The 238,020-nt window shown below is 41.1% G+C and overlaps 2 protein-coding genes and 1 long non-coding RNA gene across 5 annotated transcripts; all 3 read right to left on the bottom strand.

The window, feature by feature from the left end:
• Positions 1-5,119: 5,119 nt before the first annotated feature.
• On the bottom strand, positions 5,120-82,258 carry CUNH4orf19 (chromosome unknown C4orf19 homolog). Of its 2 annotated transcripts, XM_054688192.1 has the most exons (5): positions 82,206-82,258; positions 78,992-79,056; positions 15,627-15,676; positions 7,833-7,886; positions 5,120-6,742 (listed from the first exon to the last, which is right to left on the bottom strand). In XM_054688192.1, exons 4-5 carry the CDS (start codon positions 7,862-7,864, stop codon positions 5,788-5,790), a joined length of 987 nt encoding a protein of 328 aa, XP_054544167.1. In that variant the 5' UTR covers positions 7,865-7,886; positions 15,627-15,676; positions 78,992-79,056; positions 82,206-82,258; the 3' UTR covers positions 5,120-5,787. The 2 variants fall into 2 exon arrangements, with proteins under 2 accessions (XP_054544167.1, XP_037386159.1); XM_037530262.2 differs by lacking the exon at positions 78,992-79,056.
• Positions 82,259-87,661: 5,403 nt separating this feature from the next.
• On the bottom strand, positions 87,662-204,786 carry NWD2 (NACHT and WD repeat domain containing 2). 2 transcript variants are annotated; one of them, XM_037530390.2, is made up of 7 exons: positions 204,605-204,786; positions 163,795-163,883; positions 148,385-148,501; positions 103,029-103,232; positions 100,469-100,613; positions 96,869-97,458; positions 87,662-93,877 (listed from the first exon to the last, which is right to left on the bottom strand). In XM_037530390.2, the coding sequence occupies exons 1-7, from the start codon at positions 204,753-204,755 to the stop codon at positions 89,948-89,950; spliced, it is 5,226 nt and encodes a 1,741-aa protein (XP_037386287.1). In that variant the 5' UTR covers positions 204,756-204,786; the 3' UTR covers positions 87,662-89,947. The 2 variants fall into 2 exon arrangements, with proteins under 2 accessions (XP_037386287.1, XP_054544332.1); XM_054688357.1 differs by lacking the exons at positions 163,795-163,883; positions 204,605-204,786 and having other exon boundaries at positions 148,399-148,439.
• An 8,712-nt stretch (positions 204,787-213,498) lies between these two features.
• LOC119260902 (uncharacterized) lies at positions 213,499-225,765 on the bottom strand. The gene is made up of 5 exons (XR_005128849.2): positions 225,722-225,765; positions 220,967-221,014; positions 219,587-219,644; positions 215,410-215,481; positions 213,499-213,889 (listed from the first exon to the last, which is right to left on the bottom strand). It is a non-coding gene; the product is annotated as an uncharacterized LOC119260902 (long non-coding RNA).
• Positions 225,766-238,020: the final 12,255 nt, after the last annotated feature.

The following is a 238,020-nucleotide window of genomic DNA, read 5'->3' as shown; positions in this document are numbered from 1 at the left end:
CCATATCCTGGTTGAAATGTTAAAAATCTCTATAGCATAAACTTCACTCTGTGGTTCCTCACTGCACTTGGACTTTGAATTTTTGTGGGTTTTGTTTTCTTTGCCATGAAAGCAAGAGAACTGGTCACAGCATATGCCAGTGAAGTGGAAAATCTGATTTTTATCACTTTCTGCTCAGGTAAACTAAGAAACCGGGAATATACACACCAGGGAGAATGTGAAACATCCCCCCAAATCCCTCATTTCATGGTTAAGAAGGGTGACTTGGGTGACTGGTTTCCTTCTTAGTCTTTTTGGGTCTCTCAGACGGTCAGTGCAGGGCAACACAGAACACCAGCATTGCAACGCCAGCCTGGATGTTGGCTCAGCCCGGATACCAGCAGGGCGGAGTAAATTTGCCAGGGGCCCGCTGTGGCCTTGTCTCTCTCAAGACTACCTGGGTGTGGCAGCCTCCTCTACCTCCACCTGGCAGACTGAAAGGTAGGGAGCCCCTTCTACCCTTCCACGGAAGACAGCAGTGGGAGCTTGGAAGTAGGCCCCCAAGACTCAGAACTGGTCACCTAGGGCTTGGCCGAGGCCAAAGGGGGTTGGGGTTTGCCAGCACTCACACCCTCTGACCTGTGGTCTGGAGGCAGGTGTTTCTCCCAAGCCTGCTCTTGGGAGACTGTTCTTTCCTGGACTGTTCCTCCAGACTGGAGTGGGGCAACCAGGCGCAGGTGGGGGGCACCGGGAGGCTGGCAGCAACCAACCCCCCCAGTTCCCAGCAAATCTTTACTCTTTCTCTGGGCTCTCTGGCTTTCTGTCTGGCCTCACCTCTCCTGTAGTCACTCGTCATCCTGTAGCAGTCCTCTGTCTCTGAGTGATGCCACCCTTGTACGGAACCCTGGCCTCCAGGCTCAGGTGTGCACAATTGCGCATGCTCACACCCATGCTCCAGGTGCCCACAATCAGGCACACGTGCCCCGCGTCCACCAGCCCAGGCCCTTCTGCATGAACACCATGAGGCCCAGGTGAAAGCCACAGAGGATAGAGATGTAAAAAGCCTGGTTAATTCCATTTACCCTACGCAGAGCATTCTCAGATCTCGCCTTGGGCCTCTCATCATAGCTCCAAATACCTGAAAGGACACCTGAGACATCTCTGTCCCTGCAGTTTGGTGGCCAGTGTCGCTGCCAGCCTGGCATAGAGCGGCCACTGGCCCCCTCTTCTGGCCGAGTCGGGGAACTGCAGGAAGTGGGATTCGGGGCCACGTGTTGCGCGGTAGCTTCATTCTGGACGGATTCCCAGAAAGCACACGTGATTGTCGAATGAATAAAAAAAAGTCGACCTTTCAAAAAATGAATGCATATAATAAAATATTTTACGAGAGTGAACATTTAATTTTAAGTTTTTCCTAACCCATTTTCTGACCCTGCCTATTTGTCGTCTTTCTCATCAGAAACCCGGGTTTCTTACCTGGATGCAAGTGTCCAGCAGGTGTTAGCTTGGATGCTGGTAGGAATGATTGAGTTCCATTCTGGAGGAAAACCCATGCCTGGGGTCCTTTGTGGAAGTGGTGTGACTGAATAGCTGTGAGGTCTTGGAGAAGTGGCTCACTGAGACTTTGTGGGTGAGTTGGAATCCAGGCTCCGCCACTCACTCTTGTGTGATGTTGGGGAAATTGCCTAACCTTTCTGAACTGCAATTTTCTTATCTGTAAAAAAAACTTATTTCGTAGGTGTAGGGTAAAGAAATGTCAGGCTTTTCTGCCCTTCCGCCATCAGGATAGATGATGGATCCTTGTCCTGAATGCATGCCTGATGGCGGGCACCTGGAGTAGGGTGTGGGCACAGGTAGATGGGATTCACCTGGGCTAAGACTGGGCTTTTAAGGGCAGCGTCACGGGGACGCCAGCAGAAGCCAAGAAGCCAAAAAAGAAGCCGAGAGAGAAGCAAGAGAAGCAGACGCTGAGAGAAGGCCGGAGAGCCCAGATAGAGGGAAGACTTGCTGGGGGCTGGGAGGCCTGCCAGTCTCCCGGCCCCCCAGCACTCCTGCCTGCCAATAAAAATCCCAATAAAAAGACCTGCAAAAAGCCACTAAGGACTCTGACTCCTCCTTTACCGGGTCTGCTGGATCAGAAAACCTGCTCAGTGGCCTTTCCTGTCCCTACAGAGGGGTTCATTTTGAGGAGGCAGAGATGCAGAGGTAGAAAAAGAGCTGAGGATGAAGATGCAGTAAGTACAGGAGACAGCTGAGATGACATCAGCCTAGCATCTTTCACCTGGGAATCCTGCCTATGGAGACGTCTCCTCCCTTCTGGAAGCCAGTCATGCGCCTGCTCCCCTGACCGCTGCAGGGCATGAGGTGGGCACATGACCCTTCTGGTCCAATGGATTCCCTCTCTGGGATGTTTGCCAGCTCAGGCTGGAGAAGTGTTTGGTTTCTCTGGTGGCTAATGCTGTGGCCTCGGGGCTGGGGGGAGGCCTTGTCTCCTGGCATGTGGCGGAAGCTGGTCAGGGGAAAGAGGGGAACATGGGGGTGGGGGGAAGAGAGGTGATCCTGGCTGCTGACAGGCCCTCGACTCAGTTGTTCTTGAGACCCAACTGCCTTTATTTCATTTTATTTTTTAATTTTTTTTTTTTAAGAAGTGGGGTACAGGCTGGAGTCATGGGGGGGGGGGTTGTGTGAGAAGATTTACCAGAGACAGAGCAGGGAGCAGAACAAGCAGATGTACCAAAACACACTGCCGAGGGGAGCATCAGGCGGAACAGGAGAGGTCTGCCATGCCATGTGGGTTGCTCCCAGCCAGCCAGGGATCAAACTCATGTCGCAAAGGGGGCAGACGGCTTCACAGCGCTGTGCTCAAACCCTGCACCACCAGGGAGGCCCCCAACTGCCTTTTTATGAACATTCCAAGGACATTCCTCTTTTGTCTTACCTAGTTTGGACCAAGTCTCTATCATTTACAGCACCAACACCATGCCTGTGATTACTGCAATTATTCACAAACCGTAGACATATGTGCAGTTACCCCTCAACCATCACACCTCTGGCCTACACCCCAGTTCTTGTATGCATAAACAAAATAAAATCTTTAAAAAAAATTAAAAAAATAGATCCAATTATCTCACTTTGGGTATTTTAACCTAAGTATTTACTTGAAGAATAGAAAAATCCTAATCCAAACAGATGTATGTACCCCTATATTCATTGCAGTATTAGTCACAATGCTAAGAGTTGGAAACAACCTAAGTGCCCATCAGCAGATAACTGGATAAAGAAGGTGTGGTACACATACACAAGGGAATACTACTCAGCTATAAAAAAGATGAAATCCTGCCACTTGCAGCCATATGAGGGGATTATGCTAAGTAAAATCAGTCCGAAAGAGAAAGAAAAACAATGACTTCAGTCATGTGGGGAAGACAAAGCAACAAAACCAATGAATAAATAAAAATAAACTTAGACTATAAGAACAAAATAGTGGTTACCAGAGGGAATAATCAGGTAAAAGAGGTCAATTTGTATGATGAGGGATGGAACATAAAGGTGTGGATATATCACTGAAACCTATGTTATAAGTCAATGCTACTTCAATAAAAAATAAAAATAGAAAACAGAAAACTTTCCCAAAATTGAATCATCCCTCTAGGTTCTCCTATCACTTTGTTTTAAAGTCCACTCACCTTTTAATCTCAGAAATCACTTTATGGTAGTGATTGTTTTGTTCCCTGAAATAATGGAGACCAAAGTCTTTCTCTGCTGGAAACTTCATCTGTAGCAAAATCTCACCTATTGATTCAGCCCTGTTTTTGTTCTGATGAGGACACAGCTATCTTCAGAGAGGGCGTATTGAGTGTTCCTTAAAAGAACTAGTGAGTGTTTAATCCAGACTATGTGAGATCCTGTCATTGACTGGCTGTGTGACTGAGGGTGAGTTACAGTTTTTTTGAGCCTCCATTTCTGCATTTGTGAAATGGGGCTACTCACAGGGCTGCTGCGGTGGACATGAGATGAAGCATATGCAGCACCTAGAACACTGGTTATATACTAAACACTTAACAAACAGTAGCTTTTCAAAAGTTAAGTTCACTTTTCACCTATAAAAATCCAAAAATGATAGCTTGATGGCTCCCAGAAATTATTATTAAGATTTCTATATCACTAATTTTATTTGGCAAACTATTTTTGAAAGTGTCTTTGCAGATGGTTTCCTTTTTTTTTTCCCTCCGATGCACTTTTCATTTAAATACCCTAACAGGCCTTGCTGGTTTGTCTCCTGGCTAATTGCTGAGGTCATGAAAATCTTAGCACCTATGATCTTATGACTTCATAAATGGGTAATGCAAAGCTTTTGATTCCTTTCCATGCATCAAATCTGAGACAGGGAGGGCATGTCAGTCAATGAGCAGAGACCAGCCACCCTATTGACCTGTGACATCTTCCTTGTTCATGTAACTACCAAGGGTTATATGCACCATTTTCCATAGTTTTAGCACTATTTTGGAGAATTGAAAAAGATGAATGGGATCCAGAAATAAAATTATTTTTCTAGCCTTTTTTTTTTAAAGGTTGGTAACTGTTGTCAAGAGCATTTTATGGTTTTGCTTTCAAAATAGCAAGATCCCAACTAAACAAATGTTTTAATCAGTTTGTCTCCCAACTGTCATACTCAGGTTAGTTTGGAATGTGTAGCTTTGACACGCAGATGAGTAAAATTCTCTGTCGACCTCTGGTCTCCAGGCCAAATTTTGCCCTAGTTTTATATTAATCTTCTAAAATGCTTCAAAGCAGAAGCACCTGCAAAGGATAAGGCAGGGAACAGCAGCAGAGGAGTATCAGGTGTGCATGGCACTCTTGCTTATATTCTAAGGTATGGCTCACCTGGCACTTGACTGCCCTTGACTTTATACAGTAGGAGGCTAAAAGCCAGGGAGGGCCTGTGCGTCCATAAGGTAAGTCGGCACATGCAGTCATGACGTCTGGAGCTCGGCCGCCAGAGACAGAGCCAAAGTGAGGCTGTCTCCTCCTCAACTGTATTTTAGTAGCTTAGTTCTTTAAACGGAAAGAAACTCAAGAATCAATAATACTCTGGGAAAATTAGAACCACCTATGAGTTAAAACAGACAGACACATATGTTGTTATATTTTAATCAGAATCAGATAGATAGTAAATGGAAAAAAATACTCCACATATTCTTTAGCTGTTTCAAATCTCATGACTGTAAAACCCCGATCAGTTTTAAGAGTTATTTTGACTGGCCTCCCGGGTCCTAAAGCAGATTAAAAAGTAATGTAAAAAAGTTAAGGTCAAGGTGTCTTAATAATGCAGCTAATGACTAACCATTTGTTGACTGGCAGTTTCGGCTCCTTCCTGAAAGCTGACTCGAACTCGCTGTCAAACAAGTGGTTAGTTATTAGTTCCCTGGGTGCTTGTCCCTGAAGGGAAGCCATGCTCTGGGGACACATCAGGCACTTTAAAGTAGGAATAGGTAACTGTACCAGGTGGGGCAGGACATTTGGCTCTCAAAACCAAGATAAGAAATTTACAGTCGAACAGAATGTTGAGTCTGTGCCCTTGGGATTCAATGCTGGGATTTCAGAGCCTTCTTGAAATATCCATAGCAGATGGGAAAAAAGGGGGCGGGGGAGGCTTTGTGGGTTGACAAGTAGACACCCTGTAGGACAAGGGGCCTGATGATCCACTGATTTAAATTCAGCATCCAGAAGAGCCAGCCACACAGTGACGCGCTCAGTATTCAGTATGGCTTACGGCACAGACAGCGAGAAAAGGATGCTGGATGTAAACTATTGGCAAGGTTGCACCGGCACAGCCTGCGGCAACTCTTCACTGCCTCTACGGAACAAAAGTACCCCCTCACACGTAGAGAGCCGCTCATTTATGTGCCCCCCAGACTCTCCCCAATCTGCCTCATCCACATCTTCTCCTGCCGTAGCTGCTTCTAAAGCTGCAAGGGCTTCAGCCACTGCCGCGTCCTCATCTGCCACCTCCCCACAACTGTCACCAGGGGGGCTATGGGTATCCCCCCACCCATTTCTCGAATCAACCACAGGCGTGACATGAGTGGGAGCCTCTTCTTTAAAGTAGATACTGAGAAGGTCTGTGGCCACAGCTTCGTTTAAGGAATCCCAGCTTCTCTTCAGGGAGAAGGGCAAATCCAGGTAGTGGTCTCCCTTCTCCAGGTGAATTCCCTCCACGAGTCCATGACCCATGTTGTCTACAGTTGGGCCCCAAGGTTGAGGGTAATCCGGGGGGGGTATCTGGAGGACATGGTCTTGTGCTTCCAAGACTGTGGTGGGAGCTCTGGAGTCTCCGTTCAGGATGACCTGGCCCTCTTCCGAGAATGGTTGTTCACAGTCCTGTTCCCTGGCATTCCCTGCTTCAAGGAAGGCCTCAGTGGGGTGAACACTGTTTTCTGTACTGGCCCAGGAGCCCTTGTCATCTTGGTGGGGACCCGGGTCCCCAGTGGGCTGCGGAGTAGGACCAATGCCATTGAGGGCACCACCAGTCTTGCCAGCACCGAGTCCCCATTCCGTGTCCCCCTGAGAGGGGGCTCCAGTAGCGGTTCTGTTTTGGCTGCAAATCCTCTGTAAGTGCTCACTCGGAAGGTCGTTTTGATGCACCGAGGCTTGGCTGGTCTGCCTGCCTTTTAATTTACCAGTATCATCTTCGTCTAATTTGCCACCGTTCACTTCGTTGACATAGCCAGGAGAGGACACTTGAACAGGATCAAAGAGATAGCTGGGGGTGACAACAATGGAGATTAGTCACGTTAATTATTAATTAACTACATTTATCAATAACTAAATTTCACTACCAATACTTTCTACCAAAGTCTGGTTTTCCCCCTACTATTTCTGTTAACTTAATTTCTGTGAACAATCATTCTTTAAGCCTACCTGGGGGTCTAAATAAAATAGTTGCTATAAAAATGTTCTATCACTGGAAATAGGATTTAAGAAGAGATGCCAAGAGGATGGGGAAGAAGGTAGAATACAAAGTGATTTATAGAATTTAAAAACAAGAAAAAGTAGGAAGTGTGGGGTGAAAAAAATAAAAGCAAGAAAAAGTAAATGAAAAGTAAAACAAATGTCCAAAACCAGGGAAATGAGTGGTTAAGTATTGATGGCATAGCCTCTCAATGGAATATTATGCAGTCATCAAAATGATAAATATGAAGTCTGGAGTAGCATGAATGATTCTTATGTTGTTTTTAATAAAACCCAATATCACATTAGGATTACAATGGAGTAAAACTTCTGTCTGTCTGTCTATCTATCTATCTATCTATCTATCTATCTATCTATCTATCTATCTGAATAAATAGGCTTATAGGTTTATAGATACAGGTTTGTAGATATAGTTTTGCAATGGAACTAGAATAACATAGTTTTATTTGTTAAGGAAGCAAAATCATCAGTTAATTTTTTTCTCTTTATTTGATATAAAATTCTATTCATGATGCCCAAATATTTATGAAAGAGAATATAGAAAAATTAACACATATATGTAAATGAGGTGATTTATATTCAGTAATATCATTTCAGGAATCCCTGAAACTTAAGGATTTTTTTTGTGCTGATGCTCTCTGGAGAAAAGCAAATTCAATCCAAACCAAATTCTGTTTTAGAAAATTGCAGTGCTCATAACATGCTCTGAGCAAAAATACAATAAAAAAAGTCTCAAAGTATCTAAGCAGCTCCAAACTCTTAACTTCTTGGCATTGCTGGTCATGCCCCAGCAGGAGGAAAGCCCCAAATCCAAGTGGTTCTATACACCTGCCCTCACGTAAACCAAAGATCCCTCCATTCGATTTATTTTTCAGCTTTACCTTTGTATCATTTTACAGCACCTGCACCCCATCTGGATGATTTTTTGTTACCATCTGCAAAAGAAATTGTAGAAAGGAGAGCACAGAGTGAATGACATTTGAATTAAATTTGCTTTTTCTTTCCTAGATACTCAAAGTCAGTAGAGTCACCGTGGGTAACGTAGGTCAGGGGGGAGGGACACTGGTTACTGGGAACCCCTTTGTGGCTCTAAAATCAGTGGTTCAGACTTCTCTAACATTTGTTGACTCTTGTCTCTGTGCTGGACCTATTCCCATCTGTAGGAGTCTTGTCATGTCTTGGCCATATTGCAAGTAAGGAAATACAGGTGTAAGAATGCTAAGGAGGAAAAGCTGGGTTGAAAAGGCTCTGCCTGTTTTTATTTCATTGCCTTCCATGCTGACAAGGTCACGGCCACGGAGCTGCAGTAGAGTAAGTGAGCAGGGAGGATTCCTTGCCTCTGTAGCTACTCTTTTTTTTTTTTTTTTAAAGATTTATTTATTTATACAAGAACTGGGGTACAGGCCAGAGTCACGGAGGGTGAGAGGATTCACCAGAGACAGAGCGGAGAGCAGAATAGACAGACAAACCGAAAACACTGCTGAGGGGAGCAGTGGGCCAGACAGGAGGGGTCTGCCGCGCCATATGGGTAGCTCCCAGACTGGCCAGGAATCGAACCTACGCTGCAGAGGCTGTGGACAGTTTCACAGCGCTGTGCTCAACCCGCTGTGCCACCGGAGAGGCCCTGTAGTTACTCAAGTCTTAAAGGGTGCCAGGACAGTGGTGGATGTGTGTGCCACCTCACAGGGGTTACAGCTCGAGTCATCACCACGAGCTGGATAAACAGGGTAGGTAAAAAGTGCGGCATGCACCTCTGGCCCCCATTTACCTTTTTCCTCCCCCTTTCCTGTCGCCCTAGAATCCTGCCCCTTTCTGCACTTGCAGTCCCTTTGTTTATCTTGGACACTGTTAAAAAAAACAGTCAGTGAATAGTGACAAAAAATGTCAGAGGAAAGGAAAAATGGGCTTTGAAGTGCTTGACATGGGACGGACCGTGGCTCATAACCACACAGAGGAAGCAACTGTGAAATATTAATCATTGGAAAATAGCAGGTAGGTCAGCCTAGGTGAGGAGTTCAGGAACTTTATGTGGGGCAAGTTTTCTTTCCTTTTTTTAAAAAGATTTATTTATTTATTTACACAAGCACTGGGTACAGTCAGAAGTGCGGGAGGGTGAGAGAATTCACCAGAGCCAGAGCGGGGAGCAGAGCAGGCAGAAGGACCGAAGTACACTGCTGAGGGGAGCAGCGGGCGGCAGGAGAGGTCTGCGGGCCAAGTGGGACCCTCCTCCGGTGGCCTGGGAGCAGCCGGGGATCGAACTGGTGCCGCAGAGGCTGCGGGCAGCTTTGCAACCCAGCGCTCAACCGCTGCGCCACCGGGGAGGCCCTGGGGCAGGTATTCCTCTGAAAGAAGGGCAGAGGCAGGTCCTGAGTGGCCCCTTGCATTGCCACGCCTGACCAAGGATGACCTGGGGCCACCGCTCCAGGCGGGAGCTGGGCGTTGGTCCCCACACTGTGCTGCTGTGGCTGCGGCCGCACATGAGCACCGTGAACCAGAAGTGATGACGCAGAGATTCGGGAGCTCAACCAGGAACCGCCACTTCCCGGTTCTGACAGAATCCACACGGCATCTGTGACTGGTAGGCTCCACTCTGCCCCCCACCCCCCCATCACAGGGGCCACACATTTCTTCAAAGTCATGTAATGAGAAAGGATGTTTTGAATGGCTTCCCCTTTAGGGTCACATTTCTGGCCTGGCTGCCCCAGATCCCCCACCCACTTCAGGCTCACCTTTTGGGTACCTGCACCCAGCTCCTGCCTCTCCCCCAGCTTCAGCCTCCTCCTGGGGGGAGGTTCTACCCTCCCCTCTCTGCCTCCCTCCATGTTTTCCTCCCCCAGCGACATTCCTTTTCTCAATGACACAGGCCCTACTGTCCAGGGTTGTGTGACCGAGGGGAGGGGACCCCTGGGTTTCCACCCAAGCCCTGCCTGCCTTGCCCCTGGGGCCCACGGATGATTCTCCCTTGGATGATGGTTCTTAGAATCAAATTCAGTTTCTGTTTCCACATGTCACTCCCAGCCACAGCTGGCTAGTAGCAAGGTCTCCCATTTCCAGGTACAAAAGAGGGAAATAACGGTGGCCCAGTGCAGCAAGTAGAAATGGGGGTACGTGCTCTTTGCAAGCGAGACTGTGTTCCAGAGGGACACTCATCTCCTTCCACCCCCTGCTCTCTCTGACGACAGCTGGCTTAAGGGGGAGAACTCAGTGCCCTGTGTCACTGGGCAGAATCAAAATTCACTTTCTCTTTGGAGCAAAAAAAAGCCACAGAGAAGCAAAGGGCAAATCCTTCGCCACCATCATCTGGTTTACTCAGGGGAAAAGCAAACACCATTAGTCTGGTGTGTCTGTTCTCCACTGGCGCCCGCCTGCTCCTGGAACTCGGCGGTCAGGGCTGACTCTGTCTGCGTTTGTGTAGAACTTAAACAGTCGGTGTTTGAAGATGGGCCTGCTAATGCCCCATCGGTGACTAGTCAAATCTCGTTGCTGGGAAATCCTGTTTCACAAAGAGGGTAGGGGTGGGGCTAGGGCAAAGCCAGGCATTTTCTAACCAGGCAGAGAAATGGAGGACCAGCGTTCATCAGAAGTCCTGGCAAACGAGAAATGGCTCAACCCAGCCCCAAAGGGCTGCCTTTGAATACTGCTGGTCTTAAAGAATGGCAGGCACAGGAACCAGCGGCTTCCATTGGTCAAACCTGGAACATCAACATAAATACCAACAAAAAGGATGGTAATCCATTGAATAAGACAAGGATCTGTGAATCCACATGGATATACATTAACAAAAAGGAAAGCTCTGCAGTACACATAGCGTGCCAGCTAACAAATGTGTGAGGGTATAATGGAGCTAGAAAAATCACAGACCAAGGCATCATCACAGCCGATGCAAACAAAAATCATCAATGGATGCTGAGATTTGTGGGTGACAGCTCGTGGAGAATGAGATATTTAGCTTCAAAATAACTTCCCACCATATGTTAGTGAGCAAAACAAGCACCACCTTGGAGATAGTGCAAGTTTGGCTTCAGGCCATGCCCACAAAGAAAATATTGTCATAAAGAGAGTGTCTAGAATTTTTTTGGTTTCCCAGTGCAAATAAAGCTGTGCTTACACCATAATGTCACCCATTAAGTGTGTACTTGTATTATGGTAAAAACACAATACACACACCTTAAACATGACGCAGAGGGAGTGAGCAAAAGGCAAAATGGCACTGACAGGCTTGCCGGACACAGGGTTGCCAGATGCAGGGTTGCCACAAGCCTGAAATTGGCAAAATATGCAATTACTGTGAAGTGCAATAAAATGAGGTGTGCCTGTATCTCTAGAGTGGAGGAGCCTGGCACACAGCACCTTGACCAAATAATACAGGTAATGTTGCCAGCAAGGAGACTAACCTGCAGCGTGTGCTTCTGGGAGGGGCCTGGATTTCCTGCCAAAGGAACATCACCTGGAGGCAGCAGGCACCTGCCAGGCAAACCCATCCAGAGGGGGTTTCTGCAGACCTAGGGGTCTGCACTCTAAGAAAATGCAATGTTACAAAACACAAAGACAGACTGAGGAACTAGCCCAGATTAAAGGAGACTTAAAGAGAAGTGACAACAACCCAAGGCATGAACTTTTTACTAAAAAAAGTATTTTTGACACAACTGGTGGCATCTGAATAAGGTCTGTAATTAGGTAATCATATTAAATCAATGCTAATTCCCTGAGTTTTGATCATTGTATAGAGGTGTAGAAAGGAGTGCCCTTGTTCTTGGGAAATACACAGTGCACTGCTTATGCATAAAGGGGCATGTATCTGTAACTTATTAAAATTATTCAGGGAAAAAAACTGGAGAAAGAAGAAAGCAAATGTGGTAAATGTTAACATTTGGGGCCTGCGGGTAGAAGGTATATGGGGATTTTTTGTATTTTTCTTGCAACTGTTCTGAGAGTCTGTCAAAAAGTGAAAAGAGAAAAAAAAAAAGGGAAATAAAAAAGCATGAATGGTAGTTCTGGGTCTGCTGGGCAGTGGTTTCAGGTTATAGAAGCTGAACTACTTGCAAGGGACACAATAAAATTAAATACTTAGATTTCAGCTCCATTTTGAAAAACCAACCTGCCAATGTTTAGAACAGTCCAGGATTTCACATCATTCTGGCCAGTGGGTAAGGTACTTAGTGAGCTTCTAGACTCAAGAGGAATGAATGAAAATAAATATCAGACACTGGAGAAATGTCAGGTGCTTCAGAAATACAAGGTTGCCTGCTGACTTCACCGATGGTCCTGAATGAATCTACAACCGAGGAAGAGCAAGAAGTGAAATCCTTGACCACCCAATCCATTTCCTCAGCAGAACAATTTTCTCCTTTCTAGGCAAGCTTTGAAAACCCTCTTGGACAAATTTCTTTTTCTCCCAAAGAGGCTGAGATTTTAGCCTGCTGTCTGGAAGGCAGATGTTTCATGAATGATCATAGTTAGATCGTTTATCTTCATTGATTCCAGTTTCCCATTGGTGCCTGGCACGCAGGAGCAGAGTGCATTGGACCACAATGCTTCTGAGCTGATTCCCGAGAGCTCGTGTGTGTGTGTGTGTGTGTGTGTGTGTATGGTGGTGGTGGTATATACATATGGAGTAGGATGGAATTTATATAAACATTTGAGAAGACTCATCACACCAGCAGCTCAGCATTGGGGTTAAATGAGCAATTTAGATCTAGACTTGTAGGTTTTTCCAGTTCCACTTCTACCATTAACTAGATTTGGTATCTGCAAGCAAATTTCTTAGCCTCTGTGAATTTCAGTGTCTAATCTATCTAATCTGATAATAGTTCTTGCTTGGCAGGCTTGTTCTGAAAATGACCTAGAGGGCCTCCCTGGTGACATAAGGGGTTAAGACACAACCTATGAAGCTATCCTCAGCCACTGCAGCACGAGTTAGATCCCTGGCCAGGGAGCTACCCACATGGTGCAGCAGACCTCTCCTGACTTGCCCACTGCTCCCCTCAGCAGTGTATTTCAGTCAATCCTCCTGTTCCCCACCATCTCTGGTGAATCCTCTTACCCCCCACACCTCTGGCCTGTACCCCAGCTCTTGTATGCAAAAATAAATAAATCTTTAAAAAAAAAAAGAAAATGACCTAGAAGTATGGGAGACATGTACTAAAAAGTCTGGCATGCTGACAGTACTTATTATTAGAAGCTAAAATTTGAGCATATACTACGCATCAAGTACTATTTTAGAAACTTTCATGTATTCATGGATTTCAATCTTACAACAATCCTTGAATGTTGTATTTTACAGAGAAGTAGATGGATATAAAAGTTTAAAAATGGTACAGTATAGCTGTTACTAATGTTTCCATTGTTTTAATATCTCTTGGATATATTACACATATAGAATACTTATAATAATTATATAATACTTCCTATTCACATAGTAGCCTCTATTATGTTAGTATAATGCATCTTGGTAGGTTCTGTTGTTTCTGAGGGCACTAATTACACATTAAGTGGCTTGTGATCCAGTTTTTGCAAAAGGGAACTGGACCCTCCTGATAGAAAGTCATAGGTGTAGTTTCATCTCATTACCACCAGGTGGCAGTCCATAGCAGGTCCAGAATCTAATTTCGTGGGACTTGGTACAGAAAGGCCTGAGAAATATGAGAATTAGGGAACAAATAGTGCAGGTGCTTTGCCACGTGGCAACGTTAGGAGTAGGTAATTTGAACGTGGTAAATCGTTCAATGACTGTCATCTTTATATCTTGGTGACCATGGTACCAGCATATGGCAGGGCTTCCTCCAGCTCTGGCTGGGCATGAGATTTATTCTGTAGCCCTGGAATCTGGTGCCGTGTCTCACTCTAGGGGGTAGTCTTCCTGCCTGGACCATCTCTCTGTGCTTGCTTTCCTGCCTGATTTGGTTTCCCAGCTCTTCCAAAACCTGCATAGCCAACTGATTCTATAATTTCCCCCTGTTTGAAAGAAGGGGTTCCCTTTTCTGATTGGATCTTGCTTAATACAAACTTCCATGTATCCAGTGTTCATCTACGGACTTTATATGCTGATCAATTCTCGTTATTTGCAAAATCACCTACTTGCTAAGATTTCTTTGTAGCCCCAATAATACTCAGGTGCTCTGCAGTCATTCATAGCCATGTACAGGGTGACAAAAAATGTGCAGTGTCTGATGCATGAATTTCTAGCTAAGTTCAAAGACTTCTTGTTTCAGTTCTCCTATAGCAAACAAGTGCCTTTTCTGCTATTTACTGCCACATTTTTTACGTTTTTGTGACTTTTTTGTTGGCAATTTCCCTGTTTAAAATGGCCCTAAAACATAGTGCTCAAGCTCTATCTAGTGTTCTCAAGAGTGAAAAGGCTCAGAGCTAGATGCTTAGAATGAAGTAGTTTTGGGTAATTCTCAGAGTCCTGGAGTGCAGAAGCCATAAAGAAGTTAGAGAATCCAGCCCACAACAAACTACTTTACAGAAAACACATGAATATGAATAATGCAGGAATTACGGTGCTGTTAGCTCACAAGAGATTTATATTTCTATGTATATAAGTATATATGTAGGCCTGTATGGATGCATGCATGCATGCTTCCATCCATCCATCCATCCATCCATCCATCCATCCATCCATCCATCCATCTAAAAAGATACCCTTAAGGGGTCTCTCTGGTGGTGCAAGGGGTTAAGTGTCAGCACTATGAAGCAATGCACAACTTCTGCAGCATGAGTTCAATCCCCGGCCAGGGAGCTGACCCACATGGTGCAGCAGACTTCTCCTGTCTCACCCGCAGCTCCCCTCAGCAGTGTATTTCAGCAGATCCTCCTGTTCGGTTCCCCACTGTCTCTGGCTAATCCGCTCACCCCCCACACCTCTGGCCTATACCCCAGTTCTTGTATGCATAAATAAAAAAAAACTTTTAAAAAATAAAAATAAAAAGATACCCTTAAACAGAAACACACATACAATAAGGTCATGTATTGACTGATAAAAATACTGTGACCAGGGCCTCCCCTGGTGGCGCAGGTGGTTGAGTGCAGCGCTGTGAAGCTGTCCACAGCCTCTGCAGCGCTGGTTCAATCCCAGCCAGCCTGCGAGGGTCCCACATGGCGCGCAGACCTCTCCGGTCGGTCCCGCTGCTCCCCTCAGCAGTGTCTTCCGTCTGTCTGCCTGTTCTGTTCCCCGCTCTGGCTCTGGTGAATTCTCTCACCCTCCCGTACATCTAGCCTGTACCCTGGTTCTTGTATAAATAAACAATAAATCTTAAAAAAAATAAAAATAAAAAAAATAAAAATACTGTGACCAGGTTGGGCTGCTAGTCCTGAGACCCTACTTGGAGAGTCACTATCTGGGAGGGTTAGTCTTTTTTGCAGGAAGCACAAATTACCCAGGGGAACAGAATGACTGAATATCTTTCAGTGTGAAGACTGAGTTGGGTCCTGCTTCATCGCACACTTTTTGAATTGTATCCTCAAACAACAGAAGTGAAAAGGAAATAACAGAATTCAACTCAAACCCAAATGAGCCAGAAAGAAATAGACCTTGGGGATCACTCTGACTCCTGCTTTAATGTTTTAGGTAATAAAAACTAGTGAAGACGAAGTAAAAGAAAATTTAATGGAGAACAGGAAGAATAGACATTTTTTTCCCCCAAAGCATTATGAAAGGAAAGAAAATAGCTCACCGGTTGTGGAGATCACCCATTAAGTTTCTCCAGAAGTTTAACTTCTCTTTCTGCAATGACAAGAAATTGAAAATTGAGGTCTGCAAGTGGCTTTCTCTCATGATCAAGTTACATTTTGCAAGTGACTTTTTTTTCATAAAAAGTTGCTTTGAAAATGAAAACAGGAAGTTTTCCCTGAGGGGTGCAGGTCATGGGGTAGGGGGTTGGGGGTGGAAGGTTCTCCTGCCTGAAACACTGAGTCAGGCAGATGAGTACTTTGAAATTTAGAGGCTTGGTTTGCAACCAGTTCCTTCAGCAACTAATTGAACAAAATACTCAATTTCCATGTTTCACCTATAAAATAAGACTGTAGTGAGAGTTAAAAATTTGTGTTACTGAAGTAGCATTGGTTAAAATAGTGAGATTTAAATGTTCTACCATGTAATTTTATCATATGTTGGGCATGTTGGAATTATTCAATAACCAAAAGCTACTGTTGTTGTTCATTACTGTTGACAAACATCACACAACAATACACCACTTCTCTGATGGTTAAAATTTCAAATGAGCAGAAAAACATTCAAGAAAAATTGCTTTAAGACAGCTCAGAAAATCTTAAGTTTCAATGAATACTAGTACAATATTTCAATAAAATACATAATCTAGTAAGTAGCTTTTCTTACAATGAAAATAATGACATACAGAACTTGAGAAAGGAAAACAAATGTTCATATTTTTTACCAATTTCTGAGATTATTAGACTAGTTCCTGATAAGTAAGCACAACTTTTAGGAATGCTTTTATCTGATGCCCAAGTAAATTAAATGAGTGTGTTTCTTGGGCACAATTATTATTATTTTTTAAGATTTATTTCTTTATGCATACAAGAGCTGTGGTACAGGCCAGAGATTAGGGGGTGCAGTGAGAGGATTCACCAGAGACAGAGCGGGGAGCAGAACAGGCAAATCTATTGAAATACACTGCTGAGGGGAGCAGCGGGTGAGACAGGAAAGGTCTGCTGTGCCATGTGGGTAGCTCCTTGGCTGGCTGGGGATCGAACTTGTGCTACAGTGGCTATGGATAGCTTCACAGTGCTGTGCTTAACCCCATGTGCCACCAGGAAGGCCCCTCCTTGGGCACAATTACAAAGAAGTGTAAGACATGGTCTAGTTACCCATGAACCCCCTAAAATGAAAACTATTGATAATAATATCCAGAGATAGAGTAGCAATTTCACAAACTCTAATTACTATAAAGATCATGTATCAAAATTAAAAAAAAGAAAAGAAAATATTTAAAAGAAATTCTATTTTTTCCCAGGATTTTTTTTTTTTTTTTAAGATTTATTTATTTTTATACAAGAACCAGGGTACAGGCCAAATGCGCAGGAGGGTGAGAGGATTCACTGGAGACAGAGCAGGGAACAGAACAGGCAGACTGACTAAATATAAATACATTGCTGAGGGAGCAGCGGGCGAGACAGGAGAGGTCTGCTTGGCCATGTGGGATTCTCGCCGGCCGGCCAGGATTGAACCCATGCTGCAGAGGCTGCAGACAGCTCCACAGTGTGGCACTCAACCGCCTGCACCATCAGGGAGTCCCTCTCAGGATGCTATTTTGATAGAATAATAAGTTTCAAAAGAAAATATTTTTGGTACACTTGCTTTACCAGCGCCTTAGGTATGTGAACAATTTTTCTGTTGGGCAAGATGGCACTGATAGTACATTGGGTTGTACAGGGTGAGGCCCACGGACTGGTATAATCAGTCAGTAGTAGAGATCATGGGAATTAAGGGAAAGAAGCAATCCCATGTGGTGCAGCTGCTAGGGAAGGCTTTATGGGGGATGGAGCCTGAGTGTCAAGGAGACACTCAGCAGAGGTAAGCAGAGAGGACAGTTTTTGTAAAAGCAAAAATGGCAGGAAAGAATGATTTGGGTAAAAGTCATGCAATTTTGGGGGTGTGTATGGCATAGATTACCAGGTTATTGAGACCCTTGAAAGTAGGTGCAAAAGACCAAATGTGACTTGATTGGCTAAGGGAGTAGCTTCCACAGCATGGTGGCAGCGTATTGGAAAGCCACACCTGTTAGTAGTCAGCAAGGGAAATGAAAAGGATTAAGTACAAATTTAAGAGTTGATTCTTTAATGCAGCAGACCTCTCCTGTCTTGCACACTGCTCCCCTCAGCAGTGTATTTCAGTAGATTTGCCTGCTCTGTTCTTCATTCTCTCTGGTGAATCCTCTCACCCCTCCACCCCACACCTCTAGCCTACACCCCAGCTCTTGTACACATAAATAAATATTTTTTTAAAAAGAGTTGATCCTTTGGGATGAAAAGAACCTGGCATACAGTAGCATCAAAGGAAATCCTAAGAGAACAAATTTGGAAATCTGTTTTTTCAAGTTTTCCTTAATTTTCAAGTTAATTAGGCATTACTTCTACTGTCCCTGGTTTCTCTTATCACTTTGGTTTCTCCACGTGTCTTGGGAAAGTTATTTTGTCTAAAGACTGTTTCCTTAGATGTAAAATGACAAGTATAATATTCGGGAGCTAGGATTAAGTCATTGGAAATAAGTGAAAAAACACAGCAGAGTATTGAGTGCAGGGGCCGGCACCAACTACGATCTCCACAACAAAGACTATGATTTCTCATTTAGCATCATCATCGTCATTTATTAAGTCAGTTTTCTGCCACTCATTGGAAGTTCCCCAAAAATCCAATGATTGCATCTCATTGTCATTATTTCTTTAAAAAGGAAGGTCACGTAGGACTTTTGCAAATGCAGAATGTGTAGAATTTTAAGAAGAAAAACAAAGTCAACTCTTGATAAGAGAAGGGATTTGTGCGACAAAAGAGGAAATCATTAAAACTATTCTTGGACGCTGACAAATGTTAAGAATGGTAGGGTGGTTGGAAGGAGAGCCAAGCACAATGTTGGAGAGAATCAAAATTCAATATTTAGCCTATTGAGCTGATAAAATGATATGATGCATCCAGTCACATTCCATTAGAAATAAAAAAAAAAAAACACCAATCTATCCACAGAGAACAACAGAGGAGATAAAAACAGGAAGTTCATGAATGTGAAGTAACAGGCCTGGTACCCCACAGTGAGGAGAGCCTAAAACTAACTCAATAGAGATGATAGGATTCCTTTTTTTTCATAGTAAATATATTATTTTATTGTTTTATATATATATTTATTACATCACCCTTCATTTTTGTACAATGCATGATTTCCCATGAAATTCCCACTACCAACTCACCCCTGCACCATCACCATAGTCCCTTGTGCTCCTCCCCCCTACAGAATGTCTCTGGTCTATGGCTGCCTGTTGATTTTGATTTTTACTTTATTATAGTTATTTTTTTCCCCTGATCCTTTATTTGGTTCCTCTGCATTCCTTCTTGTATAAGTGAAACCATCCGATCTTTAGGAGAACAGGAATTAACCGGGAGGGCTGAAATCAGGACAATGTGAAAGTGTTTAAGAAGCTGGTAGGTTCCTAAACCCCTTTCTGCACTCCTGGTCTCAGGATGGTTTCTACTCTCCATGTCAATCAAAGAATGTCAGGTTAGTGCTTGAAAAGGTTAAAAATAGGGTTTCTGGACCAGGAACATAGTAAAGAACTCATAGCCGAGAACAGGGGTTCTGAACCCCAAACCAAGAGGTAAAGTGAATGCTAAGACAAAATGCTAAGACCTCAGCTGTTCCCCTGCTTGGCTCTGGGAGTGCTACCTTCTGCAGATGTCCCCAGACATCATCTAACATGAAAAACAGAAACTGAAACTAGCAACCAAAGGTACTTAAAACAGAGATTAGGAAGAAAATAAAAACAAAACCATTGACCACAAAAAATCTTCACATCACTTTCATTCAAAAAGTACAGAAAGTTATTTAAAAAAAATCAGAGAATGATAACCTCAACAAGTTCCTGGAAATTAAAACAAGACAACAAAAATGAATATTTAAGTAGAGAACCTAGAAGAAAAAGATGAGGAAATCCCAGATAAGGCAGCCAAAGAAATACAAATGTAGAAAATCTAATAGGAAAGATTAAAAACAACAACAACAACAACAACACTGGAGGATCATTGAGGAAGGCCAGTATACATCTCACAGGAATTCTGTTAGGGGAAAAAGGATGTCCTAAAGCTAATCCCATACAGGCTTTGTGGACTCCACCCCCACCCCAGGCCAAAGCCAAAGACACTGGGAACTCCAAATCCCATCACCACCAAAGGGAAGGTGGCTGGGACCTGAGGGTGGGGTTAAGCAGCCAGGTGGATATAAAAGGCAGACACGTGGGCTTTGGGGGATCCCCATTTTGGCTCTCCGCCAGCTTGCAGCGTCCGGACAGCTCTGAGAGTGACTTTGGGTTTTCAGGTCGGTGGATCTGGTAGGATGCATTAAAGACTTTATTTCCCGAATTTGTCAATAAATAATTTGAGAAAACTTACAGAGCCGAAAGATATGAGTTTCTAAAGAAAAACACTCTAAAGTGTCCAACATAATGGATAAAAAGAGACTCAACTAAATCATCTTCTTCCCTAGTGGAAGATAGCTATCTAAATCTGAAAAAAAAAAAAAAAAAAAAAAAAAAAAAAATCAAGAAATGGTAAGAGGAGCATTCATTCAGAGAAATAGAGACAACCAGCCAACCAGCCAAAACAGGCAGCTAAAACTGTGCCTTGAGTTAAGGAAAATGAGTCACAAGTGCCTTGATGATTTGGGAACCAAAATGGTCTCATAAGAACAAAGCCATAGGAAAAGATAAACTATATGATAGTGAGCAGTAACAAAGGCAGTGTTGAAAGAGCCCACTCACATCTGTTTATTTAACCTCCATTAATGGTTAACATGCAGTACTGTGGGCCAGGTCACATGCTGGCCTGGCGGATGACCAGGACAGGATGGAGAAGATCGAAAATTACAACCTAGTGAGGTGGGCAAACATCAACAATGAATTATAACCTCAAGTCACAACAGAACTCATGGACACAGCATGAAAATCAGGGAACCAACACTTAACCTTTCAGAACATTCTAGAACTGTTCAGTTCAATGCAGTAAATCCTAGGTACAAAGGACCATTTAAATTTCATTTACCTACATACATTAAATGTTCAGCTCATTGGTTATAACAGTCACATTTCGAGTGCTCAAAAGACACCTATGGCATGTAAGACTGTTGAACAATATAACTGAGGCATATTAAAAATGTTAAGAGTTTATTTTATCAAAAGTTGTTTTAAATTTGTAACAGGGTGGTGCCCAGGAAAAAAGGGAAGGTTCCAGGTTTCCTGTCCCACCCAAAGGAGGGTTGAGCTGCGCAGGGAGGAGAGATGAAGCTGCAGAGAATGGAGAAGGAAGCAGGATGGAAAGCAAGAAGGAGACCTGGAGGAGGCAGGTAGAGCAGAGAGACATGAGAAGAAACTGCGCTTGCTTCTGTTACAGGGCAGGAAAAGGGGCAGCCCAGAATCCCCAATCCTGCCTGCTCTAAATAGGTTCTGCCATCCCATCCACTGCATCAAGACAATTAGTGTGAACTTTAATACAATTAGTGTGCAATACAGACGAGACAAAGAATAGAGCTTCTGTTAGAGGGAAAAGGATGTCCTAAAGCTAATTCCATAGAGGCTTTGTGGACTCCACCCCCACCCCAGGCCAAAGCCAAAGACACTGCGAACTCCAAATCCCATCCCCACCAAAGGGAAGGTGGCTGGGACCTGAGGGTGGGGTTAAGCAGCCAGGTTGGTATAAAGCCAGACACGTGGGCATTGGAGGGGTCCCCCATTTTGGCTCTCCGCCAGCTCACAGCATCCGGCCAGCTCGGAGAGTGCTTTTTGGGTTTCCAGGTCATCGGATCTGGTAGGATGCATTAAAGACTTTATTTCCCTATTTTCTCCCTGAGTTGTACATTTTCCTTATTTCCTTTTCCCTTGTAAATAAACCTTGTATTAACTTTTTGTGTGTGCCTGTAGTGGAGTATTAATAAGTCCCTTGTAAGTGCGCGGGCGAGGACCCACAGCCAGGCAACCCGTTCGATATTGGGGCTGCCCTATAACACTTCCAAATCTAGCACCCCAAGTTACTCATCCCCTCCTGGGTAAAAGGGATTGGCCCAAAGCAAGGCCCAAAAGCCTGCCACAAGTCTCAAGCACCTTCTGGCAGGGAACATTTTACATGGCTCAGAAACAGACAACTCTGGGGAAAAAAAGAGCAACATCAAAATCAAGATAAAAGCTGCCATCGTTAACCTCCCCACGGGTCTCTCACCCACATCTGTTTCACCTAGTCCAGGACCAAGAAGCAAGCACAGCTTCTTCCCATGTCTCTCTGCTCCACATGCCTCCTCCAGGTCTCCTTCTGGCTCTCCATCCTGCTTCCTTCCTTCTTCAGTCTCCTCTGTAGCTTTTTTCTAACTCCTGCTCAGCTCCACCCTTCTTAAGAGTGAAGCACTCCCCTTGCTCTTGGGCACCACCCTGTCACAAAATTGCTTAGTATCACAGGAAGTGGTTATGACCATGACCCACAAGACTCAGAGGAGAAACTCTATCTAGATAAAGTTCAGGAGAAAAGGAAGGTGACTGTGGGACTGGCTACAGCCATTAACCTAGCTGGTTGTATGGGCTTAGCTGTTCTGAATGTTCTGGTGACACCTTCAAGCATTTACAGGTTTCGTTGTGGGTTACCTTAAATGTTCACATCAGTCTCACGGTCTCTGGATAATTGAACACCACAGCAGTTGACAGTGTGGATACTGCACATTTTCCTTACTGCAGACTGTTTCATTGGATAGTGCTGGTTGAAAATGGTGATTTTCATTATAAAATTTTTTAATGATTTATTTACATACATATATTACATCATTGTTCAATTATTTCTATGTTTTCTTTGTTTTCTCAGGTGTAGTCTCCACAGAATTTCCACCAGTTCACCTGTGCCCCATCACCAGAGTCCCTTGTGCTCTTCCTCACTCATTTTTATCTCTATCCCTTCCCTACAGAATGTCCCGAAATATAGTTGTCTGTTTATTTTTGTTGTGTTTTTTATTGTTATTATTTTTTCCCCGGATCCCTTTTTGGTTCCCCTATATTCCTTCTATAAGTGAAACCATCCAATATTTTTCTTTTCCCTTCTGACTTATTTAACTGAGCATAATCCCTTCTAGCTCCATCCATGTTGCCGCAAATGGCATGAGTTTATCTTTTTTGATTGCTGAATAGTATTCCATTGTGTATATGTACCACATTTTCTTGATCTATTTTTGGGCATTTAGGTTGCTTCCAAGTCTTACCTATTATAACTAGTGCTGCAATAAACACAGGGCTGCAGGTATCCTTTTGAATTAATGTTTTTGTGTCCTTTGAGGAGATCTCTAGGAGTGGAATTGCTGGGTCACATGGTAGCTCCATTTTTAGCAGTCTGAGGAACCATAGTAGTTGGATCAATTTGCATTCCCACCTGCAGTGCCCGAGAGTTCCCATTCACAATATCCTCGCCAACATTTGTTGCTGTTAATTTAATATGTGCCGTTCTTATTGGTGTAAGGTGATATCTCATTGTGGTTTGACTTGCATTTCCCTGATTATGAGGGACGTTGAAGGAAAATGGTGATTTTTATTTATTTATTTTTTTTAGTGGGACCCTCGCCGGTGGCCGGGGAACAAACCGGCGCTGCAGAGGCTGTGGGCAGCCTCGCGGCCCAGCGCTCAACCGCTGCACCATCAGGGGAGGCCCGAAAATGGTGATTTTTAAATGGTGACTTTTGCAGCTCACGCCAATTAACCCCCTGGAGGGATCACATTCCATGGGTCCATTAGTAAATAACAGGGTCTGACAGAGCTTGGTGTTTAAGAAGCTCAGGTTGTCTGCATGGAAGGGAATTCTCACTCCTTAGAAATTCAGTTGTCAGGTAGAGCTGCACCCCCACGCACCGCCCCCGCCCCCCTAGCTAGGACTGGGTATTTCTCACATCTCAGATCCTATCTGACCACTCACAGATGCTGGAGAAATCGCTGCGGGTGATGGGAAGCCTGTCACTGAGCAATCTTCTCCCAGAGCCGAAAAGGGAGAGGAAAGGGTAGCTCATGCCTTCCCAGTGTGACTTTCAGCTCCATTACTTATTAACTGTGTGGTCTTAAGCAACTCTCTCAACCTCGTTAGGCCTTTTTGTTTCTTTTAAATGTGAGGTGTTCAGATAATCCATGAAATCAGGATAAGCAGGTGGCAGAAGCACAGAAAATGGCAACTGCCATTCCTACTGTTCTTAATCGCCCACATTCCAGAGGGGCCCCTCAATGGAGCAGGGGCAGTGCTCCCCAGGCCTCCCAGCTCTTCTCATTACTACCCCGGCTTTTTTAAATGAACGGATTTATCATGGACCAGAAACTTAAGTACCTATAACAGGAAAGGGAATTTCTGTTCAAAGAAGGGAGGGAAGCGGAGCGCTCTGACATGGACATGCCAGAACCCCCTGCAGGTAGGTTATATTGGGATATGTCATTCTATAAATCCCCCAAAATGAGGCATAGTCGAGGGCGTGAGGGAGGTGACTGACTTTAGAGGAGGGTGGCCGTGGAACAGAAACTACACGGATGGTTGTGTGTTGGGTGGGGAGGGGCTGTGAACACCAAGCCAAGGGCCTATCTAGATGAGATCTGCAATTCACAATAGCAACTGGGGGCAACGTGTAGGGCATACTGGGCCGGGACTAGGTAATTTAGGAAAATTTGCACCAACCTGTGACTTATCCCCAGGCGGGTTTTTATCAAGTTTAGTTCACAGAGTAGACAGTGCATCACAACCTTCCTTCATGTCCATGAGAAGAAAAAGTTTCTTTCCTAGTGAAGTTGAATTCTAAATATAAATCCCAGCTGGTAACACCACTAGTTGCAAGAATCAACTTTTCCCCCTCATTTGTAAATGCATCGGGACTTGTTTGCAGGTTTTCTTTTAGCAGTTTCTCCCAGCCGCCCCCCGCCCCCCTCCCCCAACAGGGCCAATATCTGAATAGAAAGAAAAGATCTCCAGCTGGGCTCCTTTCTTGGAACAAGCTTTGCAAGCTTTGCAACATCTTCCTTGGATACGATTCAGCTGGGGGCCTTCCCCAGATTCCAAGAGGAATTCCTGCATCCTCACAAAGGAGCCCCTTTGTTGCCTGAGGTTATGAGAAGTTAGCCACTATTTCGCACAAGGAAATATCTTTTCCTCGTGTGAAGTAATGATCAAAGAGAACTGCTATTTAGACCAAGGAAAACAAAACTGTGATTTATATCTAGAACCACTACAGGAAAAAGATCCTCGTTACTTGAGTGAAGAGCAATCATCGGAAGTATAGAGGGAAATTTACTCTGTCGATGTATAATAAAGTTTCTTCCTTGGTAGATGCCAAATTCTAAGTACTTTTTAAAAAAGCAATAAAACCTTTTTTTCTTTTGCATGTGTTCTGCTCACAAATATCTCTGATCTTATAAATGCTTAAAGATCTTTTTCATTAAACGATACACTAGGTATGTTTGTCTTTACATGTACTTATATACAACATACATACAACTATAAAAAAAGAATTATGCACATTTTAGGGTTAAGTCTGCAGACTGACATGACAAGGCAGGGAGGCTGGGAGGAGGGCAGCACAGTGAATCTTTAACACTTTCTTATTCTGGGCTCTCGTGTTCTCTGGTGGTCTCGCCTCTGTAGTCATGTGTCCCCCTGCAGCCGTGTTCCCACAGGTGTTCCTCTCCTGTATCCCTGACCTCTGGGCTCAGGGGTGCACACTTACACATACGGGCACACCCATGCTCCAGGTGTCCACCCTCAGGTACACGTGCCCCGTGCCCACGCTCCCAGGCACCTTCTGCGTTAACATGATCAAGGCTGCAGGTGATAGCCACAGAAGCTATGACGTAAAAGCCTGACCAATTCACTTACCCTACAACATGCATGTACGTAAACATATATGTTTACAAAGTTTGGGAAAGGAGCTAGGAAAGGTTAGACACAATCATAGCACCCTAACTCTGTGTCAGGTATTAAAATTCCCCCAGTTTTTACTTTAGGTCCATGTGCATATCAATTTTACACAATGTACAAGCATTTTCAAGTCTTGCTTTTTTTCACTTATGTTACTCGTGTTTTCCGTGACAACACACAATGCACACAGTGACAGTTTTATTTCATTTATTTATTTATTTTGTGGGACCCTCGCCGGTGGCCGGGGAACAAACCGGGCTACAGAGGCTGCAGGCAGCCTCGCAGCCCAGCGCTCAACTGCTGAGCCACCAGGGGAGGCCCCACAGTGACAGTTTTAAATGGCTGTAAATAATTGCAAGACTGACCCTCTGCCAGTGAATGAACCACTCACTCCTCCTTATCTCTTACCACTGTTTGAATTTTCCATTCTTGGTAAACTACCCTCCCTGGAGCCATACTGCTGACTATAAACATTGTGTGATTGTATCGTGTGGGACGATTAGATTTTCCTTGCATTTCCACTTTTTAATTGTCTTGTAACACGAAGTAAAGATGACCTACAGAACTGGTACTTACAGTCAGGATGCTGAGCTTCTCCATCACAAACCAGGCAATGCTGGGCCACAAAGAGAGTAAGGGAAACCTGGCCAGCTATTAACATTCCCAAGAGCAATTCTTTCCTGAACAGTTGAAGATCCCATATAACAGACCTCAGGGAACCAGACCCCAATTCTTAACTCTTACTAAGTGGATCTTTTTGTCCCTCTGCAGCACGAGGTCTTCCCAGGCGGAGGAGGCCAGAGTGTGTCTTAGCAGCGCGGGCCCAGGAGCCAAGGCTCACGGTCATCCTGTATATCTGTAGGTGCACCAATGCCTTTGGGTATTTTTTTATATTTATAAAGTCATTGTTCTGCATTGGTTTTGTCAGATATGAGGTATAAGAAATTTGTCTAGGGTGTGCAAACCATCTCTCACATGCTCACTGACCACAGGCAGGTGAGGGCTATGGGGAGAGAATGGACAGAGGGAGAGAGACCAAAGGTAGGGGCCATATCACCCCAGCCCTAGTGCTGTTCGCTTGATGTCTGCATGGGAGCTTAACTGGACCCAGGCAGACTGTGTAGTTACACCCACAGAGTCTCAAAACCACAATCTGGATCTACTGCAGCAGCTTGTTTGTGGGGTGAGGGAAGTGGGGGTGGGGAATGACAGTAGCGAATGCTGATATTGTCTGCCACTTGAGAATTTACTGATACTTTTTGCTCACTATTTCATTTTCTTGTAAGCAACTCAGGGAAAAACTATTACTAACTTTATTTTATGAATACGGAAATTGGCTTAGCAAATTTAAGTACCTCACATTAAGTTACATAGCTAGTAAATGGTGAAGCAAGGATTCAGAGTTCAAGCATTTTCATTTATACCACGGAATCTTCAACAGGAATTTATGCAACTAAGCCTACCAGGAACAGGCTTAGTGGCAAGGAACATAATATGGCCTATAGCAAGTCAATTATCTGGATTTCCCATTTGCAAAGGGTTTCAGAGCTACATCCAAGATACTTCTGATATGTATCTCCAGATACTGCTCAGTGCTACATTGACACAGCTAGAAAAGATGTTCATCACCCAGTTTTGAACTTTGGCCTCATTTTTCCATAATAATTTACCTGAAGTTTCCTATGAACCAGTACTTTATCTTGAGAATAGAAAAATTTTACCACCTTTATACAGGTGTGCAATATTTGCACATTTAGAATATTCTCCAATTCTTATAATCCTATTTTGACAGTACTTTATTTATATTTTCATATACCAAGAACCTCAAACAACACAAAAGTAATCCAGGCCTCTTTCAACCTCTGAGAGACTTTATCTGACACTACAGTTGTAGGAAAAGCAGGTTGTATGTTTACCATGAGTGTAATGCAAAAGGAAATATTTGGGGCAGATTTCCATGCAATCACTTGAAGGGAAATTCTGAGGGAGGGCTGTGTTCTACTCACATGTACCTATGTAGAGTCTCCACTATTTGCTTCTTAAGTATCTGTATCTTAAGATTTGAAGAGCTGATATTTTATGGATTATAGACTCTGTACTGGCACAGGTAAGCAATCAAGCCCCACTAGCTGTTATCAAGATGCCACTGTCATCCAGCTTCCAGGCCTCTCCATTGTCATTGAAGGGAACATGGAGTTAACTCAAGCTCTCTTATGCACCCCCGTTTCCACCACCACTAGCCTCTATGGATGCCACCTGTGGTTTTGCTTTCCTCCCAGGGTTCATCACCCACAAGTGATATCATGTTATTGCAAAAAGCACTTTGGGGTGCAAGCACAGGGCACACACACCTACGATTATGGCCACTGGGCTGAGAAGCTGGAGAGCACAGGGCGTGAGCACCTGTAATCACAGACACCTGGGCCAAGAAGGGGGTGATCATGAGAGAGGCCAAAGATCACAGGGAAGGTCATAAGAGAACTGGGAAGATTGTGGGAGCTGGGAGGCTCGGTTGCTGCCTACCTGCCTCCCTGCCTGCTGGTCTGTGTATCCGGTCCCTGCCTCAGCATTAAAGGCCTGTCAGATATACCTAAAGCTCCAAGATTCCTTTTCCATTTGCCCAAATCAACCATGAGCCTGCCCGGCCTGGGATAGCTGCACTACAGTCATGCAGGCTGCAGGGGTCCAGCTGCCATGCCCCCTCCTCTCTCCGCCCCAAACTGGCCAGTTACCCATGAGTAACTAAAATTACGTGTATTAACAGGAGGGACTTAAACATGGCAGCTACGTGGGTCCTGTCTAAATTTCTCCCATTTCACAGTGAGACTAACGTGTTTTGACATCCTGGCTAAGTCCTTATTTTTAACAGAGAGATGTCAGAATAGATCAGTGCTATTAAGCTGCCATAAGAAAAAGATTAAAGTTAGAATCACAGCATTTGTGGGATGAAAAGTCCCTGAGGACTATCATTACAACCTGCATGTATCACAGAAGTCCTGAGACGCTAAGGGACCAGCAGTATAATTTGCTAAATGTGCTCTATTCTTGTAGAGATCTGGAATTGGGGTCAAGACCCCCAGTTTTGCAACTGGTTTTATCAGAACACAGCTGTGCCCATTCACGTATGTTTTCTTTGACTGCTTTTGCACTACACAGCAGAGAAGAGTAGTTGTGATAGACAATGTATGACCCACAAAGCCTCAAATATTTACTACCTGGCTCTCTACAGAAGTGCTGACTCCAGGTCCAGAGAAAAAACAAAGCACACGAGGAGCAAGCAAGTGCGATTGGAGTGGCTCCTTGGAGGCCCGCCAACGGGCACCCGAGTGAGCATGGGGGCAATTCTCCTGCCCTGTCCAGCTGGAGGTGACTGGCCTCAGGCCTGCTGACAGCTTGACTACTACCTCCCAAGACACCTTGAGTCAGAAGCACCCCTTGAAGCCGTGGCTCCTGATCCACAGAAACTGTGACAAAACAAATGTTTCATGCTGTTAAATTCTGGGGTAATTTGTTATGCAGCAACAGATAACTAGAACAGTTGCATCTCTTTGGGCTCATCTTGTCAAAGCAAGTGAAATTCTACCTCCCAGGTTAAAGTCCCACTGTGACCTGGTCTGTGGCGCCCTTTGGACCCCTGCTCCCCAACTTGAAATGGAATCATCAGAGGATTGTGCCAACTGCTTACTCAGAGTATATCCACGCCCAGGTGGTCAGTCACGTAGATGTCTCTCTTCTGGGTTGCTGCTGTGTCTTATTCAGTAGCTACAGAATTTAGTATAGGGCCTCATCCCCAATAGCATAATTGTACATCTTTGGTGAGTGTTTACTACCTCTCAGGCACCTTATGTGTATTACCTCATTTCACACTCACAATCACCTTAGGAGATAAGTACTAATTTTAAGTCTATTTAGTAGGGAAGGAAGCAAAGGTCAAAGAGGTTAAGGAGGGCCTCCCTGGTGGCGCAAGGGGTTAAGACACAGCCTATGGAGTTGTCCGCAGCCACTGCAGCACGAGTTCGATCCCCGGCCAGCCAGGGAGCAACCCACATGGCGCAGCAGACCTCTCCTGACTTACCTGCTGCTCCCCTCAACAGTGTATTTCACAATCTGCCTGTTCTGTTCCCTACTCTGTCTCTGGTGAATTCTCTCACCCCCCCTCACCTCTGGACTGTACCCCAGTTCTTGTGTGCATAAATAAATCTTTAAAAAAAAAAAAAGGTTAAGGAACGTGTTCACATCTTCTAGCCAGCAAGTGCTGGAGTTAAGATTTTGGCTCTGATGCTGAAGTTCGTGATTACGTAGTTCTGTTGTGGCAGAATCCGTCAGGGAAACAGGCATCACTCAGCGAGGAGGAAGTTAGTTCTTTATTTACGCCAGCGGGCTTTACATGGCCTGCTAAGAGGAGCCAGCCAAGTTGCTCCAAAGCTAGGGTGCAGTCATCTGGGAATGCATGAATCAGGGTGCATGTGGCCTTGGCTTATCAGTTGTTCCCTAAAACTTTTGGTCTACAGGCTATGTCGCTATGTCCCAACTTCAGCTAATCAACAGGTCAGCTTGACATGTTCCACTTCAGTTCTAGTTTTAGTGCTGCTGAATTTTACAGTGGATTTCTTATCAAGTCACTCATATAGAGGAAAGCAATTTCCTTAATCATAGAGTGGTAATAATGTTCTCCTTTCTTATTTCTCGTTTAACCAAATTTAGTTGTATAAAGGAAAGAATTTCCCCCCACTTCTGGGTGTTCTATGCCAGAATGTAAATTCCATTGTTTTCAACCCAGTGCCAAGCATTAGTAGGTAGTCAATTAGTATTTGTTAACTAGCTGCTCCTAAAAATCTGGCCTCATATTGTTAGATTCAGGGCAGGACATATCATCTGATGAGAAAAAGTAGATTCATAGGATGGCTTCAAGGTTAAGAAGACACCAGACTCTAGTGAGCATCCCATCGTGGCCTTGCCAGAACTCCCAGGGCCTTCTTGGACATGGGTTCTCATTACTCCAATTCCCTGACGCCATGAATCATAGCATAGGTGCTGTCCATTCACCCTCTAGGAAAAGTATCTATTCTGATCAGGCTGTAGTCAGTGACTATGGATTTACATTGTATATTTCCTCGGGCAGTGATTTTCAAAATTAAAAAATAAAAATGCTATTTCTGTACAGATTTTCTATTTCATTTTGCTTCCTTAAATGCCACTTTTGCCAAGTAAAAAAAAAATCACTTTCCTCCCAGCAACAACAAAACCTCAAGAGAGCGAAACCTTTTTCAGGATTTCCTTTTAGCATAATTTCTGATGAATTAAGTAAAATGGACATCCTAAGAAAATAAAAGAACCTGACATAGTCTTAATATTAAAACTCCCCCAAAATATTGCCCTAATAATCATCAGGAAAATGTTCATTGTATTTCCATCATCACCTAGCAATCCATCTTTTCGAAGGAAACCAAAAACTCTGCAGACATTATCTGGCTCCATTAGATGACAGTTCAAACCTGAGTGAAATATATCTATCCAATGATTATTTTTATCCCTTCCACTTAAGCATTTCTAAAATCCTACATCAATAATTTTCCAAACAATTCTGGAAGGGTTCCCAATTGTGTCCTCTCTCTCTTTCACTCATTTCATTAATAAGTATCAGATATCCACCTAAGAGCAAAATGGAGAGGACAGGTCTCAAAATTTTGCATGTTAAAAGTTTGCTCAAAGAAAGTCAAAGTTGAGTCAAAGAAAGTTTACTTATTTATAAGCTAAAACCAACAGGACAACCACCTTCTGCAGCATGGAAGTAATGCGAAACTTAGTTTGTGGAAAGAGTCCAAAGCCAATTAAAGCAGATTTAAATAACTGGGCATGTAAAAAAACATGCATGACAACCCATAGATCACAGGAGCATTTCTACAGAGTGGTACAGTACAAGTAAAATAAAACCAGAAATTGATAAGGTCTTAACCTACTCTTAATTCCCTCAATTAAGTAAATATGAAACTGACTTAGATATCCAATTTTCCATACTTTCTTTGCTTGATATAGTAATGTATAAAGTGTATTAACTTACTGTTCTTTGTGGGGGGGACTCTTACTGCTTAAGCCAGAGACATATGGAAATGGATCCTTTAATCTTCATTAGAAAGAAGGGGTACATGCAAAACTCCAACAAAATGGAGGACATTTCAGGAGAAGCTGTACACGGTTTTTGAGTAATTTGAAGACTCCTTGACAGTATTCTCTCTTGCTGGTAGGTAACTGCAGAAAATTCAATACCCCGAGTAGTCGGCATGCTTTTTAACTTCCCTTTTAAAAGATGGGGTTAAAAGCTGTGCTCTTACTTCAACTGTATTCAAAATGGCGCCAATGTTTTGGGGAAGGCATGAATTTTGCTGTGCAGTTCTGGCAGGTGGACAATTTGCAGGCCAACTACGCTTCCCAGATAGTGGTGTGCTAGCAAATGTTTAACAACTTTCCATGGGAGGGGGAGGGGATAAAGTTTATTATAAATAATGTATAGCATATAGTTTTAAAATAATAATAAAATTCACGGCACATTTTTAAATTATAAATTCCACATAGGCAGTTGATTTTCCCAGAATGCCCTGAGTTTTGCCAACTCTTCTGTCTATCGTCAACCTGCTGTTACAACTGAAACAAGCATACTTTCCACATAATGTTAGCTGGTATTTTCAATTATATTAACATGTTAGTGGAGGGGGCCCACAGGACTAAGTTGCAGGACTATGGGTGCCTTGGTGTTGGGTGTGGTGTGGTAACATAAATCTGAAGGAATGAGATCCTATACCTCTGAATCACATACAGTGTTACAAACAATTGTTACCTTGCTAATTAAAAAAAAGTCAGACAAGGGCCTCCCTGGTGGCGCAAGGGGCTAAGCACTGCACTATGAAGCAATCCACAGCCTCTGCATCATGAGTTCGATCCCCGGCTGGCCATGGAGCAACCCACATGTCGTAGCAGACCTCTCCTGACTCGCCCTCTGCTCCCCTCAGCAGTGTACTTTGGTCAATCTGCCTGTTCTGTTCCCCACTCTGTCTCTAGTGAATCCTCTCACACACACCCCTCCCCCGCATCTCTGGCCTGTACCCCAAGTCTTGTATGCACAAATAAATAAATCTTTAAAAAAAAAATCAGACAAATGACATAAAGACAGAACATGGTTGTAGGTAGTAAGTGCTATTGGAGGGACTTACAAGAACCCTCCAAGCTGACCCTTCATTTGTATGTCCAGGGCTGATCTTGGTCCTGTTATTTCCAAGGGAGATTTCTTGAATTCTGTGAGCTACCCTAGAACCTCCCAGTAAATTTATTTTTTCTTTCCCCCAAAATAAGTTAGCAAGTTAGATGAAAGTGTAAAAATGGACATCTACGTTGGAATTTCACGTGTTCGTTAATGCCATAAGGAAATTCTTTGCTGAATCAGATAACAGTTTTTGAATACTGGAAGAAAAATTTCCTCAGGATTCTTTTGTGTTACTTTCATGTCATAGTTACAGACTCAGCAATCTTTTACATTTAGTTCATGTTAACATTTTCTTCATCATATTCTTAAGCATAGTCAAGCAACAGAACATTAAGTTGGGTCCAGATTTATAGTATTTGCCCATTTCAATGGTGTAAATGCTCCTGTTATGGCTGATTTTAAGCAAGTGATATGAAGTCACTGAACACAAAGTTGAAAAGCGAAGTCAGTCACACACCATTAAACAGAGTTTCTAAGGTTGTGGGGGTACAGTTCAGGGGCAGAGCATTTGACAGCAAGATTCCTACCATGCAGATATGACAGCTGTAAATACCCTCAAGAACATAAAAGATAGTAATATGATTAGGAAGGTGATGGCTTTTGAGTACTTATTCACTTCGCTTTCAACATAATTATAGTTCAATAGAATTTAATTTTTTATGTTAGCTTAAAAAATTTCTGAAATCCCCAAATTCTGCATCCAGTCCTGACTGGCTCCAGCACAAAACTTTAAGGTTCTGAGCCAGCAGGGGCAAATGCATTACTCAATCTTCCCTTAGCCACACACCACTAACCTCAATTAACAGTGACTCCAAAGCCCAGCTTGCCTTGCTGTGATCAATCTCAAGAGATGAGATGTCTGGCTCAAATTCTCAGTAAATTATTAACATTTAGTGAGGGAGAAAAGCACCTCAGCTCAGTCACCTGACTCTCAGTTTCCTCATCTATAGTATGGAGACAGTGCAGTCCCTAGGGGTGTTGTAAGGATTAGAAGTCATGTACGCAACACCAGAACAATGTCTTAAAGAACAAAGATGCTAATAAGAGGGGCTATCATTAAGCTAATAGAAGAATCACCAGCAAAGGTTCCTTGCCTGAACACACACAGGTCAGTCATGTAACTTCCTCTTTGATGGAGAAGCAATTTCAGTGTGATTGACTGGGGAAGTATCCCAGGGTACAATCAGATTTCTTGAATATTCCTGGCCAATGCACTAAAAAAAAAAAAAAGATTTCTTGAATATATGAAAGATGGTTACCTGGCACCCCAGGACCACTATTTTTAGCTTCTCAGTGGAAGAACTAAAAAACAAGTCAGGTAAATTTTTAATTGGAGAGTTTTAGTACAGATCCAAAGGGTAACTTCGAACTGTAAATATTTTATGTTGGAATCATGGGCTAGGAGCTAGGAAGTTCAATTGCTTCTTGTGAAATCAGCAAAGATAACAGCTATTTTGGGAGCATCTTGTTCAATACTTTAAAAAATATGCTGCTTAGAACATTTATCATTATTTTGGGGATTCCAGATCACTTTTAAAAAATATGCTGCTTAGAACATTTATCATTATTTTGGGGATTCCAGATCACTTTAGTCCCTTTCTTTATCTCCTTTTAAAATTGTCAGCAGACATTTAAGAAACAAACTGTATTTGTACAGTACAAATACAAAGGCTTTCATTATTTTTAAAAGAGATTTTCCTTGACTTATAGCAAAGTTACATCTTGATAAATCCATCATACATTAAAAATATCAGAGTCAAAGATGCATTTAATCCACTAACCTACTGATCAGCATAGCTGAGCCAAGCCTACTTTAAAGGTGCTCAGAATATTTACATTAGTTCACAGGTAAGTGAAATCACTTCACACAAAGTCTGTTTTATATATAATAAGGTCTCGAGCCGCTCATGTGACTTACAGAACATTGTACTGAAAGTGGGTCTATAGAATTTTTTTTTTTAAGATTTATTTATTTTTATACAAGAGCTGGGGTACAGTCCAGAGGTATGGGAGGGTGAAAGGATTCACCAGAGACAGAGTGGGGAGCAGAACAGGCAGAAGGACAGAAATACTGCTGAGGGGAGCAGCGGGTGCGACAGGAGAGGTCCGCTGCGTCATGTGGGAATCTCCCTGGCTGGCCAGGAATCGAACCCATGCTGCAGAGGCTGCAGACAGCTTCACAGCACTGCGCTCAACCCGCTGCGCCACCAGGGGAGGCTCTAGAAAGTCTGTTATTTACTCTTGTGTTCATGCGGCTGCCTGGGAGCTGTTCTCACAGCCACTACCCAGCATCACAGGAGGATGGTGTACATACATCACACGAGATATGTACAGACATATCACCAGTCTGGAAAAAGATCGTAATTCAAAATTTCAAGTTTGCTTTCTACCAAGTGTGTATCACTCTCACACCATTGTGAAATGGAAACACTGTTAAGTTAAAATATAAATCAGGGACCATCTGGATGTGGAGAAGGGTAACAAACCTACATTACAGGCTTGCATATTAAGTAAATGCTTGCATATTAAATAAATGCTTGCATATTAAATAAATGCATTTATTTAATGCATCTGGCGCACTACCTGGATGGCACACTAGTGCATGGTGCTGGTGTATGGAGCACATTACATTCCTCCCTTCTTTCAAATCAACAAGTTAAAGGGTCAGAGGGGGACAAGGAGTCACAGACAAAAAAAGAAAAAAAGAAAAAAAGAGAATAGCTTCTCCTGCCTTTAAATGGGCAGATAATAAACTGAATTATTTCACTTTCCCCCTTTAGAAAGCAGTATTTTCTTCCAATAATAAAAAGAATGGTCCATTTGTGATTGTTATTAATCAGATCAAATCTCAAGGAAGTCAAAAATTCTAAGACCTTACCTGTCTTATTGTTTTATATGCATGTATAAACCCTATTTTTTTTTAAATCTTCTCATATGTTTATTAACCATTTGGATTTTTTAAAAATTAAAGTTAACATTAGTTTATAATATTGTATAGGTTCCAAGATTACATCAAATTCCTAGCCAGGCCCATGTCCAACCAACTGGCCCCTTTTTAAACATTCCCACCTCTCTTCTCCTCATTGGTAACCACCATTCTACTGTCAAGAGTCTAAAGGTTTGGTTTGGTTTTCTTGTATTCCAAAACAAGTGAAATCTTATCTTTCTCATTTAGTCCATTTAGCATAATGTCCTTAATCTCTATCCAAATTATGACAAATGGCAATATTTCATTATTTTTGATGGCTCAGTAGTATTCCACCACACAGATTATGCTACATCTTGTCTATTTGTTCCTCCATTGTTGGGCACTTGGTAAACCTTATGCTTTATTCTTTATTTTAGGGACACCAAGTGTTAGCTGAAAGACCACTAGCAACTTGACCATATACTATGTATTTCAAGCACAGACAGGATAAAAGAGACACTAGAAACCAGTCTAACCTTAAGATATAATATATTTATAATATCAATAACACACAATCATGTAGTTAAGGAAGAAATACATATAAGTCTCAATGCCAGGAATATTAAAAGAAAAGAATTAATGGCTACAATCCAAAGTATCTAGCTCTATAATAAACATATTATATTTAATATAAACATTTATTATATATAATAAATTTATTATGTATAAATAATATAAATATATTTTGGCACATGATTGAAGAAAATTTGATGTGTGTTTCTGAGGAATCACAAAATTTAGCTTAGGAATATTTTAAGGCATAAGAACTTAGCATTTAGCATCACTCTAATTTAGAGGTTTAAGTTTTAGCTTCTACATTTTTTTTATAAAAAAATGAGTTTTATAAAAACTCAAGCTAGATTCCCTTTAGCAAGGCAAGGTATACAGCTTTGTCTATTACTATGTAATCACTTCACTGAGAGTACAGAACATTCTAAATAGAAAAAAGCATTAAATGGGACAAACCAAACATGGCTAGTTGTCAGAATTAAAATCTCAAACCATGACCCCCTGCACCAGATTACCTAAATTGAATATTAAAAATTAATAATAATAAAATGTGTGGATATTCATATGTGCATATTCATATGGAATGAAATAATGAAGTAGGACATTTTCCTCCTCTGGTAGAATTATATAATTTATATTAGGCGAGAACAGCTCATGAGAACAATTCCTAAAGCTGTAATACTTAAGATTTAAATGCATACTGCGATACAACTTTATGTGAATTTGAAAGGAATCCAAAGTCAATTTATGGGATCAGTGTTTCTAAAACACTTCCTTCCTTTGACTCTAGGGGGCAGATTTCTTGCTGAGGACAACACTCACGGCTGACTTCTCCCAGGCTGCGTCTCTGGGTTATTTGCAGGAGGAACTGGGTTTGTTCATTTGTCTTGTTTCTGAAGCATTTTATTACCTCATCAGGCTTTTGAACTCATCAGACCTACACTGGAGTTGTTTTGTTAGTTATTTTCCTTTCTTTCTGCCAGAGAGATGCCCCAGATGCTTGTATCCCAAGATTAAATCCTAATATATTCTTAGAACTTACACAGTTGTGCAATGGTTAAATGGCAAACAGAAAACCCAGCCTTGGTCTGTCTTGGCAGGCCATTGCTTAACCAAGCACTCAGAGGCATTGGCTGCTCAGGGATTACAAAGTAAATAGAAGGTGCTGTTATACCTGCTTTGCTGAGGGTGCAGTGAAAACATAAAGCCCCTTTTAGTCAAAGCACTGCAGGGTCAAATATCAGAATTTTCAGCCATTGTTATTCAAACAGTACCTGGAATAAAAACAAACTTACTGCTAACTCTTGTCTTAAAAAGTTGCTGGTCAAAATAATTAAATTTGGTCAATTAAAAAAATTCTGAAATGAAGCCAAAATCATAATTTATATTTGTGTTTTATGATTCAATTTTATGATTAGTCCCAGATAAAGCTTAATATATACCTTGGAACTAAAACAGTCGATTGCTATTAAAAAAAATACATACACATAATATGTATCCTATTTCTATCACCGCAACCCTAAATTGCACTGAATTAGATGAAGTGGATGAAACTATGTTTTAATATCATTAGTTTTTCAGTTCATTGAGGCACTTTAGACTTTCAAAGCAAATATTGAATCCTAAGGCCCAAATATTTTGTGAGATACTGCCATAAGCTTTAATAACAAAATGGTATTTATTCTATACCTATACCTACCTGCACTGCACTAGCCATTATGGAAGAATAAAAAAGTATTTGACTCAATCTTTCCAAGACTTTTATAATCTGAAGCCAAATCCAACACATAAAGCAAAGTGGTGATAACGGAACATAAAACATGGTGCTGAATGCCAGTGATGGCAGCTGTCAGTTCTCAAATTAGCTGAGACATTTTTGATGTGTCTAATTTCCTTCACCATTAACAGAATGATATAAAAAAACACACACACCTAAAAAGGTTACTAAATGCAGCCTCCCTTGTAGTGCAAGTGTTAAGCACAGCGCTGTGAAGCTATCCGAAGCCTCTGCAGCATGTTTGACCTCCTGGCGGGCCAGGGAGTTACCCACATGGCACAGCAGACCTTTCCTGTCTTGCCCACTGCTCCCCTCAGCAGTGTGTTTCACTCAGTGTGCCTGTTCTGTTCCCCACTCTGTCTCTGATGAATCCTCTCACCTCTCCCCCGCCCCTGCACCTCTGGCCTGTTCCATAGTTCTTGTATGCATAAATCAATCTTTCAAAAAAATGTCACTAAATCCAACTGCAGCTGCCCGTTGATTGAGATATGAATGCATGGCATAAGTGGATTTTCATGGGTGAAATCAGCTTTTATTCAGAAAAATAAAAGCTGGAATCAGATACTATCTGTGAGACGCCAGGTAAGCAGAGGGGCTTCCCTGGCCCTTGTGGACAAGAATAAGGATCCAGTCTCTGGTCGAGAGCACTGGGTGTGTTTCCTGAAACTGGATTCCTGGTCCTGTGACCTGCACTGGGTTATACTTTCTGCTGCCTGATGATGTCTGAAGAACAGAAGCCTTTACCTGGGATATTGTTAAGTCTGACTCAACTGTCTTTTCTGTTGGGGAATGTAGAAGACCAGAGGATTGGGATTTAGAATTTACAGAACAGACGAATGCATTGCTTTTGCCTCCTTGCTGGTCAGTGAGATTGGGTCTGAGTTTTACTTTCATTACAACTTGGCAGGGATGATATTGGACAGTGGCTAATTCTCACCACCAAAACCTTTCCTGTGGCTACTGTTATTTATACTTGATTCAATTTAGTTTGATTCTTAGATGCTGGGAAGACCAATTTTCAAGTTAAGTGCAAATTTGGGCTGTTACTGACGGGTTATGTGGCTAACCATAAATCCCCTAAATTCAATTTTATTCCCATTGAATGAGGATAACACCACCTACCTGCTGGGATTACTACAAAAATTTAAGACAATTTCCTACATAGCCCAGTTAGCTTTTTCACTATTAGTTTCACTCCTCTGCCTTGCCAGCTTGTTGTTACCCTTTTCCTGTCCCAGAGGAAACATACAAATTTTGCAGAATTTAAATAAATAACCTCTTGCCCTTTACTCTTCAACCTCAGTTTCTTTGGAAATGAACACCTACATCTTGGAACGATAAATTCAGTGCCTGTCATTACTCCATCTTAAATCTGAATAACTTGAAACAGAAGAGGCTGAAGTCCTCTGGCTTTTTCCCTTCCTTCCACTTTAGCACCTGCAGGCTCACTATCTTCTGGAACCCACTGTACCCATTCACACTTCCTGGCTCTCCATGGGTGGCCACTAATTTGGCCTCAGTCAGTATCTCAGTTACTTGCCCTACATACACTTAGGAAGAGGGTATCTATTTAACCTCCACTTCATTAAAAAACAAAACACCCTTTCTTCACTAAGTAGTAAAAGATGAGCAACTGGCAAGATGTTTATTAGGAGAGGTCCCCCAAGGATTCCTCCTGCCTCCTATATCACAGCTTCCTGTAGTCCCCTCCCACACCGAATCAGGGCTGGCCCGTTGGGACCAAGAGAATGTGGCAGAAATGATGTCTATTGTTGGGGAAAGTGGTCAAGAGAAGGTGATGGTGACTGCCTGTTGAGCCAAGAGTTGGGCCTGGACAATCTGAGCTTCTCCCACTCTTCCCCTTGAGATGTGTTTCCAGGAACTGTTCCAAAGATAAAACTTCGAAAGTGTTGTTGAGATTGACTGCACTTACGTACATGACTGGACACAGTTAATGTCTCTATATAAACTTTTGTGATTTGGTGATGATGGTGGGTGTGAGGATTCAGACAATGATTCCTCTGGCAGCCACCCAAGTCTTGAAAGTAAGTTCCCTTGCTCATTGGCCTGCCATCTCTGATCTGGAGTGGAGTGAGTGGTCAGCCTCTCCTTGTCCTCAGTGTAGAAGGAGTTGGTTTCGGATTATACCTGGGGAGCTCCAAGGTTACAACCCAACTGTGATGAAGTAAAGGTGAGCTTAGGAAAGGCACAACCGTGTCTGTGGTGATACCTCAGGTTGTTCACTCTGGGAGAAGCCAAGCTGTTATGTCGTGAAGACGTTATGAAGGGAGAGACCCTGGGGGAAGGAACCAATGTGTCCCACCTGGGAAGTTCACCCTCCAGTCCCAGTCAGGCCTCAGTGGCTAGTGCCACAGCTGAACTCTGACTGCAACCAATGAGTGACCTCAAGCCAGAAGAACCCACTGCGCCCCTTTCAAGTTCCTGCCTGACCCACACAAATTGTCGGAGACCATCAGTGTTTATTGCTGTTGATTGAAACCATTGAATTTGAGGGGAACTTGTCATGCAACTAGTCACATTATCTACTAATACATTAAGAATGCATTTCCTGTTCTCAAATGGACACATGATGAGGCATAATCTAAAGGAAGAAAAGTATTTTAGAGCAACCTGCTTTATGCATCACTTGCTGCTCTACCATTTTTGCTTTTTTTTTTTAAGATTTATTTATGCATACAAGAACTGGGGTACAGGCCCTTAGCAGTGTATTTCTACCACATTTTCTTTTTGAAATGTAAATACTAATGTAGCTGTGGGCAAAATGCTATGGGCAGACAGTGGCCCCCCAATGTCACATGCTGAAACCTTAACTCCCAATTGTGGAACCAAGCATAAGTATTCATAGACATTGCTTTGTGTAACTGCCATTTTACAATTTAAGGTTTTGCTGGGTAAAGACTGCATTCCAGGGATAGTTTGGACCCTCACTCCACCCTTACTCTCTGGTCACCAATGAGGGCGAACTAGCTGTAATTGGAGCTGCAGGTTGGAGCTGCATCTTGGCCTAGCCAGTCAGCTTAGAATGATAGCCGGGCAAAGTTGGAGAACGCATCCTTGTAGCCAATGAGTAACTGCCAGCATAATTTAACCTTATTAAAAGACCCCTGCTTCTTTTGTTCAGGGCTCTCGGTATCTGCCACTGCGTTGGTAGGTGCCATGAACCCAGACTCGAGTCTGAAATAAACTCCCTTTTGTGTTTGCATCAGCTGTCTTTGGGTTCTTGGAGGCTATGCTCGCCGAGTCTGCTGACCTTGGGCACAACACCAATGGGATGGCGTCTGGAGGTGGGGTCTTTGGGAGAAGATTAGGTTTAGATGAGGTCATAAGGGAGAAGCCCCTTGATGGGATGGATGCTCTCACAAGAGGTCAGAGTTCTTCTCTCATTCTTAGTGGAAGGTCTTGTGGGCACACAACCAGGAAGAGGGCCTCACCAAGAACCTGACCCAGCTATGACCCTGATATTGAACTTTCAGTCTGCAGAACCATGAAAATTGTTAATTGCTTAAACCCAGTTGTTATATTTGTTATAGCAAATGGGACTGTGACAGGAATGTTTCTACATGTATGTAGCACACAGAGGATGTAATTTATAGGGGGAAACAAGTAGTATATGACCCTTCTTTTGGTCTTTGCTATTCAGCAAATCTCTTCACCTCCCACCCCCAACTCATATGTTGAAATGTAAACCCTAATGTAACAGTGTTTGGAGGTGAGGCCTGTGGGAGGTGACTAAGTCCGAAGATGGAGTCGTCACGTGTGGAACCAGCGCCCTTATGAAAGAGGCTCCTGGGTGCTCCCTTGTTCCTTCCTCCAGGTGAAGACATAGGCAAAAGGTAAATGTCTATGAATCTGGAGGTGGGTTCTCACCAGAGACTGAACCTGCCGGCACCTTAATCTCAGTTTTCAGAACTGTGAGAAATAAAAGTGTGTTGTTTATAAGCTACTCGGTTTATGGGATTGCATTATAGTATCCAAGCTAAGACAGTCTTGTATGAAAACTGAATAGTCAAGTCTAATAAATCTGTGAAGAATGGATTTGTGTCCTTTTAATAAAGGTGTGTCAGTGAAGTCACTGTTAGTGATTGTTTTATTACATAAATAATACATGGTCACTGGAGGAGAATGAGAAAATACAGATCAAGTAAAAATGTAAGGAATGCCACTCAGAGATAGTCATCATTAAGTTGTGGTTACCTCCAGCCTTTTTCCTACTTCACTTAAGAGAATATTATGAATATTTTCCATATCAAACATATATAGAGGCACTTCATAATTTTTAGCAGCTGGATTATAATCCTTAGAATTAAAAACCTGGAAACTCTGCATCATTTAAAAACTATCCTATTAAAAGTTTATGCCAATTATCATCTTTTTGTTTTTTTTAAAGATTTATTTTTATTTACATAAGAATCGGGGTATAGGCCATTTGTGGGGGAGTAAGAAGATTCACCAGAGACAGAGCGGGGAGCAGAACAGGCAGACTGACTGAAATACACTGCTGAGGGCAGCAGTGGGCGAGACAGGAGAGGTCTGCTGCACCATGTGGGTTGCTCCGAGGCCGGCGGGGATCGAACCGGCACCGTTCCACATATTGTTCTTACTATATGACTTGACATAAGTGGCATCTGTCTCCTGCCCACAAACCTGGGTGGAACATTGTGACTGTCTCAGTCCACAAAATACGGCAAAAGTGACACTGTGTATTCTGAGGTTGGATCATAAACATGCTGACACTTCTACGTTCTTCTTCTTCTTTTTTTTTTTTTTTTTGTGGGACCCTCGTAGGCGGCCTGGGAACGAACCGGTGCTGCAGAGGCTGCGGGCAGCCTCGCTGCCCAGCACTTAACCGCTGCGCCACCAGGGGAGGCCCCCATGTTCTTCTTTTTAGAACACTTGCTCTTAAAACTCAGTGGTTCAAGAGGACCCTTGGGAATACCCAGGCCCAGAGCTTTGGCTGAGCATTCAACTGACAGTCAGCACCAAGCTATCAGCTATGTGACTGTGCCATCTTGACAAAAGATCGTCTATTCTGCTGAGCTGCCTCTGCTAATGTCATGTGAGCACAGAGCAGGTGTCCCCAGAATCCCACCTGAACTGTAGATGTGTCAGTGATTTTTTGTTTTAAAACCACCAACTTTAATTCAGTCCATCAATTTAGCATTCACAATATGTAATTTCATAAATCTTGTTTTGTGTGCACGTGTGTACTACAGTGGTGATGTAAAATGTATTTTTTTTTTTAATGGTGGGTCTCAGTCAAAATAATGGGGTGAGGAGGATCACAGAATGAAATTTCAGAAATACCACTTTCCCTAGGTCTGGTTAATGCTAATTTGCTGCTAAAATGAAAATAAATTCTGATCTCTCAAGTTAGAAAATTTCCACTTAAAAGGATATGATGAGTATTGGTTGCTAAAATATAGTTTTGTGGTTATCACTTTTCAACTCTGAATGTTGCTCCGCGCCCTGTCTCATCTCTTTCCATTTTCACTGCCTTAGGTACAGATTACATGTTACTCCTCAGTCCATCCCCATATGGTTTCTGGCCCTAGTTTTCTACAAAGGCCACCTGTGATCTCAACCACCAACTAATGATTTGTTTTCAGTTCTTAATCTCTCTTACAACCATCACAGTTTGCATGTTGAAATCCTAACTCTCAGCTGACTATATTTGTAGTTAGATCTTCTAAGAAAAGAGCTAAGTTTCAGTAAGGTCATACGAGTGGAACACTGATTAGACAGGAACACTAAAGAGCTCATATTCTTAAATGGCTTTGTCTGTGATTATGCACTGAGGAAGCCACAACAGCACAGAGCAGCAGGGCAGCCATCTGCTAGAAATGGAGGTCTGCTGTGACCTTGATTGTGCACTTTCCAGCCTCTAGAACTGTAAGAAAATAAGTGACTCCTTTTCAAGTCACCCAGTCTGATATTTTCTTCTAGCCCAAGTTGACTAGGACAACTTTCTTTCTTTCTTTTTTTTTTTAATATTAGATTTATTTATTTATTTATTTATTTATACAAGCACTGGGTACAGTCGGAAGCATGGGAGGGTGAGGGAATTCACCAGAGCCAGAGTGGGGAACAGAACAGGCAGGCTGATGAAGTACACTGCTGAGGGGAGCAGCGGGCGGCAAGAGACGTCTGCACGCCATGTGGGACCCTCCCCCAGTGGTCGGGAAGCAGCCGGGGATTGAACCGGCGCTGCAGAGACTGCGGGCAGCTTCGCAACACAGCACTCAACCGCTGCGCCACCGGGGAGGCCCTAGGACAACTTTCTTGAACTCTTGTAGTAACTGGGAGCAGACAGGTAGAATAGACATTGGGGTTTGATTTAAATTTCAAATCAGGTGCTACCTGCATTGACCAGTTTATGGAGAGCATAAGGAATGAGTCTCTGATTTGTTGTAAAATGAAAATGAGCTCCATTTCAAAATATTGTATGAGAAATCAGTAGTTTTTTGAGGAGCTCATTACTGTTCCATTGGTGGCCCTTGGAAAAGTGGGAAGTAAGTCAAGGCCAGGAGACCACGAGTGGCATTTAAATGCTCATATGCTAGCCAGACTGTAAAACTGGGACTCGTCTAGCACAACACAAAAATCCCCTTGCTCAAAATGCCAGGGGCTTGGGTTATTTGTATTGTTGTGTATGAGTTCTTTATACATCTTGGATATTAACCCCTCAGATGTAATGACTCCTGTGCTCACTGCTGCACTATTTACAGTAGCCAAGTTATGGAAACAACCTAAATGTCCAACAACAACTGATTGGATTAGGAAGATGTGGTGTATACAGACACAAAGGAATACTACTCAGCTGAAAATAAAGATGAAATCTTATAATTTGTGATAACATGGATGGAACTGGGGGGAATTATAAGTGAATAAGCCAGGAGAGAAGAAATTTTGAATAACACGCATGCGCAATATAAAGAAACAAAGCAAAGGAACAAACAAAGACAAAACAAACCCTTATATTCTGACATCAGAACTGAGGGCACCAGAGGGAAGGAGGGAGTGGGGGCGAAGGGGACAGGGGACTCAAAGGATTGTGGTGGAGGGTTATTTGGTGGCAGGTATGGTGTGGTAAAACACACCTGAAGAGGTGTGAACTGGTACTTCTAAAACATATGTCATAAACCAAAGTTGTCTCAATAAAACAATTCAAAAATTAAAAAATAAAACCATGGGTTGCCTTTGTCTCAGAGCAGCGGCAGAAGCTTGGGTGGCCAAGGTTGCAGAGACCTTCATAGCAAAGAAGGGGCTGCTGGCACGCTGCTGACCTGCAGGTGGGGCCTGTAGGCTGTGTGGCTCTAAACTCTCCAAGTTGTCAGTTGTTTGCAAATCTACTGCCTGTGGTTTCACCTTTATCAACCTCAGAACACAGAAACAGAACCTCAGAAAATTCCCCAGGGGTAAGAGTACAAGGCCCCGGATCTGTGGGTCATGAAAACGTGTGCCATGCACAGGAAAACATGAAACACGAGAGGAAGCGGAGGGGGAACGGCTGTGCCCACTGGGGAGGTGTCCAGTCAAGGCTGGAGAATCTCAGCCTCAATAAAACACAGTCTGGCTGGCAATTGAAAAAAAAAAGGGGGGGGCCAGTTGTACTGACTGAGGACACAGCAGAAAAAACTATAAACCGTATGGCAGATAGCAATGTTAGTGTTCACTTTCTTGATATTATCAGTAGTTTAGGGAATGTTTCCATCTGAAAGATGTCTAAGTCATTTGATAAATGAAATATAGTCTTATATTTTAATCATACATGACACAGCATAGATCTCCCGTGGAGTGAAAGGGAAAAGAGGATTCAGGGCCATGGACACAGCTGATGCTCAGTACGTGTTTGCTGAGTAAGTCTCGAATGATCCTTAAACTGATAGGCTAGGAGGTGAGAGGAGCAAAATTTAAGTTCCTTGGTGAAATAGATTTTTTTAATTAATATTTTTTAAGATTTATTTATTTATGCATACAAGAGCTGGGGTACAGGCCAGAGGTGTGGGGTTGAGAGGATTCACCAGAGACAGAATGGGGAGCAGAACAGGCAGACTGACTGAAATACACTGCTGAGGGGAGCAGCGGGCGAGACAGGTCTGCTGCGCCATGCAGGTTGCTCCCTGGCTGGGACTGAACTCGTGCAGCAGTGGCTGCAGATAGCTTCATAGTGCTGAGACTTAACCCCTTGTGCCACCAGGGAGGCCCCTTGGTGAAATAGATTTTCTTGAGAGGCAGTTTTAAAACTCTTATCACAGTATCCTGTACTTCATCACTAACAAGGAGCAGCACATGTTCCTGGGCCTCTGTGCGTCACATTGGTGAATACCACCTTTGTTTAAGCACAGATTGGTAGAACCCCAGGTAAAGACAGTGGGTTGGACATACTTATCAATTCTGGCCTCCTCTTAGATCTTATTGAAACTAAAATAATCATGCACGCATGCATATCTAGCATACAGATAATCTTTTTAATGACAGAACTGGGAGTAGTGATAAATAACAGCATTTTGGAAGCTAGAAATAGGTGGATGAAGGGTCACTCGCTGTGTGCACCCGGGAAACTGAGCCAGAAGTTGGAAGGGAGACAGGTGAGCACTCCCAGTTTATTCTGCAGGGTCCTCAAAAGGTTCTGAATGGGCAGCGGCAGGTGCCTTGGCAGAGGGGGTGTGGCCAGGACAGGAGTGACTGAACTGTGTTTAAAAGCAAGTACCCCTCTCCCTTGGAAGGAGCCTGGAAGTTTGTGCTGTGTTCAGTCTCTGAAAATCAGAGTCTGTTTAATGGGGGCTGTACAGGCATGCAGCACAAGAGATTCCTCCAGTCTATTCCTGCTCTTAGTCTCCCAAACACTGGCAGCCAGGCCCTCACACTCCAGGCAAGAGTGTGGGAGTTTTCATAGGACACTTGACCAACACCTGGTAAGGAAAGCACAAGATAATGACGAGGGAAGGTCCCTAACAACTGCTTCAGTCAGCTTATTACAGCAGAAGTCACCCCCATCTCTTGCCTTATCCCCAGCCCCTCTGTTCATGTTTTGAATTTCAGTTTTTAGTCCTTCTACATATGAGTAGGATGCCAACATCACCAAGTAACTGAGGAAACCAGAAACAATGTTTAGGGATGAGGATCTACAGGAAGAAAAAGAAAATCTTAAAAATTATTTAAAAAACTCACACAGGTAGAAGAAATACAATGTATGGTGAAGTAGTAAATGATACTGTAAACAAAAGGGGCATTCAGGGAACAAAAAAACATATCTCAGAATTAAAAAAAAAGAAAGATAGGACAAATAAAAACCTCAGTGGAAGTAATCTAAGTTCAAATTGAAATTAAATGAAAAGACAGATAACAGGAGAATAAAAGAAAAGCAGATAAATGATCCAGGAATTCAGGAGAGCTAGAAAGTGAAATCAAGCACCCACAGAAACATCAGACAGTAACTCAAGAAAATTCTTTTAAACTGTAGGGTAGATTGAAAGGGCCCACTAAGTGCAAAGTACAAAGATGAGAAAAAAAAAAGCCCTGCCTGAGGCAAGTCACTGTGAAATTCATGCACTAGGATAAAGAATTTCCTATCAACTTCCAGAGAAGAAAGTCATATACACAGTTCCAGGAATTGGACTGGTGATAAACTTTTCAATAGTCAGCCATACTATGGATGAGGAGGCAAAGGAGCAAAGCCTTCAGAATTCTGAAGAAAAAAAAAATTGCATGAGAATAATTTCCAATAGAACCTTTGTGCAATCACTCAATCAGGAGGGGAGACATTTTTGACAGGCAGAGTTATTGCAAAATTTTTACTTCCTCTACTTATTCTTAGGAGGTTATTGGTGTTCTAAAAAATGAGGTCATTACACAAGAAAAAGGGGAGCCACGAGGTCTAAGAAACAGAAGCTTCACACAGGAAAAAGTACAGAAACCCTCCAGGATGGTGCGGACAAGAAATCTTAGTGGAACCAGACAAGAGGGAGCCAGTCCAGAAGAGCAGGTCAAAAGTCTCTGAAGGAGACTTCTGCAGAAGTAGGAGACTGACATAACGCCTGATAGGGGACTGACAGGATCACAGCAAGTCTCGAGAGAATATTTAGACAACTGGAAAATTTCAGTATTGAATGGTAAGCATTTAAAAAAATACACACACACAAGAAAAACAAGACAAACATAAATAAGCCAGTAAAAAGAAAATTATTAACTCCAAGGACGAGTTGTGTTGGTAAGAAAAAAACAAGTTAGTCTATGCCCCACTTCTGAATAGCACCTGGAGTCATAACATAAACCTTGAATATTTTTCTAATCAAAACAGGTATGACTATATCCTGAGGGTGGGAACTGACAGCGTGTGGAGTGGACACACAAAATAAAGAACTTTTTCTTCATCTTCCAAGGCAGAAAATCAATGTACAATATGCCAGAATTAAAAAAAAAAATCAGGAGGTGGCAATAGTTACTTGTCATTACAGCAGATAGTAAATACCAGGTGGGGGATTTCTTCTCCATTTCTTTGAGCAAAGTGAAATGAAAAACAGTGGAGGTGGAGCCTGCTTTTTTCCTTAAGAAACCTTGTAGGACTAGCAGGTCCTTTAAATTGTACCCTACTATAGAACTTTGATGAAAAATTTAAAGATGATTTACTTATTTTTTTAACAACAATTTAGTGTGTAATTAAACAGACAATTAAGATGTGACTGTTTTTCTCAAAACAACATTGATGTGATTTGGGAAATAATATTTTGTGTGTTCATTTTCTTTTTCTTATAAATTGAGAGGCTTAGATGAAATAATTTCTCAGATTTCTTCACCAAAACATGTGTTTATTTTTTGCTTTTCTTTGTACCTATGTCTGGACTCATGAACACACACACACAGAGATCTGATAATTGGAGTGGAATTCCCTTGATTACTCTGGTCAATACAACTTAATACGTATTACCCACGTATCTACAAAGACACAACCTAGCCCTAGAGAGTGAAGTAGATTAAGTGGCACAACCTTTACTGACTTGCAGAGAAACACTAGAGGCTGCATGTCTGCCTGCCTCTGTCCAGGTGAGAGGAGACACAGAAAGAGACTAAAGTTCCTGCTGTTTAGACTCTGGCCCGTGACGCACAGTGTTGCTGACCTAAAAGTTAATATTTATCCATCTCAGTGAGTTGAGCTCTGCTTGAGAACTTGGTGGGGGAAAAAGAAAAGCATTATAAACTACTAGAGATTTAAAGTCAGCGTTAACTTTGGTAGCACAGTCAAGTCACTTGCTTTCTCTGCAGCACTTGCCAAGGAAGACGTGGCCTTTAATAAAACCAACACGAATAGGAGGAAGAGTGGGTTTGGAGCTCTGAACTACAGAGAAAAATGAAGCTTGTCCAGTTTAAACCTTCCATTACTTGCCAGCTTTGTGACAATAGGTCAGTCACTTAATCTCTCTGTGCCTTGGGTTCTTTGTCCAAAAGTTGAGAATAATACAGATTTCATGGGGTTGTTTGGAGAATTATATGTGCTAACAAATATAGAGCACGGAAAATGGTGTCTTGATATACCTTCTCTGAAAATAGATTTGTAGGGATTCATGGTATTCTCTCTCTCTCTCTCTCTCTCTCTCTCTCAACCCTTTCCCAACCCCCTCCAAATGTAACCTGATCTTCAAAATAACGGATCTAACAGGAGAGAATTTCCCATGACAAATTTAGTGAAGTCAATCTTAAAAAGTCAAGCAACATATTCTTCTTTGAATTGTTTGGTCAAATCTCCGGTTACGTTCATTTGTGCTAACATTTTATATCTGACGCTAAGGCTTTCTTTTTGTTGCCAGATGTACTTGGCACTTGGGATGTGCTGGACTAATTCTGTGATAGGGCTAAGTGAAGGAGTCTTTGGTCTGGGACACTCTCATTATTTTTTTAATCCTGGGTACCCAACAATATCTGACACACAGAGGGTGTTCAATAAAGGTTTGTTGAATTAAAAATGGGAAAATGCATTGATGCATCTCTCATAGTCAAAAAAGTACATGACTATAGTCATCTACAACATCTTATCTCAGATGTAGTCTTATTTTTCTCATTTAATATTCCTTGGGAATTTATAGGGCAAAAAGTGGTTTGCCACTAATGAGTACTGCTTCCCAAGGATTACAGCCTTAATAAATCTTTTAAAATACAAATAAGGGTATCCCCTGGTGGCGCAGCAGTTGAGTGCTGGGCTGCTGGGCTGCCCGCAGCCTCTGCAGTGCCAGTTCATTCCCCGGCCACCTGCAAGGGTCCCACAAAAATAAATAAATAAAAAAATAAAATAAAATACAAATAACACACCAAAAAATATATGTTAATCCAATTAATAGAGTGATTTTTGTCCAAACTGGGTCAGTTTTTTTTTAAACCATGAAGTATATGTATTGACAGTTTCTCCGTAGTTATTTTGTTTTAGACCTCAATGATTTGCCACATAAGGAGAACAAGGATCATACTATTCTGGACTGGAATATTCTTCTAAAGCACATTTGGGAAAGAATAAGCTTGATTTTAAAAAGACATGTCTATCCTGCAGATTAAGCAATATCTTGGGATAATGGGAGGCCTGTATTTAATTATCCCTTTATAGTTGCCCTTTTCTGATTTCTATTTCTACTTTATTACCTTTACTGGCATGTATTTTTTGAAGTGGAATTATTTGACATATACAGAATTATAATTTTATTTTTTGTTGAAAACTATACCCTTGATCAAAAATTCAAAGATCATATTACTGTGTTTTTTCATTGAATGTATTTCTTCTAATAGGAATATGCAGCTCCTTATTTCTCTCTGCTATACGGCCATGCGATTGAATATGGACACTCAATATTCTTATGCAGCAAATATGTCAAATTATAGAGAATAAACCCCAAAGAATACTGCTTAATGTTAAAAAAAAATAAAATGGAGATTAATAAATGGCAACTAGAGAAGCAGGACAATAAAATAGACCTGACTCCATTCCTTCCCATGTCTTCTCACAAATCTTTCTGGAACAAGAGTTTTCTGGCTAAGAAACAACAGAGTTGTCCTGTTCCCACAAAATATTCAAATGAAAACTGGTAATAAAATCAGGTCCAGTTCTAAGAGGAGAACCTGGAGAAGAATCCAGGTGGACTTGTAAGGAAGAGCATGTGAGATACTATGCCTATTTCAGCTGTATCAAGGTCACCAGCATTATTCCACATTAAACTAAAAATATTAGCACTATCTGGACAGTTGGACAAATCTTACTGGAAAATGATTTTTCTCTGTTTCTAAACTTCCATGCTTCTGCACAAATAGGTTGGCTCAGTTGTTAGTTTGGGGAAAAATGTAAAAACGAAGAGATGACCATGGCAGTGGAAGCAGGTGCATTGCTTCAGGGGGAAGGCTTGGCCGGCACTGCTAAAGCACAAAGTAAGGCAAGGACTGAAAATGCCTTTTAGATTAGCACCCAGGAGTAATTGGTGACTTTGGCAAAGATGGCTTTGGTGACGTAGTGACTCTGGAGGTTAGATTGCTATGGGTTAACCGTTAGTAGGCACTGAGGAAGTGGAACCACTAAGCAAACATAACTCTTAGGCAAAAATTAGCTGTGAATGGAAGGTGAGATAATGAGAAAGAAGGAAGTACAATTACGGGACGTTTGTTCAGGTTGGGAGTTTTCAGGTTGTCAAGATATGTTGACAGGAGACAGATGGAAGAAAGAGAGGGTATGAGGATGGAGCAAAGAATAATCAAGAGTAAAATCAATAGCAGGTAGGAGGAGGAAGTCAAGGACTAAAATGAGTGAGGAATAAGGTTGACTGGGGAGTAGTTTCTTCATCCTGTTCTGCAAAGGCTAGAAAAGGCAGCTTCCAGACTCTGGCAGTAGGGTCCCCATGCAGGTTTAGATGAGACAATCCTATCCAAGGTCAGGAAAGTACAAGAAAGTAAGATATAGTTAGTTGTACTTTGGCTACTTCTGCCTTTTCTGCTGGCAAGCTTGGTGTGGACCCCTGGGTTTCAATGGCCAGGTGCTTTGTGGATGTCAAGAGGAGAACAGATGACATTTCTGTTAGTTTGTTTTGCAAAACTCTTAGGTAAGGTATGAGCCTAAAGGCCTGCATCTGCAGCAGCTTACCAGCTAAGCCCTGCTAAGGCAGTGTTCCTGGAGTTGAAAGTTCCACGGATCATTTCCAATTCCCCTCCTTTTTGATTGTGTAAGAGGATGCAGCTCTCTGGAAGGTTAGTTCTGTGGTGGTATTTCGGTGTTATTGAACTTGTTCATCCACTTCTTCCAGGGACATTGCAAGCATTGAATTCCCAGTACCAAATTTCATTTTGCCCTAAATAGGTATGTAATTTGTTTTCTGCAAATGAGCTCTGACAGAGAGAGATATTTATTTTCTATCAGGAAGGAAGGTAGGATGAATGGGAGTAGATAAAGATATATTAGGATTTTGGTGATTGCAATCTCCTGGAATAAGAAAGTTTTAAAGCTGGGGGCCTCCCTGGCGGTGCAAGGGGTTAAGATGCAGTACTATGAAGCTATCCATAGCCACTGCAGCAGGCGTTCAATCCCTGGTCAGGGAGCTACTCACATGACACATCAGACCTCTCCTGTCTTGCCCCACTGCTCCCCTTGGCAGTGTAGTTCTGTCAATCCACCTGTTCTGTTCCCCACTCTGTCTCTGGTGAGTTCGCCTACACCCCATAACCCTGGCCTGTACCCCAGTTCTTGTATGCATAAATAAATAAATCTTGAAAAAAAATAGGGCCTCCCTGGTGGTGCAAGGGGTTAAGACACACCTATGAAGATATCTGCAGCCACTGCAGCATGAGTTCAATCCCCAGCCAGGGAGCTACCCACATGGTGCAGCAGACCTCTCCTGTCTCCCTGCTGCTCCCCTCAGCAGTGTATTTCACTCAGTCTGCCTGTTCTGTTCCCCACTCTGTCTCTGGTGAATTCTCTCACCCCCCCACACCTCTGGCCTGTACCCCAGTTCTTGTATGCATAAATAAATCTTTTAAAAAATAAATAAAAAAAAGCTGGGGTGTGCAGAGTCCAAAGGAGTTCATGGATAGAATTCAAGGAATGGAGAAAATGAAAAGAGAATCCTAGAGAACAACTGAATTTAGTTGATGAAATACATGCTGAAATGTTTGAAGTGAGCAGGCATATTCAACACCCTGAACTGCAACTAAAAATAGTTAAATAAGAAGATAGACTGATGGATAGCAAGATAGCTAGATACCGGATAAAGATAAGAAATATCAACTTTAGGTTTTAGATGGTGCGTGTAGTTCATGTGCAATTCTTTCAATTCTTCTTTCCTAATTTGAAAATTTTCACATTAAAAAACATGATTGGGTGGGTGAATCTCTTTCTGCCTTGTTTTGAAGTATTTCACTAACCTTTGGGGAAATAAAACTACTTCAAAACAAGTACAGCATTCATACAGTTCTTGCCTATTTTATTTTATTTTTTTAAAGAGTTATTTATTGGTGCATACAAGAACTGGGGTACAGGCCAGAGGTGCGGGGGTAGGGGATGGTGAGAGGATTCACCAGAGACAGAGTGGGGAGCAGAACAGGCAGACTGACTGAAATACACTGCTGAGGGGAGCAGCGGGCGAGACAGGAGAGGTCTGCCATGCCATGTGGGTAGATCCCTGGCTGGCCAAGGATCAAACTCATGCTGCAGAGGCTGTGGATTCCTTCATAGCGTGGTGCTTAACCCCTTGTGCCACCAGGGAAGCCCTCTTGCCCTATTTTAATAAATGGATCTTAAAATGTCACATGTCATCTCTGTTCTAGTACTAGCAACTGTCAATCACTCCTACCCTTGCCACCTCCATTTCTGGATAACTGAGGCTGTTTCAGCCATTGTACTAATTACTTTACACATTATACATTACTTCACAGAGAGAAATTAATGGCTTTTTTTCCCTGTTTAATAAAAAGCTCTGGGCTGAGACATATCTTTAAAAGTTGTAGAAACCCAGGAACTAGAACAAGCAGATGTCCCAGATGAAGATAACATCAATGATGGTATTTTCAGCAGAATGTATTATCTCACTATGTAAGAAAGGTATGTGTGCGTGTGTGTGTGTGTGTGTGTATGTGTTGACACTAGTGAGCTAAAATGGGAGAAGGAAAATGCATTTCAGAAAGATACACACTGTAAATCAAAATAAGGAACAATAACTTTAATCCAATTTCTATAGAGAGGGAAACTCAATTCCTTTTCTCTTTTTTCCTTAAACTTACATTCAACGCCATATGATACTGTCCCTGGCAAAGGGGTGTGACAAAGATCTCCCAGATCTGGCACCTCCAACCCTTTTGTGGCTTTCCTTTCTCAATAAACCTTTGACAAAGTTTGGGGTATTTAAAAGGTCAGCTTTTCCGTGTTTGGCCTAAGTGTTTCTCACTCAGCAGAACAATTAAGTACCTCTGAATGTCAATAAATAAATGGTTTCAGTGAGGCTTTTGGGAATGTATTTCCGTAATGGCTGGTTAGTGGCATGCCTGGGTTTGGTTTGGTTTTGTGTGAAACTAGTAAATAAACAATGTAATTACCAGGCGGCCTAGTCCCTGTGACTTCTGATACCACCAGAGTCACACAGGTGAGAAGAAAGCAGGGATAAATAGTTTCACCTAAAACCAGGAGTCAGAGGCTTTGCACTTCAACTGAGACTCACCGAATGCCAAGGCGTGAGAGTGGCAGAAACTGGATTTGAACTAAAGAGATCTCAGGAGCACTGGTATGCTGTGGCAGCACTAGAAAGAATACATGAGTTATGTAAATATTCTACTAGGGAAAAAAAGGCAGGAAGCCAGCCCTGAACAAAGACAGATCAGTCTCTGATTAACTTTATTCCAAGGTCTGTATGGATAGAGGCAATGATTCAAAACAAGTTCATGAAACAGTGCCTAATAGTACTGACTGTGGATACAGAGAAGGTATCAGAACTGGATTAGCTGTTGCATCAAGCAAGTTCAGGGAGATTTGATTTTCATGGACCCTGTGCTGTCATTAGGGACAGGGGAGTGTTTTCTTATAAATTCAAGCCAAACAATTTCTTTTTGAGGTATTAGCTCACTGTGGTGCAAACGCAGCATCTTTTGCCTGTTGTGCTGGAATGACACCATGGGTGCATTTCACAAAAGGACCCAATGGTGCCCAGGTATCCACTTGGTACAGTGGTACCCAGGTCCCAAGATGCAACAGAAAGACTTAAGAGGATTGAAGACAAAAAGAAGTCCTGGCTCCTGCCTTAACTTTAATTGCATATAACCAGCAGCTAAACAGTCGGTTTTTATTGGTTTATGATTTATTTGGAGCTAAATTCCAACACAGATCATGTGATGACATTTAAAAGACTTGGCAAAAACTAGAAACTTAGGAGAACTGAAGGTGACATTGGGAGAGGATACAAACTATAGAAATAGCATGCAATCAAATAAAAATTTACTTCTTGGGTGGGTTTGATGAGTTACTGATTCAACACATCCATACTATTTCGACCATCTGACTGTTTTCCCGGTCTGAGGGCATGGGAGGAATGGCAGTCATTCTTTTCCATGAAGAGAGGTTTTCTCTTTTAGCTTTTTAAAAAGACAGTCTCATCACCTAACAGGAGCATCTCTTCAGCTCTTCACCCGAGGTAAGGAACATGCTTTCTGAGCAGAGTGAAGAATCTGAACCTCAGTTCCCAAGCACCCTACAAACTCCTTGTGCCCTCACCCCACATAGAAAACAGTTGGCTACAAGGGACAGCTGCAATGCGGAGCAGAGCAGACCCATATTCAGCCAAGTTTAGATGTTTTACTGCTTCAAGGGAAATGTTGGTATCAACCCTGTTAGAGGAAAAATCCAGAAACATTCTCTCTTTCCCATTAACATCATCATCTTTGATATCTGGGTATGGGATTGATCAGAGGACTATGGTTTGTTGCATTTTGCTTAGCCTTTGTTGACATTTTATAGGGTTACTAATAAGAAATCTGAGCTACAAAAAATCTTGCCACAGCATATATCGGGGCTTCACTCTGGAAAGTACTGATGGAGACATTTTAGGATGACTCCTTATGACATGGGACCACCGGATTGTGCAGGTGGCATAGAGTGAAGGTGCTCAATGGTGGCACCAGTTCTAGAAGAGCTTACACTTCTGGGGTTATTATGAGCTTAATCATGTGCCCCTTTATTCCCCATTAATATGTTGAAGTTCTAACCCATCATACCTCAGAACACGACTGTTTTGGAGAGAAGACCTTTAGAGAGGTAATGAAGTTAAAATGAGAGTCTTAAGGTGGGCCCTAATCCAACCTGCTTGTCTCTATTAGAAAAAGAGATTAGGACACAAGACAACACACAGACCAAGGGACAAAATTGTGAGGAGGCAGCAAGAGGGTGGCTGTCTGAAGGCCAGGGAAAGAGGCTCAGCAGAGAGCAACCTGGTGGTGCCTGTAGCGGTGGGACATCTCTAGACCCTGGAACTGTGAGAAAATAAATGACTGTTGCTTCAGCCATCTGGTCAGGCATTTTGTTATGCCCGACCTAGTGGTCTAACACAGGGGCTTCAAAAAATGTGAAGAATATTTGGAATTGTTCAAAATCTTAGAGGCCACTTAGACTAACACCCAGTCGTCTGAAGTATGTTCCCAGGAAGTTAGTAACTGTTATCCGAGAAAGAAAAGGGGAATCCTGCACCCTGGAAATTTGGGAAATGCTAGATGAGAGTCAGGCTTCTCTGCTGTAGAATCTCTCAGAACTTTCCCCTGTGCTTGCACATATTGCTAATGAGTCATGTGATCTGTGCATCCTCCCAGTCACCTCTCTTATCCTCACTTTTCATGTCCACCATCTGAAGTCTGATGACAATCTTCTAAATATTTCCTCCACTAAGTCACTTCTATTTGAACGCTCCCTGAGATCTGCCAACTTCACCTGACAAATATTTCTTGAATTAGCTCACTTTTCTCTACTGAGCTGCCTTTAAAAACCTGGACCAAATTTCCTTTTTTTTTTTTTTAAGATTTATTTTTATTTATTTATGCATACAAGAATTGGGGTGCAGGCCAGAGGTGCAGGGGTAAGAGGATTCACAAGAGACAGAGTGGAGGGCAGAACAGGCGGATCTACCGAAATACACTGCTGAGGGGAGCAGTGGGCAAGACAGGAGAGGTCTGCTATGCCAGGTGGGTCAGCTCCCTCTGGCCTGCTGGGGATCGAACACATGCTGCATTGGTGGGTGATAGCTCGATAGCGCTGAGACTTAACCCCCCAAGCCAACAGGGAGGCCCCTGGGCCAAATTTCTTGTTCTTGTTTGATCTACTGCAAAACTTTTCTGACAGTTCTGCCCACACCCTCTGGGTGTTCACCAGTTCTCTGACACATGGCTGGAGTAAACTTCTCCAAGCACAGATTGAGTTGTGCCAATTCCCTGATTATAGAGATTGCAGTAGTTTTCTCACCCTAAGATGAGAAGACAAATTTCCTCCCCATTTCTACAAGCTGGTTTTAAGCCATCTTCCTCCAGGGGTCCATTTTCATGTATCCTCTTTTATTTTTATTCAGTGCAGTCCTGGGTTTAATTTTAGTTCCTCATTTTGCCGCTGCCACCAAAATAGGCCTCTGCTCTGCTAGACCTTCCTCCGGCATCACTTACTCTGTCTTTCTTAGAGAAGTGTTTCTTAGTTAACTCCCCCAATAGGTCAAATCCCTCTTCTGTTGCACTGTCAATACCAAAAATTTATATTTCCAACCTTATTGTTTAAAACTTGAATCTCCCTTTTCTACACTGAAATCTCCATGTCTGTAGAACATCTTCTATGACATTCATTTTCAATAAATCATAATGTTTTGGTTGAGGTTTGGAGAAGACACATCTGAAACATAATCGGAAGGATTTTTTGAAGAAAGAAAATGAACACGGTTAGAGAGAAAGGTTTGGGGTCCTTAGAAACATGTAGTTATTTGCTGTAATCTACCATTCTTTGAAATAAATAGTAATCTGAGAAGCTGAATATGGAAGGGAGATGATCAGGAATGAACAATCTGGAGATACAGGGGAATGTTTAATATTTTTTTTTTTCTAGACTTGGTTTTGAAAGTGCACAAACCTACGTGAAAGACTAGTGGATGATCAGGTGCATGCCTGTAGCAATCTGCTCAACGTTTTGATTTTGCTCCCCAAAAGCTGTTCTTTTCTGCTTTATAGGGGACAGTGAAGTTCTGGTGGTGGCTTTAGGATCTAATATTATGTAATTAGATCACAAAAGTCCACACTTCAGGAAGGCTAGTCACTCCTACTGGCAAATAAATTGATTCATAATGATGCACCTGAAACTTAAATAATGTTAAAATGCAATGTTACCTCAATAAAGAAAAATAACAACAATAACAAAAAGAGAACTACTTAGGACTCAACTTTAAATGCACTACTACAGGAGATAAAGACATTTATGGATTATACTTAAAAAACGGACCACCATTAGAAAAAATAAAACACTTTCACATGAAAGAATAACCAGCAATAAAAATAATAGATAAACATTGGTGGATAAGGAGGCAGAGAATGCTGAGTTAAAAGGATGAAACTTTATAGTTCATTTCTTCATAGAAATGGATTCCCTGCATATCCTTTTATCAATTAATTATCTTGGAAGGAGGTGTGATTTGATAAAGCAAATTATAAACATTTCTATTTATTATTACACCTCCATTTACAGAGATGTGAGAGGTCTGAGTTCTTATCTAAGCAGTCTTTACAATTATTTTAGTTCTTTACTGGGAGGACAACCCAAAGCTAGAGGAAGTATTTGTTTCCTTAAGGGTCAGACTTAGTTTGGTGGACTTAAGCCAAACAATACATTATTTTTCCCTAACAAAGAATAGGCTACTATATTCACCTGTTAAATCAGACCCAAACGAGAACTGGTCTGGGGAAGGCCTGATTCCTAGTGAGTTGCTTCTATGCCTGGAGATGTCTTTTCCCATTATTTCCAGAATTCTGATCTGGGATTAGAGAAAGCAGAACCAGGTTAATACTGAATAAGATCACAATGTGGCATAAATGTTAATAATACAGGAAGAACAATCATGTAAATAGGGGGGTAGGATAGGGGACACCACTCAAGGAGGTGCTAAGTAAGTGGGGGTGTGCTTTTAAATGTGTACAAACTGCTACTGAATTTGGGCACTGTCTAACCTAGACTGGATTGGAAGATCTTCAGGGCAGAGTGATAATTTTAGAGTAGGTTCTGTCAAAATGCAGTTGACATATGTATGGGGCTTGAGAACTTGGTTCTGTAAAATTGAAGTTTTAGATTAGATTTTCCAACTTGGAAAGCAGCCAGGCAGATATTGCTCCCAGGATCACAGAATTACTTGTGCTTTTTAATTGAGACTTTAACTTTTTAAACTCATACCTTTCTGTGTTTCTGCTCAATGTGTCTGTATTAATTTTACAATCAGGAAAAAATAACAAAAGCATTATACAAAGATTAGAGTGAACTTCCTCATTTTTACATACAGGAGAATTGCTGCTAAAGGTGAGGACGATTTTCAAACGAAAGCTACTGAAAGTCAGAGTCCAAGGATTTGCTACTCCACTGGGATGGGTAGATTAACAGAAGTCTAAACCTCTTCAAAATTTTTAAGCTTCAAAGATTACTAAAGTTTCTTACAAATTTTAGTCAGATATAATCCATACACTTTTCCACTTATCCATTTAAAAGGCACAATCCAGTGGTTGTTAGTATCTTCACAGAGCTGAGAAGTCATTGCTACAATCACTTTCAGAATATTTTCACAACTCCTCAAAGCATCCTCTTTCAGCTCAGAACTCCCAACTCTCCATCTTCCTCAGGCCTAGGTGACCACCAATCCACTTGCTCTCTCTGCATCTGTCCTTTCTGGGCCTTTCATATCAATGGAATTGTATAATATGTGGCCTTTGTTGCTGCGGACCAGCACAGCAGTAGACGATGAGGCTACCTCAGGGTTGAAAGAAGCGTGCAGGGTGGTCAGGGCGGGTCACTGCAGGGGGAGGTGTAGCACTTTGTGTCTGGTTTCTTTCACTTAGCACGGTATTTTCAAGATACATCCATGTCTCAGTACTTTTTTCCTGCCTATGACTATACAAGAGCCTATCATATGAATATCACACATTAATTCATCAATCAACGGGCATTTGGATTATTCCTACTATTTAGCTATTGTGAACAACAATGCTGCTTTTGTTCATCTATAAGTGCTTTTTTAAAGATTTATTTATTTATGCACACAAGAACTGGGGTAAAGGCCAGAGGTGTGGGGGGGGTGAGAGGATTCTCCAGAGACAGAGTGGGGAACAGAACAGGCAGACTGACTGAAATACACTGCTGAGGGGAGGAGCGGGCGAGACAGGAAAGGTCTGCAGTGCCATGTGGGTAGCTCCCTGGCCGGCTGGGGGATCGAACTCGTGCTATAGAGGCTGAGGATATCTTGACAGTGCTGTGCTTAATTAACCCTTTGTGCCACCAGGGAGGCCCTCATGTATAAGTTTTTATGTGGACATGTTTTCATTCTTTGGGGTTATTTTCCTAAAAAGAGGATTATCAGGTAATACCTTTGAAGGAACAGCCAGACTTCTAAAGTGGATATGCCATTGTGCATTTGTACCAGCCACGTGTGAGGATCCAACTGTACCCTCATTCACACTTGTTATGGCCCATCTTTTTATGACACCCACTTTCATGGGTGGCTAGCATGAAGCAGTACACTGCATTATTTGTCACATGTATTTTTAAAAAATTGCTTCCAGTTACATAAATGAACAAGTTAACATACAAATTTTTTTCACATGTATATTTTTATTCCTAGCTGCCAGGCCAAAAATCAGCACATCTGTGTACCAGCACAATGATCATTATTATTATTTTTTTTTTTTTACAAAGAAATGGAAGTTCTGAGCCCAATGTGAGACTCAGTTTAAAAACTCATTTGCTGGGATTTGAACCCAGATGTGTCTAAAAGCTTGTTTCTCACAACAGGCTGTTCCTGTTTCAGTGGCTACTTTGTACAGATGTAAACACATGAGGATCAAAAGGGATGATGAAGCAATTGAACTTTATGAATTTATAGCATCTGTAATGCATAAAATGCTGAAGGGATTTTACTTCTGGCTTCAGCAACAGGCAACATGTTATCTGTTGAGATTAAGGAACAGAGAAGTGTTTTCTGTGAACATAGAGCTACGGAAAGGAAGATGTGAGATTAAGCAGACCCACATCACTTTGGGTAAATTATTGTCTTTATCACCCCACCTGGAAAAGGAGAACATTAATCATCCCAGGGTTATGGTGATAAATAGCAGTGAAACATGTGCTGAATGTATTTACCTTTTGGTCTGTACACTTGGGAGAACAAAGCCAGTTTCTCTTGAATTACTACATTCTCTGAATGTAGACAGCTACCTTCAGTTTTTGTGGTTATTTTCGACGTTATGTAAAAACAGTTCCTTTTCTTTAACTTCTTGTATTTACGAAACATTATTTTGAGATACTAAAAATTATGATGAATTTGGGAGACAATCATAAGCAATTCTGGAATTAAAATTCCTCAAGCTCTAGTTCAGCATTGCTAATAAAAAGTTCCTGGGACTGCAACTTCTCTCTGGACATCTTTGGCACTGCAAGTTCAATGACTTCATCTAGGCTCTTTCCAATGTTCAAATTTAAATATGTGACCTAACTGAATACAAAAGCTCCAGTGAACTGATCTAAATAATTCATACACACTGCTAAAGGTGGTATAATTTTATGTAATTTCTTGAAGAAAAAAAGAAAAGTTTCTCCAACTTGAAGAATCTTAGCAAATTAAGCATACTGGTTTTGGGTGGGACAGTGTTAATTTGGGACTAAAGAATATAAATTAGAATGCTCATTATTTTTGAATGTTTATTTTGAGCAAAAGATCCTTTCTATCTCAATCTTAACCTTCTAGTTGACAGCCGATAATACTTAAAGGGTTTATTGGCCCTGGGGGTGACGGGGTAAGGCCTTGGGGAGAGTGGATTTGGATAAGATAGCAATTCCAGTCTTACCACTCTTATTAATTTTGTGCTAGGGTTGAAAGCCTCAGCAGAGAAAAGAAGCATTGTTTCTACGAACTATGTAAAAGAGAGGGAAGGAGGAAATGTTAGAAGGATGATTTCTCAACTTTATTTCTTCTAAGGTGCTCTTCTGGCTATTTCCTCTTAATGCTATGCTTTGTTGGATTGAAGTCCATTTTTCTTGGTCTGGCAGCACAAGGAAAGAGTGAAAAGGACCCTACCCAAATCAACAGGAGGCCAAATAGAAAAGTTGGGAGAACTGGCTCTGCTGGTATCTTCAGTAAGGGATAGGGTCACTTTTTGAAAGAATAAAGACTGGGTCCTTTGATCAGTCTTAAAAAGAGGAAGTCGTTTCTACAGGAAATGAAAAAAATCGATTAAATTTATACAGTAGTTTCTGAGTTCCAAGTACCTCTGAATTTTCCTAGTTGCCTCAGTAACACCACTGCATAATGACCAGCCAGGAACACTAACCTAATGTGACAGCAGCTGCTCTCAGGTGAGTCAGTAACAGGGAAGAAAGAGGCTAAGTGGGTGGTCCTGGGGTCACACCGACCTTGACTGAGTCCTAGCTGTCACTGGTTTTGTCATCTGAAATAGCTTGTTAAGCTCTCTGAACCCCTCCCTCTAATTTATCAGATACTGTATACAAGCTAATTAGAGTACCTGGCACATAACAGTTGCTCAATAAATGTTAGCTAATCCCAACATGATTTTAACTGCCACCAACATAATATGGGGCTTTCCTCTTCTGTTTGTCCTCAAACATATATTGTGGTCATTCTGGATTTATTTGACCTTCATATTCATAATTGAGTTTCTTATTGCCTAGTTTAGTCAGGTAGCAGGTACACAGAAGTCAAAGATGTCCAAGTCATAGACGCCCTTGAAAGGATGTCCAAGTTGTACATGACCTAGAAGATGTCATCAGCTGAATGGCAACAGGAGGGGGAGCAAATCCCTGGGCACTGGGCAGTGATGCATTCAGCTTCAGGTGGGTTAAGTTTAAATTACTAGTTACCTATTTCTCAAGTTCTCTTTGAATCCTTGACCTCCCACACAAGCTGCTGTGCCAAATGACCAAATCAAGGCATCTAGTCCTGGTTTAATCCTGCTCTGAATTCTGTGCACACCCTTCCTTGATGACAGACAAAAGATACTTATCAGACCTGTGGTTGGATTCTAGATCATCCAAACCCCAGGGTCAGACATGATAATATAATAAATGGTGGATGAATAGGGAGTGGACATAGAAGTAGGAGAACCATGAGTGACAAAATTAATAGTAAAATCAAAGGGAATAAGGCAATGCCATAGTCAAAGGAAAGAATTTCGAAAAGGAAGGCATCACCAAAATCAGTAGTTTGAAATGCAGCAGGGAAATTTATAAGGTAAGGAGATGAAGTAATGATACTGCAGGGGGCAGGAAGGGGGAATTGAACAATTTTATGGAGAGATTTCAGGGAAAGATTGAAGGGCTGTGAGGGATGGGGTCCAATGTTTTCAAATCAGTGGGGTCTCCCCAGATTTACAGTCATGGAAAAACAATATGATCATATTCTAGGAGCCAAGCTACAAATGCAGCCCTGCCCCCCAATTTAATACCAACTGCAGTTTCAACCTCCTTCAAAAGTGTAGACATAAACCAATCAATCTGGAGTCTCTTAATAAGCACTAGAGGGGTCATCTGCATAAGACCCCCCACCCCAGCAATGCCTTACCTGAACGGAAGACTTTCACCAGAAATAATCTTTTCTTTTGCTAACAACTTCGTCTCACCCTCTTTCTCTTTTTATTTTGTGAAATCCATGGTGGTGTCTAGATGAGATATTGCCCCATTCATGAATCATTTCATAAAGCCAATTAGATCTTTAAATTTGTGAATTTTTGGCATTTAACAATGGTCCTATTTAATTAGTGAACTTCCAAGTCAGGATGTGGATAGGAAACAAATGGCTATATATTAAGAGTGAACTGAAAGAAACTGGGAATTACATTTCAAGATGGAAATGACTTAAAAATCTTTTAAGATTTTTTTTTTTTAAAAGATTTATTTATTTATTTATACAAGCACTGGGTACAGTCAGAAGCGCGGCGGGGTGAGAGAATTCACCAGAGCCAGAGCGGGGAGCAGAACAGGCAGACTGACGAAATACACTGCTGAGGGGAGCAGCGGGCGGCAGGAGAGGTCTGCGCGCCATGTGGGACCCTCCTTCGGAGGTGGCCGGGGAGCAGCCGGGGATTGAACCGGCGCTGCAGAGGCTGCGGGCAGCTTCGCAACCCAGCGCTCAACCGCTGCGCCACCGGGGAGGCCCTCTTTTAAGATTTTTTTTTTAATTTAATGTTTTAATAAGGGCACGTGAAGAAGGAGGGAGGAAGGGGATGGTAGACAAAAAAGCAGGAGAATGAAATTCTAAGGAAGAGATATTCATGCTGTATTTTATTTGAGAGATTTGCAAGTGTTTACTACCGAAAGAGTTGACTCCATTTTGGGGGTGGGGGTTGCTATGACTCAGAAGATCAGGGAGAGAGGATGAAGTTAGGACTAAAAGAGAAGGGGTCCATGTGCAAAGGTTGACCTTGAACAGGAAAAGGAACACCTGAACCTCTGAGAACGGAGGGAATGAGGAAAGGAGTGATACAGAGGTAGATAGCTGTGTGGATGCAGGTGGGGCAGGAAGCTGGGTAGCTCAGCCTGACTGCCTGAATCTGGCCCGCCCTGGCCAACTTGGCAGGGACTCAGCACCCAGTTTCTGGGAACAGACCAAATCTGGGCTGGGATGACACTCTAGAAATGGCCCAAAGGGAGTCAGTCCCCAGAACTTCCTGCTAAGGGAGCAGCTTTCATGCAACTCTGATTGCTCAGTTTCAGAAAATGAACTCAGAGGTGAAGATATGTTCAAGGGGAGTGAATAGCATCTCCAACTAGAAACTAGGTTTCCTGGTCCCCAAAAGCATTCCCTGCCTCCTTTCAAAAAATACATGTAACTAATTTCCTCCACTTTTTCCCTGGCTATCTTTTTCTTGACCTTTTTTTTTTTTTTTTAAAGATTTATTTATTTATTTATACAAGCACTGGGTACAGTCAGAAGCGTGGGAGGGTGAAAGAATTCACCAGAGTGGGGAACAGAATAGGCAGACTGAGAAAGACACTGCTGAGGGGAGCAGCGGGCGAGGCAGGAGAGGTCTGCGCGCCATGTGGGACCCTCGCCAGAGGCTGGGGATCGAACCGGCGCTGCAGAGGCTGCTGGCAGCTTTGCAGCCCAGCGCTCAACTGCTGTGCCACCAGGGGAGGCCCCTTTTTCTTGTCCTTCTGTTGTTGCAGACCACTGTCTCTGAAAAGCTGCCCATCCTCTCTCCTCTCCTGTCTAAATCACATGGACAAAGGCTGTTATACAACCATTTTACTGCGTCTTTGTTGCACTGCAATTTGAAATTGTATTTGTACTTATATGATTATTTAAGTTCCTCTTTCCCAGGAGATGGTGAGCCATGAGGTCAGGGACTCTAGTTGTTCACTTTTGTATCCCGGTCAGCCATGACTCAATGCCCAGCATGTGGTTACTACTCAGTAAATACAAAGAATGAATGTATATTCTAAGTGTCTGGTGTGCGCATGCAGCATTCAAGAATTTCATTTGCAAATTAAAGTCCTGCACTTGTGAAAAATGCCCACTGACTTATACTTTCTCTGTAGTTTGGGAATGTCTACTGGGAATGTCTCTTACAGATTTATCGAGTAAATAAAAATCTCTGAACTATTGGAATTTTCATTTCCTTGAGAAAAAATATGCCTTGCCTCAAGGCCACTCAAAATAATTTAGAGATAAAGAAACATTCTTAAAAGTCTATTTAAATAAACAAATTAAGAATTTCCCAAACAATGTTATTTAGAATATTAGTCTGTGTGTATTGTTAATAACTGACTTATAGTGAAAATACTGATCAATGAATAAGGTAGCTTTCTGGGATAACAGAAAACTAAAAAACTCAGTGTTTAATTCTGAAGTTTTGCTTTTTCTTAAAGGGGAGGATTTTTAATTTTCAATTTTTTCATTTTTGCATAGAAGAACTGGAGTGTAGGCCATAGGTGTGGGGTGAAAGGATTCACCAGAGACAAAATGGGGAGCAGAACAGGAGCATCCACTCAAATACACTGCTGAAGGGAACAGCGGGTGAGATAGGAAAGGTCTGCTGAGCCATATGTGGGTCAGCTCCCTGGCCAGGGATCCAACTCAGGCTGTTGAGTTGATAACGCTGAGACTTAACCCTTATGCCACCAGGAAGGCCCTAAGGTTTCATGTGTTTGAAATGGCTCAGAGATATTTTTTTCTTAGGCCTGCCTCTCAGGTACTAAATAAACTCAACAATTTTTAGTACAGAAATTCATGTATTTGCAAATATTTTCAAAGAGAAAGCATCTCCAAAGAATTGTCTACCACTTTTCTCAGGAAATTCATGAGCACATGCATTAAGATTAGTATCATCCAGTAGGCAAATATTTTTTCATGTTCCACCCAAAGCAAACAAATGAAAATAGAAACTTCAAGGACCATTATAAAATATCTCCAAATTTAAAGACACAGCATCCTATTATCCTTTGGCTCTCCTGTATACGTCCATCAGAAATAAATTCCTAGTCAGTCCCAACTGAGAACATCTAGCAGGGAAAGGTTTCTGCTCTTTTGATTGCGAGGGAATTAATTTTCTTCTTACATTTCTTTGCTTTCCAAACTTTATGAAGAAGAAAAAAAGGACAGAAGTCACTCAAATATTTGCTAGCTATGGAGATTAAGAAATATCAGTGAGCCCACTTGGTCTAGACCTGAATTCTGCTTACAGACCCCTACATGTTAATTCTTTCATGAGAATTATGTTTCCAATAGGGGTTATTCTCCCTGCCAACAACCAAAATGCCCCAATGTGTAGATTTACAAGCTCTATTTGCCAAGTGTCACAGTGTCAGCGCAGAAGTGCTGACACACTCATTTGGATGAATAACCGGGAACATCAGCCTTTGTTTTGAGGGCAGACTAATGTAAATAGTCTCCCTGTTGTCCATTTGTGTTTTGCATTTTACTAAAAAACTGGTGTAACTACACCTGATAGCAAGATTACTATCAGTCAGATAGACTGCTGCTTTGTTTGGCTGTAGCTGAAAGAACAATGTGAAACATAACCTCTTCTAGACACTTCTGAAGCCACACACAGTTCAGGGCTGGGTTATAGAGAGATCCTACTAGCTCTCTAATTGCCCCTCTAGGGTTCCAGAGTCCTGTCAGCTTGGAATTTTCTGACTCTAAGATGTGTTGAGTTGTGATTCACGCACATTCCTTCCTGTTCCATTTGCGATGAAGGTGTTCTGGTTAGTTCCTATACGACTCTCCCCTTGACTACTCTCAGCTGCTACGTGAGGCTAGTTTTCAAGAAGCTTATTGAGAACTAGATTTCTGCATTTGAGAAAAGCACAAAATGAGCTTATTGAAAGGCAGACGTATAGCTGGTGAAGGGAAAATAATTAGTACTTTAACCTTATTTTCATTACATCAAAATACTAGTTTGTTTAATATAATCATATCACAGTTTTGCTACTGAGCTGTTTACTCCTCCACAATTTTACAATGAAAAATACAAATATGTTTATATATTTGTGTGGCTGTGAAGCCATACATGACTAGCAATAGGAGAAAGGAAAACCAGTTTGAAAGAGTTTAAAACTAAACTTTATATAAATGTGTGCATGACATGTGCGTATATAGAGTGTGAAAATCAAACAGATGGTCATTTAGAAAATGGGTATGTTTAAGATAGGGGAAATGTGGAGTTGAGATAGATTAATAACTGGAAACAAGTTCACCAAACTTGCAAAATGGGAGAAGAGTTTCCAAAGGACAGCAGCCCGTTTAGGTGATGAGGAGCAGATGCCTAGCGTAGTTCAGTGTAGACAAAAGTACCCTGATCACCTCCAGGGGCAGGGAGAGAGATATCAGGCACCAAAAGTGGGAAAGACAAACACTGCGCCAAGCAACCTGGCACACACAGCCCCCTGACCACCCCTGGATAATTCCTGGTCTCAGGACAAGTCAGTTCTCAATTCTCATTACTGTCAGCTCATCAAGATCAGAAGCCCCCAGCTCTCTGTGCCACCACCAGCCACCACCAGCTACTACATGTGGCTTGACAATCGGAAACACTGCTTGGGGCCCACCCCCAGGCCAGGGTTGGCTGTGTTTCTGTTAGATTTGAAATGGCCCCCCAAAACACACTCTGTAAAAATGGCCAGTCACATTATCAACTCATTAAAAGTATTCTTGTAGCAATACCATTTAGGAAGTTCAGGGTCTTGCGGGATGGTGAGACGGGTACTCACTGTCCTGCCTTTAAATGAGACAGAGAGAGTGAAAGAGAGAGACAGTGAGCTAGTTCTGTGTGAGTAAAAGCCAGGCCAAGTGTGGGAGCCTCCTACTCCCTCAATTTTAGTTTTGCCTCTTGGTCCTGAAGTCAAAGTCAACTAAGTCTATCGATTGCACTAATGTGCCCTTTCCAGTGTGTTCAGCAGGATGCTGGACATTGATTATCCAAGTCTGAGCATGTAATTTATTGGAGGAGAAAGACAGATTTATTTACTTGACAGTCTAATAAAAGCCAAGTTATTCATAGATACAAGGGGCACTAGAGGACACTCAGCTTGGGGCAGAAGCAAAATTCTAGAGTCGGAGTTAGCACATCTCTGATGGGTTCCACTTGGCCCTGCAATAAATTTAGGATTATGAGACTTTGGCTAAGCTCCTCTCTGGATCTCAGTTTCTTTATCTGGAAAGGAGACATTGAACTAAATGACCTCTAACACTCTGGAGTGAAGGTGGTCTTTGTGTTTAGAAGAGGAAACAATCATTTTGGGATAGAATGGTCAAGAATTCTCATGCTAGAAATGGTGAGTTTGCTTTTTTCCAACAAAGTCCGACTTCAGTTGCAAAACATCCAGGGTACAGAAATGTGAAATGTAGATTGCAAATGTCCCTGGCAATCTCTGCCTTATAGATAACCACTGTTAACCTTTCAAATTGTAAATCTGAATTAACTGTTTGCAATGTTTTCTTCCAGATATTTTAGTTGTAAGCGTTAATGATGATCATTGCTATGGCTAAGTTAAGCATTAATTACAATCATTATCATTTATATTAAAATGAAACACTAAGTGAATTCTTGTTCAACACATTTTTAAACATTTAAGACTATATACTTGAAATCCTTCTATCATGCCATTACAGATACATCTCATTATTTTTCATCAATATTGCTTATATAAATTGTGCTTCATTTAACCTATGTATATTGACAACATATGAATTTTTTTGATCACAAAAAACACTTTAATAAAATTCCTTTTAGATCTATATTCTAAAATTCAGTCTTCACACCTCCTCCTTCACTTCCCTTTTCTTTTTAAGATTTATTTATTTATGCATACAAGAACTGGGGTAGAGGTCAGAGTTGCGGGGGAGGGGTGAGAGGAATCAACAGAGACAGAGTGGGGAACAGAACAGGCAGATTGACTGAAATACACTGCAAAGGGGAGCAGCGGGCGAGACAGGAGAGCTCTGCTGTGCCATGTGGGTCAGCTCCCTGGCCAGCTGGGGATGGTACTTGTGCCGCAGTGGCTGCCTTTACAGTGCTGTGGTTAAGCCCTTGCGTCATCAGGGAGGCCCCCACTTCCTTTTCAGTTCATCCAGGTTCTGCTGATTTCACCTAACAGCTCAGGAGCCTAGCAACTCCTCTGCAACTAATTACCTCCATTTCACTGAAGTGCAGACTCAACAACTGGTCTCCCTACACTGGTCTCCCAAGTCTTGCCTTCCAGCTTCCCAAACTGCTGTCACATGCAAATCTGCTTCCCAGTCCAAAGCCTTCAGTAGCTTCTCAGTTAAGACCACTGACTTCTGATTATATTGTCTGTAATTCGCTTTAAGGTACTTCAGCACAGACAGCCTGGGATTTATAAGGATGTTTTTAATCTGTACTCTAGAATGAAGATTAAACCATTTGTCAAGAATAGACACTCCAGAGACGGTTACTAAGAATGTTATCAAAAGCCTTCAATCTAGAGGTGGTTTTTACAAGTATGTGGCTTCTTTATCTCCAATCAACACAGAGGGCTTTATTCAATAGCAAACAGAGGTTACTCGTCATTTTTTTCTCGGTGAGAAGAGTTTCGTGTAAAATGTGTGGGCTGGCCAGAATAGTGTGGAGCCATCCTTGCCCTTGAATTCACACAGCCCGGTCACCTGCATCCTGCCCCATGGATCCCAATGCTTATTTCTGAAAAATCCCATCCCAGTGTCTGGTTCCGAGGAGTCTTGCTGCTTAAATTAAGCTCCTAGGAACTCAACCCCACCTCTTACAGGAGTGTCACATTTGCCTCTAATGAACTTTCCATGAAATTTATAGCTGGAGAGAATAAAAGAACAGAAGGAAAGACTTTACCAAGCTTACAAAACAGGTTGCATGACTGTTTTGATTCTTGCTTACTAATCAATGTTGCCATGTGGGGCTGAATTGAGCTTGAGGTTTGCTTTCTGGACAAAGGTTGTGAGGAGGGAGATCTTTACCCTCACCTGCCTCTCTAAATATTGGAGGTTTCTACATCCACCAATAAAAGCTAAATAAATAAGGAGGACCAGATTGGCTGATGTCAGATTATAGCACGTGGCTACAAATTCCTGCCCAATATAGCTTCCACCTACTTTTCTTGGTGCTCCCTGTGCTTAAGGTATTTCCTTTGCCTAATTTCATCACACTCATCCTTGGGCTCTCAGCTGGAATCCCTTCCACCGGGAAATCACAGTGCCTGCCTCTCAGTCCAAGTCACAGACCCCTCCCTCCTCAGTGGGTCCAGGGGTTTCCTCCTGTGTGTGTCCAGGAAGGGAGAGTGGTCTATATGGCTCCTACATAGACTCCCTCAAGGCTGTAGCCAGGGCCATTTTCTCCACCACTTGGCATGGCCTCTGTAGACCTTTGTTCAACAGAGGAACATTTAGATTTTAGGCTACACAGCATTTCCAGGGGAAAAGCTTTTTATGTCACTAGGTTCACAAAGTAGTGTGAAAATACAATATTTTAAAATTTCCAACTGACCTCACAAAGTGAAGGGTATGTAAAATATAAAGGTGTTGATTTTTGTGCATGATGAAAGGTAGTGGTCTAGTTTCATTTTTTTTGCATGTGGTGGTCCAGTTTTCCCAGCACCATTTATTGAACAAACTGTGTTCCACTGCATATTCTTTGCTCTTTTGTCAAAGATCGGTTGTCCAGAGTGGTGTGGTTTTATTTCTGGGCTCTCTATTTGGTTCCATTGGTCGGTGTGTCTGTTTTTGTTCCAATACCAAACTGTTTTAATTATTATGGCTTTGTAGTATAGCTTGAAGTTTGGAAGTGTGATACCTCCTTTCTCCTTTGTTTTCATCAGTAGGACTTTGGCTATTGGTGTTTTTTTTTTTTTTTTTTTTGTGGATGGAACTAGAAGGAATTATGCTCAGTGAAATAAGCCAGAAAGAAAAAGAAAAATATTGCATGGTTTCACTTATAGCAGGAATATAGGGAAACCAAGTAAGACATCAGTGTAAAAAAATAACAGTACAAAACACAACAAAGCAAAACCGGACAATTATAAACTAGAGACATCCTGCAGGGGAGGAGGAGGGAGAGGGATGAGAGGGAGGGAGGGAGAAGCACGGGGGACTGAGATGATGGTGCACGGGTGCATTGGTGAAGGAAACTCCATGGGGACTACACCTGAGGCGGTGGGGGGAAGCAACAATTGTTTAAAAATGAACAATGATGTAAAAAAATAAGTTAAAGAAGCAAAAGAAAAAAAAAGGTGAGGGACAGCCCACTTTTAAATACTATATGTACTGGCTTAGTTATTTTGAAAATCCTTCACAGAAAATTAGGACCAGGAAAAAGTCACCTTTCTCATCCTATTTTATAGTTTCCTATTTTATTGTTTCTTTTAGCCTCAACCCTCACAGAATGACCATTTCAATATAAATAAGTTCGATTTCTCAAAGGACTCCACTTTTACTTTGTTCTCTCAAAATTAAGGCCTTGGTAGCCCCTGCTACTCCCCATTAATACAAATATGTAATAATCACTACATTTCACCCTAAAGTTCTTTATATGTTTGAGATATAGGAAGCATTTAAAACTACCCCTGGACAGATAAGTAAACAATTTCATAATAAGGAAAGTTCCATATCTCAGTAGAAATTCAGGGGAAATCCCATGTGTTTAAGTGTGATGTTTCCTCGTGAAGTGTTATTTTTACCTCAGGTAGAGAAGAGACCATGGGCTGTGAGGAAAACCCCTCTCCCGCCCTATCCCTTGTGTCCATCCTGTACCCTAAGGCTCTGCTCTGGCCCAAACCTCTCATCTTATAGTCAACAAAACTGGAGGCTGCAAAGGCCGAGAACCAGATTTATGAAGTACATACTAAGTTCAGACAGTTGCTAAAGGCAACACTTAGTCAGCATGCCAGTTTTACAGATAAGGAAATGAAAACCCGGAGATTAAGCAAAATTCCAGAGGTCCTCACCACAAAGGGCAGAGGTGCCCTCACTCCCTCTCTCCTGGGGGAGCCAATCCTGACTCCTCCTCCTCTGAGGCTCACTCAGGATGATCAACTGACCCCATGGGCTTAGTGATGGAGGGAAGCAAGACCCTGCCCAGTTCTTTTCAAAGGGAGCACAAACACACGGAAAGCAACTGCCAACAGGAGTAAAGAGATTTAATGGGCCCAAACACCATATGATGCTGTCATCTGTGTAAGAGGAGGCAGCTGATGCCAGCTGATTTTCCGGGTGTCTGTGGGCCAGCTCTGTCGCACCTGCCACTGGGGGCCCTGCAAGGTGCCAGGGTGGAAATTCTTGGGTTTGTGCTTATTTGCTTGTTTTGTTGTTTGTCTAACTCTTACTGGACAATTGCCTGTCAAAGTTTGCAATTTCAGTAATTTTACTTTCTCTACAGCTATTTTAGCCCCCCCACCCCATTTTATTACATAAAAGGCATACTCCTGTTGCCACATTAAATCCTTGAATCTAGGCGGGACACTGGAAAAATAGCCTTGTCCTTCTGTCCACACCAGTGGGCTGTGACTGCTCTACCCTCGGTCCTTTGTTTCAGCCTCACCTCCCCAGAACCACTGCGGAGTCCTGTGCCCCAGCCCGAGAAACACATGCCTTTCAGCCTTGAAAGGAGAAAGTGCTGCATCAGTAAAGAGAGTGAACTCATTTTTTTATGGCTGGGGATGGGGCCTCACGAATGCGTGGATTGCGGGCGTATCTTTGAAGCTCTTCTATGCACACTGCTAGAGCACTTGGCTTCCTTTACCAAAACCAAATCCCAGGGAGGATCATAAAACCTGTCCTGTCACGTTGAAAAGAGAATGCAGATAAATTGCACTTTGTAAGCTAAATCTTGACTGTCTAGCCAATTAACTCTGTTTTATGATTCTCTTTAGAAATAACTATATTAGTGAGTACATTTTGTTACATGCTAGCTAGCAAACCAGGATTCAAACCCAGATCATTTGACTTCAAAATATGAACTTTTACTACTTCCCCGAACTGCCCAACTGAGGCTAATAGGACTATGGAGAAAGGAACTGTTTTTTTTTTTTTTTTAATGTAATGTTGATTTTGTTTTTTGTTTGTTTGTTTTTTTCAAAGATTTATTTATTTTTATTTATACAAGCACTGGGTACACTCAGAAGCGCAGGAGGGTGAGAGAATTCACCGGAGCCAGAGCGGGGAGCAGAGCAGGCAGAAGGACCGAAGTACACTGCTGAGGGGAGCAGCGGGCGGCAGGAGAGGTCTGCGCGCCATGTGGGACTCTCGCCCGTGGCCGGGGAGCAGCCGGGGATCGAACCTGTGCCGCAGAGGCTGCGGGCAGCTTCTCAACCCAGCGCTCAACTGCTGCACCACCGGGGAGGCCCGATAAAAGGTACTGTTTTGAAGTTGGTTAGTCACAGAGTGCATGGTTAGGGGGTTAGAGAAAAGGGTTTCAACTCAAAGTTGTGCCTCTGTCTTTTGGGGAGTCTTGAAACAAAGTCCTCCGCTTTGGTTATCCATAAAATGAGATGTTTTGATCAACTATAATCTATAGGCATTTCTAAACATTTTGCTTTGTTGCTTAAGAAACTGCTTAAAAATTTATTTAGAAAACATCAAAATCTTTTTTATCACTCAAAGAATCAAAGGAAAAGGCTGCAAAAATAACACATCTCTTGAAGTAGTCAATGAAATAAGAAAATCAGACAAGGGAGACAACCGGTTTGCTGGAGACATTTTCAAGTTTCTATGAAATAACTACTTCAAAATCGCTAATACAAACTTTTAAGCATCTTTCTGAGTTTGGCACAGAGTATATGGGAAAAAAGAAAACAACAAATCAAAAACTGATCTGTTTGATCATTTCCTCCAAAGACTAAATACAAAAATCTACAGACTGCTGAGCCAGCAGGTCTGGTCCAAACCTCAGCTAAGTGACACCTTGAAGTCTCAGGATCCCTAACTGTGAAAAAAGCATCAAAATTCCCTCCTATATCTATGTTACCGAGCACTTGGAAATAAGAAATAAATGGAGGGGGGCCTCCCTGGTGGTGCAAAGGGTTAAGACACAACCTATGAAGCTTCCTGCAGCCACTGCAGCGCGAGTTTGATCCCCGGCCAAGGAGAAACCCACATGGCACAGCAGACCTCTCCTGTCGTGCCCGCTGCTCCCCTCAGCAGTGTATTTTGGTCGGTCTGCCTGTTCTGTTCCCCATTCTCTCTGGTGAATCCTCTTACCCACCCCAACACCTCCGGCCTGTACCCCAGCTCTTGTATGCATAAATATATAAATCTTTAAAAAAATAAATAAATGGAGGAACTACATGTAGCACTGTTTCACTGTAAAGAATTGCCTGCCAAGAAAGTAGTCCCACAATATGGAAACTGACAAGGGCATACAGATGTAGAATTTTAGTGTTTGAACTGCTTCTTAGTCACAGCTGAAGAACCACTGCAATCCAATGACAGAAGCTGCCTTAAAACAAACAAAACAAACCAAACCACCGCTACCAACAGAAAGGAAATTCTTTTTCACTAGTAAAGAACACAAAGACACCACAATAGCTCAAAGAGGATTCAAAACTTGGCTGTCCCGAATCATCCTCACTTCTTCCTCCCTCTTTTCTTAGAATCCAATTTGGCATCCAGTCCTGTGGGATGTGCTTTGAAAAGTTTCCCAGATTGGATGCTTCTCTATTTCCATTGTCCCTATTTCAGGCTGCACTCTGCTTACAGCACACCCTCAAGGCAGCAAGACCTGGTGCCTGAGGTCACTGCCACTGGCAACTCTTCTTCCAGGCCAGGCTCAGTGATGCCTCATTAACCTTCCTAAAAAGCAGCTGAGTCTCTCAGTCTCACACTATTTACCTCTATTCCCCAAACATGCCCCTGCTGGTCTAGCTCAGGAATTCCTTCACTTGCAGGCATACTGCAGCCCCCAGGCCTTTCTCTTGCTGTTCTCCATGTCTGGAATGCTCTTCCACCAGCCAATATTGACACAGTCATTTTCCCAAGCCCCCTTTAGAGGAGGGGTCTAAGGTTCCCGGCCTTAGGAAACACCTGGGTATCTTGTTAACATTCAGATTCTGATTCAAAAGCTCTGATGTGGAGTCAAGACTCTTATTCTTTGAAGTCTCATTGCACTATAACAACTTACACATATTGGGTGTGCATCATTAAAATAGTAACATGGACTCTGCATTTCGAACCAGTCCCTTCCCAGGTGGCCACCATGGTGTTGGTCCATGGCTCCTACTTTGAGTCACAAAGCTTACTGACTTGGTGGGGAAAAAATACTGGGGTTAGTTTTGGGGTTTGAATGCCATCTGTTTCAGATTTTAGCTGTGTTACTTTAGGAAAATAACTTCATTTAATAGTGGGAAGATTACTTATTTTATATAAATGATACGAGGATCTTTTGAGATATTAATAAAGTAGTCTTTTCAAAACTGTCTTTCCTTGGTTCCCATAAGCACCTCATCTTGTCCCCTACTATGCTCACTTCTCTTTATTCTAAATCTTATTGTTTATTTATTTTTTAAAATATTTATTTATTTATTTATACAAGCACTGGGTACAGTCAGAAGAACAGGAGGGTGAGAGAATTCACCAGAGCCAGAGCGGGGAGTAGAACAGGCAGACTGATGAAGTACACTGCTTAGGGGAGCAGCGGGCGGCAGGAGAGGTCTGCATGCCATGTGGGACCCTCGCCTGTGGCGGGGATTGAACCAGTGCTGCAGAGGCTGCGGGCAGCTTCGCAGCCCAGCGCTCAACTGCTGCGCCACCGGGGAGGCCCCTGAACCTTATTGTTTAAATGGCTTGTCTACATACATATAAATTAGAACAAGGTCTTGAGGGCACACTCAAATCTGCCTATCTTTCCACACATAAATCAAGAAAAAGTGATCTTCAGGTCAAATTTTGTTCATATAAAACTTTGAGCTGATAGAAATTTAGTAACACCATCCTTCCCTCAGCACCAGGCAGGGAGGCAGAGCTGCACTGAGGTTACAAACACAGGCACGGAGTCAGCGATACCCTAGTTGTGGGTCCTTCTCACCGGTTGCATGTCCTCACTAAGAATACTGTGGCTGTGTTGCAATTTCTTCATCTCCAAAATAGGAATTCTGCCTTAACTGCCAGCACTGCTGTGAGAATTAAGTAAGGTTCTAAATCATGTCAAGTGCTCAACCAATGTGGTAGATTGCAAGATTGGTCACGATTCTCCGCCCTCCCTGAAGCCACACCATTCGTTAATGGGGCTGCACAACTCCTCCCATCAAAGGTGGGGCTGACTTCTCTACTTTTCAAATGTGGGTTACCCCTGCCTCTTGCTTTTTGAAATAAATTAGAGGTGAAGCAATATGTGTCCATTTCAGCCTAGGCCTCAAGCGACCTTGCTTCTAGCTCCCTCCTGCAACCACTCTGAGCCCAGGTGAGCCTGCCCAAGTCTCAGCTGAGTCAGCCCATGGTTAGCGCGGGCTCAAAGGCAGAGTCACCTTGGTGACTACAGATGCATAAGGCAGGAGATTTGCCCAAACTGCTGATCCATAGAGTCATAAACTCAGTAAATAGTGGTTGTTTTAAGCCAGTATGTTTTAGGGTGGTTTGTTAAACAACAATAGGTAGCATATATAAGAAATTTCTCCATAAATAAGTGTTATTATAATGTTTTTTGGAAAAGGATCTTGACAGGGAATAAATTCTCCATACTCCTGAAATGTATACCTTTGGTCAGGAGCAGGATGATAACTGTAGTAGGAATTGGGGTTCTTAGATTCTGGTCCCAGTAGCTTTTTCAGTGAGCAATCATGTGACCTGGGACATCATTTAACCTCTTTGAGGCTTAGTTTCCTCATCTGTAAATTAAGTAAGTTAGATCAATTTATTTTTAAGGTTCTTTGCTAGCTCTAAACAGCACTAAGAATCATTTTTCCAAAATGCAATATATTAACAATAGCCCTTTTCTCCATACTTACCTGTCTACCGAGGTCTAAAAATATTCATACAAGAAGATATTTTGAGGGGAGAAAGCACATTCACATAACTTTTGTTGTTTTAGTTTTTTTTCCTTTTTTGTATAAATGGGTTTTCTTAAAATTGAAAATTTTTTTAAATTAAAAAAACACATTTATTCTGCATCATGATCAGGCTATTAATTACAATCAACATCCTGGGTGCAAAAAACCAAAACTGGCATTAAAATCCTTTGTTGAATAGATTACACTTTCCAAAGAACAGAAACTAAAATAACCTGTTGTGCAGTTATTCACAAGTCCAGTCCTTGAGTGTTTTCCCCATACACATAAGTATTGTCTAAAACGTTTTCTTTTTGGCAGCTAAGCCAGTCCACCATTTCATGTAACTTTCATTATAACACATTATCCTAACTCTTGTATTTTTTACTGTTGTTCATCTCTTACTGTGCCTAATTTATATATTAATCTTTAACTTAAGTATGTATGCATATGAAGAAACACAGTATATACAGAGATTGGAATTATGGTGGTTCCAGGCATCCACAGAGGGGCTTGAAAGTATCCTTTGTATGTGTGTTTGGGGGAGGAAGGGTTCTTTTCCCTGCAAATGGATTTTATTCTTGTACACTTAGAATTTAATCACAGCCAGCCTTCACTGGCTTAGTAGCTGGTTATGATATTTCACAATTATCTTAATAGCCATACACTGAACCTATAAGGTATGCCTCTTGCCTGGGGACCAGGAGCTCAGATTGCCAAACTTATTAGGAATCAAAAGTAATTAAGGCCCTGTGAGTTCTAGTGAGAATCTAAGTAGATGTGATCCTTAACAACTATTTGCAGGTACAGTCAGTTCTAGACAGCAATATACATTCTGGAGGATCAAGGTTTGGGCTGTGGGAACACCAAGTAAGAGAGATACTATTTTACAGCCATAAAGTATGAATCAAATCTTTGCATTTACCACACAGAAAAGACCCAAGATATGTTCTTAATTATTAAATGGGAGGAGGAGGGATGGCAGAGAGATTTAACACCAAAAACAAAATAAAATAAATTCCAATTTCTTTTTCTTTCTCATGTGTGTAGAGATTGACTCTGAGACTAACAAATGGATTGCAAATATATCTAGACACATGTAGTAAAAAGCTATCCATGTGGCAGTGAGTCAAAAACTAAGCTGACTTTCCTTTTTTCCCAAGTCTCTCTCTTACCTGTACTCTAACACTGTAAATTTAACACAGTCTTGTCTGTGACAGGCAGGCCATGTTGTGGTCAACTTGAAAAAAAACAAAAACAAAAACAAACCTGTTTTCAGTCCACTTCTACTAGCTACACAATCAAAAATTAGGACTTTTTATCGCTAAAAGAAGTTGAGCGAAATCAGTAAATACATATATATATCTATATCTCAATCATATGAGGGTCACAATTTATCTTCACCTTCAGATGGATGTATTTAAATCTACCTAAAGAAGCTCTTAGTTGTGGAGAATGTGAAATATATTTGGTTCATTCTCTTGACCAAAAACTTTTTGTTTGATGGGGAGAAATTATATGGGGCTCTAGGATAACTTCACTCAGCAGGGAAAACATTGCAAGGAAATAGTTTATGGTTTTCTCCCTGGAACCAAGGTATATTTGAAATGACATGTAAATCAATTTCAGAAACTTGAGTCACCTAATATTTTTCTTTCAGCTCATATCCTAAATACTTTTATCTTTCTTCATGTCTTTGGGAATCAATTCCCTTTTCTCTTCTCGACTGTATGGATTTTTACATCATTGTCCTGCTTATGTCTTCCCCATTTCATTTCCTCATGGCAGCAGGTGCAAACTTCGTAAAATACAGTTCTGCTCTGTTTGAAATCCTCCAGTGGCTTCCCTGAAGACTGTTAGTTCCCTACCTGCTAAGACTGTATCCCAGCACCCCATAGAATGTCTGGCAGTTCTTCACACATGTCTCTAAGGCCAGGTCAGAATTTCATTTGGTTTTGGGAGGCACTTGAACACTGAAGGGAGTTCACTGACTATGGTAAAATTTGAGACATATTTTTGTCTTAGGTTTTTATATTTACTGCAGCCCAAGCTCATTTTTTCTAAGCTGCTTGACAACAGTGAGGCAGTATTTTGAGTTCTTTTAATTATCTGCTTCATGACATATATTATCTGAGTGGTGTGTTTTAAGTATGTTTTAGGGTAGTATCATTTTCATGATAATCTACATTCGTCCTTCTAAAGATCTCAACCACTGTGGAACTATGATATTCTCAAGTGTGAAAAGTTCAAGAAGACGGATTTCAGTTTCACTGTGTTCTGTCAAATAACATTTCAAGTGGTGACCAGATTAAGAAACACTTTTACTGCACCTGGTGATCTGTTTGGCTGATGTCTCCAGATGTGCCCTTCCCTAGAGGAGCCTATTGAGTCCTCTTTTCTAGGTAAGTAGAAAGTCTATTTGCAACCAGATAATCAATCTGATGACAAAATGGGGAAAACAAACAAAAGACTGGCAGGAGCTAGGTACTATTTAACCAAGACCCCAGGAGTTCAGGATTCAGGCTCATTGGAAAAATTGTGGACCTAGGGGAATCTGAACTAATGCAAGTGGAGGACCCCAGCTACTGTAATTGTTGATCAATTACAGTCCATTCCAAGAAGGAAGGTCAATGGAGTTGGGGGCACCACGTCAAGGCAGTTCCAGGAACATGAGGGCAGCCCCTGCTCTGCTCCAGGGCTGGTGATCCACCCAGGTGGTACTTCCAGGCTCAGCTGAGCCATCAGGGGAATCATTCCAATTTTAGGATAAGGGAACACATTTAGTTGCTATCAAGTGTTTTTTTTTTTTTTTTTTTTTGCCTTAAATTCCAGACACGCAAAAGCTATTAGAACATAAGGTTGGTCACATTAATCTTTAGATGACATCAGACAGATATTTAAATCTTTAAAACAGTTAAGGCCAGTTCCTGGGGCTAGGTGCCTGAGGTAAGCACTTAATCACCTATTTGATAAAATGAAAAGACCTGGAGCAGGATGGACAGACATCAGGCAAAAAAGAGAATAGGTCACACCCTGTCTTCCCTTAAATGAAACACTGATATCTAATTGCTGTTTTTTGCTTCTGCTATCCAGGCAGCTTCCTATAGCTGACACTTCATACAAATAATCCCAGAACTCAGCTCAGAAGATGAGCTCTGTGACTGGGATTAGGTGGTTAAGGTATTCTAACGGCTCAGGTGCTTAACCTCTAGCAGCCTTACCATCTGTCTCCTCAAAGTAGCATTAACTGAAAGATTCATTATGGGAACAATGACTAATAGAGAATCCATCGCCTTTAAAAGCAGTAACCACTTCACACTTCTTTCAACTCTCAAATACTTCTCATTTTTGACTCCTTACAGTAGCTTGGTTACAAGATGCCAGGACAGGATATGGGTGAGCCATGTGAGTCGTGCCATAGTAATTTGCATAGTGACAAGAAGAAAATAAATAAACATCCTATTCTTTAATTATTTGAACCACCTCATGGAACACTGACTTCTTCCAAATTCACTGGGCAAACATCACTACCACAATGGAAAAGAGAATGTACTAAGTTACTAAAGGGAGTTTTAGGATTTTTTTTTTTTTGAAGTTAATGATAGTGGGGGGTGGGTGGGAGATTGATTTCTTCTTAAATCATTCGAAAAATTCTTCAAGGGTGGTTTGTGGAAAGCTCACCTCATCGGGCTGCCAAGGTCAACGAGACTCGAGCTATCGACCTGGGAGATGCTTGTCTCATTATTAAATAAGCAGCAGCTCAGACCATTTGCACTTGGCACCCTCTTTCAACAAGTGCTATTTCCTAGCGGCACCCTCTTCTTCCACCCCTACCCACCGCCACCCAGAGCGCCGGCATCCCCAGGGGAGGCAACTCCTCGGACCCAAAGGGCATTTCAAAGAAACGCTTGGGTCACATTCCATTTCCATTTTATTCAAACGCACTCAGATGCTTAATCATGGTGGGGGTGGGGGGAAGGGAGGAACTTCAAAATAAGAAAAAACCTCCCTCGGGTTTTCCAATTCAAGTTCTTAGGCACAGCAGAAAGTTCATTAATTAAGGATTTAAAACCAAAAGTGTTTCATACACCAACGAGATGCCAAGTTTTATAAACTGTGCAGGTCTTTACTTTGGGGAATTTGCAAAAGTCCCCCCGCCCTTGCTTGGGTTTTGCCTCTTCCCGTGCCTTTGTGCACGGACGTGACTGTCCCGCAGACATCCAGCGAAGGCGGGCCCCCCGCACCCCGTGATTTCTTCTCTTGAAGGTAAAAGCAGATCAAGAAAGAAATAAAAAGGACCCGCCAGGAGAAGTCGGGGAGACACTGTCCCAGAACCGGGGTGCGCAGGGGTCACGCCTTGGCCTCCCGCAGGCGACAGGTGCGTCCTACCTGGGCTGGCGCAGCAGCGGCGTCGGAGGCGCAGGGGTCGCGGCGTCCATGGCTTCGCCGGCCGGGGACAGCCGCGCGGGGAGACGCCGGGGCTCAGCGCCGCCCGGAGCCCGCCGCCCTGGCCGCGGCCGCCCCGGCGCTGTCATTGGGCCCGCGCGTCACGTGGCCCGGCCGGCCGGCGAGCCTCCTCGGCACGCGTAACCCTTTACCTGCGCGCCCCCGGCGCCCTGCAGCCGGGGTGCGGCCCCCCGCCTCCTCTCCCCGCGCGGCTGGACGTCCCAGGCTCGCGCCAGCCGAGAAGCTGGGGCTCGGCCTCTGGGCACCCGCGCCCGGGTTGCACCCCGAGCGCCTGTGCGCGCTGGAAACTTTGGCGCCGGCTTCCTTGGCGCGCAGTGGGAGAGGCGAGGTTCCCGTGACTTGGAGCTTAAGCGGGGAGAGCTATAAATGCACCCCCTGGACACTAGATGTGGGCCCCGCAGCCCCGGTTGTTGGCCGTTTTCTGTTTCCTGGGCAGTTCTGGCCCCGGTCACTGAGCCACTGCGCGCACGCTCTGCCCTTCTGGGCCAGACTGAGGAGCAGCGCCGCGCCGCCGCGATGCCAGCTCCCGGCCACTGCGCGCACCCGCCTGCACCCCTGAGGCCTCTGGCGTTCAGCAGAATCTTGCTGCCCTTCCTCTCTCATCCCCGGGTCTCTTAGGACCTCGGGAGAACATTCGGCTGCGACCCTCGAATCAACCTACTGAGCCACGCCAGTAGGTGCTGCAACCCTCGCACCCAAGATGGGTGGGGATGGTTGCTCCCCCCCCCGCGCCCCGCCCCTCAAATGCTACTTAAATATTGGAAATTCTTTTCACCTGCGCTCCAAAGTCAATGCAAGGCTTGAAAGGAAAATGTCTTGAGCAAGCGCGCCACCTAGCTTTCCTCTTGTCCTCGCGGCGCATCCGCCAGAGTCGGGAAAAACTGGGTGCTGGCTTGGTTTTCCACGGGCCAGTTTTAGTGAGTCGAGCGCCATTTACACGAACTGTGCCATGCTTAATGGAGGGGGACTCAATTTTTTTTTTAAATAATAAATTTTATTTTTATATTCCCCATACAATTGCAACCCCCCCATTCTGACCCCAATCCCTCCCCTCCCGCCCCTCACCCCCCAAAAAGTGTCTCTGGTTCACAGTTTTTTGTTGATTTTGATTTTCGCTTTCTTATAGTTATTCATTTTTCTGGTCCCTTATTTAAGTTTTCTAGATCCCTGCTATGAGTGAGACCATCCGGTATTTTTCTTTTTCTTTTTGGCTTATTTCGCTGAGCATGATCCCTTCCAGCGCCATCCATGTTGCTGCAAATTGCATGTGTTTATCTTTTTGGAATGCTGAGTAATATTCCATGGTATATATGTACCAGTCCCCCTTGATGTGTAGTAGCTGCAGTATGTTAAAATGTTGTTTTTTTGTTCCTTTGCATTTGTAATTTTATTTTGATAGATACATGTATAAGTCACGTGGTACATCTGCTGTGCAAGTGAAGGAGGGTTGTTAATTCAACTTTTGGAATGGTTAATTATTGATTTTTATTGAAGTAACATTGCATTATAGTATGTAAGGTTCAGGTGTGCATCATTAAAAATCAACACATGTATTCTGCAATAAATTCACTGTAAGTCCAATTCAACACTTCAGCATAAAATTGACCCATTTTACCAGATTTACTCTCTGCCCATTCTCTGCCCACTCCCCTTCTGGTAACCATTAATAGGTCTGATAGTTTAAATGTTTTGTTTTCTTTAGTTCATCCATTTGTTTATTCTATATACCACATATGAATGAACTCATTTGGTGTTTGAGTTATATGTGGTTTTCATCACTTTCTGATAAAAACCTTTGTTACAATAAAGGATGCTTGTGTCCAACTCTTAGCTGATAGTTACGCAATGTCCACAGCATACTGGTACACTTACCAGTTAGGTTATTCTGACCAAAAAGACTGACATTTTGGGGGTGGGGGTTAAAGCGTGCTTCCTATACTAGTGAAATTGGCAACAACTGGGGGAATTTAGCGAAAGTACAAAATACAATTGTTGGACCCCACCCTAGACATATGGGTTCAGAACTTGTGGCGGCCAGGGAGGGGGACGAAGTTATATTTTTAACAAGTGATACACACCCTGTTTGAGAACCATTGCCCTCTGCTCCAGCAGCTGACTAAGTCACCAGCTCCTATTGAAGGCTGGGATTCCAGAAAGCCTGAGGAGGTGGTGCTATTGTAACCACCAATTTTGTTTATATAATTTGTCATGTTGATACATGAAACTGCACCTTCTGATGTGCCTATGCAAGGTGTAATCTATGTACTTCATGCAGATCGCCTGTAATGCCAAATGGAGCTATGAGGGAGCCCTTGGAAAAGATCTGGAAGGAAAACCTAGAAAGGAAACACTATGATTTACTTAGTTTTTGTCGGATTGTTTTTGGTGTGGTTCTGTTTTCTTTGGCATGTAAATTGTTCCTAACTTGATAATTCATGGAAGATAGGAGAGCTAATATGGCTGAGTGCATTTGTCAATAAAGTTCTAAAAGAAAGAAAATTAACTTTATGGTATTGGTTTACATTATAAATGAAAAAGTACCGGGCCTCCCCGGTGGCACAGTGGTTGAGCGCTGGGCTGTGAAGCTGCCCACAGCCTCTGCAGCACGGGTTCGATTCCCGGCCACCGGCGAGGGTCCCACATGGCGCACAGATCTCTCCTGCCACACTTGCTGCTTCCCTAAGCAGTGACTTCATCAGTCTGCCTGTTCTGCTCCCCGCTCTGGCTCTGGTGAATTCTCTCACCCTCCCATGCTTTTGACTGTATCCAGTGCTTGTATAAATAAATAAATAAATCTTAAAAAAAAAAAAATAAATGAAAAAGTACCATATTAGGCGTTTCAGCTACATATAGACTTCATGCATATAGAGTTACATATAGACTTCTCTAGGCTATATAGAAGTCTATATTCTGAAAAAGAGATAACTGGCTAGATTTTTTATCTTTAGTTTCGATTTCTCCATTGGATGCATTTTTCCAATAGTCTCCATGGATGTCTTAACTTTAAACTCTCCATGTCCAAATTTATTTTATTATCTCCTCTACTTTCATCTCCTAACCTAATCATTTCACATTTGTAACACTGCTATCTGCATCACCTACCTCTTAGTTAAGCCCTCCTCTTAGCTTTTTCACATCCATTGTTCTAAATCAAATTCTTCTTTCCATCTCAGGCTATTTATTGCATAGTCTCTACTGAGCTCCCAAATTCTGGTCTCTTCCAATTCGAATCCGTCTGACACTTGTACCACCTAAGTTATTCTAAAATACTATTCCAACCAGAGACAATTCCCATTCTCAAAAATTCTTTATTTCTCATTCATTACACAATAAAATCTAAAATGCCAAAATAGCATCTGAAGTCTTCGAAAATGTATTTCAGCTCTCCCTGTTTTTGCATAGATTCCTTCACCCAAAATCACTTTCTGATTTTCTAGCAATTGCATCCTAATATATCTTTCAAGCTTCACCTGTCACCTCCTCTTGGCCATCCTTTTTGATTCCCAAAGTTCATTGCTCCTCTGAGTGTATCACCAGCACTTGGTTTTCACTCCTATAACAGCCTCTTATCACAGTCTGTATTATGTCTAATTCAGTTATGCTTCCTTTAAATTGTTAGGATTCTGGAGGGCAGGAGCTGTGCCTGGCCGATTACCAAGTCATCGAGTGTAACGCATAATGCCTTGAACTTAGCAGGCATGCAGTATCAGTTGCGTTCTTGGCTGTAGGACAGAAGATAGTTAAAAAACAAACTGTATTTGTGAAATGCTTTTATGCAAATATGATAATCAGCTCCTTTACATTTTATCCAAGAACCAAAAGACAAGAGAATTTAACCTAAAGGATTTATTTTTTTTTTAACCTAAAGGATTTAGATTGGACTCCTCAGCATGGGTGATGGTTTGCAATGGGGGTAACTTTATACAGAAGTCAGTCTCAGTCACAGCAAGATGAAGGCAATAAACCCTCTAGATATTTTTTTCTTAACACCTTATTTTAAGTTTCTCTGAGAATGATGGTTTCAAGAGATACTAAAACCAGGGCCTCCCCGGTGGCGCAGCGGTTGAGCACTGGGTTGCGAAGCTGCCCGCGGCCTCTGCGGTGCTGGTTCGATCCCCGGCTGCTCCCCGGCCACCAGAGGAGGGTCCCACATGGCGCGCAGACCTCTCCTGCTGCCCGCTGCTGCCCTCAGCAGTGTACTTCGGTCCTTCTGCCTGCTCTGCTCCCCGCTCTGGCTCTGGTGAATTCTCTCACCCTCCCGTGCTTCTGACTGTACCCAGTGCATGTATAAACAAACAAATAAATGAATAAAATACATGCCTCTAAAAAAAAAAAAAAAAAAAAAAAAAAAAAAAAAAGAGATACTAAAACCAGATACAATGTTTTACCTGATTACTTCTTAGTTAAGCTCTCCATTGCTGTCTTGTTTATTTTTTTTTAATTTTTATTTTGATGTGTGCAGGGAGTCTTAGATTCAAGAGACAAGAAATGGTGGGAAAATGTACATGAAGAGGTTCCTTGGTTCTGCACTCTCACCTGGAGGGAATTTATGAGGACAATGCCTTGGTTAGCACTCCCCAACACCCACCCATCCCAGAGTACTATCCTTGTACTTATACATAGAATTGTTTCCCATCTGTTTTGCTGTTATGATGATAAAAGCCTAGAAGGTACAAGCTGTTTTATTTACCTATGTGTTGCTAGCAAAATATGTATTTGCTGGATGGATACGTCAACTGTTTCCTTATACCAGTGACTTTGAGTCTAGCCTGGTCTCTATTCTGCAAGTTAGACTGTATCTCATAAGTCATTATTGGTAAGTGCCTGTGGGATAATCAACACTGTAATTTTTATGTGCTTTGAGAAAGAAGAAAAAGATATTGATGGTGCATGCAATCCTACTCAGCTGTTCCTGGACCTTTGCTTCTAGCTTTCCTCATCTGTAAGTCTGAATAGTACCTAGCTCATAACATGTGGTGAGGATTCCATAAAGGTTGGAAAAGGGTGCCTCCTGGTGTACAGTAAGCACTCAGCAGCATCAAGAATTATTACAGGGCCTCCCTGGTGGCGGAGGCGGTTGAGCTCTGCGTTGTGAAGCTGTCTGCAGCCTCTGCAGCGAGGGTTCGATCCCAGCCGGCTGCCGGGGAGAATCCCACATGGCCAGGCAGACCTCTCCTGTCTCGCCCGCTGCTCCCCTCAGCAGTGTACTTAGGTCACTCTGCCTGTTCTGTTCCCCACTCTGTTTCTGGTGAAGCCTCTCACCCTCCCATGCATCTGGCCTGTACCCCAGTTCTTGTATAAAAATAAATAAATCTTTAAAAAAAAAGAATTATTACACCATCTGTCACAGTTCGGGAGGTGGGGGTGGTGGAAAGCAAACATCACACAAATCTAAGTAGTTTATCTTTTATTCATACAAACAATACATCCACAAGACTGTACATTGCTTTAAGACTGCATAATTGTCTAGTGTAACAACTCTGTAACAAAATTTAACTAAATGTAACATTTATGAAAATATAAATCTCTGATTGGGTAATTCTTCCCAACAATACAAAGTTTACATAAAAACATTCAATATGAGCTATCAGTTGCAAACAATTTAGGAAAAAAATCATTCAAGTCACTTGTTAAATTCTATTGGCTTTTACATAGAACATTCACACACTACATTTAATTCATCTAGGCATTTAATTCTTAGAAATGTGTGGCATGGAGATTCCACTGATAATGACAGGAATAAGAATGGGTTGCCTCTGAAGAGTTGACAAAGCATTGACTTGTACGATCAACTTTAGCTGATCTGTAGTGGCCTGGGCCAGGAGGAAGTTAGTGGAAAAGTCTTTCATCATGGAGTACAGTGTTTTTACATCTGAATTATATCTTTGAATGCTTCCATGTCAAACTGTATCTAAAGTATAATTAACATGGATTTCCTATGAGTGAGATCACTGTTTCTCCCATTAGCATCACCAATTCCAATTAAAAGGTTGTATTTTTTCTCACATTGCTCCTCCATGTCCCTACAAAGGCTATAGCAGATGCTATCACTACCTTTATTTTGTAATTTACAAAAACAATACACTGGGGAGGATAAAGATCTATCTATGGATTTGTGATGGGTTCATGGCAGAGCTGGACCAAAAGCAAATCATTTCCTTGTTCATTATTTTGCCTACTCAAGTCACGACTGCCACTTTCAAATAAAGCCAAACTAACCACTACTGACAACCTTTGGAGAGTTATCCAATGACTTGCCATATGGAGGATACAGAAGGAAGAAGATCACTTTTCTTTCTCAGGATGTAATTTTTTTTTTTAATAGGTGAAGTAGTTTTAAAAAAATGGTTACTACCATTTCATAGCTTCTGCTTTGAAACAGATAAGACCGTAAGAGGCTCCAAAGAGTCTTTAACCAGGAACTGTAACAGAGACAGAAGCATACGGACAGTGTATAGAAGTAAGAAAGTGATTACAAACGGGGACGGTAAAGAACCTTTGGACACCCTTAAGATTTATGGAATATTTTAGCACAAAGACAGGCATATTTAGTTTGTCCCAGAGTATTTGGTCAGCTATCTGCGTTTTGCACAGGAGAGGACAAATGAGAGTAAGGCAAATGTCATCAGTATTTCTTAGATGGCATCTCAAGAAAGCTTTCTTTCTATTAAGATTTACTGAAGGAATTTTGGAATAATTTATGCTTCCATACCACTGACTGAATAGCACAGACTTCTGTTAGTACAATGATGGAAATGAACAGGTGTTTTGACCAAAATTGTAATGCCCTTTCTGTAATTATTCTTTACACCAGCACAAATAGGCATTTTGGAAAGACATGAATAGATTATGGTTTTTTATTAAATGTGTTCTTTTGCAGCCCAGGAAATAGTGTAGAAATCATACGTTCTGTTATACAGAAAACCTTGCATGCAATTGTCACACTGGATGTTAATGAAGACTGACTGTGTGTTCAGTAGCCCTAAGATGGGGGTAGGTAGTCCTTGGCCCAGTCCAGTGCATGGCCTCACATTTCATGTCCTTTCTCTTGGGAAACCAGGAGGACATCTGGGCATTTTTGTCACATTATTATGCACCTTTAGACCTTCAATGTGCAGACTGGGTTTACACAGTTGTCAGGATTGTAAAATGTAAGAAGAGATTAAGGCTGTGTTTACTTATGGCCACACAATCATCTGAAGTCAAGCAGCTCTTTGTGTTCACAATTTCAATAGAATTAATTCCAGTCCAAACGGTCTGAACATAACTCTAGCCATGCTTCCCTGAACCAATGGGATGAGTTATGTTGCTTCTTCCCACACAGCTAATATTAAAACTATCCTTTTACTTCCAGGTGAAGTAACTACCTAAATACAGTTTCTAGAAATTCCCAGTCAAGACTTCATTACCAGATAAACTTCAACAAAAAGACCAAACTCAAAACTAGTTTCACATTTCTGTACATTTTATGAGCAAGCATGTCAATAATTAACATCAGAACTTCAACAGCTTTCCTGTCTTTTAAGAAATAGTTTATCATTTGGGATACAGATGTGTCTCTGTGTGTGTGTGTGTGTGTGTGCGCGCGCGCGCGCGTGCGCGTGTGCATATGTCCGTGTGTTTTCATTGAGCCCACAATGATGTTCAGGTGGATAAATATTTTGTCAATTGTCAGGGGCGTAGCTGTGGCTCCTGGACTCTAGGGCCGAGCACATTCGGTCATAGCAAGAATTGTGTTTCTTGGAGGGCGCAGCTTCACTGGGCTCAGTGGAGTCACTTACTGTGATAGGACTATCTCTTGCAAAGACCTCCGTGGACTCCCTCCATAAACAGTCTACAGACACCTTAAAATTATAACTACTGCACTTTGGCCTGGATGACTGTGTCGCATTGTTGAAAATTTGTCTGCTGTTTGAGGTGGCGATTTTAATTTTCAGTGCAGCATCTACACGGTCCACCACTGTGTATATCCCTATACTCCCATCATCAAAGCCCACAATGATGTTCAGGTGCCTCTGTGAGAGAGCCAGAAAAGTTGGTGTTTTATAAAGGGAACAAGCACCGATATTTTTGCCATCGGCCAGTCTCATGACAATTAAACTAGATGTGACTCCATTTTCATCCTCTTCTCCGTTCCGGAAGCAAATGTACACCAGGTAGCGACCATCTCGAGACAGCCTCTGCCGCCAGATGACCCCAGAGGCATGGACTACCCGTAATTTACCACTGTGTAAGTCCAGCACGTTGATATTTTCATCTCCCCTGGATATAATGCCAAGCTTTCCATTGGGAGAAATTTCAAAATCCTCTAGATTTTTCAAGAAGTTGCTTGGAAGCTGCACACGGCGACAGATGACTTCATCTGTCAGACTCCAGATATTCACTGTCTCAGCCGACGTGATAAACACGATGATGTCAGGACAGTCAGGGATCAGTTTGAAATTCACGATGGTGGTGCCATCTTCACAGCAAAATTTCTTGGTGATGCTTCCTGTCCAAAGGCTGACTGCCAGCACTTTGCTTTTGGTCATTCCCACCACGAAGGTATTTGCAGAGGTGATGAAGGCGTTCTGCAAAGTGGTCAGAATGTTGCAGACCCGGTGGCCGGTGGCCAGTCTCCAAACCCTGGAGGCATTTTCCTCACAGAGAGAGACCACAAACTGGTCGTTGTGTGTGATCAGCAGCTGAGATATTCTCTGCCCATTAATTCGGAAGAGGTTTTCACCGCTGTTGGTGTGCCAGACGTACTGGCTGCTTTTGTCATCTGATGTCACCATTATGTCTCCAGAGGATGTCAGCACACAGTGCTCGACTATCCCTTCATGCTTAAATACCGCTTCGATGAACCCACTGCTGAAGTTCCATTTATGAACGCAATCAGAGCCATCGAGGGAGTAAATGATTTCCCCTCTGGCGGGTAACACCAGACTCTGGATGGGTTTTCCAGTCTTATCTATGTTGGACATGGCTGTGATGATATCGATGTCCCAGATAGAAAGAACACCACTGGTTGATAAAGACAGGAGCATATTGTGGTGACTGGATCTCACCAACTTAACTATGGAACCTGAGATTTCCTGTAAACTTGCCATACATTGTCCTGTGTCCCGTCTCCAAAAAAACACGGCTGAGGTATTTTCCATGGTTGCAATGATGCAGTCTCCATTTTTGGACAGCACGGCAGATATAAAGCGTTCATTGTGCTTAGCTCTGAACTTTTCAGCCACCTTCCACAGCCCAGTGTCCAGGAGCTCGATGCCAAGGGCTTTACAGATCAGAATGGCACTTTGGTCCTCTGAAAGTTCAATGCTGACCACCTCACTGTCTTCTCTGCGGCAGTCGAAGTCATCCGTCAGCTGGGGGCTGGCTATGTCCTCGGTATTCCAAACAGAGAGACTTCCCTCACTGTCTACCATCACCATTTCTTGAGCTGTGTCCAAGATGAGAAGAAACTTCACAAACCCCCCTGAAAATTCGGATGTCACCGTACATATCTTTTCTCCACTCCCCAAGTGGAATATGGTGGTGGTGTTCAGGTACTGGCCACAGAAAGCATACGCGCCATCCAGAGAGCACTGGACACAGGTCACTTCATACCAGCAGTGGAACTGGTAAAGGGGCCAGCCGTACAGCAGGTCAATGACAGTGACGTCTTTGCTGGCTTCCAGCCAGGCCAGGGCGTGGTTGACAGACAGTGTAAACCCATTGATGTAGGTGGAGCTGCTTCCATGCTTGGTTCCTTTGATTTCCACTTCGGATAGGAGACAAGAATTGACATTGTCATAAATCAACAAGGTGTTATTTGTCGTAGCCACTACAAGATACTTTTCGTCACTGCTGAGTTTCATGCCCAGGATGACAGACTGGGCTGTGGTGATTTGCCTGAGTAGTTGACGGGTTTCCACATCCCATGTGCTGATGGAGCCGTTTTCTAAAGCAGTGAGAACAGTACTGGGGTTACAGGTGGGCAGAATCTCAGTGACGTGCAGGTGGCTAGATGACAAGGGAAGGCGCTCCGGGCTGTACGTGACGTCCATGGATGAATGTAATGGCACGATAGAGCAATATTTGGGCCCGTCTTTGTCACATTCTAAAAGAAGATGCCTCAGTTTGGGCAGCGAACTCACAACGGGCAGCAGTCTTTGCTGAAGCTCTGCCGAAAGAGAGCCAGGAAATTCAATGACCTTGTTTTTGATGCTGCGGAGGGTGCTCCCCAGGAACTTCAGCTCCTTCTCTTGCGAGTAGTTGTAAGCCAGCTCGATGTCTGAGATTACCTTGTCGAACTGGCCAATTTTGATCATGGTGTAAAGCCAGCTGAAGTTCATGATGATGCCATAAAGCAGGTCATCAGTTTTCCCACACCTGGTCAGGTGATGCAAGAGCTCAGACATTTTCCGATGATTGACGAAAAAGATATCAGGCTCCAGGGGATTACACTGGAATACCCAGGGCTGGTCTGGAGACTGCCTGTCAAAGGAAGCCTGTTCCATGAAATGCTTTTCTTCATCAAGCAAGCTTCTGTTCTCCAAGTCCAGACAGCCATTCAAGAAGGGGTCTTCAAGACAGAAAGCTTTCCTCCGACCACCCGACCAGACACCCAGAAAATAGTCTGCCAGGATGGTATGCATTTCACGCAGGGCTTTCTCATCCTGCAGATACAGCTTCTGGGCTATAAGATGCAGGTGTCTGTTGGCCCAAACCAGCAGCGTGACATTCTTCACATGTCTTTCTATTAAGTATCCACTGAGCCCCTCCTTGAGCCTTGCCATGTACAAATAAGGTACTCTCAGGGGGTTGCTGGGCCTGGCGTGCTCATGGAGCTCATTCATAACACTGTTGTCTAGGGCTAGCACGTCCTCCAGTTCCATTTCACTTAAGCCCATTTTGGCCATGGTGATGTAACCAAGAGCCCTGGACACCAGTTTCTGACCACACTTCTTCTCCAAGGACCAGAAGAGCTGCTCTATGCTTTCATGAACAGTGACACAGAGGGACGATTCATCCACGTCTTTGTGAGATCGCCAGTGTCTCACCTCCCTGAAGGTCAGGTTCACAAACATCGGTAGTGTGCACTTGGAGAATGCATTGTTTACATAAATCTGCTGGCCCGAGGTGACCTTCCTTTTGACCCGCAGCAGCTGGTGTTTGAGCACCTGGCTGCACATCTTCCTGTCCCGGGGAATCAACTCGATGTAGTTGTCTTCCTCATGGATAAGGCACCTGAGTTTCTGCAGGATTCCATATTTGTTGGGCAGTGTGGAGAGGACTATCCGAACGCAGCGGGGAAGGTGAGCCGGGAGCCACCAGAGCTTCCTGGCCTCATCGTTCTCTGAGAGTTGTTCCAGAGAGTCGAATATTATTACTAGAGGTCTCTGCAATGAAGACTCGTTCAAAAGGTTTATAAATAAGTCACGGAGGTCATGGATCTTCTTAGGGTAGCTCTGAACCAGACACCGGTAGTTAACTGCCAATTGTTCGCATACACTTAGAAGGAGGGTCCTGAGGTCAGTGCTCATGTCTGTGGTCCCTAGAAATCTCACCACGATGACGGGGTCTGATTCTGGCCCTGTGTCTTCCTGTAGCCAGCCATAAGCCTGAAACATAAAGGCTACATTTAGAATGGTAATCAATATTCACATGGTGGGATACAATAACGTTTCCTCTTCCAGAGTTAGGCTCCTGATAACCCTGACCATGTAGATAATGACCTGGAGCTAGGAAATGGAAGACCCCAGTCAAAGAGCTGTCATGAAGTTCACGCATTAAAATCTACAGGTAAGACCCTCAGCATCATCCTACTAAAGGTAATAAAGTTTTGGATACTATTTTTTGACCACCAGGTTGCTTATCCCACGTGACTGTCCCCCCAGGCATGCGAGGGATGTGGCATTGCAGCATTAACTGAGTCAAGTTCAACAACTCTACCCTCCGGCCATCTTGCCCCTTCTTCCTCCCCAAGGATAAAATCCTGAGCATGAGTGTGAAATTGCGCATGCGTTTTCTCATTTGATTTCAGTTCCCATGTGACCCTCACAGTGTTACTATCTTGCAAATTTGCAATAATTCTGTAGTTTGAAAGGTCACTTACAAATTGTTCAGAGACACACACATGTGCACACACTTATGTACACAGACACTTTTCATTTCGATGCAATGTGGCTCCTAAATGTAAGCCTGCTATTTCATCTGGTGCTCAACTAAGGGAAGAGTTGTATCTTCTAACACAAGTAGAAATAGCAGCGGCTGGACTTGGCACATTAAGTAGCGCTAAGCTGGCTTTTCCAAGGACTTACTAAGGGTAAGTTTGATGTGCCTGACTTTTTGACAGTGAGCTTACTTTGGGACTTAATCCCCACATAAGGTGCAACACAGCTTGCACCTATGCTTGTCTTCAGGATGACCAGCATGTGACAGATTAATTGTTCCTGAAGTTGAAGAAAGCTGTTAGTAAGACAATAATCAAAAGAAGAATAACACAGAGATTCTGCGGTAACACTGGCTAATATAGCCATTATACTTTGATATCAAGTATGACAGGAGATTAAATGTGGAACTAGTTTAGTTCAACTTAGACAGAGGTGTGAGGACAAAGGACCTAACAGGACAGAGTGAGTTTCCATCATGCAGAAGACAATCATGCAGGAATTGAAAGGAAGTTGTGAAAACCAGTTTTGCTACTTTTAGTGGACAACCCACCTTTTTCCTAGTAAAGAGATTCCAGAGACCAAGAAAAAAGTTGGAGATTAGGGTATGTGTCTGTCACCACCCTGCTCCCCAATGGCAGGGCTGAAAGATACCTTCCCCTCACTGCTAGCCCAGGGAAAGGATGACAATGGAGCACTTACAAGGTGTCCCTAAGGGCTCAGGGCACAAGGCCATCTGGTGTCTGGTGACATCTGAGAAATATGGAAGTAGAGTGAGGCTGGTTACTTCTCTGATGGAGGAGTGATGAAGACCTATATTCCAGAACTGGTTAAAACAGCATGCCTAGAGTTTCTCATGGAAAATACCCCCCCCCCCGCCCCCTTGTAATCCTCCGCCCAAACCTGAGTGTATTCTGTGTACCAGAGGCAGAAAGCAGACAAGAGTGAGCTGACAAGGGTCTTTGTATTGTTTCCCCAGGTCCTGTCTGGGAGTTTGCAAGGCTGTGAAGAGGATTTTGGCAGAAAGATCCTAGCAGTGTGTTGCAGGATGTCTAGGAGCTAAGGATGTGCCAGCTAGAAAAGAGATGCGCCCCTGTGTCTAGGGAACTGTAGCAGAGAGGAGCTCATCAAGGACAGGCAGGATGCAAGAGGAAAAGGACCTTTAGGAAACCATGAAAAGGTCTCAGAAGAGACAGGAGGCAACTTAAAATACCTGCCCAAGGCTGCAGAGTGCAGATCCCAGCTCAGAACAGTACTGATCATGTCAGAACTTTCTGGCCATCTCATCTTCCTACATCCCTTAAACGGCAACTCTGCAGGGGTCATGCATGTGGTTGGGGATGGGGGTGGCGGGAAGAAGAGCAATGTGAAATGAAGAAAAAAAAGGAGAAGATGTGGCCATCCTTATTTCCCACGGTAGTGCCTTGCTTACGGTAGCTCCCGTCTGGGGGAAAGAAATGTGGGGGCCTCCCCGGTGGCGCAGCGGTTGAGCGCTGGGTTGCGAACCTGCCCGCGGCCTCTGCGGCACCGGTTCGATCCCCGGCTGCTCCCCAGCCACCGGAGGAGGGTCCCACATGGCGCGCAGACCTCTCCTGCCGCCCGCTGCTCCCCTCAGCAGTGTACTTCGGTCCTTCTGCCTGCTCTGTGTTCTCCGCTCTGGCTCTGGTGAATTCTCTCACCCTCCCGCGCTTCTGACTGTACCCAGTGCATGTATAAACAAAAACAAAGAAAGAAAGAAAGAAAGAAAACATGCCTCTATATATAAAAAAAAAAAAAAAAAAAAAAAAAAGAAATGTGGACTGAAGTTTAATTGTCATCTTTAGACTCAACACCTTCATTGTGGAAATGAGACTGATTTAGTGTCCAGAAGTGGTTGGAGGGTCTGTCTTTGCTAAGAAGGGTAAGTTGTGAGATCTTCACTAGCTTCCATCCAAATGGGAACTAGGGGGCCTCCCTGGTGGTGCAAGGAGTTAAGCACAGCACTGTGAAGCTGTTCGCAGCCTCTGCAGCACAAGTTTGACCCACATGGTGCAGCAGACCTCTCCTGTCTAGCCCACTGCTCCCCTCAGCAGTGTATTTCAGTAGATCTGCCTGTTCTGTTCCCCACTGTGTCTCTAGTGACTCCTCTCACCCCCCACACCTGTGGCCTGTACCCCAGTTCTTGTATGCATAAATAAATAAATCTTTAAAAAAGGGAACTAGTTCCACAACATGACTTTGAACAGAGAAAATTAAGTCCTTCTATAACTGCACCCCATGTGTCTTATTCTTTCAATATCACTGTTGTCTCAGCCAAAGGGAAACACTAAAATATCCATTCCAAAAAGTCTAATTATAATTCAAAGAGTAAACACAGAAAATGGAAATGAATTTGATCAACTTATCTTTTCCCTAAAGTAAAAGTTTTTACAAATACATGTAAGAAAAAGAAAAGACTGTTACCTTCTTTGCTACTTCAGCAAGCAAAAGGGTCTTCCCAGTGCATGGTCCACCATATATAACAAGAGGGTTGATGTGTCCAGTTTTGCTCGGAAGAATGTATTTATGCACTATGTTTAGAGATTCGCATTTGTACTCATAGAAGGAAGCATATGTTTTACATAATGACGAATGCTGAAGGATCTCGTCGTAGAGTGTATCAGTTTCAGTGTCAAAATTCTGCTGTACTGTTGCCTGAATTATATCAATCATGTCCTCATAAAACTGTTTACCGAGTCCTTCTATGTAATGATTTTCTATTTCTTGGGAATAGCCCAATTTCATGTCACAATGAGTAACTGATGTGTATACTCTCAGATTAGATGAAGCAACAATAGTAGGAATAAATTCATCCCTGAGTTTTATCAGCTTCTCTTGGGCTTCTGGGTCCCGAATAATCCTCGGTTCTGTTCCGGTTATATCCATGTATTTTCCCATCTCTGGGATTTTCACAAATCGCTCAATGTTAGCAATTTTCCGAATGTAGCACACACACTTCTTTAGGAATGCTGGAGTCTGTTTTCCTAGAGCGAAGTCAAACTCATCCTCTATAGCTGAAAGAAGACACGACAAAAAGGTTTACTACCTAGAACAAAGAAGCAATGTACCCACACTCCCAGGCCTTCACGCTCAGTTACTTGTGGTAGATTGTTTTGCTGATAGTATGTAAAAAGTTGTCCATAGAATAATTTCTTAGCTTCTTCATTTCCTCTTTGTATTTTCCTAAGCAACCTTGAACCCAGAACAATGAGTTTTAAGTAAATTACCTCATTTCCTCCCCACTCAGACCCCAGAGGCTGAGCATAAGCATAATAAAGAAAGCAGGGGGCCTCCCCGGTGGCGCAGCGGTAGAGCGCTGGGTTGCGAAGCTGCCTGCAGCCTCTGCGGCGCCGGTTCGATTCCCGGCTGCTCCCCGGCCACCGGAGGAGGGTCCCACATGGTGCGCAGACCTCTCCTGCCACCCGCTGCTCCCCTCAGCAGTGTACTTCGGTCTTTCTGCCTGTTCTGCTCCCCGCTCTGGCTCTGGTGAATTCTCTCACCCTCCCGCGCTTCTGACTGTACCCAGTGCATGTATAAACAAAAACAAATGAACAAAAAAAAAAAAACAAATAAATAAATAAATAAAAAAACATGCCTCTAAAAAAAAAAAAAAAAAAAAAAAAAACTTGCAAAAAAAAAAAAAAAAAAAAAAGAAAGCAGGGCCTCCCTGATGGCACAAGGGTTTAAGTTGTAGTGCTATGAAGCTATCCGCAGTCACTGCAGCAGGAGTTGATCTCCGGGCCAGGGAGCTAACCCACATGGCACAGCAGACCTCTCCTGTCTCGCCCGCTGCTCCCCTCAGCAGTGTATTTCAGTCAGTCTGCCTGTTCTGTTCCCCACTCTGTCTCTGGTGAATCCTCTCACCCTCCCCTCCCCACTCCTCTGGCCTGCACCCCAGCTCTTGTATGCATAAATAAAAAATAAAAATAAATCTTTTAAAAAAGAAGCAAGCAAACTGAGTTTACAATGATTCTATAAGTGTCTGCTTAGATTCCCTGTGAGACTCCAATAGTTCTGAGAGTGACAGTGAGTGATGAGCAGGCCCAGTCAGGGCCAGGAGAGAATGAGGAGGGAGAAGGAGACATCTACTTTGTTTTTTCCTTGTCAGTCCTTTACCATGTGACTCCTTTACCATGGGACTTCCAATACATGGAAATGCAAATATAAAATCATTTTTAAAATAAAACATACTCATGGTGAGATTATTGAGCAATCTGAGTTATCCATTCACTGTTAAATTCCATTCTACCATAAGAACAGACACAGAAAAATTACTTAGTAACTTGATGTCTTCAAAGATAAGCTGGAATATGGCTTACGATACATATGCTGATACACAAGAAGACATGTACATGAATTGAGGCTCTGTAAGAACATGTATGACTGGATCAACAGTTAAAAAATATGGCTGGTACATGATTTTAGGGAAGAAAAATAAAAATAAAGAACATCTGGTGAATTCTCTCACCCTCCCGCGCTTCTGACTGTACCCAGTGCTTGTATAAACAAAACAAACAAACAAACCAGCAAACAAATAAATAAAGCATGCCTCTAAAAAAAAAAAAAAAAAAAAAAAAGAAAAAGAAAAATAAAGAACAAAGCAATTTTTAGGGCAAGCAGTCTTTTGAAAGTGATTGTTCCACATATTTTTCTTCCCTACCTGTGGTCCTTCATTTAGTTATTAAAAATGTTAAAAAAATATTTGATTACTTTTACCCTGAAATGTTTGCCCCTGGAAACTATAACTGACATACTCCTTCAAGGTATATGGCTTTTTCTGCAACTTCTAAAATAAAGCCTTCTTTCTAGAGTTGAGAAAGGGCAGCAAAAAAGTCTCTGCCACTAGCTGGGGTGATTTTTATTTTCAGGTTAAATTAGATCCTACCAGCATCAACAAATGTTGGCGAGGATGTGGAGAAAAAGGAACTCTCCTGCACTGCTGGTGGGAGTGCAAACTGGTCCAACCACTATGGAGAGCTGTGTGGAGATTTCTGGACCTACTAAACATAGAGCTTCCATAGGATCCAGCAATTCCACTCCTAGGAATTTACCCAAAGGACACAGAAACATAAATTCCAAAGAACACCTGCACCCCTGTTTATAGCAGCACTGTTTACAATAGCTAAGCTTTGGAAACAGCCCAAATGCCCAAAAATAGATGACTGGATCAAGAAGATGTGGTACATATATACCATGGAATATTACTCAGCATTCAAAAAAGATAAACACATGCAGTTTGCAGCAACATGGATGGCGCTGGAAGGGATCATGCTCAGCGAAATAAGCCAGAAAGAAAAAGAAAAATACCGGATGGTCTCACTCATAGCAGGAATCTAGAAAACTTAAATAAGGGACCAGGAAAATGAATTAACTATAAGAAAGTGAAAATCAAAATCAACAAACACCTATGAACCAGAGACACTCTATGGGTGGTGGTGGTGGGGGAGGAGAGGGATTGGGGTCAAAATAAGGGGATTGCAATTGTATGGGGAATATAAAAATAAAATTTATTTTAAAAAATAAATTAGATCCTACCACTCCCTTTATTTTTATTTGAAAATTCCAACGGCTTCCCATCTTACCCGGAATAAGACATAAGGTTGCTATGGGTCTGTGTCTGCCTTCGGACCTCAGCTCTCCCCCCGTGGGGCTGGCTACCTTCTTCCTGTTCCCCGGGATAGGCACAGAGCAGGTGCTCCGTACATTTTTGTGGAGTAAGTGAGTAGATGTGTGAATAAACAGCTAAGCTGAGAAACACTGACAGAGTCTGGTTTACCATATCCAGCCTTCTATGACTCTTAAATTACACTTTCTGGAGAAGTCCTCAAGTTAAGTAAAGGCTTCTCTATGAGCTAAGAACAAAAAAAAAAAAACCTGCCTCTTTAGGAGACGGAAACATTTAGAAAAATGCCATTTTACCAGGCAGTAAATGAAATTAAATTTGCAAAAACTGTAAAAGGGAAGCAGCAAATGTACCCTTCATTTACCTACTCCTTAGAGTACTGAGGGTGAGTGAAGTATTACCTGAGAACAGGTACCTCTTAGCTTGACTGTGTTTCATTTTCCCCTTTTCATGTAACAGTTTTACAGAAGCCTTAAAAATCTTCTTGATCTCATCTGATATCTCTTGCCAGTTCTTTTCATTCTCAGCATTGGCAGAAGACTGCATCTATGGAAATGTAAAAGTGAGATATTAGTATATTTTTAAAGATTTATTTTTATTTGTGCATATAAGAACTGTGGTGTAGGCCAGAGGTATGGGGGTGGTGAGAGAATTCACAAGAGACAGAGTATGGAGCACAACAGGTGGATCTAGTGAAATACACTGCTGAGGGGAGCAGTGGGTGAGATAGGAGAAGTCTGCTGTGCCATATGTGGGTTAGCTCCCTGGCCTGGTATTGAACTCAGGTTATTGCACTGATAGCATGATAGCTCCCTAGGTCAAGATCCTAGTCTTAAAATCATCAAAGAAGTTCAACCTTTAAGAGCAAGAAAACTATGATTATTTGAAGGTCTACTATGTGCCAGTGCTATAAGTGCTTAATAGAGCAGTGTTTTATTTAACCTTATAACCCTGAAAGTTAGAAATTATATCCATGTTATACATGAACTTGACCAAGTTATACAAGGGTGTGAATCAAGCAGGATTTGTGTGTTGGGCTTTCTTATATTTCTTTTATTCCTGGCATTTCACTCAAGTGATATAAATGTAAGAAAATCATGTCTTCATTATCTTCTAAAGAGGAGAGAAAGTTAAAGGCAGGGAGGCCTGCCTACCAAGGAAGTAATATTTATAGAAGCTTGAGGATAATCTTTTTCATACACTCATTTAACAACACATGCAGAATAATTTAAATTTCCCTAGAGGATAATAGAAACAAATTTGCTTAGAGGATCATAGGGAGGAACAATTAAAGTCAATTAAATAGTAATACAGAGCAAGTGCTCCCAAGATACTTGGTTTCTTAAATTGTGATGTTAAGAAAATTTTTTTATTGAAACAAGATCATGTTTTTTGATATCTATGTTTACCAGTTACTACATTTACTACCTGCATATATAACTGGGAGTGATTTGGGGGTACTCCAAATGCCTCTTTTTTGAAGCAATATTTTTGCAGATGATTACTTTAAATAATGTATATGGTAGGGGAGAAAAATCAAGGATTCTACTATAATTTCATGGTACATGCAGAAAATATTTTTTAAATTTAATTTTATTATTATTTTTTAAAATATTTATTTATTTATTTATACATGAACCGGGGTACAGGCCAGATGCGCGGGAGAAGATTCACCACAGAGCGGGAAACAGAACAGGCAGACTAGTGAAATACACTGCTGAGGGGAGCAGCAGGCGAGACAAGAGAGGTCTGCTGTGCCATGTGGGATTCTCGCCGGCCGGTTGGCCGGGATCGAACCGGCGCTGCAGATGCTGTGGACAGCTTCACAGTGCATTGCTCAACCGCCTGCGCCACCAGGGGAGGACCGCAGAAATACTTTATGCTAAATATCAGAATGATAACTATACCAGGTCCTTAACTAGAAGAAGTATCTTGACCCTGAGCTCGCCTCCTCTTGCTGCCTGTGTACTGAATGTATCATGGATGTTCTCATTGGAAGAGGGTGGCATCTAAACCTCCGTTTCCATTTCTCTAAACATTCTACTCAATGAATAGCGCCCCCCATTTTCTCTTCCTGTTTCATTTAATTTCAGGGGACACTCAGATACATTTGGGGACCAATGTAAGGAGGAGACAACAATGTTTCCATAACACTTATGCATGAATCCACCTCACTTCAAGATTCTACATAAGACACTGAATTCAGATGAATTATGTGAAATTTTAGAGGAAAAAATTAAAAAAGAGTGAGACTAAAAAAATGGCATGTTTTTAAAAGCTTTCAAAAATAACAAAGGACCGTTGAACTTGAAAACTCAATGCCTAGACAGGGTGGACATGGCTGAAGACAAAAATGGTGAAATGGAAAATATCTGAAGTGTTCTGGAAATAAGTACAGAGATAAGGAAATTGTTCATGTGAATCAGAGTTAAGAGGTATAGAAGATAGAGATGTCACATGTAAGTCTAAATAAAGAGCAAAAAGGAAAGAACAGAAGGGATAGAGGTGAGCTTATCTGATGAGAGGATCGCTGGGAATGTTCCAGAACTGGTAAAATACATGAATTCACAAACATAGGAGCATAATATATAACCATCATTTGCAGATAAGCAAACACTAAGTTTAGTAGACTACAGTTTATGGAACTTATTGAAAATATACTTCAGGAAGGAGGAGCAAATAACCCAGATGGAAAGAGTCTGAGTTGCCAAGAAAAAGAAAAGGTGAATCAAAAATGGAAGGTATTTTAGCTTTAGATTTAGTTTTTAAAAATAAATGTAGAGCTCAGAGCTTAGTAACTTGCTGTGCCTTCTTTTTGTGGACAAAATCACTCTGGGATGCCAGAAGTAGTTTACACTTGATCTTCACTTGCTCTTTGTCAGAAATAGTTTAAAGTGATCTTTGCAAGTAGTAGTTTAAAATAGTGGACAGATAGGTACTTTGGAGAGAGAAGTAACTTACTGCATTTTTATTGCTTTTCAGCAGTTCTGACTTGGGTCTGAGGTAATAAGCTGCTGGCACCGAGTTCTCATCTCGACAGTACCACTCTTCCAGTAATTTGGTCTCCAGCTTTGCCTCGATGGCAGCATCCAAAATCATTTCAAACTCCGAGGCTTCAACTTCTCCAGGGATTCGGATGTTTCCGTATTTTTCACCTAACAGTCCCTGTGTATCAATAAGAAGGCTCAGTTTAGTGTATCATCAAGAAAGTGCAGCTTAATTGTCATATCACGTGGCTTCTCACTAAATATGAATGACAGACAGAATGTTCCATGCATTTTCTCTTTTAATCACAGCAAGTACTTTTTCTGCCATGAATTATCTCATAAGTAAAATTAGATCAGTTATATTGTAATTATAATAAATTCATCTATTGAGAATTGAGTTTACATAGCAGAGAAATTTAAATTACAAAATTTTGCAGCAAATTTATTTTGCAAAGTTTACATGATACAACAAAAGTTGCTCTACTAAGATTTTTTGTTCATTTATGACAAAGAAAAATAACACACAGGGCCCTGTGACATAGCAATCATGTAAACTTTCAATTAGAAAAAAATGTTTTGTAAAGTGCTTATAGCATGATTCTAAGTCCTGGATTTACACAGCTACAAATGAAACAAGTTTGAAATCACTGTACAGCTGCTATTAACTGTAACAATTAGTAATATAAGCAAGATATCATTTTATCCCTAAAACTTGGCAAAGAAAGACATGTGCTCATTGTTAAATGAAGGTGTTAGAAAATATCTAAATAGTGCTGATGAATGTGTAATTGATCCAATATTTCTTTCAAGGATATTCTGGCAATCTGTATTAAAGTCCTTAAAATATAATTTTTGACCTGGCAATTTTTCTTCTTTAATAGGAAAGAGTTGACAAGGCAACATAAATCTTTAGCAAATGGGAACAGTTATATATACAATTTAATATAATAAATATAATATATAAAATGGCATCTCTATTTAAAGGATGTACCAAGTATGTTCCAGAACTGTATTGACAAAGAAAGGTGTTTATAATATACTATTAGGTGAGAAGGTAACTTACAGCAGCATGTGTAAAATAATTCTGATGTGTTATATATCAACATCACTATATATCAGAACATATTTATGAGAGAGATGTCTATGTATATATGCATAAGAAAGATGTCCTAAGAATATACAGCAAGGTTATCAATGGCTATCTTTGTGTGGGAGCTCTAAATTTACTTTGTTTTTATGGCTTTTTTATTAAAAACCCTTTCTCCAACACATTTGTACTACTTTGTAGTGAGAACAATGACAGAGGAGACTCTTTGTAAGGGCAGCCAGTCTGGTGATTCACCCATTCCTCTTGGCTAGTTCTGAGTAAGGATGGTCAGCATGCTCAGTCAGGATCATCTACTGTAGGGAATCCCAGTCTTAGGGCTGGGATGAGGCATTCAGCAAACCCACATGTGCAAGGAAAGAAAGAGGACTTCTAAGCAGTAGCCACTGGGGAATTAAAAAAAAAAAAAGGTAGTAGAATCTAGACAAGGCTAGAGGATGTGGTGGGCAGGGAGCTATTTTTTTTTTTTTAAAGATTTATTTATTTATTTATACAAGCACTGGGTACAGTCAGAAGCGCGGGAGGGTGAGAGAATTCACCAGAGCCAGAGCGGGGAGCAGAGCAGGCAGAAGGACCGAAGTACACTGCTGAGGGGAGCAGCAGGCGGCAGGAGAGGTCTGCGCGCCATGTGGGACCCTCCTCCGGTGGCCGGGGAGCAGCCGGGGATCGAACCGGCGCCGCAGAGGCTGCGGGCAGCTTTGCAACCCAGCGCTCAACCGCTCTGCCACTGGGGAGGCCCAGGGAGCTATTTTTTAATATGAGATTTAGTATTCAAAGTTCTCTAGCAATGAAGCTCAGGGATGTTTTGGCACAGCTACTAAGCTCCACACCAAGACTGGCTAGTTTTGGGGCATGAAGCAGAGTGGAAGGGAGGTAGGAGGGAGAGTATCATGATTAGTGAAACAAGATCATGTCCTAGATGTCTCAAGATGATCCTCCTCATCACACACTAGCGATTAACTGTTGGTTCTTTATCTTCTTTCTGCTTTAAATCAGGCTGGACCCTCAGTTTAGGGTAAGGTCAACTCTATGGATCACATTCTAAAATGTGCTCCCTGGATTATCTTTATACACATCCCCAGGGTGCTTGTTAAAATGCAGGTTCCAAGTTCCCTTCTCAAACCAAAAGAACACTGTGGTTGAGGGGCCCAGGAATCTGCATTTTAAAACAAGGTTATAAAATAAACCTGGAATTTAAGGACCACTACTATAGGCAGTACATATGGGGTCTCATGAGTAATGGTTATGAAGCACCGAAGAGGCAGAATGGGAAACACAGTTCATTACAAAAATCGAAGGCTATTTAAAGATAATTATTTATTAGAGTTGAACAGCTGGCATCAAATACTATAATTATGCAATCAATGCAGTAAGGTAAAATGTTCCTCAGAGTAGAGATTATTAAAGAAGAAAAAAATATCCTGATCCAATTCAAATAAATATATATCGAGCGCCTATTATATATAAAGTGGTAATATGAAATTTCAGAAAAGTAATAATGCATTATAGGCTTAAAGTTACTTATTGGATTGTTCTCCCCAAATCTTTTCCTTCTATTGATTCTTCCCTTGAGTGGAAAGCTCATAAATCATGAAGCAGTTACTTTTCATGAATCCAAGACAGAGTCTTGGCTCAGTCTTATCTTGCTATTTGAGAAATAGCAAAAAAGGAAATAGCGAAAGAGAAGTTTGTTACCACATTTTTTATTTTTTTAAGAAAATTTTTTTTTTCAAAGATTTATTTATTTATTTATACAAGCACTGGGTACAGTCAGAAGCGCGGGAGGGTGAGAAAATTCATCAGAGCCAGAGCAGGGAGCAGAGCAGGCAGAAGGACCGAAGTACACTGCTGAGGGGAGCAGCGGGCGGCAGGAGAGGTCTGCGCACCATGTGGGACCCTCCTCCGGTGGCTGGGGAGCAGCCGGGGATCGAACCGGCGCTGCAGAAGCTGCTGGCAGCTTTGCAACCCAGCGCTCAACCACTGTGCCACCGGGGAGTCCCTGTTACCACATTTTTTAAAAAAAGATTTATTTATTCATGCATACAAGAACCAGTGTACAGGCCAGATGTGCGAGAAGGTGAGAGGATTCACCAGAGACAGAGTGGGGAGCAGAACAGGCAGACTGACTGAAATACACTGCTGAGGGGAGCAGCAGGCCAGGCAGGGGAAGACTGCCATGCCATGTGGGTATCTCTCTGGCTGGCTGGGATTGAACCTGTGCTTCAGAGGCTGCAGACAGCTTCACAGCGCTGCGCTCAACCGCCTGCACCACCAGGGAGGCCCTGCTACCACATTTTTCAGGAGACTTGATGTGGTTCTATGTGGTTGTAGTTCTGAGGTAACAAAGTATGTTTTCATCTACCAGGGCCAGAGAGAGTCAATTTAGAGAGTCAGTCCAACTCAGCTGCAGAGTCCAGTTTGTGTGGTCAATGAACCAGAGCAGGGTAGAGATACAGAACCAAGTCTAAGGGGCTGGCCGTGAGTGGAGGAGTGGCAAGCCATGATACACTGTGGGTTCTCAATCAGACTGTAACCATCAGTGACCCCAGGGCAGCTACAGAAATTGTGAACGAGAAGGCATTCTTCTCTGTGAAATTGTAGCAGGATATTTACTCCTGCCAGTGGAGGAGAAATATTTTCCACGCCAGTGCTCAAGAAGTTGATTTTTTGCTTAGTTAAATCCACATTCCCAGTGTGTAGAAGAAATCCAGTGGAGAGTTGAGGAACTACGTTTGGATTTTGTATTACAGTCCATGTGTATTATTTACGCCATTGATTAATCTCTGTGTAACCCTTCTGGAAGCAATGCATATGTCTGAACTAAGTTCTAACTTTTTACTGAGATGTTTAAACACTCTGTTAATATACACATGAACATACGGGATTTCAACCATCTGCAGAAATCCATAATTACCTTTTCCACCCACCTAATCAAAAGTGAAAATATTTAAATTGACCCTAGGCAGGAAGCAACAAACCATCAAGTGCCTAAACACAATCTGGGGCTTAAGTCTAAATGGCTGGAAAATCTAAGAAAATGTTTTAATAACTTAACTGTTGTTTCTGCATGTAAAATTCCAGCATAGAAAGAAATACTTCAAGATGCTTTGGATTAGATAGAGCCCTGTGGCAAAGCACTGTAAATCTATTAAATGACACTGAATTATTCGCTGGAAAATGGTTCATTTTTATGTTTTATGGATTTCGCCTCAAATTTTTTTAAAGAAAAAGTGAACTACTGAGTGAACTGGGAACTTCAACACATAAAAGGACTCTTCCTGCCCCACCCCCCAAAAAAAAATGACTTCCTTTTCCTCTTTATATGTGACAATTTCTCTATATGCCATTGCTTTGAAGGGCTCAGAAATAACATTTTCATCCTCAACTGAATTTTCTCTGCCATGGTAAACCCTGACTCCCTGTCTTTCTCCTTGCTCTTTGTGAGCAGTTAGTTCTGCCTAGATTTGCAACTGAAAATGTTTGGGATCTGTGCTTGAAGGTTTGTAGTTTTTATTGTAGCAAACAGAACAGGGCTCCTTTGAGGTAGCCCTGAAGGTATAGGTGAGCTCTTTATGCAATTCTAGCCACCTCTGCCTGCTGATATGTACATTTTGACTCCTGTGAGAAGCTTGGGACCCACTATCTGCCATCTATTCCTTCCAGTTTTTCAATTCCACTGTACATGTTAAGCAGTGTCAGAATTAACTTCCTCCCCTGTGGGAAATAATTTTATTGACAAGAGTATGGTCCTGAAGGGCAGCTCCTTTTGTCCTTAGTATTACAAGTCCATTCATTGCCAACAGATATTTTTTAAATAAAAGGAACATTGCAGATGAAGCTGAATTCCCTTTGATGTGCAAAGACAGGCTGATTCCCCACTTCTTTTCAAGATGTGCATATTATAAATTTGTCATATACTCTTTTGGTCTCTTTATATTTTATATATACAAATACACATATGTGGGCTATTAAACATTTTATATACATCCTATGTGGGACATATTCTATACCTTTTTTCATTTTGTTTTTTGTGATGGCTCTTAATAAATTTAGATGCCATTCACTACCTTGACCGTTATCACAGCATTGTAAATTACTGCTTCCCCATTAAAGCTGAGAAATCAGAGGATCAGAGAGGTTAAGTAACTTGTTTAAGATCCAACAACTGGTTAAAGAGGGAGCTGGGGTCTTCACCCAGGTCTCTCTTACTTTGAAGCCCACGCTTTTTCTACTTTGCTTCCTTCAGGGAGACATCTGAACAGCCAGCTTATCCTTTCAGACATTGTTAGAACTCTGAAAATTATTTTTTGTTGAAGTAACATTAAATTGTTTTAGGTGCTCATAGTTGAGTGTATACACATATGTATACACTACATTAAGTTCACTGTTGAAAGTTCACTTTGAAAAAAATTTCAATAGGAAAAAATACCTGAATTTTCATTTCATCCTGATACCTGCCTATAGTGAAACTTTTGTTGATGACAGTATTTAAGAACACAGGCTACATGCTGTGTGACCCCAGGCAAGTTACTCAACCTCTCCATGCTCCTCTTTCCTTGCAGATTACAAGAGTGCCAGTGTCAGTGGTTGGTCATTTGGATAAGAGATTAAATAAATAAAGAAGTTAGAATGGTAACAGACAGATAGATAAAGGTTAACATTTTAATTTTTGATGAATTAGTCAATCTATTGCTGTATTATGCATTGAGCTATTCTTTTATCCATTTTCCCTTAGTCAGTATGTGAACTGTCATTTTTCCTGCTGTCTCTTCCTTTATTAGATCTAATGTGGAATAAGAAACCAGACAACCATCTTTTAGAGAATTACATGTTAAATAAGTCTGAATGGCATCTGAAGTGATAAGAGGCTACAGTATAGGTTTGCTACTGCTACTTCTGGAACAAAAAGGTAATTTATATTTCTAAGCATCAGGTTTTTTATTTGAGGTGCTGAAGCCACTGAAAGGCTAATCTCTAGACAAGGAAGATGTAATTCTCTATAGTGTGAAGAGGTCTTATATTGACTATGGTCAAAAACTTTTTATCATGAAAACTTTCAGACACCCCAAAGTACAGAGACAACCATAGTAAGTCCCCAGATATCTATTAATCCAGTTTCTACAACTACTTATATTTTAGTAGTTTTGAATCATTCATCCTTAGGATTCCTGTCATTTTGCCAAAACAACAAAACCAAAACAATATTAAAATATTTGAGGATGCATCTGTGACTTAAAAATCTTCTAGTCATGCTGTTATTATGTTCAAAAGAATTAAGTGCAATTTCTTAAACTGAGTTCATATTTAAAAATCCCCAGTTGCTTCAAAAATTTTTTTTGCAAGCTTTGCACATTGTCAGTATCATAGCCAATGAGGTCTATCTGAGGTGTAATGATTGTTTTTTTTTTTATTTTTTGGCAGTTGCAGTTTTTTTTTTTTTAATTAAGATCCAGATAAAGTCCATACATTGCATTGATTTGCATGCCTTTTAAGTTAATTTTATTCTATAACATAGCTACTCTTTCTCATGGAACTCACTGGTTGAATAAGTAAGGTATTTATCCTGTACCTGCATTAGCATCATTGGCAACTCCTAGAAACATGCTAGAAATGCAAATCTTCTTTTCAGGTCCCACCTAGTCCTACTGAAACAGAAACTCTGGGTGTGGCTCAGCCATTTGGGTTTTAACAAGCTCCCAGGGTCTTGATGGATGCCCTTTTATCTATGCACGGAAGACTTGGCTGACTGCCCTGTCTTCGCCATTTATCTTTAATTCATTTAGCTTCCATATTTCCTATAAATTGACAATTAGATTTACAGCCTTGATTGTATTCAGGCTCTATCTTTGGTTATTTTTAGGCAACAACACTTCATGGATAAAGCACCCTCCTGGTGCACCCATCCTGAGCCGTGCAGGTCTGCTCCACTGGGCGCTGGGAACACTGAGGCTGACCAGGGCATCCGTTGTACTTGTCTGAGGTTCCTTTATTGTATGTATGACCAGGTACTGATGACTTTTTAGATGTTCTATTTCCTTTGCCACATCAAGATGATTTCTCATATCATCCAATCTGCATTTGTTAATCATTTTCAGCCTTTATTATTGTTGCTTATTTGAGTGCAGGGCAATCTACATGGTGCATTTACAGTGTAAAAGCAGCATGGATAACTGTGACTTCTTGCTTACAAATTTACAAAAATCTCCAAGAGATTTTTTTTTTGATAACCTCACAATTACTACAGACTTTTGATTTATCATTTTGCCATTGGCTGAAGAATGACTCATTTAATGAGTGAAGATATTCAATTTAACCATTTTGAATCTAGGTTCCAGTTCTGAATCAATTACTTTCTGAATCAATAACTATCAGTGTGACTGTGTTAAGCCAAAAGGCTGAGCAACCAAGATCTGTGTCTAAATGCCTGAGCCTCCTAGACTTTACTGAGACATTAATATCACATACCTGGCCGGACAAGGATGCTGAAGTGTTCAAATATGTTAGAGCTCTTTGGTGAAATTATAAAAACATGTAGCTTTTAGTCCTGATTCTTGAATATGTGTAATAGAACAAAGCTTCTCACAGTAGTTAAGAGTCCAGGGCCTTCCTGGTGGCACAAGGGGTTAAAATGCAACCTATGAAGCTATCCGCAGCCATGACAGCACCAGTTTGATCCCCCACCAGGGAGCTACCCATATGGCGCGGCAGACCTCTCCTGACTCGCCCACTGCTCCCTTCAGCAGTGTATTTCAGTCAATCTGCCTGTTCTGTTCCACTTTCTGTCTCTGATGAATCCTCTCAACCCCCAACACCTCTGGCCTGTACCCCAGTTCTTATATGCATAAATAAATAAATCTTAAAAAAAAAAAAAGAAAATGGCACTAAATTAGCAATAGCCACCAATTAAAAAAAAAAAAAAAGAGTCCAGGTGAGAGAAGACATCAAGGAGGTATTCAAAGTGATGGGATGAAAAGGGCAGGTGGGAGAGACACAGAGTTTGCAAACCATATAGAGGCACGAGGAAGCAGGGAGGAATTGAAGAAAACTGGCAGGCAAGATCCTGGGCAACTCAGGCTGAGGTGGAGACTTTGGAGAGCAGCTTCTTCACTGAGACAGCCCAGTGAAACTAGGTTTCATGGCAAACTAGGTTAAACGGAGGTGAAGAGATACTCTGAGGTGGGAGTGAGTAGGGCAGTTGGGGGTCATGGTGGATGTCCTCTGTTTCTCAGCAAGGAGGGAAAAGAGATTGCTGGCTAAGAGGGAGAGAGAACAGATAGGTTTTGTGATTGGATAAGTGAAAAAGCGTTACATAAAATACACATTATGGGCTCTTTCAGGAGGCATTGTCCTTAATTTTATGAATGGTTTATTGATACTTAAAAATGACTGTTATTCTCACACATTCTGCTTGGCAAACCTCAGTGCCTTGTACAAAAAGACTACAGACCATCAATTGATGATAGCACCTGTCCCCGAATCTTTAATGCTCCTTCTTGCCAAATAAATTTCAAGTTCACATTTAAGCAAAACTGCAGAACTATAAAAAAGTATATAAAACCGATGATTTTCAGGGAAAAGCTATCTGGCTTTTAAAAATCTCATTCCTGAAATGCCAGTTGGTTGAAATGAAAACTATGCACTTTTTCACTTTGTTTATAATACATTCATAGTCACAATCAAAGCAAAACACTCCATCACAGCTTCCATAAAATGCCCATTTGTCAGTCATTCAAGAAGGCAAAGTGCAAAAACAATTAGTCACAGTTGAAATGATGTGTCAGAGAATTTTTAGTCGATTTTCCAAGCCTTGGCAAGAATCAGGGCTATTTTTACTTTAAAAATGGCCCTTCTAGGTGAATTGATGATGAATGGGAACTTGGTCTCCTGCACAGGGGAAATAAATGCCATCACTTCCATTTTCTGACTAAGGCTGGGCAATTCTTCTTTGCTGCAGTTTGGTTAACAGCCACAGGCGAATGGACAAATTTGTGCTGAACAGCAAGTGGATGCCCCAACACACAATTTGGGAAGGTAATTTCTCTCTATTTTCTCACTGGAAGGATTGCCAGGAGAAATTGAGCTGTTAGCGCTGTGTTTCTTCATTGCTTAAGATTTAGAGGACAGAGAGGAACACACTTAGAGACTAACACCAGGGATATAGAGTGGATGGGGCGGCGAACTAATGAGAAGGGATTGTAAAAGCAGCAATTTATTCATGTGTATCTGTTTAAATCCAGTCAATCTCCAAGGTGGCAGAAGGTCTCAAATTTTGAGATGTCTGGGGATAGAGATTGTAAAATCTGGCTTAGCTCTAGTTAGTTACCTGCTATTTACTGCTTTAGAAAATATAGGAGGCAGGAAAGAAGGGCTGAAAGCTTGGCAAATGAAACCCCTGGTCCCTGGGGATCCAACTTAAGCGAGTATCCCAATTCCTGGGAGGACTTTTTTTTTTTTTTTTTAAATAAATTTTATTTTTATATTCCCCATACAATTGCAATCCCCTTATTTTGACCCCATTCCCTCCCCTCCCCATGCCCCACCCTCCATAGAGTGTCTCTTGTTCATAGTTTTTTGTTGATTTTGATATTTCCTTTCTTATAGTTATTCTTTTTCCTGGTCTCTTATTTAGGTTTTCTAGATTCCTGCTATGAGTGAGACCATCCGGTATTTTTCCTTTTCTTTCTGGCTTATTTCGCTGAGCATGATCCCTTCCAGCGCCATGGGAGGATTTTTTTTTACCTCAGATTGCTGGGCCCACCCAGAGTGACTGATTTTGCAGGTCTGGGTGCCAGGGAATCAGTATTTTTAAGTCACACCCAGGTGACAGATGGTGCTGATATGGACTAGACCTAAAGAAATCATAGTAAAGTCCCATCGCGAGCAAAAGCATAGTGACTGGACTAGTTGGATGATGTTTATTCTGGGGAGAGAAAACTAACCATCAGAAGTTTTGGATTAAAAATTCAGTTCATATTCTCTAATAGGCAGATTAGAGAAACTGGTCTTACGTGGCAGGTAGGTATCTTGCAAGGTTAGGTATGAAGACAAATTTAGCCAGCAAGGTTAAATACTGGATTCTCTGAGTGAGTGGCTTAAAAGGGAAATCCTTCAATTTAATTAAAAAATAAGAACTTTAAGATTTGTGGCTGATGATAAAAGTGGGTAAGAAAGAAGAAATAGGGCCTTCCTGGTGGCACAGGGGTTAAAGTCTCAGTGCTATCAAGCTATAAAGTCACTGCAGCATGAGTTAGATCCCCAGCCAGGGAGCTACCCACATGGCACAGCAGACCTCTCCTTTCTCGCCCATTGCTCCCCTCAGCAGTGTATTTCAGTAGATCCACCTGTTCTGCTCCCCACTCTGTCTCTGGTAAATCCTCTCACTCCCCTGCCCACTATACCCCAGTTTTTGTATGCATAAATAAATAAAAATAAATCTTTTAAAAAAAAAGAAAGTAGAAATAAATACAAATTATCTTAAAACACTTAAATTAACCAAAATGTTTGGAATTTAAAAGAATCTGGCAAAAGGAGCTCATGTTGGCTGGACCAGGTCTCCTTCTACTGTGTTCCTGGAGCCAGATGACAGAGAGTTTTCACAAGAGTCCCACAGCCAGGGCCACCCATTAAATGAAAATGTGCTTGGTCTTGCTAGTGATAGAAACTCTTTATTTCAACTTTTCTTGAGGGGGTTGGGTGGGAAAATTACAAACACATAAATTCTCGTTGACCTTCAGAGGTGACCAATATCTTAAAATTGCAATTGAAGACACAAGCAACATAAGATTCATTCCTTGCACAATTCAGGGTTATAAAATCTACGTCTTTCTCCATGAACTGTCTGCCATGCTTCCTTTTTAATCATGTGATGAAAGATGTGAAATTCACCATGTTCCTCTTTTGTTCACAGCAGCCAGGAACTCCCACAGCTAACTTTTCTGTTCCAGTCTGGTAGCTCCCCTTGGAGTGCTTCTCTGATATAGCTGTCTCTCCTTAGCATCTTATTTCTTAGCCAGTAATTTTTGGGCCTCTTTTTTGTACAAAAAAAAAGAATGAAACCTTCATACAAGTTTCTCTTCATATGAAATCCTGTCAAAACATTTTTTTTTTTGGTGTATACACACACACACACACACACACACACATGGTTACATATAATGAATTAAAAATAGATAATCCCCATTTAGTCACAAATGACTATTTGTAAAATGTATAAATATCTCTCTGTCCTCAGGCAGAATATTCTTTTCGGGGGCTGAAACACAATGGTCAAGAACATGAACTTGAAGTCAGACTGCTGAGATTTGAAACCTGTTCAGCCATGTTGGCTGTGTGACTCAAGACAGATATTTAACTTCCTTGGGTCTCTGGTCTCATCTGTAAGACGACCTTACAGTACCAAGCTCCAAAGATTCTTGTGAGGCTTGATTAGTGCTTCACAGAGTGTCCAGACCACAGTTAAGTAGTTAGTAAATGTTAGCTATTTTAACTAGAAATAGTGATAACAAGATTGCACACTTCACTCAATTTAGGGTCAAATGATACCATTTCTATCAGCTTCATGTTTCAGAACCACAGGAGTTTTGTTTTTAATTTGGAAGATCATCTTCTGCCAAACAAGTGCCCCTGTGAGGCCCTTGTAGAACTAGTGTGGCCAGAACTCAGAAGCAGTGGACAGAGAGAAACAGAAAGATGCAGAAAGAGGAGAGACTGTTCCCAGGGAAATAGGTTGCTAGGGATAAGTATTTGGCAAAGAGCCTGGAGAAATTTCCTTGAGCTACATCTAATTGTACTTACTTAGATGTACTTAACAGTATTTAACGGTAATCTTTGAGTGGAGTAAGGGCTCTGAAATTCTCCTCACTCATCCTGGGCTACTTTATGGGAAGAATGATGTTGCACACAAGAGAAGACAGTGAGGTCTGGGTGGCATATAAGGAAATTTGGAATTGAGCTTGATAGATTTAATTCCCTGTTTGGGAGAGACGGTTTGGAAACTATGATCCGTCACAATCGGATGGCTCGTGTATATGGCCATATAAAATCAAATGCCAGACAATGATATAATGTTCTTATTTCATCACTTTCATCATCCTCAGGAAGACTTCATAAAATTCTGAGCTGAAGAACTGCTCCAGGTAATGGTACACAGATAGAGACAGTGGGCAAAATCCACTGACCTCTGAAATAAGATAATGGCATCCAGAGTGAGCCAAACATGATAGGCATGAGTCTTTAGAGAACTATGTAAAACGTGACATAAGGCTGAATAAGTCGGGTTTCTCTAGAGAGACAGAACCTATGGGGTGGGGGTGGGGGAGTGTGTGTGTGCGTAAACCTCTCTGTATTTTTAGGAATTGGATTATGGGATTTTGGGGGCTGGCAATTCCCCAGTCTGCATGGCAGGTAGGATGGAGACCCAGGGGACAGTTAATGTTACAGCTTGAGTGTGAAGGCAGTCTGCATGCAAAATCTCTCCTTCCTTGGAAAGCCTGTCATTTTCTTTTATGACCTTTAACTGATTAGGTAAGGCCTACCCACATTATGGAGAGTAGTCTGCTTTAGTCAAAGGCTACTGGTTTAAGTATTAGTCTCATCTTAAAATACTTTCACAGTGACATCTAGACTGGTGTTTGGCCAAATATCTGGGCATTGACCCTAGTCAGTTTAACATGGAAATTTAATCATGAAAGGGCTTTCCTGATAGTTCAGAATTTTCACTGAAACATAAAGCAAGGCCAATAGGTTATTGCACCACTATAAACAGGAGCTGCTAGATAAATCTGGGCTAAATATCAGTCATTCTGTTTCTATAACCACCTCTTTTCCATCATCCACCTCAATCTACATAATAGATGATAGGAAAGTAGAAAAAGATTCATTGGAGGAAGCTACAGTAGTGGAGTATACTTCTTCCCTTTCTTCAGAGTAAATGCTCTATCTCTATCCCCAGAAAGGGAGGAAAATTTTAACCATAGAGATTGCTGAGACCAAGTCCCTGATTTCATTCCTTGAAAGAGACCTGCTGAGCTCAAAAGCCCATAGAATCTATTCCAGTAAACACTGAGAGTGGGAAACATCTGGAAATTTCCTGAGAGAATCCAAGATGTGCTTCACATCTTGCAAATATGGAGACTGGTTCCTGCTTTTCTCATAGAGAACTGTGGAGACAACTGAATAAGAGTTGTCCATGGAAACAGAAGAGGCACAGGGCAGCCCGTGCTTCCAGAGACCAGCACAGTAATGTGTGGAAGTGTGAGTTTCCCATGGAAACCCTATAATTGGATATCATGACAAAGAGCCTCTTAATTAGACTTCATCCAAGAAGGCTACTTGGCAGCAGGGGGAATCCCATCTTAAGAAAAAAGGAGGTAGACTGCAGGGCTGGAAATGCTAAGAGGACAATGGGATATTCTAACTCGCGTCAGGGAGGGGTTCCCACTGAGGGCTTCCACAAACAAGCTCTATGAAGAATCAGCATTTGGACACCAGACATGGGGAGGTTGCCAGAATACAGACAGGTTGGACAGGTTTTACCCAGTTTTTGCTCCATTTCCTCCATTCCTTCTCCCCACTTCCCCATCCCTACCTTTGATAAAACGGAAGGAGCTAGAAGCAACATTTTGGGGGCTAGAAGATTGGGTTTGGGATGAAGGGAGAACAAAGAGGAATCGTGCAAGAACTGACCGGACCCCTCCCCCCATGACAGACACGAGACCCTGAACCAAGGAGAGGCAGACACTGTGGGATGGGTATGAAGTGGACACCTTGCTTTAGATATTTTTTAATCTTTTTATTTTTTAAATTTATTATTATTTTTTAAATTTTATATATTTTTTACATCATTTTTCATTTTTGCACAATGTATGCATTTTTGTCTTGGTTATAGTCCCCATATAATTCCCACCTCCCCTTGTTTTGATCCTGCTCCCTCCTCCCCCCCTGCTGGTGGGAGTGCAAACTGTTCCAACCACTATGGAGAGCTGTGTGGAGATTCCTCAACCTGCTAAAGATGGAGCTTCCATATGATCCAGCAATTCCACTCCTAGGTATTTACCCAAAGGACATAGAATCATTAATTCCAAAGAGCACCTGCACCCCTGTTTATAGCAGCACTATTTACAATAGCTAAGCTATGGAAACAACCCAAATGCCCAAAAATAGATGACTGGATCAAGAAGATGTGGTACATATATACCATGGAATATTACTCAGCATTCAAAAAAGATAAACTCATGCAACTTGCAGCAACATGGATGGTGCTGGAAGGGATCATGCTCAGCGAAATAAGACAGAAAGAAAAAGGAAATACCAGATGGTCTCACACATAGCAGGAATTTAGAAAACCTAAATAAGGGACCAGGAAAAAGATTAATTATCATAAAGTAAAAATCAAAATCAACAAGCAACTATAAATCTTGCTTTAGATTTGCCTGAATTTTTTAATACTTGAAAGTGAGTCTGGACTGTCTATGACTGAGACAGTGCTTGTGGTGAGGAAGGAATCCACAAAGCACGTCTGAAAGCAGTGAAGCAAGACAATTAATTCTTTCCCCATATGTTTCCTTAATTGAAATCTGTTCAGCCCTCTCAGTATGCTGGCTGTACAAATTTAAAAAGACTCAATCCCATGGGAGGTCTGGGTCAAGAATGAAAGCAAAGGCTCCCAATAGAGGAACATGCATCAATTTGTACAGAGCCAACTAAATAGCCCAATGAGCAACACGTAAATGGGCCGGTGAGGGACAGAGGGAAACCCTATGTGTGTGGCTGTGTCTCCATTGCAAACAGCAGGTTATGTAATCTTCTATGCCTCTAGGGTGAGACTGGCTTCCAGACAGAAGAATTAGTGATGACTGCAAAACAAAACAGTACTGCTTTGGCTCATACGTAGCTCTTCATTTAGTGCAATGAGGGGAGTCTGTTCCCTCCCACCTTAATATCCTAAATTGATAGGATTATCAATAAGTACTTAAATGCCTATTTCTGGGGATCACTGTCACTTGCTGTGCTAGACACTCAAAGAAACAGGTTGATTTTCAACTGGTATGCATTGATCATTATTATTTACGTCTGGTTTCTTTCTGCGTTATCCTATATTCACTTTACTATATTTCCTGAAAAGTCTTGGTCTCCCCCTCCTGCCTCCTCCAGTGCACTTCTCGTTTAGTCACAGGAGAGTAAAACATATAAAAATAGAAGGAAATATTGACAATGAAAGATCTCAGAATAAAAACATGCCAGAGAGATAACAATGAAGTGAGATTATACCTTTGCCTAACTGCTTAGTGCGTTATGTTAAGGGATGGGAGACACAGGCAAGTTGCAGCTGTAAAACCACCCATAGGGCCTCCCCTGGTGGTGCAGGCGGTTGAGCGATGCGCTGTGAAGCAAGCCTGCCCGCAGCCTCTGCAGCGTCAGTTCGATCCTGGCCGGTCGGGTAGGGTCCCACATGGCGCGGCAGACCTCTCCTGTCTCGCCTGCTGCTCCTCTCAGCGGTGTATTTCGTCAGTCTTCCTGTTCTGCTCCCCACTCTGTCTGGTGAATCCTCTCACCCTCCCGCACATCTGGCTTGAACCCGGTTCTTGTATAAAATAAACAAATAAATCTTAAAAAAAAAAAAAACACCCATATTTCCGTCAAATGTCTCTTTTTCCCACTTCATTTTATTTCTTAGAAGATTTCTCAAAAGAACAATATTCTTGTTTGGAGGGATCATTCTTTTTGTAATTTTTTACCAATGTTAATTATTTTTTGAAAGGTTACCCTTGCAGCCCCAGCCTAGAGACTAAGGGAATCAGACCACATGAAGTGGCCCAAGGAGAAGAAAATTCTGACAGGAGAGAGGGATGATGGTTATGAGGAAAACCCTAGAAGGAATAGGAACTAATAAAGACCATGGTGTAGCATGAGTGTGAAGGGAAGTTAGGAAGCCAGTAACCCCAAATTTGAGCCCAAAGCCTAACTTCTGTGCTCCCCAATGCATTTAGGAAAAAAGATTAAACTAGTAAATCCCTACAAAGAGACACTAGGGTTTAAATAGTACTTGCATTCATTTTGCATTTTAAAAATCTGCCTGGACTATCTTCTTTACAAATATTCATGTTACACTCACACTGGTAATGATAAAGTTTCTCCACTCTTTATCATGTTCAGATACTTCTTATGACAGCAGAAAACTTAGTAAATTAAAAGGGCCTTGATCAAAAAAACTATTACATTTTTGGAGAACCTCTTCCAAAACTGTGCTTCTAGGATCAACTGTTTCTCTCATAAATTAGGTAATGTGGATGGTTCTGACAGAAATGCTATGATAAAATGTTCAACAAGATGAGGATTATTCTTAGCATGAAAGACAGTGTTCTCTGAATCCCATCTTTTATTGGATTATAATCAAGGTCAGAGCTTTTTCCGGATGTTTCCTGCTAGCCTAAAGTGGATTCTTTGTTTTCTAAGAAAAAGGCCCAACATTCACGGCCTGGCCTCACTGCCTGCTGCTTCCCACTTCCTGTGGCTCTGGGGTCAGAGCCAAGGCATCCGAGAGGGGAGCGGACGGCAGTCTGCTCCCTCGGCTGTTCACTTGAGGATGGACGGAAGTGATTTTCTATCAGACTGAGACTGAGGTCAGGAGGATTCTGAAGCTGTTTCAATGTTCACAGACATCCCAGTGTGAAGGAGAGAACTCCTTGGTATTTGGACAGTCTCCAAGAAGGAGACCAGTTCATGTAGTTTTAAAGACTGGAAGGGTCAGCGACAGGGACTGGTGGAGACAATATGAAGGTGAATAAATCGCCAACTGCTGAGTCAGTCATGCCTCATGGCCGCGTTAATTGAGCGCCCTGCAGAGACAGAGCTCTGCAGAAGCAGCTAGTAAAAGTGGAGCTCAAGCTGTATGAAATGGAGACAGCACAGTTCATGAATCCTAGTTGAACTGCTCTCCAATCTCCCCTCCTCTACATGGATGGTTCTCAGTGGGGATGGCCAGAGATTCTGCCCCCAGGAGACCTTTTTTGGTTGTCACAAGTGGAGGTTGGCAGTGGAAGGCTTGCAGCTGGCATCAAACAGAGCCTTGGAATGTTGCTCTATAACCTTGACTGCACCCAGACATTAGTGTAGCCAAGATCCAGAGCCCTTACCTGGATGGTCTGGTTTAGCTTTCAACAGGAGCTAATTAGGCTCAAGCTATGCAATATACCTTAGACATTGATTTAAGAGGTAGTTTTTGCCTTCATCAAAGGAGTGGACACCTATGTATGTACTGACTTTTAATCATCTGTCAAATTTGGTGAGGTGAGGCTGCCTACAACAGCCAAGGGAAAACCCAGGAGCAGGAGGAAGGGAGAGTTGGGGTGTGTGGAGGTGCCACCTTGGTGAGGTCTCCATGTCTTTCCTCCCTCCTCTGGACAACAAGGAGTATGGGCTTTATCTTTCATATCTTTTGGGGCTCGGACAGTCTATCACTAAAAACTCCTGGCCATGGAAACCTATATATCCATTTCACCTATTCACGTCTTCTCCAGTATTTCTCTTTCTCCCATGTCTACTAAAATCCTTTCTCAAAGATTCTTCTTTTCTATTATGAAATTTTTTCTTACATTAAACAAAATGATTACCAACTTTTTTCAAGCCTCTACTTAAATCTAAATTCTTCTCTTTCTTCCACTTAAAAATCACCTTCTCTAAGCCTGAGCCACCACTGCTGCAGTACAAGCAGCATTGTCCTATGAGCAATGGAATTGTACAGATAACCTACATGCTCAAACTCTCCAACTTTGTTTTCTCTTTCATCTCCTTTTAACCTGAAAAATCTATGTGTGTCTACCATGTCCACAGGCCTCAGGATTCTTTTTTTTTTTTTTTAAAGATTTATTTATTTATGCATACAAGAACTGGGGTACAGGCCAGAGGCATGGGGCATGAGAGGATTCACCAGAGACAGAGTGGGGAGCAGAACAGGCAGACTGACTGAAATATACTGCTGAGGGGAGCAGCGGGCAAGATAGTGGGTAGCTCCCTGGCCGGGGATCAAACTCGTGCTGCAGAGGCTGCGGATAGCCTCATAGGTTGTGTCTTAACCCCTTGCGCCACCAGAGAGGTCCCACAGGATTCTTGAACGAGTATCACGACATTTATACTTTATAAAATATGGAGTTTTTTATGGACAGTCACAGAGCTTTTCCAGTTGTTTGTGAAAGACCCACAGACATAATTTGAGAGAAAAATAAACAGAAAGATAAAATTAGCTTATTCTATTCAGAGCTATAGGTAGTAAGTGCCCTCAAACAGGATGCTTGTGAAAACAAACACAACCAAAGATTGTGTAGACACAGCAGAATGTAATGATCATTAACTTAAATGAGATTTTTCACAGGTAATTTCCACAAATACTCTATTGTAATCTAAAGATCAATTTATAATTTAGAAACTAGATGAATGTTATATGGTCTCCATTTTAGCTCCTCCTGCACTTTAAAAGGCCCTCCAAAAAAATAAAATGAAAACTTTCCTGAACTTTTGACAATACCTAACATATCCAAAAAGGCCATCATGAAACTTCTTTACAATCAGTGTATGAATTTTGACAAATCATTTAAATTCTCCAGATAACAGTGTTCTCATGCACATAGCAGAGAGGGTGGCCCATCATTTCTAAAGTTTTTCCCAGCTCTGATTTTCCATGCAGCTAACACTGAGAGTCCCAACCTTGAGTAGGTTTTAAAAATCCTCATGCCCAGGTGACACCTCCAGACAAATAAATCAGAACCTCTACAGGTGGGACAAAACAACAATATTTTTTCCCTAAGCTCTTGGGTAATTCTAATGTGCAAAACAGGTTATACCCAATGTTTGCCTTGATTTAAGATAAACCAAGTATCCTAGACTAGTGACTTTTTAAATGTTTTTCAAAAACTGTCAGAAAAATGCATTTTATATTGTACTGAAGCACACGCATGAGTTTTACTATTTCAAGAAAATAACTGGAATCTGTTAAATCTATCTTTTAAAAAGATATATTTATTTATATGTACAAGAAATGGTCAGAGGTGCAGGGTGAGAGGACTCACCAAGACAGAGTGGGGAGCAGAACAGGCGGATCTACTGAAATACACTGCTGAGGGGAGCCCCGGGTGAGACAGGAGAGGTCTGCTGTGTCACCCACATGGCACTTCCATGGCTGGGGATTGAACTTGTGCTGCAGTGGCTGCCCATAGATTGACAGAGCTGAGGCTGAGACTTTAACCCCTGTGCCACTAGGGAGGCCCTCTGTTAAATCTAAAACAAATATCATGCACTCTGATATTTTAATATTATTTCATTGTATAAATTTAAAAAACACCTGTCCTAGCCACCGGCTGTGTTTGACAATGTGGCCACTAGAGGGAGCCTCACATTTAAGGAATGCAAAGCAGGCTCGGGGGTTCTGAACTCTGCAAATTAAAAAAAAAAAGCGTATGATTAATTTTACACCCAGATAAAAGTTACTTATTTTATAAGAAAAGGCATGTGGCTACTGGTAGAATGTTATATTAACGGTAGTTGCCATGATGAAAGATGAGACCTGTGCTGAGTGCTTTGCTTGGCTCCTCAGCACCAGCCCACCTGATGAGGTGGGGGTTTCACCCGTTTCCTGGTGGAAGAAACTAAGGGCCAGAACTTAGTGACACGATCACCATGGAGAGATTGCAGTCCTGTCACTGCAGAGCCAGTAGAGGGGGAAGAAAGATTTGGAATCTGGTCACAAATTTAGAAGAGACAAAAGCAGAATTTACCTCCAAATGTGTAGGGCCTGTGCCTCTAAAGAGGATAAAATGTTTGAGGTTTAAGGCTCATAATATTAGTACAGATTAACTTCATACAAAATGGAAACACACTGGATTTTCGCCCCTATGAATGAATTTAGGTTTCAAAGTACATATATTTTAAACAACGGGTGTAGGTGGCACCATAGGGAGCAGCAGTGGGTCTGAAGCAGAGGTCCCAATGGCAGCCTTCTGGTTTCTGGCTTCATTCAAAGTGCAGGGGGTGCCCCTGAAGGACTTTCACCAGGGGAAGGCTGTAGTGGGGTTCTTGTACTGGAAATGTCAAATGACAAAATGGGCTCTCACTTTATTTCTATCAGGTAATGCTGACCTAGGTTAGCGTCCTGGATTCTTGCTTGAATGTGTCATTAATGGTGGTACATTTACTGAAAGGGAAAAGATCGGGAGAGGGAAGTTTTGGATACACATAAAACATTTCTGCTCCGGATATATGAAGCCTGCAGGGTTTTAAGATTTCCAAGGGGAGGTGGGGAGCCCAAGCTGGGAGCAGGGGTGACAGCTGTCACTGCACACGTGGGTGTCATCAGCCTGCAGAGGCCACGGAGAGCTGCGTTAGCATCTGAGACACCTTCCTGAGAGTCTGCACGTAGGGGAGCCCAGGCGACACCCACACCAAGTCCAGAGACACCTCAGCAATTAGGGGTTAGGTAGAAATAGGTGGCCAGAGATTGCAGAAAGGACACTCATTTCAACATTCAATTTTCTAGCTTAGAAAATAGCAATACATTTATGACAGTTTCATGTTGATGTATATTTGCTTGGAATTCATGTTTCCTTTTTTTTTTTTTTTGTGAACTGCAGTTAACTCCAATACACTATTAGGATTGCTTTGTTTTTGCAGACAATACAAAAACATTGTTTCACTGTAGAAATCCCTGGACAGCTTCCTTTATACAGGACTAACAAAACTCAATATGATAAATCTCACAAAATCCCTAACTATCTAACATCAAAGGAGGAATTAATACTGCTTGAGCTCTCAAGTGAGATCTTGGTGCCCTGGTGGGGTAACTTGCTTGCCAAGAGAGGGACATGTTTTTAGAGATTGAAAATTTTTCATTCAATCCCCAAATTAAATGTTACTTCAGAGAACTCAGCTTTCAACAGCTATGAATGGGCAAGTTAGTGACGAGTTCTGTGGTTAGCACTGACATCTGAGCAACATCTAAATTCATCAACTCACAGCAGAGTTCCTGGCCTTCTGTGAAGCACTAGTCAATGTTATTCTTGTTCTTGTGAATACCAGAAATTCCCACCTGCTCATTGATTTCTATCATACAAATATGCGTGTGGTGTATGCATCATATGGGACACATACTCCATATGTGAAACATATACTGCATCATATTGTGTTCTGAGGTAATATCATATGAAATCAGGTTCCCCTCATGGATGTGTTCCTCAGCTTGATATTAAGGTGGAACTTCCTTTGTGCTCCTGACATTTCCATGTGGAGGGACCCTCAATACAGTGACACTTCCTATTTTTGTTTTTTTTTCCCCCTCACTGCTAGCTGTTACACGGTGTGGTGGAGCAGACTGCAGGCTTTGGCAAGAGTGGGCATTGTGGGATTTCTCCTCTGGCTCAGGATGGCTTTATCAACAGGTGAACAGTGGTTTCTATATGGGTAATAACTGTTTCTATGCAGGCAGGACTGCAGTTGCCAGTCCTGGAAAACAATTATGGAGGCCAAAATGGGTACAATGATCCCTATGTTCATTGCAGCACTATTTATAATAGGTAAGATATGGAAACAACCCAAATGCCCAAAAACAGATGGCTGGCTCAAGAAGGGTGGTAGATATACACAATGAAATACTATTCAGCAATCAAAAAAGTAAACTCATGCTATTTGCTGCAACTCCGATGGAGCTAGAAGGGATTATGCTCAGTAAAATAAGTCAGATGGAAAAAGAAAAATATTGTATGGTTTCACTTATAGAAGGAATAGAGGGGAAACCAAATAAGGGTTCAGGACAACAACAACAACAATAATAATAATAATAATAATAATAATAAACCAAAATTAACAGGCAACTATAAATCAGAGACATTCTGCAGGGAAGGGGAGGGATCAAAATAGGGGAGGGAAACAAATCCCCTAGGAGGCACTGGAATCCAGAAATTTTTGTAAATACCCTCTTAAAAGCCAGCAATGTCCACATAGTAAAAGCCATCAAAGACACACATCCTGATGATTGGGTCACTGTGGAAAGTAGTTTCATGTGTGGACATATGTGACATGAAAAGGCCAGGTAAGGCAGCAAAGAAGTTCTTGGTGAGTTTTCAGGTGAGGCAGCCATGGATGGAGGCTTGCAGGTGGTTCCCACGATGGGGCATACTCCAGAAATTCATGAGACTAGAACTCAAGACAGAGGCAGGATGAGACGGACTCATGTGACCGGGCAGAATGATAATGGAGCAAGAGCAGGTGCAAGTTCCCTGCTGGGACAGGGTGAAATTCTCCAACATGGGAGGGGTAGACAGTCTTGGTTTGCTGGAAAAGTAGAAGATCTCTGGCATATCAAAAACTAAGAGTTTCACATTTCTCACTACTGGAGATGCCTCACAATGCAATCTAATGAGATAAATGTTTTGACTATAAATCAAAGGGTTAAAGGCCCTCATGTTCAGAAAGCAGGGCTAGCCCATGTGTGTCAGAAAAGGGAAGAGACCAGTTCAAGGACTAAACTATGGGGATTTCACTGGAGTTTTCCTAAAAGATTAGGTGATGCTACCATAGAGAATGACTACACAGAAAAATACTCTTAATATTCAATCAAAAACTGAGGGAGACAGTGTTTTAATAGGAGAACACAGCTGAGCAAATGGTTCTCAGAAGGCTCCTGAGATACCAGCAGTGTTTTCAGTTCAGGAATCTTCTTAGGGCGACTCTCCCATTGGAACAGATTTGTGGATTCAGTGAAAATCTTCCACAGGAGTCACATTTCAGACTAAATGATGACACAGTAAGAGATTGCAACAAATATTTACTGTTGCATATTCATCCTCTCTGCATCCTCTCCAATACTTGTTGGGGGTCTTATTGTGCTCCGTTCTTGAGGGCATGAGATGGTACCTCACTATGATTTTAACTTGCATCTAGAGTGTTCTATTTGGAGGTGCTCTGTTACAGTAACGCCCCTGCTCCTTCTCTACCTTCACTCATCCTGATGGGAAAGAAGTCCCTTTTCTCATATTGGTGACAGAAAACAGGATGAGATCTGAGTGACCTGGCCTTCTCTGAGGACCTGTCTGCTCACAGAAAGCCTTCACTCAGCTCTCATCCTCGACAGGGAGGGCTTGGTGGGTGTCAGACTTGCTAGCGGGTAGGTCATTCTGATTTATGAAGGATTAATGAGTTTGCATGGCATCAAGTCTAAGCCATGTTCTTCAACAGCTTAATCATGAAAGGTGATGCTTTATTTCCCATCGACTGGATTCCTGCAACCACCTCAGTTATTTCTCTGGATTTAGTCAAGGAAAATGAAGAGCAAGTTGCTGATCTGCTAAGTCCCTCACCCCTGGGCTCCACCACACCTGGGGAAAGTCTGGGTTAAATAGTAAATAGTTTGTTGGAGTTGACGCAGCATGACAATGAGGGTTCAGGACTCCACCTTGCCTGGGTTCACATTCCAACCTCATGAACATTTGAGGAAAATTATAAACTCTCAAAATACCATTTGTAAGACTGGCATAATGTAGCACCCACTTCGTAAAAGTTTTCGTGAAAACAAGTGAGATAATGTTGGCTACTTAGAAAATCTGCTTTGTTGGGTCTCCAGTCCCTCATTCTTTAGCATCACAGTTCTAGGGATAACTATAGCTAGCATTTAATGCACACTAGAGTAAGGCCCTGTACTAAGAAAAATAGCATTTGAGCATCACAAAAGCTGTCTTGTAGGCGCTAATATTATCCCAATTTTATAAATAAGGTAATTGAAGCCTAGAAAGAGGAAAACACTGTCCCTGGTTATATATTATGTGAATATATTTGAATCCAACAGTCTGAGTTCAGAGTCTATACACGGAAATGAATATGCTGTCTCTTTAAGACATTTATTGACTGCCTACTATGTACCTGCGACATGTTAAGAGCTTTATCTTGAATCCTATGTAGCTTTTTTTTTTTTTTAAGATTTATTTATTTATTTATACAAGAACCAGGGTACAGGCCAGATGTGAGGGAGGGTGAGAGAATTCACCAGAGACAGAGCAGGGAGCAGAACTGGCAGATTTATGAAATACACTGCTGAGGGGAGCAGCGGGCGTGACAGGAGAGGTCTGCCACACCATGTGGGACCCTTGCTGGGATCGAACAGGTGCTACAGAGGCTATGGACTGCTTCACAGCGCAGCGGTCAACCGCCTGCACCACCAGGGGAGGCCCTAATCCTATGTAGCTTAAGGGGACTTTATAGTCAAACAGATGTGGTTTTGAATTCCAACTCTATAATTTTCTGGTCTAATAACACTGGTAAAGCTAGCTAATCTCTGGAGCCTTAATTATTCATTTATAAATTGGGGATAGCAATACCCACATAAATTTGCTTAAGAATTACATGAAAGAATGCTTAGTATTCAGTCTATGAGAAGCACTTGATGAGATGCATCAATTATTTTTTGTAGAAAATATTTTTCTCCTTCAATGTCACACATATGTATACATGTATGTACTGAGGTAGCATTGGTTTACAACACTGTATAAGTCACTGTGTAAGTTTTAATTATTTTTTCCCAATGAATTTTTTAAAAGACTTATTTATTTATGCATAAAATAACTGGAGTTTTAGGCCAGAAGTGTGGGGGTGAGAGGATTCACCAGAGACAGTGGGGAGCATTACAGGTGGACTGACTGAAACACACTACTGAGGGGAGCAGTGGGCTAGTCAGGAGAGGTCTGCTGTGCCATGTGGGTTGCTCCTTGGCCGGCCAGGGATAGAATTCATGCTGCAGAGGCTGTGGATAGCTAATAGTGCTGTGCTTAATCCATGTGCAACCAGGGAGACACCCCCCCAATGAATTCTTTACAGTATTTTACAAATGAGCCACAGGATGAAGCCCACAGGTCAAGAAACAAGTTTGAATCCTGAATTAACCAACTGAAGAAGAGCTTGCCTCTCTGTCCATGCTCAGCCTCTGGTAATTTTTGCCCTCTCTATTGCTAATTTCTCCTCTATCACCCAGTTTTTCTAGGGGAGAACAAGACTATTCTTGACATTTTGGGGAAGATAACATTGGGTAAAGCCATGCATTCCCACTGTGTTCCCTGGAGTTGTTTTAGAAGCCCCTTGGGGTGAATGGAAATGTGTGAGGGCAGAAGTCTAAGCATTCAGTACACACTGCTTTATCGAGGAACATCCTGCCTTTCATTTGTCTTATAGCTTAAGTTTTCACTTAATGAAGATGTTCCTTGGCAAAACAACAATCAAACCTCCCTGAGGCACTGTATGAAAGGCAAGTCAGAGGCAGGCAGTCAGCAGGCTGGGCCTAAGGCAACTTTGTCATTTACACCTGCCTGGCTTGGTCAGTTCTGTTTCATGATTCTGTCTCCATTTACTAAAGTGAAGAAACAGGGCCTCCCTGTTGAGCGAGTTGAGCACAGCGCTGTGAAGCTGCCCACAGCCTCTGTACAAGGGTTTGATTTCCAGCCAGCCAGGGAGAATCCCACATGGCACGGTAGAACTCTCCTGTCTCGCCCGCTACTCCCCTCAGCAGTGTATTTAGGTCGTCTGCCTGTTCTGCTCCCTGTTCTGTCTCTGGTGAGTCCTCTCATCCTCCTTCGCCTCTGGCCTGTACCCCAGCTCTTGTATAAAAATAAATAAATCTTAAAAAAAAATAAAGTGAAGAAACAGAATAACACTAAATATCTCCTGGAGATATTTAGTGGACTGAATGATAACATAGGCTGTGAAACAGGCTTTGTATGACACAGTTCATGGCTCAAGAGATATTGGACCCAGAGCCAAACTCATCAGGGTTTTGTGTCCTGGCTCCTTCTCTTACTGTGTTACTCTGGGCAATCCATTCAATGCCCCTGTGCTTTGGAGTTTACAAAACACCTTCTTCATCATGCTATTGGTAGGACAAAATGGTTTAAAATATGGAAATAGTGCTCCCCAAATAATTTCTTATATTTATTGCTATTCTTGGGATTCACTGATTGCATTAACTGTGTCCATCACAGTTGCTGAAAACCCTGCAAAAAGACCAAAAAGTACTGTCCTTCCCAAACCTTAAGTACAACAAAAACATAAGGCAAATTCATGAACCTTGCCATGTGATTTTTCCACTGAATTGTGAAGACAACGAGAGAAAAGAAGATCTTGGTGGGGGGGGGGAACAGGGAAGAGCCCAAATTATTCAGCCTTTGGCAAGCTTTGGTTTGCCTTTATATGATGATGTGAAAGTTTAGTTATAAAACGGGTATTGAAACAGTAGTCAGTTTTATGACCTCAACACCAATGAAATCAAGCTATGCCATTAATTTTATAGTTTCTAATTGTAAAACTATAAAAACAAATGTCCTTTCCCTCAGCAGTTTTGAAACGACAAATAAGTCCTTGTGAATTGCAGCAAAATGCCCAATTCTATAAACTTCTCAATTTTTAAAGAAAGCAGTCGTTGAGCCCAGCATTACAGAGAAACTAGTTTTTTGAAAAATAATTTATAAAATAACATTTAGAGAGGACACATGGGGGTGTATTGAAAAACACTTTTTATAACAGTCACTAAATTATAAGTCCCTCTGACTCAAAGGTCACTCAAATAAAAAAAGATTCAAGGAAATAAGGCAAAACACTAGAGGCAGCAGAAAGGTAATTGCATAACAGGGCAAGGAATTGTCCTACGATTTTGGCAAAAGCAGGTTTGAGCCTGGTTGGTATCAACCTTGGCTGCAAAAGAAAAATGGAGTTTCTTCCTGACTTTCTGGAAATTGTAGATCATCGCACCAAATGATAGCTAAGTGAATTAAATGACACCCTGTCACATCCGTGTATTTCCTTAACGAAGAGCTCATTATACTCTTATTTGGCCTTTTTTTTTTTTTTTTTTGAGAAAGCTTAGATAATAAAATGGAAACTGTTCATAATGACTGTTGTGTATTTCATTTCAGACAGCAGTCTAGGGAAGTATAATAATAGAACACTTAAAGTGCTCCAGATCAAACCCATCATTGTGCTTTGTAAAGTGGTTGTGAGCAAGGATGTGGTGAATACACAGGCCCATAAGTTGGGGAGGGGGCTGGATAAAGGTACAAAAGACAATACCAAGTTATTTTCTTAATCATCATCATCCAAACCATGTATTTTTATGATTAAAAAATTACATTTTTCCTGTAGAGTTCTCACATAAAATGCTTTATGTGAATTTATTCTGAGAATATTTTCCCCAAATCTCTGTAATAACTTTGTTTTGACAATGAAAATAATTTTTAAAAACGATGTTTGGCAGGTCTTTACCAAAACTTGTCAGTGAATTTCATTTTTTTGTGTTTCACCATACTGAATATCGAGAGTCTTCTGAAAAATATTTCTCTTTCAATGGCAAGAAATGGAAGGGGGTGAGCCCTTCTTCATTTGCTGGGGTTCACATTGTGGTTCACTACATCTCGTTCATCAAGCTCATTGTAACTGGGGAGGTCACTACTTTTTCATCTGCCCTTGAATTTGGCCTCTGTGATGCTGGCATGTAACTTTCCTAAAGAGAGCTGTTAGTTGGGCCTCCCTGGTGACGCAGCGGTTGAGACTGCAGCGCCAGTTCGATCCCAGGCCACAGGGCGAGGGTCCCACGTGGCGCGTGGACCTCTCCTGCCGTGCCCGCTGCTCCCCTCAGCGGTGCATTTCATCAGTCTGCCTGTTCTCCACTCTGGCTCTGGTGAGTTCTGTCGCCCTCCCATGCTTCTGACTGTACCCAGTGCTTGTATAAATGAATAAATCTTTAAAAAAAAAAAAAGCTGATAGCAATAGTTAAAACTCTCAAAGCTCCCTCGGGGAACCTGAATTTGTGGATTTTTATTTTGAAAAATTCTGAATAGGAAAATGATAAAATGTTCTAGAGTATAGTTAGATGGACTCTTGACATCTAATCACAAAATGTCCTTTGGAAGGAGATTTTATCTTCAGCCTAGCACATAGATGGGTATTGCTAATACATGGCAGGCTTTATGTGAAGTATTGGAGACAAAATTGAAAACTCCTTCTGAGAATTCATAATCTATTGACAAATATATAGAAAACTTTAAGTTGAAATAGAGCTCCTAGTAATGTCATGAAGGCATGGAGCAATATTTTAAAATAGCTACTATTCAGAGGCTATTTGTGCACAAAATCCTTGTGTGTATTATATTAATATTTACAATAAAGTGTTATCACTTTCACCACTTTAAAGAAAGAGAAACTAGGGCTTCCCCAGTGGTGCAGAGGGCTGAGTGCCATGCTGTGAAGCTATCCGCAGCCTCTGCAGCACAGGTTTGATTCCCGGCCAGCCAGGGAGAAAACCACATGATGCGGCAGACCTCTCCTGTCTCACCCGCTGCTCCCCTCAGCAGTGTCTTTGGTCCATCTGCCTGTTCTTCTTCCCGCTTTGTCTCTGGTGAATTCTCTCACCCTCCTGCACCTCTGACCTGTACCCCAGCTCTTGAATAAATAAATAAATCTTAAAAAAACCCCAAAATACACACTCCTATTTAACAAAAAAAGATTAAAAAAAATAAAGAAGGGGAAACTAGAGGTAAGATTAAGGATCAACCTAGATTTCTAGGAGTAATTAATAACTTCCCATATCAGCCTTTGTATGAGAACAATATATTTAGTATAGTGATTTCAATTTTTTTTTCTTAAAAGTTGAAGGCCTTGATCTTGGTCTAGAGCCTCCGACAAAAATAAACTGTGTTCTGAATAATTTGCTACTTTCTCAGAGGTAGGAATTAACAGGTGAACCACTCCAATATTCCTATGGCTAATAAAGACATTAAACATTACTAGTAGCCAAAGATGTGAAATAAGACAGCCTTTGTTTTTCACTCTCAAATATATAAAAGTTGTAAAGAGTGGCAATGTTCAGGGCTGATGGGGTTGCTGTGAGGTGTGCACCTTCATCTTCTCTGGGCAAAATCACAAATTGCAGAATCTTTCCAGAAACCAAGTAGAAAACCAGGATGGTTCACAAACATTCATGACTTTGGACCTAGTGATTCCGCCTCTTGGAGTTTGTCCTCAAAGAAAACAATCAGGCCAACACAATATTCAGGAAGATGTTAAATATATTAATCTTAATAATAAACAGGAGTGACCTACATGTTTAAAAATAGGCAATGTTTAAACACGTAACAGTTTGTTCATATGTTAGGATACTATATATAATATACACTTATTAAAATAATTTAAAAATATATCTCATGGGGCAATATGATAAAAAATTTGCATAAAGTTCTTTAACACAGTGCCTTAAAGTAATGAATTTTAGAATAACAATATCTGGATTTATACCTCACCTCAGCAACCACGAGCAAGAGGTTGTTGGCAATATCTATGCCAGATTATGATGAACTGCCTAATCTCCATCATGTTCCTTGTTTAATGGTGATTTGCAGCCCCTGATTTTTTACTGAATGAACCTGAAATCTTTTGGAAAGCCTTCTGTGCAAATCTCCATCATTTTCCTTGTTTAATGGTGATTTGCAGCCCCCCAATTTTTACTGAATGAACCTTAAGTATTTTGGAAAGCCTTCCGTGCTCAGTCAAGGACGACTGCCCATTACTCTTCATGGAACTGACCTGGATTTTGAAGTAGAGTATGTCGTAAGGTCAGAACAAAGCATCTCCTACCAAGTGACAGGAGAAATGCTTACAGTGGTTGAGACCCTAAGGTCTTAGGGTTAAGACCCTAACCCTCAGTCAGTCTGCCAGGCTTCAAATCCTAATCCTGTGTACCTGTTTCCTTATGCGTAAAATGGGAATAGCACCTGTATTATTACTACTATCACGAAGTTACACAAGTGTAACGTGGAATAACACCTGGCAGGTAAATAATACCAAGGAAATGTTTGCTAGTAACATTATTTATCAGTTTATGTTTATGTATCTCAATTAGCTCTACATGTCTTACAGCAAGTTGAATTTCTTCCTAATTTTCTCTTGGTTTTAGCATTGTAAATTTGTTTCTTTGCCTTGTATTTTCACAGTTCATCATAAAGCTGTGATAGCCAAGGGTAATTATAGTATAAATCTGTATTCTTGTATTCACTTCCTCCCCAAGGATTAGAGGAGTGAGGGATTTTTATGGGAGACAAAGAAATGAAGTAATCCTTCCCAGAAATGCACAGTGTTCTGTACTACACTGCACCAGCCTGTAAGTGTGCTCAACATAGGATGGAAAATATTGATTGGAACTGGGGGAAGTGTGAAGTCTGGCATGCTATACTTTGACCTTGATATATATGAGATGAAGACATTCTAAAAAGGCGATTTATAGACAGGCACTTATGCTCCAAGGGGAATTTAAGACCTGTTGATTAAAAGGAATTTGTAGGTTGAATTGAATTCAGAGGAAACAAAATCTGAGCAAAGAGAAACTGCGACACAGCACCAGGGAATGGTTAACATGGAAGCTTCGGCCAGACCGCTTGGGTTCATGCCTTGCGTTCCCCTCCCCAGATCAGAGCTGCCCAGAGTCCAGAGCCAGGACCCCTTCTTTCCCTCAGTGACCTCATCTGTACAATGATGGTAACAACAGCTACTTCCTCATAAGTAAGCGGGAAGAGCAAATGAATTAATCCACATAAAGTACTTGTGATATATCCCAAATAAGCATCCTACTGTTGGATTAGTTTACAGAGATCCTTAAATCTCCAAAATGAAGAGCTGGCCTTTTTCTTGGAAATGAAGATGTCAAATGTGTATTTAGTTTGGTAAAATGGGATACAAATAAAAATTGCTTCAATTTATACAGCGTGTACAATTACTACTCAGATGAAACATTTTAGTTTCACCTAATGATGATTTAAGAGGATTCTGTAGTAGTGTGTTTTCTATATACAAATATGAATGGGGTACTACTAATTGCCTTATTAAAATACATGAGATTTCAAGAAGTGAGATGGCTTTTTGAGCTCCTAAAATTTGTTGCATTCTTTTCACAAACTTTATGGATGTCTTCGCCATGAATACAGTTCTGCTTCATTCAAGGACACTGCTAAAATACATTAAAGGTTTGCCATTGTAAGAATTCATTTCTTTGCATCAGAATAAATTTCAAGAAAAGAAGAATTATTCTGCACTACAGGGAAGAATTAGATAGGAGATGAGTACATATTTTAACATTTTCTCCAGGGCGATAATTCAGTTGATGGGCTTATAATGTCAAAGACTAGCAGTGAGACACTCGGCACCCTCAAGCAAACATGAGCCAGTTCATGTCAACCATAATTATCAATTGTACATGCCAAATTGAGAAAAGTCAATTCTCTTTTCTCCTTATCCTCCTGAGAAACTTCAACAGATTTAATTAAAATAATAGCAGAAATAATGATCACATCATTGATAAAATTAACAGGAGCAATTTTCCACTCTGAACTTTATTAAAGAAACAGTTTAATAGTCTATTCTGATAATCTATGAAGAGGAAATTAGAGAAAAAAATGAGTATGACTAATAAGAAGTAAAGGAAATGTGTCGGTGCATGTGGTGCTACCCAGGCCCTCGGCTCACACTGTCTAAGTTTCCACAGGTAGGCTGAAAAGCAGTGCTTAATTTAATCTGTATGTGTGTTCATGTCAGATAACATAGTTACAAGATGTTCTACAAAGCGCAAAAGCAAAGGTGAGGCTGAACATCTTGTAATTAAACGTTTAGCCTCATTATTCTTTCTCTCTTGAAGAAACGAAGACTAGAAATGGATATAATGTGATTAATCTAGATTCTTTTTACGTTTATTTTCATCTGCTGGATTTGTAAAGTTGAGTCTAGGACCTCACCAGTTCAAACAGAGCTATAGGCAATTAAGATACAATTGCTTTCCTGTTGTTGGTTAATCAGGGTCACCTTTATATTTATAACTGATTCAAGTTGGAGACCAATTAATATCCATTTTCACAAGGACATAATTCAAAGCCTCTTCCAAAGGCTTACTCAGCTGTCTCTCCCAAGACTGGATAAAAATACAAGCCTGCTCCCATCTGGGGGCAAAAAAAGAATTTTATATTTAAAGGAAAGCACCATGGCCATCCACTGCATGAAGAGTTATGTCTTAAGTTATGTATAGTATTGTTTACGGTATATGTGTATTTGAGTCTAGTGCAGAAACACTAATCATAATGATTGGTTTGGAAAACTTGAAACACTTATTAAAAATAATTCATGTTGGGCCTCCCCGGTGGCGCAGCGGTTGAGCGCTGGGTTGTGAAGCTGCCCGCAGCCTCTGCAGTGCTGGTTCGATCCCCGGCTGCTCCCCGGCCCCTGGAGGAGGGTCCCACATGGCGCGCAGACCTCTCCTGCCGCCTGCTGCTCCCCTCAGCAGTGTACTTCGGTCCTTCTGCCTGCTCTGCTCCCTGCTCTGGCTCTGGTGAATTCTCTCACCCTCCCGTGCTTCTGACTGTACCTAGTACTTGTTTAAATAAATAAATAAATCTTTTAGGAAAAAAAAAGAAAAAAAATTCATGTTTTTGCATAACAATGTGCAAATGTTATATTAACTAAAAATAAGATCCCGCCTTCCCAATTTAAAATTAAACTATTACCCCTTCTATAATCAGAGATCTCCTGTATAAATTAAAATGCTGACATATTTAACAAACTGTTCACTTCTGCAGACTGCTGGGGAAATGATTTCGGCAAAAGCAGAGCAGGAAAGCAGGGAGGAGCAAAGGTAGACCCACAAATGCACCTGCATGTCCTCCAGCATTGCAGGTGCTAAATAAAGAAAGGGAAGACCAGAAAGCAGTGAAGGACCTCCTGCTGCTTTGGGGGCTGCTGTGGACAGTTGAGAATACAGAGGGGCCATCAAACAGAAGTCCTCCAAGACCGTGTCCGTACCCACTTATTTCCAAGCTGGGAGAATATTACTTTGATCTCCATACTTAATGCTTTGACTCACAACAGACATTTGCAAAATTTCTTCTTCCCTGATACTTTGAAAAGGAAAAGCAAAAAGCAACAAGAGAAGTAGTCATAGAATTTTCATGGTGCATACTGATTGCACATTTACACTTCCTTCTTGCATACTCTGGGTTACCAGCTTCACTCTCCTCCTGTACTGTGCAGACAGAAAAGAATCAGGAAGAAAACAGAGGTTGTGAGTACTGAAGACTATTATACATTCTTTTTTTTTTTTTTTTTTTGCATTGAAGAACTGGGGTGCAGGCCAGAGATGCAAGGGGTGTGGGGATTCACCAGAGACAAAATGGAGAGAAGAACAGGTGGACTGACTGAAATACACTGCTGAGGGGAGCAGCTGGCGAGATAGGAGAGTCTGCTGCGCCCTGTGGGTAGCTCCCTGGCCAGGATGGAACTTAGGCCATAGCAGTGCTAGAGCTGAGACTTAACCTCTCGGCCACCAGGGAGACCCCTGATTGTATACACATTCTTGATAGTTAACATTTTATTTTCCACAAACAATTACCTTTTGTAAATTTTGGGTTGTAGGCTATTCTATAGGTATGTTTTCGTGTGTCTATTTAAGCATCTATGACTATGGGATGGATATAAGCAATCATACCCTAGGAATTGGCATACACACGTTCATTCATTCTTCTCCTGCACCTCTACATTTAAATAGTCACTATCAACCCTACTGCTTATTACACTTGATCTTAGGCAAAAGAATGAGAAGCGATCAATCCTATTTCTTACATGCCTTTAATCCATGACCATCTCTCTTTTTTACTTCTCTACATTTAGAGATGGAAAGCTCTTAGTCCTCGTGCTTCAGCGCAAACATCACTTTCTCTGGAGCTCCTTTCTCAGCCACAGAGTCACTTTCTCCATTTGTCTCCTGTGGTACTGGTCTAACCCCAAATTAACACATTTTTCAAACTATATTTAACTGGGTATACCCCCCTCCTCTCTGTAGGTGGGAACTTAACAGGACAGATCATATGTTACTTTCATTCCTCTGAGCACAGAGTACTCAGGAATTGCTCAGAGAACTTCACTGCCTTATATATGATAGGCACTGTACACATTTGCAGGTTGTTTTACTGAACAACAGTGTGAAACATGCATTTCCAGAACTGCATGCAGAATTTCGAGGGGTTTGATACAGCAGACTTGTACTTTTTATTGTGAGTGGATGTTGGGTAAGTATAAGGGAGCGGTGGGAGGGGGGAATCTAAAATCTTTATTTTCATATTTGCACTTAAGGCATTTTCAAGCACAGGTTTTGGCAGCTTCAAGTTTCTCTGTCCAGGGAAGTTCAATTAAAATGTCCAAGTGTACTACAGTTAATGGTTGGCTAAAGTAATCTTAATAAAGCCTTGGCCAACAGTACTTCATTCCCCATCAGAGAAGAGTACATTGCACCCAAGGCCAGTGATTATTTTATCTGACTCATTCAATTGCATGTGAAAGAATTCCACAGAACTGGAACAGGGTGTTTGGTACCATAACTGTATTTTTTTAAGTAGAAGAAAAGAAATAAACTGGCAGAAAGAGACTTTGACTCTGTGTATTTTGTCTTATCATCTGCAAATAATAGTTTTAATTCTTCCTTTCTGATTTGATACATTTTATATTTTTTCTGATCTTATTGAATACTATGCAGAGTAACAGTAGTGATAGTGGACATCCTTGTCTTGTTCATGATCTTGGAGGAAAATTTTTGTTTTTCACCAAGTGAGTATGTTGGCTGATGGTTTGTCACAAATGGCCTTAATGTACCACAGCTGTGGTACATTTCTGCAAGTGCTGAATCTGTTAGTTTCAATTTCTACCTTCTGTTCATTGTTTTCCTGTATCTGAATTTCTTAATTATAGCTAGTTTGAATTAATTATCCATTAGTATTTTATATTCTTCCATGCTTCGTTTCTGAAGAGCTGTTCTCTCCTGTGATGTCACATCACCTGAAGTCTCAGGTGATGTACTTTCCTGCTTGTCCATTGGGAATTGGATGGGCAACTTACAAATGAGCTGCTTATCTCGTACATTTCCAGCAGGTGGTGCTATGGCTTTAGCTTCTTCGTTCCTCGTGGGTTCTGGAGGTACTTAAGCCAGAAAGTAGTAGTTAATGTATCAGCAGGATGGAGAAGGGATTTGGAGGGGACCAGTCGCTATCCTGTACACAGACATGTTTAGTACTGCTGTCAACCCCCTGGGGACCCAGATCTGAAGCTCCGTGGTCCACCCACCACTGGTGCACTTCACAGCACCAGTCAAATCTGAAGGAAAGAAGAGGCGTGAGTGTAGCCAAGAGCAGTTTCTCTGTCATCCTCCTTGGTGGGGTCTATGTTGCTGGGGAATGTCTTGGCTCCTCCACCTGTGCTTCATCTGGGCCACTGGCTATGTCTCAACAGTCTTTACTCTCCCTACTCCAAAGTCTCCGGCTGGACCATCAGCCCTGCAATCTGCTCCCCGCCAACCCCAGAGCCCACTGTCTCTACAGATCTCTCTCCACTTACTTTCTCTCATGCTGATGTGTACATTTTCATGGCATCTCTTCTAAGGTGATCTGTGTTGGTCTTTGGGGTGCAGGGGTGCTTCAGCTGCCCCGCTACTCTGTGGGAGTCTTTCATTGGTGTCCAGTTCCTGGCTAATTGTTAGTTGTTCCTGGGAGTGAAGCTGGGATAGTGTCATCCTCTGTCACTGTCTTAGTGACATGGCACTCAGACTCAGGATTCTCTCAAGAGTAGTATTTCCTGTGTAATTCTTACTGATCTACTGTGTATGAATTTTTAAAAAAGATTTATTTATGCATACAAGAACTGGGGTACAGGCCAGAGATGTGGGGTGGGGAGAGGATTCACCAGAGGCAGAGTGGGGAGCAGAACATGCAGATTGACTGAAATACACTGCTGAGGGGAGCAGTGGGCGAGGCAGGAGAGGTCTGCTGCACCCTGTGGGTAGCAACCTGGCTGGGGATTGAACTCATACTGCAGTAGCTGCAGACAGCTTCATAGGTTGCATCTTAACCCCCTGAGCCACCAGGGAGGCCCTGTGTATGAATTTTGGTGAAAAATTCTGATGCATTCTTTCACCTCACATCACATTCACAACAGCTATTTTTTTAGAATAGAATCTCCTTGGATGTTATAGCAAAAACCCACCAAAAATTTTAACTATTTGTCTAAGGAAAAGTCAAATACTCAAAATAATCCTAGACTCTAGGGTAAAATTATTAAGAATTAAACATTAAGTAGTGTTTATCTGTGGACTTCTAGTGAGTCCGAGACCTGGGACACGACGGTGAGAGAAATCAGACATGTGGGACTCTCATGTCTAGCATGCAGTAAATCTTTATTGTCTTAGTGCTCATTATATACTATTTTAATTGCAGCAGGTGTAACATCAAAGCATACCATATAATGATAACATGTATGAGTGATTAGTCTATTTTCTTGCTATTATCTATTTACTTCAGACAGTAGGGTACCAGGTGGTTAGTTCTCACGCACATAATCTTATCGCCCCCTAGCCAGAGCCTGGGAAGTTCGCTCATTATTTTTGTTATTCTCAAACTGTGGAGATGTACGCAGGTCACTTCCAGGCTCTCAACACCAAGTCCTGTCACCCAGAGGTTTTCCTCCGAGACGCATGTGTTTTCCCATGCCTTAGGGACTCGGGTCAAGGCCCTTCTGCTCACTACGTGGGGTGGCCGCCTCCAACATTTATCATTAAGATTCTGATTTCCCCATTCTGCCACCTTTATCTTTTTCCCTGAGGCTAAAATGTCATTGCTTTCCTCCTCTTACAACCTTATTCTGAAATAACCACACCACTTGTATCAAAATATTTTCATGACTCACATATTAAATAGACAAAGAAGTGCCATTGTTATAGGTCACCAATGTCTTTTTTTTTTTAAATAATAAATTTTATTTTTATATTCCCCATACAATTGCAACCCCCCCTTTCTGATCCCAATCCCTCCCCTCCCGCTCCCCACCCCCCCAAAAGTGTCTCTGTTTCATAGTTTTTTGTTGATTCTGATTTTCACTTTCTTATAGTTATTCATTTTCCTGGTCCCTTATTTAAGTTTTCTAGATTCCTGCTATGAGTGAGACCATCTGGTATTTTTCTTTTTCTTTCTGGCTTATTTCGCTGAGCATGATCCCTTCCAGCGCCATCCATGTTGCTGCAAATTGCATGTGCTTATCTTTTTTGAATGCTGAGTAATATTCCATGGTGTATATGTACCACATCTTCTTGATCCAGTCATCTATTTTTGGGCATTTGGGTTGTTTCCAAAGCTTAGCTATTGTAAACAGTGCTGCTATAAACATAGGGGTGCAGGTGCTCTTTGGAATTGATGTTTCTGAGGTCACCAATGTCTTAAGCAAAACTTTCATTAATCACATGGAGAAAGAACAATTTATTTTTGTTTTGAGTTTATTTTGTGGAATTTTAAGTTATGAAAAATGAGAGGTTTTAGTTTTTTTACTTTAAATTTTATAGAAGGGTCTCCTTGGTGGCGCAGCGGGTTGAGCGCAGCGCTGTGAAGCTGTCCGCAGCCTCTGCAGTGTGGGTTCGATTCTTGGCCAGCCAGGGAGATTCCCACGTGGCGTGGCAGACCTCTCCTGTCTCGTCCGCTGCTCCCCTCAGCAGTGCTTTCACTCTGTCTGCCTGTTCTGCTCCCTACTCTGTCTCTGGCGAATCCTCTCACCCTCCCATGCCTCTGGCCTGTAATCCAGCTATTGTATAAATAAAAAAAATAAATAAATTTTATAGAAAAGACTAGGAAAATTTGATTTAGTTCACTTTTCAGTTGATTCAATGACTTATTTTCTCATTTTAGTACATCTTGCTAAACGTGTGAAGTCATACAAACTATCTGTACATTCTGTTAAAGTACAAAACCAAGATTAAGCACTTTTTCATATGTGCATTTTACTTAGTATACTTTGAATAGTAACTTCAATTTTATATTAGAATGTAGGTAAAATGTTTTCCAAAGCTAGAAAGTTTTAAAAACATGAATTCCTTCAAATTCAATGATTTAAGAATTCTCAATCTATAATTTTCTCTAACTGAAAATATTGAAAAAAAAATAACCAAACAAACCAAACTTGAGTCTGACCATCCAGTAGGCATCCAGATGAAGGAGAGTGGTGACACAGGTGGTAACTAACCTACACACTGTAAGTCAAGTTTAATTGAATGTCACTCAGTGATTTGCAATATGGATGTTTTAAGTTTTTAACCAGTTAACATCTATGTTGTGTATTTACTCTTCTACGTAGTGGAAAAACAAATTTGCTTAACATAAATTTCTCAGTCCAGTCCCTTAAGTTTTAATATTTCTTGTTTGAAATCTGGCCCGGTGCAGAATATAGGTACCTGGGTTTCTGCTTTCTGTGTTGTGAAAGCTGGTCTCAATAGCAGCTGTGAACAGCTGCTTGTGGAAGGTGAAGTAATGGCCATGTGTGCCACTGATGGCTCTGTGTGTGTGTGTGTGTGTGTGTGTGTGTGTGTGTCTGTGGAGAGGGTCTGCTTTGGCATCTGCTGTTTATACTCAGGTAAGAATGATGACAGCTGTCCCATTCTTTGGGCTTTGGCTGCTTCTCTGTTCAATGTTGAGCATTACATATGTTTGTATCTGCAATCTGGAGAGTTTTGCATACTGCAGGGAGCACTCTCCCTGTTCTGAGTCTATGATATAGGAAATGCCACTCTGAAAATGAAGTCATGGAATGTCCTCTTACCTGCCTCCATCATCGGTAACTAGTGCTCCCTGATGCTGCAGTTACTGGGTGCATGTGCCTGCCTAGCCTCCCCAGGGCAGACTTCCACCCCCCTCCCCCCACACACAGTGATCCTCCACTTCACCCATACTGAAGATTGCAGGAATGCAGTGAGACACTGCCTGCACCCCTCCGGGTTCCCACACACTTAGAGGCTATTACCCTAATGTATACAGTTAAGCTTTTCCAAACTCTAGTCCTTCAAGTGAGCAGAGTACCTGCTTTTATCAATTTCTGCCAAGAAAGAGGCCCCCCTACTACAGGTTCCAGGTCAGTTCTCAAACTGCATTCATAATTCTTTCTTAATCATGGCGAATGCCATAGCAATTCTCTTGGGGGTGTCCCAGAATTGGAGGAATAACAAGAAGAAAAGTCCCTCTCCCATAAATACACAAGAGGAGGTATGGGGATGAATGTATTTACATGGATCCTAATGTCTCCAAAAGGCATATTCCCTCTGTCCCTTCATAAAGATTTAAAAAAAATTATTTTTAAAAATTTGTTCATTATTTACACATCTATATCATTTTTGGGTATATTTTCACATCTCCATGTGTGCACGCACTCTACTCATCCTCCATTAATATGCCCCTGCCCATGACCTTTCTCTTCTTATCCCCACCTCCCTCTCCCTATTCCCTCTGATAACCAGTTTATTTTTCACAGAGTCCAAGATTACTTTTGAGGTGCTTTGCCAGTATGTGTTCTTGGTTATTTATATTCCACAACAAGTGGAACTATCTGATATCTGTTTTTCACTTGACTGAGGCAGGATCAACTCCACCTGCATGGTGCCATGGGGAAGTTTCCTGCTTTTGTCTGAAACTTTCTTTCTCTTTTTTTTTTAGATTTATTTATTTATGCATACAAGAGCTGGGGCATAGGCCAGAGGCGGTGGGGGCGGGGGGGCAGTGAGAGGATTCACCAGACACAGAGTGGGGAACAGAACAGGCAGATTGACCGAAGTACACTGCTGAGGGGAGCAGCGGGTGAGTTGGGCGAGGTCTGCTGCGCCATGTGTTTTGCTCCCAGCTGGGGATTGAACTCGGGAGAGGCTGGGAGAAGCTACAGATTGCTTCATAGGTTGCGTCCTAACCCCTTGAACCACCAGGGAGGCCCCTTATCTGAAACTTTCAAGAAGAGGAAAGGACCTTCCCTTATTCCTGCCACTGGCCATGAGCTCCCAGGGATTGCACGTGTGTGTGCCACTGACCTGCACAGCACCTTTTCTAGAACGTTTCTCTGGTCATATTCCCTGTGCCTGCTGGGAGCAGTGACTACTTCCAGCCTATTCTGAGCGGGCCATGACCACCCGTGCCTCTTCACTCACGGTCCCCACAGCAAATTACCAACATCAGTGGAAAAGTTACAGGAAAGCCCTATGTCTGCCAAAGAATCTCCAGATCTCCCTTTGAGCCACTCTTTCATTCTAGCTTTATTTTCCTTCTAGTTGGATTTAGGGAAGTGATTCAAACCTGTCTATTCTGCCATATTGTGGCAAAAAGAATTTTTTTATGGACAAATTGGGTGGGACAGACTGTACAGATGATGCTGAACCTCCCACATGGTGAAGCTTCAGGCAATTTTCTCCACTTAAAATAGTGCAGATAAGTGACTTTGGATGCAATTGTGACCTCTCTCTGTCAACTGCAATCCTGGTCAAAATTCCTACTTGGGAACAGGTAAAGGTCTCACTCAGTAAATCCCTATCTAGCAAGTTAATATGTACTCTGCATAATTTATAGTCTTTGTTAAGAATGAACTAAAGATCTCTACTATTTAGCTGTCTTAATCAAGCCTTAATATTTTCTACTATCAACATTTTTTTAAAAAGATTTATTTATTTATTTGTACAAGCACTGGGTACAGTCAGAAGCACAGGAGGGTGAGAGAATTCACCAGAGCCAGAACAGAGAGCAGAACAGGCAGACAGAGGAAGTACATGCTGAGGGGAGCAGCGGGTGGCAGGAGAGGTCTGTGCCCCATGTGAGACCCTTGCCTGGTGGCTGGGGATTGAACTGGTGCTGTAGAGGCTGCAGGCAGCTTTGTAGCCCAGCGCTCAACTGCTGTACCACCGGGGAGGCCCTCTACTATCAACATTTTTAAAGGAAAAAATTTCCAGTAGCACATAAATGTCCAGTATAATTGAAAATAAGTCACATTTGGAAATAATTTAAGTTATAATATAAAAATAACTAATCATTGTTTAGCCCTTTACAGTTCATGAAAAACGCTTACGTTCATCATCCCATTTGATTCCCACAAAACACCTTTGCTAGATTTATTCAACATTTGATTTTTCTTATGTTTTCTAATTTTATTTTATTTTATATATTTTTTACATCATTTTTCATTTTTACACAATAACATTTGCTTTTAGTTTACTGTTATTTATGGAGGGATCATTAAGGCATGGTGAAATTAGTGATTTGCCCCATCAGAATCAGGGTTTTGGCTATAGTTGTAAAATAACAACTCTGGGCTGCTTTTTCCCTATTGTTAATGTCTTTCTCCACATACACTGCTTTTCCTTGGTAGAGATGACATATTCTTAGTATGGAAAGTCTCCTGTGTTAATCCTCTGAAAGTAGAACTGGATACATATCCAGGTGCCCTTACTTTATCACCCTGTCTTCTTTGTGATCAAAGCATGTGTACAAACATCTGTTCAGCCTGTCTCTAGGACCACAGGCCATATACCTCAGGACTTTAAGGAAATAAAGTTGAAAAGTGCCAAGCACATACATCACATAAGTACAAGTTCACTTTGGGTGTCAATTACCTGGGTACTTAAAATGAAGGCTTGGTTTAGTCCTGAATTTCTGTACTGAACATAAAAACTGTATCTCTGAAGTCTTTGATGATATAAAAACATCTCTTTCATTTAGCAATGGTACAATTTTCCTTCCATAGTCTTTAGCAGTAGGGGAAGTAATAGCATGTTTAGCAACCCACAGGGGTCATCATGACTTCTAGAAATATCACAAGGAAGTGCTGGGCAAGGAAACTGGAGCTCAAAAGCATCACAAACATGCTTGCTATTACCATAGTTACAACTGGAAAGGCCATAAGCAGTAAGATAAGCCATGTGTGATTTAGGATCACCGGAGTGAATAATCCTACTTCCATCCACAGGGCTTCATCATGGTGGCCCTGAGTTTCAACATGCAAGAGAGCTGGAGGAGGAACGAATGATTTGTTTACACTCAATAAAGATGTTACTGATGTTCTATCAGTTAACCTTTACTCTCAGAACCTGCACCAACTTGCAAAGTCTTTAAATTATTCATTACCTGACCAGCATCTGTTGGAATTAATGGCCATGACTACATTTTAGTTAGTTTGGGTATGAACCTATGGTTATTAAAGTAGGAGAACATTTCTTTCTTTCTTGGGTGCTGCAGGAGGCCTTGTTGCTCCAGCCAGATAGGATACTGACATGCAGCTAAGAAAAAGGGCCTCAAACCATTGGGCTGAAGATCTGGCATCCTTTGCTTTTTGTTCTTGGTCATAGAAAAAAATTTATCAGAAAGTATATTAGGCAATAAATTATATGTATCAGCATACTGTAAGTAAATAGCACAAAAAATTGTTTGTTTAAAAATTAGTTGTTGGGCAGTTTGGCCCACTTGACAATGGGAGACAACTTATTGAACATGCCTGACAAGCATTACAATACAATAATTATAATAGGTCCTTCTTTTGCCTTCTCTTGAAGTTTCTTGGGAAAGTTTTTAAATGTAGCTATTTGAGTTAGGAGTTTCTAAATAGAAAAAGTTCTGATAGCTAAGCAGCACCTGGTCTCCGGCTGAAGGCCATGTGAATAGAATAGTCTCTTGATGCTTAGGTTTTAGCTGATAGGGATGTACTGGCGGCTATCCACTGTCTTAGGTTATTGTTTGGTTGAAACAATGAGTTCTAGTGTAAGGCTTACTTTTTTATTAGCCTTGAAGGTTGCCTTCTTGCTGAGAGCACGTAGTGGCCAAAAGCCCATAAAAAAGAGATGCACTGATTGTTTCTGCTTTGTTTCTATGCACATGATAATGTAATCTCACTGCTTGCAAAAAATGTATAAATAAAGAACCTGCTGAGTCTCTCGGCAGAAGATACTAGCACCTCACCAAGTGTCAGTGTCTCCTCATTCTACCTCATTTCCCTTCCCCTCAGCCCCTGAGTTTCAGTCGCTTAACAAGTCGCCGAGGCCGTCTCATCCTTTCAGGAACCCCTGACACTACATTTTGCCGGAGGCTGGTCCCCGGCACTTGGGTTTCTAAGACTGGATCAAGATAGAGCAGTTGAGAAGACAGCAATTGAGATCCCTAACTCCTAACTCATCTTCCCATCTTTGAATCTCTTCTACAGCCCCTCCCTGAGCGCTCTGTAGTCTCTATTCTAGTGACAGCTTTGTTGGTGATGCACTCATTGCAGTTTGAGCCAGGTCATTACATCTTTAAAAGACCTTGATGGATGTTAATAATGGTAGCACTTATGTTAATAATGGGTTACTTTATGTGAGAAACCATAAGGTGCTACAGTTTCATTTTATCCTCACAATGACTGCTGGAGGTACTTAACTGTTTCCTTCCCTTTTACAGATAAGTAAACTAAGTCTTAGAGCAGTAAGACAATGCTCCAATGTCACACAGCTAAGAAGTGCCAGTCTGAACCCGGCGGGGACGCGTGACCCCAGAATCTGAAAGCTACACACTCCAGTTTCACTTGGAGCTGAAATCTACCTTGTCATTTTCTTCTCCTGAGAACCCATGATAAAAGTCTTAATTCCTCTCCCACTACCAGATCTTTGGCTTTTTAGTGTGGCTTTCAGGATTCCCTGATTCTGCTCAAACCACAGGGTAGTACTTTTAGACATCTAGTGTATACTTTTAGTGCATCTTCAAAGCTCCTAACCATGTATTCTTCTTGTCTGATTGTAGTACTTTTCTAATAGATGTCTCTGCTCTTCCCTCTATTCTATACCCATCAGCCAAGGAAAAGCCTTAGGATGTGTCAGATTACTTCAAGAAACCTATTACTTTCATTGAGCAGTCCTCTGCGAACACTCTGTGGCTTCTCTTGACACTTGGAGTACCAGGGAAATCTTTATAGCCAACTCCAAGTTGATGGAACCCATGATCTGGCCTCCTCTTGTCCCCCTCTCTTGCTCACATTGCTCCTATAGTTGTTCTCTGAACATGCCAAGTATGTCTTCAAGTTCTCTTCCTGGAAAACCATGATCTCAAATATCCACTTGGTTCTTTTCTGTTCTTCTTCTGTCCAAAGCTATCTTATCAGTGAGATCTCCACCAAGTACTCTACTGAAAATAACAAATCTTTCCCTTCATTGGTATTCCCTCTCCTTCTTTCCTGTATTTCTCTCCATAGCACTCTTTTCTACCACCTGCCATATTTTACTGAATTTTTTGCCATCTCTCTCCATTTCCTCTAACCCCTCACATAAGAATATAAGCTCCACAGAAAATGTTCTATTTTTCATTCAATTCATAGGTTAAATCAATTTCATAGGAGGACCCCATCATACTCCCAGTACTATGACCAGCCTCTGGCCCAGAGTGGCAATTAGTAAGTACTTGGTATATAAATAATTTATTCATATACTACAAGATTATATTAGAGCTTTAATGCATGCTATTGTCCTCTGTAAGAACTTGACTATCAGCTAGTCATATTTCGGATGTCATTTCTGCCTGTTTTCCTAATCCTATGCAGAAGTGAATACAGATGACTATGCAAATATTAAAGACTTTTTGTTGCTATAGTGAATGTAGCTTTTAATTGTACATCTTCTCACAATATTCACAGGTCTGTCAGTGTTGGAAAGGGGCAACATCCCTATCAATGGGTAAGATCTATGTGGACTCAAATAAGGCTTTCTTAAACTAAATTAAGGCAGTGATGCTCCATAATCCATTGACACACAGTTACAAGTAAATCTTACTACCATTGCCTCTACAGTGCACTTAGAAAATGAACAAATAATAATGTTCTACTTGAAAAATTTGTTGTTCAGAATAAATGTCTAGCTGAAAAATCACTTTAAAAACAATTATCTTCATAGGATACCGTTTTCTGGCAGATTTGACATATATATTTGGTTTGCTTTAATGCTTCAGTCATTTTAAAAAATGCCAGAGATTCTGTATTGAGAGAGACTCTAGGATGTTATTCATTAAACAATATAAGCAAATTTAAGATAACTACCATAGGGCTGCCACAGAGATTCTTAGTACTGATCACAAGGTAGTACAGAAATTGTTCTCAAACCCAAGTCATGGCTTTGATTACTACTTCAAATTATTTACTGTTGGTTTGCAGAACTTCTTATGGAAAGCTGAGGGTTTTATATTCTCATACATTGAGGGTAAGAAGGCAGTTTAAAAAATTTAAATAGCTATAGAAAAGGAGGTGTTATTTTCCCCCCACAGAATTAACAAATCAGCAAGAATTCTCAAATTCATCTACCATTAATATAAAGCATTAATTTTTTTTATACCCACAACAAAACATGGACCTGCAGAAGTTTTCAAACAATCCTCCAGCAGCTTCATGCGGGTCTTCTGGAGCTCTGGGCTGTCCCATTCCGCTTCATCGACTCCCCAGTACAGATCTATGACCTGTGGACCAACACACGAGGAAACATTAATTCACCTGTAGACTCTGTACTTGTTCACAACATCAAGCGAATGTGACCTTTCTCTTTGTAGCGTGTTTTTCCTTAGAAATTTTCAGAATCATCTAAAGAGAGAAATACCTTTTCCCCCATGGTGGGTGTGGATGAACATTGTATCTTCTTTTGTTACTGATTATAATGTTGACATGGACCCAGAGAAAATGAAAATGTTAATGTCAGTTGCTTGCAGTATAGGCTTTTATTATGGAAATGGTAATGGACTTCAAAAAAAAATGTGTGAAAGCAGCTGGGAAAGGTTATCACATCAAGACAATTAAGAGTGTGTAATGCTATGGTATGTCTGCACAGGAGAAGGGAAAACCACAATGTACATTAACTGTTACCGACCTTGACCTAAGCAACTCTATTTCTTAAAAGAAATAGTAACCCAAGAACTGGCTATTATCATACTTTATCCAGGGACAGACACTGTGGTCATGTCTATTTTGTCTGCAAGCAGTTTGGCTTTCATCAATATTTAGTTGAACAACATGTATTGGCAAACAATGAGGAATGCACTACAGAGAAGTGAGGATAATGGGATCCTCTATCTCTCTACTTCAAAGACTCCTAGGAACATTCTGAGAGCCTGTTAAAACTTTTACAAGCACACTCTGAAAAAATTTGCTAAGGAGAGCGGTATGGTTTTCATTTCCTTACTCAACTGCTATCTGTGTAAGGTGAATGTTTCCAATCGTGCCTTTGAAGATTTCCTCACTTCCCTGTTTCCCATTAGCAGAAAAAAGAACCTCCCTTTCTTAATGGCGGTCTGCATGGCATTCAGTGAGACCAAAGCAGAGTGCGGGGTCCCTTACTGTGTCCCAAGCAGATCCCAAGACTGTATTTCCCATCTTGTGGTCACTGCCCTATATGAGTGTGTCTGTACCAGAATGGTGCCTACCAATTCTCTAAAGACTCTAAAGCAGATTGAGATGTAACAGCTTCTTTCAAAAATATTTCTATGACCCAGTCCATTATAACAAACAAAACTATCAGCACTGATTTTCAGGAGTTTCTTCCTATGAATCTACTTTATAAAGTTTAACTACAAAATATTAAGGAAGGGGACAGCTGAGATTATGAATTCACTGTTCAGTATGAGAGCTGCCAGCTTTGTTATTAGAAATTGAATATAAAATTCAATTCTTCAAGGTGCTCATTGCCACATGTGGCTACTGACTTCCATGTTGGAGAGCGCAGACTTAGAATATTTTACCATCACAACATTTAAATGGACAAAACCATACCTACTAAATATCATTAGGATAAGAACATTTTTGGCTATTTGCTAATATACTATCAAAACAAGAACATACTAATCTACTGTGATGTGAGTGATAACTTTTAGTTGTGTCATGTATAATTTAGAAACCATACACAGAGCCTGGTCTCCATCCTTTTGGCTGAAACTGTTTGGATGTATCTGAGGAAGGTCTGGTTTAGACAAATGAAGAGAAGCAGAAATTGTAAATATGAAGATTAATAAAACAAAAGCTATATACTTGTTCTTCCCTCAGCTTTCTATTTTTTATTTATTTAATTTTTAAAAAAGATTTATTTATTTATGCATATAAGAGCTGGGGTACAGGCCAGAGATGTAAGGGATGAGAGGATCCACCAGGGACAGAGTGGGGAACAGAACAGGCAGATTGATTGAAAATATACTGCAGAGGGGAGCAGCGGGCGAGACAGGAGAGGTCTGCCTCACCATGTGGGTTTTTCCCTGGCCATCCAAGGATCAAAATCGTGCTGCAGAGGCTGTGGATTGCTTCATAGTGCGGTACTTAACCCCTTGGCCACCAGGGAGGCCCTCCCTCAGCTTTTTAAATGGCAAAATTATATAAATTATGACAATATACAATGTGAAAACAGATGACATATGTGTAACAATAGCACAAAAAGAAAAGGAAATAGGAGTAATGTTTGTATAGCTTGCTGGAATTAAAGTATTATAAGAGGGTTCTGATAAATTTTAAGCATGTGCTTTAACATAATTACGACACAGAAAACAATGTAATGAAAAAAATCATTAAAGAAACTAAAATATTACATCACTAGAAAATGTTCACACAAAGCAAAGAGGAGGAATAGAGAATACAAAAACAGGAGTTGCTGTGGGGTATAGTTAAAGGCAGAAAGATAGATTGTCAGACTATAAGAATATGATGCAACTAATTGGCTACAGATACTTTATATACTCAAACAGGGTGAAAGTAAACTTATGTAAAAGGAAGTAAAATTATGTATAATGGTATCATATAAACAGCAACTATAAGATATCAAAAGACCAGAAATGAGTGTTGGCAAATATGTAGAATAAAAGAGCTCTCATAAACTGTTCTTGGGAATGTAGATTAGTTCAATCTCATTGGAAAACAGTATGGAGATTTCTCAAAATATTAAAAAGAGGAGATCCAGCAATTCCACTCCTATGTATTTACCCTAAGAATACAAAAGCATTAATTCAAAGGGATATATGCACTCCTGTGTTCACTGTGGCACTATTTACAACAGCCAAGTTTTGGCAACAACCTAAGTCCCCAGGGACAGAAGAGTAGATTAGGAAGATATGGTAATACACATAATGGAATACTACTCAACTACAAAAGATGAAATCTTGCCATTTTTGACAACATGGATGGAACCAGAGGGGATCATATTAAGCAAAGTAAGTTAGGAGGCGAAAGACAAATACTGGATAATTTTACTCATATACAATATGATCCAAAACAAATCCTAGAAATCTGACTGTAGAACTGAGGCTACCAGAGTGGGGTCAGGAGATAGATGGACTATGGCAAAAGACTATGGGTGTTTTGGTGGCAGGTATGCTGTGGTAACACATTTGAAAAAATACAACAAAAAAGGAAAGAAAATTGAATTAGCTAAGAAAAAAGTACATCCAGATAAAGTTCATCTATATTTAAAGATAATGTATATCTAAGAAATCTTCTAAAAGACCAATGAGTTGAGCAGTAAATAGGATACAAGATAATACATGAAAATCAACAGTACTTCTATATACGAGAATGAACAATCGCCAATGAAATCTGGCAATTCTATTTTAAAATCATCAGAAAGAATAAAAACTCTTGGGGATAAATTAAACAAAGGAAATGCAAAAGTTATACTCTGAAGAATATAAACGCTGTTTTGAAAGAAACTAAAGATCTGAATATTAAAGCAGAAACACCTTGGGACCAATGAAAACGAGGATAAAAGCACCAGAATTTATGGGATACAGCAAAAGGAATCTTAAAAGTGAAGATAACTGCACTACAGGTTCATATTAAAAAAAAAATTTCAAAGAACTTAATATTATACCAAAACAATCTTGTAAAAGAACAACAATGAGGACTCATACTTCATGATTTCAAACTTACTACAAAGATAATAATTAAGACAGTGTGGTTCTGGCATAGGATATTCAGGGAAATAAAACTGAGATATATGCAATAGCTCCTCACACTATGTTCAACTAATTGTGACATGAGTGCCAAGGCAATTCAATGGAGGAATGTTTAAGTCATTTCAATAAATGGTATTGGGACAACAACATATCAATGTCAAATACCATGGTATTTGACAATGGTTTCTTAGACGCGACAGCATAAATACATATCTCCAAAGAGGAAATAGATAATTTAGACTTCCTCAAAAATTAAAAAGTTGTGGACTTCAAAAAGATACTATCAGAAAAGTTAAAAGAATACCCTCAAAATGGAAGAAAATATTTTGCGAATCATATATTTGATAATGGGTTGGTATCTATCATACATAAGGGACTCCTACAACTAAATGATAAAAAGACAATGTAATTAAAAATGTAGAAAAGCTATGAGGATAAATTTCTTCATAGACTATGAAGAAATTGCCAATGAACGTAAGAAAAGATGCTGAATACCACTGTCATCAGGGGAGTTCAAATCAAAACCACAATAACATTTTACACCCACATTAATGGCTGCAATTAAAAAAATGGTAATAACAATATTGAGGATGTGGAGCAACTGGAGAGCTCATACAATGCTGGGGAGAATATAAAATGGGGCAGCCACTTTGTAAACAGTTTGGCAGTTTCTCAGATGAGTAAAACAGAGTTACTATACGATCCAGCAATTTTACTCCTAGTTACATATTGAATAGAAATAAGAAAATTACACATAAAAACTGGTACATCAACATTCATCATAGCCTTATTCTTAATGTCCTCAAAGTGAGAACAATCCAAATGTTCATCAAGTCATCAATGGATATAAAATGTAGTGTATCCACATAGTAGGTGGATGTAGAATATCCACATAGCAGAATATTACCAATAAAAAGCAGTGAATCTCATATATGCTACTGTTAGGGGGAAATGATGTCCTGAGCTAATCCCATACAGGCTTTGTGGACTCCACTCCCAGTCCAGACTAAAGCCATCAAGACATTGGGAAAGACAAATCCCATCACCACCAAAGGGAAGGTGGCTGGGACCGGACCTGAGAGTGGAGTTAAGCAGCCAGGTTGGATATAAAAACCAAACACGTGGGCCTTGGGCTGGCTTGCTATCGCTTGCCTCCTGGCTTCACGGCTCCTGGCTTGCAGCCAGCTCTCAGAGTGCCATTTGGGATTCCAGATCGGCGGATCGGGTAGGACTCATTTAAAACTTTGTCTCCCACTTTACTCCCTGAGTTGTACATTTCCTCATTTCCCCTCCCCTTGTAAATAAACCTTTTATTAACCTTTCGTGTGTGCCTGCAGTAGACCATTGATAAGTCCTTTTAAATGCGCGGGTGAGGACCCACAGTCAGGCACCCCGTTTTGCATTGGGGCTGCCCTATAATAGTACAACATGGATGAGCCTTGAAAATGTTACAAAAAGGCCACCTCTTACACGATTTCATTTATATGAAATGTCCAGAACAGACAAATCTACAGAGACCAAGAGTAGATTAGTGGTGGCCTGAGGCTGGGAGGTTGGAGGTGGAATAAGATAATTAGGGGGTGAGAGCTAAAGAGCATAGGATTTCTTTTTGCGTAGATAAAAATGTCCCCAAAGTGATTTTGGTAACCATTCCACAACTGTGAATAAAGGGTGAATCATACTCTGCAAATGGTTTGCAAATTATTTTCAATAAATATTTTTTCAATATTTGAAAAATGATGCTTTGCATATCTACTTTGTACTGTGATTTTCTACAGGTCTTATATTCCCTACTCATAGAATTGAATGCAAGGATGGTAAATGGTTATTTAAATCAAGGGCCTAGCATATTAAGAGCTAAACATGTGATCTTACTAAATATATTGTGGACCAAATGACCAAGGGAACAGCTAAAGGATTTTTAAATATAAGCCTCAGTGTCACAGGATTTCTTTGGGCCTGTAATGATTTTTGCATCTGTTATTTCCTTCAAGTTTGGCCACTGCTTTGCTTATCCAGGCCTTTATAACTGTTCTTCTGTTTCCAGCTTTTCTCTCAAGTGGTCCTTTCTCAAATGTCTTTATGGGCAGAGAATGATGAGAAAAGATAAAATCAAGTAATTGTGAAGAGAGGAAGGAAATAAATAAACAGAATATCTAACTTATGTAACACAAAACACTATTTTAGGCAAGCACATTTGCCACATATCCACATGATCAATAATTGGCAAAAAAACAGTTGGAAGCCAAACTGCTCAACAAGACAAGATTTATTGCATACTTAAAAAAATTAAGTTTAGCTTTTAACCTAATGTCCAGGCACTGCAGACGCTGGAATCTAATTTACTATTTATTGGAATACTAACTTGTTGACAGCAGATTTTATGTGCCTTCACTTATTTCAGCATTAAGTATAAAAGCTCAGGAAAGTAATTTGATTTTATCTCTTTTTACTTAAAACCATCTAACTTGTCTTAAAATATATTTAGGGAAACTAATTTATCATACTTATTATAATGTGCTGAATTGGTCTGAAAACAAAAAGCCAGCAAATAAAAGTGCTAACAAATTCTACCACTTGAAACCAGACACAGTCATTTAAACACCAAGATTACCAAACCAACGATAAAAGCAACCTGTAAGAAGGTAATAATAACCTCATGCTTTATTTTAAAAAAAAAGTCCATTCTGAATTCATAATAACTGTATTATCCTTTTTTTCAGATGGAGCCTCTGAATTTAAATATTTGTTAAAACATATTCTTTCCCAATTTCCCCATACTATATGATACTATCTAAATGCAAAACCAAAAATGGAACTACAGGGACAATGTGACTGATTTTGTTTTGTGCAAACACAGTAATGAAATGAAGGTTGTCCTCAGAGTTATTACAATGGGTGCTACACGCTCATTCCAATGATCTGCCTTTGCCGAGGGCATTTCCTCTGGAAGAATCACCTCATTTCATTGAGGAAAAAAATCTTGTCACTTTATAGTGGAAGCTTATTTTTATTAAAAATGGTATTTTGCCAGCCTTACAGGTCTTTACATTTATAAGACATGGCGCTGAAAGGTCCTTTAGCTCTTTCTAAAAATCAAATCTATTCCTAAAGGGCTTAACATCTGCCACTGCTAAAAATACTCAAAAGAACACAACAGGAACAATATCACTGTGCTGTGGACATACGTTTCCAAGGACATAACTTTCTAAAATGAAGGCAGGGATCATTTGAATGTTTTAGCAACTATGTCCCTTTACTAGAATGTTCATCCCACTGAAGAAGGTAAGCAGGAAACAGTCTTAACTCAGACTAGGTTTGACAGAAACTGTTTACCATGATGGTTATGGTGTATTGATATGGTAACTCTTGCTCTAGTTAGAATGACTTTCCACAAATGCATACATAGGATTCAGGAAAAAAAAAAAAAAAGCCTTTCTATTCAGGAAAAAAAAAAAAAAAGCTTCTCCATGGATATATCATTCATGGCCACACTTTTATTAGAGCTATTGTGAATACTGACCTGTAATTATTCCCTTGTTCATGCGATATATGACTAAGATACCTAGGACCATGACAAAGAAAGGGATCTGTAAAAACCAAGTCCTATATGAAACCCAGGAAGGACAGGCTGGTCCCCGTGGTCATACATAATCACCAGAGAGAAAGAGGGTTCAACAGTGAGAGAGACAATGCTTTGTCCAAAGTCTTATGAAGACATACTAATGGCTCAGACCTTAAGTCCTTGTGTTTTGGGATATTTAGTTTCCACACAGCCCTAATAATGATAACACGATGGCAAGGAAGAACAAGACCATGAATTAAGGAGGAGCATTGGAGTATTCATGCTTACGGAACATGGGGACAGAGAAAAGGTACCAGTTGTTGGAAGCAGAGAAGCTGTCACAAGACAGAAGCCATCGTGTATCCAAGCTGGAGAAGCTCGCCGCAGAGAGAAATTTTAGCCAACCTGCAACTAGTCACCAGCCCCCTGTAGTGGCAACTGACCACAGAGAATGCACCTAAGTGCATTCTTTGTTTTTTTTTTTTAAGATTTATTTACTTATGCATACAAGAACTGGGGCACAGGCCAGAGGTGTGGGAGGTGGGTGAGAGAATTCACCAGAGACAGAGTGGGGAACAGAACAGGCATATTGACAGAAGTACACTACTGAGGGGAGCAGTGGACGAGTTAGGAGTGGTCTGCTGCACCATATGGGTTGCTCCCTGGCCAGCTGGGGGATCAAACTCGTGCTGCAGAGACTGTGCTACCAGGGAGGCCCCTTAAGTGCATTTTTTTTTTTGGTAAAGTGATTAAGAGGTTCTTTGGTGCAATGATTAAGTCATTGCATGAATGCTGGAGTCAAACTGCCTTGGTTCCAATCCTGACTCTGGCACTTAATAGCTGTGGCTCCTCAGCACTTATTGAGTTCTGTATTTCTAAGTGTCTTAACCTAACAAAATGGGACAGCTGAAATTTACCAGCTAGGCTCACAGCAAGGGTTAAACAAGTTAATATATCCAGGCACACATACCACTTAGCATAAGTGTCTGGCAGGCAGTGAATACTACATAACATTAAAGTTCTTACCCAGATTTGCCCATGATAGTTTTAACTCTGCCTGGAATATTCTTTTAAACCTGAACATCTCCATCTACCCAGCCTTCAGGGTGGACATCGGTTCCTCAGAAGGCCTTTCTGATGCCTCCAGATACAACCAGGACTCCACCATGCATGCCCAGAGCACCCTGTATTTCCTTAACAGCAAGCATCACTCTAGCCTGTTTTTCACAACTGGATTCTCTGTGAGACTTAAGCTCCACAAAGGCAGGAATCATGTCCCCAACTTTATGGTATGAGCTGCACCCTCCCCCGTCCCTGATCCAGAACAGAGGCTCAATAAATGTCTACAAAGAAATGAATGAAGACTTTGGAACAAGTATCTTAATCTGCCCTTGGGGGCTGTGGCGGACATCAGTGAGGAAACACAGGGCAGTCTGGATTGGAAGGAGACTCTACTTCAGAGAGGGTTCTTGAGGGGGGCCTTCTGGATCCAACAGGGCTACAGAGAGAAATGTGACATGGACTGCCCATATAAAGACAAGGCCACTGAATCATATATTTTGGGAGCCAAGAGGCAAACTAAGATCAGGAAGAAGAAGACTTTGTTTTATAGATAAGAATACTGGGTTTAAGTTACTTTTTTCCAATGGTTTATAACTCATTGACAAAGCAGACCTCGTAATTGGTGCTATTTTTCCCTGTCTTACTCGTTAAAAGACTTCCTCTCCCTCCTTTAAGAAGCAGAGAATGAGGATGGAGATAAATAGCTACCTGTCTTCAGAATTTGAGAAAGGCTTTGTGGTGATGGTACCCAATTGGAAGACTTAAATGTCACCTACAATTGGGATCTCTCATTCTGTTTACCAAAGGATTAATCCTCTTGGGCGACTTCCAATGTTGGGAGGATGGTAATCAGACAGCTACAATTTAGCAGAATTAAATGTTTGGCAGAGTATAGCTCCTCCAGTTAATTCTGGTGCTCCCACAATGCCAGTGCTCTATATTTAGGGAAATATTAGGCAGAAGGTCACATGCACACAAAGTAGAGGACAAGTGTAATGTTGTCTTGTAAAGTCAGGCAGGAGAATTTCTCGACATTGTGCTGTCGAGATGGTGTGCAATACTTAAGTTCAACAGGGGTGATGAAGGTCAATAACGACATAATGTTTCCTTCCTTTTTATCTTTTCTATTAAGCTTTCTTTCCTTTTTTTATGAACTGGCTGGTGGCTGGGAGGAAGAGGATGTAAGATGCCTATACTATTTTTTGGCCAAGATCAACTCGGGAAGACCTGTCCAGGTTTTGACAGACAGTGCCCAAGTGTGGCGCCTGAGTGAAATGATGTGGATCCAGTAGGGGGAGAGGAGCATTTCATTTAGAAACAGGCAAACCTTTGATGGATAGAAAATGGAAATGGGATGACCTGCTGACAATAGAGAAAATACTAAGGCATCACCACACAGCCCGTCAATTATAAAGACAGCGACGTATTCTGGCAACTCAGAATAAAATAATTTTTTTTGAGATTCCTAAGCTGGCAGATGAGAGGAAAAACTGTGCACAGAGAAGACTGGCTAGCGCAGAGGACTGTGGAGGAAGAAGTAAAACGTGGTGGAGGAAAAGGAGATGACTCCAGCTGATAATGGACCATTGGTGTGAGACTCAGTAATTGTTCAATTCCCCAGTTATTAGTAAGGTCAAGCTAACATAAGACTCACAATTTACCCTACAACCTAATGTGCATAGGGAATGTAGTTATTTTGTCTAAAAGTAGTCTGGGCTTCCTATCCAATATCTATCTTCTGGGTGTCACAATTAAGGGAACTTGCAACAATCCAGTTTAAACCTTAATTTGAACTGATGTTTCTAAAGACTCTTGTCAGGTGCATATTCTCTCGTGGATCAAGATTCTGAGTCTCTCAAAGGGGCTGATTTCCCCATGCACCTGCTTCTTTGCTTCGAGGATGATGCCCAGGTGATCTCATATCCAAATGGAGAGAATTGGAGTTCTTGGGCACAGCCTCAGATGATCCTCATTCTCCCTGGTTCCTGGCAGTCATGGCTTGCCACCAGCATACCAGGTGTACACTGGTATATCTGATATGTGGGTCTTTTCTGCTCAGCTTGGTCGAACCTAGTGTCGCTCTGCAGTGGATTCAGGTCAACCTTCCCTGCTGTGGATGGGGAGCCCCACGCTCTGGGCTCATGTCCAGCCAGTTATTCATCCCAGGCTCTTTTGCAGTCACCTCTCCCTGCCACAGAGAACAACAGTGGCTGTTAACTCAGTATTTGTCACACAAAGTCACTGAGGGCAGCTTGGGAAAATCAAACCTCGTGGTCCCTGGCTGCCAAGACCATGACATGTCAGTGTCTGTGTATGCTGGTGGCAATGGGTTGATTGTTGTAAAGTGATCTCTTTCCAGAGTCCTAAGTAGACAGCAGAGATAAGTTGCCATCAGTGTTACTGATAAATCAATTATTTTCCCCATCTAATCCAATTCTCCATTTCCAAGCCAAAACCCAGAAAAAAGCAATGGGAAGCTCCTTCATAGATCTATTCCCTTTCCTCTCTCTTCTCCCTCTCTCCTTCTGTTCTCATCTCTCTTCACACTCCGTATCCTTTTTTTTTTTTCTCCTCCCCTTTTCTTTCTTTTCTGGCAGCATTCTCCCAGACACAACATGGGATAGGGCTGCTTTTGCCTTATTGACAAACGTGGCCCCTTTCTTTGCATATTAAATCTCTAGGTTAGAGTCCTATGGGATTGCCTGCTATATTAAAGAAGTGATTTAAAAATTAGAGAAATTTTCTCTCCAGCTGATAGACTCATCGGCAAGATTTTTGTCCTGCTGCGTAATTCTTTCTTATGTGTTACAATGAGTGTTTCCTAAATACTTTTCCCACTCCTTCTGCACATACACTAAGCATCTCTCAGACAGGTGCCGTTGGTCAAAGGTTTCTGTTGTACTCAGAAAGGCAAAAAAAAAAATTGCACACGAATAATTTCATTACGTGGGGTTCATGACTAGGAAAAAGAATTTAACAGGTGGAAGACAGAGGGAAATTAACACTAGTTGAGGGGCTTCCATTTTGTCTCACTGAATTTTCCTGAGTCCTAAAACATAAACATTATCCCATTCATTTTGCAGAATTGTCAACCACAGTAAGCAATTTGCAGAGAGCAGCAAGACTGGTAGTGTGCAGACACAGAATTTGAGTCCTAATCCTTCTAATAGAAAAATTTATACTATTTCTAATATATCCCATAAACCACATAACATGCTGCATATTACTGAATATCTATAATATTATCAGTTGCAGGCTGCTCGGATAGTGTAGGTTTTACTAAAAAGGAAATGCACTGCCAATTGCATGATGACACACCATTCATTTGGAAGACAGACCCTGATTTTTGAGACATAAAAATGAGAAAAAACACGCATCTTAGAATGAATGAAATCTGGTATTGTTCAAGGAAGATTACTTGAGCAGCTGTGTACAGTCTGGACCAGAACCCACAAAACACCCAGGATGGGGTGTCACTCAGCATTAAGAAAAGGGAGCTTGAACAAAGAAATGGGAAGCTGAGCAATGATGTCACTTGTGAAAAGGAAAGAAAGTAGAAATGCAAGTAAAAGGAGAACTTCTAAGAAACACTGTGGCAGTGAATCAATGAGAAGAGCAGCAGCTTTGGTGCCTGGTTGGAAGAATAAAGAACGAGCCAAGATTTTAAATTCCAGAATCCTAGAAAATAACAGTTGAGAAACTCGGAAAAGGGAAGAATGATTGGTTCTATGTTAGCCATACCAACATCTTTATTAGACAGTTAAAATCACGCAACTATGGAGTGGAAGAGCTGGAGATGATATCCGGGTCACTCACACACAGGCACTGACCTCAGGTAGAGATAACTAGTTGGGGTCTACAGAGTAAAAAACAGGTGGACAGGTCTGGGACTGCACTACCAAAGAAAGCATGAAGAGGCAGAACCCCAACTGGAGAAAAGAGCAAATTCCAGATGAAAGGGGACTCAGGAGGCACCCTTGCCAAGGATGAGCTTCTGTCCCTTGTCATTGTGAGGAAGAAAGCAGGTAGGACAAGGTCTTCCTGCTGGCAGAATTCAGGCTTCAGCCTCACACTTCTCTACACATCCAGGGACCCACACCTGCCAGTCAGAGAGAAGGGTGGGCCCAGTACCTGGGATTTCCAGCTCTGCTGCCCACTTACTACACTGAAATGCAAGGACATATGGTGAAAATATTTAACCTGTATTTTAGCAATGCTCAAAAGATAGCAAATGGTACCATTAAGACAAGGGCTGCTTATTTAAGATTGGAAAGTAAGAGGGGCTTTTGTTTCCAGCAATGTCTCTATTGTTTGCAAATAAAGCCCAAATCTTAAGACATGTTAACTGAAAATAGTCTCAAAGATAGTTAGACAAAGAGTTTATATTAGATAATCAAAGTGAGGACTCAAACTCAGAAACAGTCTGATACAGGCAATGCAAAGAACTGAAATGGGGTGAGTTTAAAAAAGAGCATTTATATGATTATTTTTAAAAAAGATTTATTTATGCATATAAGAACTGGGGTACAGGCCAGAGATGGGTGGAGGAGGGGGTGAGAGGATTCACCAGAGACAGAGTGGGGGAACAGAACAGGCAGAATGACTGAAATACACTGCTGAGGGGAGCAGTGGGTGAGTCAGGAAATGTCTGCTGCACCATGTGGGTTGCTCCCTGGCTGGCCAGGGATTGAACTTGCGTTGCAGAGGCTGTTGATTGCTTCATAGTGCAGTGCTTAACCCCTTGCGCCACTAGGGAGGCCCATTATGTGATTAAACTGGGTGGATAAGAAAGCCTCTCTAGTCTTTTTGGAGATCTGGAGGGCAGTAAGCAATAAGCCATAGGAAGATGAGGGGCTGAGCTTTCCTGATGAACACATGGAAGAGCCAAGACAAGAAATTCTTAGATGGGATGGGCTGCGTGTGTGCAAGGCCATAGATGCACAACAGCAACAAGGAGGTGAGAGCCGTAACATCAGAGTAGATAGGCAGAGTCTTAAGAATGGGTAAGACCTAGAGGTAAGGCAGGGAAGAACCAGACTGGGAAACACTGTAGGAAACACCATTAGCAAAGGCAAGGCAGCATGAAATAGACTGGAATATTTAAGTAACTCTAGTAATTCATTTCTCCAAGGTTCAATGCACAACCAAAGAAAGAATCCAGAATACTCCATGGTAAATAGGGTTTTTCATGAAGTTGCTGGCACCATATTTTGTTGCCATCAAGAAAAGAGAATTGTCTCTCTAGAATACATATCCTCAGGGAGCGTTATAATCCACCTGCCAGAAAAGACAACACTAGAAAGTATTTTCTTTCAGATTCAGATATTATAATTTGAGTTCTTGTTAGAAGCTGGGAAGCAAACAGAACCTTGCATATTTTATTTTGTCCACAACTTGAGACATGTAAGCTGTCATCACCCCCATTTCAGACACTGAAATAAAGTACTAGCAGGTTAAGTAACTCAGTAGAGAGCTAGGACTCAGTCCCTTGTCTTCTTTGCTCCGTGCTATTTCCACTGCTATCCAGCTTCTCATCAGCTGACTCAATGCCCCTGTCTAGAATGATCTCTGCTTCCATTTATTTTATGGTTCTTGCCTTTGCAATTCTCCTTTGGCTTTATCTGTCTTCCTGTGCCTACCTATAATTTAGAAAATAAACATTTATCTTTTCCCTTCAGCTAATTCTAATCAATATCATGTTTAACAGAGATTATTCCATAGCTTCCTTACTTCTTCACTAGACTGGCGAAAATGGTGCAAACCCAAAGTTAATCAGAGATGGGGTTCATACACCTGGGCATGTTCTTCCTCTCTGGTCACTGGGTGCCCAAGGGAGGCGTAAGTCTTTGGGACTCTTGATGGATTGGATGTTCTGTAACAACTGAGACCCTGCTATCAGTAGGAACACATTTCTGAAGGTATCTTCAGAAAGTTACTCATGACAAAGAATTTAATTTAGGTTCACAATTTATGAAGTGAATGGTGACCTGTAACTGACTATTCAGTATGTGTGTCTAATAGCCTGTTGCTGACTGACACTATGTAATGAGGGTCACTTTGAGATTATTATTTTACACATATTTGAAGACATCATGAGCTATACCAAGTGAAATAGTTATCCAGGGGGAAAAAACAAAGGGTGAAGTTTCCTTCCACTGGCAGCAGTGCATTTGCACTTATACCATGAGTCTCCAGGACAGTGCCATGTAAGTAACATAGTTAAGAGGCACTGAAGAGTTACGGTTTCCATTGTAAATGAAATTAATACTGAATAAATAATGTTACCTGTTGCAAGAACCATTTGTTTTTTCAATTTTTGGATGTCCAAGATATCACAACGTTTCGAAAACTTTTGTTAGGTGGCAAAAATCAGTGGTGTCTACAAATGCCAGGGTGTTGACGAACTTTAGCAATGACACAGTCACTCTCTCCTGAAACACTTATATAATTTTTTGGAAGTAAATGGTAAATCCCTAAAATGCTTAGGAAAAAGAACATTCTATAATGCAAATAAAAAGAAAAAGGTAAAGATTTGGCAGGGCTGCTGAAAGGGAATATTTTAAGAAAGCTGGTCCCAATTTTTAGATGCCAAACATTTTCAGAGACAATTACTTAAAGACAGGTGCTCATCAGCCTTCACTCCCCCCCTTTTTAAATAACAGTAGAGAATGTTAAAAGAACAAATAATGATTTAAAGAAAAATATGAGCCAGGGCCTCCCTGGTGGTGCAGGCGGTTGAGCATTGCACTGTGAAGCTGTCCGCAGCCTCTGCAGCGTGGGTTTGATTCCGGCTGGCCAGCTGGTGAGAATCCCACATGGCACGGCAGACCTCTCCTGTCTCTCCCGCTGCTCCCCTCAGCAGTGTATTTCGTCACTCTGCCTGTTCTGTTCCTCGTTCTGTCTCTGGTGAATCCTCTCACCCTCCCGCGCATCTGGCCTGTACCCCGGTTCTTGGATAAATAAATAAATCTTAAAAAAAAAAAAGGAAAATATGAGCCAATATTATACAGAGTCCAAGAAGCTGGGTATAAGCGTATAAAACCCCAAAGATGATTAAATATTTCATTTCCATTTTCCAATGTTCTTTTTAACCCACGTTTAAATAAATGAAAATTGTAACTGTCTTATAATACCTGCGTTGTGACAAGAAATAAACACGAACAGTAGTTAGAAGACATAAATTAAAAAGATTATCAGTTACCTGGAATTCTAATCCATAGTTTTCTCTGCAGAATTCTCGCAATTTAGGATACACATTTTCTTTCAGTGCCTGTCTTTCTGCTCCTGTGTCTGTAGTAGAAAAACAAACACATAGGAAGTGAGTTATGTCCACATGTCCATGTTGATGGAAACATGAAAGCTCACAAATAAAATCAACATGGGGAGTGGCGTAGTGTTAGGGAGAAATGATGTCCTGAGCTAATCCCATACAGGCTTTGTGGACTCCACTCCCAGTCCAGACTAAAGCCATCAAGACTTTAAGCACGTGGGTGAGGACCCACAGTCAGGCACCCCGTTTTGTATCGGGGTTGCTTTACAACAGTAGGATATTTGACTGCGTGCGCACGTGTATGTGCGTGTGCGTGCGTGTGTGTGTGTGTGCGTGCATGTGTGTGTGTGTGTATGAGAAAGGGGAGAGAGAGAGAGAAGACCAGAAATCAGCCCAGTAGTCAGGAAAGACAAATTGCAGGAGCAACCATCCTAAACCAGTAATTCCACACACCACAGACTTGTCTGACTTGCGGTTTCAGAGTCAAGTCTCTCACCCTGGGCTTCAGGACTTGCCATTACATCAGAGAAGGGAGTTGCCTTACATGTGCCACACCACATAAAAGCTTCAACATAAAATATTTTTTCTATTATTCATGTCATTAAAAAATACAAAGAGAAACACAGAACCGTGAACCAGAAGAACTGCAGGATATATGCTAAAGAACATTTTGTGGGATCCCTTGCCCTCCTTATTCTCAGGGCTATTGTCTTAGTGCCCAGAGCTCCTGCCTGTCAGCCAAGCTCAGGGTCATGCAGGGGCCTCTCACCAAGGCCAAAAGTCCTGGAGTGTGGAACATGCTGGGAAACCAGTATCTGCTGGTAACAAGAGGCAGATATTAGAATAGAGATAATATGCTTAGACTGGCAGGAATAATGGCGCCCCCCAGGCAATAGCCCCAGGTCACTCCACCCTAGCTTCCAACCCTAATCCCATCACCCATGGACATTATGTCCTTGCCCCACCTTTGCACTCAATGCTAATAAATACCAGACTGCCTGTGGATGGGGCTGCATGTTACTCCCGGTGTAGCCCCTCTAGACTTCTCTCACTGCTTCACAAACACTTTGAATAATCTTTCCCTCACCCCACGCTGCTTCCAATGCTGCTGCCCCACGAGGCGACAATATTCTGCAGAGAATGGATTCCAAAGTCACCTGTGCTGAGCGACACGCCACTTCAATGGTGACCCTGGAAGAATCTTATGACTAACGGCTATTCCTTGCTCAACTAACTTGAGTGAAAGATGAGAAATGGTTTAAAACATTAGGTTGTGAATAAAAAGGTCAACTTGGTAGTGTACCAGAATCGCAGCTAGAACTATAAAACATTTACATCCTACATTTATAGGGAAGGAACCAACTTAAAAGACTTTCCTTATTATCCTTACGCACATCTGTCTATGCAAACACAACCATATGCTGCGTTGACCTACTCTACTTTCCTGGTGTTCTCAAGACTATTTTGAGATGCAAATAATCAAACTTGAGAGTGTGAAATGCAGCTGCAGCCTGGCAGAATGACAGGAAGCAGTGTTTACATGGGAACCAAAGAGTCAGTGCAACATCTTCTAGACTACCCTGTGATCCAAATGAGTAGGGTGTTCTCCAACATTGAACCTATGGCAGAGGGAAAAGCAGGAGGAGCAAGATGAGGAGCGATACATTTGACAACATCCATGGATGTTATGACACCGGTGGACAAAGTGTGTTCAGCTTTTATGTGATTTATATAATCTTGGGATCTGATGACCATGCTCCCTTGCTGCACTTTAAGGTCCCAAGATACTAAACTCAAAATAAAGTGGATGACAGTCAATCTCTTTATATCCTTGTAAAATCACAGAGGTTTAAAACTTCAGTAACAAAAAAGTTAACTTTTAAAATAAACAAATATTGCCAGATGTGGACACTGTGTGGACACTGTGTGTTTTAGACGAGGACTGTTAGAAAATTTTGAAGAAATACTATTAAACTGATAAATGAAAAATTATGAGAGACTATAAGGAGAATTTTTTTGTTTCCTTAAAAATGTTACTGTGACTCATTACTAGGTTCTGAGGAGAAAGCAGAGAAATAGTATCTAACGACTAACATTTACTGAGTGCTTACTACAGTCAAATAGTGTGCTAAGTATTTAGTTACATCTGGCAAGAACATTAAGAAATAGGTAAAATAACTATTCAACTTTTTATAAGGGGGCAATGAAACACAGAGGGGCTAAGAAACTTGACAGGGTCCTATGGCCACTAAGTTGGAGAATGCAATTTGAATCCAGAGTGTTGTGTGCTTTAGTTGGCACAAACCATAGAAAATACACAACTGTGTAAAGAATCAATCATTGAAAATTATCATTAGATAACTTTATGGAATGGCTAAGGGACACTGTCATCTCAACATTTATGAAATTAACATACTTAAGTTATCCACGGTGGATTCTTGCCTTTCTATACTATGCCCTTCGACAGCCAATCCATCCAAAGTTCTCGTGCTCTGCCTAAATTAATCATGAGTTTGTCTGCTTCTTTCCCCTCTGCTGCTGGATGCAAACCAAATCCTCTTTTATTTATTTATTTATCTATCTATCTATTTATTTATTTATTTTTGGGTGAATACCTAAGTTTTTATTAGCTTCTGTACTGTACATTGCTTTTTATACTCCTTTTTTTAAAAATAAATTTTATTTTTATATTCCCCATACAATTGCAACCCCCTATTTTGACCCCAATCCCTCCCCTCCAACCAAATCCTCTTTCATCCCAACTTCTATCTCCCAGTCTCCATACTGTCCACTTTAATCCTTCCCCACAGAGCAGCAAACTGATCTTTTAAAAATGCAAATCAGGGGCCTCCCTGGTGGCACAAGGGGTTAAGACACAACCTATGAAGCTATTCACAGCCTCTGCAGCACAAATTCGATCCCCAGCCAGGGAGCTACCCACTTGGCACAGCAGACCTCTCCTGACTCATCCGCTGCTTCCCTCAGCAGTGTATTTCAGTCAGTCTGCCTGTTCTGTTCCCTACTCTGTCTCTGGTGAATCCTCTCACCCCCCACACCTCTGGCCTGTACCCAGTTCTTGTATGCATAAATAAATCTTTAAAAAATGCAAATCAGATCACATTAATATCTTGTTTAAAATGCTCCAATTGCTCTTCATTGGGATTGAATGAAATTGGTACTTCTTACATTGAATGAATGTTTTCACTCTCCCACTAAGTGCATCTCTTACCACGTCACTGTTAATGTCATTCCAGTAGTGCTGGACTGCACTTGGTTCTTGGATTACATCCCACTAGTGCCTTTTACTCCAGCTGTGACTTCTAGGATGCTTAGTTCTGTTATCATCTCAAGACATCTCCTGTCATTCAAGTGTCCCTTCAAGGCCTCCTCAGAGTGGCCTCCTCTCAGGCCTCCCTCTACAAAGGCTACCAAACCACCCTTCATCACATCACCAGCTGTAAATTTTCATAACTATTGTTGAAATTTGTTTATTGTTGCCTCCATTACCATGTGAGTTAATAGGGAGTAAGGACCTCTTTTGTCTCATTCACTGTTGTATCTCCAGTGATTAGTCATGCTTAATTAAGGAATGAATGAATGAAAAAACTCACACATGCAGAGTGACAAACATGGGCTGACAGGCAGTGCTTCCTGGCAATTACCTCCAGAGAAAAGTTTCCCTACGTTACAATTTGTCAGTGGATCAATATAGAATCAAGACTGTGGAATTCTGGAATATAAATAATAGAGTTTAGAAAGTTGGTGTCATGAGGGAGTGAATGAACTGAAACTGATTTCTGGTTTCTGGCAGAATATTAATATATTTTATTAAGTTACAATGCATCTTTCTAAAAAATGAGAAGGAAGCATAGACACATATCTGCCAGGCATTCTGTGCTACTTATCATAAAAATGACTCAAATTTTGCTATATTTGTGTTAGTATATGATGATTGGCCCTGGAAATGGAAAAGTAATTAAGATAGAATGGATTAATTATGATGGATGACAGATAAGCTGGCTTAATTAAATCAAAAAACCTGATTCATGCTGACAACAAATCCGGAGAGCTGGAAATTTTAAAACATCAGAATGTCATGGATAGGAAAAAATAAGTCACAGAATGTCACACATAAAAAGGGACCTCTTGGAAAATTGTAGATCAGAGACAAGGCACATCATCATTTATCCTTTATACATAATCATTCCCTCCATTTGTATCTATCCAGCTTTTCAATGCTTTGAAAAGCTGCATTAACACTCTGACAACACTATTAGGTTTTTAAGGAGCTTTCTAAATAATTCATTGATGATTTCAGAGTTAATGAAGGGTCTCTGCATAATACCTGAGTTATCAACAGAAGGAATATTAGTTGGAGGAGAATTACTAATCAATATTCTCCTAGAAAAATCTTGATTTTATTTCAAGAGGGTTTAGATTAATTCTAAATTTTCATTAAAAATCAATGAGTGCCAAAATGAGCTTGTTGGACTGGAATCTTTTACTATGTTGACCTCACTCAAACCTGAAGTGATATGGCCAGCAGATGAAGATACTTTCCTCTCAGCAGCTCAGAAAATTTATTTAAGGTCCACCACATATTTTCTGCTAAAACTGTCCTTCTCATCTGGTTTCCCAGGGTTCTGCATGATTGCTTTTGCCTGAATTCTCCCTCTTTACCTGGCTCCTTAGCCGGTGATTCACCTGGACATCCTATCTGGTTTTTGTTATTGTTGTTTGGGTTGATTCCCTTTAGCTGGCTTCTGCTCCTTTAACTCCCGTGTGCCCAACCAGCCACACACTCTTTCCTTATTTCAGTGTCACCAAATCTTGTTATTTGTCACAAACTTTTTTTTTCTTCAGTTTGGCCACTCTCTATTTTTGCATTAATCATCTCTCAATTTTGAGAGTCCAAGTCTATTTGACCTTGTATCTGTCTCTTCTCATCAAAGTCTTATGCTCCATGGAACTGAGAAGATAAACCCAAAGACAAAACAACAGTGAAAACCAATCTGATTATTAAAGGTCTTGGTTGGCAATTGGTGGCCCAAAGGATAAAGGTTGATCAGATGTAAATATATTTTCTAATTAAGTTCCATCTTCTGTTCTTCATCATGTACCATTCAGAGCATAAATTTTCAGATATTACTTGAACCCAAACCTTATTTTTATAAAAACTACTTTCCAAGCTCAATTGCATCTCCTTTGCTTAGTTGCATCTGACCTTTCTGAGTCCCAACTGAATACAGACACATTGCAAACTCTCAGTCACCCAACAATATTCTGCTCACCCTAAAAAGCATCATGCATTGTACTTTATTGCAATAATTTATTTTTAGGTTATCACTACATTAGACTTGTGAATTCACAGAGGGTAGGGACTTTCCTATTCTCTTTACATCAGAGAATTAGAGCAGACCCCAGCACACAGTACTCAATAAATGAATAAACAATAGATGCTATTATATTGAAAATATTAAATAAATTCAACTAAAGAAAAATATATCTCCATAAAGCTACCTAACATAAATCAAAATCCAATGTAATTTTAAGTAATAGTTGATTATGCTGACAGCATTATTAGTCATGTATGAATTTGTAGTGACATTAGAAAAAATATATCTATTTTACCACCTGACTTCCCTTCTGAGTTCTATACATCATTTGAGTTCTAGAAGGATGTACAAGTGAGATCAGAGAGGGGCAATACATGAATAAATAATAGCTAAATATTTCCAGATTTGCTGAAAGATACAAGTCTTCACCTTTAGGAAGGTGAACAAATTCCAGACAGGATTAACAAAGAATTCATGTGAACATCGAAACTTCCACTACTTCATAATGGAAGTGAAGGACAACAATAGCAAGAAAAGACCTCAAAAACAGCCAGAGAGAAAAGAGAGATTACCTATAACATAATTACTATTATATTTTCAGTTAACTTTCTATCAGCAACAATAGAAGCCAAGAGACTGTGAAATATTATCTTCACTATGCTGAGAAAAAAATCAACTATCATTCTAGATTAATCAAAATTATCTTTCAATAAAAGGGCCAAGATGATATTTTTAGGAAAACCAAGAGTGAATTTTATGACATCTGACTTTTGAGGGGAAACTATAAGAGTCATATATATCTACATCTATATATCTATATATATCAGATGAAAAACTGTCCCAAATGTAACATCTGAGATGCAAGAAATGCTGAAGTGCTAAGAAAATTGGAAAACTATATAGCTCAGTTAAAAAGATATGTTGCAGGGCCTCCCCGGTGGCGCAGTGGTTGAGCGCTGGGTTGCAAAGCTGCCCGCAGCCTCTGCAGCGCCAATTCAATCCCCGGCTGCTCCCCCGGCCACCGGAGGAGGGTCCCACATGGGGCACAGACCTCTCCTGCCGCCCGCTGCTCCCCTCAGCAGTGTACTTCGGTCCTCCTGCTTGCTCTGCTCCCCACTCTGGCTCTGGTGAATTCTCTCACCCTCCCGCGCTTCTGACTGTACCCAGTGCTTGTATAAATAAATAAATAAATCTTTAAAAAAAAAAGATATGTTGCAAAAAATTCTCTAATTTTGGGGTTAAAAAGTAAAATTAAAATCATAAATAGAACTAGCATATAAATCAGGGATGATCAGAAGTAAAACCTAAGTCTTTATGTTTTTCAGGAAGATAATGTTTTCAATATCTTTGTTCTTTTGTTTGAGTGTATTTTTAAAAATTTTATTGATTTGCCAATAGTTAACTATATAATTTTGGGAGTCAACCTCACATGCAAATGTGTGCACATTTCACTCACCCTCCACCAACGCTCCAATGTCAATACCCGACCACAATATGAGGGGATGCAACAGTGCCCTTAATACTCCTCCAGTCTTCTTGCTTAAATTTCTAAGGTAGCCATTAAGTTAAGTCTAAATTTCACAAGGAGGTATGCTATTGAAGAAATTGACTTATTTGTGCTTTACTATGATAAAGATTTTTCTTTTCAAAAATATTCATATTATAAAATGATTCATGAAGTTACTGCAAAATTGGTAACTTCAGAGTTTTCAGGGGTTTTTTTTTTGGTTTGTAATTTTGAGAAGAAAAAAGGGCTTCAGGCTAGCATAATTCACCTCGAACTATTTTTCCTGTAGGTTAAAGTCTACTGAAGAACACCCAGTAAGAACTGTGTGTGGCATCTCTGATCTAGTCAAATAATAGGGAATCTGAAATTTACACTCCACTAATATGACTTCACTTACATACAGTTCTCAACAAGGACTTGCCATATTAAAGTGCATTGATTGCTGTAATATATTTTGCAAAACAGAAGACACATAAGGCATAGCCCTGCTCTTAATCACTCACAGTGAATTGGGGCTTGACAGCAGGTAGCGAAGAATAAGGTTACCAATAACACACAGTAAGTTCTAGAACAGAGACAAGCAAAATGCTACTGAAGCACAGAGAAAGGATTTTTTTAGCCCAATGACCAGGTAGAGTGGACCAGAAATAAAGTTTTTCCCAGGTAGAAAGGAGGAAATAATTTCAAAAACAGGTAGCAGCCTGAGTAAAGTGAGGAAGGTATAAAACATGCATGATTTGTTGAGGAACATGAAATAGAGCTATTTTCAGTAATATAAGGCATTGGGATTATATTACAATTAGTGTATCAGTTGTAAGCATCTTGCAGTTCTGTGTGCAGGAATTTGGAGGTGTAAAAGCAATTTCTTCCTCATAATCAAACAGGAAAGAAAAAAATCCATATAGAGAATATCAAACAAAAGTAATTCATCATTCACATTTCAGTTAACTATTGGAAAAACATCTTCACACCAGGTCTAGAATGCAGCTGTACCTTTGCTGACAGGGTCTGCTTGTACCTGGCTGACCTGTCAGCTCTAGACTAACTCATAAATCAGGTCATCCTTCATTTGTCCAATTTCCATCATGTTCCTAGCACTCTGATGCGTGTTAGTGAATCAAAGGAAATACCACATGGTTCCTTCAAAGGAACTTGTATTTTACAGAGTCAAAACCAAATACCTCAAATTCCAGATGGCAGCACATGGTCTAAGGGAATATGGGCCATGGGAGATGTCATCAAATGAACTAATGTACCTCAGATGTACAAATGCACTATGACAGATCTGTAGATCATGAAGTCTGGCCTTCAGCAAACATTGTGTGTGTGTGTGTATGTGTGTGTGTAATTCTAAAAATCTAATTATCCTTTTTGGATAATTAACTGAGTCAAACTGATGGTCAAGTTGAGGTATAACTAACTGTCTAAGGAGTCAGTTCATATTCATATTCAGACATTATTTCCCATTTTAAAAAGAAAATGACAATTCTGGAAAGTTGTAAGCATTTTGTAAAATGACAATTCTGGAAAGAGTTTAAGGTGCTACCTATGCCAAAGGTACATGACAGGTAGTGCTTTAACCTTAATGTTTTGAGATAAGCTGATCTCTATGTATTTATGAATATGCCTATCCGGTCTTATCAATGAAGAGTTGAACTATCTGAGTCACGTCACACCATAGGTAACTATAACACAGTTTTACACAGAAAAAAAAAATAGCAAAACATAGAAAGTTTTGGTCAAGTTATCCTCTTGTTCTAGTGCATTTATGAATATTATTTACTGTGAACTTCTGAATACTATGCACAGCTAAAGGTTGTAATGGTTTTCTTTTAATCCATTAAAGGATGTTTTCACTTTACTTTTCCCAAAATATCAATATTGAATGTTATAAAAATACTTTTAGCATTTGCTTTCAAATAAAATATTCAACACTCAATGCTTTCATGGAACATTTTCCCTTAAAAATCCATTATACTAAAAGTAAATATCTGCATGGAGCCCACTAGACTGATGTAATTAAAATTAAATATACAAAAAGGTAATGGAGATTTTATCAGCAATAGTATGCAATTCAATGCAGCAGCTGAATTACTGAGGAATTTTTCCTATATAATCTGGATGAATAAAATGTTGCATTTAAAGAGTTTTTAAAAGTCTCACAGCAATCCTTAGATTGGACTATTCTTTTTGTTATAGCAACTAACAGTTTTATTATATGGTATTAAGAAATGCAAGAAAACCAAAGTGTCATAAAAGTAAGAACTTGGCCACATTAAGTTATTTTTAAAATGCTGTGCTAACTATTTAGGGAGGGCCTGCTGATGAGGTTGGTTATCACTGTAGTGTATACATGGGGCTCTGAAGGAGGCCAAATTCAGGCCTTTGGTGAAATGAGCCTTTCAGATTTACTCTCAGGATTCATGGCATTTCTTTAAAGACAAATCTAAAGCCTATATGGAAAAAAATTTATTAAAACTGGGTGGGACATTTATTGCATGTTATAGAAGAAGTTGATAAACTACAATGGCATGCACTTAGGGGAGAAGGGAGGGAAACATAACAGGAAAATGCAACTATAAAAATAATAACATATCTCCTAAACAAATTCCTTTTTTAAAATTTATTTTAGTGAACACTATAAGCTTCAGATATATTGAAAATCAATATATCTATATACTACATCTAGTTTTTACTGCTAAAAGTTCAATCTGTCCTTCACCATGCCATTGGAACCACTTTCCCTCTGTCCCAATTTATCCTCTGATAACTACTACTTGATTGGTCTTACAATCCAAAAGTTTATTTTTGTGTTATTTAGTTCATTTGTGTTTTCCCTATATACTACATATGAGTCATATCACATGGTATTTGACTTTATTTGACTTACTTCATTAAGCAAAACACCCTCTAATGTCCACCACATGTTATTGCAAATGGAGGGATTTCGCCTTTTGTTTAGTTTTTTTTTTTTTTTTAAAGATTTAGTTATTTATTTATACAAGCACTGGGTATAGTCAGAAGCATGGGAGGGTAAGATAATTCACCAGAGCCAGAACGGGGAACAGAACAGGCAGATTGATGAAGTACACTGCTCAGGGGAGCAGCGGGCACGGCACGAGAGGTCTGCGTGCCATGTGGGATCCTCACCTGGCAGCCGGGGATTGAACCGGCACTGTAGAGGCTTCGGGCAGCTTTGCCGCCCAGTGCTCAACTACTGAGCCACCAGGGGAGGCCCTTAAAATTGTTTTTTACAGCTGAATAGTATTCTATTGTGTATATTTACCTCATCTTTATTTGTCAAAAAACTATCTTTATTAATATAGCTACAAAAGTTTTCTTTTATATGAAACAATGTGTTGGAAAAATTGGAAGAAATGAACTGATTTATTCAGAAATAATACTCACTGGTATTGCAATTACTGACATAAATACTTCAATTTAATCAGTTTGTTAGTAAATTATTTTTCAAAAATGTTGCTTCTGTGCAAATATGTAATGTAAGCAAATGACAATGCTTATGATGAGTAAGGAAAAAACACAGAAGTTACATGGAAATTTCCAATTGATATCACCGAGAGCCAGGTTATCGTTTGGGGCAATAAAACTGAAATATTGTGAACAGTACTGGAGGTACTTGTTAAAAATCCCACTAATGTATAGTGACCATGTTAAGTTGTAGGTCAAGAGAATCATTATGAAAAGTCATGGAAACCTCAGGACTAAAAAGAAAATAAGGCAAAGCTAAAAAACCATATGGAGAGCATAAACATAACATAAAAAATCAATTACTAATAATGCAGCACTAATTTATAAACTTGTTCTAGGGCTCAGTTTTCATTAAATAATAAATGATTCATCCAGTATTAATTCCATTCCTTTCTGTTTCTAAAACAACTGGGTGCAGTTAATCCTGTGAAAACTGACCAGCTACCACTGATTTAAGCAATAGATGTCTAGCATTGTGGAACAGAGACAAGTGGAAGCTCACAGCAATTTCCACTTTTCTGCAAAACCAGCCCTGTGCATATGGGTTCTTCCAGAGGAGGCAGGAGAGGCTCGATGCTAATACTTGAATTTTATCCCAGAATATAACCACTAAACCTCCATGGAAATAATGGGTTGCTGATTAAATTTCTGCTCATACTGTCTTGAAAAATTAATATATAAATTAGGTTGACAATTAGAAACACTATATATAACATGTTTAATTTGATAGCTTGGCTATTGTAATAAATTTAACAACTGTTTCTCCCTCTTGCTTTATTCATTTTCACCTTGGGGTTAAGTGATACTGGCTAACGTGATCCTGGAACAGAAGGCATTTGCAGAAGGCTAACATGTGAAATTAATTTTCCTTGCACTGGCTTTATTCCTATTGACATAAGGGATCCACATAAAACAATTCTCACTAGAAAATATCCCATCATTTTTTTATTCTGATTTTTTTCTCCTTCAGTGTCATTAAGTTATGCTTTGTGAGAACACAAGCAGCAAAGATTCATATTCAACTGATATTTATTAACAACTCCTTATTAAGAACTGCTCAGTAGCTTTTGTAGATGCTAACATACAGTGTTTCACTAAATCTCACAATAACCGTATGCTGTAGGTATCATAATCTCTATTTTATGCACAAGGAAACTCTAAGTTGCTAAGTAACTTGCCCAAGTGCTCATGGGTTGTACTGGTGCCTTCATGGTTATTACTGCTGGGCTACACCACCCAGAATGCATGTTCTTCCTACTGCCCCTCAACACTGATTGAATTCCTTACCCTTCCATAACTCAGAAGGAGAAAGATAAATACAGGATGGCTTCACTTAGATGTGGCATACAGAGAGACCAAACAAAAGCTCAGACAAAGACAAATCTCGAAAGCTGACTACAGATCTGAGGACTCTGGGGGGTGGGCAGGGGTGAGGAAGAGCACAGTGGATGATGATTAAAGCTACCAGAAGGGGAGGGTGGTGGGGTGGAGCTAAGGGGAGAGGGGACCCAATGGAGGATGACTGGAGATTTGGTGGGTAGGTTTGGTGAAATAACGTACGTATTAAATAAGCATTATGTATGAAATAATACACTGGGATGCTATATTCTATTTGTTCAGTCAAGCAAATACAGGAAATTGTTCTCAGTAGATTTCATTCGGCAATACCTTTAAGTGTCCATCTACTAAGCCCAGTTGAGATCAGGATTCCAAAGCCAAGTTGCTTCAAAATGCTCACATGTAGTCAGAAACGTCTTCAAAAATATCACAGTGAAGTTCTTTTCAGGGTAAGTTTGATACTAAAGTAATGTTTTAAAAATTGCTAGCATTTGAATGGCATAAATAATGACACTATTAAACAAGATACCCTATATGGTGAGCATCAGGAGAAAACTTTCTGTGCATAAAATTTTTGATAAAGGATTCAAGTCGTTGTAAAAACTTTCACCAGGATGTGGAGATAAACTACATAGACATATTAGAATCCCAAATGAAGTAAACATATGCTGTTAACCGAAGATAAATTAGAAAGTATTATCCAATTTAAATGAAACCAAAACAGTTTTCCAAAGAATGTCAATTGTTAGGAAATAGCATCCTTCCTGTAGACAGCATCAGCTAATTTAATAAAAGTTAATTTGTGAAAACAATTCCTAATTATCTTTTTCATTTGATTATTGGGTACTCAGAAAATTGTAAATCCAGATTATTTTATTGTTCTTTTCTATAATATTTATTATTATAATATGCATTACCAGAAGGTCCTAGAGATCAGCCAATATAATCATATTTCAAAATATAGGAGAAATATTTAGAATATCAATAATTATGTACAAATCTATTTTAGTGACCCTCGAGCTTCTCCACTAATACTAGAGCTACGGAAAAATAAACAAATGTTACTGGACTATAGAGAACATATATTAATGTATTAATGTCATTAAAACCCACCCATCCACCCACTGAAAAGTCTACTTCATTAAAGATTACATAGCATGCTGTAAAGCTGGCTGGAAGGGACATACATGGGGTAAACTCAGAGTCTGCCAATAATTACTGTTTTTTGATGTCGAACTCCATTTCACTGCTGAAATGTATGGTGGCGGGGTATGGAGGAAAGTATTAAATTATATAGTAGCAAAGTTCATTTATAGCTCCATGATTCTTTTTAAAATCAGTCCTACCCATTGTTAGACATGGAAGTAAATGTCTAACTGTGGAACCAGACAAGAGGTACTTCACTACTAAAACAACCACTGAGGGTGTCACCCCTGCAGAGTGGGCATATGTCCCTCATTTACCTTTCACTCTCCCCAAATGAGCTATGATTGCCTTCACTCCAGGATTTCATGATGCAAGCTAAGGGGAACTTTTCTGTAAGTAGGTTGTAGACATGGGGCTGTCAGATACATAGGGTTGCTCTGGCTGAAGGAGAAAATGGAGGTCTGGGGCTTGGTGAGGCAGTCCACTGGGTACTAGTGAAGCCAAGAAATTGGAAGCCCCTCGAGATGAGCTGAGCTGTGAAGTCCCAAGGCTGGCGGAGCACTGGATGGGAGGGGCATATTGACTTAAAACAGCTCAGTGCTCATGACCTTCCAGAGGGTATCATGAAAATATATTTTAAAAAGGAATTTGAAAATATTTGCAGTATTCCTTTCCCTCATAGATTGTATATAGTAATATGGTCGAGTTAACACCTTATTTTAAATGATGAGAAAATGAGAGAGCTTTGGATTCACTCACCAGTTTCTCCATGTCTAGACCCCAATCTAGAACATATACCACCATAGCACATATTAGGGTTCGAAGTTAGTTCCCCAACATGACACTTTCTCCATCACTTTTTATTTGTCAGATGCTATTGAGATGTCAGGAAAAATCTTGGTCAACTTATTAGACTCTTACCACTACACATACATTGCCATTAATAAAATTGAAGTTCCAGTTCTTTAGAAAGATTACACTAATCCTAAGAATTCTGTATTGATGATTCTGATTCTGTTATGTGTTGAATCACTCTGCTAAAGCACATGGATTTTAGAAAGATGTAGTACCCTTAAGGTCAGGAAGCTTAGGATTTTGGTAAACTGTGGTAATATGAGTAATTTAATGAAACATTAACGACTTTAACTGTGAGAATGAAAATATTTTATTGTCATTAAGAAGTCTTAGATGATACATATGACATGCTGAATTAAAAAATTCAGCAAACATTAAAGAGAACATAAGTGTTATCTTTTAGAAATTACTTTATCCAAAGAGCTGGTCAGTCCTCCTAGAAAATTTTTCCTAAAGACACACGTACTGAGCTTAAGAGTCCACCATAGTTGGATAAAAGAGATTACTGCATATTAAAAAGTTACCAGTAATGCACTGCCCATTTTTTGGTGGTGGAAAGTTTTTCAAGTTTGCAGAAAGCATTTACAGTTAAGTTCAGCAGAAGAACACCAGTGGATGATTCTACAGTGACTGCAATGTAGCAAGTGACCTGAAAATTCAGAATGATGAGGTGGAGATGTGAGGGCCACTTCCATCACACACCTTGGGCAAGTTCCTAAACCTTCCTGAGTTTTGGTTTCTCATCAGTAAAACAGGGATGACAGGAGCACCTTCCTAATAATCTGTAAATAATCTGGCAATGATGAAAGGCCCTAGGTTTAAGTGTTAATTAGAGGTCACTGATTAGAATTACAGTATTGACATCTGTCAGTTAACTTCTCACAACAACCCAGAAGGAAGGAACTGCTATAACTTCTACAGATATGGAAATGGGAGCACTGTGAGGTTAAGCCATTTCTGCAAGGATACTCGTGGGGTAACGCTAGCCACAATATTCAGGAAATGTTATATAAGCAGGATCCAGGGAGGAAGTTAATGCTTCAAAATAAAAGATAGAGATATGTTGTGCAAACAAACCTAGCATAATAGCTAGAGTCAAATCCGCATCCAATAAGTAGTAAACAGAAGTGATGGATCTGCTCCTGCATATTTCTACAACTCAAATTATGCAAGGATTCCGATTCACTGGAGGTCAATGGGTCTGACTTGATGAATTATTGATGCTTAATTGGGAGAGGGTTGATTATTTTTACAGTCACAAATTGCGTTCACTGTGCAAGAAACAGTATTGGAATGGACTAACAGTCTTTACATGCTTTCCTAAGCACCTAAATTACTTCAGGACCAGGAAATAAAGCAGGCACAGGGGAGAACAATCATTGTTATTCTGCATTCCCCATCTCCAAAATAGAATATGGCAATAGTGGAATCAGTTTACAAAAGCAATAATTTTTTTTCCCCTATCTGAGCAATGGATTATACACATTGTGCTTAAGGTCTTGGGCTATTGTATTTTTCATGTTTAACAGCCTTCCATTGAAAGAAGTGTGGCTTCTATAAGAAATATGCCAGTGATGTGAAATGGAAAGATGATTATCGAATACTAAAAAATCCATGGGTAGTTGTTCTTTAAAACATTGCCTGAGGTAAGTGGTTACACTCACTACAGTAGACACAGTGTATGTACAGAAAAGACAAATCCTTCCATTTCTCTTCAGGGAATCACATGTTGTGGAGATCATATAAGGTCATGTTTGGCCAGACTACTTTGACTTAACTGTTAGTGTTACCGTGTTTATGTAAAGGAGAGAATTATAACTTTTACATCCATAAATTAGTGTAAAATAAAAACATTTTCCATATGAGCTATGATGATGACCAAAGCAGCATATAATAGAATGGAGTAAAATCATATCAGGGAATTGCAGCAGGCATCTCAACAACAGGGGAAGGTGCCATATTCCCTGCCCCATTTACAGCAGCCTCCCTGGGAGGCTACTGGCAACCAGAGGCGGAACTAAAGGGCCAGGCGAAGCTCTGTAACACAGATGCAGGTGGGCTCTGAGGGACATGTGGAGAAGGGGGGCTCGATTACTTTTGGGCTTTAGACTTGCATTAGGGACTTGGGGCACTTGGAGGAGAGACATACAGAAACATGTGGAAGAGACGAAGAACTTGTGGGGCAGTTGATAATGGCAGCTGCTATCTCGATTTGTACTTTGATTCTGCCCCTTTCCTATGATTCTCTGCCAGAAGGTGCCTTAGACTTGTGGCAAGCTTTTGGGTGTCAGTAGTCCTGCTTCCGGTTGATTCTTTGGCTGGGCCTTTACCCATGAGGGGATGGGTAATTTGGGCTGTTTTACTGGGATATTAAGATCCTTCTTCTCTCTCTATGCACACTCAAAATTCTTTTACTCTGAGTATGCTCTGTCTTTGTGAGCACAAATGGTCAGACCCCTTTAGAACATGCACGTTTGGGGGTCCTGGGGTACCCCTTGGTTGCCCACTAGCAAAAGTTTTACTGTTGATCTCACTATTTTACTACTAACATTTCTTCTCTTTTTAAACAGTGATGGATCTCATTGTGTCATCCTAGATGATGGATATAAGCTACTCACAGGAAAAGAATTTTTAGAGATTTTATGTGAGGTTTGAGAGGACTGTCACGCCATGCTTTTAATTGGGTTTTAGTACAGGTAGTTTGATAAGATTAAACATTAATTGATTATGTAGCACTGAAAGATCTGGGAGGGTTAAAGAGATGTAAAGTGTTTTTTTTTTCTCTCTCTTTTTTTTTTTTTACGTTTTTTATTTGCAGTAACATTGGTTTACATCGTTGTTTGTACTTTGGAAGTGCAGGATCCCCCCTTGCTGAGCTGTTACTCCAGGGGTCCCACCACCAAAGCACTCACAGTCCATTGAGGCCCCCCCACTTCCAGCTGGTCTTTCCCCCTCTAAATGCTTTAGTTCTACTGCCAGTTTTCAAGGTCAGTTTTTTGTTTTCTTTTTTAATTCATTCATTCATATGTATATTTTACATCATTGTTCATTTTTTTTTTACACCCTTTATTTTGGTACAATGTTTGCTTTCTCCTCTCAGGTATAGTCCCCACGAAATTCCCACACCTATTCACCCCTGCACCATCACCACAGTCCCTTGTGCTCTTCCCTTCCCTGTTTTGATATCCCTCTCCCTCCCCCTCCCCTGCAGAATGTCTCTAATTTACATTTGCCTGTTAATTTTATTTATTTTTTTCTTGATCCTTTATTTGGTTCACCTATATGCCTCCTCTAAGTGAAACCATCCAATATTTTTCTTTTTTCCTTCTGGTTTATTTCACTGACTATCATCTCAAGGGCCAGGTTTTTAGTTTGGTTTCACCCGATGCTATGTGTGTCTGTATTCCACATATAACCGATAGATTCTCTCTGTTTCTTTCTGAATAACAGAGTGCTGGATGCAGTGGTTCCACCTCAGATGATGGCTGTTATTATGAAAATGCTTCCTCCTGCCAATCTTCCTCTTTTTCTGTCTTTTTCTGAGTTGGAGAGTTGGTGGGTGAGGACACGGTGATGGTTACATGTGGGAGGGGCTGGAGCAATACCGCCTACATCAAACCCACTTGAATTGCCTGCTCACTGTGTGACCTCGGGCATAATATTTACACATCTTATGCCTCAGTTTTCTCATGCATCAAAAGGGAATGATTACAAAACGAGTTCCATAGATTTAGTCAGGCAGGATGATTCACTACACAGAAAGTGGGCCTCAGGCCTCCTTCCCCTTGTGAGTCTGCTCCCATGTCCCTTGGCAGATTCATCCAATGTTTCAGATCTTTGCCCTCGCCCCATGAGGCCCTTGAAGGCTGGAACTGAGTATGTTACTAACTTCATCTAATCAATGCTAACAAAATATTTGTCACATAGATATTCTGAAATGATTTTTCCAGAAAAAGTCGTATTCTATTGAATTCATCAAGGGGTTCCAGTTGTGTGGTACAAGAGAGGTCACAGCCTGGCTCATAAGGACACCTTTTGGGCAGTTTATCTGACAGGAGAAAGCTTTCATTAAAATGCCTGGAACTGAGTCCTGCAAGTGACATTTATGCCTTTCCCTTTGGTGTTCATCTCTTATTTGGTTGTAGTTGTTTTTAATCAAATCTCTTCACTGGACTCTAAATGCCAAGAGAGCAGCATTTTAAAGTAGCACAGGATCTGTTTTCTCCCACACGCCCTCTGATCCACCTCCCACCTTCACCTGTTCTCTCTCCCCCAGTCAGGAGGGGGAGCTATAGAAACTCATCAGTGCCCTGGTCCTCCAGCTTCCTGCCATATGTAGACAGTGGGGTTATGGGGTGAGGCCAGAGGACGCAAGGACAGAGAAGGCAGGACAGAGAAGGCAGGGTCTTCATTCTCCAGGATCCCTCCTGAAGGCTCCACTCAGGAGGGCCTTTTCTTCCAGACCATCTCCTGAGTCCTCTATAATTACCACCAGGGTGTACACTCTTCCTGTAATTCTCCCTATTCTCCCCAGAGCTTTGCTCAAAGTTCCTTTTTAAACCCCGAGAAATCATCTAGTTTGAGTTGCCCTTTTAAATCAATATTTAAGCTGGAACCCTGATCGATACCACACTGGATATACAGAGATCCATGAACGAGCGTCATATTTCCTCTGGCTGCACAGACACACAGGGGCTCCTTCTGTGCCCAGCTGGGATGCAAATGCTTTCCTCGGTGCTCACAGAGACTCTGATACCTCTCCCTGTGAATTCTGAAGTGATAGACTTTATTCTTCTGCTTCAGGGAATTCTTCTAAGAGAGAAGATCTCTGCCATCTCTAAGAGATTATCTTAAATTCTTGCTTTTATCATTTTTGCATTCTTTTTCTATTTTTTCAGAGGTATCATACTTGATTATATTCTGCTGTCCATGTTTAAATTTAGCTACAGGTGATAACATAATCTGAATATAAAACAGTAAACTTTTCACAAGAAATTTTGCTCTCAATAACTGAATTTTCTAATGAATAGAACTTTAAATAAACCTCCCCAAACATGCCATTCCCAAGAAATATAAGGTAACTAATGATTTTTGAGATCATACAAATATAACAAAGATATTTCTGTTTTTTTCCTATATATCTCTTGCAAACCAGTTCATATAGTCTTGCAATTTAAAACACTTTTGAGAATAAGGAATTGATAATCATTTACTATGAACTTCTGCCACTACATATTAATACTGGAGATTACAATGGATTATGAAAACAAACAACAAATTACTATGTAAATTTTTTTCTTCTGTAGGTGTAGTTTTATTGTTGCACAACTCTTTCTTGTTTGTAAATCAAACCTTCCATTTTCACCAAAAAGAGTTTTCCACCAGAAACTATGTTCTCTTTCTATTTATTCTGGCTTCCAAAGGGACCAATATTAGAAGGGAAGGCTTACAATAGGAACATGGAGCTGTAAATCTACAAAACAAAGCAACAATAAAGCCCTTTGGCACAAAACAGACCAGGTTTGATCTCTATTTGTTCATTCATTATTGTCAAACATTTCTATTAATTCATTAAATATGATTTCCTTTACTTTTAGGGATATATTTAATTTCATTTTTTTATTTAAGTAAGATTAGTTTAAAACATAGGTTTCAGGTGTGCAGCTATATAATCAATAGCAGATGAACATAACGGTCCTGGCTTTATCTTTATAAGGTTAAAAAGAAATTAAGGAAGCGGGTATAGACATTGGATAAAATAAAACAAAAAAAAATGAAAGATCTATGATTAAAAATCAATATTTAAGCAATAATTTCCCAATGAGTTCATTCAGAAGGACTTGTAAGAATCAGACCTTAAAAAAGAACCACAAGGTTTTCCTGGGGACAGGAAGAAACCAGCTACTTGGTAGGGGGATACCAAACTATGGGAAGTTTGACAGAATAGGGTTTTGAGTGTAGACTTTATTTCACGGGTGGCGAGGGGTAGCTGTCTGGGTTGAGTGTGTAAATTTCTTTTTGCTTATGGATCTACCATCTTTGTATGTAGGACTCCTGTAGGAAATAAGAGAGGCCACAGCAGCAGGCAAGGGGAGATGCCAATTAAACAGAATGGGCAATGTTCGAGGAATCAGCACTGCAGGCAGGAGTGCGACAGCCCCCCTAACAACCCAGTCAAGCGCTTTCACAGTTTCCACTGCATCCACTTCTTGTTTTCTATTTCTGTGCTTCTCTCCCTCATTAGACATGAAACTCTCAGGAAGAGATAATTTATTATTAATTGTTATAACTATCACTTATTCTTAATGACATTGTAGTAATTTTAATTCCTGGCACATAGTAAGGACTCCCATCTTTGAAGAACACATGAAATCTGAGAGATACTTCAGGATTCTGATGTCAGAATTTTTATTACTCTAAATTTACAACCCTAGCTTCCTATAGCAGAGCTATAGATTGTGGCTGGATGAGTCTGGGGTAAGGTCCTTCATTCAAAGGCCATGGCCATGTCTGCCTGGGCGCTAATTTCCTAGAGAAGAAATACACCAAAGAAGGCAGAGTCCTTTTGTCCTGCTGCCCTCTCAGGAATTCTTACTAGTGGCAGGTGCTGATGTTGTTGACAAAGCCAGCAGATCACTGCTTTCTTCAGTTCCTGCTCAGTTCTCTCTGCAGGGCGGCTCTTTATCTACCTGTTTAGACTGACAGGCTCCTTGATGTGAAAGAGAGCCCTTGGTATGCATAAATAATCACAGCAAACCCCCAATTAGTAATTAACTGACTAACTGAATGAAGACAAGATATGGAATACTGCTGTTCTGCAAGCGACAACTTCTAATTAATATAAACATGAAATATTTATGGTTTATAACAAGTCATAGAAGGGAGTTCCAGAACTAGGAAATGGTTTTCATGTAAAATTGAGTTTTCTGTTTCTTTATCTTTCCATTACAGTAACGTTCTTTTTGCAACCACCCCACATTCTGGTAGAAGTCTTTCTTTTTTGTACCTAATTTCTGTTCATCTCTCAAGTCCTAGTTTAAACGAGACTTTTTTTTCTAGTCATTGAAACCCACAGTGTGCTAATTTCTCTGAGTTTTTGGCACCTATTTACTTATTTTAATTAACCTTGAGCTGCCTCAAGATCTCTCATCTTCTAAAGTGTTATTTTCAACCCAATTTAACACATCTACTGTACATTTACTATCAGTATTGCACAGTACTGGGTGTTAGGTGGGAGGAGTAGGGTGAAAATGAGCAAGATTCATAAGCACTTCTTTTAAGGATTCAGTATGTGGATATAATGATCCAAGGCAGAGTAGAGATCCAAAAATAGAAGATAAAGGTGGTGCAATTAACAATGATATAATTTAAGGTGACAATAAATAAAGTATGAATTTGGAGAAGTCACCAGATTGGTGACTCCAGCAAGGAATTGTTTCTAACACCTTTAGCATTCCTTCTATCTGTAAAAAAGTTCTCCCCATTTCTGCTCTCCAGTTTCCACACATGAAGATCCACTCAGTGGTTGGCCCAAGGGTTGGTGACCTAAGCCCAAGCAATTCAAGTGCTTCTCCCAAAAGTTTCTTCAAACTCTAGCTGAGGGAGAGATTCTTCCTTGCTTTCTGGCTACCAGCTGTGTGAGACTGGGCTGACTATGAGCTGTGGGCCACGTGTACCTTTGCTAACATGAAATCTGGTCTGAGGGAATTTGGTGGGCACATGGAGAGAAGCAAAAGCAACGAGCAGCAGACAGTGCTGATCATGTTCAAGCTCTTGATTGCTATGGACCATTTGTGTCTTCCCCAAATCCATCTGCAAAAGCCCTAAAGAATTCCCAGCGTGATGTTATTTGTAAGTGGGGTGTTTGGGAGGTAGTTAGGTCTCGATAAGGTCATGAAGGTGGATGATGGAGTTAGAGGACTTGTAAGAAGAGAGACCACAGAACCCTTCCCACCCTGTGAGGACACAGCAAGGAGGATTCCATATGTAAGCTATGGCGAGGGCTCTCACCTGGAACTGAATTTCCTGGCACCTTGACGTTGGACTTTCCACCTCCAGAATTTTGAAAAATGAATGTGCATTGTTTAAACCTAGTCTCTGATATTTTGTTACAGCAGTGCAATAAGACTGAGACACTGATCCTAGATGTTTGAGATCAGACCCACCTCTGCACCTTGTTCTTACACAATTTGATCGAGTTAATAAATTTGCCAGTTCTTGCTTAAATGAGGTTGAGCAAGGTTGAGTTAGGTTTCTCTCATCTGCAAACAAAATGTTCTAACTAATTTGGGAAAATCAGAAATACCAAATGGAAGGCATAGCATTTGAAATTGGTATTGAAAGATGGGTAGAATGCCTGAGCAGGGAACAGGATACAGAATACATGAGGATTCACAAACAAAAGCAGTGAGGAGGGGAAGAGCAGGACTAAGAAAGGATGCACTTACAGGACTGGTGGGGAATGAAGATGAAAAACTGTCACCAGAGAATCTTGACATTGTGGCTGCAAAGCTATCTTCTTCTTGTTTCCTAAAGTTGGGGTAGCTAAATAATGGCCGCACAAAATGTCTACATTCCTTTCCCTGGGACCTGTGAATGTCATATCACTTGGCAAAGGGGACTTTGCAAAGGGAAGTTTGCAAGATGAAATTAATCTAAGGATCTTGAAAAGGAGAGTCTATTTTGGATTATTTGGGAGGGCCCAAGATAATCACAAGGGAGATCCAAGGGAGAGGCAGAGGGTCTGAAAGGCAGAATGTGACTCAGAGCCCAATCAGAGAAGGAGCTATGACAATGGGCACGGGAGTCAGAGAGAGACATGGGGGAGACACTATACTACTGACTTTGGAGATGGATGAGGCTGTGGGCTGGAAAATGCAGGCAGATTCAAGAAGCCGGAAAAGACAAGGCAACAGATGTGTCCATGGAGCCGCTGGAATGAATGCAAGGCCTGTTAACACCTTGCCTTTAGCTCAATGAAATGGAATTCAGACTTCTGATGTCTGCAAGTATAAGATAATAAATCTGTGCTGTTTTAAAGGCACTATATTTGTGATAATTTGTCACAGAGCAGTAAGAAATGAATGCAAGTGGTTTTTGTTGCACTGCGTACTAACTTTTCAGATGTCAATGTTAGCAACCATATTTTAAGATCCTGGGTGCAAATCCCACATCTCATATTTTTGTGTCTTTACAAAGAGATTGTGCTGAGTAGGATCAATTAAACCTTACTAGCTCTAAAAAATAAATAAATAAATAAATAAACCTTACTAGCTCTTATAGTTCACTGATAGTCACTACTAGAAGCGTATCATTTTATGTCCAGAGCTTGAAGTCTTACCTACATTGACACTTCTCAAAAAATTATTTAGTCATGTCATTAGTATCGCATAGTATTCCTTCTTTTCCTTTCACAACCCAACTTTTTTGGAGAGGTGGGACAAGTTATCAAGTCACAGAATAAGCTGGACTTGAGAAATATGTGTTTTTATCTGATTTTAATATTGTTGAAATTTGTGTCAATTTAAGCATTTAAATGACCTATTTTGGGGTTCATACTACTCAATAAATATTTTTATCTTCCATCATATTTTGGTAGTGTAAATATCATGGTCAGAAAAGTTATGACCAAAACAGTTCCACGGTTTACATTGTAGCTTGCAGTGGTTACAGTTACTAGAAAATGGTATTAAATGACCTAAAAATTAAAAAAAATTAAATATATCTACATGTAGCCAGTCTTTGATGAAACTTAAATGTGGAAGTAAATATTTACACATGCCCATACACTATAACTGTATTAATGCAAAGAGTTAGAACTGATAATTTTGCTTCTGATTTTATTTCTTCTAGAACAAAGTCTCATTTTTATACTACTGAATATTTGAAAATGTCATGTTATATGTTAACAGCATGTGTTTTTATTTTAATTTATGGAGCAGGGAACTTTATAGTACTATAACCTCAACAGCTTTCAAACGCAGACTGAAATATCTGTTTGACATATGGACACATTCAGCTATAAATACATTCAAACTCGTCGAGCAAAAATCTGCAAAACACCAAGTTTATTGGGTGTACAACAAAAATGACCCTATTTACGGCTGCTCTGGTGTCTTGGGGGTTAAGTCTCAGTGACATCACCTCTATGGCTTGAGTTCGATCCCTGGCCAGGGAGCTGACCCACATGGCACAGCAGACCTCTCCTGTCTCACCCGCTGCTCCTGTCAGCAGTGTATTTCAGTAGATCTGCCTGTTCTGCTTCCCACTCTGTCTCTGGTGAATCCTTTCACCCCCCGCACCTCTGGACTATACCCCAGTTCTTTTATGCAAAAATAAATAATTTAAAAAAAAATGACCCTATTTAGGAAAAAGTACAGTTAATTATTAAGAAAAATCAAAGTGATGAAACAGCTCAAGGATGAAGGGGGATAGAGAAGTATCATTTTACCTAAGTGAGGGAAACTACCCAAATTACACATCCACCAGAAATAAAATAAGTTCTTTGGAAAAGCTAAGGACACCTAAAGCTTTTGCCAGTTATTTAACCTTCAGAGTTGAACTCCAATTCTCCATGTCTTCCTACTCTATTGGAAGGGACTGACAAAAAGTAATCACCTATCACATCTGAATTTAGCCAGGCACCAAATTAAGCTGACAGTTACCTGTTCGAATCTGGAGTGGATCAATAGTTTGAATGGCTTGGTTAGTTCATTTTGAAATGAATGGAATGGCTGTTAATTGCCTGGTTGCACCACTCTAGAATTTTCTTGTTAATAACCATCAGATATAACTCTAGTTAACAAACCTACCAGAACATATACAACCAAGTCAAATGCTGAATTATTCACTTTTGCAAACTCTTCTTAGAATCACTCCTAAAAATAAGTTGAATCAATGAATGTACTCCCCCAAATATTGATAATCCATAATCTAGAAATTGCATCTGTTCTGGTTTCTTAGTGTCCACCATATAGAGGTGTTAAATTTTGTGAAAATTACCCTGTCTCCAATTATTCTCCACCACACTGGTCTTATTGCTCCTTAGACACATGCTCTACCACAGGGCCTTTGCATTTACTGTTGCTTCTTTGCATTTACTTCTTGGCAGAAATGCTGTTTCCTTCCATACTACCATCTTATCTTTGTTTAAATACTCTCTCATCAGACAGATCTCTGAAAACTCATTACTGGGAGAGAATAACTGTCTCTTAATTCTTTCTCCTAATCTTGCTTCATTTTTCTTCAGAGCACATTTTATCACTTCCCCAAATTTAACATAGTTTACTTGCTTTTTTATATTATGGTCCCTCCAGGAGAATGTGACAGTCATAAGGGTAGGGGTGATATATATGTTAAATAAACATAGTTATTTAACACTTTAAATTTGATCTCCTCAGGGCTTAGGAAGGGTTGAATATGTAGAAAGCCCTCAATAAACATTTGTTAATGACTGCTGTACATTTCTGATTAAGAATGGTGTCTGACTGCAAAGTAAGAAAGCACACTTATTCTTGTGGCTTTAAACTGACTTCTGATGGTAATTCCATGAAAGATCTTTAAAAATGTTTATAACAACTGTGACCTCGTAAGATTTCAACCTTGACAGTTGTAAATAAACAGTGTGGCTTAATAGAAATGCACTGAAACTAAGTATTTTCTAACTGTAGCAGCATGTCACACATCTTTCCTCTCCTATTGAGTGGGCAACAAAGATCCTGCTGACAGATGAGTTTTTGTCGTTGGATTAATGACTGTCAGGTACTTGAGCCAGGCTTGAGTTGTCAGCATCTCTTACGTGTGGCACTAATAAAAATGGTAATAATCCTAGTTAACATTTAATGAGAGCTTATGGTGTGTGAGGCATGTGATAATCATTTCACACGTTTTGAAATGAAGCCTCATAAGAATCCTGTGTTATTTTCAATTTCAGAGATAAGCAAATCTAGGATTAGAGAAATTACCATACTTAAGGTCACTAAGTCAGAAAATGACCCAGCAAGGCTTCAAACCCAAAGGTTTTTAACTCTTGATTCTGAACCTTTAACCTCTATTTAATCACCAGCCCAGATATATCATGCGTGCTGTGTGTACATATGTACACACACACACACACACATACACAGACATGATTCCACTACATAATTCAGGGTAGAGACCTAACTAACTGCTTCTATCCAGGAGTCCATAATTCAGCCACCTTACCAAAACACCTAGGATTTTATCAACCTAAAGTATCATTTGTAGACCTAACAAAGAGGTCTTTCTTGCTTACTTCATCCTATTTATATTTTCCAGGATTTTTATATTGAAATCTTTTTTTTTAATTTCTATTCTCATTTAAAAATGGAAGTAGGCATGTGTTTGAACATGAGCAGATCAAACTATGAATTTTACTTTCAGTACCGTTTTAACTGCAGCCCATATATTTTATGTTGAGTTTCACTGTTGTCCAATTGTATGTATTTTCTGATATCTCCTGTGATTTATTCCTTGACTGGGTTATTTGGAAATGTGTTAATTCATTTCAAAATTTTTGGGGATTTTCTAGATATTTTTATTATTGAAGCCTTAACATTTTCATTATAGGCAGAGGATATTCTCTATGTTCCACTGCTTTACATTTTAGACTTGGTATTTACTCAACATATGGTCGTCTTACATAATGACTATTCATGGTTCTTGAAAGTGTAATCGGCATATATGGCATGTAGGTTCTTTACTAGGCTGAACTTTTGAAAGTGTTCAAATCTTCCGTATCTTTTCTACTTCCCTTTGTCTGCTTTACTATCAATTACTTTACTCCAGTTTTAATGCTGAACATTCGGGTAACCAACAGTGTAGTTTATGTCGTATACTGCAGTTTCAAAAGTGCGTCTCCATCCATTTTCATGAAAAGCTTCTGAGGCAAGAAGGAGAGATGATATTAATACTATTTTTCAGAAGACAAAGTAGATTGGTTCACAAAGCTATAATACAGAGCTAGAGATCACTCTCTCTCAACATGACATAAAGCAAAATGGCCAGTGAACCAACTTGATGACAGAGGAGGTGCCTTGCTTCATTCGTGACGAACATCTAACAGTTAACTAGAGGGATTTACATTCCAAGTTCTGCTGCTTGTGGTGAAAATGAAGTGTACTTTATTTTTTTTAAGATTTAGTTTTTATTCATTTATGCATAGTTTGGGGTGTAGGCCAGAGGTGTGGGGTATGAGAGGATTCACTAGAGATAGAGTGGGGAGCAGAACAGGTGGATCTACTAAAATACACTGCTCAGGGGAGCAGTGGGCGAGATAGGAGAGGTCTGCTGCGCCATGTGGGTCAGTTCCCTGGCTGGGGATAGATCTTATGCTGTAGTGGCTGTTGATAGGTTCACAGTGCTGAGACTTAGCCCCTTGTGCCACCTGGGAAGCCCTAGAAATCTTGCTTTCCACCCATCTCGTTCTATGGTTAAGGAAAATCCCAGGAGAAATGCCCAAGGTTACAGAGCTGCCGTCTACAACTGGAGTAGAAGCCAAGAAGTTTCAGTGTGTTTTATGTCCCCTTGCCATGTCATGATGTTCCAAGGACAAGAATGCCACACTATACACACACACTCTCTCTCTCTCTCTCTCTCTTAGAAAACAAGGAGAAAACTATGAAAAATGCTCAAAGCTCTCCCACTTCTAAATGGCTTTTACTTAGGCCTTACTGCTCATGATATAATGGAACACTAAATGAGACTTACCATAAAAATAATGTTACAGAAAGTGGCAAGGTTCCTAACTGGTCCCCAAAGCCACAATGCAGCTAGACCATAATACTGACAGTATTTAATTGCTTTTGTGAGAAGTGCACAGGAATTTCAAAAGGGCCCTGCCGTTGACTAGTTTTACTGCAGGAATGTCTCTCACCCCAGCCCTCAGTCCCTGCTTTCCCAGTGAGTGAGCTTCTTTCCCTCCCATTTTCTGTTCCCTTGTGCGTGGCTACTGCAGAAAGAGGAGGAGTTTTATTCATGGAATGCTGCTTACTGGGAACTCTGGCCTCAGGGGTGGGGTCTCTGGGGCTGGTCTCTACAACCATCTCTTGGGGATCTAGTTGGTCTCTGGGTGAGGCCCTGTCACTCTGGGAGGAAGAAGCAGGGCTGCTATGTAGCCATGAGGAGTTAGGGTGTACTGACAGAGCTCTCCTGGTGGTGGACCTGGGAGGCAGCATGGAGGGGGTGCACTGGCACATGGAGGGGGTGGTAGTGGTGGAGGAGCTGATGAACCAAATCTTCTGCTGGTACTGGCAGGAGCTGCAGGGACCCCAGGAAGGGGGTTGGGAGGAAGAACACCCTTCCTCCTCACCACATGCATGTCTGGTCTTTACAGTCAACAAGTATTCCTTGAGTGAGTACCTACTCTCTGTGAGCACTAAGTGTTCACTATTTTATGATACTATACCATAATGCCTTAATATTGGCTGAAGAGTCAGTGTAAGTCTCTCATGTTAGGAATGAGTTTTAAGAATAATGTTTTGTTTCTATGTAGGGCTCATTCTATTCTACCTCAGAATTTAAACTCCCTAAGAGACCCAATGTAGGTTGTTCGGGTTTGGTGTGACAGCAGGGACGATGGTGACTCAAGAGTCCAAGTTGCACAGATGGAGGCATTGGGCAGTGCTCAATCTAGGATTCTGGTGCTAGGATTCTTGGGTCCTCTGATATCAAATGCAATTCATGCCCTAGAAATCTGCACTATCGCTGTGGCACAGGCAGAGGGGAAATTCACATCCACATTTGGAATCAGCACAGTGTTTCTTTTTTTTTTCTCTGTGTTCCAAGGGGAACCCTCCCTCATTTCTTACGCCCACCTTGCTGTGGCTGCCCCAGAGCCAGGGGTCTGCTTTGGTCCTACTTATGATATCAGCAAAAGGGAAACCATTTTTTCTTCTTTGACACAATTGAGATGGACTATAATTTTCCAAAAGGAAAAAGGAAAAACAAAAAGATTATAGAGAAGCCAAAGAATGAATTTCAAATATTTTTTTTGAGATCTCAGTGAAAGACCTAAGCATTTGGCTAAGCCCTAAATTGCCTTTTCTTTAGGTAATCACAGGGGCACAGGCAGGACGGTGGGAACACAGCCTTCCCTGCTCAGCTGATGCCTCAATATCCAACCCTTTGCAAGTAACAGCTCATTCAAAAAAACAAAACTGTTTCAAAACTAGATTTCAGGGCCTTCTCCCTTTTTTCATTCCACTGTCAGATCAGAAGAGGCAGCATCAATGACCAAATAAATGATTATCCCTCTTAGATTCATCTTACAATCCCTCCATCCCTGGTCCATGTGCCACCTAAGACCCATATCTTTTCCTCTCTCTGCATAACTCCCTCCACTCTCCTCTGCCACAAACATCAATGTCTATAGGTACATTTATATTATTTTATCAAGATAATTTGAACTTACAACAACCATACTGGCACTCAGGAAGAATTATCAACTTATATAACTGTTGGGTCATTCTACCACATAACCACTGAAATGAAACAATTTTCGATCATTCATGACATCTGTATTGAAATCCTTCCTAGATAAAGCTGGCTATTGATTTTTATCAAGAATGATTCTTCCCACATCAGTGTGGGCACCACTGTTCCTTAGAACATCTGTGGCTACAGAAATGTGCATCAAGGTTAAAAGATTGACAGAACTTAAAAAGCTGACATATGAACCTTCCTGTAGATTTAAAGCAACATTAAAGGGATTCTTTACGTGTGAAAAAGATAAGATATTAGCACATTTTACCTTAAAAGATGGAAGTGCTTTTTATCTCTCTGAAAGTCATTTTATTGAACTCAGTTTGCTACCTATTATTTCAAAAGAGATTGGGTTTGGGAGGGGCAGATAATATTTCTGAAAATAAGTTACAAGTAGTTTCTACTCTATTATTCATAGATGTAACTTATTAACTTGAGAACTTAAAACTGCAGCTGAATTCATATTTATGTGTTAAATTAACATTTTTAAACTAGGAGGGTTTTATGTAGTCTCCTCCAGCAAAGAGTATACACAATTATATAGGTGACATAATTTGGAATTAATGACCCATTTCATGCCATGATTTACAAAAAAAAAGGAGTTATTCAAGTATTTCTCATTCCTTTGTAACCCTATATTCCCTTTGCAGCTTGGGCTTTTAGCAAATTCTCATTTATAATTTTAGATCTATAATTTTTGAGTCCTTGCTATCTTTCAGGCACTGTTTTACAATAGTTGCTAATGTGTTTCATTTTTTTTTCTCACAATGACTCTGTGAGGTAGTTATTATTGTTCCCAGCTTTCTGAAAGGACAATGAAGCTTGAGGAGATTACATACCTGAGCTAAGATGATAACAAATCTTGAGATTCAAATCCAGATATAAACTCCAAAGTCTTTCTTCTTAGCTAGTACATATGATAATCATCTTTTATTTTATTACTTTTACTTATCTATTGCTGCATAAAGGACTCGACTCATTGGCTTAAAACGACAATATTCATTTTCCCCTTGAATCTGCCATTTGGGTAGGGTTGGGTGGGAAGTCTAGTAGGCTCCACACAGCCTCAGTCAGTAGGACATCTCATCCGGGGTGGAGATCTACCTGCAGGACATTCATCCTTCTTGCTGGCTGCTGGTTCTTCGCACAGGCTTCTCTCAAGGGTGGCTGAGCTCTAAAGAACAAGTGTTTCAAAGGACAAAGTAGAAGTGGCCAATTTCTTCAAGTCTGGGCCCAGAAACTGAGACTATGTCATTTTTTCCATATTCCATTGGTCCAAATAGTTTGAGAGCCCAGATTCAATTAGAAAATCCACAGAAGACCCTCTCCATGGCAGGTATGCCAAAAATTTGGGGAGCATGTGTCAAACCCCACACACCTTGAAAATTTTTGCTCAGTGATTTCATTAAATATGATATTCCTACTTTGGGCCTCCCTGGTGGCACAAGAGGTTGAGACACAACCATTGAAGCTATCTGCAGCCATTGCAGCACGAGTTTGATCCCCGGCCAGGGAGCTACCCACATGGCACACCAGACCTTACTTGTTTTACCCCCTGCTCCCCTCAGCAGTATATTTCAGTCAGTCTGCCTGTTCTGTTCCCCACTCTGTCTCTGGTGAATCCTCTCACCTCCCACACCTCTGGCCTGTACCCCCTTCTTGTATCCATAAATAAATAAATCTTTAAAATAATATGACATTCCCACTTTATTGAATGCCCAGCGACTTTGCTTATAAATACTTCCAATTGGTAACTCCTTCAGCAGTAAGGGGGTCTGAATTTTTTTTTCCTACATATTTTTATTGCCACTGCAATTGTTTTCTCTATGTAGATTATTTAGACTTCTGAATCAGAAAACCCTGGGTTGAAAAGGGAAATTTTTATTTTTCTGTCTTATGTTCACCATTCTTGGGTTATCTGTAATATTTGTGATCTTTGGTGTACTGTATCATTTTTTTAAATCACAGTGTCTTCAGTAGTTACTGAATTCCATTTTAATTATAGAAGTTTCTAGAATATTGCCAACTGAGTGTGATCTGCTGAAGCTATACTCTTAGGAACTAATTGGTATGAATGTTCTACAACACACAAGTAGATTTTCCAGTCTACTTAAAAGTTTCAACACATTTTTCCTCCTTGAGAAAGTGATGACACCACCAATTCTGTCATTTGTGTAAGAAAATTTCTCACCAGTTATTTCATGGGCAAACTTTTCCTATTTTCCTCTGGCTTGTCTTCTCTAACTTGGCCAAATGAAACAAAGCAAAAGCCTTCTCCCTCTTTGTTGCTTAGATTGCCCCCCCTTCACCCCTTCACCCCTTAGGGTTCCTGGTTGCAAATACATTGCAAAAACAAGGATAGACCCAGTTCCTCACCCACAGCAGACAACACTGATCATCACTGTTCCTTTCCATTGAGCCTTGATATGGTGGCCAATTATTTGTGGCTACAAAGCATTTTACTCAGTCACTATCATCTAGCAAGAGCACTTGACTTTCAGGATATGCTATTTCCTCTCTTTCTGGAGCATCTCATCTTCAACATCAGATTTCTCTAATCATCTGCATTCCTTATTTTTATTGAATGCCTCTTTCTGCTGCCCACTCCCTGCATCTCTTCTCTGAGATACCTGGAACCATGTTTTATGCCAATTACAGTGCTGGCACAATAGTGCTTAGCCAGGAGTTGGTTTAATATTATTTCTATGCCAGCCCTTTGGGACTCAGGGTCAAGTCACTCAGGCAGCAGTTCTGGCCCTGGCTTTGAGTTCCAGTCTTGACAGCCACTTTGTACCTTGTCCCAGGACCTAGGTCCCAACTTATAACTCAGGGTGGGGAGCTTGCATTGTTTGGCCAGATGCTTCCAGCTATCTGCTGTCCCCACACTCTGTATGCTCCATCTCAACCCAGGATCAGCATCTTGCATCCAAATCCTTTTTTCACCATAATGCTTTGCACCTGCCCATATGCCTCCACTTATAAGCAAACACAGGAATTACTCTTCAAACACTCAAGGAAATCCAAAGGGATGATTTGTTCACTCGTTGGGTAACTTCCTTCCCCCCCCCCCCCCATAATCATACTCTCAGATGCCAAGTACTGTCTCTTAAAAAAACTGTGTCCTTCTTTGGATCTCAATTTGTTTTCATCACCAACCACTGGACCAGCTCGCCACTGGCCGCCCCATTCAGCAGAAAGGTCAATTTCTCAGATTTGATTTATCTTAGTCTTTCCCTTTTGACGATTTGACCAGCTCATGCCTGGCTGGGTTATCAGATATGACAATTTGATACCAATTATTCTGATTGGCCTTTATGTGAAAACATCCCTCTCAAAACCACAGCATTCATATGTTTTGTAGTTGTATTTGTCCTGCGGCCTAGATGGGTAAGTCTAAGGAATAAAGACAGTAGTATGTATCTTTTGCTTCCTTTATAACTCTCCACACCCACCAGCTAGGAGTTTGCTTGTACACAGTGAGGATCTGATAAATATTGCAGTGGATGCTCAGAATAAATCCGAAGGAAATACATTCAGTGGTGAGAATGCCTCTGAATGACACTATACATAATGGATCAGATTAGGCATTATGAAGGATCCCCTTTCAATTTTGTGGTTTTATTTCTGAGTCGGAGTCTGTAATCACTCTTGGAATAAGACGCCTGACATCTGGGCTTTGCTCTTTATTTTGAGCACAGTCCTGTCAAAGACTTTGAAATATTTTGGATTTAAAATGAGATTTCAAGGAAGTATTTCATTAGACGTAGGTATTATTTCCTTTGAATTGCATCCAAAACTGCAGGTTTTTATTCTCATATTAACTTTCTATCACATAACTCCTTTCTCTAATTATATATTAGCCAACATACTTTAATTTGCAGAATGAATCCTATTTGATTTCAACAAAAATTACGATAGAAGCTAAAGCTTCAAAGAAGCAATCCAAATACATCTAGGTTAACACTGCCACTTTCTTCTGGATTCACTGTAGATAACTCAGTACTTATGAGGGCTTTTGAGCCACCGTCTCCCAAGTTTTACATTTAAGTAATGTGACTTTGAAATGGAGGGGATTTTGCTAAATAAATCAATGAGGAAGAGGAAATGCTATACTGAAGAGATATACTGGATACATGTGGTCTTTGGTCTTTTTTTCACATTTCAGAATCTGGGAGTTTCCAGAGAGGTGCTATTTCAGGTGACTGTAGTCAACTCATAATTTTCGCCACCACGACCACTGTCATTAACCCCTGTTGAGTGCTTGATGTGCCACACCACTAGTTTACTCACTTTTCAGACATCCTTTCATTTAGTCTAATTGTGCTAGGTAACTGGGGGGTTGGGTTGATTTCACAGTGAGCCACCATTACCTCCTCCCCTCCCTGTATGCCCATGTCTCACCTCACATTCAGCAGTGGGGTCCATGTCCCCTCCCTCTGAATCTAAGCTGCCTCACATAACTCGCATAGACAGAACACAGCAAAAGTGACCCCCTGAGACTTCCAAGATCAGGCCTTAAGAGGCCCCGCAGCTGCCAATTTCTTCCTCTAGAGAAGCCAACCCTTCATAATAAAGCCCAGGGCAGACTCCCAAATAATGAGAGAAAATTTAGAAAACATGAACCCTGGGCCAGCTCCCAGTCAACAGGAGACCCGCCCTTCTGTAGGCCCCACCCCACCCCAATTCCCAGTCACAGAATTGTGAGAAGTGTGAAATCACTGTTTCAGGTCACTAAGTTTGGCATGGGCTGATGCACAGCAATAGACAACTGAACCAGAAATAAAATACTTCCTCCAAAATGGCAAAGGGTGGCACTGCTATAGTGTAATGGGGATTTTGAAATATCTGCAGATGATTTATTAAACCAAGAAGTCACAGTCTATTTGTATATAGTATACCTACATGGTCCTAGCCATGTTTTCTTGTAAATGTCATTCTAAATGAGCCACCTTCAAGGGACAAATGATAATATCACCTAAACACATCAGCTCCACTTTATTCAAAAGGGTAAAGGTGCTTTGTGGAATAATAAAGATGATCTCTTTCTATTCCCTGCAGAGATTTCATCTTTGCTAAGCTTCATATTCTATTATTATGTAGAACAGTTTCTGCACCATGGCTCTATTCCTTCCTCTTGGGAGCTCTCCCATCCTCCACTGTGAATCCCCAGGCTGAATATTCCTCCTTGGAGTATGCTCTTTAATGCTCTGCTCCTATTTTGCACAATGCTCTCTACATCTTTTATCTAAAAGCCAGGAGAGTAGAGAGACCTGCCTGTTTTGTTACTGCTATATTCTCAGCACCAGAACAGCGCTCTGTGTGGAGTAGATGTTTGATGACTATTTGCTGGGCAAATAAGTGAATGCGCTGGCTGCCCCCAGGGCCAGATATTGTTTCATGTTGTTGATATCTGTTACCACTTCCTTTCATTCTCTCCCTTGTGGTGTAGGGGCTAGAAGCTGGAAGTTCCTAGACTTACTTGTTGCTAGCAGCCATCTGCTGTTCTGCTTGGTAGAGGGATGTACCTGCATGAGACCTGGAGGGCAAAGAGAGGCAAAAGGGAAGCTCCATTGCCATCAGTTGTGGTGCCCAACAAGTGTTTTTAGCAGATGTGTTTGCAGAGGCCGATGAGCCACCTAATGCCCAGAGGAGTGGGGATATTAGCAGTGACCTCAACCATTTCCAGCCCTGTGGGTGACACTTTGGCAGCATGACCTAAATGTCAAATGGTGCCCCTGATTTTTATTCCTCTGATCCAAAGATTTTTTTTTTTTTTTTGGTTAGGTAGCATCTTATGCCCTGAAGTGTTCTGTTTCACTAGTTAAATCTAACTGATGTCACTATAGGTGGTGTTCCTTGAGGGCAGGGCATGCCCACAGCTGCACAGGGCCTGGAACACAGTGGAAACTAAGAATAAGGATAACAATGGCATAGGTGGACTTGATGTTTTACTGTGTGCTCAGCCCTGTTCTAACTGCTTTTCATCTATTAGTTTATTTAAGCTACTGAATAACCGCAGGTACTACCTCTCTCTTCCACATATTAGCAATTAATAACAAAGAAGTTAAGCAACTTGTTCAAGAAATCACAACATCAAATTGAGGATTGAGGAATCAAATCTCATCTGGCTCTCGTCTATACTTTTAAGCCAGTCCTTTGCCCTGCCTGAATCAACCACTGAAAACTTTGAACTTATTTATTACACATGTTCTATGAGCATTTACCACAAAATAGCAGCTTTCACTATTCTCCTTTAAGACTCTGAACTTCTAAAAATTTGTTACTTATTTTTAATTAATGGTAATATTTGGATACCACCATCAGGTATTCCCTCTGAAGTGTACCCACCACTAAATCACCCATCTCCCACCACCCTAGTCCACTGTGCTTCCTTCCCTCTGTTCTTATCCTTCAACCCTTGCTGCTTCCATTCTGTTGTCAGCTATCAAGGCTTAATTTTTAAGGCAGTCTTTACCTGATTAAGACTGAACAACTGAAGATGCTACTGGGGTATGAAAATTCTGTATGTGTGAGATATTAAGGCAAACTTGATACTAAGAAATGGGGAGCTACTGTAACAATTATCTAAAAATGCAGAAACAGCTTTGAAACTGGATAATGGGGTGAAGCTGGAGGAATTTTGAGATGCCTCCTAGAGAAAGTCATATTGCCAGAGGGTCTGGACTGTGAAAGGTAATGCCGGTGAGATCTCAGAAAGAAGAGAGAACCTATAGAGAAAGCGTCCATCTTCCCAGAGAATTAAGGCAATTTTGGTGACGTTCCAGACAGAAAAGAGGAACAGGCTAGAAGACAATGGAGGAAAGGTGAATGCTATTTATAATCAGTAGCAGCAAAGAACTTGGCTGAACTGTATTGAAATGTGTTGTGGAATGTAAAACTTAGAAGCAATGAGACTGGGTATTAAACTCAGATAATTTCTAAGAAAGTGTGCCTCTCAACTGTTTATAGTAGTTGGAATTATAGTAAAATGCAAAAAGAGAGAGATGGATTGAGGAAGTAGTTAAGCCGAAAGGAGCCAGAACTTGAAGACTCTCGAAAATTCTTTTATCTATTCATATTGTGAAAAAAGAAAAGAAAGTTTGTTTTGAAGAAAACATTGAGAGTATGGCTCAGTAACCATCTGATAAGGAAACTAGTATGGTGTCAGTCACAGACCACCCTAGCAGACACCCTACCAGTCTGAACCGAAGGAGACAGGAAGAAATGGAGGGAGCTGGCAGTCGCCTTAGACATTGCAGGACTGGACCACAGAGCTCCTGGCTGGGAACATGTGCTGTTCTTCATGACCAAAGGAGAAAGCCCCCACAGGAGAGCTGGAGATGGTCAGGGCTGCCTGCCTGATTTCAAAGGCAGGGAGACGGTCGCTGCCTACATTCTTGGGGGCAGGGCTCCCAGAGCCTTGGTTGGTGAACACCAGAGCCTTGGTTGGTGAACACCACCGTATTCTGCAGAGCTAACAGGTGGGGCTGCTGTCCCAGTGAGCCCGGAAGGTAGGGCATCAACCAAAGAGGTTTATTCTAGAATCTGTATCTTGAATGGTATTTGCCTTGCTAGGTTTTGGACTTCTTTGGGGGCCCTTCACCCCTTTCTTCCAATTTCTCCCTTTAGGGATGAGAAAGTCTAGCCTATGCCTGTCCCACTATTGCAATTTGGGAGTGGGACATATGTATGTGGTCTCCCATGCTCACAGTGGAGAGGAATTCTGCCTCAGGGGGAATCACAGCTGAAGTCTCACCCCATCTGATGTAGATGACATTTCCACAAGACATTAGTCTTTAACCGTCAGCATTGCTGCTGTGATTAGTCAAGACTTTTAGAGCTACTGGGGTGGAAGCAAGCAAGCAAGCAAGGAGTACTAGAATTTTGAGGGCTGTGGGAAAAAGCTATAGACTGAATGTGTGTGTCCCTCAAATTCATATGTGGCTGTCCTCACATCCAATTTTGGGGGGGGTGTCTTCCAGAGGTAATTAGGTATAGATGAAGTCAGGAAGATGAGGCCATTATGGATTAGTGTCCTTGTTAAAAAAAAAAAAGGATCACAGGCCAGATGGTATCTTCTTTATCTTTGTGTTGGGAAGAAAGTGAGAAGACGGTCATGGTGAACCAGGAAGAGGGCCCGCAAACAGAAAGTCAATCTGTCCATACCTTGATCTTGAACTTTCCAGTCTCCAGACCAATGGAAAATAAATGTCTGTTGTTGAGCTCACTCAGTCTATGGTATCTGTCATAGCAGCCTGAGCTGAGACATTATTTTAAACTAGTTAAGAATTAAATCAAGGAAGAGGAATGTTATTTAATAGGCCCCTCAATTTCAGTAGCAGGGAGAGAACTGCACACGCTCCTCTTCTCTGCATATTCAAGGACAATTCAGGCTTATCACAGTGGAGGATTTTATATGTGTTTCAGAATCGTTGTTCCAAGGAGGTATAAGTGCTGTTCTGGCAGTGAGACAGTGGCTAAATGACTAGAAAACTTCCATGGACTAATAAAGATGCCACTGATGGGATTGCTACAATAGGTGAGAAGTGGTACTCCACGAAGTCCAGGGTCTATTCACGTAAGAGAAACTGGGGTGATGCCAATGGGACTGCACCGCCCCGGCCCCCATGCTGTTTTTTAATTCATTATCTTTCACAGGGTGGGGACGGGTGGGGCTAGACATATTTTTGGACAGGACTATGTCCATCAGACCACTGGAAGATTTTGAAATTTTGAAATTTCCTTGAATGTCCCTGAGGCTACCTCTTGGTGGGTGTGAAATGGATCAGGACAACCATGTTCCCTCCTGCTACTCAGCTTCTTGCGGTTGCCAGGTTTCAAGAGTGAGGACAGCGCTTACTCACTATCCTCAGCTTATTTTCTTGTGAAGGAGGGTGTGAGATACGTCACAGGGACCTGGCATGAGTCTAGTCTGGGCCAAAGAGTTTCAAGAAAGCTGTTTTGCGTGCCCTATTCCAAACACCTTGTTTCACTGTGCTATCCCAGTTCAAGCAAGTAACTTAACCTGGTGCAGCCTCAGTTTTCCCATGTGTAAAACAGGAAGAGCACCCCCCAAGTCCATCACTCTCACAAAGTTTGAGGATGGAAATCAAAGTTAAAATACTGAATGAGCTAACATGTGGGAAAATAAGGTTTCCATTTCCAAGACAGGTATTATCTTCATTACTGATGGGGAAACTCCATGTAAAGCCTCTTATGGAATACCTATTAAAACTGTAATCTAAGGGAGGCCCTTGCTAATTTCCTTAAAATATTGCTCTGAGTGCAACACAAGGCAGTTTTTGTTTATAAATGTATAAATCAAAACCTCTCTCTTGGTACTCTTTGCTCTTTGGCCCAGTATTTCTTTTCGTAAAAAAAAAAAAAAAAAAAGTACAAGAGTTAATGTTCTTTGTCATAATTGGCCAGTGGAGGCTCTTGAGTATTGGCCAAAAATGCAATATTGGAAGCTACTAAAATATCACCATTTGTTTGCTGAATTACATCCATAAAGAGCTTGTGGTTAAAGTGCAGACTCTGACAGAGCATTTACCAAGACTGCAAAGCTTCATGGTCAAAAAATACTTATTTTTGTCTTTTCTATTCAGAATACTCTCGGCTGTCCAGTTGGGATGAAATTTGAGGCCCTATTCTTATTGCAACTTCTCAGATAAGCTTCACATTTTTTTGGTTTGTTAAGATCAATGTGCAGCTGCCTAGCTCCAAAAGAGATCAGAAGGTATGATCAGTTCCTCCCTCCTTTTTGCTTTCCCAAGATTAACAGATGCTAAAGCTCGTCTCTCAAGAAAATAGAGTTTGAAGAATCACATGCATAGGCTCAAGAAAAAGGAAATTAATTATTTTAATTCAATATTATGCTGGCTTGATAGAAATTCATTGATTTTTATCCTAGAATCCTATACATTTAGAGAAAATGAACTACTGATGATATTAATAGAAGTGAAACAACTTGTTTGAAGAAAAACTATAAACTTGCTGGTTCCACATCAACAGAATTTAAACATCTTGCAGATTGTTTCTAATTCAGGAAAACTGAAAATTTTGAGAGTCAATGCCAAGACAATTTCCTCAAACACTTATAAAACGTTGAAGCAATTTTTGTTTTTAAAACACTAAAAACTTAATGTTGCAGATTTCCTTAAGTCCTTAAAAGGCTGCATATCTCCATGGAATACCTTACCCAGATATAAGTAAAAGTCTTGGAAGACATATTTGAGCTAAAGGGATTTTTATATTTTCCCAAAAGCCTCCTTAAGATATTAAATTCTGAGTTTAATCTGATACAAGGCTAGCCATGCCTTCCCTCAAAAGCATATAGTCCTTCTAATACCAATCATTGTAAATTACCCATTTGGTTTCCCCAATCCCCTGGCAATAATGCCAACTCCACCTGAAATTTCTGCTTGGGTTTTTCTTTTTTGAAAGTTTTTTTAGAAAGCTATTTTTGTTGATCTGCTCCCAATGCTTTTTACAAGCAATCAGAGCCCTCATTTTTCAAATGGTGATTCTCTCCAACAATTGAGTGTTAACTTTCGTTTTTCCTTCTACTTTATTTTTGGTCAGATTTAACGCTTGTTAGAGTGCAGAAAAAAGCCTTGGAACTCACACCCTATTTCTGACTTCTAACTCATCTTACCGCCCAACACTAAATGTTCTAGAAAAGGGCAATTCCTGCAGTTTTATCCAGCGCATCTTACTTTCTCTCCCAGTACTAGGACTAAAAGTTAACATTTAGGACTGAGAGCGAAAAGGCGGTGATGAGCAAGGAATTCACCACCCAGCGCTCAACTCAGTTGCTGTAATTTGTGAATGCCATAAAATCAACAAGTTTTCATTTGGCGCCTACCAAGTGCCGGGCCTGGAGCAGAAGCACGAACGAGTAGGCCAGGTTCTAGAGTGCAGGATCAAGCGTGGAGCCAGCTGTGCAGATGAGCTCGCCCTCAGCGCTCCACCGCCAGACCAGCGCCCAAGTGCAGTCAGCCTGTCCCGGGATCCTACAAGTGCATTTCCTCAACCTGCTGCGGGCCTGGGCTCGCAGGGTCTCCCCGGATTCCCCAGACAAAGGGGTGCCATCGCACCCGCAGAGGCGAATCTCACGGAACCCCACGCTCACTTCGCCTCAGCCTGAACAAGTGGGGGCTCCCACTCAGGAACCTGCCACTGAGCCGAGAACCAGAGCTGCTACTATTTGCGTTTGCGATCACCTCAGGCAAGAAACCGCTAATAGCAAGGGAAAGGGAGAGGTGGTGGTGGCAAGGCTGGAGCTTCCAGAAACATCTAATGGTCCGACCGACCGTTCTTAGCTCGACCTGGGGTGGGGGAGTAAACCCAGGAGGTGAGAATGGGGAACCTAGCAAAGTCAGCAGGCAGAGGGGATGCGCGAGAGAGTGATTCAAACGAAATTCCCACGCGCTCAGGGCAGCGGAGGTTTTGGCTGGAGGAAGGGCGCGCGGGGGACGCACGGAGAACCCGACTGTGTCCCTGGCACTCTTTGGCTCCCGCCGCGCGGACAGCAGGACGGACAAATAAGCCCGAGCGAGGGACTTACCTTCGGGGTTGGCGCTGATGAAGACCCGGACGCTGCGCCCGGCGGGCACGAGGTGAGAAGGCAGGGCGGTGAGGTTCCCGGAGAACGCCGCCCGCCGGAGCGCAGAGTCCCGGGGACAGGGCAGCTTGGTGCCCGCGCCGGCCGGCCACATCGCCCTCTGGGAGGATGAGCCGCCGCCGCCCGCTGCTCCTGGTGCTCCTGCCCGCGGCTCCGCGGAGCTGCCTGCTGGATCCCCGCAGGCGGGGCGCTCAGAGCCGCTCCGAGCCCGAGGCGCCGCGGGCGAGTTCCGTGGCGCACACCGCGGGCCGGCGGGGAGCGGCCATGCGGACCCCGGCGCTCGCGTCCCTCTGGGCGTCCGTCTCGGCTCGGCTTGGGGGCTCCGCGCGGCGGTCGGCGGGGGCGGGAGGTCAGAGCCGAGGCGGCTACGCGCGCTGCGCCCCTTTGCGCCGGGAAGCGCCCGCGCCGCTCGCCCAGCCCGAGGCCATCTCCCCGCCCGCGCTCCCCGCCCGCGCCCGCCGCGGGAGGGGGGCACAGCCCAGGCGGCGGGGACCCGCCGGCGACGAGAACGGACCAAACTTTGTCTCCGAAAAGCGCCCGGAATTTATCCGAACCTGCCTCCCGCGGGGCGCAGAAATAACCCGCGGCTTAAAGGACGGTGGGGCTGGGACTTGGGGGGCCTCGGACTCCCCAGTGGCTTCGGGGGCTTCTCTTGAGGACGAGCTCCGGCGCTCGCGGCTGCCTTCTCGAGGGAGGTCACAAAGGAATTTAGCCCGAGGCTCCTGCTACTCCTCCTCCAACTCTCTTAAAGGTCAAAGCGCCCCGATCATTGCGGGGCGCGCACGCGTGCCGCCGTCTGCGCGTTTTTGCTGAAGTGCCGGGAATCTGGCCTCAAAGTTAGACGCACGCCCCGAGTCCAGACCGGGAGGGTCTCGAGCATCGAAACTCTGGACTACCCCGGGCGTCCTGCAGGGAGTGTGAGGCTCGCCTTGTGGCTCGTGGCGCGGGTGGCTGCGTCCTGCGGCTCCGCTCGCTCCCCCGCGCAGCAGAGCGGGGGTTTTTATAGCCAAACCGCCCGGCTCACGTGCTCCGCGCAGCGTGGCAGCGAAACCTTTCCCGGAGCGGCTCTCCGCGGGGAGCCCTCCTGGGGCTTCTCGGGGTCCAGGGACGCCTGCCTGCGCCCTCCCCTGCGCCTTCCCTGGTCACTCCGCCAGCCCGGCCGACTCCCGGGCCCCGGGGCCCCGTGGATACCCGGAGTCACGCGTGGGCAGGTGCGCGTCCGGGCCCGGCGGGCGCGCGCTGGCTCTTGGAGCGCCGCCCCGCGCAACGACCAGCAAAGTGCAGGTGGGCACGGATGGGGGCGGAGTGAGAGAGATCAGAACCGGCGTTGGGAGGTTTTCTCCAAGTCGGTGAAAAGCGGAGTCGGCTCCACCAGACGCTGATTCAAGGAGGCCAGAGCGGACGCGGGGCTGCTGTGCTACTTGCACCCGGGCGCGAGGCGGCCAATTCAAGGGGTCCCGTGCACGTCCGGGGTGATGTGAGATGCAGAAGAACCCAGCTGCCAAATTCTCATCTTTGGGCCACACCTATTGCGCCTATGCAAAACCGCACATCCCAGGACTGGAAGGAAGGCCTTCTGGAATAGTGTGATTGTGCTGTGCGGTGGTGGAAGGGAGCAGGGACTGTTGCTCCAAACTCCTTGAAGGCAGGGCTCCTGTCTTTTAGAGAAGAGCAACAGCTTTTCCAAATCTTTGGGATTGAGGAAGGGGTGGATAGATGCTGGTTGAGGCCACACAGCTGTAACTTTTCTCACTTTACCTGAGACTTCTACTGTATGGAGCCCCTCCCAGCCTGCACTTCTTCTGGACCCTGCTGGTGGCAGTGAAGTCCTGTGCACTGCAGTTTGTTTTGTTACCCCTCCCGATCCCCAGAGCACACATCCACCACCCCCTCCCCAAAGCCCACACTCTGTAAGAATTGGGTCTCTTGGTCTTAAAGACTTTTCCTCCAGGACTGAGAGTCAGGGACCAGGCAGCAGGTCCTGTTTTGTAATAATTTGATGAAAAGTCCCTGAACATCCCTAGGTATTTGTTCAGTTGATTCTATTTAGCAAATTATTTCCTTCCCCTCTCCAGCCTCATAACTCCCAAGTGGGAATCTTTCTCAGCAGGAAGGGGGGCTCTGAAAGAGCTCCTGATGTCCCAGGAGATATGGACTGAGCCTCTGGAACAGGTTATGAATAGCTGATATCTGCTTTGGTATCACTCTGGTAAATACACAGTATTTATTACTGGAGAACGAAGCCAGAACCACTTTGTGTCTCATCTCAATATTGTTTATAAGAGACTGATAAGGAGTTGCCAGATTGTCAAGGACCTGCCTTCCTTGCTTTCTATTTCTAAGGAATGGTGGTTTCTCTCTTCTTCAAAATCAGATTGGTGTTTTTGTCTTCTGACCTTTGCTACAGAACTCACTTTCTTCGGATGACTTTGGGATATTTGGCAGCCTCTATAACCTAATTAGCTGTTCTAGACAGGCTGAAGTTTAGTATCTGCCAGTGTCACTGCAGGCCAAGGATGCAGAGGAGAGAGAATTCATATTGTCTGTGTGGTCATGCTTTAAACCAGGTTCCCTGCACAGCCAGCTTGAAGAACAGCCTGCTGTCTTTGAGTTATCGGGGAGGTTTCTGTCAAAGGATACCCAATCACAATTCCGTGTGTGACACACACACATTTTTCTACTTTCTTCCATTCTGCATTTTACCAACAACTGATACCCTAGACCCAGAGATGTGTTGATTAGTATTCAGATGGCATAATGAAGAATTCCACATGGTGCTAACACTTCGTTATGAATCAACTAGATTGATTTCGCACCCCGAGGGATTGTTGGCTATACAAATAGGAAGGAGGGAGAGGGCACAGATGTCACAGGTAGGCTCCGATTTGAAGTCCAGAAACTCCTTTGTTTTTAATATCTGTTTAAAACGCCCTATGAACATGTTTTCCTCTTCAGTAGATATTGAGCATGAGAAAGCTGAGACTCAACAACAGAAAGAGAAATGACTTTTCCAAGGTCATATAACTAAGAGTAGAGTTGAGATCCTGGTCCTGGAGCCCTGTCTCAGTACTCACTGCAACATATCATTTTCTGTTTTCTAATTTTGCCTAGGTCTGGCCCTGGATGACATCTTTAGTAACCAGGAAAGTAGGTAGTAAGGTTTGTGTTCAGAGATGTGGACAGCTAGTCATCACTCCTGCTTTCCAGATGTGTCCACAATGTCACACGGGAGTGTCTCTGCCAACACATGGGATGCTGATTGGATGACAAAGATTTGCTTTCTTTGGGTCCTGTTCTTCCCTCATGAGAGCACGGGTAAATCTGGAGCACCCTTGAAGTGGGCTAGGGAGTTTAAGGCATCTAAAATAGGAAGACAAAAGTACATGAGATGTGTGCTTGGGACTAAGAACAGGTATTCCCTATTCATATGTTCATCCTACTCATGGGGCTAGAAGGAGTCTTGTGGTCATGGAATCCACACCCCAGTGCCCTATTATAGATGATTCCCCTTCCACAAAGAAATTTAATAAAACAGAGGAAGATAAACTCTTGCTTAACAATGTCATTATTTTTCCCATCTGTATGTTAGGCACTGTTAGACTTTTTATAAGTATCTCATTGAATCCAGCCTCATCTAGGGCACCTCTCACCTACGACTTCCCTGTGATGGTGGGTGATTTTTCACTCAGCTGTGTGACTGTATCACATGGCCAGTTCATCTTTAGGTGATGGGGGTTAAATTAAAGCACTTAACTAGAGTCCCTTGAATGACCAGAAGGAAAAACCATCCATCACCCAATCTATATTTGCCTTATGTACACTTGCATTTGTGTTTAACAGATGTCCTGGCCCCAGACTTCTTTGTTCTGTATTTGTCCTTTTGTGGACAGAAGTAGAAATAGAGCCCCTCGTGTAATAAAGAAGATGCAATTAAAACACCATACTACTGTATCTCAGGAAATCTAACCAATGAAGCCAGGGATGGGTTTCCATGTTTCCCAGACTTGAAGAAGAGTGTCAGACTTAATATTACATTAATTAACATATGTTATATTAATTAACATTGACTCTGATTTGATTTAGAAACTACTTGACCCTGCTTTGCTATTGTGAGAGATGGATTGTCCAGGGTCACTCAAGTGAGGACTCAGTTTTCTAAAGTTCCAGCTCAGGATCTAAACTAGACCATCAAGAACCCACTTACTTGTTTACAAAATGGAAATTTTCAGTTTATGTGAGAATTTGTCAGCATAACAATTTGCCAACAGAGATGGTTGATTCAGAGGTGTTTGAAGCATGATAGAATTCATAGCAGCTTGGTTTTAAATAAAGTTACACCTTTCTGGAATTGCTATCTGATATTTTCATGACTCAGAAATTCTAACTTTATATCCACCCCCTTCCAAATCTGGTTAATGTATTTTTTGATTAGTCTGTCTCTTACAACTTTCTAAACACATTATTATGAGAGCACAATGTATATACCACATGGAGTAGAAGATAATTTCTTAATAAAAATTTGGAGTTACTTTGTATTTTTAAATTAAATGCATTTTTTGTTTTATGATTGCCAAGGGGTTTGCCTTACTCCCTACTCCATGACAAAAACCTTAAATATAATACTTTTAAATATTCTCTTCTCTTGTGCCATCCATCAATACTTATTTGGAGAATTGCATGTTTACAAAGCATTTCATACTAATTAGCTCATTTTGATTTTAACCCTGGGAGATTAGCTTTGCACTGACTATAGTTCCCTCCCATGTTTTCTAATATGAAAAAAGCAGATCAAGAGACTTGCATGGCATTGCTGGCATTGCTAAAGATGGAAGCTCCATCTTTAGCAGGTTGAGCAATCTCCACACAGCTCTCCATAGTGGTTGGACCAGTTTGCACTCCCACCAGCAGTGCAGGAGAGTTCCTTTTTCTCTACAACCTCGCCAACATTTGTTGTTGCTAGTTTTTTTTTTTTTAATATGTGCCAATCTCACTAGTGTAAGATGGCATCTCATTGTAGTTTTGATTTACATTTCCCTGATTACAACTGATGTTATTTACCCAAAAGACACAGAAACATTAATTCAAAAGGGTACCTGCATTCTATGTTTATAGCAGCACTAGTTACAATAACTAAGCTATGGAAACAACCCAAATGCCCCAAAATAGATGACTCGATCAAGGAGATGTGGTACATATACACAATGGAATATTACTCAACAATCAAAAAAATAAACTCATGCAATTTGCAGCAACATGGATGGAGCTGGAAGGGATCATGCTCAGTGAAATAAACCAGCAAGAAAAAGAAAAATACCGGATGGTCTCACTCATAGCAGGAATTTAGAAAACCTAAATAAGGGACCAGGGAAAAGACCAATTATAATGAAGTAAAAATCAAAATCAACGAGCAGCTATAAACCAGAGACACATTAGCAGGGGGTGGGGGGGTTGGCGGGGGAGAAGGGAGTAGGATCAAAACAAAACAAGGAGGGGGGGAATTGTATGGGGACTATAACCAAGATGAAAATGCATACATTGTGCAAAAATGAAAAAGATGTAAAAAATATACAAAATTTCAAAAAAAGGAAAAAAAGAAACTTGCAAGGCATGTCCAAGTCCACTCAGCTGGTGGATGGCAATGCCAGTGTCACTAAGAGGTCTCTGAAGCACAAACCAGAAATTAATTACAATATATCACACAAGATAGATAAATGGCTACAAGAGCCATTTGACCAAATTGACCAGATTCTCTATAATATTTTCACTGCTTGTTGAGCAAACTGAATAATATAGTATATAAAATACACCTTGTGGATGGTAATGCTGTTTACATGGCTTTTTATATTTTTATTGAGCAAAAGCTAAATTTCATAGCCTTTAATTCTGTTAACAGCTCAATTTTATACAAGAATACCAGAGGCTTAGAGTTTAAATGACTTGTCCAAATTTAGATAGTTAGAAAGTGGCAAAACTAAAATGGCAACACCAGATTTATCTCACCATTACTTTAGGTGGGGTCTTTCTACCAGGAAGCACTAAATCCACATGAAAAGGTTTAAGATAAATGATCCTTTTATAGTATTCCATACTGACACGACCCAAATATCTAAGATATATTGCTCAGGTTAATTATTGTCTAAATTTTTGCACTCAGCTAGTGCTAAGCTTGATATATGTTCATTTTACTTTTATTTTCAAAATGCCTTAATGGGATGAAATGTATTTCTTGGATATTTTCCCTGCAAAAGTTGACTATAGATGATAATCCTATCACAGTTTCTAAACATAATGCTATGGGTTCCATTTTCTACATGGATAACATGGCCTTGCCTTTTCACTTTTCTCTATAATCTTAGAGTTCTGTTTTATATGTGTTATTTGACAACTTGCATTTCTTCACTAAAGGACTATCGTTGTCCTTTAGCCTGAGTTAGTTAATTATAAGCTGTCACCCCTGGGAAGAAGGTACCATTACCATTCCTGTTTGCCACATGACGTGACTGAGGCCATCAAGGCATATGCGTTGCTCACACAGTTAGGATGTGGTGGCACCTGGGCTTTAATGCAGGGAGACAGTGTCCAGAATCTGATCTGCCACCTTTTTGCTATACTCCATTGTTAGATGCCAGGCAGTTTACCAATAGTCACCCAAGCAAAAAGGGAAGGAAAGTCAGAGAAAACTAAATCTTCAGTTCCTGTCTCCTCCCCAGGGGTCTGGATGTGGGATGTAAAATTCTAACCCTCTAATCAAAGGGTTGATTCAACTGGCAACCAAGAAGCATCCTTAGATACTTCCCAAAAAGTCATCTCATTCACATATGAGACACCTTTCATTCTCTCAACGCTCTTGAAATTCTGTGTCTTTGGGGAGTTGTGAGCCAGGAACTATAGACAAAGAACAAATATGTATGGGAAATACATATTTTGGTCATCTGAATGAGCAGTCTTCTCAATCATAATGCAGTCAGTAGTAACTGTTAGAAGAGAAACCCAGCTAGATTCAGAGTTATTGACTCAAAAGGGGATATTGAAAGCAAAACTATCTTAGATATTAAAACTTTGTCATTTTTTTTATTTTTTCTTATTTCTGTTCCCATATAGTCTAGTAAAAACAAACAGAAGCAAAGAAAAAAAAATGAAATAACAAGATTCCATGTGAAACAATTTAACCCTTTGTGTCTTGTTTTCATCTGGTGGGGGACAGAGTTTTCTGGACTCTCAAGAGGAGATGAGGTTATGGTTGTGACTTCATAACAGTCTCGCTGAGATGAGAGAATCTAAGTAAGGGATAAGCTAGAGCTTGGTGACCAAAGCAGGGGGAGAATATGGAGTCCTGTGCTAACTGGCACAGCAGGAAAGGAGAACACAGAACCTAAAGGTCAGCTTGCACTTTGGAAATAGAAAAATCATATTGTTCCTGAGATTGCGTAGGAAGTGTAAGATTTGTGTACCAAAACCCACAAAATACTGTTGAAAAAAATTAAAGATTATCTAAATAAATGAAGACACCCTATGTTCATGGATCAGAATACTCAATATTGTTAAAGATAGTAATTCTCCCCCACGTTGATTCATATATGTAATGCAATCCTTACTGACATTCTTCCTGGGAATTTTTTGAGTAGAAATTGACAAGCTGACCTAAAATTTATGGAAATGAAAAAACTGAGAATAGCTAAAAAAACTTTTGTCTTGCAAACATGTCATCAGGAAAGGAAAATGACAACCCACAGAATGAGAAAAATATTTGCAAGTTACATATCTGATAAGGGGCTTGGATCTAGAGTTTGTAATTCTCTCTTTCAACTCGGTAATTAAAAAACAGATAATGCAGTTATAAAATGATCAAAGAATTTAGTAGTCATTTCTCCAAAGAAGATTCTCAAATAGTGAGTAAGTCCATGGAATAATGCAGAAACATCATTTCTCCTTAAGTCAATCCCTAGTAATAGACCATTGCACGTCCACTAGAATGACTAGAATAAAAAGCTAGACAAATAACAGGTGACTTACCATAGAATTATTGGTAGAAACTACATATGCTGCTGATGTGAATAGAATGGGTACAATGAATCTGGAAAAAGTTTGGCAGTTTTTTAAGTCATTAAACATAATTACCATATGATCTAGTAATTCCATTCCTAGAGAAATTCCAGGCAAAACCAAAAAAAATATATTTGCACACAAAATTTGCACACAGATGCTTGTAACAGCATTATTCATAAATGCCAAAAAGTGCAAACCCAAACATAGACCACAGGAAGAATGAATAAAGAAAAAGTGGTACAGATGTATACTGTATTTACAAATGAAAAACAATATATTAGTCCTCTGGCCATGTTGAAAAAAAAATTAACAGAAAGAAACCCAGTTAAAAGTCATGACAGACTGAGACAAGTTGAAATTTAAAAATAAAATTAGTATTGTACATAAAAAGGTAATTTATTAGTGAGATGAGCCTCCAAACATGGATGGACATGGATGAATTCCAAAATATGGTTAGTGAAAGAAACAAAGGACCACAAATCACTTTGCATGAAATGTCCAGAACAGGAAAATAAATACAAACAAAATAGATTAGCGCTTACGTAGTGCTGGGAGGATACATAAGAAATGGGGAGTGATAGCTGATGGGAACGAGACTGCTTGAGGATGAAATCTCCTCAACGATTTTCTGATGAAAATGTTCTAAAATGAGATAATAATGAAAATCACACAAATATATTAAATGCCATTGAACTTTAACCACTTTAAATAGAATTTTATAGTGCATAAATAAAGCTGATTAAAAAAATCACAGTGGTTTAATAAAACAAAAGTTTACTTCTCACCGTTGCTCCATATTCAGTGAAGACTGGAGAGAGACTCTGTTTATAATGCATGTTCCAAGACTCTGGTTTACGGAAGCTCTACTTTTATCAAATACCTCTACGATCACTAGGGCCGAACAAAAGGAATGTGACCAGTTACTTACTGGTCCTCAAAGCGTCCACATGAAAGTTGTATACCTCACTCCAACTCATGCTTCATTGGCCAAAAGAACTTACATGGTCATACCCAACCTCAGAGAAGATGAGTAATTTCAACTCAACGACATACTTAGGAGACGAGATAAACTGGAATAACTTTGGGGAGTCCTTTCTTCTTTCCTTTGTTAGAATTCTTGAGAACAGTGACTTTGTATTTCTTCAGTGGAATCAAAACCAATTGTCCTTAAATTCTTCTTTTCTGTTTGAATAAGACAGAGGTATTTACATGAGTAAGATTAAAAAAGAAAAACCACATATACACCAGTCTAGAATCATGTTTTCCTCATAGTAAATGTTTCATGATTACACGACAGTTGAATAAATGAACATGAAGTGGTTAAGCAACAGGGTAGAGTAGGGAATGATTAAGAATTCAATGTGTAAATTAAGGGTGACCGTAACGTGAGAGGAGAACAGAGATCAAGGAGAGTCGCAGTGGCTGTGGCACGGTGACTGGTGTTCCCAGCCTGTATCTGCTGTATCAGGGCAGATGGATCACTAGGAACTGCTGCAGTGACCCAGATGGACGACATTATCTGTGTCACAGTTTGTTTTCTTCCCAGATAGGGGTTGGTGGAGCTCTGAAATCTTAATGAGGGCAGAAAAGAATAGGATCTGGAATCACTTAACCTTTCTGAATCTCTGAAAATCAAGATAGTAAATGTAGCTGTACAAACCTTAAAGCCCTATGATAAAAGATGCTACTGGTGTTATGTGCAAAATATATCAGATAGCAAAACAATGCTTCATGGGGATGGAGTTGCTGAATATGTCAAAGCACTAATAGTCCCTCCGGAGCTAAACCCTGTATTCTGCTGAATTCAGAGTTTTCACAGAAATGCTTTAATGAAGATCTCCTTCTTCCCAGAGAGTCATTAGGCAGTACAGTTGTACACATACTTGAGTCATTTATACATTATGAGGAGGTTGTTAAATTAAAAGGAGAGCTGAGTGTTTTCAAGGCATTGCTAATTCTACATCATCTGTAGACTTTCAAACCAAAGTTTGCAGTTATATTAGCTGGCAGAAATAAAAACCTCTATGTCCTTCACATTTATATTAGATATGTATCTTCATTAATTTAAGTTCTTCAAAAAAATAACCTTTTCTCTTAAGAAAACTTTTTATGTGTCCATTATCCATGTTAGTTTTTATAGTGACCCAATTGACCTGACAATGGCCATATTCCATTATCTGGTTTGTAAATAACGCTAAAGAAACACATGGAGAACAGCTAACTAATTCCTAGAAAATATTCCTTCTTTTAAAAATCTTCAGTTTTTAAATAAATTTCAGTTAAAATATTTCTTTTTTTCTACCATCAGAAAGGAACAGTAAGAATTTTAGTTAAAAAGCCAAGAAAGAAAAAAATCTGCTTATCAGTAGAACATACAAATTTAATTTAAGCAATTTTAAAATGAGAAAAAATAAGAGAGACGGGAGCAGATTTCAGATTTTGAAAACTAGTCTTATGATTATGGAAAGAACAGGGGACTCAGAATCATTTGGAAACAAGAACAGTGAAAAAACTATAAATTAAAGTTATGCACCTTATCTTAATAGTTGTGGTTTTTGGAAAGATGTAGAATATCTACTAGGAATGAAAAACAAAACTGCTTCTTTAACATAACAATTTATCTTAGCTTTTTATTTATTGAAATTACATAGCAGTTATCACAGAGGTGCTTAATAAATGCTTCTAGATTAAATTGCCCATACCTTGGCAAATGATCTTGGAATATATTCAAAACAGCAGATAGACTGTTGCATCCAGCAAAGGCACACACACACCTGCAGTAACATCAAGAAAACCGTATGTGGAACAGAATATTTTTAGAACTTCCCTAAGGGAACCACACTTACTGCTAATTTTGAAAAAAAGAAAAAAACCCTTACAGCCTAGAATTGTGAAGATAATCGTTAATAACATTCCAGGAATATCTATATGGGACTTCTGATGTATACTGAAGTATACCTAAACACTTATCTATTTTCTATTTGCTTGTTCCATCAGAGGAGAAATGGCACAGTCAGTCAAGTGACTTTGCACCTATTAGATAAACATTTTATTTCAGCAAGAATTTATTGAGCACCTATTCCGTCTTTGTACTGATAGGCAGAGGGAGGAAAAAAATGACATTAAAATTCTAGTGATTAAAAAAAAAAAGAAGGAGCAGCAATTGATATTTGCTTAATGTATCGTTATTTTCTAATTCCCTTACTCCCTTCTGGCTCAATGACATGAGAATTATAGTAAGTGAAGAAAGCTCTCCCATCTGTTAAAAATGTAGAATAGAGCACTTAATTTTGTGGGCAACCACACAGAACACCAAGGAATTTCTCACAACTGAAATAAGAGCAGAATCCCATCTTTGGTTAAGTGTGTGATATAGATTTCTAAAAGATCTTTATTATACGGATAGATAGGTTGGCAAATATTTCTAAGGATCTAATTCCTTTGTTCTCAAGTGAGATGAAATATTCTAGGCAACTGGTAAGATACTCATAAGGATGACAATAAATGATTCATTATATGTACATTAGGTAGTAGATAATTGTTATATATGCCAGTAATCTTTTGCCCCTTGGTCTCCTGCCCCATGACTTCCTTTCTCATGGTTCCAGGACTAGCTCTGACTGTCATGTTCATATAACATTAACTCAGTAGCTCCCCTATTATTTGTCCAAGGGTGGACTTGAGCAGCTAGACCTGTTACGGGGAAATCCAGGAGACCTCATTGGTTGTGCTTCTTCTATGTAGACAAGAGAAACAATGGAAGCTGCTCCAGGCAAAGAGACAGACCAAGGCCAAGAACCACAGTAAGCACCAGAAGGAGAGAAAGAGCTGGAAAGCAGAGAGAAGAGTGATAGTGAGTGAAAGAGTAAGAAATGAAGTAGACAGTAGACAAAAGACAGGAAACAGAAAAAAGGGTCCGAAGAGAGTTTGAATCCCCAAATCACATTTACTCATTAGATCTGCCTGCACCCCAGCATTTTGGTTCCAGGGAAACTTTTCATCTATGATAAGGTCCTCTTTATTTGTCTAAGTACCTCATTGTAGGGTTAAGTATCATTGAGTACTTTTAAGTCTAAATCTCGTGATTTATGCTATTTGCAACTGAGTCAATGTTGTAACCCCAAACAATAATGCAGTTGTTTCTGGGCATTTACCTTCCCCTCTTTTCTCTCACTGATTTAACAGGGTCTCTGCCCCTACCACCTCACCCCAAAGTAGAAATCATCATTTAAATAAGTCTGTTACCTAAGTGACAGATAAGATGCTTTCCTGAAGGTCCATTTCTTCTTTCCCCAGTTGGAGTGGTTAGATGTAATTGCCTTTAGAGGCAGGGAGAGGGAAGGCAGAGCTTCTCTAACACTCAGTGGGAGAGAAAGGGTGGTTTGGAGGGACAAGGGTGAATACCTCCAGTCAGGAGGACAAGAGTGGAGTGGAAAAGCACTTCTCTGCCTGCTTCCTCATCACCTACCATTCAACAGTTCTGGGCCTGGTAAGTCCTCTGATTTGAGGTAAGAGATTTAGATTCTGCTTGGGGTTGGATTGGGTTGAGTTAATACAACTGCAAGGGGGTGTAACTAATACAAACCACACTTCACAACATCATGGTACTTTCTCCATTAGAGTGAAATGCAAGTGATTATCTAGATAGTTCAGATAATTAAAAAGAAAGTAGTTAAGACTGAAAACTATTACTCAATTTATCACAACATTTAGGTCAAGGTCTATGATGTAGGGATTCTCAGTGATGCCTGTCATCTGTTTGAGGACATGCTCATTTGAAGGTATACTTGGAGCAGAGACAGTTCAGGTAAATGTTTTGAGGAAACGTAATTAAAATAGAACTTTACTTGAAGGGAAAAGGATGCCATCTTTCTCTTAAAGCTATAGCTGAGACAGCACAGATAACTCTGATATCACTGGACAGTTCAAGGCCAAGTGTATCTCTTTTTTTATATTTTGCTCTTCTAAGAGCTCTGGCTCCTGGGACTCTGTATTATCAAAAAGCATTTATAAGCATATGCATGTCTCTGTCTTTAAGAAATAGTTCCTAGATGAGAGACATAGTTTGTATGCCTGACTCTGTCTCTCTCTCTGCTTCGAAGAAAAAAGTGACCACTGAGGTTACACCCCAGCTAGATAATAAGTCAACTGACTTTTGTTATCAACTTTGTACCTTTTTTTTTTTTTAGATTTATTTTTTTATACAAGAACTGGGGTATAGGCCAGATGCGTGGGAGGGTGAGAGGATTCACCAGAGACAGAGCGGGGAATAGAACAGGCAGACTGACGAAATACACTGCTGAGAGAGTAGTGGGTGAGACAGGAGAGGTCTGCCGCACCATGTGGGACCCTCACCGGCCGTCCAGGATTGAACTGGCACTACAGAGGCTGCGGACAGCTTCACGGTGCAGCGCTCAACTGCCTGTGCCACCAGGGAGGCCCCCCCTTAAAAAAAAAGATTTATTTATTTATGCATACAAGAACTGGGGTACAGGCCAGAGGTGGCGGGGTGAGAGGATTCACCAGCGACAGAGTGGGGAACAGAACAGGCAGATTGACTGAAATACACTGCTGAGGGGAGCAGCGGGCGAGACAGGAGAGGTCTGCTGTGGCACATGGGTAGCTCCCTGGCCGGGGATCGAACTTGTGCTGCAGTAGCTGCGCATAGCTTCATAGGTTGCGTCAACCCTTTGCACCACCAGGGAGGCCCCAACTCTGTATCTTTAACCACTTTTGTCAGATGGTTCCCCACTTGACTTCTGGCTGGCCTGACGTCCCCATCCTTTCTTCCTCACTCTCCCACTCAATGTCTTCCAAACTCCACAGCCCTGTACGCTCGATCATGTGCTCCGCTCCCAGACTACTGATACTCTGCCTACACTAGCCAGGGAGGACGCCATCTGCTTCAGGGTAGGTGGGAGGTTCCATCTGCTCAAACACATGACAGGGAACTCAGTTAGGGTGCGAGGAAGTGGGGCAAAGGGAAGTCTGAATTAGGCAGAATGTGGAAGGCATTGAGCCAGGAATTTGGGATACAGTGTAAAGGCCTGTTAATTGCTTAGGCACAGTTGTAGGTACGGGGGATTCTGAGATGAACTTGAATCTCATTTTTTGGGAGAGCAAACAAAAAATAAACAGTTTGCTAAATAGAGCAATAAAATGTAGGCACTGATAAAAACTATGATTTTAAAAAAGAGGGTACAGGGCCTCCCCTGGTGGCGCAGCAGTTGAGCGCTGGGTTGCGAGGCTGCCCGCAGCCTCTGCAGCGCCAGTTTGATCCCCAGCCATCAGCGAGGGTCCCACAAAAATAAATAAATAAATAAATAAATATATAAATAAATAAGAGGGTACAGAAACTGAAGAGTTTGGGAAAGGTTGTCCAAGTTAGATAAGGTGGTCAAGGAAGGTCTTTCTGAGGAAGTGGTGTTTGTGCTAAGACCTCCTATGATTCAAAGGATCTTCCATGCAGTAATTTGGGGGAACACAATTACAGGTAGGAAAAAACCACAAGTGCCTATGTTGGAGGGTCAGTGGAGCTGAGGAACAGTCAATGAGGGGAAGTAGGGGGGCCCCAGATGGCTTGCAGGGAATCCAGGCAGGGGCCAGTTTCTAGACAGCCCAGCAGGCTGTATGAAGGTGTTTACACAGCCATTGGAGGGTCTTAGGCCTAGAAATAACATAACTCAATTTTTGTGAAAAATTCAATTGAGCCTGGAAATGAGCTGTCGGAAGACAAGAGTGCCCCCAGGGGGATTCCATTTGGGTGAATGGCTTGCGCTAGAAATATTGAGTAATTTAATTAAAAAAAACAACCAGCTTGTAAGTCAAGAGCAAGTGGCAAGGGTTCAGTGGGAATAGAGGTATTGAATGAAAACACACCATTCCTTCTGGATTCTTTTGTTCTTCATGATCTAGAAAGTTGATTGATATCCCAGCTCTGTTAAGAAATTAAGAGAGTGGACACATGTCATTCTTTTGGGCAGTTTGGTATTTTTTTTGTTTAATAAAGATTTATTTATTCATGCATATAAGAGCTGGGGTGCAGTCCAGAGGTGTGTGGGGGTGGTGGTGAGAGGATTCACCGGACACAGGGTGGGGAGCTGAGTAGGCAGATCTACTGAAATACACTGCTGAGGGGAGCAGCAAGTGAGACCAGGAGAAGTCTGTTGTGCCATGTGGGTCAGCTCCCTGGCTGGGGATAGAACTCGTGCTGCGGTGGCTGTGGATAGCTTCATAGTGCTGAGACTTAACCCCTTGCACCACCAGGGAAGCCCCTGGTTTGGTATCTTTGAACATGACTATTTGGGGAATCTCTGTTTTGTCTTTATGTTCCTATAGAAAGTACTAGAAATTAATTTTTCTGGTCTTTTTTTTACATTGTGGCATGAGTATGAGCTCTGGGTACTGTGAAACCAGAGATCTATAGGTATGTCATTGATTTGGAAGGTAGGATGGGAGGATCGCGCATTGAGAACCCAATGTGGAGAAGGCAGTTCCAGAGATGTGTGGTTTTGAGACTCCCCCAAGGAGGAGGTTCTCTAGGTGCCTCCAGGACCCAGTGTTGCTGATGCTGGATATGCGGGTCTCTGCTGTAGCCATGCTCCTGAGTAAAGTGGGCATTAGATTTGCCTATAGAGTCTTCAGACCTGGTTCTACATCCTCCCAGAGAGGCTAAAATCTACTGAGTGTGCCTAATACCTTCTTTTCTGTTTCAATCAATTCGTTCTTTTGGATGCCTACTTAAGAACCACCATTGACTGCAATCATGTGTTGAAGAAATGAGAGGATCGAGTCTCCTGATCAAGGTTGAAGGCTCTGGTTTGGAAAGATTCTCTCCTGTCCTCATTTGCCTGTGGATTCTGCAAGATTTCCCACTCTCCTTTATAAGAAGGAACCCCAGAGCTCCTGGATGTGCCTAAAGAACTTTGCGTAAGAAAAGGCAAAGGGAAATTGGTTAGTGGGTGACAAGCTGAGGAGACAAGCCCTGCCTGTTACTAAAAGTGATTTCTCACCAAATGGATAGGACGAAGAGAAAGCCAGTAACCACTGTTTGGGGCTCATTTTGAAATCATTTTGCAAGCGGTAGTGTTCACTCATCCTTGGCTTCTCATCGATGTTACCGAGAATGTGCAGCGTCTGACTCATCAGCAATACTCATAGGCACTTTTCCCAATACACTTGGAAATCACAAAATCACAGTGAAAAACAACCCTCCCGATTATCCCTTTTGAGGAATTCAAGTGAATAATAGCAGCTTACCCTAGGTCACAGACTTCTCATTCCCGGGGTCCAGGAGAGTTGCTCATTCTAAATTATGAGGAAATCATAGAGAAAAAATTGAGAAAGACTTTCACTGAAATTTAAGGATATGCTTGTTAATATTAGTTTTAATTATTCATTGTTTCTAAATAGATTTCTCTCAAGAGAACACTGAAAAGATTTAATAAATCTGAATGGCAAATGTAGGTTATATCTTTTTAGTGGGTTGCTTTCTCCTTGGGTTCCAAGCTCACCCGGATGTTTAGCTCAAGCCTCAGGATATTATTTGCCTGAGGCTACAAAAAGAAAAAGTGCTGTCTCTCACTCATCACCTTTGACCAGTCTCACCTTCGGTACCATTTTCGAGAAGCAGTATACACTGTGGTAAAATTACCTGTTGTGTAAGGTATCTCCAAAACTGATGTCCATTTATGAATGAGAAATACTTATTTCTTATTCTTCATAAACATATTACATCTTCATCACTCTATTGTGAACAGTCTCATTATTTTGTCTCCGCTTTCTTGTCCCTCTATCCTGATTGTTAGCTGTGGGTGCTGGTCTTGCTGATTAACTGCCGTAGGTGCATGCACACCTGTGCTACACTCTTACGAGGATCAGGGCAAGGAGAGAGAAGGTGTTTTATATGCTTGTGAATAACCCAATGCTGGATCCTCGTGTGTGTGTGTGTGGGGGAAGCTTGTCTCCAAAGCATACTTTCCCTCCTTTTATGACGTATTCCCAATGAATTACTTTGTTTACTAATAGATTGTTAATTTATTGGCTAATTAAAAGATTGCTAGAGACCGAACATTTGTGTCCTCCATTCATTTTCCAAAATTCAGTCCTAACTCCAGTGTGATGGGATTAGGAGGTGGGACTTTGGGATGTATTAGGTCATGAGGGTAAAGCCACCATACCACATAAAATAGGCCTCAGAAGGTTCCTTGCCTCTTGTGCCATGTGCAGACACAATGATGAGATGACTATTTATGAACCAGGAAGGGTTTTCATAAGAACTTGAACCTCCAGAACTGTAAGAAATAAATTTGTTATTTCTAATCCACCCCTTATTTTTGTTGTAGCAGTTTGAATAGACTAAGGGAGAAGCAGAAGAAGGTGCTTTGGAAGTTGGCCTCATGGATTAGCAGAGGTTGTAAGAAGCAGTACATTTGAGCTTAGCTTTGAAAGTTAAGGAGGCTTTCAAAGGAAGGAGGAGGCCATATTTGGATGAGCAGAGGAAGCAGAAATATTAATGAACTCTTGCAGAACTTTATAGCTGTATAGAGTTTTTATATAGAGCAGGATATGGGAAAGTTATAAGGAACCATTCACAGAAGCTCCATGCTCCCTATGGTCTCCTTACTTCTTAGCTCAGAGTCTGCATTCCATAACCACTTGTTGACTGAATCATGCTTTCTGTGGGGGGCTGGACTTTATTGTGAGGGCAAGGAGGAGCTTTGAAAGTATTTTTTCAAAGATTTATTTATTTATGCATACAAAAACTGGGGTGTAGGCCAGAGGTGTGGGAGAGTGAGAGGATTCATCAGAGACAGAGTGGGGAGCAGAACAGGCAGTCTACTGAAATATACTGCTGAGGGGAGCAGCGGATGAGATAGGAGAGGTCTGCTGTGCCATGTCGCTCAGCTCCCTGGCCAGGCATTGAACTCATGCCACAGTAGCTGGTGATAGCTTGATAGCAATGAGACTTAACCCCTGCATCACTAGGAGAGGCCCTTTGAAAATTTTTATCGAAAGTTATGAAAAACATTTTGGGAGATTTATTTAACACAAACAATATTGAAGTATTTTTTGCCCTTTCACTACATCTCCTCCCCCACCTTTTCAAGTCCTGCCATTGCTTCTGAATTTGTAATCTGCATTTCAGTGATGGTTGGTTTCACACCTGTCATCCCTTAGAACTATGTGCTGTCATTGACTTTTGTTGATAAGCTACTGTTCCAATTTTTTTTTAATCCAAAGGTTAGAAACTCCTTGAAGATGAATTTTGGAGAAGCTCCTCTACATAGGAAAGGCAGCCTAATGTTCTTGACGAATGTCTGGGCTCACTTATGCTGACAATCGTGGGCTGGACACTTTAAGCTCAAAAAGATAGGACAGCAGGAAGTAGAACATAATTTCTCTTCCTGCTCTACGGTCAATCAGATAAGACACACACAGATAAGAATTCCCAGTGTGGCTTGGAGCACTGATGAGATTGTGTAGCCTAGAGAGTTATAAATTTTAGTTGAAGTTTAGAAAGGTTTTGATGACAGATAAACTTTATAAACACAATTTACACTTGGGACATTTTCCCTCTTAATCTCCACTTTGATTTGGCAAGCAGATCTTTCTATAAGAACTGCAGCTCTTATGTCAAACCAATCAACAGAGAGATGAATTGAGTTACAAGCCACAGGGATTTATTTGATTAGGGTTTGGTTTAGGTATCAAATGCTAAAATTGTTTCTCAAGTTACTTTAGTCAGAATTTCCTATCTTAAGTTATATTGTTGCAAAATTTTAAATATACAAATCTTGTAGTATAATCCATAGCAATAATCATTGATTTTACCTTGTCATGTGAACAAGGTTTGAAACTAACATCTGATTGTGTTAAAAATAATATTTATGTGCCTCCTTGGTGGCGCAAAGGGTTAAGACACAACCTATGAAGCTATCCACAGCCACTGCAGCATGAGTTCAATCCCCTGCCAGGGAGGTGACCCACATGGCAGAGCAGACCTCTCCTGACTTGCCCGCTGCTCCTCTCAGCAATGGATTTCAGTCAATCTGCCTGTTCTGTTCCCCACTCTTGTCTCTGGTGAATCCTCTCACCCTCCACACCTCTGTACCCAGTTCTTGTATGCATAAATAAATGAATCTTTAAAAAAATAGTATTTATATGAAGCTTAGCAAATTACTAAGCAGTGTCACATATAGTTTTTGTTTTGCTTTGTTTTGTATTTTGCAATTATGCTGGTTGATGATCTCAATTTTAAAGGTGAAGAAACAGACTCAGAGAGGTTAAGTGACTTACCCACCAAGATAATCCAGCCTATTTTTATTTTGGACAGAATCTGTACTCTAACACAGACATTTGTATCCTATATTCCTGTTCATCAATTTGTGGTTCGTTTCATCAATGGGAAATTGTTTAGACTAATTAATAGAACAAATAGATTTTGATTTCTCTGCTCTGTGAAAGATAATACTATGTATACAGGAAAAGAAAAGTCATAAGGGAAAATATAAAAAGAACGGTAAATGAAAAGGACAAAAGGGAGAGAACAACTTGCAAAACAGATGGTGACTTTTAAATAGCGGGTGGTTGTCTAGTCTTTCCCACTTGACTTTGCTATATGACACAGTGGGCCACCCTCCCTCAAGCCATTCTCACTGGGCAGACATCACTAAATTGATTAGCTGATACTTTTCATTTGCAGGCCAATATGTTGAAAATCATCAGTGTTGGATGCTTTTACCGTTATTTTAGAGATGAAACACGGTGATGGGTGAAACTAATGGTTAATTGGAGTGGTTCTAGAACCATCCTCCACTATGTAAATAGCCCCAGAACAACCCTCAGAAGCTCCTGGGACTCCATTGGTGGGCTGTCTAGGAGACTATGCTGAGTGGTGTATCTAGTCTCTCCAATTCCCTTTCAGTTCTCATCTTATGCCTGTATGAAGGCGAACATTGTTTTTACAGGTACACCAAAAGTGAACATGTTTTTGTTTTCCTGGATAAAAGATCAACTGGAGGCACAAGGGAAGGCACTGCACTATGAAGCTGTCCGCAGCCACTGCAGCATGAGTTCGATCCCTGGCAGGCCAGGAAGCTACCCACACAGTGCAGCAGACCTCTCCTGTCTCGCCCACTGCTCCCCTCAGCAGTGTATTTCAGTCAGTCTGCCTGTTCTGTTCCCTGCCCTGTCTCTGGTGAATCCTCTCACCCTCCCGCACATCTGGCCTATACCCCAGTTCTTACATGCATAAATAAATAAATCTTAAAAAAAAAGAAAAGAAATGGAAATACCAGGCACGTTTGGGTGCTAATAGTCAGGCAGACTGGGCACCAACCCTATTCCGCCTCTAACCAAGTAGTCTGCCTCCAACTACTTAGCTCAACTTAACTTTTCTAACTCTGCTTTCTCAACCAAAGAATGGGATGACGCTCCTTCATTAAACTAAACTAAGCAGAAGTTTAATCTAATATTTTTATTTTTATTTTTTTAAAGATTTATTTATTTATACAAGAACCAGAGGGTGCAGGAGGGTGAGAGAATTCACCAGAGACAGCAGGGAGCAGAACAGGCAGACTGACTGAAATACACTGCTGAGGGGAGCAGTGGGTGAGACAGGAGAGGTCTGCTGCGCCATGTGGGTATCTCCCCGGCCGGCTGGGATTGAACCCGCACTGCAGAGGCTGTGAACAGCTTTACAGCGCTGCGCTCAACCTGCTGTGCCACCAGGGAGGCCCCTCAATCTAATTTTAAAAGATGATTGTGGACCCTGAATATCTTTTCTCTGTGCCCCATGAGATAGCATATTAAGCCAGAGCAGGAATATGGGCGAACTGATACAAAGTGTCAGGAACAAGCCCACATTGGGAGAAAGGCTTGGAAAGGAACTTGAGCCTCTTGAATAATAATTTTCTGGCCTTGAACCTCTTCATTTATAAAATGAAGTCATGGCACTGGTTCTTAACAGTGATTCGAGTTCTAAAAGATGTTAATTTTTTGATGTTCCATTACCTTGTATTTGTGTGCAATGACAGTCTTCTAGGAAGCCTTGAAAGTTGTGTTTTGCAAATACATCTAGGAAGATAAAAATGTTTCTGTAAGCACATAGGAACACACATAAGCGGAGTTTCTCATGTAGATAAAGGCTGAAAACTCAAATGTCAGGCTTCATGGACCAAACATTTATTACTTAGAAAATCCAGTGTTCCATGACTCAAAAATTATTGGTATAACTGAATTTATAGTTATATAGTTATTTCCTAAAATCCCTTATTTTAATTTAGTATCTATTTTCATCTTGACTATTGTATGCTTCTGATATATCACTATATAGCACTGATATTATATGCTTCTTTTCAAGACAATTGCAGAAGGACTTGCCCATGACAAGATAGCATGTTTATTGCAGAGTTTGCTTCTATTTATCAGTGAAAGAAGGCATTCTATATTCTATTTTTGGTAGTAAGCATCTCTGCCTCCCTGTGGCCCTCCTCCCAAGCCTCCTGCCCCCCACTGGACTACAGTGACAAGAAGATGATTAATGAGTGTGCGCCCCGTTATTGCCAGCAGGAATCCAATCCAGGCATGGGGGAAGCCTAAATAATTGAAGGGAAGAGGTATCTGTGGTTACATTAGTTATAAGAGGTCAGAGAAACTTTAGTCCTGGGCTTTCTGCCCAATTGAGAGGATTGTTTACACATTTCGAGTGTGGTTTGCTTTGCTAATTGGTAAGCAACCCTTATATCTCAGTGTCATAGCATAGGTCTCCCAGTCAGGTTAGAGAGGGAGGCTTACAGAATCACATACTCTCCTCATTACTAAGACCTTTCCTGACAACAGTTGCAATAGAGGTTTTACCTAATGGGGTGACAAATGACCGCATTCCAGATGGTATCATATCTCATCTATCACCAGTTTCAAAGTGGACTGCCAAGGCAATAAGATTTAAAACTATGAATAGGCCTATACTTGGATTTCCTTAGGATCTTCACATCTTTTTAGTGGTTAGTGGAACTGGGGTAGTGGTAAAGGGACGTAGGAGAAAGGAGCACTTTTAACAGAGTCTATCTACTCAAATTATATGAAACCCAAAACAGATTGAACTGCAGTCTCGAAAGAGTGGAGACAGATTAATTTGTGCAAAGGCAGCCTGAGAGGAAGAGGCAAAGCTGTGATGATTGACAATGGAGGTGGGTATTGGAAAGCCTGAAAGGCCCTACTTTCCAATAGCTGCGTGCACCCTGCTCTATGTGTGAGGTATTCTTAGCTACTTGGACATGTGGATAATGACCCTGTCTTCAACAGCAACTTGAAATATGAAAGAGATTGCTTATACACACACACACACACATGCACGCACAGACTATATGGAGCAAGGAGCTGTGGTAGGTATATAAAATTGGTTGGTGCTGGGTTAAAAAAAAAAATGAAACCAAAGATATCATTTAAAGCAGAACAAATGCAACTGAGGACAAGGCAGTGTATTACTGGCTGAACATCAAGGGAATATGATACCATAAAGATCAGCAAAATTATGGATATTTCTTTTGAAACAGATCTTTAAATAGTCCTCAGTCTGATACCACTGTTTAAGGAGGAAGTATGAAGGGAATTTTGTCATTTTTGTAATTTAGAAATTTACATTCTGTTCTTAATAATTTTAGGGAAAATATTCATCTTATTTACAATACATAAAAATAGAAATTATATAAGAGGTTAAGAATTCAAGAACATTTAATAAGGATCAAGCTCTCATGTAATTTCGAGTTACAGCAAAGACACAAAATGGTCTGAAATGAATTCAGTGAAGTCAGAGATTTTAAAACGTTGTTTCAAGCTTGAGATTATGAGTCTTAACAGTTTTATTTTATTTTATTTATTTATTTTTTAAAGATTTATTTATTTATTTATTTATATAAGCACTGGGTACAGTCAGAAGCACAGGAGGGTGAGAGAATTCACCAGGGCCAGACCTGGGAGCAGAGCAGGCAGACTGACGAAACACACTGATGAGGGGACCAGTGGACTGCAGGAGAGGTCTGCGCACCATGTGGGACCCTCGCCGGTGGCCGGGGATCGAACCAGTGCTGCAGACTGTGGGCAGCTTCGCAGCCCACCGCTCAACCACTGAGCTACCAGAGGAGGCCCACAGTTTCATTTTAAAACCAGAATTCATTTTAAGATGCAAGAATTTTATAAATATATTTGAGAAATGAATATATCTCATGCCTATTTCTAATTTTTTGTTTTATATCCTTTGTTAAAATATTTTAAAAATCCAAACAAGTCAACAGAAAAGGAGTAACATAGACTGTGCATACTGTGTGACTTGGAAAGTTTGCTTTTATTTGTATTTTAATATCAAGAGATTTTAAATTCTTGATTCAGCTTCAATAAATAGAGGTTGATGTTTATAAATATAAAGTAGAAATGAGAACAATTCATCTACCTATAACCTTCCCATTTTTGTCTGTTAATATATTTAAAGTAAAAGGCGTTTTTAGATGTTTTCACTTCACTTGCTTATTGCAGACCTAGCTGACAACCATATCTAATATATCTAAAAAGATGGGGTTCTCAAATAGAAAATCCAGAAATAAACCCACAGATTTATGGTCAACTAATCTTTGACAAAGGAGCAAAGACTATGCATTGGAGCAAAGAAAGTTTGTTCAATAAATGGTGCTGGGAAAACTGGGTCGCTACATGCAAAAGAATGAAGCTTGACCACTACCTCACACCATACACAAAAATCAACTCAAAATGGATTAAAGAACTAGACATAAGACCTGAAACCATAAAATACATAGAAGGAAATATAGGCGAAACACTACGGGATTTGCACATCAAAGACATCTTTACAGACACATCACCCAAAGCAGTGATAGTGAAGGCAAAGATAAACAGCTGGGACTACATCAAATTAAAGAGCTTCTGCACAGCAAAAGAGACAATAACAAAAACAAAGAGAAACCCCACCAACTGGGAGAACATTTTTGCACCCAACACTAATGATAAAGGACTGATACCAAAAATCTGCAAAGAGCTGATGAGACTCAGCAACAACAAAGAAAATAATCCAGTCAAAAAATGGGCAGAAGAGCTAAAAAGAAACTTCTCTGAAGAGGAAATGCAAATGGCCAACAGACATATGAAAAAATGTTCAACATCACTTGTAATCAGGGAAATGCAAATCAAAACTACCATGAGATACCATCTCACACCAGTGAGAATGGCACATATTAAAAAAAACTAGCAACAAGAAATGTTGGTGAGGTTGTGGAGAAAAAGGAACTCTTCTGCACTGTTGGTGGGAGTGCAAACTGGTCCAACCACTGTGGAGAGCTGTGTGGAGATTTCTGGACCTACTAAACATAGAGCTTCCATATGATCCAGCAATTCCACTCCTAGGTATTTACCCAAAGGACACAGAAACATCAATTCCAAAGAACACCTGCACCCCTATGTTTATAGCAGCACTATTTACAATAGCTAAGCTTTGGAAACAGCCCAAATGCCCAAAAATAGATGACTGGATCAAGAAGATGTGGTACATATACACCATGGAATATTACTCAGCATTCAAAAAAGATAAACACATGCAATTTGCAGCAACATGGATGGCGTTGGAAGGGATCATGCTCGGCGAAATAAGCCAAAAAGAAAAAGAAAAATACCGGATGGTCTCACTCATAGCAGGAATCTAGAAAACTTAAATAAGGGACCATGAAAATGAATAACTATAAGAAAGTGAAAATCAAAATCAACAAAAAACTATGAACCAGAGACACTTTTTGGGGGGTGGGGGGCGGGAGGGGAGGGATTGGGGTCAGAATGGGGCGTTTGCAATTGTATGGGGGAATATAAAAATAAAATTTATTATTAAAAAAAATAATAAAAAAAATAAAAAGATGGGGTTCATCACTATGACCAAACCAACTGATATGTTCCCAAATAGAGAACAACACTCTACCTAGTCATAGATTAAAATTGTCATCATAGAAAAGGATTTGGAAGCCTTTTCTTCTGAGAGCTGTTGAACTCAGCCTATACACAACACTGAAGCATGCAAAATCCTTGTATTCAAGGCAAATAATCCTTAAAGTGGAAATTAGCAGTTAATCTACAAAGTGTATAATTTGTTCTCTAAAGTTGGGTTTATTCTGGCCTAATGAGTTTAACTCAATCTTTCCCCTAAAATCGAGAATTCTTGTTCTTTCTGTGACAAGATTCAATTATAAACCAAAAAGAAAATGTTGGGCTTATTGCTGCTAGAACTTTATTTTGAGTTCTGTAATATCCTGAATTTTACCCAATACGTCTTTAGCAAGTTTCTCTTCCTTATGTTAGGGGGAAAAAGGATGTCCCAAAGCAAATTTCATATAGGCTTTGTGGACTCCACCCCCACCCCAGGTCAAAGCCAAAGACACTGGGAACTCCAAATCCCATCACCACCAAAGGGAAGGTGGCTGGGACCTGAGGGTGGGGTTAAGCAGCCAGGTGGATACAAAAGGCAGACACGTGGGCTTTGGGGGCTCTCTCCATTTTTGGGCTCTCGGCCAGCTTGCAGCGTCCGGCCAGCTCTGAGAGTGACTTTGGGTTTCCAGGTCGGCGGATCGGGTAGGACGCATTAAAGACTTTATTTCCCTATTTTCTCCCTGAGTTGTACATTTTCCTTATTTCTTTTTCTCTTGTAAATAAACCTTTTATTAACCCTTTTGCGTGTGTCTGTAGTAGAGTATTCATAAGTCCCTTTAAAGCGCGCGGGTGAGGACCCACAGCCAGGAACCCGTTTAATATCGGGGTTGCTCTATAACACTTAGGCCTTGTGAACAAAACATATATCCCTCTGTGGGTAATGCAGTTGTAAACAGAGAATGTTTAGGAGACAATATGTCTAAATTCAAATCTTTCCTCATCTATTATAGTTAAGAGAATTGTGAAAATTTTCTGCATGTTGGAGAGACCTCATTGCTAGTGGAAGTGTGAACTAGTACAAGCACTTTGAGAAGCAGTTTGATATTATCTCATAAAATTGAGTATTTGCATTCTCTACAATCCAGTGATAGCTTACTGATGTATACTAACAGACGTGTGCAATAATGTTCATATATTTCATCCATGTTCTGCAAATGTGCCTTAAGATTTTAGAAGGGCAAATACTGAACATGATTTTTACTAAGGCTTCTCCCAACCTAAATATCCATGACAGACATCACTAATTGATGCTAACAGTCTTTCCTGCTGAGTCCAGGCTGAGCTTCACAATTCTTTTCAACTCAGCTCCACAGGCAGCCACCAATAATCAATGGAATCTTGAGAAGATACTTTTTTGCTTTCCTGGCCTTAGGATGGGGGTGGGTGGCGGTGGGGTGGCATTGGGACTGAGTGTACCTGGTTCTTTTAAATGGTTTTGAATGTAGGTAATGATAAGCAGATTTCCAGAGGCCTATCTTCTTCCTCTTTGTCTGTCATGTCATCCTGAAAACAGGCTTCTTTTCACTGACACTTGTATTTTCACTAACAGTTAACTTTTTCCCTTATACTCTTAAGAACCGAATTATATATGGTTTGGGGATGAAAAACTATGTTCTCATCAAATGTTCAGATTTACTTTGCCTTTGTAATTCTTATTGATCCATTATACAGTGCAGCTATTTTCAACTGTCATTCAATTGTTTTATGACATTTTCTTTTTGGATTATTGATACTACCTTTCTGTAGATTGCTTTGGCCTCTTTTTTTATATGGCAATCAATTGCAAACAAGTCTAAGAGAATTCAGGGATCAGTTATACTGCATTAACATTTCATGGATCTACACGTGGAAACTCAAGATGGGAGGAGAAATTGCCAAATCTATAATTTCCTTTTTCCCAAATGTTGATATGTTATCCTGAGTCACAGCATATATTGCCGTTCTTTCTAGCAAATAAGTTTAGAAGGAGACGTACTGAGTCACTGAGCAATAATTTCAAATTACTAGAACAAGGGAACAAGAAAAAGTATGGCTTCACATATAATGTAAGAATTTCCCCATGACTAACGGGTGTGGGTTTTAGTGTTTGGATTTAAGAGACCCTGGTTAGAGAGGTGTCTGAGGAACAGTGTAGGTGGCCAACTTAGATAAAAGATATCTTCCTGAAGAAGGAAAGAAAACCCTCACACCTTTTGATTAACTGTCACTGAGGCAAATTCCTCAACAAAATTTTCTTTCAATTAAAAGAAGCAAGCTTAATGCTTGGGAGGCAAATTGAATTAAATTGACGCTCTTGCAGGGAGAGGTCATCTATATATCATCCTCAGAATAATTCATGGGCAGCATTATGTTTTCAGTAGGGTCTGGATCCAAACCTTAAATTGAATGAACTGATATGGGGGAAAAGATGCCAATTAGAAAGACTTTTTTTTTTTTTTTTTTGAGAGGCCTGCCCTTTGCTTGTAGGAACTTGTACCATGTTCCCCAACACAGCTTCTTTATTTTTAAGTTGGATAAGGTATTTGACAATGAGGTTCACACACTTTGCAAAACTCTCTATTGTCTCTAAAAGCTGGGGAAAAGAGAAAGGCAGACTCCACGCCCAAGCTCGAGGGTATAAAGTTCTAAGAATTGCAGAGCTCAAGGACTCTGAAAGTTAAGGTTCCTTTACCAGTTTCAGATAGAAAAATATTTGAAATGCTTGTGAAAATGAGTCTCTCTCATCCCTTGTTGCCCAAGCTAGTAGACCCATAATACTTAATTTTAGTAATACTGTAAAGGTACAAAGTGAATTCTGACTGGTGAGAAACTACAAGAGGAAGTGCTAATAGCTCATTTGCACAAGTGCTAAAATAGAGGTACATAAATTTAAATTACTATTCCAAAGTTACCACAATAGTATTGGGTCATAACCCGGGATTCCTAACTGTTACACAAGGTCTACCTGACTTAATATCCAATCTGTCAATCTTTTCTCTCCAATCTTTCCCCATAATAGGTAGTTTTGCATGCTGGCTAGTAGCATCCAGCTTGCCATTCCAATGCTTGCTTTTTCCTTTCTCTAGCAGTGTGATTAATGACATTGTCTCTGATATTCTGTTGCAATAGATTCCTCATCTATAAGATTGGGCTAATATTAATACCTACTACAAATAATTGCTGGGAAGACTAATAGGTAACTATAGGTTTTGCCTATAATACTTGGCATATAGTAAGACCGTCAACACAGTGGAGATAGTATAATCTACCCCTGTATCATCTTATGTGAAGAATTTCTTTTAGATTTATGTAACAATATTTTATGGTTCTTCTCAAAGTGGGGTATAGCTCTTGGGTGCGCTGCTTCCTGAACTTATGTGGAAGCTAAGTTATTATGGCCCACACCAATGTTTAGCAAAATGAAATGAAATGAAATTTTAATAAAATAAAATTAAATGAGTATGAAGATTATTCCCAATTTCTTTCAAATATCAAGCATAAACAACTAAACAAATACTTCTTGCTTGATATATACATGAGGAATTTTTGGAAGGTTAAGAAAATCTTCTTAAGTGAAGGCATTTTGGAAACTATAAAGGATTATATATGCATAAAGCAAGATTATACTTTTTTGTTCATGTGTTTTATTGCCTAGTTCTTTAGCATATGCATATATATGAAATATGTATGCAGTCAAATGCTGTACCACTGAGTTATACACTCCTATATGAGCTAAGTATGAGATTAATCTCATATATATCCTCTTCTTAATTGAACTTCAAATTCATCAAATGTTGGGATTATGCTTACAGCTGCCATCCATCCATGGGGGAAATATCATAGTGAAGAGCTATTTTATGCAGAAGTTTTAACAGCTGGGGACCTAAGACTTCATTTCATATCTTGGTTTTACTGGTTTTCATTGTGTTACCAAGGCAAGTTGCTCAAGTTATCAGACTTCTCTGAGTCTCAGTTTCCTTACCTATAAAATGGACATAACACCATTGTAAAGGCAGGATTGGATACAGAGCAGGTTTTCTAGGATCCCATGCAGACCGGGTAAAGGAGGAGTCAGAGTCCTTAGTGGCGTTTTTGCAGGTCTTTTATTGGGGTTCAGCGGGTATGTGGCAGGCAGGGGTGCTGGGAGGATGGCTGTCCTCTCAGCCCCCAGCAAATCTTCACTCTATCTGGGCTCTCTGGCGTTCTCTGCTTCTGCTTCGGGCTTCTTCTCTTTCAGCTTCTATTGGCGTCCCCGTGACACCGCCCTTAAAAAGCACAGTCTTAGCGCATGTGTACCCACATCAGGTGCCCGCCATCAGGCATGCATTCAGGATCACAGGGTTCCCTCATCTATCCTGATGGCGGGAGGGCAGAAAAGCCTGATTTTTTACCTTACCCTACAACCATACTCAAAATTTCTGTAAAGATTTATCGTGATTAGACACTTGTCTGATAGGAGTCACTTAGAAAATACTAGCTTTCTTATCTTTCTTACTTTTGTGAAACTTGGGGGAAAACATCTCAAAACTATTATCTGGATGTATTGCATCTGCATATAATGTACTGTTTATTCACTGCATTTAAGTGTCAATAACTTCTCAGCAAATGTTGTACTACTGAATTATTGCTGTTATGTTGAGCCCATATTTAATGAATGACAGTAGACTTTATTTTACCATGTTGGTTTCACAGAACTGAAGGGCTTTTTATATTCCAGGTGTAAAATCAAGGAAATGTGTCCCTTGTGATTAATAACATGTGGTTATTAGCAAATCCAGACCCCAACTTCAGGTCTTATTTGTAGATATTACAGGTGAGAGCTCTTGAGCCATTACAAAGTCCATGATTCACCTGGTCAATTCCTTTATTGATAATGCTAAATTACCCTGCATAATGAGGCATCTGTTCAGAATAAGAATACCATTCTGATAGTGTCTGAATGTTTGACCACCTCTCCATGTCTAGACAGAGGCAGTTAGGAAGCATTAACACACAGTAAGCTAAAACTGGCCTGAAATCTAATTCAGCAAATGTTATTTTCACATGCTATAATTGATTATTTAGTCTTCCCTTACTGGGTTATGCATTTCCATTGGTGCCTCTGATTCCATTTCCCCCCTCCCCTGTGGACACTTCAATTCTGAATGGTTGGCATTGGCTTATTCATTTATTTATTTATTACCTAATTCTTGAGTTGGAACAGTGTTGACTGAAAAAAAAGCTCCTTCCCTATTTTGCTTCACTTAAGTTTGAAATTCCTGATATTCAAAGCTCATCTCTCCATTAGTATTTATGATGCTGCTTTCCCCTCTGTCAGAATGCTCTCATGGTGCTGGTGCTGTAGGTGTGGGCAGGGAAAGAGCTCTGTTCATGACATAAGACTGAGACTCATAGTTGATGATCTGAGTTTGACTTTACAAAAGACTTAGCAAAGCTTTCCCATGATTGTGCCTCAGTCAGTGTTCCTCAAATATCACCAGAATCAACAGAGGTTTCTCAGGGACAGATTTGCTTGTGCATTTTATTCATCTGTGTATAACAGGATCTACCACATGTTAGGCATGTGATGAATAATTGTTGAAGGAAGAGGGTCTAAAAATAAAAGAGAGAGTGAAAACTGGTCCAACCACTATAAAGAGCTGTGTGGAGATTTCTTGACCTACTAAACACAGAGCTTCCATATGATCCAGCAATTCCACTCCTAGGAATTTACCCAAAGGACACAGAAACATCAATTCCAAAGAGCACCTGCTCCCCTATGTTTATAGCAGCACTGTTTACAATAGCTAAGCTTTGGAAACAGCCCAAATGCCCAAAAATAGATGACTGGATCAAGAAGATATGGTACATATACACCATGGAATATTACTCAGCATTCAAAAAAGATAAACACATGCAATTTGCAGCAACATGGATGGTGCTGGAAGGGATCATGCTCAGCGAAATAGGCCAGAAAGAAAAAGAAAAATACCGGATGGTCTCACTCATAGCAGGAATCTAGAAAACTTAAATAAGGGACCATGAAAATGAATAACTATAAGAAAGTGAAAATCAAAATCAACAAAAAACTATGAACCAGAGACACTCTATGGGTGGTGGGGGGCAGCGAGGGGAGGGATTGGGGTCAAAATAAGGAGGTTGCAATTGTATGGGGAATATAAAAATAAAATTTATTTTTAAAAAAAAAAATTAAAGAGAGAGGTGAAATTTCTTGAATGGGCTGTGTATTGTATGAATGAGAAAGAACTTTCATGTATTCATGACCCATCCATGCCTTTGTTCTGGGTAGTGGACAGTGAGGTGTGGTGAGGGTTCACCATCTGAGACAGAAGCTATAGACTGAGTCTTGGTGATGTTACTCATTCTGTGAGTATGGTGGGCACTTTTTGGCTTCCACACAAAGCATCTATTACTCAGAGCTCTAATTTCCCTGCATAGTTCTGTTCTTCTCAGATGTGATCTGGTTGATTAATCTCAGGCAGCATCAAGGATAGTTCCAAAGGGGTGTTGGGAAGATTGAGTTAGTATATTCAAGGCACTTAGAACAATGCCTGCCTAGCACTGACTAAGTGGTGTTGTTACATAAACCGATATTTTCTTTGTTGATGAATAACATTTGCAATAATACAAATCATTGAATTAGGTGACATCCTGCTATTTTATCTTAAACTCCACAACCTCCCTTCTAATTGATGAACTCATTCAACTAACTAGCCAATCTTTTATGATGCAGATGGTACATGTATACTACATTAGTTACAGTAGGGGGCAAAGGCAAAGGAAACATTTTATATTTTCATGGAGTTCAGAAAACACTTGTCTTAGTCACTCTCTTAGCGGGTCTGAAGCCAAAATTATCACACTTGGTGCAAGTGAATAAAATGTGGATTGTTGCAGTGGGAAAATGCCCATTTTTGTCCACTTATGAGTTAACTGGATGTTACTAGAAGATTTGACAAGCATCCCTTAGGCTTTCCCCTCTATTCTGGTGTTCAATAGACAGAGACATAAGAGGGCATGGAAGGGAGGTCTGCTCTATGGATTCAGTTGCTGAGAGGTTCTTTAAGTTGGAAGCATAAAAGAACTCCCTTTTTGTGATAGAATTGAAAACTGTGATTTTATGCTCCTTACATGCTTCCACTTAAAAGGACCACTTGAGCACCTGAATCCATTTAAGATTCCTAATTGTAGCTACATGTTTGAAAGGGGCAGAATTTATACTCATTGAATCTTACAAGTGAAGATTATGTCTATTCTTACACCCTAGTTATTTATTTCTCTTTCCCCCCATTGCTCCGTGTAATTTATTGGAAGGAAAAAAAAAAAAACAGGCAATACAATTGCCCTGTGATCTTGCCATAATATTTTAAAATTATACAAAATGAGGTTGAGGAATACATGAAGCTTGGAGAATCTTCAAGTTCTGTGATTATGGGAATAAATACTACGGATATTTCTTTCCTCTGCTTAGAAGAATTGCTGGCTCAACCCTTTTTTGTGGCAAGATTCTCCTCAGCCCTCTAAATTCAGATTAAATATCATGTTCCCCACTCTTGCATCATCTCTGTAGTCCCTGCAGTGAGTATTCCAACTGGAGCTGTAATTATATATTTCACTCTTTTTGCTCTAGTTCCATCCCTCTGTAGAGTCTTATCGATTAGTCTAGATTTGCTTCCAAGCTGTGAGTTCCTGGAAGGTAGAGGTGATATCTACTTATCCTAATTGTAGACATTGTGCAAGTAAGTTGCCTATTCAGGCTAAGAGTCTCAGTAAATATCTGTGGGATGATTGAATGAATATCCCCAATTCCACGACCTTAGTAGATTTCAAACTTACATGGAAATTAGATGTGTGTGTTTACAAGTTGGGGGATGTTAAAGAATTAGCTTATGAAGACTGGAATTAGTGTTCACTAGATGGGCTCAATCCTGCTAATCTTTTTGGGGAAATCTGAGATACTGTGATACTGGGACCATGGCTATCTAGAGATCCATACAAAAGTGGCAGATATTAGATATGTTTATATTTTGCTATCACACAAACTTTATTACTGTATAAAATGTTCTCTTTAATATTATATTTAACTTCTGATTTTGTTAACTATTCCTTAAAGACGATCTACATTTGGACACTAATTGAAAAACTCAGTCATCTTCATAATCACCTAGTAACAGAAACTATGGATTGGCTACCCATGAACCTATTTTCCCTTTTCTTTCTCTACTTTAGAGAGCAGGAAGCAGAAACATCTTCCCAGATCTCCCTGCAGTTAGTGTTGGCCATAGCACACATTTCTAGCTGATGAGAGGAAGGCAAACATCTCTTCCCAAAGTGAAAGTTCCTGTTTGGAACTT

Source organism: Talpa occidentalis, unplaced genomic scaffold (assembly GCF_014898055.3).
Source record: "Talpa occidentalis isolate TD23 unplaced genomic scaffold, MPIMG_talOcc4v2.1 talOcc4.6, whole genome shotgun sequence".
In the NCBI taxonomy this organism is placed as follows: Eukaryota; Metazoa; Chordata; class Mammalia; order Eulipotyphla; family Talpidae; genus Talpa; species Talpa occidentalis.
This window is presented reverse-complemented; position numbering and strand designations above follow the sequence as displayed.

Excerpts from the sequence above, each read along its gene's own strand:
- CUNH4orf19 (XM_054688192.1), bottom strand. The coding sequence starts at position 7,864 with ATGGGGTGCAGGTGCTGTAAAATGATACAAAG. Across the intron at positions 6,743-7,832 it reads TGCTGTAAAATGATACAAAG|CTATCTCTTTGATCCTGTTC; the intron begins GTAAAGCTGAAA and ends TGTCACCCCCAG.
- NWD2 (XM_037530390.2), bottom strand. The coding sequence starts at position 204,755 with ATGTGGCCGGCCGGCGCGGGCACCAAGCTGCCCTGTCCCCGGGACTCT. Across the intron at positions 148,502-163,794 it reads ACTATGGATTAGAATTCCAG|GTCATAGATCTGTACTGGGG; the intron begins GTAACTGATAAT and ends GTTGGTCCACAG. Across the intron at positions 97,459-100,468 it reads TAAGAGGTACCTGTTCTCAG|CTATAGAGGATGAGTTTGAC; the intron begins GTAATACTTCAC and ends GTCTTCTTTCAG.